A 268662-nucleotide genomic window follows, 5' to 3' on the forward strand; every position below is an offset into this window, starting at 1 on the left:
ATCATTTTTCCACTGTTGACCATGGTAATACACACTTTGCTCTTAGCAGTGTTCTCTATCCACCCCAGTAAAAGCAGGACTGGAGTCTGAGCCAAAAAGCAGCAAGTAAGAACAGGACAAATACCAGTTATTTCTCTGGTATGACCTGTGGAAATCTGCAGGCATGTTCGATTTTGGCCTTTTTGCCTCCTGAATTTGTTGTCTTCAGTGTATGGAAAAACACTGAAGCTTTTAGGAAGTCCGCTTTTCGTTGCATAATGAAGAAAGATTACTCATTAAAACAAAATAATTATTAGCTGTGCTTACTTTGGGCATGGTGCACTGGCCAACCTCCTGGGCTTATTTTATGCTAGGCACTGTAGGAACTTGTAGCAAGACTGCTCGCCCAAGGGAGCTTAACACACACATCCTGAAAAGTGGATGAACCAAGAGAGAGGAGCTGGATGGGCAGGAAAAGGAGGGCAGCAAATATAGCATGAGGCACACAATTCCTAGTCAGCCTTGTGACACAGCCTTTTACAATCTCAGTGGCCAAAGCCACATTGACCATTTACACTGACTCTTCCAGACTTTTACCATCATAGTTTTAGAATGATGTGTCATCCTGGCCTGAGTAAGGCACAAAGGTCCTTTGAAATCATTGCATTCACCACATTTGGTATGTGTGTCGAACAGGCAGGCACTTAGGCAATGCAGCATCCTGCCTTCTGAACATCAAGGAAAGGTCTTGGGGATTATTTAAGTGCTTTTTCTCTGTGCAGACGCCCGATAATATTACTTAACGTGGAGAAAAACCTCCTCTAACGCTAGGCCTATTGAGAAAGCCCCAAAATGTTCCAGGTGCTTTCAGGAGAAGACAGGCAGCCAGTGCAGAAATGGGTTTTTTGAGTGTGTACCCTAATGCACAATTACCTGCCAGAGGTACTTCTCCTGCACAGCCGTGCTCTCAGGTGAGAAGAGTTGCTGAGTGCCAAGTGAACATACTGAACCACTCCAATGCTGCACTGTTTATTCTCATTATATGGGCAGACCCTGCCACCACGCTGTTGTCCTTGGCCTTGCAGAGCTTCAGAGGAGGCTTTGCCTCATGTTCAGTGGCCAAGGCCACTATCCAGGGCCAAACTTACCCGGTTGTGGGCACTGTTTTCCACCCCAGGCTTGCTGTGTGACTACCAGCCAGTCACTCTGGTTTTCTGAGTCTCGTTCCCTCTTTGCTAAGATGGAGACAGCAGGATTTCTGCACCTCACAGTGGGAGCACCCTTTATCTCTCTGGGCACGTTCTCTTTGTCATCTTATAAATTCTGTCAGGACAAAACCTGGGGATTTTTATACATTTTTCTGCTCCGGTTGACTGGTTGACAGTGGCAGCAGATCCAGTCCTGCTGCTGGCCATCTGGCAGCCCTGGAGCTGCAGATGGCTCAACAGCAGCACCCACAGAGGCCCACAGCGTGCAGGTGGGGCAGGCGTCCTGCCTACACAGCGCACAGCTGATGAGTGCCAAGAGTACACTGCGTAAGACGCACGTTGTGGTACAAGTTTCTGAAATGCAGAAGCCCCACTGCAGGTGTGGATCAGTTTTTCCACGCTCTTGGGGACAACGTGGTTCCTGGGGGGACGTACCCTTTGACGGGCTGCTGCGGTTGCAGGGGGGTGTTGTGGCCTGTGGGCTGGTTCTGCTGCAAAGCCCATCCTCAACTGCCACCTGCTGAGCACTGAGGAAAAACGCAGCAGAAATTCCTGCCTGTGGTCAGGGCTTCCTCAGGCAGGGACAAAAAGCTGTCACTGGACACCAAAATTTAAGTCAGTAGACGGGGGGGGGAGATGCCAAACACAATGTCACTGGGTTTGTGAATGAAAATCAGCCCGCGGTTTCAGGTGCCCGGATAGGACCGGGGGTGCTGACTTTACAGCCGTGGCCTGAATTGCTGGTCTGGGGATGCAGCCAAGAACTCCACAGGGTGAGAAAAATACAATGTAGCAGCAGGTAACAGCTTATAGTAAACCTTCACATGAAGTCGTAGAAATGAAGTGCTAGTGTGTTGGCTAATTATAGAAAGAGGAGCTCATCAGGAGAATTTTGAAATCATAAAGATGCCACTGCAGCATCAGCTGCAGGAAAAAGTTCCTTTTTCTTCAACAAATCAAATACCTACGTGATATAAATCAAATTAAACTCAAGCACAGTGCACTGGTACCTTAGAAAGCTGGGTTTTGTTTGGCACCATGATGTTATGACAAACTTGTTGCTGATCCTCTTAGTCATGCTCTTTTCCAACTGACTGTTGTGCAGTTTGCAAAATACACCACAGATCCCCATACGTAAAATAAAGATAATACTTATCCACCTAGATCAAAACCTCGTCTAAGCAGGGTTATTTTGCTATGTATGTTTACAATGTCTAGTAAAATAGGATCTCATCATAATTTATGATGTCTGGAGGGTGTGAAGTGAAAGAAGACTGCTCTGACCGCATTTATGGGTACCAGGTATGTTTTATTTTTAAAACAGTGATGGAGAAACAAATAAGGAGAAAGGGGGGGAGGGGGAGGGACCAAACCAAAAGCAAAAACTGTGCTTGTATCTACATCTAACAAACCTCTAATGCCACCTGCTGAGGAAACACTGAAAATGAGAATGAAGTCTCCAGCAGGCCAGTAATTGCATTATTCTTGTTATTGATTTATTTTAAAATTTATTTTAAATAAAAATACTAAAAGGATTTTAAGAAACTTAGATGAGCAACTGTGAGTACAATAAACTGAGTGTATTTTTAAATGCTCAAATGATAGAAGTTTCTTTTCAACCCTACTCCAGACACTTAACTCCTTGTAATCAAGAAATGGTCCTGCTATTCAACTTCAGTTTTCTTTTTCTTCACTCCTAAATTAGCCAACCAAGAACTATCCTGAAATGTATTTGCATTTTAATGTGGGAAGGATAGCTTATTAGCAGCACTGTGACTCCTCAAGGACATCGCTTTAGCACTCAGCAATACAGAAAAAAAGCTGTTTCTTAATCAAACCCCATTATACAGAAAGAGCATACAACCCCAAATGCAGCACTGGCCCTTCATAATAGAAAATAGAAATAGAAAAACAGTGAGGCCTATTTTTGAATATCCTTAAAACGTTTTATGCCAGCATGAACTTGCTGATACCCAAACAGTTGTACTGCGGCACTAAAATCGAGGATCCAGGCCAATTACAATTTTTCCTGGCAGCATATTATAAAATTACTATGCAGTACTCAAAGGCATCTTCTTTGCTCATCATTCACTGGTGACGGAACTTAAGCTGCAGAGAAGGCTATTAAGTCAACCTAAAAACTGCCAAGTCCTGTAGAATGTTGGGAATGCAAATCCTGGCACAAAGGCTACTAGAAGCCAAAAGGGTCTTTTCTCTGCATTTTGCATATATCTATTCCATGCTGCTCACCCTGCAAATACGCACAAACTCTGCTGCTCTACAGAAAAGAGAAAAACAAATGGGAAGGGGTTTGAGTGGACAGAACTTCATTAAAGAGAGGGCACAGTATTCAAAATAAAACAAAAAGAAATTGTTACCTAGGTAGATTTATCTCAAAGTAAAATATCTCTAAGCTAGGGGCTTGTTTTCATTTTGGGATACAGCACAGAAATACAGTGTGAAACTATAATAATACAATATTAAGATGAACTTCTGGCTGCAGCAAGAGCAGTTTTTAAAACAGACATATAAGGTTTCACAAAGTAACAGGATAAAGATAATAAATATATCAAAGTAGTTTAGACATCAAGTTTTAGGTATTTTTTAAAATACTTTCAGATGAGAGGGATGGAAGCAAAAAAGTATTTTTACCCAGTTACATTTACTGAAAGAAAAATAAACAAGCTGTTTGTGTCATTTATGCATTTTCTTCCTGAAAGGAAAAAAGGACTTGGAACATTCAGGACCCTTCTCATTTAAATGTCTGAAACAAAACACAATGGAAGGCATCAACAGTTTGGAAAACAAAGGCTGTCAGTCCATCCACTGCAGACTTCCTGATAAATCCTAACCCCCGTGAGATTTAACAGGCCACATCAGTAACAGCAAGGACCACCCAACCAGTAGCACAAATGAAAATGGTTAAGCCTGACTTTATCAGACAGGCATGCCTACAACTCCTTAGTGCTCTGATGAAAACAGCACGGTAACTTTGAGAATACTTGTTGGCCTAATTCATTAAAAGAATAAACGAGAAGAATTCACTAATACTCACAAGAACCAATAAAATATATATTTTTTTTGATGTAATGATTTAACTTCCAGTTGGACCTTTCTGTGACACTGTGGTCACTAGCTTGGGAAAAGGGTCTTCCCACATCTGCCTGAATGAAGTACCACTGAGCAGACTCAGCAACAACACAAGGAAATAAAAATGTGCTCATCTGGTGCTCAACAGGCCGTATTTGGACTGGAAAGCAAGATAAGTTGCAATGTTTTCCACTTCTTTTTTCCATCTTCATTTCTGGGATGCTCATTGAGCAAATGCGGAAACTGAGCCATAAATATTCTAAGTGACAACCTACAATCATTGAGAAGTAAAAAAAAATAATTTCCTAGATCCTTGATCTAAAGGACCCCAGTCATATATACTCAGACGCATCTCTCTACCTTACTGGCCCTGCATTTTGTTGCATATCTGCAATATTGATGGTGTAGCAAAATAAACATTTCTAGGGCAAAATACAAAAAAAGAACCTTAAAAAAATGTGCATTAATACATTAAATAAAATGTATATTAAAATGCAGTTGAAGCTACATACATAGTTCTTTCTATGCTGCCTAGTAATATGTTATTTCCAAAATATAAAGAAGTTGGATTTTTCTCAGTGTGACAAAGCTGTTCTTGAATACAGTTGACAAAAAAATCAAGCGTTTAGAGCCAGTGATGAACGGACTGAACAGTCAATGGGAAGCTGCTGAAATGATGAGTAGTGTTTTGTTTTCCTTGAAACATTTGCCTCTTAAGTCAACTGCTCATCAACATTTATTTTGAAATTTGGAGAAAAGTATCTCAGATTTGGTATTTTAAACTTGCCTTATAAACCTTGATATCTATAGGTGACTAAGATGACTTTGAAGACTTTTTTTCCCCCAAAATTTTACTTTTTTTTTTTTTTTTTTTTTTTTACAAATTCACAAATTTGCCTAGTCTGTGTGATATGAATGGAAGTTTCTTTGGAGGAAAGACCATTTAAAACAAACACAGCACAAACACATTCTTGCAGCACAGAGCTGCCAAGAAGGTGGTACTAAATGTAAATACTTGGTATGCTCTTGCTACAAAAGCTGACTCTCTTCCATTACTTTTTATTGCATTCCTCTGCAAACTGCACCCCAAACTCTAGATACCACTGTGATTCTGAAAGATAGGGAAATGCAACTGACAAAATAGATGACGGAGATCAATTAGCTGAGTGAGGAGAAGTGGAAGGCAGAAATCACTTGCAGGTGATCTTATAGAAATCAGCATACAAATCTTACTTAACCTTGTGAAGTTCCACTGATGTAAATGGCAACATTTTCCTATGTTAAACTAGACCTTATGAGAAGTTATCACCTGATCTTTGGTTAAGTGTTGACTTAAGAAACATGGCTTGCACTCCTAAAGGACTGAAATTTCATGTATTAGCACCATCATTTAATTTCATACTTTTTAAAATGCATTTTTTTCTGGCATTTGAGGGCTGTTCAGCAAAAGGCTCTCATGCAAAATTGTTTTTAGTAGATGGAATAAAAGGTCAAAATATGCTATATGGAGCAGGCAACGTGATTCTCTGTGTCTAGGTCCCTTGCAACATAGGCAAAAAGTTGCAGTTTTTGCTTTAGACACAGCTGACATCATCTCTGCATTGTTATGTCTCTTGTATGTGCACAGCGTGATCTAGAAAGCGAGTTATAATGGAGACAATCCCACTGCAAGGCTGATAGTAAAAGCTGTGCACAAAAGAACAGTATACCGCTACATACAGCAGAGGTACATTGCATTTCGATTTGTTGTACCTCTCAACACGTTGAAATGATTTCCAGATGATGAGTTTTGTTAGTATAGAATGAAGGTAGGATTTTAAATTTTGTTTAAAGGCCTCAAGATAACCCATTTTAGAGCTGGAGTTGAAAAAAATTGCTACATATATGAACGTATGTGATCTGTGATGGTTCAGACTACTTCAGTTTAGCTCAAAGCCCTGTTACTGGTGTTGTCGAGTAACAGAAGCTTCAGAGGAAAAGACAAATAGAACTGGTTCAGGTTAGCTGGGGCACGGGAAGTTGTCCGTTGTCTGTATTTCAGGAAATATGAAAACCTTTAGCTGTTATCCCATTCAAACATCTCATCTCTTTGCATTAACTTAGTAGTCTAATGAAAGGTACTTACCTCCTGTATAAAACATTCAGATCACCTTCTAAGAACTCTTAACTTTGTGCTGAAGTTTTTCAAGCGCCTAAGAAAACGCCCTCATTTCTGAGGCTGTCACTGTCCAGCTTAATGCCTTACACACACAAAGCTTCCTCAACGAGAACAGAGATGCCCTGTGTGCCGCTGGGTGACACTTCAGACAGCTAGCTGGCACAGCCAAGTGGAGGCCATAGATGCCAAGTCCCCCTTTACTCAGTTTAACACGGTACCCTCACCTTTCCACCTTTCTCCATCTATCTCCACGGGTCCAGAAGATGGGCAATTTGTTCCATTACCCAGTGGAAAGCTACCAGGGGACAGCTTGCTTTTCTGCAGCCAAGAGAGCCCTGAAGCGAGCAACATCCCACTCTCCACTCTCCCAAGTCATACAAACGTGAGTGTAGCAATAGCTCAGATACGGCTTTGTGCACCCATGGGTCCTCTGAAACTGAAATGGGTCCTCTAGACTTGACGTCATCATAGAATCACAGAATGGTTTGGGTTGAAAGGGACCTTAAAGATAACCTAGTTCCAACCCCCCTGCCATGGGCAGGGACACCTCCCACTAGACCAGGTTGCTCAAAGCCCCATCCAGCCTGGCCTTGAACACCTCCAGGGACTGTATTGCTGTATTTACTGTATTTATTTATCTTACCTGCTTTGCAGTCTGTTCTTACGCTGCTGCAGCTGCCAGTGCCATGACATTGGGACACGTAGGCATACCTGAGCTGGCACTTAGCTTGCCAAGTCAGGTTCAACTAGCAATGAACTGCAGTTAGGAATTCCATACACACAGTCTGGCTGAGAAGCTTCATAAATAGATAATTATGTTTCAGCCTCTGTTTGAAATGATGGAAACTACACCCAGTCACCACATCTAAACATGAGGTCGCCAATTTTGAAGACTAATTCTGGGCTATTTAAAAAAAAAACAAGCAGAACTCATGCCCTTTATTGTAAACCCAGTCACAAACATAGTTATCCACAGTAATACAGAGCACTAAAAGAAATGTTTTGTAAACAAAATACTTTTATTAGACTAGTACATGGGTTATTTTAAATCAAGAATTAAAATACAGTTGGCATTAAACTATTGTTTCAGTTCATTTCACTAAAGTCAAAGTTACTGTAGATTAACCTTAGGAGGTAATATTTATCTGAAAATAAAATAGTTTTAAAAAATATAGATAGAATTTCTTTTTCCTCTTTTTATTTTGTGTGGTTTGGCAATATAAACTAGACGACCTAGCTAATAGAGCGTGACACTAAGCAAAACCAGAACTTAACTGGAACAGAATATCGACTGTTTTACTGATCTATTCCTGCTTCTGATGTGAAAGTTATCCCATCACTGCATTTATGTTTCCATTTCGTTAAATATAATTATTTTTTGTTAGGCTTTCTGTAAGAGCTCCATCCAAGAAAAACATCTTGAGTATTTAGATACTCCAGATACCTAATCCATCTTACTGGGTAACTGCTTCTAAGAAACAGAAGAAAATAAATAATAAATAGAGAAATCCCTTCTATTGTTTCTTCTTGATTCATAGAAGCATCATAACATTATAGCCCTATCTGGACACTGGCAGTCACATCCAGCCTGGTACAGAACTCAGCAGTGGAAAAAATATACTTGGGTGTGGCCTCTACAGACCACACTATCACCTGAGTGTTCAGTTACAGTGGTGTTTTATAGATTCATAGATTTAAGAAAACGACCGTCCACGTGCAAAACAAAGAGCAGTCTCTTCTAAAACAAGAGACCCTTTGTACAATAAGCAGGCTCAGCATCCCACTTCAGAATGATGCAGTAGCAAGAGAACATGAGCCCCAACTTATATTAAAAAAAGGTAACCTGGTGTGTATATATCCTTCAAGCCTACAGACAGAATTGTGAACAATCACTGTTTGTTTTAAATCTCAGCTGCATCAGAAACCTCATTCTGACTGAAGTTCTATTACCCTGATGTTGTGCAAACAGTGCAGAGTTGTATCGCAGCTCCTTTGGGATGCTGTTGTAAGCAAAGTTGTTGCTTTTGTATCAGACAGTATGGTTAAAACAGATCACTTCAAATACATTATCTTTTCAGGGATCCATCTAACCTTTTGGACACATTTCTGTTTTTACACAATATTCCTCATAGGCTCAATGATCTTTATTATTTTTCTCTCAGTCCTTGGTTATAAGGAATGTTATTCGCAACACTTTGCTCATCAGCAACCAGTGACGGTTTTCATACTCTTCCAAATGCAAAACAAAATCTTAAGTTAAGCCTCTTACTTCAGTAACAAAGGTGTGTCTCGACTCAGTCCCATTCGCTCATGTTACATGTGGTAACTTAGTATACCACTGTAATTGGATCATTTTTAGCATATGATTTCCTCAAAGGTACAGGTGGGGCCTCCCTCCGTGCTTTTCATTGATCCTGATGTCCCAAAGCTCTTGGCTAGATAACATGAAGAACCTGGGCTGCTTTAGCAGTTATAAGGGACAATTGGAAGGAAGGGGTTCAAATTGTAATGAATTTCCTTTTTTTTTCTCCTCAATGTAGAAGCAACATACTTTGATGCAACCTAAACTCTTCACAAAATAACTTAAGCCAGCTCCTCCTCTAAACTGAATCTGTAATCCTATGCAAGACTTAACCACATTAACTTAAATTCATGTCAAGTTAAACAAAGGAATCTTTTTTTTGTATATAGGATTCCTTCTACACACCCATGTCCTGGTAGGTTTCTATACTTTTTGCTGGTCTTTTATTGTTGCCCACGTGGCACACACTCCTCTGCCAGCACCTCAATATCCCTGTTCTCAAAAGATTTGTCATGTGATTGCTCAGATATGGTCATATATTCAACCAAAAGTATATATAGCAAGTAGGCTTTGGGAAACACAGGTTTTCCAGCAAGTGCTTACACTTCCATTTAGTATGTGGATACTTTCACATTATATAGTAAGAATATGAAGTATAGAAAAAAAAATTATTAAGATAATGATCTGGGAAAAAGAAATCTTAGTTTTTTAAGAGAGTCATCTTCTGCACGTAAGTGAAAACAGCACATACACTTTATAAAGTTGTACACAGTACTGTAATACATATGACATAATTTTCTAATTTCCTGGAAGAGTCATGAAAGCCATTTACAAACAACTAGCTCATATTTTCTCCAGAGTAAATCACATGAAGCACATGTAGAAACTGGAGTAAGGAGGGATTGTGTAGCAGTGCCACTAAAACAGTCAAAAAAGCACTGATCGTGCAGCTGAATCGGCATAGTCATACACCTGAGCAAGACCAAGAACAGATTCTCCAAAAAAGTCTGATCAAAATTCACTAATAAAATCAGACGGAACAATAAAATTAGCTTTTAAAGAGTCTGACAGTACAGTAAGAAGACCATTGAAAATAACCCTGTTTTATCAATTACATTCCAACAAAAATCATAATCTGAATTACAGGTATTCTGCATATCTGCATAAGCACCAAGATAATATAAAGTAAAAATTTATCCATCAAGTCCCTCTGATAAATGGTCCCCTACACAAATGCAAGTTTTTAATGTACATTTAAGTACTTTTGGCAAGAGGTACAGATTCCATGAAAGAAAAGTCACTGCAAAGTCTGCAAAAAATTCCAAAACTTGCAAACTTAGAAAAAGATCAAAGGTAGAGCATTTTCTAATGCTCTGATACATAATAAATTCTGGTTTTAGAAACAGCAAAATTCACTCCAGTTCCTGAGATAAACTGCAGATCAATTTTGAAGATTTACCAGATTGTACCACACTCTCTTTCTCAGCTTCTTTTACACACTGCAAACAAGGTTTGAACTGAAGCTTCTGCTAAACTTACAAGTCAGCAAAGCATGTGAAAGATCAAAACATTCAAATTGTCTTTTCTGCTATAAAAACAAGAGACTGGCAACTCAAGTCAGAGACAGATAGACTTTAGCCACAGTCTGTCAAAATAACTTCCAGACAGAGGCAGCTCTTTTAAATTTACTGCACTTGCATCTTTTAAATTAATCTAATTCTTTGTTTCTATGCTGTTTTCACTGACGACTCTGCTCTTACTCATCCATGTACTGTTTAAGACAGTGTACCATACAGGAGTTCAAAATCCTATGGTCAAATATTTTAAAAGCGCACGAGTCACCTAACAGCTCAGCACGTCTCTGATCGTATGCTGGAACCATCAGTGTGCTTCATTACTACTAGCCATGTGGTCAGTTCCTAAATTAGAATTAATTTTGTGCTCCATCTTCTGTAAAACCGCTGGAAGATCCAGAACAGAAGAAATGATATAATGAGGTACTGGGGAGGTATCTACTGGGGTAGTCATTGCTTTGTTTAACCAGACAGTTGCTTTCAAGCCAGCATTCAGGCCTCCTTGAATATCTGTATCTAGAGAGTCCCCAACCATAACACACTCCGCGGGCTGCACCCCCAGGAGATCGCAACAGTAATGGAATATGGATGGCGCCGGTTTCTCTTCCTTCTGCTCCCCTCCCACAACGATGGCATCGAAGTAGGGCTGGCAGGCGCAGGCCTCGATCTTCTCCCTCTGCGTCTGCTTGTCGCCGTTGGTGAGGAGGAGCAGGCGGAGGCCTTTCCGCAGCTCGGTGAGCATGCTCCGCGTGTCCTCGGCCAGGGTGAGGTTCTGGAGGCGGGTGGTTTTCCACAGGAAATAGCACTCGGCCGCCAGGTTTCGGTTGGCCTCCCCGCCGGTGGTCTCCTGGATGGCCTCCTCCCAGTGGGAGATCCGCAGGTCGGTGATGCACATCTTGGCGGGATCGTGACACTCCTTGAGAAGCTTGGCCTGGACCTTATCGCAAACGAGGCGGGCTTCCCCCTCGCTGTAGTAGTGCTTTGTCTGCAGGGCCTTTATCACCTGGGCAAACGGGCGACAGGCACCCCCCCGTCAGCGCCCGGGCAGCCCGGCGTCGCGCGCCCCCTTCTCTCCCTCCCTCCCTCCCAGCGCCGCATCCGTTAACGGCCGCCGAGGGGCCTCCGCCTCGCGTCTCCGTGCCGGGCAGGCGGCACCGCGGCGGGCGAGCCGGGAGGGCCCACGGCCGCAGCCCCCGTGTCGGAGGGCCGTGAGGGGGAGGGGGGACGGACACACACGCAAGGGCAGTACCTCCTCGATGGCGCGCCGCCCCGCCGCCGCCGTGTCGACCAACGTGTTGTCCAAGTCGAAAAACACCGCCTTGACGCCGTGCACCCCCATGGCACCGCCTCTCGCGAGAGCCGCCCCGCTCTAACGGCCGAGCCGCCGGGGCGGAGGGGAGCGCCCCGACCGCCGCCACAGCCGCCCGTCCCGGGGCACAGCGGGGCGGGGGCGGCCGGTCCCGCCCCTGCTCCGCCCCTTGCCGGCGCTGGGCGGGGCCTCGCCCGGCGGCGGGGCGCAGCGGCGCGCCCGTGAGGTAGCCGGCGGCGGCGACGGCGACGGCGACGGCCGTTTTGTTCCTCTGCTGTAAAACGCGCTGCCCGGTGCGGGCTGGGCTGCGGGCGGAGCCCCGCCGGGACAGGAGGGTGGAAATCACGCAGGGCCCTGGAGCGGGGCTGTGAGGACACCCCGCCCGGATCGCCGGGGGGTGTCGTGTCGTGTCGTGTCGTGTCGTGTCGTGTCGTGTCGTGTCGTGTCGTGTCGTGCAAGAAGGGCGGCGGGGGGAGCTCCCGTGCCCTGCCGCGATGCCCTGCGCGCCTCTTAGCTGCGCCGGCCGTGGGGCGGGATTGCTCTCGCTGTGCAGGAGCGCTTTCCGGGGGAGGTATCCGAGAGCCGGCGGCTGATTGGGGAAATACTTGTTGGAATGCCGCCAGGGGACAACTGCACCATGAAAGGGTTTTTCCGCTGCGGCGTTTCCACCCGGGAACGGCTGTGGGGCGGCCCCCGCGGCTTTCCCTCCGCCTGGGGCTCGCTGCCTTGCTGCTGTGGTGTCGGCGGCTGCCGGGGCTGGCGAAGCCTGTTGCCGCCCTTAGGAAACTTCCCGCGGGAAGTTCTCTTCGCGGTGTCGCTGCCTGGCGCCCAAAGGTGCCGAACCCCGTAGGTTTGTATTCCGGAGCCTTCCTTGAATAGGCGATGGTGAAAAAGGACCTGCACGGAGGAGGAGGACACACGCGCAAGAGATGCGGTTCAATTCGGCATGCAGGCGCAGCAGCGCCTTTCCCGGCTCCTGGAGCATGTCCTCCTGCAGTCACCTGGGGGCAAAGCAAGCCGCAATCCCACAGCACCGGGTTGATTTTTCATTACAAAGTCAAAGCCAGTGACTCCACTAGAAACACTTCAGTATATGGGGAACTGATATGATATTAGAATATTTGAAATTCCAAAGGTCAATATTTTCTAGAGCAAATGAATCAGAAAGGCGTTTGGATGAAGCAAAAAAAAAAAAGCATGATAGAACAAGTTTTACAGTTGTATGTACCAACTGTGGTTTCAGAATAGATAATTTTCCCCAGGGTGAATCATAGAATGGTTTGGGTTGGAAGGGACCTTAAAGATAACCTAGTTCCAACCCCCCTGCCGTGGGCAAGGACATCTCCCAGTAGACCAGGTTGCTCAAAGCCCTGTCCAGCCTGGCCTTGAACATTTCCAGGGATGGGGCATCTACTATCTCTCTGGGCAACGTTTTCCAGTGCCTCACCACCCTCATAGTGAATTTCTTCCTGATACCTAATCTAAATCTACCTTCTTCCAGTTTGAAGCCATTCCCCCTCATCCTATCACTACGTGCCCTTGTGAAATGTCTCTCTCCAGCTTTCCTGTAGGCCCTTTTTAGGTACTGGAAGGCCTCTAGAAGGTCTCCCCGGAGCCTTCTTTTCTCCAGGCTGAGCAACCCCAACTCTCCCAGCCTGTCCTCATAGGAGAGGTGCTCCAGCCCTCTGACTGTTATCGTGAAGTTTAACAGCAGGCTTGATTCAACAAGCAATATTGCTGTTGGTCTTTGACAACATGTTTCGATTAAACAAAGTATCCTTTTTTTTATCAACCAGCAAGCAAATCTTGTTGATTTCTGTTAATACTGCTAGTGTTGATTAGACAGTAATAATTAAACAATGTACACAAAGCTGGAGCAAACTTTGTATCTTACCAGAGAAACTGAAGTTCGCTCCAGGCCAGTTTCAGTTCTGAAAATTGCACCTTTGTTAGCAATCTCCTTGTCTGATAAAAGACGTTGGGTCACACATAAGGCCAAAAAAATCCTGCCAAAGAGCTTGGTGGTGAGGCCACATCTGGAGTACTGTGCCCAGTTCTGGGCTCCCCAGTTCAAGAAAGACACGGATCTGCTGAAGAAGGTCCAGCAAAGGGCTACAAAGATGATTAGGGGATTAGAACATCTCTCCTATGAGGAAAGGCTGAGGGACTTGGGTCTTTTTAGTCTAGAGAAAAGAAGATTGAGGAGGGATCTTATTAATGCTTTCAAATACTTAAAGGGAGGGTGTCAAGGGGATGGGAAGTCTTTTTTCAGTGGTGCCCAGTGATAAGACAAGAGGTAACGGGCACAAACTCGAACATAGGAAGTTACATCTTAACATGAGGAGGAACTTCTTTCCTTTGAGGGTGGCAGAGCACTGGCACAGGCTGCCCAGAGAGGTGGTGGAGTCTCCCACTCTGGAGACATTCAAAACCCACCTGGACGCCATCCTGTGCAACCTGCTGTAGGTGACCGTGCTCTGGCAGGGGGGTTGGACTAGATGATCTCCAGAGGTCCCTTCCAACCCTGACCATTCTGTGATTCTGTACGGCAAGCAAAACTACAGAAGGCTGGCATTTCAGGAGAGGGAGGGATTCTGAGAAGAAACAGACACGGGTAAGGAGTTTTAATAAAATTGCTCTAGTTGACTTGTAATAAAATGTGCTGCTTTGATTTGATAAAATGGAAAAAGTGTTGGGCATACAGATTTCACGTCCCTCTACTGAATTACTGTTTTTCCAGAGTTTACACAGAAGAGTGATTAAAAATAGCCGAATTTCTAGGATTCTCTCTGCTTAAGAAGATGGTGTCTATTTCAGACAGCCCTGTGTTCCAGTGGATCCTATGAAATGCATACCTTTCAGAAAAGGTATATTTACATAAAAGTAATCTTTGTGCTTTCTTTGATGGTTGGTCAAAGGGGCCATAAATGGAAAATAAACATTTTAGAAGATTTGGTAAGACATATATCTTTACTGGAAGCTTTCAGATACATAATTGAAGCAGTTAAACCATGGATTATAATTACATTTTAAACTTACTTTTATTATTTTAATTTTTCTCATCAGCTCGCTGTGCATGGAAAACCTGTGTTCACTTCAGAGTAGGGCTGCAATTGTAAAATGTGCTTTTGTGTATACTTGTAAAAGTTACTGCAGGGTTGGTTAACTTCAGCCAGCTATTTGCCATGCTGTATTTGTATGAACCCCAGGGTTAGCAAATAAGGCTACTCATCCCAGCTTTTTCTATCAGCATTTCAGCATGTGTGATCTGTGTGTCATCTTCTGCTTTCAGACATGCGCAGTACTTTCTCATTGTTCTTTCTGCAGGCTCTGTAGAGGCTAGAAATGCCTCGGAGAAACTCAGAACCAGGAAAAGGACAGTGATCAGAAACCTAACTAGGAGCCAAGTTGAAACATGAGGTGTATCGCACGTTCTAGAAGTGATAATGTAAGAATGCCATTTTGGTATCTTTAAATGAGGTCCATATATAGAGTTATGGAATTGTTCTAGGTGGATTTTAACAAGGCAGAATGTCATGAACATTTTCAAAGAAAACCTGTTTTATCCATACACATAACAATAATAATTTGTAAATTATGTGACTCATATCATGGTTTGTCCTTTTTTTCGACAAGATGGTGATAGTTAGAAGTTAGCATTTTGAACTCTCTGATGTTTTTCTTTGCATTTCCACTGGCAGCTGAATGGGTTCCTTTTTGGTTGTGTCAGTGCTATGGGAAGGTAGTTGTGCTTCCTGGGTGCTGGTGGGTGCCCAAGCCATTTCCTCATTCTGAGGATGAGACCTAAAGCTTACCGCTGTTTTCCTTCTCTCCTCTACAGCTTTCTGGCTTCCCCTGGAGAGAGATCTTGCAGGGAGTGGGTGTGGGAATCAAAGCAGAGTCCAATAGGTTATGTATCTGGGTGATCAGGAGTAGATATCGAGTGGACACAGTGGAACGTATCTGCTCCATACTTTAGATATTGCCTCTGGAAACTAATCATGGAGATCTCTTTTCTTTCCTGCTTTTATTGTCTTTCCTGCTTCCCCAGAATATATTATTAATTTGGTGGATGATTTTTTTTTCTTTATTCCAGTAAAAGGCTTACTATGAAGTGCCTTAATGTTCAGTGATACCCATAATGTATTTGAAGTTTAAAGAAGGGTTAAGCAATGAGAAAAGAGAAATTGCTCCTGTGTTGCAGAAAGTTATTTGTTGGCTGAGACCAAAATAGGACTGTGAGAAGTTTAAACAGATCTGAGCAGGCTGAATGGATTGACGAACGACATTCGGCTCTGATAAATGCAGACAATCCAGGCTGGAAGGAAAAACACTTAAGTTACACTGTTTTGTTTTTTTTTTTTTTTTCTTTTTAGCTTTTCTAAATTCAGTATGTGCACTTTGGCATGATCTGTAAAAAGTGGAAGACCACCTTTGTAAAATCAGCTCATGAATACAGGAGGAACATGATGAAACACGGCGTAAAAAAGTACGTTGAAGTTGGGCTTTTTTTGTAATTTACATTAGCGGTACAACTTCATTTGGAATGACTTGTGCTTACTGATCACCTCATTAAAGAATTCCCACAGATGCAGAATTGGAAGGGTAGAGAAGGTGTTTAAGGGCTGAGGAAAATCTTACAGAGAGAAACTGCAGTAAAATGGGATGCAATAAAACAATTCAATGCAATTAAACAATTCGATGCAATAAAATAATATCTAACCAAAAGGATAGCAACTGAGTTGAAAATTCAAAATGTATAAGAGGAAATACTTTTTGTTACATGCCCTAACTGTGGTTTGAAATTGATTTATTTGGGAAGCTGCTGAGGATGAGACCATTGCAGTAGGGCAGAAAAGTGGGATACTGATACAAACACCGAGAATATTTGGAGCTGTAGTTAACTGCCACACTTTGTAAGGGGTATGAGTGTTGACCGGCAAGTCAGAGAGGGAAAAGGGCTACTGAAAAAAAACATATTTGGATTTACTTGGGAAGAGCTGGGTGCATCGCCACTCTCGGCTGCCCATATAGATGAGCTATAGTATGCGGTTGCTATATCTGCCTTGTAGCATCCGTAACAGAAACAGCTAACAGCTAGAGCGGGGCAGCGCCGGTGGGGCAGTACTGCTACGGCGTGAAACGCCTGAGGCGCACCTGGCGTGCCCCGCAGCCCGCATCCCCCGTAAGCCAAGCGGCGTGGGGCACAGCTGAGCTGGCGGGGCCGGGACCACGCGTGGCGGGGCGGAGCGCAGCGCAGCGCAGTTCCCCGCAGCCTCGGAGCCGCAGCCGGGACTCGGCAGTGGCCGCCTCCCGCCGTACGCCATCCGGGGCTGCGGGGCCGCCTCCCGCCCTTTCGGTTTCGCTTCCAGCCGAGGCGGGGGGGGGGTGGCGGGAAACGAAACTGGGGCGGCGCCTGCCAGACGCTGGTCCCGCTCGCGACCCGCCGTGCGACGCCGCGCCGGCCGCCAGAGCTGCTGGGAGTCCCGGGGCGACTGCCGCCGCGCAGGTAACGGCGGGGAGGGCCGGGGATCCGTCCAGTGCCGCCGAGGCAGCCTGCCCGCACCCTGGCTCCAGCGGTGCTCGGCCTGCCGGAAGCCCACGTTCGTCTTCGGTTTGTGTCGCTGAGCCTAACAGTCATCGCGGTTCGAAACGATATGTTAAGATCCCTCTTGGTTCCCCTCTGAAGGAATCGATTCTAATTCTGCCTGGAGAAACGTTGCTCTTTTTTCTTTTTTCCTTTTCCTTTTTTTTTTTTTTTCCCACAGGATTAGGTGAATGATTCAGCCTTTTCCTGCCAAGAAATCTGCTAAGAAATCTTCTGTATTTACTAAATTCTCTGCTCTGCTTTCTAAATCTGCTATACCAAGCAATGAGTCAAAAACGGTTGAAGATTAACCACTTGAATTACAAATTAGAATTAGGTTTCTGTGAACTTTATGGTACCGGCACCAGTTTTCTATTTGGTATCACAGCAGTGGTCTGCCAGGATTAGAGGCTGTCTCTATACTGTGCCTGGAGGCACAGACATATCTTTGAATATTGCTTTGCAGAACCTTTTTGAGCGTGTGTCAAAATGGAACGTGAGTGTATGGAGAAGATCAACCATTACTGTCAAAAGAATAAACTTACACTGCATTATGCCGATGTCAGGATGACTGGCCCGTCTCATGATCCTGAGTAAGTTCACTATGCCTGTCAATATACATCAGAACTCTTCAAAATGTGATGAACGGACTGGGTAAAGCTTGCAGTCATAAAGTGTGTATGTGGCAGGAGAGCTTGTTGAAACCATAAACTGAGTGGCAAGTAGGTGGGGAGGATGTGATAGAGTTTGAGGAGAAAACCTACTTCAGAGTTCATGACACTTTTTTGGAAAGTAACAGCAATGAACATGTTACTGGTACCTATATTGTAAGTATGTTATGCATCTGGCATGAACTTTCTCAGGAGGTGAGGTGGGTTGCAGCAAGTATTTCCATTTATGATCTATGCTAACTTAAGTGCTTTGATTTTTATTTAGTCTTGCAAAGCGTGGAAATTATTTGTGATTTATGGTGTTGGTATCTAACTATAAAGGTTGGGTATATATTAATTGATTTGGTATCAACAGGTTTTATGTGTAGTTAATTTTTGAACATCTGTTAAAAGAGAAGGGTCTTTTGCTTAAGCTGTTTTGCTTTTACTTTTAAAGACAATTACAGGTGATGGAATATATTTTATTTTTCAACACAAATATGGTGTTTTCCTATTATTTTCCCATGCTGGAGACCACAGATACTGAAGTTTCCTTGTGTGATTTTTTTCTTTTAAGTTTTGTTAGTTTGCGTGAAGACAAGCCTTATGCTAATAATCAGTATGTTTGTTTTAAGCTACAGTCTTCCATGTTGCTCTCTGTGCTTACTTATTGTTAGGCCTGACCATAGTCCCAGAATAAATTAGTAAGTATTATCTGGGTCTCAAATGTTAACCAATTATCTTAAATTTTGCCCCGTGTGGCTCATGTAATTCAAAAAAGTAACCCTTATTGCAGTAACGGCAACAGCTGTGGTCACACACCTACGTTTTCAAGCTTCAAAAGTGATGGCATGGGATTAATAGAATTTACACAGATTTTAAATTTACTCATGTATCTTATTCATTGCACTTTTTCACGGAATCACAGAGTTTTCAGAGTTGGAAGGGACCTCTAGAGATCATCTAGTCCAACTCCCCTGCCAAAGCAGGATTGCCTAGAGCACATTACTCAGGACTGCATCCAGGCGGGTCTTGAAAATCTCCAGGGAAGGGGACTCCACAACCTCCCTGGGCAGCCTGTGCCAGTGCTCTGTCACCCTCACCGTAAAGAAGTTTTTCCTTGTGTTTGAATGGAACTTCCCATGTTCCAGCTTGTGCCCATTGCCCCTTGTCCTGTCACTGGGAACCACTGAAAAGAGCCTGGCTCCATCCTCCTTCAACCCACCCTCTAGATACTTATAAGAAATAATAAGGTCTCCCCTCAGCCTTCTCTTCTCCAGGCTAAAGAGTCCCAGCTCTCTCAGCCTTTCCTCATAAGGGAGATGCTCCAAGCCCTTAATCATCTTAGTTGCCCTTCGCTGGACTCGCTCCAGCAGTTCCCTGTCCCTCTTGAACTGGGGAGCCCCAAACTGGACACAGTATTCCAGTTGTGGCCTCACCAGTGCAGAGTAGAGGGGGAGAATGACCTCCCTCGACCTACTGGCCACACTCTTCCCTATGCAGCCCAGGATTCCATTGGCCTTTTTGGCAACAAGGACACATTGCTGGGCCATGGATAATTTACTGTCTACCACGACCCCCAGATCCTTCTCCTCCGAGCTACTTCCCAGCAGGTCTGCCCCTAACCTATACTGGTGCATTTTTCTGTGTGCTGCTGCATTCAGAAATATAATTCAGCCCATTCTCCTGTATCTGTAAGCAATGTGAGGTGTGACAATGGTATCTAGGAAAGTCCTGGATAACTGGGGCTGTTCCAAGCAGTACAATGTACCAGTACAGTGTCTGGCTACAGCAATGAGTGCTGTAAATCTCCTTTGGTGCCTTTTTGGTGCTCTTTCTCACTACTCTGCCTGCTAACAGGATGCATCAGCCACTGCTGATCCTGAGCTGGCTCCCTAATGTTTCTATGCTGTGTCCCATCTCATAAGTCCTCCTACAGTTGTCTGAGGTATGATGCAGAGACATCTCCTGTCATCTCCTCCCCTCCTGTCCTGATTTTAGTGCTATAGCTTCTTCCACTGCAATGTCAGGCCAGTCCTGCCTAAACCTGTCAAGTCTGGGCAGTGCTTATTAACTTGAGGTCCATGGTGGGTAAGTGTAACTGTACATTTGGGACCAACTCATGTAACATTCAGATAATCCTCAACTCAGATAATGAACTCATGGTTCATTAAGACTCAGACTGCAGTTTTCCTCAGGATGCTTAAATAAAATGGTGCATTTTGGATGCAGACCCATAGCTGAATGTGTGCAGTATTCAGCGCTTAGATACGGGTTGGGTAACAAAGCCTTTCCCAAAGAAAGATCTTTCTTTCATGCTTTTTTTGGTATGCTGTTACCTATGTGTAGAGTATGTGGCACACTGTGGTGTGCCTTGTCCTACTGTTTACCTCCTTAACATCTCTTGTTAAGCTTTGCTTGCACAATGACTGCAAGCACTGTTCTGCATCAGCATTGTTTTCCACCCAAATGTGTCATTAAAAGGAAGTGGAGACTGAAGTTGGAATACTGAAAAAAAGTGAATTCCTGAAGTCATTCTACTATTTGAGACAAATTGTCCCACAGAGAAACTCATGGTGTTATACCTAGACTGTTTCTTTGTGTAAATCTATCTTGTTGACTGGGAGCTTGTGTATCTATATGCTCTGCTGCAATCTGAAGTACAGATGTACCCTGAGGTTATAATAATGGTCACTTTAACTTGATGCAAGTCTGTGCTGCTGCCAAAAGCAGAAATCTAGTTGTTATTTTCTTCTCTGTTGCCTTTTGCAGAGGACCAGTCAGGTCCAGCTAAGAACTGATTTGGTTGAAAAGCAGTCATTCATTATTAGGTCACTGTGGTGGCTTGACCCCCAGCCAGCCACTCACTCACCCCAGTGAGACGGAGGAGAGAATCAAAAGGGTGAAAGGGAGAAAATCTTGTGGATGGAGATAAAGAAAGTGTAATAAGCAAAGCAAAGCTGTATGTGCAACCAAAGCAAAATAAGGAATTTGCTTGCTACTTCCTGTTGGCAGGCAGATGCTTACCCATTTCTACGAAAGCAGGGCTTCGTCATGTGTAACGGTTACTTGGGAAGACAAACATTATAACCCCAAGTGTGCCCTCTTCTTCCTTCTTCCCCCAACTTTTATTGCTGAATGCGATGCCATGTGGCATGGAATATCCTTCTGGCCAGCTGCCCTGGTTGTGTCCCTTCCCAACTTCTCACACACCCCAGCCTACTTGCTGGGGGGTCAGAGTGGGGAAAAAGAAGAAAAGGTTTTGACGCTGCACAAAGACTGCTTAGCAATAGGTAAAACATTGCTGTGTTATATTGTAGTCCCAAGTCCGCACCATACCAGCTACTGTGAAGAAAGTTGAGTCCATCCCAGCCAGACTCAGTACAGTCAGCCCTGAGCTGCATCAGCTCGCTGGTCTGACTCATAGAGTTGAGTATGGGAAGCAGTGTGGGCACAAGCTGTGCAGCGGAGGGGGAAGGGATCAGTGGTTGAGTGGGGATGAGCAGGACTACTTTTTTGTGTTTTTTTTTTTTATTTTTTTTTTTCGGCCTGCCTTTAAATTCATGTCTGATGAAGCACCAGACCTGTTTTTTTTTTGCACTTACTAAATAGCATATGTAGCAGTATATCAAAGATGAGTGTAACATCATGTCTGGATCTGTGAAATCAAAATTAGCTAATCTTTCCTCTCCATATAGTTTTGCAGTGCTGAGATGTGTCCTGATGTTAGGGCTTTACAACCTTGCCTGTAACAATGTTGACCTCACGCATTCTTTTGCTTTTAAAAATTTAAATAATACTGAATAAAGTTGAATCTGAAAAGGTTATTAAGTATATATGAGACAAAATGTAACAAAGTTTTAGAAAAGTTTCCTTCATTGCAGGTTCACAGTTGTGGTTAAAATAGGCGACGTAGAATATGGTACAGGCACTGGTAAAAATAAAAAGGAAGCAAAAGCAGCAGCAGCAAAGAAAACCTGGGAAATTATTAAGAACCCGGTGAGTAAACTGTAGGTTGTTGGGGTTTTTTTGCTAGTAAACATTGAAGATGACTCTTTAAAAGTAGTCAATAAAATATCATTGCTTTCTTTAATTTGGAAGAGTTTCTAAATATTTATTTAAGCTGTCTTTTCTCTGACTTATTTAGTACTTTTCTACTTTTTACCACTGAGCTATTTTCCTTATTGTTCTGCTACAAGGTTGGTGTGTAATATCGAGAGTGTTTCCTCCCCTGCTGTATTTGCCTTTGTTAGGCTGCCTTGGTATATCCAGAGTGGACAGTGTTCCTTTTTCATCTTGACAACTAGTAATTTGATGTCTTCAAAACAGTTGCAGGGCATTATTCAGTGTGACTGTTCCCACTCTGCTCATAAAATTGCTTACTTTCACTTGATCTGATTCACCTTTGTTTCCTTGTAATTATATTCTTTATGGTATAGCAGACTGTATACTCTTTTTCCCTCCTTGATTTAGTTTAGGTTTGAATTTTGCTCCTTTATTTTCTGCCACATGTTTTGTGATAGCCATTCTTTATTTTTCTTTTTGACTCTGAATACTTCTTAGCACCTTTTGGGTGAAACCTTTCCTTCCCTGTTTCCATATGCTTTTTACTGTGTCACCGTCATTACTTGAACACAATTGCTGGATGTTTGCTAATATATTATTAATGCTGCCTAATCACGAGAGAGCTGAAAAGTCCTGCTTCCCCCTCTTGTACCTGCACAGGAGCATTTGCAGCCCTTACTAACGGCAGCATCAGCAGCATCCCGCTGCCATCAGTTTTCTTGACTCTGGTCCAGCTGTGAGAAAATTCAGAAGGCGGCATTTGCTTTTTTATTTTATTTTTTTTTTTAATGAGACATTTCACAAGTCCCTCTCTGTTGTTTCTTAAAAGAGGTGGGAGGAGACATGGTGGTAGCTTCTTAAAGACATTGGTGCAATACTCAGAAAACTGGATTTACATTTCTTTTGAAATTCAAAATGTAAGAATACTGGGTTGGGATGGCTGCTCTTTGCCACAAGGGACTCCGCTAATGCAAACTTGGGATTTTTTAACAATATTTTGAAAAGTTGACAAACCTTGCAGCTATATTAGATCGTGTGCACTGTTTATTTTAATCTATTTATTAAGTTCAAGTTTTTAAGTTATCTATTTTGTTTGGTTTGTAGCCACAGAGTCCTTCAACTATGCAAACTGCTGAATTAATGACAACTCCAGTGACTTTATCATCTGTATCAGCCATTGACTATGTCAGCCAACTAAATATATATTCACAAAGGACGTCGCATAAAGTTGATTATCCTAACAGAAACTGTACTGGAGCTGCCCATGTTCCCATGTAAGATATGTTTTATCTTCATACTTGTTTTTAATACTTCTTCGTGTTTACTAACACTACCATTAGTTACCCTGAGTACTGTTAGATGAATCTTTAGAAATACAATAAAAGTTTGGAGGTAGTCTGGAGAGAATCCAGTGGAGCACCATTAAGGTGGTTAAGGGGTTGGAGGATACGGCGTAGGAGGAGAGGCTAAGAGGACTGAGTTTGTTTAGCCGGGAGAAGAGATGGCACGATGATAAAATGGTAGTCAGTGTTGACAAATTGTCAGTTATTTTGGTTGTAGTTCTGGCACCTTTGTAGACCACTTGGCACGTATTTTGGAGACCCCTAGGAACCAAGTGTCAAGGAAAGCCTGTTTGTATCCTCTTCTGTATGTATTGCAGTCAGTGAGTTGTAGAAATGCTCCAGTTAATGACAGCTGAGGGATGATAAAGAATATCTACATATTTTAACTCTCTTGACAAAATCTGCTGGAGAACTCCTCCTGCAAAATCAGCCACTTCAAAAACTAAACTGCAGCTAATTTGTGCTTGTGGGTGCATATGATATGATGCTTTGAGGAGTTCAACCTTAAAAAGTGCTAAATATTGACTCTCTGAAAATTGGTTATTTTGAAAGCATGTCAAATTAGTTATCTACCATTATTAATTAGATTAAATGTATATTGGAAATACTGTCCTGAAGATGTATATCTCATCTTTCCCTTCTATAATGTCAAATGACTGTAGTGTTTAAAAACATTAAATTAAGACTTGTCGTATGGGATCTAAGACTTTATTCACGGTTATATTTTACAGGTTTTCTTGTAGCTGTACAGTTAGTGGTGTTTTGTATGGAATTGGCACTGGAGCTTCTGCAGCTGCTGCAAAACAAGCTGCTGCAAAACAAGCATTTGAGAAGCTAAGTAATGAAGGTGCTCTAATGGTATGTGCTATATTTAGCCTTAAGACAGAAGTTTAATTCTTGTGTCTTTATGAACAGATTTCCTCATTGTACTTAAAAGCATATTCCATGGATTCCACTTAAGGGGGAAACAATCCATATTTTGGTGGGTTGATTAGCCTACAGGATTCTGATGGTAAAATTCATGCTGTGTTTCTATATTCAATTGCTGGATTAAAAAAAGCTCGTAGTTGATATATCTGTGCATTTCAGAATAAGGTCTGATACGTTGCCATTCAAGGATACACATATATTAAAAATTTCTGGATCCCGACTATTCTAATATACTGGTTGTCTCCTGTGTCAAGTGTTGTTGAGCTGACTGGCTATGAACATAAATCTTTTACTGCCTTCTGTTGGATCAGAAATCTCTTGTGAAATGTGAGAAAGGCAAAAGCAGGAGTGAGAATCAACAGGACTTGCTTTCTGTTGTGTTCCAAGGACAGGTCTAGTGAAGAAATCTCTAACACCATCCTCTGGAGAGCAGAGCTGTTGTCTTCGTGTTGGCGATCGTATTGCCATACGTGCAAAAAATTATAGGCATCATATGTAATTAATGGCCTATTATAGCTCTAGGATCCTTCCTTAATATTTTCCTGTGTTGCAAGCTCACGGGTCTTTGCATTTTCATCAAAGTCTGAAATTTACTACCTCAAGCAGAACCTCTGTAGCAATTATTCTAAATTTAGGGTGGGTTGTTTTGGTTTGGTTTTCTTTTTATTAATTCCCAGCAATGTCTGTGTAACAAATAAGATGTAACTAGCAAAAAGTGGTAAAGGCCCAGTACTCCTGAATTCCAAAAAAAGGGGGTTGGTTTGTTGGCTATCATTGAAACAAACCCTCAATTTTTTTTACTTTTTATTGGGTTATGGTCTGTAACAATTGTAGGTGTTGCTTTTAATGTTACATTTATGCTCTTATGACGTGGGGGGTTGGGGGTGGAAGGAGAAGAACCTCTACTAAGTATTTAGGATTAATTTTTTTAGTCGACCTCAATTTAGTAATCCAGGTTTTGCAGGGTATTCACACTGAAGTCACTGAATGTCTTTTTGTACAGACTCAGATTTCCAGTTCTGCTGATTGCATGTACCAAAGCTTACATGGATCTTGTTTTCCACACAGAACATTGCATATGAAATAAACAATGAAAACATTTGCTTTTAGTAACTGTTACTCTTATCCTGATTTTTAATACATCCCAGACTCTACTTCTGCAACTGTGTCTATATAGTCTCAGTAGGAGTGGGAAAATGCTCCCTGTGACAGGGCCCTGTGTTTCACTCCTCTGGGTGGAAGTTAGGCAGGTGCCTTTCTTCTGCAGGGCCTTGAATGTTCAGTGCAGTTAACAGCTTCCATTTGGGACCTTGTAGTCTTCCCTCCCCTCTCTGTGAATTGCATCTTTTTGCGCTAGATATTTTTTACATGATTTTGTTAACCATTCTTGGGTTTTGGTTTTTTTTTTTTGTTTTCAGATGGAAAGTGAAAAATCTAACAGCAATTCTACATTTAGCGAACGTAGTAATTCCTCTCAAGTGCCAACTCAGTCTGACTCGCAGTAAGTTGGGTTCACTGATAGTAAAGACATTGGGTTCACTCAGTGTAATTCAATTTTGGTACTTTCCTGTGCTCCACATCCTGCTTTCTTCTCTGTTTTTTTTTTTTTTTTTTTTTTTTCTCCTTTTTAATTCTCCATAATCTTTATTTCCACTGAAGGGAAAACTTGCCTAGTGAAAGCAAATGAACACGCATAAAGTTTCATTTGTGATTTGGGAACCCTTGGTCAAGCCGTTTGTGCCCAGCAGTTAAAAGAAGTGGTAGTGGCACTACAGTCAAATTATGTTCTTTGTGTGATTGTAAAGCAAGCTGATACGTACAATGCTAGAAGTAGCTGCACTGCCTTGAAATAAACATCTGTATTTAATCTATTTAATTGAAGGATACAATAGAATATATATCATATAGATATATAGATATCATGATATCATATCATAGAAATAAAGGAGTATATTAAAAAATGTTACTGTTTTAATAGCTTTCCAGCAGAAAGGTTTGTAGTTTATATCAGTCATGATTGTTAATGCTTTTTCGGGTTTTGCTTTTAAAAACTGTGTATTTTTTATGCTGCTTTTTTTCTTGGGGCTGTCATTTTATTTGTGATTGAGTTACATTCACCTAAAACTAGTCTATTATTTTTCAGTAACAGCAGTATTTGCTTTGAAGACTCAGCTCCAAAGTTGGTAGAAAAAATGAAAGACATGACAGTATGTGAAAAACTTTCACCTTCTCAGGTATAGTATGAAAATGGTCTTCCTTGTAATTACATTTTAGACCCTGAATAGAGCAAGCTTCTTGACAGAGTGTAGCATCAGTTTGTTCCTGTATCCGCTAATCACTAGAAAACACGTGCATTTTTCCTAAGAATATTTAGTACTTACTGTTAACCGTTGGTCATTTACTTCTGTACTGTGGACCCAATTTATATACTGTGGACCAAATGGACAGTACTCCCAAGAAAGGGGATGAATCAAAGCTCAAATTTTTCTGTGGGAAGGATGACGACGTCATAAGTAGCATATGTGAAAAATTTTAAGCTTCATTCTTATTACATTGTTTATATAAGGTATGAACACATTTATAGACAATTACTAGATACATTCACAGACACATTTTAAACTAAGTATAGTGAAAATGTTCAGGATATCTCAGTTATGTTTTTTCTCTTTTTCATATAGAGACATGCAGAAAGTTCTGCCCTGAAACCCAAAAGGTATGTGTTAATCTCTAGGTTGCTCTCTCCCATAAACTATATTACAAACCACTTGAGTGTTTCTGCATCTAGCAAAGAAATGCCACTATCGGGAGGTACATTTCTCTTGTTGCATATTAGAAAAACAGCTCATAAGTTTTGCTTTTGTCCTTATTAAAGAAAATTGGCAGCGAATTTTGATAATGCAAGAAACAAGGAAGATGAAAAAAATATGTCAGATTCAGATGAAAGTATGGCAGATTTGGACACAAATACCAGTGAGGAGAATGAAAGTCCATACACTGTGAATAAAAGGTAAGAAGGTTTTGGTTTTTTAATAAGATCTACATGGCAAGTGCAGTATGTAGTGTTCTCTTGTTTGTTTATTTATAATAGAATGTGGGAAAATACTGTTGTAAAAATAACTTTCAAAGAAAATTGGAATTTAAGTTTTTTTTTTTTGCTGGACATTTCAAATATAGTATAGCAACAGCCATGCAATGGTATTTAATACTTACAACCGAAAGTCATTTGTGTGAAGATGTAATTACCCTATGTACTTTCAGGGGTCAGTTTCCGTTGTTTTTTTAATCTTCAAGACTATGATTTAGACCTGTGTAGGTGTTGAGTGATCCATGTATAATGATATTTCAGCAGATGTATTAGATCTGTCAGGATCATTTTTATATCTTGTAAATTTAATGTTAAGTATACTTGTTATGTGTTGTCTTTTTTTTTTTAAGATTTCTTGAGAGTTTTAAAAATATAGAGCCTATTGGTGAAGGTGGTTATGGGAATGTTTTCAAAGCAACAGCAACAGTTGATGAGAGAACCTATGCAGTCAAACGAGTTCGTTTCACGAAGTACGTACCGTATATTTACTTCTGTATTTTATTTTAGAACAAACTTAATCAAGATTTTAGTGCTTTGTTTTGTCTCTTTAATAATCCTAGGAGCATTTAAGCAATTTGCATTATTAACTGTCCGTTCTTTCTGGTAAACTCTTTATTTCTAAGTGAAGCTGCATATGGCATGCAACTGTTAATTTCTCCATGGACTGGAATAATTTCAGATGCAGCCATAAAAAAGTAGATTTGTTAAGTTCTACTTTCTCTGAACACACTAGTGCTCTGCTTATTAATATTGCAAAATGTGTTTGAAGAAAACTTGCGGATTAATAGAACATTGAAAGCAGCACTGTTAATTTTGGCCGGTTACATGGAAAATTTACATATCAGCAATGCTTAATGACTGTAATTAGGGAAAACAGAAAAATGAAAGTCATACATTTGATGTTTTGTAATTGGAAAATGCTTTATATATCACACATCATTCTCACACTGTGTTATTTGTCCCTTATAAATCTCAACAGAGAATGATGATCTTAATTATTTTTTTAAAATAATTTTCTGTAACTAGTACCTAGAGGAGTATTTTATCAGCAGCTGAAAATCTTGAGTTTCTCTTAGGTAATCTATTTGAAAAGTTTCAAGTTGTTGGAGATACTTGTCCCTGGTATTATGTAACTGCCCTTCAAATTCTTATGTTCTTCACAAATATATGTTATTTTCCTTTATATTGCAATCCTGAGAATTATACTAAAAACATTCTACTGATTCTTCAAATAAAGACTGCTGGTCTACTGATGGGTTTGAACTACTTCACTAGGTAATGTTACAACAACAAGTGCAGGCCACATTTAATAAAAGTTCTTCCTGAGTATTCGCACTGAATTCTGTATATGTAAACAAATTTCACCAAGGTGAGAAAAAAACATGGGTGTTTGCTACATTGTGTTTGGATACCTAATGTAATTATGCATTGCAACTATCTGCTTTTTTCAGCTTTTTTTGAGTGAGGCTTTCATTTCTAATATGGTTAAAACATTTTTGCACTTTGAATAACTGAGTAGATGAAAGAAAAATCACAATTTATAACTACAATTTTGAACTTGTATGAAGAAGAATATTATGTTCTTTTTCTAAATTAATGTAAAACTGTCTGTATACTGCTAATTGATATCATGTCTTTTATTTAACTTAGTATTAAATTTTTATAGGGAGATGCCATTTATTTTTGTTTTGTTTTGCTTTGTTTTTTTTTCCCCTTCAAATAGGAATGTAAAGCGTGAAGTAAAAGAACTTGCAAGACTTGAACACGAAAACATAGTGCGGTATTCTTGTAGCTGGACAGGGTATGACCATGTAACTGATCCATTCTCAAGGTAACTACAAGATAGTAGTTTGCACTCACAAACTTGTTTGCTGTAGTGAATTTTGTGTTGTAAAAAGAAAGGCTGATGATTGGTTATAAATCATTACACAAATATAAATACATACACATACTTACATACTTACCATTAGGAAAAAAGGCGCAGTACTTTTCAACAGCAGGTCGTATATAATTAAGTATATTTATATCTTCTTTTCCTTGATTAATAAGATACATTATGTAATTTTATCTTTGTCCTCTTTCTTAATATACAGAACTTGCTGAATCTATAGAGGAGTGTAAAAATGCAGAACTCAAAATTTGGGGCTAGAATTAGCAAGAGAAACTAAAAAATTGTCTGGCAGTTGGCTGCCAAATTCCTGATCAGAAGTTTCTTTTTTTTAATAAGTAGCTCTCATAGATTTAATTCTTTCTCTAAGTTAGCATTTTAACCTTGGTGCCTGAAACAGTTTTTGTTGTTGAGATCAGAAATACAAAATGAAATGCTCTTTCATTTAGAGGTACTCATTCAACTCTAAGAGTTCTGGCAAGACAGTGGTGAGAGTTTTACTCTTAAGTTAGGTTATTAATTTTTCAAAGCTTCTGTGGTAAGCTTTTTTCACTAGCTGTAAATTCATACCCTTCAGATAAGTTGCCACACTTACCTAGAGTCATAAAATATTAATGGATTCAAAATTATGGTTGGCATGATATCTGTTCAGTGTGCTCAGTAAATAAGGAATAAAATGGGAGAAAAAAAGTCTTGTGTCAAAATCCAAGCATTAATATGTTGGAGTCTCAATATCACTTATGCATTTACTATTGAAGAGTTGTTGGGTAAAAGACAGAAAAAAAGTCCTCAAAGCTGAGGTCCCAGCTTGGGATTCCACTTAATGCCCTGACCTCAAGACTACAGAGATTAATGAGCCACTTAATGCTTGTTTTTTCAGTGCCTCAGGTGGCTTTATTTCAGGGCACTCAGATCACACAGTGCAAGGAGGAAAAAGTGGTGCCTCTTCCTCTTCATGTTGTCCTTCCCCTCACCATCTCCAGCCTCAGCCTATCCCATGGGCTGGTGGTGACAGACCTCTTCGTCAGATGGGTGAATATATTTCATCTAGATTTCCAGATCTCAGAACTGAGTAAACTCTAAATCACAGACTAATGCCAAAGATGGTCACTGCACCAGAGGTTGAAAGAATGGGATCATTCTGGGTAGGTGAGGAAGGCTAATGCTGTGTTTGCTGAGCAGAATACAGAGTACTTCCCAGGGACTTGCAGCAGTTTCTAGAGGGCAAGATGGGAGCCAAGAAAAGTGCTATTTCTTCCTGTATAGGCCATGTCTAGACGTGAGGGGAGCAGAATTTGGACACTCAGAAAACTTTCAATGTGAACAAGGAAGCAAGCAAAACATTGGGAATATTCCAGGTGTATGTAGCAACTGAGCAGGGATTCCTTGGTTTGCAGTTCTGTTTATTTATATCTAGCACAAATTGGTCTAGGATCTTTTTGAAAATCAAGAGACTTGCAGACTTTGTTTTGGGGAAGTCCAAAAATAATGATAATAAACAAAAAGGTTTTTTAAAGAAGAGGAACCTAGGAATCATTGATGGCTTGGGAGGAATTGTATCTTGCCAATTTCAATATGGTATATAATTTTCTTTTGCAGGCAGAAATCAGAAAAAAAATTTCCCTGTCTTTTCATCCAAATGGAATTATGTGAACAAGGGCCATTGGATAACTGGATTGAAAAGAATAGACGAGACCCAAAGTATCACAAGATGGCACAAGAAAAATTTTTACAAATACTGAAAGGAGTGAAATATATTCATTCTGAAAGGTTAATTCATCGAGACCTCAAGGTAAGTAGGATAGGTAATTAAAAAAAATTAGATAAAAATAGTACGTACTGGAATTTCATAAAATGTTACATTGTTCTAGTCTTTGCTTAGTCTATTATGTACCCTTGTAGTGTGCCTCTTCTAATACTGCTAGTGATTCATTTTTTTTCACCAACTGCCTGGACTTCATCCTAAAATCAGAAGATAAACTGGAGCATCTCAGAATGTGCAGTAGTTCAAAAAATCAGTAGTCGTCAATTAATAGACATTTTCAGTGTATTACGTGTTATTGGGTCACAAGACTGCCTATTGGAAAAATAAATACTAACTTTACTTGATAAAATAATTAAAAGAAAGAAAGTGAAAGGTTGAGTCTAGGAAGTTTGCTCTTGCAATATTGTAAAGGGATAGTTTATTTATCCTAATACATACTGTGTTTGATAACAACATACTCTAATTGCTCTTGTATCACGGATGCATACAAATATTTGAATGCTACTTTTTTGGATAAAATTTCAGTCTCTACAAGTGCACAATCATAAAAAGATTTTATTTCGATACAAAGATTATAAAGGACAAAGTTGCAAGCCTTCAGGGCTTCATATGCCAGCTATAATGTTGCTTACAGAGTTTTAACCACTTGCTTTGTGAGAAAGTCATTGGTGTGGTGGTGTTCCTAAAAACAGTTGTAGTGGGTCCCATTAAATGTTGATGTAGGATGCCCTTCTCCTCATATAGTGGCTAATTCCAAACAGCTTGAGTATTAGAGGTGAGAGATGATACAGTGATGCTGTCCTTGATGCATATTCTGTGGAGGCCCCATCCCTGAAGGTGTTCAAGGCCAGGCTGGATGGGGCTTTGAGCAACCTGGTCTAGCGGAAGGTGTCTCTGCCCAGGGCAGGGGATTTGGGTTGGAACCAGATGATCTTTAAGGTCCCTTCCAACTCTAACTATTCTATGATATTCCCTTCCTCTCAAGACCTCCAGTAATCTGAAGTTTATGGACTTCTTGAGCCAAAGATTGAAATACTTTGCAGTTTCTATTCATAGTGTAGTTCCAGATCATGTTCACTGCCCACTCGTAGAATCTTGTCTTATGGACAGATACGCTACGATACTGGAACGAACCACAAATATACACTCATTATTTTCCCTAGATGCCTGGGAAAAAGAGGCCTAATAAGCGTCTTCTCTCCTCACCCGTTAATTCTTAGCTCTTCACACTCTATGGGCTTTGTATTTTCTTGCTCTTTCAGTCCTACTTTATTTTCATCTCTCAGCTCAATCTCCTACTATTCCCTATTCCTGTGAATCTGTTGCCCCAGTCCCTTATCCATGGCATCTGGTTGTAACCTGCTTCCAAGTCCTATTGCTAACTTGCCTGTCTGCATTTGAATTTAGGAACTTTTCTCCCCACTTCGATCTGCTGTCAGCTTAGATGCTTGGCCATCTGAGATCTCCATGTCCCAGAATGAAAGCTTCAGGATAGGTTCAAGCTGAGATTAATCCCATTTGTGCCTGGCATGAACGGAGTCTTCAAATAGTGTAGCCAGGTATAGGTACTGTATTAAGTGTGTGGACATGGACAAACTTGAACTGAAGAACTGCATTGGGATGCCTGTAGTAAGGCCTAACTCTGCAATTGACTTAGCACAGATAATCCTGCTGTGCGCAGGAGAAACTATGATTTCAGTGGCATTCCACGTGAGCCGAAATGCTTTGCCCAAGTGTATCAAATCCCAGGGCTAGGACTGAATACTAAAAAGCACTTCTGGATAGGAAATGTTATGTGCACAATGTATTTGAAGAGCACTAAAGCATGATACAGTTATGACTGAGCTGGTGGGAAAAAAAAAGTTGCAGTTACTGTGGCATGTACTACTTTAAATTTAGTTTGTGTTTATAAAAATTAATTGAACTTTTTTCTGCTTCCCACCCCATCAGTCTCTTAATGCTAATTTCTGTGAACAATTACCAGATTTTATGGGGGGCACCTCTGTGGCTGATTATGCTTGACAATAAACCTTGGTCATATGGTGATTTTTTTTTTTTTTCATATATAGCCTCAGAACATATTCATATCACATGAAGATAAAATAAAAATAGGTGACTTTGGTCTTGTGACTTCTGCAGAATATGGGACTCTGACTAGGAACAGAGGAACAGAATCATATATGGCACCAGAACAGGTAATTATCCTGCTATATTAGTGTCTCTGCAACTAGATTTGCATTATAAACTCAGCATTGGATGTTCTCAATCCTCATCTCAGAACTAAACCAAGTTGCCTAAAGTTCTCTGGTATGACTCTATACAAGGATAAATGTGTTCTGGAGAAAGCTGTCTGCAAGTGTGGCAATTTTATTTCACTGTGCTAACCTACAGGGTCTGACACTGCGTGCTGCAAGGAATGCTCTTGCAAAACCAGGCTGCCAGCCATGTATTTCAGTTTGAATTTAGGACCTCTGTTAACTGTGGCATTGGAGTCCTTCTATTTCTTTCATTATTTGTGACAGAGAAATATTGGCATGCCTTATCTGTATAGGTCTGTAGAAGTCTTGATTTCAGTCTGTTTAATGTGACGTAATAGTTGCTGTTTAACAGGTCTGTAGCAGAAAGGGTTAACGGCTAACAATAAGATCGAGTAGGGACAGTCCTGTAGCCTTGGGGTGGAAATTTCTACTGACTTAAAATTTTGTTTTAAGGAGTGCTGTCCACTTGGATTTGACGTCTACATTGTTCTTGTTCTAATCTTTGTAGGTCGGGGACAGATATGGAGAGGAAGTAGATATTTATGCACTGGGATTAATCTGGTTTGAAATTCTTTCAGCAGCCAGTCGTCATGAGAAAAGCAAGGTATGTAATCTTTAAATTAAAAAAAAAAAAAAAGACTCAGTTATTGTTTTGCCTTGCTGCTGGTACTGCAAGCTAGAAGTAATGAAGTAATCTGTATAGCTAGAGAACTGTCTCTATTTGCATCTTCCCCTTCATTCTTTTCTTTAAGCCCCATAAGTCCTCACACCTCAGTTGAAATGTAATAACAGAAGTAAAAAAAACATTACTGGTTTTATTTCACTTATGTCCTACTGACACACACATTAAAGCCGAGCATGCTAAAGAATAATGTCTAGCAAAAAAGATTTAAAGTTTCCGATAGATCTTTTTGTTTGATCTGAATATTTGAAGGGAATATGTTTCTAATTTTATAAAATAAAAATTATGAATGGGAGAGTTTTGTCTCCGCCATGCTCTTGTCTTCACTGCACAGCAGAACAAGAACAAAGTTTCTATAAAGCCCAAACACTTGCAGTTTTCCAAAATGAAAACAAATGTGATTTGGAATAGGTAGCTTTAATTGAAAAAGATCTTACTTCAAAAAGAAAACCAGTGTTACTTAAGCTTTTTTTGAAAAGGTGTCTTTTGTTTTTTCTTGGTACTTTGAATATTCTTACTGTAACAGCTCATATGCTCAAACCTGTGTATTTGTAGGACAGCGATGCAGCTGCTGAGTATCTTGTCTAAAATAATTTCAAGATATATGTACATGGTTGGACCCAGAAGCTCTTGAACACTGTTAGCTTGGTCCTTTTGCCAGTATGAAAAAACCATACCAATGTGTCTTTTCCACTTGCAAGTTCTTGTAGTATTTTCTGAGACATCTAGTTCCTGCTCACAGCTGACTGTGCAAGCGTGTCCACAGTCCCACAGTGTTTACAGTGAAAAGGGCAAGACCGATTTTTTAGTCTGGTTTCCTTAAAGCATAAAAATCTTGTGTCTGTAGGTACGTGGGGAATCGGGTGAGTGGAAAGTCCTAGGATGGTCTTCAGCTGCTCCATCAGCTTAAAAAATAATTCTGCTTAATGGAGCATGATATATCACCTCTATATGTTTGTTGCTTTGAACTCCATGTAGTGTTTTCTGCTGTGACATAGAAATAAGCGTGTGGTACTGAACAAGGTAAAAGAGAGAAAGTACACCTGCTTGGCTTGCAAATAATAACATCTAAAGTAGGAAATTTAGTCACACATCATTGTAGAGTGTGAAGCTTTTAAGCTTAAAAAGGGACAACAGTTAATGAAAAAAACATAAAACCAAAACAAAGTACAACTAAATGGAAAAAACTTTCAAACTGTTTACAGTTACTTTATTTTTGAAGCCTCATCTTTTTTGTGGGTTTGTATTTTCCTAATTACTTCAGTAAATTATATCAGTCATAAAATGAGATGCAAAATATAATCAATGAAAACATACTGAAAATGTTCACTTTTATGAATTTCAGGTATGGAATGATATTAGAGAAGGTAAACTTCCAAAGAGCTTCACCAAGCGATTTCCAACAGAGGTACGGAATTTTAATACATTATTTCAGTTAGTTTATTTACTCATAAAAAATAATTTATTGACATTTTATTTCTTTTTGCAGGCAACTATAATCAAAAAGATGCTTTCAAGAGATGCTTCAGGAAGATACTCTGCATCTGAAATACTTGAGTTTTGTAAGTCTGTTGATAAAGACAACTCATTTAAAACTCATACACAGTAAATGCCCCTTTAAAAGGCTTTCAGACTGTGTTTAAATCCAGAGTCTAATGTCTGTTGAAACTGATAAAAGAATCATAAATGTCAGAAGCAACAAGATGACTTAGGATACGTCTCCTCCTTGGTGTTTCGCCTTCCTGCCATTGAAGAGCTCATCAGCCAAGAGAGTCACATCCACCATTCACGCCCATCAGCTGCAGACTAGGACAGCGTACTTCTGCAAGCAATCACTTGTGATTTTTACCTGGAAATACAGGTTGTGGATAAGCTGAACTGTATTGTACAATAAGTACAGGAACCTAGTCCTTGTCTCCTGGAAGACTAAGTAGATGTGGTGCTAACTGGCCTGTGGCAAATCCCTGTATACATGCTCTTAACATGCGCTGCATCCGTTATCAGTTGAGGTTATCTATTGCTTTCCATGGAAGAAGTGCAGTCTTGTGGTATGTGACTCAAACCTTTCTGACTTGTTCAGTGATGTTTTTAATAATTACTGTAATGCTCCCATTAATACCAAGACTAATTTTCGTAGAAAAGATACTAGGAATAGGTGTCGGTTATTCTTCACTGAATTTCCATTCTTTAAGGTGTACTTTAAGGTGTCTCTACATACCTGTTGAACACTTAGCACCATCAGTGCTCTAAAATTTAAAAATACATACTTTTTAAAGAAAGCTCTTTGAGAATTTAAATGTTAAGCATTCAGCTTCTCAGAAATCTAGTTTAGATTTGCTCTAAACTTTTTGAAAACCTTAGGTTTTGATTTTTTTTTTCCTGAAAGGAACACTTAAGGTGCTCTTAATATAGGAAAACTCTCCAGTTTCCTTGGTATTAATAATTTTAAATCCTGTGCTGAGAGAGCACCTTAAAAAGTCTCTCCCATACTGCTAGGTTTTAATCCCTTATTGTAATACTGAGGCATACAACAAGTGTACTGAATACCTCTGATGGCCTTACTGTCAGCCCCCAAAAAAGTAACAGCAATTTGCCTGTGACTCTTTAGTTATATACTTCAAAGAGTTCAGACTTGCCTGGATTGGAGCAATTGTGTGTGTGGTGGTAGGGAGCAGGGAGAAAAGACAGGCACATTAGTCCTTCATATGCTTGTCTTTGAGCTGTATCCTGTCAAACTCTTCATTGCCATGGAGCCCACATACATCCATAAAGGCAAATGAACAGATTTCTGAGCAGAAAAATAGCTACTATGTGTAGTAAAGTACTGTATGCTTTTTCTGAAATGCTAAATGGGTTAAAAGTGGGTGCTTGGTTAAAAGGAATAATATAAATGAATGCACAGTAATTTTTATATTCTTACGGAAATTATTGCTGATCTGCTGCAAGTACTCGTTGCTAAATAAGCATCTGATTTTACATCCTTTTGTAAAGCCTGAAGTTGTTTGTTTTTTTTTTCCTCCTTATCATGAATCACAAATACATAGAGCATTTCACTATTCTGGGATAATTATTATTTCTTTGCAGTGGTCGAGATCTGAGAGAAATGATACCCTGACACAAAATACCACTAGTTCCACTTCCTCTTCCCTTTCACACACAAATCTAATCCTATTACATGAAAATTGTTATGTGACAAACTTTGACTGAATATCCTTTACAGTTCTTGGACAAAGCACCCAGATTACCATTACCTTCTTACTGTTAGGTAATATTGAACTTGTTCCAGTAGTTTTTGATACTTTTTTTTCCATAGTATTTGTATACTTCAGCAGTACCTTTCTATTAGTGACTGTTTACAGTAGCAACTGCTGTTCCTTAAAAATAAAAGGTCTATTAAAATGTATTTTTTTATATTTAAAAAACCAAACAACCCAACAACATGACCTGACGCTATTTGATTATGCAAAATATGCACCTTTACATACAACAGAATATTGGTTCCAATAACATCACTATAATGTTTCACAAGCTTTTTTTTTTCCCCACCAGGTCTAAGGTAATAATAATTAAAAAAAAGTCTGATGTTCAGTCATGTCTGTAAAGATGAAAAAAACCTGTTTAACACATTATATAACAGAGTAACTAGCCAATATTTATTCCCTTACTCAAACTTGAATTTTATTATCAGCTGATATTTTTCAGTTGGACAGGGCATAACCAAAGACTGTGGAAGGCTTAACCTGCTTCTCAATTATGGTACTTTGATTATAAATACAAAGTTTAAATTCCTATTAAATTGTGCATCAAGCAGAAAATCCACACGATGCTTCAGAAATGTGAGTTTAACCTGTCAACATAACTATTATTCTGCATACATTGGTGTGAATTTCTTCAGTATGGCACAGCTCTGAACCGTCTAAAAAATATTATGAACTAGACATACTTATCTAGGATTCCTTCCTTTAGAAAGGCCTTAGTCATGATCTGCAGCACTGTTTCCAGGGCAGTTTGAAGATAAATCTTCAGAGTCTACAGGATAAGCAGAGAAAAAGTGAGTAATTCCAGCTCAGAGGAGGGAAAAAAAAAGTAGCTAGAATTATTTGAAGAATCCAGGTAGAGCAGATTAACAGAATTCAAGAAGGTTTGCAAGTTATTCCAAACTTTGTTTTAAAATACTGAACACAAATTCTAGCCTCTTTGGTGCAGTGAAACTGATAGTGTTCTGTTTCAGAAACACCTGCAAGCTTTTGCAGCTTTTTATGGTACTAGGTTTAAGGTCTGAATTTTGTTTTCTCAAAACAAAATTAATATGAATACCAATTCAAATAAATGCCAGTACGGTTGGAGTTTTTGTGTGTGTGTGCACATATCAACACCTAAAAATAGGCTTATAATCAAAACGTTCAAAGTTTTGTGCAAAAACCAGCAGCCTAGAGGGAAAATTTGCTATGTAAGTTTAAAAGAATGCAGTAAGAGAAACATAAAGGATATATTGTACTATTTGAGTCTAACTGCATAAGCAAAGTAAAACATTTACAAGTAGTATACTCTCACCTCCATAAGTTGTTCCACACCAAATGCAATAGAAGTGTTCTTCTCTCAAATAGGCAGTCAACATGTGTAGCTTTTCCGAGACCTAGAGATATTTACAGGTATGCAATGATCTGGAGTTCATATAACATCGAACAGTTTGAGCTACTAACTTTGCTAAAATAGATTGTTTAACCTTTTGCTATGGAAAAGCTACACAATACTCAGTAAGGCATGAAGTTTCCCAAATTTGTAGTAGATGGCACAGGAATTCATGGTCTCTGGAAACATAATAATGGCTGTTGTTTGCTCATCCTTCTTTCCAGCTAAGAAACCTGCACCGAGAGCTATAAATATTACCTAGCTACCTTATTTCAAGTGTATGATATTTTTGGTGGAATTTTTCCACACCTAATCTCTGCAAATCAAACACATAAGGCTAACAACAGCTGTATAATCTAGTTTGTAAAAAGTGTGGCTTTCCAGTGTCCATCTTGAGCTAGTCTGTGAAGCATTTTCAGAAATGACTTAGTGATTCTAATATTCAGCCTAAGACATGAGATAAGGCATCCAAAATTAAAACTCAAAAGCAAGTAACTTTGATTAACTATGTGATCTTGCATATCTTGGCTAAGACAAATAAATGTTTAGAATTTAATTTCTATGCTACTTTTTCCAAAGATCAGCTTCAAAATAGAGGAGCAATAAATCAGTGGTTTAATGTTCTGTATTTTATCATATAACTGCTATAAAAAAAAAAAATCATTGCTCTATGATTGCAAAGAGGCCATTCACTACAGCTTGAAAAATGACATGTATACATACAACTTTTATACATGTATGTACACATACTTTTTAAAAGGAATATTAAATTTAAATCTGAATCAAGCCATTAATTTAGTTGCAGAACTTACACTTAAGTTGGAGCTTGTTGTGCATTCATCTTCCTTGTCTTCCTCATCCTTTTTGTCATCCTCCTCAGGTTCTAGCCAATACCAAGTCTCCTTGGGAACATCAATATCCTTAAATAATGAAGGATTTAATTGAAAATTAGCTGCCTTTGTAGGTTTTCTTGGAGGATGCTGGGTAAAACCAATTTCTAATAGATGACATGTTAGGTTTTAAAACTTTCCTGTAGAGTATAACAGAGAATTCCTAAAGCTGTAGTGGGAAACTAAGTACAGTGGTCCATAAGAAGGATTTTTCACTTTTTTAAAAAAAAAAAAACAAAAACCAAAACAGGCAAATGCATGCTAACATTAAGTTCTATTCCATTTATGTTCAGTATGCGTAAGCCTACACAGCAACATAATCACAAACCAAGGCTGTGAACAGGTACCGTTTCTTATCAGCTGGAGATATGCTTCCCCAAGTTATTTCATCGAGAGATCACACAGTGCTTCCTAATCCACCTCAGGTAAAGCTAAAGGAAGAAGAAACAGCAAAGACGAACTAAGCTAATTCACCTGACTTCATTTGAAGCAGCCCAAGGAGTATCGGACAATCTCAGCACAACTGGGGCAGTATTAACCTCGAACAGGTTAATAGAGAAAAGAAAATACTTCAAGTTTTCAAGTAGCAAAAATTTATAGCAGTTCACTGCTATTACCCATGTTATTCTTTGCAGATGCAAGGTATGTTGTTTCGGGTTTGTTTTTTGTTCAAATGCTTCTTTGGTGAATCTGCTGATTCCCTCAATGACGATCCCCATCCTTGGAGATACTCAAGAGCTGTCTGGACATGGTCCTGGACAACCTGCTTTAGGCAACCCTGCTTGAGCTGGAGGGTTGGACAAGATGACCTCCAGAGTACCTTCCAACATCAACCATTTTTTGATGATGTTGCTCCCTCACTTGAGGCAAACAGCACTGTCATTTAGGACAGCCTGACATTGGCTACTGAAAGATATGCAAACAGCTCAAAAGTAACCACAAGAATGCAGGAGCAAAACCAGGTGAGCTCTGATGAAGCAAATTAAGAAGGGTCACATAAGTTCCCAGGAGGTTGATGTACACCTTCAAATATCTTAATGGTGCAAATGTATACTTTGAAATATTTTAAGAGGACTGAAGTGTTGCCAAACATCAAGACTTCAGGCTAGTTATCTCACAATTTTAGAGAACTTCCAGGAATTGAATCACTACTTTGTTTGTGGCACGTATCTCTAACCTATAAGACTTCCTTCCAACCCCCAAAAACATAGGTCTCACTTTTTGCATATCTAATTGCTGGCAGGCCCTCTGGCTTTTTCGGAGGTCCCCTTCCATCTTACGTTCTTCTTGTTTGTTTTTGAATCTTATTCTGTTAAGAAAAAGTATAGCTAAAATAAGCAGGTAGACAAAACACTGAGATGCATTATAGTCAATAGCTTTTCTAAAATAAAAAAATCTAAGATTCTAGCCTTACTAATTCTCCCACATCAGGACAATGCTGAAGTTAAAAAGTCCTTCTGACATTGTTTCTGTGGGACCACACACGTACTTCTTGGCAGTTATACCTTCAAGACAGTGCTTTTTTAATCACACTATACTAAACACTGTTTTTTCATCAGGCTTTCATAAGACATGAAAAAAGTGGTTCACTACACATCTGCAAAATATACAGTCTTCCCTAGGCTTTCCTTCTCCACAAATAGCAAGCAAATCAGGAGAAAATAAAAACAATACCTAAACCTAAACAAATGTTCTCTGATTTTTAAAACCATTGTAGCAACACTGCTCATGATTATCTGTGGATTTTATATTAAAAAAGATTATATGGTTCTCCAATTTAAAAAGTTACAAATGACTGGATGAAAGTTAGCATGCGTATTTTTTGCATTACAAACATTTACAAAAATGACGCAGCACACACTTTTAGCCTTACAGTGTTCATCTGCTTTTGCTTTAGAACTGAGAAACAATTACTCTATTTCAATTCTTACCTCTCATTCAAAACATTCAAAAATAGTAACACGTTAAAAGAATAACCAAACTTAAAGCATAAAAAAAAAAATAATTGTTTAGACATTGCTTGGAATATCTGTTACATCATTTTACCTGAACTGATCTGCAGCTTGTTCATTTGCTTGTTTTTTCATATGGAGTTTTTGTCTATAGTTTTCCAGTTTTTCTTCAGCTTTTCGCTTTTTTAATTCCTCGTGACCAAGCCCACTTCTGCCTACATAAGTTCAAAAGATGAATGTAAGCAGTTGAGAAGCTCTGATACCCAACTAAGACATTAGGAAGTATCACAAACCTGTTTTTATGTTCAAAGGAATAGGTTCAACGATGCCTTCTCCTGTAAGGGAAAAAATAGGCAAATTTAAGAAATCGGGTCTTTCTCAAACTATGATTTGTGCAGTATTTTCAAGTAGGCAAGCTGCTTTTGCCATTAAATACGTACATTTTCTTGTGACTTTGTTGCCTGGAAGTTGAAAAATCCCCAATCAATGTATGTTTAGTGCATTACAAATGACCCAGCTGAACTGGACCTCACTCTTTTTTGGCTTGTCTGCTGGATTACTATATAAACCTTTTTCAGGACGCTATCAAACTGAAAGAAAATGGTGTTGACTTGACAGGTATAACAAATCTGTGATGAAGCTTTGTTACAGCTTTCTGTACTATTTTTCATCCTAGAATTTCACAACTTGACAAAGATTAAGAATAAAAAGAATCTGTCTGGGCCAGTTAATTTGCCAATTGTCTGCTAGAGACACGTGGAACTGGCACAGCAGTTATTGATGCTTTGTTTTACTGATTTTACTTCATCTACTAAGGCTTCATAAAGGTATGCCAATGTACACTATTTCTTCTTCAGAATCCAACTATAAATTCAAAATGAGGGGTTGATTTTTTTGGAACACTATTAGCTTTGCAAGACTATCAAAACTTCCTTAATACAATTCTTGTAGACATGCAAATACGTAACCGCGTTTACTGAGCAGCAGTACCACTGCTTAACTCACATCTCTTGATAGTCTGTACCACTTTTATTTCAGCTTTTAGTAATTTGCTCTCATCTTTTCTTCTGCCACTACACATTCACAGTTCAGTAACACCAGGGCTCTCAGAGACGCATCTATTGACCCTGTCTACAAATGAAGTAGCACCTACACCCTGTAAAATATAAAGGTACACCTGTATATAGGCACACATTTCCAAATAGCGACAAGCTTACCGCTTTTGCCAAGGGCCTGGCCGCTTTTGTAGCCCATCTTCTGGAGCAAAGCAAAACCTTTGTTCTCATTGCCCAACGCACTTTTCAATACCAAGTCACGTCTCTCTTTTTCTTCTTCTTTTATACTCTTCTGTCTGTTCTTCTCATTGGCTTCTTTTTGTTTTTCTTCTTTCTGAATAGCTTCCTTCATCCGCCTCACCATGGGCAAACCTGGCCTTACATCCTGTCTAAGAGTTAATAATTCCAGCAAACATCAGCACTTTTTTTTTTTTTTTATTTACATGCTTACAATCACTTAGGAGGGGAAAAAAAGAGCCACCTACTTACTTAACAAATAAATCGGACATGTAGTCTTCCTCTTCATCTTCCTCCATGTTTAGCACGCATGCCCCGTTCCGACCCCCTCCTACGAACACTGTCAATCTGCTTTACCACGCATTTTATTTCTCCGCGGGTTACCTAAAATGCAGAACCCGCAACATAAACTTGCCGCTCGGGTCGGCCGCGCTCGGCAGCCGCCGGGAAGCTGAAGGGGTACGGCGCTACCGGACGAAAACACGCCAACCCGGGGGACACCGGGCCGCCGCCCCCTCTCTCCCCCGGGGCACCCGCGCCAGGCTTCACGCCCACCGCGCGTTTTTCGGGGCTCCGCTACCGCCGGCCGCCACGCCTCTCATCCCCTGGACGCCTTCGCCCGCTGCCAAGGCGCCCACAAAGCCGCGGGAGAGCGGAGCGAACCCGCGTACTCACCCACCTCCGCTCGCCCGGCCCGGCCCAGCCCGGCGCCTGCGCGCGTCCCCCCGCCCGCCGGCGCCTGCGCGCCTCCCGCTTCCTGCTGCGCGGTCGCCGGTGCCTCCGCGCTGCTGGGGTCTGTGGGGGCCGGCGCCGGGCACGGGCCAAGGGACGGCGAGAGCTGGAGCAGCCAAGCCCACCGGTAACGGCCTCGGGGCGCGGCGGCTGAGGGGGCGCGTGCGGCGGACCGTCCGTTACCCCCCCCTCCCCCTCCCCTCCGGGGACCGTGGCCGCGCTGTCGCGCCTCGCGCAGCCCGGAGCTGGCAGGACACGGCCGCCGCACGGTAGGAGCGTCAGGCGCGCGCCGTGGCCGTTAACGGGGGCGGGCGGGCGGGCGGTGTCGGCTCGGCCCGGTCCGGCCCGGCCGCGGGGGAAGGGGGGGGCGGGGGTGGGGGAAAGCTGTGGTGGAGCGGGCCGGTGGGTCTGCGCTTCCCTTCCGCGGCTCGGCTCGGCGCTGCTGCCTGCCGCCGCCGGCTGCCCCGAGAGGAGAGGCGGCGGCTGGTGTCTACGCGGGTGAGTGGGGTTGGTGGTGGGGTGTGTGTGGGAGGCAGCGCGCTTCTGGCTGTGTTTTTGGCATTCTCCCTTTCCTGAGGAATGGGTGTCTAGCGAGAGCTGTGCTGCGGTCTTGAGGCGTTACTTCTTGAGGAGGGGGCCTTTGAACCAGGCAAGGGGCACTGGGAGAGGTGCTGCAGCTTATTAAGGTAACCGATGTAGGTAGAAGGACTCAGGCAACAAAAGCCTTCTCACCTGTCGGGAGGGTGCCACTTCCCCTAAACTTGCCTGTTTTTCAGCTTTCTCCACTGAAGTGCATGCGTGATGGAGATCTGAATAGTGGATTTATGCTACAGAAAAATAGCTGGAGAATAGAAAGGAACTCTAGTATGTCTGAACGGTTTATAATCTCTGTAATGCTTCGGTGTAACTTACTGGATCCCCTTTGCCTTTGATAGGCATTTGCTCTGCATCATGTGGGAGATAACAGTGTATTTATTGCTTGTAACTTGCACAGTAAGACCCAGCCCTCGCCAGAATCAGTAGGTAGGCGTTTTTTGCTGAATTTTGGAGCAAAATTTTGGCCAATGTGGGTGAGCTTTGGTTGCCTACCTGCATAACTGTATATTAGACTCTGGGTCTTCAGTTAGTTGAATATCTGTGTAATTGTTCTTGTATCCAGTCCTTTGTGTTTTAGTGGCACAGCTGAATGTATGTGCAGATTTGGTAGCTCAGAGCTTGTGTTTCCTAAATTTAGATGAAGAGGTAAAGGAGTGTGTGGAAGGCGTATAAGGGGTTCACAGCTCTAAAGGTTAGGGGAAAACTAAAACCTTTATCTGGAGAGGAACAGGAGTAATGAGCTGTGCTGCTATATGGTACTCCTGTGCTGTGCAGGTGTGATGAGCAGTGTAGATATCTGGGATGATATCCAAAGAATCATAGCGCCGTCATTCATTGCATTTCTCTCTGCTCTCTTGTAAAAAGGTGTTTTGAGGGAATGAGTCTGTGCCATATTGATAGGCAATACCTCCTTTCTTTATAACTTAAAAAAAAAAAAGGCCAGAAGATGTCTTTGAAGGTGTCAGGGAGAGCTGTATGTGCTTCCATATGTGGCTCCTCCATGTTTGCTGATCTGTCGCTGGAGGTGTATGCAGTGAAAAAGACTATTAATTCAAATAACAAGAACAGGGAACAAACTAAGCATTACAGACACTGTGATGCTTTAGTTTCATCAGCACCAAATCATTAAGGTAAATTTAGAACCATGCTACCAACTATAGTTGTAATATTAATATGCCACCCTTTACTACTGTGTAATCTGGGGACTGTTTAAAAAAAATTAAAATTATTTAATTTAAATCACTTCATTTGACATAAAGAATGTGTTGGGTTTGACCATGAATGAGGAAACAGCTTGGAGCACTTGAGAGCACAAGTGGAACAGTACAGCTGTTGACAGATATGTCTTGCATAATACTCCTTAGCTGCTTTGCTTTTTCTGGTTTGCCCGAGATCCTAGGTTCAGCATCACTGCATTCAGGTTTTGGGGTTGTCTTTCTTTTTTTTTTTTTTCTCTTCTTTTTGCTGAAGATGGTTGACTTTATTTTGTGATTTTTAGATAAGTTTTGGGTTTTTTCTAGCTGTTCTGCATTAAAAAGCTATACTTTGTTTAAATGTGGTTTGCTAAGGTTAAGTTGTCTGCAGAGTGTTTGCTTACAATGATAAGTGTGCTTTCGGTAGTGCTTTGCTGCTACCCCCATTCACTGTTTAAGCGGGATCTCGGGTGTTTGATCTGTAGTATTTTGGCTGTTGGGGACACTTGCAGTCATTTGGCTGCTGCTTGTATTCCAGTCTGTCACACATAAGGCTTGCGGGGTTTCAGAGGGCTTAGAGCAAGGCTAGTGGGATCTGGGAAGTCTTAGGTCAGTGATGCCAAATGCTGTCACTGTTCCTTCTTCTGTCAAATTTGTGATGGATGGAAAATCCTACTTGTGGCAGGCACATTTCCTTCTCACCTTTTCTCTTGAAGATGTTGAGAAGGTGGCCAGGTTCGTGGCCAGGTTCATGCCCAGGCTTCGGGACTGTGGTCCAGAGTCTTGATTAGGGGCAATACTTATGCTATTTTATGTAAGAGGAGATGACTCTTTTATCTCTTTTATGTGGTTTTCTTTTTTTCTTTAAATGGGGATGTCACTATATTTTTCTTAGCTAAGAGTTGAGCACCTATGGGCAACTTCAGGGTGCTTTTTTACAATTAACAACTTTGTTCCCTGAAACACCAATGGATGTACTCGGTTGTAAATATGCGCGTAGTTTTTATGTGAGACTGCTTAGCTAAGACAAGTCTAGGCAGGCTGGAGCAATGATACTGTAATTTATAGATTTCATCGTCATATTTTAATTTGATTTTCAAAGCTTTGTACTGTTGTACTATATTTTATACTAACATTTTTATTTTTATTTTAGAGTTGCTACATAAATTTACGATAAAACTGGAATTTAAGCAGTTATGGAGCTGGCTCATAGTTTGTTACTGAACGAGGAAGCATTAGCTCAAATCACAGAAGCAAAGAGACCAGTCTTTATCTTTGAGTGGTTACGATTTCTGGATAAAGTGCTGGTAGCTGCTAACAAGGTAATTTAATGTTGTTTTCCCCTTCTTTCTAAAACATTTGTATTAATTTCATGCTAGAGAAAGTTGACAGGTAATGGCCAGGCAATAACTGTATGATTTCAGATTCAGCCTGCAGAGCCTCTCTATTAGTTTGTAGCTTTTAAGTGTTTAATTGTAGGCAGTCAGTATGACTCTGTTATATAACACGTAGCTTGGTTTGAGTTCTTCACTGTTGTAAGTATTTGGAAGGCAAAACCTTCCCTCACAGAGTAGGGATTCTTGATGTTAAAGAGGATTAAAAGATGTTCTAGGCAGGTATTGCTGTAATTTTAGTAAGTATTTTTAAAAAGTAAAAATTAAATAGGGTAACAGCTAATTCCAAGCATTTGATCTCTCTCTCTGCTGTTGAATGTACCTCAAATCTCTGTGAGACAAGCGATTTGCTGAATTACATACAATTGGGAGTGGTATGAGATTTAATTCAATCTCTTGTTGGTTTTTCTGAGTGTTGGAGGCAAGACACAGGATTAAGTTACTTTTTCTTTTTTATTAATATTTGGTCCATTAACAGACAGATGTCAAGGAAAAGCAGAAGAAACTTGTAGAACAGCTAACAGGACTCATCAGCAGTTCCCCTGGGCCACCTACGCGAAAACTACTAGCAAAAAATCTTGCTGCTCTCTACAGCATTGGAGACACATTTACTGTTTTTCAGACGCTTGACAAGTGTAATGACATCATCAAGAGCAAAGATGATACTGCAGCCTACCTGCCCACGAAACTGTATGTTTAATATTATTAGGGGAAGGGGAATAATTTTTAAGTGAAGAATCTGCCTGGATGTGTGCACGTTATGTTTACTTGCATTTTGCATGTTTAGCTGAAGTTTACACATACTTGATATATTCATTAATGACCTGGATGAGGGGACAGAGTGTATCCTCAGCAAGTTTGCTGATGATACCAAACTGGGTGAGGTGGCTGACACCTCAGAGGGCTGTGCTGCCATCCAGCGTGACCTGGACAGGCTGGAGAGCTGGGCAGAGAAGAATCTAATGAGGTTCAACAAAAGCAAGTGCAAGGTCCTGTACCTGGGGAGGAAGAATGCTAGGCACCAGTATAGGTTAGGGGCGGACCTGCTGGGAAGTAGCTCGGAGGAGAAGGATCTGGGGGTCGTGGTAGACAGTAAATTATCCATGGCCCAGCAATGTGCCCTTGTCGCCAAAAAGGCCAATGGAATCCTGGGCTGCATAGGGAAGAGTGTGGCCAGTAGGTCGAGGGAGGTCATTCTCCCCCTCTACTCTGCACTGGTGAGGCCACAACTGGAATACTGTGTCCAGTTTGGGGCTCCCCAGTTCAAGAGGGACAGGGAACTGCTGGAGCGAGTCCAGTGAAGGGCAACTAAGATGATTAAGGGATTGGAGCATCTCCCTTATGAGGAAAGGCTGAGAGAGCTGGGACTCTTTAGCCTGGGAAGAGAAGGCTGAGGGGAGACCTTATTATGGCGTACAAGTATCTAAAGGGTGGGTTGAAGGAGGATGGAGCCAGGCTCTTTTCATTGGTTCCAAGTGACAGGACAAGGGGTAATGGGCACAAGTTAGAACACAGGAAGTTCCGTTCAAATACACGGAAACAGTTCTTTACAGTGAAGGTGACAGAGCACTGGCACAGGCTGCCCAGGGAGGTTGTGGAGTCCCCTTCTCTGGAGATTTTCAAGACCCGCCTGGATGCAGTCCTGCGTAGTGTGCTCTAGGCAATCCTGCTTTAGCAGGGGAGTTGGACTAGATGATCTCTAGAGGTCCCTTCCAACTCTGAAAATTCTGTGATTCTGTGATATATAGCAGAGAAAAGAACAGGATTGAGATTGTGGAGGGCAGGACTCAAAGGTGACACATACATTGCTATTGGAAAGTGACGTGCTTTCCTCTAGGCAAGGGGGTATCTTATGTTTCTTCACAAGCTTATGTCATGGAGAGGATAACAGTTGATGAAGTAATGCAATGAAGAAATTCCACTGGTGGGATTGCTGATTGGGCTCAGGTACCCCATTTAAGATGGGACCTGCAGATTGTCAAACGAGAGCATTATGTATGCCAAGAGAATTTTAACCAAATGCTCAAGTTTTGTTTTGTTTTTGGTTTTTTTTTTTTTCATTCAAAACATGCCTGTTTATATTCCCCTACTGTAGATACACTGCACAAGTTTCTCAGAGTCTGTACACTTGGATGTGTGTGTGCATTATGTGTGGTACAGTTTGTCTTTATGTATGGAAGCAGTCTTGCTGGTAGGAATTTGGTTAATGCCACAAATAGCATCTACTGAAACTGTTTTTAGCACGTTTCTAAACATGCTGCTTCATCTGTTCACAGTGTCTAGTGAACTCCAATTTGTGTTGTCCTTCAGACATTATCATGACAGTAGTATTTAACAATAAAATCCGGAATAGTCACCATTTGGACAGAAACTGCCCTCCTTTTATTTGAAGCTGTTGCAGCTCTGTGAGGGGCTTGTATAAGTGGGGAGGGTTTAGTACTATATAACATGCTCTGAAACTTAGGCTACCAACTCAAGTGGTAGTCCCCAAAGTTTTTTACTCTATGATTACAAACTTCAGTTTTTGATGTTTGTGTAGAAGAATTGTGTAGGAGACATGCCCTTTAAGGAGTTGACTGTAATGAGTTTGTAACAAATAGCTTTGCTAAAAAGTCATTTACACAAGAGTTTCAGGTTTAAAAAAGAGCCTTTCATCACAAAGTTCCTTTGTGATGAAAAAGTGCATGTTTTCAGAAGCTGCTTCTGTGACTGTCCTGGAGTAATTTGTGTATATAACTGCAGTACGGTGTTAAAATATTCCTACTGTCTAATGGCAGGGCACGAAAAACGTGTATATAACTGTTTATGGATCTAGTGATTTTTACAGTGCCTATAAATTTTCTTGTGTTCTGCAATAATTTATGCGTTTTAAGTTCTTAGGCTTAAAAAAACCCCATCATTCAGTATCTACAAAAATGTGTCAGGATATATTAAAAAGTAGAGGTTATCTTGCAGGTGTTTGGAAAAGAGGCAGTTTATTGAAACACAGAACCCTAATCTTGCTGAAATTTGAGAATATACTTGTCTTCTCCAGAATTTTTCACTATGTATGTAGATCCTGTAATATTATCCTTTCAAATACATTTATGTTTTAGAAGCTAATAACTTTTCTGTTATTTCTTTTGTAAATTAAAAAATTATTTAAATGCACAGTGTTAATCAGCCAGTATAACTAATGGATAATAAATAGATTTTTATTCATCAACGATGATTAAAACATGTGTTTCTATTTAATTATTTGTCTTCATTTAGATCATACTGAAAAGGATACACTGATTAATGTCTTTTTTTATAGGGCTGCTGTGGCATGTGTTGGAGCATTTTATGAAAAAATGGGCAGAATGCTGGGTAGTTCTTTTCCAGAAACAGTGAATAATCTTTTAAAGTCTCTAAAAAGTGCAGAGGTAAGTTTCGGATTATTTTATATGTATGGTCTTGATGCCATTTAAACTGAAACCTGCTTCCTCCAAAGGTATTTGCCAAAATGCCTGGATTCTTTGCCTTCTACCTAGAAAACTGCAAATCACTTACATAGTATCAAGTTAAACGTGCATGTATTTTTCCTGCAGAGCGTTTAGAGTTTTGTCATATGAATATTATAGTAGTTCCTTCATAGTGGCATCAATAATTAAAATTGCAAAATGGTTGTATGTACCATTTCTAACTACTGTTTTAGGATTTCTGCTCATGTACCCTTAATAAACGTTCAGTTGTTTAAAAATGAATAATACTACTTAAGTTTTGCAACAAAGATGCTGCTGTGCGTGTGAGCAGGATACGTTGTACCCTGAAAAGCGAGAACGTGTCATAATATTGAGAGAATGAGTCCAAGGCAGTCAGTGGGTCTGATTTGATGCAAATAGCTCTGTTGGGTTGTTTTTTTTGTTTTGTTTTGCGTTTTCTTGTGTTTTCTGTTTGTGGTTTTGTGTGGGGGTGGGTTTTGTTTGCTTGTTTTATTTTTAAAAATCTCTGAGAAGTTGGAAGGAGTACTGATTGTGTGGATCTTGTCCTGGCAGCAATTTTCTTTGGCTGTGTCATTGTACCTGCGTGGTTATTTTTGTTTGTTTGTTTGTTTGTTTTTTAATTTTTTTTTGTGCCCTCCAACTGTAAGTGCCTGCCTGTGTGCAGGGTTAGTAGGAAGCTGTTGGGCTTCCTGTTCTCTTATATCGACTATTTTTTCTTTTTTCCCAATGCTGCAGCAAATAATGGTGGGGCAGGACAGAAGCATCTTGTCCAGGGCCAATTTATTGGATTGCCCTGGCTCATCTTAGTTTATGTGACAACTGAGGCCGTTTTAATAAAGCTGTGCAAAGTACTTATTGCTATCTAAAACCAGTTAGGTATCAGTTGTACATGACTTCAGTGAACTATATGATCAATATCTCCAAAAATATTCCTTCACAGAACCATATATACATAATATATATACACATATACATGATATAAATAAATACAGAATTATGCACCTGGTTCTTGGTAGAAGTACTATGTCCATGTTTTGCATAAATGTGTTTTTTTTTGTGTGTGTGTGTGTGCAGTCTCAGGGCCGCAGTGAAATTCTGATGAGTTTACAGAAAGTCCTAAATGGACTTGGAGGAGCAGCAGCTTCTTGTCATCGTGATATTTATAAGAATGCCCGTTCTCTGTTGACAGACAGATCTATGGCTGTACGATGCGCAGTGGCTAAGGTGGGTGTGTTTCTCAGCAGTCCTAAAAATTCTTGTGCTGTGAGTGCAGCAACAACCTGCGGTTGAACTGTGACCTGCTGTTTATGATAGGAAATTTGGTAATTGCTTGGGCACGGTAAGTCCGTACTAGTTTACACTGAAGACTCAGACATTGGACTTACTTCATGTAAACAGAGGTACTGTAATACTGTTTTCCCCACTTTGTAAACAAATATGAGGTAGACTATATTGCTGTGAGCTGCAGTGGGAGAGATTTTTGGTAACGTTGTTCTTTTGTTGTGCTTTCCTCTTTTTATTTATGTATTAACCTATTCCATGAGTCTGTTTACTCAGCTAAGTTATTGGGTAAATGGGAGAGTGTGTGTGTGGGGAAATTAACTCTTAAAATATTCATATTAAAATATTTGCTGAATAAACCTGACAATTACACTGATACTTAGATAAAAGATAAGAATGGTCTCCATTGGTGCTCAGCAAGTCTTTTTTTCCTACAGTGTCTGCTGGAATTACAGAATGAAGCGGTGTTCATGTGGACAGCTGAACTAGAGAATGTTGCAACGCTGTGCTTTAAAGCTCTGGAAAACTCAAACTATGGTGTGCGAGTTGCAGTGTCAAAGCTTTTGGGGACAGTCATGGCTACAGCACTTATACCAAAACAAGCAACAGGTACAAGTACTTCTGGGTTCCATTTCTAAGTGGACAACCTACCCCTTCAGTACCGTATCACATGACAGTGTTGCATGATACATAGTTGTTCCGGTAATGGCAGGTTGTAGGTGGAGTGTTTGGTTTTATAAACTCTAAGCTAAAACGAGAAAAGAGTGCAGAGTTCCCGTTGTAGTCATACAAAGAAAGAGTGAGCAACTATCGAAATCACCTGGGAAAAGTAACTTATTTTTTAAGTATGAAAACTAACTGGTATCTGAAATGTTGGCTAGATTTATGTTTGCAAGACAGTTTTGAATTGATAAGTCTGGTTTCAAGATTATTGCTTGTATTGGTTGGAACTTTGGGATTAAATGATTATTTCTCTTTTTGCAAAAGTGATGCGACAGAATGTGAAGAAAGCCACACTGGAGGAGGTCTTGGAGCTCATGGCCACAGGATTTTTGCGAGGAGGATCTGGTTTCCTAAAGAGTGGTGGAGAGATGTTAAAAGTAGGAGGATCTGTCAATAGGGAAGTGAGAGTTGGTGTTACTCAGGTTTGTCATAAGATGTAATATTTTTTTACTTTTTTTATAGTGTAATGTTTATACATAGCTAACCCTTTTAGTAGGAAAAATACAGGCTTCTGTTCTTTATTTCTTTATAAATTAACTTACAAGTCTAGTTTGACTCACTTGTTCTGTGAGATGTACATGCGGTGTCATTTACCTAAGCTACTTTCTTTTATTTTTGATGTGCAGTAACAATAGATTAAAATATGTGCCAAGAAGATCTTATTTGATCAGTGGGATTAACTTGCAAAAATATTTGAAATCTTAGTATCTTTAAAACTTCAGCTCCATATTTAAATTTGATTTCTTTGTAGAGAGGACACACTGTTGTCCTTTTGTGTGTGCTTGCTCTTTTTTCACCTGCTGGGTAAAGTTTGCAGCCCTGATTTGTTAAACTACTTTTCTTCTTTCCATATGAATGTCTTGAGTAGGTGAAATCTGCTGAATGTGAAAGCTCCAATTGTCTGATAGAGAAAGGTGGCAGCAGCATCTCTTCAAATTCAGTCATTCTTACTCTGACATATATTTTGATATACTGCAGTAACTTGCCAGAATCTAGGGTTTTTTTTTTTTTTGATCATTGGGAGTTTTGTGAAACCCTTTTATTTTTCTCAGCTTTTTCAAGTGAACTTGGCGAAAATGCCCGGTCTTAATTGTGAATTAGAATATATTTGTGCTCTGGTGTTATTGACATTATGTTCTTAAAAATTTTTGGAGACACACATTTAGAGCAATGGACTGTTTTTTCTTGCTGTCATCCAAAGAGTATTTTGTGCTTCCCAGTATATGTAGCAGTATAGGAGCTACTCTTGGCACTGGGAACAGCTTCAACGATAAAGGCCTGGGTAATGGATAGATGCATCCTTCTTAGCCTCATTAGGGTTGCTTATTACTAACTGATATTGCTACTGTACTGCATTATGCATGCGTATAACTGTAGTCTTTCGTCCTCAGTGACTGAATATAGTCTCTTTCCTGTTTTAATTGGATCTGTATGTAACTTCTGAATTTGCAGGCCTATGTTGTCTTTGTTACAACATTAGGAGGTCAGTGGTTGGAGCGCAACTTTGCTACGTTTTTGTCGCATGTACTTGATCTGGTCTCCCATCCTCGTGCAACTCAGACCCACGTGGAGGCAGTTTACTCTCGAAGATGCGTGTCCTTTATCCTGAGAGCAACTGTGGGCAGCTTACTCGGGGAGAAAGCACAGATTGCAGCTGCCAAAGATATATGTCAAGCCATTGGTAAACAAATGAAGGCAGTGGGTGAGAACCATTTTTCTGTATTTGAGACCAGTTGAAAGTTACTGTCATTATACTGGGTCAGCAGTCTTTCAGCTTGCTTCTACTGTGAGGAGTAATTTTGTTACGGTAAAAGATTATTCAGCTGCTTTCTGTTTGAAATATGATATCCAAAATGTAAGTCCTACTTGGAAAGTGATTGTGTAAAATTGGCTTCTTATCCCGTGATGGCTTTTGACATTGCATTTGTTTAGTGTGGAGTGGGGGTAAAATGTGTGCATTTGCAATCTATCTTGGGATAGGTTTTCTTGACAGTCGTGCAGAATTCTTTACTACCAGTGTTGAAGATCCTGTAGGTCAGGATTCTTGTAGATCCTTGTGTATCCCCTAGTAATATCCGTACTGATACCCAGTTGGATTTTACAGGGGACAAATAAAGATGTAATCCGAAGGCTGGAGTTAGAGAACATAAACGTGGCCCCTTTGCAGAATATGTTATCACTAAGAGGACTGACAAAACTGTGTTGACATTTGTTTCTTATGAAATGAGTTAATTGGAGCTGGAGATTGAGAAAGTAAACTGGAATTGCATAACAATGCATTTACCAAACATCTGTTTCTTCTCCTTTTCTGCTGCCATCTAATTTGAGTTTAAAGTAATGTTTAACATATGGAAATGGAATTGATTTTGAAACTCTTGCAGGTTTTTCTCATAACTATTTTTTGATAGGGTAGGTATGGGATCTTAAAGCGGTTCTGATTACAATAAGTATTACTTCCAGGAAAATAAGTCTATTGGAAATGCAACTGCTGAGATGAAATAGTTACAAAAATTCCTCCTCCTGCCACCTTGTCAGGGTTGCAGGAAATTCTGTTATGTATTTGGATGATTGGTAGAACCATTTCATTTTTTTGAGCCTTTCTGATGAATCTGATGATAAATTGGAAGGATTTTTAATTGGTAATGATTGTTTCCCTTCATATAAGGGGGGTGCCTTTCTAAATTTGTGCTGTAGTAGACTTAGAAGCGTTAAGCTGATACTAAAGTCCCTTTTATTTCAAGTGACAGTTGTTGCTTCTGGGATATTGTGCAGGAGAAAGAACCTACAGTGGGATCTAGGAACTTAATTGGATAACTTAAGATGATTAGAGGTTGTGATTAATTATTTACTAAAAGTCTGGGGCTTTTTTGTTTTATTCCATATATATGCATGCAAATTTGTATGCCAAATGTATATATGTCAAGTTTATATTTTTAGTTACTGTGTATAGATGCAATACACACATACTGTATATGTGTATACTTGTGTTTTGCTGTGTTATACTGTTAATCCTACCTCTTAGTGCACTGCCATCCATAGTAACTGCTGGGCATCTATTTTTCATGGTCTTTGGGTGATTGTGTTTGGCCAATAGCTGTAAAACTATTTCTCTTCAGTGTGTTTGGTTTGCGAGTTCACACTATGACCAAACTTGTGGTTTTGTTTTAATATAGGGTTGATGTCAAAACTAAACTGTCCTTTTCTATCCTGTATACGTTCAGGTGTGATTCAAATGGTAGTTAAGCAAGATGCTTTTGTTTTCTTTTCTGCAGAAGCAGTAGTGAATGATGCTAACAGCGAAAATAAATCGGGAGCTGCTGATGTAGCTGCAAGCCAGCATGTAATGGTGTGTGCCCTCCAGGAACTGGGTAGTCTGGTTCAGAGTCTGAATGCCACTGCATCTCCTCTTATTCAAGAACCCTCTATTGGTATGCAAATACATTTAAATAGATTAAATGAGACATTTGAGCAATAAATATGAAATATCATGAAATCTAGTTAAATAATAAGTTAATGTGTAAGAAATAAATTGATGAAACTAGCATTCCCTGTAGTACTCCACGTAGCTACGTTTGTCCAGCTCATTGTGTTTAGTGCCCTAATTTTAATTCAAGTTTGACAAAGTATTAAGCAACTATTTTGATCAAAGTCTGGCTGAAGCTGTATTTTAGGGTGAGTTAAGTTGTAAAGTTGTGATTTTTAGCATTGATTTATTTCTGATAATGGTTTTATAGGAAATGCATTGTTTTGCTATATAAAGTCTGAAATATTTGCTCCTGGAAAGCTGGATTGCCTTCAGATATCAAATTTCTGTGGGGAGGTTAAAAGTATTTTGTCGAGATGAAGCTGTGGATAGTCCTATTTTAAAAAGCTCGTTATTTGACTTATTGTAGTGTTGCAGTTTTTTCAGTTTGTGGATGCCTATGTTTTTTTCCAGTGGAAGTGCAAGCGCCTTTATATGTTTCATTATGTAGATTGTTGTCTTGATGCATATGACATTCTTCTCATACTGATTTTTCTGCAACTATGGGGTGTGGAAGGTTGTGCTCATATTTATTCCTTCTGGTTGCTGTGCCCCATAAGAACAGAGGGCACTGTATCTCAGTGTTCTTCTGCTATGAAGTAAGCAGGCAGAAATTGTTCACTAGCTACAGAGCAAGCAAGCGATAAGGCTTGTGGGCTTTGAAGTAGGAGTTTTCAAAGTTAGAGATCTGGATGAAGGCAGGCATTGGTGTAGAGACAGATTGGACTGAAGAGCTCACAGAAAGCAAGATTAGCTAGGCGTGGAGGTTTGGAAAGTGTGGAAGGATCGTAATGGTGCAGGGGAGACAGCATTGTGTCAAAAGCAGAGTACAGCTGTCAGTAACATATATAGCAAGTGCTAGTCTACAATGTGAAGCAAAACCAAAGATCAGTCCTACTGCTGCTCTGTTATTGGCAATCTGTGTAAAAGATGGGCAGATTGTAGGAATCATCTTGTCCAGTGCCTGTTCCCTCATATAGGGTTACTGCCTCATCTTAGTTGTTCAAGTAGTAGAAGTCGGTGCTGTGGCTCTGGCAGCTCCAGCTTTGCTCGTAAAACCTGATGTGGAGCAGTATAATGCTAATTACACTTCTGTCTTTCCTTAAAGAAAAAGGCAAAGTCATAAAATTTAAGTACTTTAATTGTGACTTTCTTAACTTTCATGTTCCCTTTCTAGAACTGACTCAGTTTACTTGTCTACATATATTAAAAAGCACATTGTAACTTTAAGGCCGTAAACTCTCTTTTCTGTAGGTCTGTTGGAGACAGTAACTTCAGTTCTTCTTCATCCCAGCATGGCTGCTCGACTTGCTGCCGCATGGTGCTTGCGGTGTGTAGCTGTGGCATTGCCTTTTCAGTTGACTCCATTTTTAGATAGATGTGCAGAAAGACTCAACAATCTGAAGACCTCCCCTGAAGCTGTTAGTGGCTACAGTTTTGCAATGGCTGCTTTGTTAGGTGGTGTGCATCAGTGTCCCTTAGGTATTCCTCATGCCAAAGGAAAGGTGAGATAATGAGGGTTTCATCTGTGGGTGTATTAACAGATACGTTTTTGTTTAGAAGTAATAGCTTTGCAAAATGTATGACATGGTAATAGGTTAAAGCATTACTGAAACAGAACTTGTGCCTAGCAAGAGAGCAATGGCCAGAGAGTGTGCTTATAGTATTTCAGTTGCAAAATTTACCAGCTTTTTCACCCTCTCTCTTTCAAATTTACATTCTTGTTTGGCATATTAATGAGTAGTTGCTGAAGAGAATATTACTGTCTGTATTGTCATACGCATAACACTAATCTGCATTAAATGTAATCTGCTTTCATTCTTTATAGAAGGTCAATTTAAATTATTTGAGAACGTCTTTATATAGGGTGGATGTGTAGCAGTAGCTTGCAGTGGCTTAATTTATATTTTTAAAATGCTTTTTTTTTTTTTTTTATTGGTGCAGATGGTGGTCAGTATTGCTGAGGATCTGTTACGAACTGCTGCACAAAACAGCAGACTCTCCTTGCAGCGAACTCAAGCTGGATGGCTTTTACTTGGAGCACTTATGACTTTAGGTTTGTAAAAACAGTTGTTTTTTGTTTTATTTTAATGCCTGTCCCACACTTCTGATTATCCGGTGTGGCAAATGGTCTCTACATATAAGCAGTCCAGTATCTAGCACAAGAGTATTTATACCAAGGGAAACAAAGTGTTAGTGCATTTATTTCAGCAGTGTTGTTTATGCTGGGGAGAAGGGAAATATTAGTGTATATGTAAACTGAAAGACAGTAGAAGGTGTCATACCTAAAAGAAAATTCTGCTCTGTTTTTAGAAACCCAGCCTTTTCTATGAAAAGGGTAAAATTGCCCTTAGTCTTCCTTCCTTAATACTGTGGTGTAGAAGAAATGGACTGTAAATAAAATGTAATCAGCATTCCAACAAGTTGCATGTGTGCCTCTGGATCTGTAGCAGTACTGATTAGAAATGTTATAAAAGCCAGCCTCATGTTCATATCTGCCATCACAAAAATATCAGAAGCTGTATTTTGAGAGTTTATAAGTATACTCTTGAATTTTGCAGCAATAGTGTGTTTTTTTTTCTGATGCATTCTGCAGTATTTTGATCTCTCAGCAAATACCATTTTATGTTTCGTCTTGCTTCTCCAAATTGTCCCTTGTTTTTTTCCCAGCTTATTGTCATGGTTTTCTAACAGTGTAACACTATTTTGGTTGTCCTTCTCCAGTGTATTTTTAATGCGCTTGCACTGGATCTTCTGGAACTTTTTCAGAACTTGTCTTTAAACTTGGCCGTTAAACTAGTTAGATAATTGGTAACTGAGTAGTAAACTACTAATTCTATGAACAAGTTAGGGTAGGCTGAAGAGCTTGTCTTCAAAATTGTAATACAAAAATAAATTAGAAGTCAGGCTACAGAGATAGTAAGAAGACAGTTGGCAGCGGTTTACATATGGTGTGACAACGTACAGAATTGCCTATTTACTGTTTTTAGTACTGATACCAACAGACAGACTTATCTATAGTATTTATTTGCAACACTTTCTACTTAGAAATGAGAAGGAATTTCCTTTGGTTTTTCTTGTTCAAGTAGGGAGAAAACGAAGAGAAGTGAAGTAAGACAAAAATAGCTTAAACAGCAAAAGCCTTCATGGCAGATTGTTCACGATTAAATGCAAGTTTTTATTATACTGTCACTTTTTTTTTTTTTTTTTTTTTGTGTGTGTAGGTCCTTCTGTTGTTCGGTATCATTTGCCTAAAATGTTGCTGCTATGGCGAAATGTATTTCCACGTTCTCTGAAGGAGTTGGAAGCAGAGAAAGCGAGAGGAGATTCTTTTACCTGGCAAGTAACGCTGGAAGGCCGTGCTGGAGCTCTGTGCGGTAAGAATTTCAAACGTTGAGATTACAAGTGTGCAGTAAACCAAAATGTGATCCCAAGTATTATAGGGAGAACTCTTGTAACTTCACTGCTTTCCTTGATGAAAATCTGGCACATCATGTTAATTTCCAGTGTGACCTGGTTTTGGATATAGTTTTATGAACATGTCACACAGTCTTTGATTAAACATTTTCAGTTGCTGCTTTTTGATGTTCTCTTAGGATCTGTATCTTGCTTATGCTTTATATTTGTTTGTCTCAGTAAATTTTAATTTAAACTATTTTGTTATTAGCTATGAGAAGTTTTGTTGCTCACTGTCCTGAGCTCCTTACAGAGGATGTGATCAGGAAATTGATGACACCAATAGAATGTGCCATGACAATGATGTCGCAGTAAGTAGGCAGCTTTTGCTCTTTATTCACTTTTGTCTTTTCCTGGACCTGAAACAGTAGAACTAATTTGTTTTAATTCATATTCTGACCTAGTACTGCGCTGTCACTGCTTGTCCACGTTGAAAAAAACTTTTATCAGCATTGTGTTTATGGTCATTAGCTTCGTAAAAGTATATTATTGCATGGCCTGTGCTGAAGGGCCTACCATGGTAGCTTGTGTTAACTGTCATTTAGATTTCCAGTTCAGTGAGTTTTTGAGTTTGTGGTTTGCTTATCCTTGGGCAAGTGAGAAAACTAAGATATTGGTATACTGTATGTTAATCAATAAACTCTTCTCCTATGAAATGTACTAATGAAAAGACTTCAAATGTTTTACAGAATAAAAGAAAAAACACAGTTTTGGGTTGGGTTTTGTGGTTTGGTGTTGTGTAGTCTGTGTCTGTTCCATTCTCCCCATCCCCTGATTAAAGATAGGCGTTTATTCTAAGGAGGTACATGTCTCCAATTTACAGCAGTGTGTGTTTTTGAAAAAACAAAGTTTGCTCAGTACAATTACCTGTGAAAATGCATTGAAAATTTGAGTAATGCTGCTCAGAGTAGTTCTCTGAACACGTGTCTTCTTGTCTTGGCTAGAGACATGTCTTGAAAAGAAATCTGAAAATACTGCAATATTTCTGTCTGCCTCTTTCTCTTTTGTTTCTATAGCATTCCATCAGTAATTAAAGCCCATGGAGCTCATCTCAAAGCTAGTGCAGCTATGGTCCGTTTAAGACTTTATGATATATTGGCTTTACTACCTCCAAAGACATATGAAGGTACATGAATTTTTAAACAATTTTTATTAAAGTAAAAATTCTACTTACTCCTTTTGATGTATTTTTGGTGCTTGCCTTTGAAGCAGATAGGAGATTCAAAATAGAAAACTGGGAATCTCCAAGAATCTTGTACTATATTCCTCATCTTCTGTATGTCGTCTTGACAGTATAATTACAGACTACAATATTGCAAAATACTAGAGCAACACTTACAGTATAAAAGTTAGTCCTGTTTATAGGATTGAGATGTATAGAGATCATGTTCTGAAATCCAATTTAGGTGTTTTATGTCATTGTTATGTAAAAGATAGAGAACATAATTTCGTAGTGTACTCACAGGGTAGATGTGAGAATCAAGATTTAGTTTGTGTTTCTAGTGGTGGTGTCTTTTTTAACCTCATTTGATCTATTAGACAGATTTATGCTATTATTAAATTGCCAAGCACTGTCACATGATCTGACAGATTTTTTTTTTATGTGTGTTTGTTTATTTTCTGTTAAATCATTAAACTTGCATGATCACGTGAATGAGCAAATTTTTGCAAAATCTGCATTGTCATCCTGGAAGAGATGGCCTGACCTGTTGTTTAGAACCTTGATTTGGGGATTAGGAGCCTGGGTTTCTGTTTGAAGCCTTGCTCTCAGCTCCAATCTTGTCAGGTTTAGTTTTCTGTCTGTTTGCTGCCTGTAAAATCGAGGTAATGGTACATGCTTTGATTTGTAACGTCTGAGCTCTAGCTGAAATGTTTCACATAAGAAGCAGCAATGATTCTTTTTAATGTCCATCCTTTTAGGATCATTTAATGCACTGCTTCGAGAGTTGGTAGCAGAATTTACTTTGACAGACAACTCTGCTAATACAACCACATCACTCCTAAGGTCTCTTTGTCATTATGATGATAGTGTTCTTCTTGGCTCTTGGCTGCAGGAAACGGATCATAAGTCAATTGAAGACCAGGTAATAAAAAAACAGAAGAACAATGAATTATCTGCACTATCTGTCTGTGTGATGTGTGTGTGTGGGGGGGAAACCTTCCAAAACTGAAACTTCACACCTTGTTTTTAGTCTTAATTCAGAGGTCTGTAGGTGTAAGTTCTTCCATCTACAGTGTACTGTTTTGGTTAAAAACTGCCTACAGCTGAGACAGGAGTAGTGTTATGCAATTTATATGATTGTGGTTAGTGAACTGACCTAATTTCTTTAAAACAAAACACTCTCACCCCCCTCAGTCTACCTAGTCTAGCAGTTTTCATATATGTTTTTAAGCCAGGAGAAATGTAAGTTCCTCTTAACATGTTTTATAATGAAACTGCAGTCAAAATACCAGTATTGCAAATAGTGTTATAGCCAAACAAGATTTAGCTGTGTTTATAGGTGTAGTATATAATCTTATATTTCATTTGGAAGTGTTGACATAATTTTGTTGGTATATGCTGCACTTCTAAAAAAAAACGTGAGTCTTTGAAACACAGGAATTAAAAATTTAAAAAAAGGAAGCAAGTATTGCTATGGCGGTCTCTTAATAAAATTTTTCAGATCAACCGGTAATGTTGATCTGGTTATCATTTTTCGTATGGTCCTTGGAGAAGAAATGTAGCATAGGGAATAAATTGTTAATGTTAAATAGTTTAGGAATCTATGTGGTAATAATCACTTTCTTGCTTTCCTAATTTGTGATGACTAGGAAGGGGCTGGCCTCTTCTTTTCAAGCCTTTTACCCTCATATAGTTCTGGATTTAATGGCATGGAGAAAAATTGCTTGTCCATCTGGGTATACCCACCAACCTGTCTCTGTCTTCATAATTCTGCTGTGATTTTTGATTTCTCAGTGGACTGTATTCCCTAGACAAGTAACTGTTCTGAGGATTTGTTGAACTGTGCCATCATAAACTTTGCAACTCAGCTTCTCAGAAATTTTGTGGGGTAAGAAGGGGGGAACTGAAAATACCTCTTTTGCCACAGTGTATCTAATAACGGCAAGATTTCTCAGAAGGCAGCTGTCTTGAGCAGATCCAAAAGCCAAGACTGATACTAAGTGTGAGGAACCAAGGGGAAGTTGTTACCAAGAAAAGGTCAGCATGTCAAAGTGAAAAAAGGGTTTAATAAAATTCCCTTGTTTTTTGTGGTGGACATACTAGACTTCCAGTGTGGTCTTCAGTCCACAGAGCTTTCTGAGATGCTCCTCCTCCCTGACACCCCCCCCGCCCCCCCTTTTAAAAACAAAACAAAACAAAAACAAACAAACAAACAAAAAACCCCAAAACAAAAACACACAACAAAAAAACAACCAAACCTCTAACCTGTAAAACAGTGTCATTGTTGGTAACTGAAGCCCTGTATTGCATCACAGGATTCTCTTGTGCTTGGTCATATTTTATTTTTTTAGTGATATGGACAACTAAACAAATGTTTGCTCTGTTTCTGACCTTTTAAGAAGAATACAGAGCTACCAGATTCTAATTTTGTTTCATGATTAAATAATTAATAAGGTATGAAAATAAGTTTTTCTTAAGAGGAAATAAATGACTCTAATTGTTTTCCCTGAAAGAATGATGGTTAGGAAGTATTTTGATGATTTTGATGATTTGATGATTGGGTTATGATAGGATTGTTAATAATTTTAGTACTGTTTCTAAATCTTTCTGTGTAGAGGGACTCATTACAGCCAAAACTGATCATTTAATATACTGTATTGTAACTCAATGCTCAAACAGAGAGTGAATGAATAAACTTTCTTTTGAAATGTCACTTTATAGTCAATGATTCAGAAGCTAGTATTAGTACCAGAATTAATCTGCTTTTCTCTAATTTCCATCTCTTACTACCAGGACTGATAGTTTGTGCATTTATCCAGCTGTTAACTGCTTTGACCCTCCAGGATTTAGCTGGCTCTGTAAATGCTAGTGTGTACATGCAGGTGGACACTGCAGTTGCAGTCAGGTGTTTGTAAGCTACTGCATAATTGTTTTGGTTATCTCTAGTCCTAAATTTGATGTGCAAAGGTATATTCAGAGGTATTCATATTATGTGGCATTTTGCAGCTTCAGCCAAACAGTGCGTCTGGAAGTGGTGCTTTGGAACATGATCCATCTTCTATTTATTTGCGCATCCCTGCTGGTGAAGCTGTACCCGGTCCCCTTCCTTTAGGAGTATCTGTCATCGATGCATCTGTGGCTCTCTTTGGTGTGGTTTTTCCTCATGTCTCTTACAAACATAGGTCAGTTTACACCAGTGTTCGTTTTCAGAATCTAATGCTGTGTTCTCTGGATAACACTATGATTCTTTTTTTTTTTTTTCTTGAAATAAGAATCTACTTTGATATCAACTGTCTTTAAATTTTGAATTCAGCACTTGGTATTCATTGTGTCTCAGGATTCCAGAATACATCTGGTCAGTTTAGAAATAGGGTGATTTCCTCAGTTTTATCAGTTTTGAAAATTAGAGTTCAAAGGTGGAGTCTGGATTGTTATTTCCTCTTACTGCATTTAACAGTAGTAATATCTCTGCAACCAAAATTTCCTGCAAAAATATCCACTGTGATTAACTTCAAATCAGCCTTGAAAACATAACAGTGGCATCCATTGAATTTCATTTGGCTTCCATGAGTAAGATCATTTGATTTATACTCAGCAAATGACTTTATGCATGATGAAAAACAGGGAATGGAATTCAGCTTATTTTCCTTTGTGTTCCACATTACCTTTGCAGAGTTATGAGTTGTCAGGACTACTTTTGTCATTCAGTTTAGCTAATTTGTCACTGAGCAGGGAGTGAAAGCAGCTCTAAGATGCATTTTAAAGTAAAATTATACTTCAGTGCAATTCTGATGGGAACTTTTTTCCTAGCAGTCAGTCTCATTTTGCCGTATAAGTGCAGACAAAAGACTTGAGCCAGCTTGCAGTACTATATCTGTTGTTAGCTATGGAAAGATTTGGCTAGGAAACTCCCTAGTAGTTCAGAATGCATATTATTCATTTTACTCCTGTTCTTTATATCTTCTAGGAAGTACTCCTCCTTCCAGTAACACTTTCTGTCATGATTAAATGGGGGGAAAAATGGAGATTAAATGAGGAAAACAATAGGAACAATAACAGGAATATGGAGGGTAACACTATTTTGAATGGTAGTGGAGAAGCAGCATTTTTCCGCTCTTATCCTCATAGCTTTCTAGTTATACAGCCAAATGTATCTGAAGACTCGCTTCCTCTTGGTGGTGTTTTCTTCAAAAGGAATAGTAAAAAACTGTGGATGAGCTAAAAGAACCAGAAGAGTGACCTTCAGAGTAACTCTAACCTTTCTAGCTAAATTGAATACCTTCTGTAGCCCCTGAATCATAAATTCAGTTATTGAACTTAAAAGGCCTTTTTGTTCTGTGCATTTTTTTACCAGCTGTGTTTTACTTTGTATTTTGAAAGAATATCACTTAAATGATGTTCTTTCCTTTGTTTTAGACTACAGATGTTGGATCACTTTGCTGAATGTGTCAAGCAGGCTAAAGGTGTTCGGCAGCAAGCTGTGCAGCTTAATATCTTTACTGCTGTTCTTAGTGCCTTGAAGGTAAAACTTGTAAACTTGAAATGGATGCCGAAGTTCAGCAGTTTGATTTATCAATTTGTATTTGATAGAAAAGGCTGCTAGAACAACATTACTAAAGTTACCACTTAAACATTCAAAAGTTTGAAAATACCAAAATTTAATTTTTTTCTGATACTAGCGTGAGCTCTTGTTTGCATGCATCAGTACAGAGAATAGATGACGGTCATGTAGTCAGCATTCTGTAGTATATTCAGACTTATCTTTTTTTTCTGCTTTCAATCCCGTAATTTTATTTAAGTACTTTGTCATATATACTCAAAAAGCCCCTCATGTCAGAGTATTGTGTGGATAAGGCTCATGGAAATTAAAACAAAAATGGATTAGGGTTTCCACTTTGGATATCTTAATTTTTTTCTTCTTAAGACTCCCTACTATTGCATAGAATTCTAGATGCTTACGTCTAGTCCCACTGGCTTCAGTTACAGCTCTGTGTTCTCTATCTACACTTGGAAATCCAACCTCTTCCTATCAAGTCAGGAAGCTAGACAGCAAGTCACAAATAATATTCCTGAGAAATACTTGGTTCCAGTGACTTGCATTGCCTCAAGGCTTTGTGGAACAGTGTCTTAGACTGTAGGATTTTCTTTCTACTAGTCAAATTTCTTAAGTCGGCAGGTCGTCTTGTATGTGAAGTTAGATTTTAGAGCTTCTCTTTTTTTTCTGGAGTATTTGTGTAAAGCTAGCTCAGATTCAGTAGCACTAGGTTGTGTGTAGCACTGTAGTACATTTGATAAGAGAATGGTGCAACAGGTCTTTCTATATGTGAAATAGGCAGTGTTGGCAAACATAAGACTGAGTATATTGTTGATTTTGAGTTTTAAATGTTTTAGGATAAATGACCACAAATTTAAACAAAAGTAAAAGTGCATAATTTTTAATTGAAGATCTCAAACATAGTAAAATTGCTCATATATCTTCCCTTTCTCCCCTGATTTGGAATGCTTTTTCATATTTTTTTCATCTAGGGTTTAGCTGAGAATAAAAGCACGTTAGGACCAGAAGAAGTCCGCAAATCTGCTCTGACGCTGGTAATGGGCGCCCTTGATAATCCTAACCCTATTTTGAGATGCGCAGCAGGCGAAGCTCTTGGCAGAATGGCTCAAGTGGTTGGAGAAGCCTCTTTCATTGCTAGAATGGCTCAATACAGTTTTGATAAGTAAGTTGGTTTGGATTCAGAAAAGGAAATAAAAATATAATTTAATGTAGTTTGGAAGATTCCTCTATTAACTACCATATTGATTTTTTTTTTTTTCTTTATACTTGATTGCTATGATTACGTAGATCTAACTGTCAGTCTTCTCTTTTTGATTTATTTCATGTGATTCTTCCAGGAATAAAAGCCAAGTTGCTAAACTACTTGGCATGTGAAATGATACCAATGAATAGTTTTTGATGAGTTACTTAAGGTGACTAAACTGCTTCAGATGGATAAATGTAGCTTACACCAAGTATGTATGTAATAAGAATTGTACGATAGTGCCTCTGGTTCATCAAAACATCCTCTTTACATATTGATTCAACTTATCTACTGGCCCATGGGGGGGGGAAATCTTTCTTCGTTCTAATTAGGACAACCTTCTTTTCTTTCTCTTCCCCACCTCCAAAGAGGTTTTAATTAAAAAGTTATATATGTGATGTGCATTCAGAAGCAGAAGTATTGTGGAAAATACTCAACAAGTCACTGCTTCATAAAACTAGGTCATTCAGAATGCTATTCATTCTCTTTCAGTTTCATTAATAAAATATTTTTTTTTTTTAAAAAGCTTCATTTGAACAGTCATAGAACTCAGCTGTAGAAGAAAACAGCTGCATTAAAATGTCATTCAGTTGACTTTGCAGTGGAAGACATAGCTGTGGATTTCTTTGTAATTTCTCAATGTGTTGTAATTTTTCCATTCTTGATTCCTTTTCACTGCAGTAGTCCAGCAATGGCTTTTCTGATTATTAAATTAGTCTGCTGTGAAACAGCAGACTGCTGTTAGTCTGCTGTGTTTACCAAAACACTAAGTGCTTTTCCTATATTCTTTCACTTCCAAAACTCTTCTTCATCTAAAATGTCAAGTTCCGACCAGGAAGAAAAAAAAATAACTATTAAAATATTTTTTTTTCACTTGCCTTATATGTAATCCAGTTTAATAGCAATATAGATTTTTGCTTTTGTTGTTAAGGCTTCTCAAGATCTTGTAAGCTAGCCTGCAAAATTCTGTTAGTTGTTTGCACTTTTATGGTACTTGAAGGGTTACAAACTTAGTGAATTACATGACTTCCTTTTATTTAAACATTGATAGGTTAAAATCTGCTCGAGATGTTGTATCGAGAACAGGCCATTCTTTGGCTCTGGGCTGTCTCCATCGGTATGTTGGTGGAATAGGTTCTGGACAGCATCTGAAAACTAGCGTCAGTATTCTCTTGGCTTTGGCACAAGACGGAACCTCTCCTGAAGTCCAGGTAAAAAACCATAATCACCACAAAACTACTTTATAATGTTCAGGATTAAAATTAAACATTAAATTACCTGTTCAGATGTTCTTCAATAGAGATTGTCACATGTAAGCTAAATCATGTGGATGTAGCATGTGCCAGGGAGCATGAAGAAAGTGGAACTTTCCTTGTAAACTTTCACAGTACAGAATCCCAAATGTGTGCTGCAATTAAAATGTAACCTTACTGTTAGTTAGGGAGGCAGTTGCAAGTGGTCATGTTGATTCAGACTGACAAGCTTCTGCTTGTCAGCTAAGACAGAGTAGTTCACTGCGGACTTATTCCTAACTGACTGTAATTGTAAAGCAAAATGTGTTAGTTGTACCTTAGCTGTCTAGACTAAATTTTTTAATAACTGGCTAATGGTTAACATGTGATCAGTACTGGAGTCTCAGGTGATGAGCGGTAGTTTTCTTTGCCAAGTAATTTATGTATATGTGATATTGTGAACACAGTACGGCAGTACATCATCTTTGGGCAGATATATTATGACAACAAAAATCTGTTGCTCGCTAAACAGCAGTTAGCGGACAGAAGGTGAACTAGTAGGAGCCAAGTCCAAGACAAGGCAAAGGGGAGGGGTGTCTCTCCTCTATAGACTGTAGATGTGTGGAGTCTCACAAGACAACTTGACTGCTAAGAGTTGCTAATGGAGTAAAAAGAGGACTAAACATGCTGCTGAAAGAGCAATGCCTTTGGAGTTGCTGAATATGTGTAAACACTGCACAGTTGAGAAAGTTTCCTAAGTGGAAAATACTTGAAAATTGGGAGAATATGCTATATTTACTCCCCCAGGAGAAATTTGAGGGGTCAGTGTTTTGGTCTGTCTTTGCTCTCCCTTAAGCATGTTTGTGACTGCTGCTCTAAAAAGAAGAGAGGGCTAGATGGACCAGTACATCTGCGTTTACATTAAGGAGTTGAATATTAAAGTGAAAAGTGCTGATTGTTTTTTTTTTTTTTTTTCTGCCAGCAATGACACCTATCAAAACACTAGAATAAAAGAATTACTTCAGAAGGGGGAAGAGAAAAACCAAAACCCCAACCTTTTTTGAGTAAAAGCAAGTGTCTTGTCTGTAATTATTGTCCTATGAGGACAGGCTGAGAGAGTTGGGGTTGTTCAGCCTGGAGAAGAGAAGGCTCTGGGGAGACCTTGTAGCAGCCTTCCAGTATTTAAAGGGGGTCTACAGGAAAGATGGGGAGGGACTTTTTACAAGGGCATGTAGTGATAGGACGAGGGGTAATGGTTTTAAACTGGAAAAGGGTAGATTTAGATTAGACATCAGGAAGAAAGTCTTTACTCTGAGGGTGGTGAGGAACTGGAACAGGTTGCCCAGTGAAGCTGTGGATGCCCCATCCCTGGAGGTGTTCAAGACCAGGCTTGATGGGGCTTTGAGCAGCCTGGTCTAGTGGGAGGTGTCCCTGCCTATGGCAGGGGGATTGGAACTAGATGATCTTTCAGGTGCATGTGAATCTTTCAACTTGTCATGAAAACCAGTTTCTACTGGAATTTCAAAGGCACTCCCCACTAAGGAATTTGTCAACTGTCAGATCAGTCAACTGTCAGTTCAGACTCTACATCCAGTTTTACAGTGGAATATTTCTATTTCTCCCATATTAAGAGTCACTCTTCTTTTTTCCTTTTTTTTTTTTTTAAAGTGGGTGTGTTTTTTGTGTTTGTATTTTTTCTTCCTCAAAGTGCTTAACCATTTTTTTTTTTTCAAATTCTTTGTCATCTTCATCTCCATTATCCCTAAAACTGCTGATAGTCAAAGAGTATGCTAGAGAGATTTAAATTCCCAGGTGATTGCTCAAGATTCTTTGGAACACTTCTGGAGTCAAAGTAGTTAAGTAGACAGGTTTAAGCAAGGACATACAGGGCTTGGCTCAGTCTGCATACAAAATTGTTTAAATTTCCAAAATGTATTACTGAAAAATATTCCTCTGTTTTTTTTGATAGACCTGGTCTCTCCATTCACTCGCCTTGATAGTAGATTCTAGTGGACCGATGTACCGTGGATATGTGGAGCCAACGCTTTCTCTAGTTCTTACTCTGCTCTTAACTGTTCCACCATCACATACGGAAGTACATCAATGCTTAGGCCGATGTCTTGGAGCTATAATAACCACTGTTGGGCCTGAGCTGCAAGGTTAGTGGGAATTTGAAAAGAGAACAAAAAACCTAGCTTGTATAAAGATAATGTATTGCGATCTGAATAGGAAGAAAATAAATTTTTGTTTGTTGCAGTTGCAGGCGGGGGGGGGGTGTTGATAAATTCAGTTCAATCGTGTGAGCAACCTCACTTCTGATCCTACTTATTACTGCTTGGGGCTTTTTTGACTGAAGTTTGGGATTTATATAGAGAACTTGCAGTGGTGTATGGTGTTCTGGCTAATGGCAAATTTGCATGGTAGGTAAAAGCTGAAAAACACCCTTGCTGAATATTTTGTCATGTATATTTTTGTGTGTAGGTGGGGCAAGAGGCAAGATTTTTCCTCTGCTTTTTGAAAACATACTGGTTTTATTTTTAACTGATGGCAAGAGCTTAAGTTTGTCATCATTGATAATGTTGTGAACTACAACTCATTTCCACTTGTTCTTGATATTCTTAGATCACAATACCTTACTGTAAAGAATAAGATCTTGTCATGCCAAATGCTGTATCTGAAATTCTGTGTCTCGGATGGCAAACCCAGGGATTTGTAAATTTGTCTAACTGGGATTTTTAGGAATATTTATAGGATGGTCTTTGATGCAGTACCAGAGAGCCAGACACTAGTGAAATTTTGACTCTAAATAATTGGACTTAAATTTCTAGTTAGGAAAAATTTCTAGATGGTTTAAACTTGTGTATTTGCTTGCTGTGTGTTAACCTTTTGGAGTGTCATTAATTTGTTAAATAAACAACAACTTATATAGAATATCTTCTGCAGGTTCCATTTTTCTGTAATTCAAGATTATTTTTTTTATAAACCTGATGTAGTTAATTCCTAAAATACAGAGTGGGATTATTTTTCAAATTGAATACTGTTCTTTTGAATGCTTGTCCTGTTAGAGCAGTGCAGCTCATCTAATGGAGCTAACTAAAATCACCTGCCTATGTGTATGCTAGCTTAAGTGCTATCTGATATTTTAGGAAATGGTTCAGTGCATTGAATGTTGCCTATATGTATAAAATGAAAGAGACTTTCAAAATTAAAATTCAGATAATTTTACTGGTTTTGTGTCCTGGGAAGATATTCTCAAAATATTTCTGACTGAAGGTCATTGGTCCAAAATTTCATTTCGACAAGACATTGTTTAACTGAGCTAAAAAAAAGATATATTAACAGACTCTGTAGTGTTTCTTTGAAGCTGCGTAGATACTAATTTATGGTAGGAATTCATAAAGTTGCATGTTAATCTGAACTTCGAAGCATAAAAAATATTTTAAGCCTACAATTGTCATACAAAAATTGTATGCTGTGTTAAGGATATCATATTACATCATTAGGTAACGGAGCTACAATTTCAACCATCCGTTCTTCCTGTTTGGTGGGATGTGCAATCACACAAGACCATTCAGACTCGCTTGTTCAGGCAGCTGCCATATCCTGCCTTCAGCAGCTTCATATGTTTGCACCACGGCATGTCAACCTGTCCAGTTTGGTTCCCAGTCTTTGTGTGAGTACAAAATGCATCCCTTTTGTTCCTCAAAGTTTTATGCATATGCTTAGCAGAGGACAGGAGAAGCACTTAGCAAGATGTCAAGGATGCCCGTATGTAATAAGCAAGTTATGTTTGCAAAAATGTTGGAGTACAGTAAAATGATGTCTGTCCCCAACCCGTTTTAGATCATTTCAGAATGCTGCCCAAATTGGAGTCATACGGTCCGATTCTCTTTCACCCTAGTTAGTATAAAGTAGCAAGCATTTATATATAATATGGCTGAGTAAAAAGATGCTGAAACACTCCATTTCCTCCAATGGCTTGCATGCACAGAGGGGAGTGAGTGAGTTGGGGAAAGGTAGGAGATTTTGGATTTATTTTACCACTGTCAGCATAGTAGATGCTGACATTCAAATTCTTGTGCTGCTGCTGTTAGCGTTGCTTTCTCTGTCCATTAGTGTTCTGTCAGCAAGTCCTGGCTTAAGCCTGGAAGTGAGGCAGAGGCTGGAACCCAAGGCATACCAAATACAACTATAAGAGGAAGGGTGTTGTGTGGGGGTGTGCATTTTGGTGTGGGGCTTTTTTTTATTATTATTACTGTTCTTAAATTTATTTTTTAGAGGGTTCAGTAGCCTAGTACTGAGAAATTTGAAAAGCTTCTCCCTAACGCCTGTTGGATGTTTTGTGGGGTTATTTGTGTCGTTCTTTGTGGATATGGTGGTTCTGTGTTACCTGAAGGAGCGTGATCCTACTTATGTCAACATTGGACCTTTTTCTTAGTCTGCTATCTAGACTTCCCGTAGGGCATCCTCTCATTATCACATGCTTCCCTGGCCCTCCACCTGCACTGCGCCTTGCTTTCCTGCCCTCCCCTGACTTTGGAGCACTCCTGGGAGTGCATTGTGTTCCCAGAATCTGTCACTTGTCTTTTCACAAAATTTTGCATGAAGAGGGTGCAACGTACCCAAAAGTAGGTAGGTCCTTTTCTATGAATACTGTGAACAACATGACAAATAATCCCTATAGCCATTTACTCTGTAAGTACCAGTGGGTAACATTACAGACAATGAAGTTCATACAGCAATGACTAGTGTTGTTTTGAAAACTTTTCCCAAGGTTTTCTGCTGTCTCTTTCCTGTTTCTTTATGGTCCTCTACTAAACAAAAGCTATTTTCCTTCTCTTGCTCATATTCCTTATTTCCAAGTCATACTTAGTTTGGTAAGTTTTCCTGTGAATGGTCTCGTGCATTTCTTTATACTGCAAATACATAGATACATAGGCAAGGTCTGCCTTACCTGCCCCATTAGCAAAACTGTTCATTGCTTTCTAACTCACTTTTGAATGGAAGTAATGCCAGATATCAAAATCAAACCACATGGTTCCACAATCTAGTTTCATTTGTTCTTCCTGCATTGGTTTCTTAACCACTAGTTGTTTGTTCTGTAACTTAAACTGGGCAATACTCTTTCCATTAATTTAATCCCCTAAATGTTCTGTGTTTTAGTTCCATTAAAACAACTTCAGTGTGATGTTTAGAGGTTCTTTAAAGTCTGCTTGTTTCTTCAGGACTAAAATGTTGTATATTCATATGTGGAATAAAGATCTACTGTTAAAATGCTTTATAAACTATACAACCCTTTCATTTAGGAAAGCAATTTCCATCCACATAATAACCTAATACAGAGAAAGCCAATGTGTGTTTGCTTTATTAAAAACAAATTCCCCAGGGTAAATAAAGAATCAGAGTTTCTTAAAGAGCTCTCTTCATCTCTTCCACTGTGGAAAAACATACAGTTCTCTGTGTAGCTACTTCCTCTGAGGAAAATAGGGAGCATGCACAATTCTTCTATAAGAAAAATATTTGCTTGTACTTGAGGTGGTTCAAAAGGAATTAGAAGCCAGTGTTGGTTAGCCAAGAAATCCAAAATTTTCTTATTGAGAGGCACTTATTAAAACTTAGGCTATAACTTCTGGTACAAGTTTGAAATAAAAGTTTTTATGATAGCTGTGGTGCACCTGATGATGCCTTTTTGTTTAAAAGAATGTGATTTACAGCTATAGCAGGAAGGTGAGGTTGAGTAGTACTGAAGAGTGTAACAGACTGGAAAGTATAATTAGTTTAAATCACACTGGCGCAGTAATTCCAGTATTTAAGCTCTTATCTCTTTAACCAGATAACAGCTGTCAGCTCTGTATACATCAGCTTTATTTTCATATTTGTACATTACAAAAGAATGCTTACTTCTGAACTTTCAAAGTCTTGTAAAGAGCTTGGTACACAGCGGCTCACACATGGGCATATAATTGAAAAGTAGAATGCTGTTAGTCTTTAGCAGCACTGAATTATTGATATGGGGGTGCAGCAGTTCACTCACCTGTAATGGTTCTGATTTTTAGGTTCATTTGTGCAGCTCCCACTTGCTGCTTCGCCGGGCTGCAGTTGCATGTTTACGACAGCTTGCTCAGAGGGAAGCAGCAGAAGTATGTGAATATGCCATGAGCTTAGCAAAAAATGCTGGAGACAAAGAAAACAGTGGCATCAGTAAGTATTTCTTGCATGAGGCCTTTTTGTAACAGTTGAGTGCGTGTGTGTGTGTGGTTTGACTTCTGAGAAGGGAGAAAAAGAACCACCCCAACAATACCCCCGCAACAGCAGAACAGAAAACGGAACCCGTCCCTTCCAGCTCAAATAACTTCTGGCCACACTCCTGCTTATCCCTTGAATTACGCTTGTAATTTAACTTTTTGTAAAGTTCAGACTTTAATTTCTTTGTCCCATTAAGACTAGCAATCAAATAGGGAATGCAGTGCATACACAGTGGAAATAGTTTACAGTTTTTCTGGTATTTTAGGTCTTGCTCTTTTGAAAATTGACTTAATTATATGCTGCTTGATAGAGATATCTGGTTGTGTTACATTCTGTTATCAGCATGTCTGCAAAGCCCGTGGACTTTGCTGGCAGCTTCAATTCTTATAATCTTATTTTGAAAACAGGAGGCTCAACAGTGTTGATCAGCATAATCTTCATACAAACATAGAATCATGAGCTTACTCATATTAAATTACACCAGTTGAGTCTGTCTCTGGAAAGAGTCTTTAGAGTCCAATACTATTAGGGATTTTTACAAATTCATGGAGTATGTACCTTGAAGAGAGACAGATATTTTTTTTTTTTAAGTAATACTAGGAGGTGTTATTTGCCTTGCAGGAAATAAATTAAATGAATTGCTATATTAAAATCTTTCTTGTGTTAATTCAGAAGAAATGCAGTAACATCTTGGTGTGTCGTTGCCTGAACTATACACACACAAATACACAATGTCCAATTCTAGTCTGTTATTCCAAATTTTAAAACCAAGTTACTGACTTCAGGAAAGATTTCTCATTATCATTTTGCAGATATGAATCCTTTTGCACCAGGAGCTGGTTCTCGGCGAGATGCTCATTCCCGACATCAGGGGGTTAATATAACAGAGACAGGCCTCGAAGGTGTCCTTTTTGGAATGCTGGATCGGGAGACTGATCGGAAGTTGTGCTCAGATATCCATGATACTCTAGGACATATGCTTTCATCACTGGCTGTAGAAAACCTTTCTCACTGGCTAATGCTTTGTAAGGATGTCCTTGCAGCTTCCAGTGGTAAGTGTTCTATAGTGTTCACGTAAATGACAGTATGTCCTTAATAGTAGCATCTTCTGGCAATATTTGTTTGGAGCTTGTCTTTTGTCCTAGTTAAGATGTAGCTTATATTGTATATAGAACTTTCATTATAGTGCATTAAAACATGCTTAGGAAAAAGAAATCGTCAATGTTATGTTAAGTTTTAAAATACTGCTTTTAAGATTAAAAAGTTAGCTGCCTTAAAGTAGGATTTCCAGTGGAGAAGCAGTGTGATTATTACTCTGACATTTCAGTATCTACGTGAAAGCAGACATACTCTTTTTAGCCTTTATACATCAGGACCATACAGAAGGAAGAGTGCTGTACACACTCTGAGCTTTCTTTTATGAGGTTTTGCGAGTTACTGATGTGATGATGGGTTACCATGGTGATGAAACTTTTGCTGCTTGTTCAGCTTTGCAGGCTTGTTTGCAAAGATCTTGTCCTCTGAGACCTTATTTCTGTTTTTCAGCTTGTAGGATGGTTGTGACGCAGATTCTGCTCATTTCCCTTGCATTTATTCTTGTTTATTGCCATACTGTGAGTTCATCCTGAAGCTCTTTCTAAATGTTGCCAGCTTTACGTTTACTGATGAGTAATGCTACCTTTGATTTCTTTATGCAACATAGCTACCGTATATCTGCCCAGTGAGAAAGACCTCGTTTCCTGAGTTTGAAGCTGGCACGTCCTCTTCTTATTTTATGTGGGATGGGTTTTAAAGTTTTTAACATGGTTGTCCAGTCCCTTATTTATTTATTAGTAGGTGAAATAATCTCTGAGAGAACCATGTTTAAATAATTTTTTCTCAGCTGTACTTTAAGCCAGCAACTTCATTTTTAACTCCTTTGATCCAACTAACTAGAATATGAACAAAATCTGCTTTGCTTTTTAAGCAGAGATTTACAGATCGGCCACATAAGGTCCTGGATGCCTTCTCAAAACACTCTTCTTGTGAATGGGCTTCATCCATGTTTGATTTGCCATAGTCTCTTTCTCTCTTTATTGAGTGTTGGCTCTTCAGCTGCTTAAAATTGAACTTTCTAAGAAGCAAGCTTTAGTTGGGGCTGGGTTACCCTTGCAATAATTTCTTCTTGTTCTCCTCTAATTATTGCCAGAACAATTTTTTGTCAGTATCGTGGCATTTTGCTATTTTAGACCTTGCCATTGAGATTTTATGTTCTCATTTCTGAATAGCAGAAGTGTGTATGCATGTTGGGCGAGTTGTTTTTTGTCCCTGTTTGGAGTAGTTGTTTTTTTTTTTTTTTAATGTCATCCCCAAAGTATTTTTATTTTCTGAAATGAAATCTCACAGCACGCTTAAACAGGGCACACACTTGGAGAAAATAATTTTTTTAATGTTAAGCACGTTTGTGGGTGCCATAAACTACCTACTTGGCTGCATAGCTGTTCCATGGCGTGGACGTTGTAGTTTTGTTTCAGTTTAACATTCACTCTAGCTTTTACTTGAAACAGGAGCTGAGTAGTTCAAAAACAAACTGATTCTTTGACTCTGAGCCTGGTAATCTCCTTACCCTATTAATTGGCAATTTAATAGGTTAATTTTCAAAGGTGAGAAGTTTAGATAGGGGATTCAGCTATAGTTGGTATCTGTAGAGAATTAATTAATTTATTTAATATCATTTAAGCCAAATAAAGGGTACTATAGCCCAGATTAGAAGTGAGAAACATTTCTTCTACTGATATTCGCATCCCTTCCTGTATTTTTCAAATGTTGTAGTTTCAACAGGAGAATTAGTCTGTTTTGAATCTGAGTGTTAAGCAAAGTCTTGAATATGTCCTTAGCTGTCTTCTGTGGATCGTAACAATGGGATTCTGTTGTAGACATGAGCACTGCTGCTCCCTTGGGAGGAGGGAAGGATGAGGAATCAGAGAAGAAGGATGAGATGGACGACGACACAATGTTTACCACCTTGGGTGAAGAGGATAAATCCAAGCCTTCCGTAGCACCTCGCTGGGCAACTCGTGTGTTTGCAGCAGACTGTCTGTGCCGAGTTATCATGCTGTGTGAGAATGCGAACAAGGCACACTTTGATCTGGCGCTGGCTCGTTCAGCCAGACTTAAAAACCCAAAAAGTAATTACAGAATATGCATGTTTTGGTTTGGTTTTAGGTTTTTTAAATTTTTGACACCTCTTTGCAGCCTAAGAGTACACAACCTAGAAAAAAATATAAGCAGTTATCCTTTCATTCAAATGGTTAAAAGCAAAGGAAATGGACAGCAATAAGACTGTAGTTGTATAACCATTGTAGTTATTGTACCATGAACACAAAGAATGATGTTTGTTGGAGAACATAAATTCTGACAGACTGATCTGCTTGGAAAAAAAACCCAACCCTTAGACTTGCAAACCTTTTCTCCAGTCTGAAATAAAAGCAGTAAACTTTTAGCTAAGGGTGAGCTGGGAACAGTTTGTCTGAGTTAAACATAATGACAGCGATGACTTAGACTTCAGAGATTACTTTAACACCTCCAGACCAAAGGGGTGCTAGGCAAGAAAAAAGAAAGAAGCCTGGGTAATTATTGCTGTGGCATTGATTGCAGAGCGAGGTACGTGGGAGGGAGTTATAATAAGACATGGACCCAGCTGCTTTAGAAAGTTCATTCTTTTGATATCCATGGGAGTGATGAATATTAATTTTAAACCTCATGTTTTCAGGATACTTTTATGAGGTACAGCATAAAAATAGAGAGGTCAGAGATGACATAGTTGTTTTGTGAAGAAATATTTTTCTAACAGGTAGTGGGAGGTTTCTGTCCTTGAGTTGCTCATGTGTATTGATTCTGGTGCATAGTGATTGCTTTCACCTATGTAGCACTCGTGAGGATTTTGTGTATGTAGAACGTATCGTGAGCATTCTAGAATGCAGGGGATTAATAGATTTTAGTGTCTATGTTGTTGAAGGTGTCCGTTATGACACAAAGATTGATCAAGTCTTTGCTTGTGTTGCTTTGCAGTCTGATTTCAGCACTGTGCATTGGTTTTGTGAGAATCTTGTTTCTGATTGGAGTTGAGGCTGAGGTCACTGAAGATGTAGAGGGAAGAGTTTTGGGAAAGTTTATTTGGTGATGGCATTGTATTATAGACAAAACAACAAAATAACTGCCGCTTATAGGATCCTGCAGAGGATTGCAGATTATAATCCTGAGAATTCAGATCTCTGAATTTATTTAAATGAACTTGATGTGTTTGGTATCATTGTAAAAAGACAAACTCGGGAAAACTTCTACCTCCCCAACTTCATCTTCCAAAATATTTAAATTTTACTGATGTCTGTGATGGTCTGAAAAAGTAAGTGCAGACTTTACCACTTAGTAATTTTTAAGTGATTTCCAGTCTTTTTTTACTGACATGCCTCTGAAAAGTGTCAGCTACAAAATAAACTGGTTTTTTACCTTGAGACTTGAAATTATGTAGAGCTATCATAATTTGTGGCTTTTGTTATTCACCCTGGATATTATGTTTTTAAATATTTTATTTTCATATTAGTTGTACAACATCTGGTAATTTCAAATTGAGAGTAAGGAAAGAAAATTAGTATATAGAGAAGAATAATCCTTGCAGAAATGTTACATATTGTTCTTTTCTGCATATGCCTGCTGCTTACTTACAGCCTTGCATGTAGCTTTTGGGAGCAGAACTAGAGGCATACTCAGGTTTTAGATGTTTGGGTGTTGATGAGGTTTTCCTTTATCAGCAGGGGTCACTATAAGCATAGGACTCGAACAGGAATTGCCTTGAAGATTTTCTGTAGGTTTTGGAGGGCTCACTAAAACTAGTTTTACTAATTGTTCTAATCTCTTCTAAGTTTAATTTTGTTTCAAATTTGTGCTTAATTTTTAAGGTTGTCTTAGCAATAAAAGTCCTTGCGTCACTTTAAAGGGGAAAAAAAGAAAGAAAAATAGGTTACATTCTTTCCTGCCTTCTTCCATACCCTGAATGTGTACCTTTGAAAAAGAATAGGTAAAATATGTATGTGTCAATGAGGAGAATGTTATGAATATCTGTCATGTTAGCTATCTTTTAAGTTACTAAATAGTTCTTTCCTTTTTGTTCGAAGATGACTTCTTAGTACTGCATCTCTCTGACCTTATTCGAATGGCATTCATGGCTGCAACAGATCACAGCAATCAATTACGAATGGCGGGTCTTCAAGCCCTTGAAGACATTATCAAGAAATTTGCATCAGTTCCTGAGCCAGAGTTTCCAGGCCATGTGATACTGGAGCAGTATCAGGCTAATGTGAGACATCTTTTATAAGTTCAGGAAATTGTATAATTACGCCAATATGCCAGTTCTAGCATTGAGAACATTTTGTAACTTCAGAAGACCTGTGAAGACATTTTTGTATGTGAAAATGTACTGAAGAGACTTTTATTTACCTCTTCAAAATTTAGTAATTTAGTAGCTGACGAAAGTAAAAATTCAGTAGCTATTGATTCTTGAAAGCCAAATATTACAAGTTACATTTAATTTTTGGCAAGAGTGACATTTTATATGTAGAATTAGGAATTGAAAAATAATGCTGATTCAGTTCCAGATTTAATCTAATAAATATTTTCTTGGGAATTAATGACTATATTTCTGTTTAAATGAAAACTACAAAAGTAAAGGAATGGGAGGTGGGCAGTTGAAGATTTATTTTGGGGTAGTATTGCTTTATTTTGTTGCATAGCTTAACTGTTTCACCTCTTTTGTCTTCACTGTGTCTTCAAGATTTTTGCAAATACTTTTTTAAAGGCAAGCTTTCATCCTTTACACTTCCTTCCTTTGTCTTCTTCCTCCCATAGTGCTGACTTGGTTCCTTATTCTTTTCAGAAAGATGCTACCTTTATAACAACTGCCTGAAAGGCTTTTTTTGTCAGTATTTGGGAATACTTTGGGAACTTGATGCAAATCCAACCATAAACACTTGATTTCACATTGTTATTCCTTTAGACATCAAAAAGTTAATGGCTTCTTGAGCCTTAGCATAAATTCCCCCTGTAATACTTTCATGATTAAAAAGATACTCATTAAAAGAAGAAAGCTAATACTGCATATTTGACAAGTAGTTGAAGCTTAGAAAGGCAATGGGCAGGCAGGAAAAAACTGATTTAGGACTTTGTTGTTGTTTAAGGAATACTATTGCAAATGTCTGCTAGACAGGAAGAACAAGTTTGGAATGTAACTATAATGCCAAAATTGGCAATCTTTTCTTGCTTGTTTTGTGTATGTGCTTGAGCCTTAAACAAGGTGAGATGAAGAATGTTGTGTCACTATTATTTTTTTTTTATTTTATTTTTATTTTTCTTCCTGTCAACAGGTTGGAGCTGCTCTGAGACCAGCTTTTTCCCAAGATACACCATCTGATATAACAGCAAAGGCCTGCCAGGTACAGAGAAAAATGTTCAGATAGTATAAGCCAAACCGATTTTCCTTCTCTTTGGAAGAAGGATGCAGAAGAGAAGTAGTAGAAGTAGTAGCATCTTTTGAATCTTCTAGTAATATATTTTGTTCCTCAGAAGTGCAGGAGATCTTGTAGGGAGCTACATCAGAAAATATTTAGTCTTTCTGAGACTAATTAAGTCTCATGTCAATTCTGCATTTGTTGCTAAAAGAAAAAAAAAAAAAAAAGAAAAAATAACCTTGCTTAATGAGAGCAATAGCAGTGTATTTATTGACATGCCTTTCAGTCTAATCAAATATTCGTGTTACTGATAATTTACCTTTAAACACTAAACTTCTATTCAGATTAATACTGTTTTAGATTTTAGAAAATATGAGCATTCTCATTACAGTCATAGTAACAACCTCTCAGTGAAAACTCAGTGAAAGTTGTTGTTTGTTTTTTTTTTTAGTGTGTGTGTGTTTTCATGTGTGATCTACTACTGTAGTTTAAATCAGCTATCAGCAACGTAGCTGTGGTAGTATCTGGTATGTGGCTTACAGAGCTAAATTACTACTGTACTTTAAAGCAACAGTTTAATTAGCTATGGAAACATCAACTTTAATATGATAACTTTGTGTATGTGAGTTTTGTTTAGTAGATCTTGTTCCAGCAGGACCGTGATTTTGTGGTGGTGTTTTATGCTCTTAATTTCCAGCAAAATTTTAAGGATAGATCACGTACGGCATAATTTGGTATTTATACATAGGAAAGAATATTGTGCTCACCTTACAGAAAATGTCTGTGCATTTAAAGCTAGATGAAGAGGCAGTTTGTGTGAAAACATGTAACTTTCATTGTCAAAACCTTCCCTAGTAAACCAATTTCAAAGCGGATGTGTGCACTTACAGGATCAAATGGTTGGAGATTAGGCTTGGATATTTAAATCTCTACAAGTTACATGGACAGAGATGAGCTGCACTGAGTTTGATGTTGTTATAGTTTTATGGCATTACTGAAACAGTTGTTGCCTTGCCCAACAGCAGGAATGAAACTCGACTTAGTCCTACTGTGAAAGAATTATGGGTTTGCGACAGATTTTCAGCAGCCTTGTCCTGTGCACCTTTGGGACACCATTTTTGTTTACTTTGCTTTAAATGTGTCCATCGTTCCAGATCATGAGAGGCCCTTCCCCAAAGACTTTCATCAAACTGGTTCTCTGAAAGCAAAATAAATAAATTGGAGATAGGACAAAAATGCCATGAAAAAAGCGTTTGTAAAACCTGAACTGCTTGAGTTCTGTGGTTTTTTTTTTTTGCTTCTATTCCTCATCCTTGTAGAATCACCACCAGAATCCAAGCAGCTCATCTGAAAGAATTTGTCCCTTTTTGTAGAAAGCAGGTGCACAAAAATTCTTTGGTTGCCTGCATTGTATCTGGGCGTGAATGCGTTTCAGAGGATTAATGCCAATGTATAGCATTAGACAGGAGCAGCTGATCTATATGATGTTTGAATTTTAAGTACACGTGCAGGTCCATTTAATTCAAAAGAAGAGAAAAATGGGGAGACACCCAACTGTCTGTGCACCATGTTTGGCGTTGGTTGTTCTAGAATGTGGTACTGTTGGTTCCTGATCAGAGCTCAGTTGTTTAAAGATTTTTATCTCACTCATTTCTAGGTGGTTTTTTGGTGTTAATGACCTTGAAAGCTTCTCATTAGTATGGAGCCTTAATGTATAATTCGAGAGGGGTGGGATTTTAAGGATATACTTTTATTGATTGCTGTCCACTATATTCTTCACGGTGAATGCAATGACCTTTTACTTGAATGATTTCAGTAGACACTTGAGACAGAATAAAAAAAGTATTACCTATTTATGGAGGATTAAAAAACTATTTTAAGTATTTTCCATGCATCTATTAAGTTCCATTGTAATATGTGTTGCAAATATAGCTTTTGTAACCACTCACCTAAGCATTTCTGTTATCATGTCTGGGGAGGAAAAAGGAAAACTTCGGGTTTTTTGATATTAAGCAGGAAGAGAGTTGCTAAGTCTTTTGTGGTGGTTGTTTTGGTTTTTGTTTTCTTAAAGATTTTTTTCTTCATTGATAAGGTTGCTGGGTATTTTTGCTAGCTTAAAATTATTCTAAACTTTGTTGTTTAGGTATGTAGCGCTTGGATAGGAAGTGGGGTTGTAAGTGACCTGAATGATCTCCGTCGAGTTCACAACCTTCTTGTCTCTTCCCTGGATAAAGTGCAAGCGGGAAAGGGATCTTCTAGCCAGCTTTACCGAGAGAGTGCAACTACTATGGAAAAACTTGCCGTTCTGAAAGCATGGGCTGAGGTAAACATTGACCATTAAATCTTTAAAGTTTGAAAAGATTTTGCAGTGTAATAGCAGCCTCACACCTTACTGGTTGTTCTGTGAGCCTGGCACATGCCCTCCTCCTTACCTATTGCAGTTCCACTCCTGGGATGTTTTCATCTCTTTATCTTTCTCTGTTCCTTTTTCTGCCATTCTGTCAATCCTTACTTGCAGTGATGCTTGATTGTTCTTCGTTTTACTGCACTTTTCTGTATTAAAGTATACACTCATACTCTATCAAATTTTGATTTCCCTCCCATGTTATTGCTCTTAAACTTAAAAAAAAAAAGAAAAACCAACAAAATAAATTAACAAAACCCCACCAATGTTAAAATATCACGGAATCGCGGAATCTTCAGAATTGGAAGGGACCTCTAGAGATCATCTAGTCCAACTCCCCTGCTAAAGCACGATTGCCTAGAGCACATTACTCAGGACTGCATCCAGGCGGGTCTTGAAAATCTCCAGAGGAGAGGACTCCACAACCTCCCTGGGCAGCCTGTGCCAGTGCTCTGTCACCTTCACTGTAAAGAAGTTTTTCCATGTATTTGAATGGAACTTCCTGTGTTCTAACTTGTGCCCATTGCCCCTCGTCCTGTCACTGGGAACCATTGAAAAGAGCCTGGCTCCATCCTCCTTCAACCCACCCTTTAGATACTTGTACGCCATAATAAGGTCTCCCCTCAGCCTTCTCTTCTCCAGGCTAAAGAGTCCCAGCTCTCTCAGCCTTCCCTCATAAGGGAGATGCTCCAATCCCTTAATCATCCTAGTTGCTCTTCGCTGGACTCGCTCCAGCAGTTCCCTGTCCCTCTTGAACTGGGGAGCCCCAAACTGGACACAGTATTCCAGTTGTGGCCTCACCAGTGCAGAGTAGAGGGGGAGAATGACCTCCCTTGACCTACTGGCCACACTCTTCCCTATGCAGCCCAGGATTCCATTGGCCTTTTTGGCAACAAGGGCACATTGCTGGGCCATGGATAATTTACTGTCTACCACGACCCCCAGATCCTTCTCCTCAGAGCTACATATGTTCTAGTAAAATATACATACAAATATGTTCTAATAAAATATTGCAGTTAATTAACTTGGAGTTTGTCATAGAATCATAGAATTGTTCAGGCTGGAAAAGACCTTTAAGATCATTGAGTCAAATTATTAACTTAGCACTGCCAAGTCCGCCACAAAACCATGTCACTAAGCACCACATCTACATGTCTTTTAAATACCTCCAGGGGTTATGACTCAACCACTTCCCTGGGCAGCCTGTTCCAATGCTTGACAACCCTTTCAGTGAAGAAACTTTTCCTAATATCCAACCTAAACCTCCCCTGGTGCAACTTGAGGCCATTTTGTCTTGTCCTATCACCTGTTACTTGGGAGAAGAGACCAACACCCACCTTGCTACAGCCTCCTTTCAGGTAGTTGAAGAGAGCAAGAAGCTCTCCCCTCAGCCTTCTTTTCTCCAGGCTAAATGCCCCCGGTTCTGTCAGCGACTCCTCATAAGACTTGTGCTCTAGACCCCTCACCAGCTTCCTTGCTCTTCTTTGGACTCGCTCCAACACCTCAATGTCTTGTATTGAGGGGTCCAAAACTGAACACAGTATTCAAGCTGTGGCCTCACCAGTGCTGAGTACAGGAGGGCAATCACTTTCCTAGTCCTGCTGGCCACACTATTTCTAATACAAGCCAGGATGCTATTGGTCTTCTTGGCCACGTGGGCACACTGCCAGTTCATATTCAGCCAGCTGTCAACCAACACCCCCAGGTCCTTTTCCGCTGGGCAGCTTTCCAGCCACCCTTCCCCAAGCCTGTAGCGCTGCATGGGGTTGTTGTGACCCAGGTGCAGGATCTGACACTTGGCCTCGTTGAACTTCATACCATTGGCCTCAGCCCATCAATCCAGCCTGTCCAGATCTCTCTGTAGAACCTTCTTACCCTCAAGCAGTTCAACACACCTGCCCAACTTTGTGTCATCTGCAGACTTCCTGAGGGTGAACTCGATCCCCTTGTCATTGATATAATATTAAACAGAACAGGCCCCAGTACTGAGCCCTGGGAACACCACTTGTGACTGGCTGCCAACTGGATTTAACTTCATTCACCACCACTCTTTGGGCCTGGCCATCCAGCCATTTTTTTACCCAGCGAAGAGTGTGCTCATCCAAGCCATGAACAGCCAGTTTCTCCAGGAGTATGCTGTAGGAAATGGTGTCAAAGGCTTTACTGAAATCTAGGTAGACAATGTCCACAGCCTTTCCTTCATCCACTAAGCGGGTCACCTTGTCATAGAAGGAGATCAGGTTAGTCAAGCAGGATCTGCCTTTCACGAACCCATGCTGACTGGGCCTGATCGCCTGGTTGTCCTCTGTGTGCCACATGATGGCACTGAGGACGATCTGTTCCATAACCTTCTCCGGCACCAAGGTCAGACTGACAGGCCTGTAATTCCTCGGGTCCTCCTTCTGGCTGTTCTTGTAGATCGGTGTCACATTTGCTAACTTCCAGTCAACTCAGACTCCCCAGTTAGCCAGGACTCCTGATAAATGATGGAAAGTGTCTTGGTGAGCACTTCTGCCAGCTCCCTCAGTACCCTTGGCTGGATGCTGTCCAGCCCCATAGACTTGTGTGTGTCTAAGCGGTGTAGCAGGTTGCTAACCATTTCCCTTTGGATTATGGGAGCTTCATTCTGCTCCCCGTCTTCTAGCTCAAGGGGCTGGGTACTCCTGGAACAACTGGTCTTACTGTTAAAGTCTGAGGCAAAGGCGGCATTAAGTACCTCAGCCTTTTTCTCATCCTTTTCCTCATCCTTTGTCACTGTGTTTCCCCCCGCATCCCATAGAAGATGAACATTCTCCTTAGTCCTCCTTTTATTGCTAATGTATTTATAGAAACATTTTTTTATTTTTTGGCGAAGTGTTCATAATAAATTACAGGCTTAACGTAGATATTTTTGGGGAATGGCTGGAATACCAGAAATCTTCAACTATTTACAAAGAACAGAGTTAGCACTACTTACATTACCTTGCTTCCTGAAATGTTACGTGCATGCTATAGAGCTTTACATATAATTACTATAATTCCACAAATGGTATTTTGGTTTCTTTTAGTGTAGTATTTAAGATTTTGGGTTTTTTCATTAAAATTTCTTGGAAGTTACTCTTGAAATTACAAAGAAAAGTATTAAAGTTTCAGCTGTGTAACATTAATCATCCCATACTGTAATTTTCAGCTTTGATATGGTGCATCTATTGTGTGAAGACACTTATTTCTATTCTTTTCTAAAAATGCTTATTTTTACTGTATTTTTTCTGATATTTCTGCTTCATCTAATTTTCTGAAAATCCTTTTATCCTCTCAAAGCATCTATCAAAGACAAACATGTAAACGTTCATGTATTCATGTAACACATTTAAATCCATTTGCATATCTTTGCGGTACCTAATCTGCTCCCGGAAAGTGACAATTACTCTAATTTATCTAGTAGCTCTTAATGTAGGTCAACAAAATCTTTGCAATAAGGATGTATTGATTTAATACAATCGGTTACTTAAATCAATATATCTGTGCAGAGCAGTAGTAATTAACACTTTTTTAGGAAAAAAACATATAGCCAGATTGTTTTAGGAAAGTGGCATTTATGCCCCTAAGTGTTACATTCTGGTAAAGAGAAAAGAAAAAATATTTAAATGAAATTTAATTGTATTGCAAATCTCTCTTTCCCAGTAATTTTCCAGTAAATCATCTGTGTATGGAATCTGTTACTTTCACATGGGAAAGGCTGCTGGTTTTTTTTTTTTTTTTTTTTTTTGTAGGATCTCACGGCATGTACTTTCATATCTGTTTTACTTCTAGGTATACGTTGTTGCCATGAAAATTAAGAAAGAAGCAGAGACCAAACCGAAGCATGTTTTAAAGAGCACAGAGGAGGATGAGGATGATTTTGGTGCTGTAGATGAGTTGCCACCAGATAGTTTGATAACGCTTGTACAACCTGAGCTGCCTGCACTTAGCCGTCTCTGGTTAGCTGCACTGAAAGATTATGCTCTTTTAACTTTACCAGCTGAATTTGCTACCCAGCTTCCACCAGATGGTAAGCACTGGAATTTCTTTTTGTGGTGTTGTGAAAAACAGAAAGAAACCCTTAGCTGAGACTTTAAATTATTCTATAAATTAGTTGGCAGGCGTGTGTTTTATGCAAGTGATAAATTTCTGCCTATGTGTAATAGGAATGTATGTTTGAAGTTTGAGTGTGCTTTTTTCCTTCAACCTGAAATGAAGATATTATTCATCTGAATCACAGAGATCATTAAAATCATGTCTCTAGAATTAAGAATACCTCTACACCTCTAATACTTTGCTATCACATGCAAAAAGGTGTTGACTATAAGAAAAACATAGCCCTTGAGATTAGAGCGGGTATTGTCTTATAATATTTTACTGAATTACAAATGAGTGTTCTATATGAAAAATGCTGCGAGACCCGCTGACTTTGCCCGCCTTGGTTGCTCTCTGCTTACTGTTCTGTTGTGGCCACTGCACTTTGTACTAATGTTGCTCGTTCACAAGGAGAATTGGGATGCACTGTCACTAGCAAGGATTACATCTGAATACGTACATGATCAAATACACCCAGAGTAAATAATAAATTTAGAGTACTATGTGCTTTTTGTCTATTATTTGCAGAGAATTTCAGAATTTACCTTTGCCTTGCTAATTTAACAGGGGGAGCGTTTTACACTCCAGAAACAATTGATACAGCTAGACTGCATTACCGAAACTCCTGGGCTCCCATACTACATGCAGTGGCGCTTTGGCTAAACAGTACAGGATTTAATGCTTCAGAGTCAACAGAAGAGACTGCTTCAGCAATGCCCAATTCACAGAAATGTGCTACATCCATTATGCTAAACCAGACACCTGGAACGCCACCTACCACTAAATCTTTGCCGGAGATAAATAAAGATCGAATGCATTTAATTTTGGGTAAGAGTTACAAGTTTGGAGTTCAGTATGAATGCATTATGGTATGAAATGGTATGGGAATAAGATAAGATACTTTGCTTGAAATCTGGGAAGTTTAAATAGATCAAATATCTGGATACTTCAAAATATCTGTCTCCTCTCCGTATCTCTCTGCCCCCTGTGTTCTTTATAGCTTTGAGAGAATATTTGTTGGTGTGATTATTGTGATTTTTATGGACAAGTTGTATCTCTAGTTTATTCATGTAATTGAATCAAATGAGTAGGAACTGTTATATGCTGCAGTATAATTCAGATGATACAAAATATTATGCTTCAAAGACAAAAGCTGTAAGGTTATTAAAATACACACCCTCATAAAACAACAGTTCAGTAGAGACTGATATTTGAGAAGTAACATGGAGTACCTTTTGCATCAGTTTTTCATCTGTGAGTAGCAATCACCGTTTCCCTTTGTTGTTTTCTAACAGCTTTAAGAGGTGGATGCGATCACTTATTCTGAGGAATGCCAGCAGTTTGCTGAGATATACAGCTATTTAAAACCAGAATTAAGTGCCATATGTATAATATGAATATTGCATAATTTTTGAGGCTTAATTTTCATCTCTGTTATTTTTACATTTAAAAGACTTCAATAAAATAAAACTTAATTTACAATTGAAGGATTCAGAAGTCTGACGTACAGATCTTTAGAACGAAGTGTGGATTTCTGTTAAGTGATATAAGTTGCTTGCTGATACCATTTATTATTTTTCCTGCCAAATTTGGCAGAAAAGAAAGCAAATACAATTCTGCTATTTCTAATACATAAACTCTCTTTTTCCTTTAGAGGAGGAAGAGTTGAGAAAACATCTATCTTTCTGAAGTTGTTAAGAACCTGCGATGCTAATAAAGAAATTTAAAAAAGAAAACTTGATTTTGTGATTAATGTGAACATTCTTTTTAACTATTGCTTTTTTCAGGTGTTAGTATACAGTTTCTGTGTTCCCCACGACCTGAAGAGCCCGTTGAGCATGTTACATCTTGTTTACAAGCACTTCATACTTTATTGGATTCCCCTTGTGCCAGGATCCATATTGCAGAGGATCAGGTACTGTATGAGCATGTTGTAACAATCAGCTTTTTCTAGGTCTTGGTCTTTCATCTGTGATGATTACAAAAACTGTAATTATTTTTGCATGAGAAAAGTAGTTGCTCATCATAAGCAAGTGACACAACAATTAGGAATTGTTAAGTCCTAATTAATTTTTTTAATACGTATTTTGTTTTACTGTAGCTCCTTGGTGTTGAACTCTTGAGTGTACTTCACCGACTCCTCCTGACCTGGGATCCTCCTTCAGTCCAGCTACTGGTTACAGGAGTTGTCCAGCAGATAGTAAGAGCAGCTCAAGATTATTTGCAGGAAAAAAGGAATACCCTAAGTAAGATTTTGAAAACACGGCTTGCTTTGCAGAGTAAATAAGCAACAGGTTTTCATATTGGGAAAGGATCTCAAATATGGTTACACTGAGGAGGAAAATGCTGTGTATTCCACAGATACTCCTGATGTATTCATAACCTCACCTGCTAATTTCTTAATTCTTGTAAGATGTAGTTTTTGTTCCTCTGATAATTCTAGCAGTTATTCCTTTCATGTCTGGTTTTCGTTTATTTTTCTTGGGTATGAGTGATGAAAATTATAGCCAACACACCACTTAAGGTCTTACTAATACCTTGCTTAGTTTCATTAATGTTTCTCTATTGACTGCCCCCTAGCACTTGATTTACCTCTTTTCTGAACTTTAATCATTCAGCCCCCAATGTAGGGTCTTGTGGTGCATCCCTGGCACAACTGGCATTCGTGAGGTGAATGAGCTGCTAGTGGAACCAGTGTGACAAGTTGCCTGCCTAGGAGATCTTGCCAGGAAGTGGGAGCAGACTTGCATCTGGGTTCTTACTTCACTGACATTCAGGGTGTGTCAGCAACCAGGAGCTCTGGGAACAGGGTGTGCAAAGAGGAGCGAGGCAGTTGCGATGGAAAGGCGTGCTCATGCAGCCCAGAAGTGCTGCTCAAGACTGTACAAGACTGCTAGAGTCAGCGTAATGATGGCAGTGACATACAGCAAGATACAGTCTGCTGACTGAGGAGCAATCACCTCTGGCACATCACAGGTCTAATGACCTGGCTTGACATTCAGATGGAAGTCCTGATATGACTGTTCTCCAGCTGCTTATCTGTGCATTCAGGGCTGGAGGTGACATTGGTCTCACCTGAGAGATGTGAATGAAATGCCTGTGAAGGTGAGCAGATTCTGTAATGTCAGGAAGGGCAAATGGGAGAGTGACATGTTTGTCACACAGGTCCAGCCCAAGCCCCATGTGTCGCAGAAGGAGGGACAGCCATAGGCTATGCTGGAATATGGCCCTGGAGGATGGGACTCCCATCCTCCCATCCAGGTGGAGGCTGCAAGGTTGTGACTTCCAGCAACAAAAGGCTTTATCTCCAGATATCTCGTTGGAGACACTATAGGGATCTGGCAAGAGAAGAGGAACAAGTTGTCAGGGTAGGTATCTGGGCCAACCGTCCCTCTTTGACAGCTCATAACTGATACCACTAAGAGGAAGTGAAGGGTCATACCAGTCAGGAACTCTCTGCTTGTTTGCCACAGACTGCTGAATCAAGAAGAGAAGGTGAATGAAGCCATATTAAACCAACTGGAAGAGGCCTTCTAATTGCAAGCTATGGGAGCCTCATGAGAGATTTTTATTATCCAGGTGTGCTGGAAGGACAGCACTGCAGGATGCAGTGAAATCTGAAGCTTTCAGAAGTGTATGAAACACATTTTTTTTCAGTATGGATGCTGGACAGTCCAAATGAGGGAGGTGCTCAGTGGATCTGCTACTCACTAATACAGAAGAATTGGTTGTGAAGGTTGATGGTAGCTGTGGCTGTAGCAGCCATGAGGTAGTGGAGTTCATGATCCTGAGGGAAATGATGAAAGCAAGCAGCTGAACAAAAGCTTTGGGCTGACTTAGCAGACTTGGGCTTGTGCATGGAGTTTGCAGATGAGGTCTTGCGGGAAGCTTCCCAGAATCATAGAATGGTTAGGTTGGAAAGGACCTTGAAGATCATCGAGTCCCAACCCCCCTGCCATAGGCAGGGACACCTCTCACTAGACCAGGTTGCTCAAGCCCTCGTCCAGCCTGGCCTTGAACACCTCCAGGGATGGGGCCTCAACAACCTCTCTGGGCAACCTGTTCCAGTGTCTTACCACCCTCAAAGTGAAAAATTTCTTCCTAATGTTTAATCTGAACCTGCCCTCTTCCAGTTTAAAGCCATTCCCCCTTGTCCTATCACTACATGCCCTTGTAAAAAGTCCTTCCCCAGCTCTCCTGTAGGCCCCCTTTAGGTACTGGAAGGCCACAATAAGATCTGTCCAGAGCCTTCTCTTCTCCAGGCTGAACAGCCCCAACTCTTTCAGCCTCTCTTCATAGGAGAGGTGCTCCAGCCCTCAGATCATCCTCGTGGCTCTCCTCTGAACACGCTCCAGCAGGTCCATGTCCTTCTTATGTTGGAGACTCCAGAGCTGGATGCAGTACTCCAGGTGGGGTCTCACAAGAGTGGTGCAGAGGGGCAGAATCACCTCCTTTGACCTGCTGGCCACACTTCTTTTGATGCAGCCCAGGATATGGTTGGCCTTCTGGGCTGCGATCGCACATTGCTGGCTCGTGTTGAGCTTCTCATCAATCAGCACCCCCAGGTCCTTCTCCTCAGGGCTGCTGTCCAGCCATTCCCCACCGAGCCTGTATTTGTGCTTGGGATTGCCCTGTTCCAGATGTGCCAATGCACTTGGCCTTGTTGAACTGCATGAGGATGGCTTGGGCCCACCTCTCCAGTCTGTTCAGGTCCCTCTGGATGGCATCCCTCCCCTCCAGCGTGTCTACTTTACTAAACAGCTTGGTGTCATTGGCAAACTTGTTGAGAGTGCACTCGACCCCACTGTCCATGTCGCCAAGAAAGATGTTGAACAATACAGGCCCCAGTACCGACCCCCGAGAAACACCACTCATCACTGGTCTCCACTTGGACATCGAGCCATTGACCGCAACTCTTTGAGTGCGACCGTCCAGCCAGTTCTTTATCCCCTGAGCGGTCCATTTGTTGAATCCATATTTCTTCAATTTAGAGACCACGATATTGTGTGAGACAGTGTCAAATGCTTTGCAGAAGTCCAGGTAGATGACATCAGTTGATCTTCCCTTGTCCACTGCCACTGTAACCCCTTTGTAGAAGGCCACCAAATTTGTCAGGGATGACTTGCCCTTGGTGAAGCCATGCTGGCTGTCACCAATGACCTCCTTGTTTGAAAGAGATGGTTCATCTTTGGTGACAAAAAATAGCTTATCCAAAAGTGCGGGATGCTAAACAGGTATGGCAGGAGGCTGACTTGGCTGAACAGGAACTTCTGACTGAGCTCAAATGTGACAAGGAAGTGTATGGATAGTGGAAGTGGAGCCGAACTATTCAGGAAGACCACTGAAGATGTCTGCTCAGGTATGGAGGGGTGGAATTAGGAAAGCCATGATTTGGCTGGAGCCGAGACTGGTGGTGAATGTTAAGTGTGACAAGAAGGTCTTTTATAGGTATGTTGGCAGCAAAAAGACCAAGGAAATTTAGACCTACTGCTGAATGGATTGGGTGATCTAACGACAAAACACATTGGGGGAAAACATGAGGCATTATTATCTTCTTTGCGTAGTCTTCCTGTGTCTGTCTAGTGAACAAGTTTAGGGGAGAGAATTGCTATCTACTGTACATGAGCATCAGGTTGGGACCGCTTAGGCAAAAGCTGGACATACCCTGGGACCAGGTGGGATGCATCTGAGGGAGCTGGCTGATGATATGCTAAGGCTGCTGCAGTTATCTTTGAAAAGCTGTGGAGCTCAAAAGTGTGATACCAAATTGTGCACCTGCTGCCTCTCAGGAGAATCTTGAGTTGCAGGACTGAGAACCTGCTGAAGTTCAGCAAAGGCAAATGCAAAATCCTGCATTTGGGATGGAATAACCGTGGGCATTGGTATAGGCTGGGGAGCTGACAGATTGGATGGCAGATTTGCCGAATAACGAGTTGAATGTGAATCTTTGGTGTGCCTATGCAATGCCGAAGATTCTGTTACTGGGCTGCATTAGAAAAGCATGATGTGTACATTGAGGGATATGATTTTCTTTTCAACTCAAGCTTGTGATGATGCTTCTGGAGCAGTGTCTAGTTTTCTTTGCCCTTCCCCCTCATCTTGAATAAGAGAGATGTTGAGAAACTGAAGGAAGTCCAGCGGAGGTCCATTAAGCTGCTTAGAGAGATGAATTATGTGACATATGAGGAGAGGCTGAGAGCTGAACTTGTTTAGTCTGCAGAAGAGAGGGTTAATATGGGATAGAATAGCAATCCCCCTTCTTAAAGAGGATTTAAAGAGAAGACCAATCCAGACTTTTCTGAAAGGCACATGGTGGAAGGACAAGAGGCAATGGACACAAGTTGCAGCAACAGAAATCCAGATGGGATACAAGGAAAAAATTTGTCACCATGGGAGTGGTAAAGCAGTAGAACAGGTGCCCAGGGATGTTGTGGCACCTCCGTGCTTGGAGATATTCAAAACTGGACCAGCTCTGAGCAACCTGCTCTAGCTTTCAAGTTGTCCTTGTTTTGAACAGAAGATTGGACTTGGATGATTTATGGAGGTCCCTTTCAACTTAAATTTTTCTGAGATTCTCTGATGAGTTGACATACCTAAATCCAGTTCCTCTACTTTGCCTAAAATTAATCCTTTCTTCTTTTATCCCTACTTCTTGTGGTATATTTCAGCTTCTGATGTTTTGCTTAGGCTTTTCATCAGGATACTTTGTTACTTTGTTTCTACTTTGTGTAAGAATATCCTTGATAAGGATATTGGCATCAGTCCAAAAGCTACTTTTTGAGGTATTTTTAGTAACCTCTTCCTTTTAACAGAGCATGTCCCTGTTCAATCATCCCTCTACCATTTCTTTAAAAGTCTTGCATTGGATGTACTGTTTCTATCTTTGCCAGGTAAATTAGTTTCCAAGTTCCAACCTGGCAAATAGTTCATTGATACCTTGTTAGGTTAGGTGTGCCATGTTTTTTCTTATACCTGAAAGAAGTAAAACAAAATCCAAAGAATATTCTCCTACTAAGGAAAAGTACAATCTTAGTCTGGCACAATATACTGTTGAGAAAAAAAAAAAAAAAAAAGACCTGTTAGCTTTTACCCATTTGCACATAGGAACAGAGAGACAATTTTGCTGGAACTTGAGGAACCAGCATAGCTAAAAATGCAAGCTCTGTTCTTCATATGAATTAATCTAATTGTTTACTGTAGGCCCAGTAAGTTGTATTTTTCAAATCAGTGAATGTGATAACACTAGCAATCATTTAAATTCATAGGAGCTCCATAGGGGTAGTTCAGGCCAGCTTTCACTTACTGAATCTCTGTTGCTTTTTAATGGGAGAAGGAAGGACTGCAGCTGGCCAAGCTGCCATTCAAAAGAGAGACTTTTTGAACTGAATGCACTGAAATCATGAACTCAGACATAGAATCCTACAGTGCTTTTCTGTTCTCTGTATTTCATAGTCAATTTAGGCTGAAAAAAAGATTTTGTCAGGGTGGAACATTTAATTAATAGCCATTAAATTAAAAAAAAATGTTGGGCCTATGTATTTGGCAGTCATTGCTCTTAATTTTACAATTAGTTTTAAAAGAAGCAAAATAATTCCTGCATTTTTATTTTGTGTAAGTATTACTACTTTTTTTCTAGTTCTGGATGGATTTTTAAGTATTGTTGCAATCACAATACTTCTAAAGCATTTTAAACCCCTTTAAGTCATTCTAACTAAACCATTTAATTTGACATGAGCCATGTTTGTCATATCTTACTGTGAAGCAACTTTTTCCTCTTGATTTTTAACTTTTTTCTAAAGAGTGTTTCATGTTGTATATGGTATGGAATCCTTCTTAACTGTCTCCTCAGACATTTCTTTCCTTTTTTCAGATGAAGATGATATGGCGGAAAAAGAAAATCCTCTTGCTTTAGGAGAGGGAGGTGCAAGTGGTGGTCTTGTGCCTGGAAAATCTCTAGTCTTTGCAGCCATGGAATTGCTCATGTTTATCCTAGTACGGCACATGCCCCATCTGAGCTCAAAAATGTCAGATTCTCCAAGTCACATTGCTGCCAAATCCCACCTCTCTGAGGAAAGTGCTCGTCTTGTGGCTGCAACTGTTACTATACTGTCTGACCTGCCTTCTCTGTGTTCTCCGGCAGGTAAAGTATTGTAACAAAATATATGTAAGCGGTTACTGTAGGGGAAGCATCGTGAGCATATGATGTTAAAAGAAGATAAAATATATTTTCATGGCATACTTAAAGGGTTGTCTATTGAAAATTATGATTAGGTTCTAAAATAAATTAAGAATTCGGGCTTTTCCAGTGAGAAACATGAGGAAAATTATTTGATTTTAGGTTTGCATGTGTGCTGTAAGTTTGCTGGGGAAATGAGCTCTATATCCTATGATTTTACTGTTGGGTTTTTTTTCCCTTCCTTTTTTTCATGATTTTGAAAGCTTTTGGACAGTTTTAATCATATTGTAAGAGAACATAAACATCTCGGAGATAATTAAATTCCTGAGAAGTTCATCAAAAGTAGCAGCTGAATGAAAAGAGAATCCTACTGAGGAAAAACCAGCACAGTTCAGCTGTGATACACTTGGTTTTGCAGCTTTTGGCTGTCAGTCATCCCAAATGTGACTCTAAACTAAATGGAGCTTTCTTCTGCCCTGGGAGACTGTCACAAGGATATGTGTAAACTAGGGTAATTGCACTGAGTGGAGTTCATAGGTAAAGGACACAATTGCATGGGAAGCTGTGCTCTTTGAGTCTTGCTTTTCAGAGAACAAATTGCTTAAGAGTTGTCTCGCGGATCTCTGTGAAGTTTCACGCACTGTAGACAAGACATTTAGAGGTTGGTCTCTTGATGAGATGCATTATAAATACCATATTTAGACAAAGTCATGCTCAGAACACAACGTGGGCTGTCTTCAAACGGACAATTTGTGTCCTATAATTCTTTAAAACATAGTAGATTCAGAGATGATCTGGAGTCCTGTGCAGTTTTTATTTGATTCCTGGTTCTTTTTCCTTCTTTTTCCTTTTTTTTTTTTTTTGGGGTGGGGTGGGGTGGGGTGGGGAGTTGGGGGGGTGGGCAGAAAGAGTAATGGTACTACTTCTGTGTTGACTGGACTGAAGGCATGACTCCCAGCATTTGACAAGTGGCCAGTGAAAGTAGCTCAGAAACTGTTGTTAGTCTACAGAGACTGCTGGAGTTGTTTAGTTGTTTTTTTTTTTTCCCTCATACAGAATATGTAGCCAGCTGATAGCTGTAGGGAGGGGGGATAGTACATGCACAAACATTTGTGTTAATTGAGCCTTTGGATGTAAGGAAAACTGTAAACAAAGAGAATTCATCACTTTATGTGATTGAGTAGGTTTTTTGTATTTCTTCCTCTTTCTTTAAAACATGACCGTCTTGCAGTCTCCACTGGACAAGATCCTGGGCAATCTGATCTAGAGGAACTGCTGCTTTGAAAAAAGGAGGTTGGACTAGATGACCTCCAGTAGTCCCTTCTAGTTGTTAATTATTTTTAGTGTATTTATCCTCACAGCATTCCCAGAAGTAGGAAAATGGTGGGATTTGTGTTTCCACAGATGTGGGAACAAGAGGAATAGAAAAGATATGGAAAGAGACCTGACTGCCTGAAGTGAGCTGTAGATTGATATGACATGCCTAAACCCAGCTGTACCCTTCTTTAAGTCCTACAGGAACTTAAAGTCTACATGTGTTATTGAAACTCCTTCTAATAAAGTTCCCATGTGTCTAAAGTCAGATTATGTTACTTGACCAATATTTCCTGAGTATGCCTAACTTGCATCTGCAGAATTGGCTGCACAAAACATACAGATAGGTGTTGATTTCTTCTGAAAGGCAGTGCAGTAGGAGGAGGGTCATTTTGTCTCCTTTGTAGAGTAGCCTGATGGCTAGTTTGCCCAGGATGTGAGGCACCCAGATAACTGCCTTACTTTGCTTCTGGGGCTTGTACCACACACCAGTTTACTTGGAAAGTGCCATAACTTGGTTTGGATACTTGTCCAGACCTCCTCTTCTTGTTGTTTATTTTATAGGACCCTAGTGATATGCGGATCCTGTTTTAAGATATTTAACAGTCTGGATGTGTTCAATATGATACATACCATGTATCACGTGCCATGTAGGTCAAAACTTTAATAGCTGAATCATCATTCCTGAATTGACAGCAGCATTTTAAGTGCTGGTTTGTATGACTTGTGTTATGATACACTTCAGTGGTACCAATGAATGAATTTGGTGATAAAATATCAAACAGCACATATCAGTTGTTATCTGAATTGCAGTTTATCTTGGTGTTTCCTTTGTCTCCTAGCCATATATATCTATATTGGGAAAGCTGAAGAGGTTATCTACCACACTTGTTGGAATTAACTTCAGAAATTCTATTTTGTCCTTTTTTTTTTTTTTTAATAGGATGTATGACAGTCTTGCCCACTATCCTATTTCTGATTACAAGAGTATTGAAAGAAACAGCAGTAAAATCAGCAGATAATCAGGTCCCACCTCCAGTCAGTGCAGCCCTTCAAGGGATAAAAACTATTGTTACTCTTCCAACAGTCAAGACTGATGAAACTCAAAAACAGTGGACAGGTCTTATCCGCAGCACTCTGGCATCTATCTTGGAATACTCTCAACCTGGTAAGTTGTTTCCCAGTACAGGAGAGTTAAAATTAGAGAACTGGGGTTTGCTGTAATTAAAAGGCAAGTATTGTATCTACCTATAATTTAATAGGCTTCATGTCTGAGGGTTGGGGATTAAAAATGGTGATGAATTGCTTGTAAAATTGAAATGGGAGAAAGATCTGAGCGCACAGAGCGTAACTAATCAGAGTTACTTAATAGGTTGTGTTGAAGACAAGAACAGCATGGACTTTAAGAAAATACAATTACATCTCAGGAGTTCCCATTCCAGATTTGTCCTTGTTGGTCTGTTTTCTTTGACAATATTGATCATAACCTCCTGTTAGAAGTTTTGCCTTTTGCAACTCCTCTTGCAGCACCCCCTCTCTCAGATCCTTTCCATAGAGTATTTTTCTGTACTAGTTCAGGCTTTCCTCTTCCATTTTGAATCACATTATGTTGTGACTATTTCAGGCTTTAGATTTTCCTGACCTTGCCAGTATTCGTTGTTTCAGCTAGTGACTTGTTTCTGGAACTTGGAAATTTACCTTCTGATATTGTTCGGTCTTTCTGACATCTGCTGAATGTCTTGCAAGTAAAAATCCAAAGGAGTTCCAAGCTGAATTCATTTCACTTCCTGGACCATGCCTCAATTTTTGTGACTACTGACAACTTTAGATGTGTTAGCAAGGCCTGAGCAAACTTATCATTTCCACCCCTCCTTTCCTCTTTCCACAGAATACCTGCTAGCTTAAAGGAAAGGAGACTTTAGTTGACAAAACAGTGTTGTTAGAGGAACTGATCTCTTTACTGAAACTGGAATTGTTCAGTACTGTACATGGATTTGACACCTTGAATTAAACCTCAAGAGAGATGACAATCAGCGTATCTTTTAAGTGTTTGCTGACACAATTCAAATATTCACTCTAACAGTCACTGTTATTAAGATGGAGTGTGAAGACAGCAAGGGTGGCAAGGTTCATACTGAAGTAGGATATTCACAGTACTGTTACAAGCTTTCAGTAGTGAGAAGAAATCCTACCTCTGCCACCAAAATCTGTTACCCACCAGCAGGATGTCTACTGTGTCTCTTTAGAAAATTGCAGACTACATCTCTTGGTTCACATTTGTACTTTGCCTTGCCCTTCAAAAAGCAAAAAAAAAAAAGATGTCCAGTCTCAGCTGTGAAGTTAGCAAAAGAGAGACACAAAGATTTTTCATTTGCATAATGGTAGTTCAGCCAAAAAACATCCTATTACATTCCCAAGGAGCCATTTATAGAGACTGAAGAGAGGCTTGAATAGAGTCACTCATGTGAGAGATAGGGACTCATGTGAGAGATAGGGAGTGAGTAGGTAGTTGCAAACGATTCTGAAAATGTTTGAAGGGGAAGGATCAGTAGGTTTGTGTTAAACAAGTCAAACTTTTAATTTGAGTTGGCACATCAGCTCTTGTCTTCCAGCCTTTTGTTACTGTAGAGATTTCTCAGTCCCTCTTTCCAGAAACATTACTGGCTTTAGGCTTTTTTGCAGACTTCAGAAATCTTTCTCAGTTCCTTGCAGGAGCGTATGTTTTCCTTTTCCTTTCCAATCTTTTGTGGAGTGGGACACATCTCACACATAAGAATCTAAGTGTACTACGTACAATTTCAAATACTAATTCATAATTCATACTCATAATTCAATAAAATTTAAACAAATATATTTAAAAAACAATAAAACGTATTTTTCAGTTAAAAAACTTGGAGTAGTTTTTTGAAGTGAGGTTTCATATCATGTCAGCTAGTCACTCAACTGGCTTAGCCATCTGTAAAGGGCAGTCTTGCTGATTTTCTTTCTGCTGACTATATATCTGCTGTTGCCTTGTGCCTCTCAAGGGACAGCAGAACCAATCTGGCTGACAAAACCAGCAGAACAGTACTTTATACGTATATATTATCATAATTATATATGAATATATTTTTTTCCTATTGATGTAAATTCATGAATGAGATTTGTGAAGACAGAGCTTGTGCAAGGAAAAAAAGATGCCAATGGCAAATATAGATTATTTGAAAAGCAGGAAAGTTTAAGTAGGACTGTTCTTTTTGGTGTCAGGTAGCTATTAGATCAGCTAGTCTGTTACGTGAAACCTCATGTTAAGTAAAAGTTGTTTCCAAGCTGGATATCAGTCTCTTACTCTGCCGTATCAGCTGAAGAGATTTAAAAAAAAAAAAAAAAAAAAAAGTGAAGTATATTTTAGTGGGGAAAAGATCTAAAACCAATCTGGTTTTCCTCTCTTGTTTGCAGATTGAAAACAAAAAATATGACTTGGTCAGAGAAAGTGTGGGTGATGTTTTTTCCTTGATATTTAAGTTTCAGAAAGTTTGACTTACTTTATTAAAGCAACTATTAGAATAGCATTGCTCAGCTTTTTGTCAGTTGCAGTCAATAATGATAAAGGGATTCTGTAATAAGTAAATGTGTATTTGTATACAGTTGCAAATAATTTCAAGCACGTTTATTTCCTCTTTGTGGGTTTATCTGTGTTCACTGGCATTTACTAAACAAATTGTAAACCCTTTTTGGAATAAGCTAACAGCATGTTTGGTTTTGTTTTTCAGAAGCCTCTAAGCCTATTCTTGATGAAGTAAGCATACTTACAGCTATTGCTCTCTTCCTTTGGTCAGCAAGCACCGAAATAATCGGAGTCCAGTCTTTACAAAATGGATGTATGAACAGATTTAAAAATGCATTAAATTCCTGTGATCCTTGGGTAAGATCATGTTATAGGCATGTGAATAATATATAGCTGAGAAAAAAAAATTGTCATGTATTTACCATATTTCCTGAATGCTTTGTAATGCCTTTATTTCAGAGACAGATACTGCTTGTCAAAATAACTAGAATTCTCAGTAGTGCATTTAGAAACTCTTTAGTGAGTAAAACAACCCAAACTAAGGGCTTCTAGATAATGTTTGTTCATGGCCTTGTGCCAGGTTCTTGACTTGCAGCTTTTTAAAAGGAAAAAAAAAGTCTTTGGTATGTGAAACTTTAGCAAATGAAAACGTTAGTTACCAGAGAGTGGTGACATTTCTACATTAATACTGACTTTTTTTAATACAAAATAAACCACTTTTTCTGTAGATAAAATTACAGCCCGCGTTTCTGATTCATTTTATATTTGCTTGTGCAAAACCTGTGCTTATTTTATGTGTTCAAACAAAACTCAGTTTGAGTACAAAAATGTAATTTTGTGATCACCATCAGAACATCTACAGATAGTAAGTTATCTGTCTCCTGATTTCACTTCTGCTCTTTGGTTTGTCTTTATGAATTAGCTTCTAAATTATTTTCTCACTAAAGAGGGAAACTAAAAAGTTGTGGACTGACTTTGTTCAAGCGGGCTAATGTGCTGTATAGTTAAGCTTAACTGTTCCCGCCATGAATACATCAGTATGAGTGGGTATACAAATCTGCAGGTGGGAGATAAAGTGAAAGATCTATAGTGTTTCCACAAGTGAGCGCTGCAGAGGTTCTGAGAAGAAAAACATGCAAAAAATGCTGATGTGTTTAGGGTCACAGTGAGGCATTTAAAATCCTGTTTAGACTGATAATTGTTCTCTACAGCAGGGCTGGCGTTTTCCAGCATGGACATAAAATTCAGTTGGTTCTGAAGCCTGACTTGGGGTGGAAAGCTACTTAAAATTCTAGTGTATGAATGGAAATGTTAGTTGTATTAAGCAGAAACTTTTATGTCATACTCTGGCTCAGCTCTGTATAAACACATGAACAGAGAGAGAAGTACATCTTTGCCCACCACCCTACTGGAAAGCTGTCAGTGAGCTAGAACTGCCCACTATTTTTGTAATTCACAGAGAATGCTTTGATAGCAGCCAGATTGTGTCCACGCTTCTTGCTGATGTGCAGAACATATACCCTGTAATGCTTGTGTGTTCATTCTAGTTTTTTGAATGTAAAACATTCGTTGTGTAACTAGAGAGCTGTTTGTAATAAAAGCATTATACTGATTGTACTAAAAGCATTGAACAGATTTTGGAAAAAACTCTTCTAAAGAAATACCGCTGCCTCATAAGAAATACAGGAGTATTTTTGAAACTATTACGACCTGCAAAAGTCTGAAAGGTTAGATATCATGTATAGTAATAATCAGAAGGCTGGGGAGCTCAATTTCATTTTGCCCCAACAAGTGAACTTAGTTGAGAGACCCTTGTCTCAATGCTAATGGGTAAATTTTGCAGGACAGTGTGCCTTACACGCTTTGAAGAAGCCCTGATTTTACCTCACAGGAGCTTTTGTAGACTTCTGTAAATGCAGAATAGTCAAAAGATTTATATTATGTAGATGGAATAAAAGAAGCTTGGATGAAATTCTGCTGTCAAATGCAGTTGTAAAATGCTTATTTGAATTATGCATGCATGTAAGAAAAGAGACTTTCACACCTTATTTCAAAGGCTAATAATCTTAACAACTAATAAGGAGTAAAGTTTAAGGAATGTAGACAGAGGAAGGGAATTATTTGGAGTGGTACAGAGGGACAGAGGAATAATTTATTGAAACAGGTCAAAAATGGTGCTGAGTAGGGCATTAGGATAAAATGTTCTTCTGGGAAGCTCTGTTAGAAAGCATAGAAATGGTATTAGAAACAGTGTTATTACTTCAGGCCTTAAAAGTTAATTTGTATAGAAAACTTGCAGCTGTATGCTAGTGAATTAACAGTGACCTAAGCTGCATAACTTGTATTTTTCTACTATTAGTTTTCATTAGCTATCATTTTTATTCAATATTTTTATTTATACATCTGTTTCAGGTCATCCCCAGATCTCCTCACAGATCATTGTGTTCAATAATAGCTCCTCTAGAATGTTTCTGTTCAGCGTGTGCTCAATAACTCATCCTGTTTGGACTTGAGTGCAGTTTGAAAGCATGTGCAATGTTTTATTCTCATATTTGTTGTGGGGCTTTAACTTTTTAAAAGTTCTGAGTTATTTGTGTGGGATTTTGGAGGAAGATTTTTCTGTACACCCAAATAAAATGCTTTCATAAGTTCATCTAAACAAGACCATCAGTGAGTCATTTTCCCAAACGCTGACTTTAATAATCCCTGCTTTCCAGAAAAAAGAGTGAGAGGGGGGAAAAAAAAATACAAGGAAGACAAGGAAAGGGTTCTGTGATCCAGCTCACTATATAGCTACACATATATATTCCTATGCTACTACCAGCACAAGATGGAGAATGAGAAGGAAGGACAGGCCTGCCACTTTTGGCTATGGCCTTGGCTCATGTTAGATCAAAGTGATCTTGTTGCTCTATCTGAGTCATTTTTATGGGTTGTTTTACTCTTCTGAGATTGGAATAGCATTTCATGATTTTGCAGATACATTTACTGTTAGTGCTGGTAGTTCTGAGACTTAAAGATGTAGTTCTCTGTGGACCTCTGACTGAATTGTGACACTAGCTATTCCATTATTTTATCCAAGTTCATATTGTTACTACTGCTTAGTACCTGCATGTTCTTTCTAACTGGCCTTCCTTTTATTGAAAACCGGGCCAATATTATTTTAGCAGATGTGCTGTGTTGCTGCTTTCCTCTTATTCATTATGTTTCCTTCCCCTTTAGTCGTCTTTTGGTTGGTTGGTTGGTTGGTATCACATGTATCTCACATACATAGATAACTGAGTTTATTAGAATTCCCTGCGTTAACAAATAACTTTCAGGATAATCAATTTATTTATCTTGATTTGATTAGGTTCAAGCCAAGTGTTACCAGCTTCTGCTTTCTGTGTTCCAACACACCAATCGTGCCCTCTCAACTCCATACATTCATTCATTGGCCCCTATCATGGTTGAGAAGTTGAAAGCTGTGGAAAGAAGCCGCCCAAACAACAACCTGGAGCTGTTAGCAGTACAGGAAGGAATTAAAGTCCTTGAAACATTGGTTGCCCTTGGTGAGGAGCAGAATAGTAAGTATTTAGTTTTTCTAGAGAAATGTGTAACGCTTAAAGAGAATATTGAGCGTTAGAAATCTTGCAGTTAGGAACTTGATGGCATAGTCACAAATAGACCACCTCTGTGCAACATGCTTTTGTAATTCCAGTACTAGAACTTTTGTCCACATGGACTCGGATAGCACATACGGTATTGAGATGCTGTAGCCTTTGCATTTCTGGTGACTGCAGAAAAAAAATGCTAAACATGATCTGCAGTAGTGAGTGTTGTGTTCTTCTGTTTGGAAATGAGTAGTTCACACTGTTTAAACTTACTTTTTTTGCCATTGTTAACTTTTATCTGTTTTAGCAGACTCATCACTTTTATCTGGTTGCTTTTACCAGCTCAACAAAGCTTATCTAAAAAGCCCAAGAAATTGAATTGTACTGGTCAGAATATCTTGATTGTAGATGGAGCCTCCTGTTTGCTTCAGTAGATAGAATACAGTATTTATAGTTAAAGTTCAATTATTCGCTAACTGAAACAATGTGTTTTCTAAAGATTTGCTCTGCAGACAATTGGCTTTACATGCTGATAAAGTTCCTTGTAAAAATATTACTGTTGGTTTTGTGTGGTGTCCCCCCTGCCCCCCACTCCCTGTTGGTATTGCTCTTCATTGATGATAAAACACTGAATGTATGTTTTCTTGAGCCCCGTTCTGCTTCTGGCACAGTTATTTCGAACGTTTAAAGTGAGAGAGTAACTGAAGCGAATGAGGAAACAAAACATCTGATTTTTGCTGGCTGGAGACAGTCACCACGAGTATGAATTTAGTCAAAACCTTTTGGGGAAAATCGTTAATACTCTGATAACCTACTAAATTTTAGATAAATGAGTTACCATTAATGTTTAAGTGCTTTGAGCTTAAAATTTACAATTAACGTTACACATTTCAAAGGCATACTTGTATCCTTGCTAGATACAAAAACTAGCCGTATTGCTTAAGTTCAGCTTCTTTTTCTGTTCTATAGATAAACCCTTTTGATCCCTGTGCCATTTTGGGCTGTGGCCCCATTAGGTTGTGATAGCCCAAGTATAGCTGCAGTGCTAGTTTTTGGATTGGCATCTTCCAGGATGGAGCAATAATATAACAGATAACTGTCCCTGTGTTTTTCATGAACGCTTGCACACTAATAGCAGTTCTGTTGTGCTCACTGGGGAGGCTGATATTCAGATTCAATTGAGTAATGTTTCTGTCTGCCTGAAAAGTGTTTTGAAATCTTTAGTATGATAGGCACTCTGCATCTTATGATCTCTTATCAATGATCTGCAGTCAGATGTTGCAAAGGTATCTTTAAAGAAGTGTCAGGAACAAAATGACTGTGATGAACAATAATAGAAGTCTGAAACACAGTCCTTGTAAGAAAGGTTTGAGTGACCAAAGGACAGGAAACAATCTACATGTTAGTTGGTTTTTATTTGATCTTTTGTTAATTACAATGTTTATTGCCAATTCTGAAAACAAAATTACCCTTATCAGTCTAGTAACTGATAAAATTTATTTTTCTTTTGTTTTCTTCTCTAATACGGTTATTACATTTTCCTTTTTCTTTTACTTTTAGGAGTCCAGTTGCTTGCCCTTCTGGTTCCCACTCTGATCTCCTATTTACTGAATGAAAATGCCTTTGCTTCTGCATGTGCAGCATCTAAGGATCTTCACGAATTTGCACTTCAGAATCTAATGCACATTGGTCCACTTTACCCGCATGCTTTTAAGACAGTAATGGGAGCTGCACCTGAATTAAAAACACGTCTGGAAACTGCAGTCCGAGCAAGTCAGGCCAGCAAAGCAAAAGCAGCTGCTAGGCAACCACCACCCACAGTACATTCCACCCCAACAATTAAACTGAAAACTAGCTTTTTTTGAATTACTTTTATTATTTTTGGACCATTAAGTAGTCAGAAGCATTACATTATCCCTGATGTGTTACTGCATATATGTCTGTAATTTTGTGTAATTTGTATGTGAAAGGCTGTCTAATAGAGCTTTGTGTAATTACTTGAAATCCATGCATTACAAGGGAAGTGGTGTTACTTGTATTTGTATAGATTTTTAGGAAATCAAATGTGATCATATTTATAAATTTGTGTTATAAATTATCCACAAAAAAAAAAAATCTCTATCTGACTAAATAGTTTTATTTATTTTTAAAAGCTACCCCAAACCTTTGAGTGGTTTTTGAAATCTGGTGATTGTTACCCTACAATCTGCAAACACACTGACACAGTGCGGATGGAGGGAAGAGGGGAAACTGTTATGCAGTACTTACCATGTACCATGGGGAATTTCAAGTGTAGAAATATGCACTTTTTTTCTTTTAAAAACAAAGTAGGGAAGGGGATTGTCAGACCTTGTAGATTATTTCAGCTTGCATGAAAAAAACAACAAAGAATTGAAAATTTTCAGTCCTTCTCTAGGTGAACGATCAAGCATGCTGTCTTAATGAGTTGTTCTTATTTATGTGGTGTATATTTCTTTCAGATCCGTTTCCATGCTTGAAAATTAATAAAGAATGCAAAGAATCAAACCCCCTATCTCTTCTAAGATAAATTTTAAAGAATGCATTGGAAATTGAGTTTATAAAGAGAACTGCCTGCTGTCTGCGTTTCTGTAGGTGTAGATTTTGGCCCCTGTAAGGTGCTGTGTATTAGCAGTCTTCCTATTCTACCAGACACTGGTTGAACGTGATGATTCAGTGCTCTGCTCTTTGTCCAAATTCCTAGGTATTTAACCTTTCTGCAAGAGGTCTCATTGGATATATCTTATCTGTAGTCCTTGATAAAGTTTGCAGAGCCAAATTACTAGAGTGCTTTGCGCCTGTACTGACTAAGGGAGCAGAACACAAGCGAGAGCCAGGCTCCTCCAGTTTTTCCTTCCCCTACCAGGCTTTTCTTTTTTGAAAAGCACGTGGCTCCCCTCACACCCGAGTGAGTCTGATCTGCAGATTTCAGAGCTCAGAGCCCAAGTGCTGTGCAAGCCTTACAGCGCAGAGCCAGTGACTCCCATTGTCTGTCTGCTGCCAGACCTCGCCCTTCCTATTGGCAGAAGTGCAGAACCATGTATTTTCTTGTGTATGCAAGACTGACTGACGTGAATTTTTTGACACTGCTGTTGAATTTATGGGCTTCTATAGGGATCTTTCTATATATTTTGCTTTGTAGAGAGAAGCACGTAACTAGAAGCCTCGGCTAGGCCTCTTGAGTTTAATCTCTGATGTTTTTCTGGATACTCTGTAAAAACTGCACATTTCAGAAGCTTCTACTTCAACCGAAATATAACAAAGGGATACTAAATAGAACAGAATGTGATTAATAGTTGGTTGAAATATTTGTAGATCACTATTTTTGCATAGTCACTTGCCTAGTCTCTCTTCCTGTAAGACCTTATATAACCCTTTGAGTACCTATGCAAAACAGAGGGCAAGGCAATGCTCTTTTACCCTATTGTATTTGGTGCATGCAAAATATTTAACGTAAAATCAGAAAAGCTTTTATTTCACGGTGAATATTTTAGTACTAAAGTGAGGACTCAATAAGTGGTGCATACTCTAATCTTTCAAATGTTTCTTTTCATAAAGATGTTAATTTCCAAGTCTTGTTCCATTGTCCTATGGGAGTAAAGATTCATGCAGAAGTAAAAACAATATGCCGTACGTGAGGAAGAAAGTAATTTCACTACTTTTTTTCATCTTTGCATGTGTAGTGGGAATTGAATTGATTAAAATATATCATTTTCTAATAAGCGTTTCCAGCATTACAAGGCTATTTTGCTGAGAAGTTCTGAACCTGTTTAACATTTGATAGAAAGTACTAAGGAAACTTTTCCCTCCCCCCAGGTAGTCTAGTAATTAATGACTTTGATGTTTGTTGGAAACTTTTTGTCTATAATTGGGTTTTATTTACCTTAATTTTTATCTCAGCACTTTTATGTTTTGGTTAGACTTGAGTTTACAAGATGATTGAAAGCCCAGAAAAGGGGGGGGGGGGGGGAGGAGAAGTGTAGTAATCAAGCATAACCAAGAAGTCTGTAGAAAAACAGAAAAAAGTTAGTGGAAGCGAGAAGTAGGTAGATATAGAGGGACAGAGCAGGGACAGTTTTTTCTTTGTATACTGTGTGACTGTATACGACATGATCAACTTTCATTTGTGTACATCCTTCCCCCGTTTCTAGTCCTCATTTGCTCCTTTGCTTGCTCCTGATACTAAAGGTATAACCATGTGGTTTTACATAATATTTTGGCATCAAATTTCATTTGATTAAAAAAACCCAAAATAACTTGACATGCCTGTAGTGCTTATTGGTTTTTGTCTCCCTCCTTTTCATCTTTGTCGATAGCCTTTTTTATGTGCTTTTTCATGAAGCTTGTTTGCTCAGTTTCCCCTTCACGTCTTTCCTCTCTCTCTCTGCCATTTCCTTCATGGGTGAGCCTTGTTCTTCTACTCTGGTTCCCCGCTGAGGTCCCCCAGAGCGCACTCGCTCTTCTGCGCTTTCTCTCCTGTTCCCCTCTGCTCTGCCGTGTTCTCTTACAGGATTTCCCAGTTGTCTTTCCCTCTTGAAGAGCAGTCATCCACCAGCCACGGCTCTGACCTCCGAGGCCAGTGTTACGAAGTGGGCGAGGGCACTTTTGGAGGGGAAAACAGGAAAGGCTGTGGGGGTGAGCAGCGGGGTGCACCTGGCGCATGGGGAGGGGGGCTCCCTGGCAACCCCAACCTTGGTGGCCATGTGCCATCTTTCATGCATAGCTAGCACTTAGCCCTGCTGTAAGGCCTGTTGGTAGCCGTGTGTCTGTCTGCCTGCAGCATGCTGCTGGTGTCGGTGTGCTGGTAGGATGGAAAGCCTGCCGAGCTGCCTGTGCCCCTGGGAGAGGTGGGGGAGAGCCCTGCTGCTTGTGCCCTCAGCCTGGGGCTCTGCTGACAGCCTCGAAGTGTATTGTTTTCCCAGACAGCACGGTAATTCCTGAAAAACGTTCTCTTGATGTCCTGCTCAGCATTTCTAAAGACTTTTAAAAACCTCCCCCCCCCCCCCCCCCCCCCCAGCCCTGGGATGGATTTTATAATATTCCGCGCTTTGACACTGAGTGCCGAAGGAGCCGGGGGTGGAAGGGTAGAGCTTGACCCAAGTTTATGGAACTGCTGGGAGACACCTGCCCGTTTTGTGCGCCCGGAGTGGGCCGCCAGTGCACCGGAGCCTTTTAGATGCTGCGCTGAGGTGCAGTTAATCCTACAGTTAATCTGTGCTGCCGCTCCGCGCTGCCCTGCCGCGGCTTGCCGGTCTCTGCCCCGGGATGGCACGTCACGGGGATGAGGCTCGCTCGCTGTGGCGTCGTTCCTCGAAGTACGGGGCAGCGCGGAGGAGAAAAAGGCGACTGGGGGGAACCGTTCCCGCCTCTCCCCGCCGCCCAGCGGTGGAACTACATTTCCCAGAATGCCTCGGGAGGCGCCGGGGCGAATCGCTCTCTGGACTTGTCCCCCCCGGGCCGCCGTAGCAGCCGGCGGGGGCGGCTGTCAGGCGGTGACGGCGGGCGGGACGCGCCCAGGTTGTTGCTGCTGCCGGGACACGGCTGGGTGCGGGCGGCGGCTGGCGGCGGCGGCGGCGGGAGCGCTGCAGACCCGGCCCGGCCATGGACGAGCAAGCGGGGCCCGGCGTTTTCTTCAGCAACAACAACAATAATAACGCCCTGCTTCTGCCACCGCCGGCGGGCGGGCCGGGGCTGGAGCCGGGCGAGGCGGCGGCAGCAGCGGCCGCCGCAGCGGCAGCAGGAGGAGGAGGAGGTGGCGGCGGCGGGGGGGTCTCAGCCTCCGGAGCCGCCGCGCCGTTGTCGGCGTCCCGGGCTCAGTACAGCGTGCCGGGCATCCTGCATTTCCTGCAGCACGAGTGGGGCCGCTTCGAGGCGGAGCGCGCCGAGTGGGAGGCGGAGCGGGCGGAGTTGCAGGTAACACCCGCGACCTCCTTCTTCCCCCCCCCCCCCCCCCCCCCCCCCCCCGCCATCACTGCTCGGGCGGCCGCTCCCCTCCGGCTGCGCAGGGCCGGGGTTCCCCGGCCCTGCGCAGCCGGAGGGGAGCGGCCGCCCTAACCGCTGCCCCCGGCTTCCCTCTTGTCCCTTTCCCCGTGAGGGAGCGGCCGTCCGGCTCCGCCGCGGGCCACTTCCCTCCCCCCTCAGAGAGCGGCCGCCCCCCGCCGCCGCCCGGCGGAGGGGCGTGACATGGCGGCCGGCCCTGAGGGGAGCGGCCCCGGCCCGCCCGCGCGCCGGTCTCGCCGCCTCTCCGGAGAGTTTTCCGGGTGCCCTCTCCATGGCCGGCTGCCGAAACTTGTCACCAGTTTCATACGGCACTGTTTAAAAACTGCCCCGCCGCTTCTGCCGCTGCCCCTCCGCGGCCGGCGGCTCCCCCCCCCCCGGCCCTGGCCCGCAGCCCCTCTGTGCCCTCGGCCCCCCTCGGCCAGGCCCGTGGGACCGGCTGCGGGTCCTTTGGCGTTCCGGGGGACGCGTTAAGTAGTGTTTTCGGTTGGAAAGCGGTGGGGTTGGTACGCTTATTAATGCCTTAAAGGACTGATAGCGATCTTGTGGTTGAAGGAACTTGTGAGCTGCTGGCCCGGAGCCAGCGCCGTCAGATACTTCAGCGATGGGGACGTTACACCAACTCTAATAACGGTCGATAATGCCGCCTTCGTGGTTGTTCCTCTTTGGCTTTGTTCACAAGAAAATCTCTGTTGTAAACCTTAGCGCTGTCCACGTTACCAGCAGCGCACCGTTTGGTTCTCAGCTGCCCATGTTTGAGATTGAAAAGTGTCTACTCGGGTTCCTTTTTAGGTCTCCTTTCTTTGTCTTTTGCTTCCTGTCCATCCCTTTTCTTTCTGTGTCTTTCCTTGAAAGTACTGTCTTTGTCAAGAGAGTCTTGAGCCTCTTTAGAAACGCGAACCACTTCTCTGTTTTTGGTTTAGTGTTTGTTTTTTTGTTTTTTTGTTTTTTTTTTAATTAGTGGGGAAGTCATCTTTTTAATTGTGCTTTCTATGATAACATTAAACAATAGCTCGGAGAAGAGTACCAGATGTGACATACTTTGCTGAGGATTCCCTTGTAGGAATTTAAAGAAAGTGGTCATGAGGGCAGAAGAGTAATTTTTATTTTAACTTCAATGATTCAATGAAAAATTCATTAGTAACTGAATCATGTTTCTATTCACTGTATCCAGTAAATACTATGTAGAAAGTAACTAGCTTAGCTACATATAAGAAGAACGTCATGTGAAGAACATCACATGTCACACATCCAGTGGAGTCTTATAAATATCTTGGCATTTTTTCGTAGCTGATAATAGATCTCAAAGATTGCTTTGGAGAAAAAAAAAATCTGTTTTACAGGACCTAAGAAATTCTGCCAATGCATTAATAGTAATAACACTTTGCACTTTTATAGTGACCTTCAACAGAGGCTAGTATGTCATTCCTCCTCCCCCTGGTATCCCTCAAAAGTGTGGTAAGCGTTATGGATGAGAGAGGAGGAAAGGAGTAGAGTATTTAAAGTATTTGCCGAAGTCATGCATTATTAGTGGCAGAACTGGGAATATAACCCGATTAGAAGTTGTTTGCTTGAATGCCTTTGGCTCTTGCCAAAACATCTCAATAAAGTTATAATTAGCTGCGATTGGCATTGCCATGAGCTGTAACAGCATTTATCTGCTGCGGAGTCATGTTCAGAAAGGTGCAAAATTCTTGGCTGTCTCTATAAGCATCAGGCGTTACTTCTGCTGTGACCATTTGCAGTTGAATATTCTTTGATCCGTGAGAGGTCTGTGTTAGGGGTTCAGCAGCTGCAGGATGGCTTTTAGAAATTGTACATGTACAGCTGAAGAATGAGCTGTGTTAATTAAAAACCGGTTCTGTTCTTCTGAAGCCTTTTGCTGGCCTATATATTTGGAAGTGTTTAACAGAGTGGTGGAAATTTGAGGTAGGGCAGTTTGTCTCTCTCTCAATAAAGATGCGGGGCTCCTGATTGTACTTTACTAGTCTTCCATTCAATGCAAATTTAAATGTTAGATTACCCCCTGTCTTGGGAGGCTGTGTGGCAGAGAACCTGTTTTGTGTTGTCACCTTAGTATCCCATACATTTTATCTGCAATTCACCTTGTTATGTAGCATAGACTACTTTTATCTCCAGTTTCTTACCTGCCATGATATTTAAATGCTTCAGATACTTTATGCCCAGTGTTACTGTGCTTGGCTTCTGCTCTGTAGTTGTTGGCTAGTTAAGCTGTACTCTCTGGAAAACACCTTGTAAGTCAGTCCCACTGTGAGCCCCTCTGGGCTTCCTTTTATTTTCTATTTTCTTTTCTTTGTAATTAATTGTGTGGAGCTAAATGTGATATTCAGGTAGAATACCTTTCTGTTGCGTTATGCAATGCTTGTTTGGGTGACACCCCCCCACCCCCTTTCCTGGAGTTTATAACATATATGAGTTGGCAGGCCCGGGTAGCTTACTCTCTATTCTTAGTTACTGGTCTAGTACTGCCTTTCCGAGGTTTCTCTTCCTATCAAGTGCCTTGATTTTGCTTTCCCTGGCAAATATCCATGTTTACTCTGATTTTCTAATTATTTTTCTTGAAATTTTCAAATTATTGTTGCCTCTATTATATAATCTTCCTCATTCAGGGCAAAAGAGGATATAAATGTTTAGATCTATGCAAGTATCATTAATAAGCTGTGTGGTTTAAATCAGAATGAAAACAGATTCATACAGGATTCCCCTAGATGCTTATCTGCTAATTATATATTTCACTTTTAATGCTTGCTTTCTGTTTACAGTACTTTGACATCTGCAGATTGAAGGATTATCCTAAGAATAAACTTTCATGATGCCCTGTGAAGCAATTCACAAGAATAAATACTAACGTTATTAATCCTCATTTTAGTCTTCACAAACTGTTTTAGAGCATTATCTTTTATTTTTCTGTCTCTTCAGAAGTGAGTGATTCTCCTTTTCTTCCGTTCTTCTAGCAGCTGCTTGGGAGAGTTGGCGAGAAAGGGTTTCCTGTTCTGCAGAAGTTTTAAACTCCTTTTTTGTTGTTGTTTTTTTTCATTCTGCATTTTTCTGGACTGTGTTTCCAGGGCATTTCAGAGTTGTCATTATGTATTGGACAAACCCATCCCAAAATAGCTGAGAGTTTGATCAAATGCGGGACACTGAAATTCCTGTCTTTGCTTGAGGCAAGCAGGGTTTGAAATGCCTTCCCTATTGGTGTCTTGCTTTAACCGTACGTCTTCTGGCTGGTCGGGGGTGATTTTGTTGTGGATGTTATTTCCCTTTTAATTAGCCATCTGCCACCCCTGGGGGAGAGCGATGGGGACTCTGCCCCGGTGGCTGGGACCCCTGCGGAGCTGAGTGCTGCCGATGCCGGTCCTTGTCCCAGCAAGCAACAAAGCTGTTGAGCTCTGCTTCTTCTGGGCTGGATGTACTTGGAAGGGGGTGTGTGTGTGTGTGGCTTTTGTTTTGACTAGAAATTTTGTCTCGGCAAGCAATGCATATGTTGCTGTGGAAAGTTTTGCTTCTGACAAACATTTTTCTGGCAAAAATGCTGATTTGCAGACTTTGGCATTTCTCCGCATTTCACAAATGTTCTAAATTGCAACAAACTGCTATGCTGTATGTAACTGTGTGTATAGACACCCTGTGTCCTCCTGCTAAGGAATTTTCTAGCTCTTGTCCCCTTCACTATTAAAGTATTTGTTTCTTCTAACTGATAACTGTTTCTTTGGAGTAGTAGACTGCTTTGGGCTAGTGGGACCTGATAAGGTTACGTTAAAATTATTTTTCCTAGGTAGGTAAACTTTACTTTGAAAAGGTTTGCAAGGAAATTATGGAGAATGAGTGGGTGCAATGTGTTTGTCTTTCCACAACTTTGTTAAAAATGTTCCTTGTAAGACAGTGCCAAAAGAAAACCAAAAACACCATAATAATAAGGAAAGAGTTAATGAAATGACATAAAATGTGGTTAAATGATAGCGAACAACTGTAATAGAAGGAATGTGATGGAAATAATAGATAAGCACTTGAGGTTGGTTATAGAAGTCTGATTTAGTGATGTTAGCTGCCCGGGGGGGTCACGGATGGTGATCTTCCCCCTTGCTGCTGCTTTTCTGAGGCAAGAGGCAGGCGGTGAAACCAGACGCGCTTCGTGGTAAGATTGTGCCCTTGGAGATAGACAAGTTAAAGTAATGAGGAGAAGGGGCAAATCAAACAGATGGCTGTGGCTATTTATAGTGTGGTTTAGGACATTGGTTACTTGAATCAGAAATAGTTGATATTTACAGTTTGTTGGCTTTTAGATAACGGTCCTCTTATTGGATTAAGTTTCTGGTTAAAAATCATTCTGCTAACTGGATAATCTGAAAATACTTTTCAGAGAAAAAGTAATGAGCAGTGTGTTGATGAAATCAGTTATTCAGTTAATGGAAAACTCCTAAGGATTTGGTCTGACCAATAAAGTAGAAAATAAAGTACAGTTTGAAGAAGTTTTGTATGAGATTTTCAAATATGGTGATGTGGGTCAAATCTCTGAGATTCTCTGTGAAAGATGAATTGGCAGAAGTGCTGTAAAAGTCTTTGATAAAATATTTTTTCTCATAAGACAGATATTACAAAGAAAACAGTGATTGATATTAAATTCCTCTCCACCCCACAAGGACAATATTTTCAACTTTATTGTTTCAAATATGTCAGATAAATCAAGAGAAAGGCGGAAGAAAATAAGGCATGGTCACAATACTGAGGCGTGTTTAGTTGGGAAAGATGGGTCTCGATGACTACCAGATAGATAGGCTTTCTTTTGCTAAGTTTTTTTAGCAAACTTTCTAGTTGCCAAATTCATGCGAAGCAAAGAAGAGAAGCTTCTGTACTCTTCTTTCCTGTTTGCTTATATGCATGATTGCCAGCTAATCCCTATATACTCATTGATAAACTGTCATGGCTTGTTCTATTTAAGCTGGGAGGACTAGTGGGAGTAAATGTTCAGTGACAAAAGAGCTGCATTACAGAAACGTGTAGCTTTTGTAGAGAAGCAGAATGTAAATACAAACTGATGAGACTGGTTCTTTGCAGGTCTGTACCTGGTTTTTCTAGTCTGTTGATTTTTTTTTTTTTTTAATTGCATAAATGATCTGAGCATTTCCCAGCATCAGATTTTCCCATTCTTCTCAAATCTGTTAAAACTGTAATTTAGTCTAAGTGTAATGAAAATGTGTTTCTTAAATGGCCCTAGCTCTTTTACAATGGCCGTAACTCTTTTACGAAAGTGCTGCTGTACATATTGACGTGGTGTGAACAGAGAGAGAGTTTTGCAATGTTACATCTCCAAGTGGTCTTTAAAGCTTACAAACACTTTTCACAGAAAGTTGCACTTAAAAAAAGTAGAGGATTGTCATGATTTGCTATAGAATTGTTGAATCCACCAAAAATGAGGTAAGCTGTTACATTCTAGGTGTAAAACTTTGGTTTTCGATGTCAGGTTAGCATATAGTGAAGCATCCTATGAGTCTTTACTAGTGCATGTTTATAATTTAAATCGGTTTCTCTATGTTCCTGCTCAGATTTTTCTATCGAAGGTCTTGGCTCGGGTCAGTTTTATTGCATTAGGGGTAAGTAACTTTGTGCTATTTGAACAAGAAGTTGCAAATATAACTCAGCCTTTATGGACATTTCAGTAGACACTGAAACTTTACTTACTAATTCTAGAACAGGCTATGTAAAATTCCCCAAGGAAGATCACATGCATCTCAAGAGGCTTTTGGTTCATCTTAATTTAATGCTAAAAGATGTAAGGCTCTACAAATGCCAAGCCTCACCTAAAATTGATATCCGTACACAGTTCTCTGAGAAAATAGGTATTGGTCAGCAACCTACTCACATATTTGGCTTCACAAGGCTGACAGGCTTTGTCAAGTCCTCCTGTCTAAGTTCCTTACCCAAAAAGTGGCAAGAACTGACTCAGACATATATGAAGGATTGTTATGTTTTGTTTTTAAGTGCTGAGAAACATTTAGATACTTGAAACAGCTCTTCTGAATCTTTTCAAAGTACCCAGGATCCAAGCTTTGCAGACAATACGCAAGAAATACAAATACTCTGAAATGTGAAAACAAAGGCTCTGTTTATCAGTGACCTGTTCTGTATGGGCCTGTAGATGGATTCATCTAGAAGATGTTCTTTTCCTATTTGGAAAGTTTGCTATATGCTAACTAATATTGAATATTTTGAAAATAACCCAGTGACAAAGAAGTTTAATTAAAGATTGCAGCGTGGAAAGACTGCATTTTTTTCTCCTCTTAGCCAGGAATATGTTTCCCTTTAGGGCAGTCACATAGGGCAGGATTACAAAAGCATTGGAACAAAAATGGCATGCACACTATTCATATCCAAGCTCGTAAACAGGAGGTGAGAGCAAAATCAGTTATTTTTGTATGTGTTTCAGTGGATGCTGCAGTCGGTCAGGGTGGCGGTGCACGCTGGAGTACGAGGAGTAGCTGTTCCTGGCTGAAGCAGCGAGAAACAGGAGAGTGCTGATGGCCTTTGCAAATGCTCATGTGGTCAAGTCCAGTTCACTCCTCTTTTTGTTACCCAAGCCAAATGTACAAATCTCCTCCAGATTTGTTCTCCCTTGCCTTGCTGTACCCCAAGTGATTCATTCAGCCTGCGCACTTCCATTGTCTGGGTTTAAATGTGGGCCCTGAGTCTATTTATCAGTCCTGGTGCTGACTGCTGTTGCTGCATTTCTGCCTTTCTCCTACAGCAAGTGCAAATGCTCAAATAGAATTCCTTCCAATTTGGACTGCAGCTCATACTATGCAGTTATTTTGTGACTTGTCATTGCAGTGTTGCCTATAGAATTGCATCACGTTTAAAACTTGCTCTCTTTATGTCCTTACATCAGTCTACGTGGAGCATGCTCCTGGCACCAAAAGGATAAAAAAAAAGTTAATGCTCACCACTTAAGTAAGTGTACTATACAAATGACTGGAGGATTACAGAAGATTTTTACTTATGAAGAAAGATTAAATAAGCTGAATATATATTGCTTGGCTAACTCAGCAAGTATTTTGATGTTTGCAGTTGTCACAACAGTGAATGGCAGCACTGAGGAGTGGATAAAAGAAAGACTGGCTGTCTGAACAGAGATCTGCCTAGTAAAACACTTCAAACTGCAGAAAGAAAAGTCTTCCTGTTGGTTGAGATGCTTAAATTAGTAATCAGGGTATTGCCAGGAATAAATTACTAAATCATTTTTGGTTCTGGATGATCTATTACGAGTTTTGAATTCACTGATAAGAAATTACTTTTCAAACAGTCTTTTCAAAGAGGTGAAGAATGGATGTGAATGGCTTCTTCAACCATCTTGTTTTACCATAAGCTAAATCTTTGATCTCTTTTGGATGGTTTAATTTTTTCAGGGCTTAGCTCTGATGCCAGTTTTAGGACATCTCTGACAAGTCCAGCAAAAATAATTTGCCAGTGGCAAATTGTGTTGTGTGTTAGTGCCATGGGGCGCTATCGTCCAGTGAGAGCGTGCAGGTGATAAATGGGGCGAAGCGCTTCTGTGCGGGGCGAAGCGAAATACTCCTCAGGGACCTGCAACTCATTTCAGCCTGTGGCCCCACTTCAGTTTTGTGGTGTTGTAGATGGCTACAGGTGCTTACAAAAGCTTCCTAGCCGCTCTTTGCACCGAGTGCTAGTGGGGGTGTGTTGCAATGTGAAGTGTGATGCCTGAAAAATTGTTTGCCGTTTGTACTATACCACTGATATGTCCCTCCCCGCCTCCCCTGTACCTGTTTTTTATCTCTTCTGCTCTCGCCCCTCCCCCGCCCCCCCCTTCCCCCTGCCTCGGGCATACCTACACGTATTTACAAAGATACTTAAATATGTAGCCTGTCAGTGAGCCAACTGTAATCTAAAACACTGAGCACCCCAACAGCCTGCAGAATCCTTCTGGCAGATCTCGGCGGACTGGTTAGAACGACTGTTTGAGGCCGATTCATCTGTATATGTTTTTAGTTATTTTAGCAGCTACCTATTTTTTGCAATTTGCAGTTTTTTTGCAAATCTTGCAGTTTTTCCCCTCACTTGTTCTCTTCCTCTCAACCTGTGAAGACCTTGCTCTTGAATTATGGAAGCAGTATATACAGAGTTTCGTTTCTTAGTAGCTCTTACTTTGTCAAATGATGCCTATTGAATTTCAAGTGCCCGTAAATTTGAAGTGAAGTTTACTTTAAAATAGTAAGATAAATATTTTAAAGAAAAGAACGGAAAGGCTTTTTATAGTTCTTGAGTCTTAAGAATTAAAAAAAAAAAATCACATTTTAACTTGAAATAGCTGTAAAATTCAGGAACTGATAGAAGTTGATACTAAACACACATCATTTGTTTAGCGGCCATAATATTGTTTCTTTTCAAACATTTTCTGTTAAAGGTAAATATTTTATTCATCTCTTGCTTTTCTGTAATGTCAATGTATCAGCCTAAAAAGGTCTGCAGGTATATACTTTTTAACGTCCTTGTCGTTGTGGTTGCCGATTCCAGGAAATGTAAATTTCGGTTTACTTTTTAAAACACTGGTAAAATCCAGATTTATTAAGATGCAATGTAATGATTCCATTATATTGTTATGGCTGCTAAGCCTGTATTAGGAAGTCAACAACATTTAAAAAAAATGTTGTTTCTAACCCAGTGTTACCTAAAACATTGCCTCACCCTTTTGTCTACTTCACAGTAATGTGACCTTAGAGTCTTTTGGGGAATTTCTTAAAACAACAATATTGTTGCACATGAGATATTTATTTTTTTTTAACTTAAGAATGAATGTTGTTTTTAAAATCTCTCGGTAAAGAAATGGGATAGTTAAGATCGGTGCTTTTAATCTAGACTGGATGCACATGAAGCTCCTAAGTTTTGTTGCAGTTGGTAATACTAAAAACCTCAATGAGATAAAGTGAAAAAAAAAAATAAACCAAACACAACCGGACTGTGCAATTGTAGCTGAAATAACTGTTCCAGGCATCTTTCTTCCCAATATTCTCTGGTTTAGTTTGTTTTTTTTTTGTTTTTTTTTGTTTTTTTTTTTCCTCCTGACTCGCTTGATTTTAACAGTTGAGCTGTAATACAGTAACTTGTAGCACTTTGCCTGGAATAAGCTTGAGGCGGACGCTTCCTTAATTCCTCTCTGCGGAGCTGCCGGGGCCGGGCGCTTTATGGAGACGATGCGCCCCACCCATGAGGCAAGGAACAGTACGAATTTTTGCGTGATCCCTGTAGGCGTTTTAGAGGTTTGTGGTGACTAGCTTACAACTGGATGCATTTTAACCTTATTAGCTAGAAGGTCATTTGTCGCAGAACCTGTTTGTTGGGCATATTTGTGAATTCTTGAAATTTTTTGGCAAACCTTCCCAGAAGTGGCCAAAGCACAAGCCTTAGAGCAGTGTTGCAGATCGTTCAAAGCAGAAGCGATCCTCCTTTGGTATCCTGCTCCCTGAGGCTTCAGGTTTGACTTGCGCTGAGGCTGCAACTGTGGGAAACGGCCTGTGCAGTCTCAACCTATTGATAATATTCTGTCATTTATAGCCAAATTATAAGAAAACTAGTTGTGCGGTTCAGTTATACTTTTCATCATGTTTCAAGCCAGACCTCTTGCACAGGTATTGACTAAATACTTTAATCGGAAATGGTGATTCTAACGTTATCACTTGTTCTAGAGACTGAGAAAATAGTGCTAGATGTCATCATTTGTCATTTTGGATATTTCAACTCAGAGTATACGTTTATTCAATTTTCATTTATACTACAAATTTTTTCATTTGCGGTATGAACATTTAGGTTCCTTGGCATATTTTCCATTAATTGCCAAACATTATAAAGAATGAAATCTGCTTATGGCATACGGACTGTTACCGTATTATTGTTACTATAAAATTTTAGTTATCATTTCAATGCTATCCTTATGTGCATTACAAATAAACCTGAATATTATCATTGAGAATTTCTTAAATAAAATTTGAGCTTACACATACAACTGACATTTTGTTGTCCACTGAGGCTGACTTAATTGTAATTATCCAGTACTTACATAAATGAGGGATAAGGGTTGCTAACATCCTGTGGGAAAGAGGGGGAATGTTCTCCTTACTTTTTGTGTACTATGAAAATGACCAAATGTAAGCACTCCCATTTTCAGAGCCAGAATTTCTTAAAAGTAATGAGTATTGGACATAAGGATGCCACTCAAAAGAAAAGCATGAACAAACTAGGCTAGAAGCTGCGCAGCCTCCAGAGAGAGAGTAAAATTATTCTGAAGCCCTCTGGTGCACTTGTCTGTTTCTTGATTTGCCAATAAAACTACTGATCTCTAAAGTATGTATAGTAACCTTGAAAGATTCTGGCAATAAGCTCGCGTAGGGCTGGAGAGACGGCTTTTGGGCCATGAATTCTGCATACTTTTTCAGTAATAAACACAAGGATTTCTTGGAAGTCTAGGAAAAAGAAAAGTTAGAAGGCATCAGTAAGAGCATTGGCATGCCACTGACAATAAAAGATGTCCAAAGAATCGATTAATATTTCTTCCAGTGCTCTTTCTTCCTGTGCAATATGTGTGTATAATACATACAGTCTGCCAGTGGCCCCGAAGAGGTACAGCACAATCCTTTTCCTTCATGTGGAATCGTAAGGCATAGATGCTTCAGCTCCAGAGGCAGAGTTAGGAACATTTACATTATTTTACGTGCCTGAGAATCTTCTGGTAACAGTTTCGAATTTTGCTTCTCAAATGGTTAGTCAGACGAGTCACAGAGCCAGGCCTGCCCTGTATCGGAAGCGTGGCTCTGCTCATTTTCGTGGTGTCGTATGATATTTCTTAATCAAATCCATTTAAGTCTCTTTTTCTTACAAAAGTAAGCTGTCAGAACTACTGAGAAGTTGCATTATTTTTCTTTGTTTCGGCTGCTACCAGTGGAAGATGCCTTTAACCTCCGTTGTTAGCATGGTAATGCTGTTTCGACCCCTGTAGTAGAGCAGTGCGTGAGCCAGGCTGTTACTGGCTGTCCTTTGCCCACCTGCTGGGTAAAAACGCTTCATTCCAGCCCGTTTGGTTAGTACGTTCTCAGCTAGAAATTGCTTGCAGGCAACAGGTCACATCATAGATCACTTCAGCTTGTGTCCTGATGGCATTGTATGACCTGTTTCATTCCAGCTAAACGCATATTTACATTATGTACTACTATTTTTAATAGTATGCTTTGATGTTCTCTCACTTTTTGGCTCGAAGAGCACTTGTTTATTTCTGCTGGCCCTGTTTGGAGGCAGGGAGAGAGAAATCACTGTCACGGTACACTCACATATGCATTATCATCTGTGTGTCTGTACAGTTACTGCAAACTAAATTGTATGTGCTTGAGGTGTTCCTCTCCTTACTGAGAAAGACGGTGACCTTGTTGAGTTGACATGCTTCTTGCACAGTTACATTCTTCAGGTTAGGAAACGCTGACTCCAAAGCCAGCGTTTCTTTCTTCTGTGCCTTTCCCTAAACCTGAGCAAAAAATGAACATCAGAATTCAACTGCAGTTTTTTGCTCATCCCAGTTTGAGTGAGGAGAAGCTTGATGCCAGAGTGACAGAGGCCTTTCTTTTGATGCAGCTGAGGGGTTTTTGGCAGTCAGATGCATTTCTTCAGTTCAAGGTGAAGACCAACTGGAGAGCAGCCAGTATTTTCCACTCATCATAAACTGGCTGCTCTAGTTGGTGACTGGTGGTTAAGGATTCTTCAGGTGTCTGTCAAGCTGTTTACTGGCTGTACTTGAGCAATGAAATTATGTCAGCTGGTGTCATGTTTTAGAGCAGCTTCTGTAGCTCACCACCAGCAAATGGCCTTTTGGAGTAAGATTCATCTTGCCTGATCTCCAAACTTCAACTGAGTTTCTTGCGTGCATTTCCTTTATAGTTGGTGGCAAGAAAATGGCATTTACATGCACTGTTTTTCTCACCTTGGGATAAAAATCTGAAGTCAGATAAGTTATTCTTTGGAGTTTCTGTCTCCCTGAACTAAAATATCTGGGGACTGCTTGCAAGGTTGTGGCAGGTGAGGAGAGAATACTCTTCGTTTCTTACAAGCTTCCCCCAGAGATTGGTACAGATTGCAGTACCTACAGAAAGCACTGCTTATAGAACTGCAATGGGCCTTTATATAAATGAAGGGCTTACTGGTCTTCATGTTTAATAGCTGATGGTCTAGATTCTGTCTGTGCTTCTCAGGAGACAGATGAGAGACTTGGAGACTTAGCTGCAAAGGTGGCAGAAAGCTCCTGATTCTGAAAATGGCAAGCAGTTTGCAATGCAGGTGAGGCCGAGGCGTGAAGTGGTGACTGCCCGTAGGTGTTTTTGTCTAAAAGTGTACTCATGAATTGAGAGAGCACAAGAACCTGCCTCTTATAAAGAACTTGATTTGAGGATGAGGTACAAAAGCAGGTAATTTTGCCTTTATGATTGGGAATTAATATCTTGTATATGTCATCATTTTCTATTTAAAGAAGATTTTTCACAGGCAACTAAATACTTATTATTTTCTGGAAGTCAATAAAGGTTAGGTATCTGTTTTCCACTTAAATTTTATTTACTTCTATACCATTTCTCTTCTCGTCTCTCTCACCAAAGTAACTTTCCCTGTTTTCCATTTTTTCTCTCTCTTAATTACAGTATTTCTGGAGAGCTTTCTTTAACCTAATTTAGTAAGTATTATAATTAACACTTGGCACTGTGTTACAAACAGGGTTTTATTTTTCTTTTAGCCGAACGTGCTGTACTTTAGTTCTTTGACTAGTATCGTGTATCTAACGGGTATCTATAGAAGAGTACACTAATTATATACTACTTCAGTTAGTGAGCACAAGTACTTTATCATCTTCTCCTGCCTATTGTTTGTAAATGCTTTTATCTGCTGAAGGCTTTTTGTATGCTTATTTTATCTATTCCTTAGCCTTTATTGAATGTTTAGCCAAGAGAGGAAATAAACCTTGTCAAACAAACTAAAATTGCTGTATTTCTTATCTTTTTTTTTATTTTTTGGGTTCTGTAATGAGCATGCAGTTTAGAAGGCTTATCTAGGCAGTGTTTTGTCTAAGCATTTAATGTTTATGAAACACAGTGAGCCAATTTGTTTTGAACTGTACAAATCAATTTTAAAATAACTTGGGGGAGACACACACAGTTAAGAGCTATGCTGAATGGTTTTGAGGAAGCAGATTCTAAATTGAACACTTCCTTTTGCAGGCCCAGATTGCCTTTCTTCAAGGTGAAAGGAAAGGACAAGAAAATCTGAAGAAGGATCTAGTGCGAAGAATCAAAATGCTGGAATATGCGCTTAAACAGGAAAGGTATGCTGCAGCACATAATGAAGAAATTCTGAAGACAGATACTTTATTTTGCCTTTGTATTTGACAAAAGCAAGAAATATTTATTCTGTATATAGTCCGTTCTCAAATTGACAAATATACTAAATAAACCTAGTAGTCTAAATGTCAACATTGTGGTCAAAACAATAGCTAAGCAAAAATGTGCAAATAAGCCCATGGTTGATCAATGATTAATACTTTTTCCTTGGTAAATTCCACCTAACTCTATAGATTATACCCCAGAATTACAGTGTATTCTCTTTTTGTTCACAGTACTAGCTTTGCTTAATAATCTCTGACAAGTAACGTCTTGAATAACTGTATTGTAGTAACTTGCTTTTAATGTTTCTAAATTTTTAGTTTTTCAGTATTGTAGACTCTTCAGGAATATCTTCTGGAGGCTAATTGTGTGAGGAGTGAAAAAAATGTTTGTATTTACCAGTCAATCAGATGTCTGTTTCTTTGTTCACAGGGATTTCAGACGAAGTTCCCAGTCTACTTTACCATTTTATTCTTTCCTGTTGTTCTAATCTTTGAGGCAAACAAATTGTTGTTTATTTTATCATGTTTCCAGAAGTCTTTCTGTTCAACTGACTGATTTATGCCAAGTTTAATTTTTTTTTTTAGTAGTAAAGTGTCTTTTAAAATTCTTGACCTTGACTATATTTATTGTACCAGTACAAAGCAATCATCGCTTACATGCCATTTTCCTATCAGATAATTTCTACTTCTTTGTAATAAAACGTTAATGCAATAAACCTCTTTTCAATAAGTTTATATTAGTAGAAATAAGATTAGAAATACACAGATATGCAAAGGAGGAATAGGATATTGCTGCTACATAATTTAAAAAGGACACTAATAGTTGTGCCTCACTGTACTGCTTTTAGACTTGCTCATTTTAGATGGGCTGCTTTCGCACACGAGATATGCCTTACACCATCCAGTTTGGCTCTTTCCAGTAGCAACCAATTCACCTGCTAGCATGGAGCTGCAGCCAGTTTCCCTGGCCAGCAGTAGCCTCAGGGCTCCAGCTCCTTTTGGGGACTTCTCAGAGGAATGCTTAAAGTAGATACCCTTTTTGCACAGGCTTGTTATGGCACTGATCTTCTATCAAATAGAACAGAAAAATATCAAATGTATGCGTAATGGAGATTACAGTTTATAGCTGTGGAAAGGCTTACATTTGAGGCACGATTATAAAGATTAGAGTCAATTTAAAAGAAGACAGAGGCAATGGAGTACATTTTTGTACAGCTAAAGATATGCTTTAGGGTATATAAATTCAGTGAGATTTCTTGTATTTCAAAACTGAGGGAGCTATTCGTTATTACTTAGGGATATCTCTAATACTTCATAACCAAGATAAGTTATCACTTTATCTAAAATTATCAGACGATGTAAATACATTCTTGTGTGCTGTCAGAAAAGCTTTGTAAGATTAAAAAAAAAATCAAAAAATCAGACTTCCATATGGATAGTGGAAATTCCCTCCAGTTGCATTCTGTAAAATCCACCTAAATTAAGATGTTTAAATCCTAATGGAGCAGTCATTGTCAGACTTAGGGAAGAAAAACACACGATGGTTTCTGGTTTCTTATTAGCAGTTTTTACATAGGTATCTGTTATCTTTTCTTGTATTTTTGTCTGCAATGTATGGAATTGGCCTCAGTTACTCAGGTCAGTAGGCTACAGTCAGCTGATTCGATCCAGTTTGACAGTTTCAGTATGGGCGTGCAATGGTTTTTAAAGTAAATGTGATGCTTGTGAATGGTGTGTGCTGGAGCCAGCTATTTCTAAGTTTGTGGTTTCAAACAGCAGCACTATTTGCCAGTTTCTGAAGAAACAGTCTTGTGCTTCTGCTGGAAATGTCTCCCAGCAAGTGTTCTTGCTTGGTGCTTAAAAGAATGGCAGCATACTGAGCTTGGAAGTACTGCTCTCTTTCCCAGCATTTTCCTAAATCAGACGTCAGCCAGGTCAGGCAGTAGCCATTTGGGATGCTGGCTTTTTCCACTGGGATCTCAGAGCTGGAAAATGAGATCCTACAAGGTAGGAGGAAAACATTTCTGATCAGGTTAGGGGAAGGTTGGTGCGGGTGGGAGGAGACAGGGAGGCGCTCCTGTGTACCTGCATTTCTGCCTCGGCCTTGCAGTGTATCAAATCTTTCTTGGCTAGATGAAATAAGTTGTGAGTAACAGAACAGAATACGAAATTGTGGCCCGGAGCAGCCTGTGTTTGCAATGCTCTCAGGAAATCATGAGCAAGAAATGAGTGACATTGGTTTTCTCAGATACATGCTTTTATGTGTTCAGCGTTTCTTTTATTAACCAAACGTTTTCAAAGTTTACTATAAATAAACAGCTCTGGAAGCATTGTCGTTGTTCTCTATTTCATGGCACTTCTGTAATTTTATAGTGGGTAATATAGAAAATGAATCTTACTTGGGGATTGTCATGTTTTTCTGACAAATTTAGTTTAATGTTCCGTCTTTGTATTAGTAATTGTAAGATTACCTTTTTTTGCGTGTCTAGGAAGCCCAGTTATTCTGCTGAAGAGCCTTAGTACGCTTAATAGCAAAGAGCTTAGAAGGAGTTAGTTAATAGTTAAGCACTATCATTCGTTCAACAGCAGTTTTGATGTAGTTTTGCCAACATCCAGTAGATTGCAGTGTGAGGCTGTTCACAGTTGAGGGTTACTTTTTGTTACTTTATCAATAATTGCTCCATCACCAGTAAATTGCATTGTTTCCTCTGGATTTTCGGGAGCTAGCTGAAATGTAGTACTGTTTCTCTCAAGTACAAGTCGTATTTCATCTAGTCTAGCTCATTTCCTGTCTTAACATATTTTGACCAAAGAAGTGGACTCCTGAGCCATGTCTCTAGAAACATTTGATTTAATTTTATGTTGTTTTCGGCACTGGTGTGTCTGATCAGCATAAGGCTGGCGCCTTCTTCTCTGGGTAGAATATCTTGCCGTGCTGTTCCTGGCAGTCATTCTTGTTTATGTCTCTTGGTTTGGCCGCGGCTCCCAGATCTTCTACGGATGTTTTGGCAGGCTCCTTCAGCACAGCTGGATCAGATGCTTCAGGTCTGGCGACAGATATTTCCAAGAAATAGTGGCCTTTTTTGATCGGGATCAAACTTGTTTCTGTGTGAAGTATTCAGACAAGTTTCACTGCCCTCAGTCTTAGGAAATTTAGAAGGATGAAAGCTTTTAGCATTTTCCGAAGCAATTCTGGAAGTGTTTGTGGCAGCCACACTGAATGTCTCCAAGCACTGTTTGCAGAGAAGACACGTAGTTTGAAGAAAATGCCGCTAATCAAAAAAGGAGAGTTGTGTAATGAAGTGCAAAAGCCAGAGCAGTGGTAATATTCATACTTCTCTGAGTAAGGGCATCTACCCGGTAACATAGTTTCACAGCCCCAAAATAGCTTTCTTCCAAACAATTTGAAGGCTAGTTTTCAGATGGAAAATACCTTCTATAAAGTTGTATCCTTCAGCTAGTTATTTTCAAGTCATTTTTCAGTCTCTGACTACTGTTAATAATTCAGATGTAATTTCCGGAAATTGAAGGTAAATCATCCAAGTTGAACAAATTTCAGATAATAAAGGCTTATCTCTATGATTTGTTTCCCTCCTCCTTCCCCTGCCCCAAAACCACTGTCCTTGTTTTTGAACAGATGATACAAAGTTTGGAGAAATTTGATTTTTCTTTATACTTTTTTATATACAGAAAAGAGCAAATGTATTTTTTGATAAGAGTATCTCACTGCTGTGATGTGTGAACTCAAGTTCAATGTGAACTGCAGAGAGCCAGTTTAAAGCTATTAATAAGTAGACTATGTCATTTCTGAAAAAGCGGAGAAATTAAGCATGACAGGTGGGCAAGAGATAGTCTGTTATTGTAGAAGATTAAATATAAACATGCTGAGGGAATAAGCTATAGTCAGAACTTGTATAGAAAAGAATTTAAGTTTCTTTGGTGAGAAGTTTCATAGCCTTTGATTGCAATACATGTAACTGAATGGCCAAGACTCCCTTGTAGTCTTGGAGTCTGAATTCTTGTGTTCAGCCCTTTCCTTAGTGTGCTTTAGAAAGAAGAAGATCTTGTCTTTCATACCTGTCACATTTTCAACTGTAGCCTAAGAAAGTTTCTAATAATAAATCTCATACTTGCTGCCTGAAGGAGTATAGAAAATATTTCCTTGCTGGACTGTTAGCTGTCTAAACTGAATTTTTTTTTTTTATATTCCTCTGAACTTTAGAAGCCGACCATAGCTGAAGCGGAGTTCACTGGGTCAAGTAATCTGACGGAGTATTCATGTTTGTGTCACATCTAACTGGTGTCTTGCTCAGATACCCGAACCTATACTAATAGCTTCTAATTAATTCAGATTTGAGCTTGGCATTGGGTTTTTTGTCATTTTGTGCAGGCGAAGGTCTATGGCTTTTTGGTTTTAACTTTCCTAGGAATATTAAAAATGAGGATTGCTTTTTGGGATTATCAGATCTTCAATTGCCTGTCTTCATTAGGACATGATTCTTCTGCTGTGTCTGTATTTATACTGGTCTCTGCCTGTGATATACAAAGTTAAATCTTCTGAAAGATGAAGTCTTAATCCGTCTTGGCCTTAAAGTAAATTGAAGGGCCAGTGGTGTACAAGACCATGTAATCTAGATTATCCTCTTGAAGTAAATAAGAAAAACAAAGGCTTTAAAAACTCTTGCATTATGCAGAGGAACCAGTTAAAAAAACCTGCTACTAACAGTTTAGAATGTACATAGAATGAATAATCTCACTTTGCTGAACTGATTTTACAATGCCTCTAATGAGGGGGGGAACTTCAATAAAAAGAATAATATTACTGTTGATTTAAGAGGGAAAGAAATTTAAAGACATTTAAAAAATGAGGATACACAGATATAACAGACTGGAATAGATATACTGAGAAGTTTAAAAAAATGCAGGCTGAATTTTTGAAAAATGGATTTTGGAGCATGGGTGAGAGATCTGAGGAATAGCAAAGGTATACGGAATCATCCTTTCAATTAACCTAGCAAACATTTTACTTTGGTTCTCAGGGTGAAAATTGTTAACAAAACTTTGATAAGAAAATTAGTGAATGCATAAAGGATAATGGAACTTCATATAAGATCCATGAACTAAAAGCAAATGTCTCATGCCACAAAACTAAGTGCTCTGTGAAATTATTTGCAGGAATTGAGTAGACCATAGTATAGGTCACTAATCCAGATTAAAGTGAATTATGAATATTTGCTCACTTTTGATGAGTCAAATCGAAATGGATTAAACATTAGGGTCACTTGAATTGCTGACTGCCTAAAAACTTGAAGTTTTTGACAAAGTGCAGTGTTTAAAATTGATGAGGTAGGTTAGTGATGGAGTAGAGGATTTCTTAGTTCTTGATTAGTCTTTACTTTTTATTAATGGTGGTAGGGGCAAAAGTATACATAGCATCGGTATTTAACAATAATGAAATGCAATTGTTTTACCAGGGTAACATCTCTCAGCCGGTGAGGTGTAGGAAATAGATAGTTGGAAAAAGAAAGATAAATATTTTGATTGAGAATTCAGCTTTAATTTTTTTCTATTCTTGGTTATTTTTTTCTGTACTGACCAAAATGTTTATCCTTCGCTTATTGCTGTTAATACATTTCAAGTGCATCCTTTCTCCTTTCCTTGCTGGTTGCTGCTCAGCTTAGAGCTCTAGCTCTTGAGGAAGAAGTGAGTTCCTTTATCTCTCTTTGTTGCTACGCCTAAGAGGCATTTCTTCACCCTGCACTTACCCTTCTCATCCAGAATTAAATGTTTATTATAATTAAAATACAGCTGGATTAGTAGAAAACTAGTAGTGGTGATACTGAAGCTTAAGAGCTTCCAAGCATCGCTTCCCTCAGCACCATTTTGTTAGAAGTAATGAGTTTTCTTGATGAAATAGGAAAAGGCAAAAGAAAAGAGTAACGCAATGAAAATGTCTGAGAAGCAATCAAGAGGTGCAGGTAACTTGAAAACATTATCTACAGTCGTTCTTGATACAGTCATTTGAGCTTAGTGAGACTTGCCTCATGCAATGATGAAGTGTCACACAATTTTTTTAAAAACAAATTTTAAGCGGAAGAGTTCCCTTGTGAGTAATGGAGCTAATGAGGCCCATTTTCTTGTTGGTCTATGTGAGGTGTGGTTTTTGTTTGGTGTTTTTTTTTTTTTTTTTTTTTGTCTTTTGTAGGCTGTATCTTGCTGCCTGCACCTTGCTCTGCATACTTGCATTGAAGTTCCGTGTGTGTGAGATAGTTGGTTGTCCCACTACTGCCAGGCTGCATGCCCAGCATTGCCTGAATTCTTCCCTGACTTTTTTTCAGGGTAGGAACTAGTATGAGTGCCACTTTTCTACCCAGTTATGGATGTCTGCAAAGCTTTATATGGAATCAGGTTTTTTTTGAGTTGTCTAAATTTTCATGTGATAGTGAAAGACTCTCTTTGCCTCAGTTTCACTGTTACTGCGCTACCAGTGAATCTTTAAAAACTTTCATGTGCATTTGTAATGCTGTAAGACTGTGGCATTATTTTGTGTGTTTAAAAGTCTTCTAGACACTGACTCTGGGATGAAGCTTTTCAAATTAAAAGGCATTTCCCTTTTTCTTCTAGCTACTCTTATTGTCATCATATAGCGTGCTTTGTGGACAGGCCTTCTGTAGGCTAATAGTTTTGGAAGAGAAATCTCTGTTTTTGAACTTGGTCAAGTGGCAGATCTAAAAGCTTTAAAAGGAACTCATGTAGATGGGCTGCTGTCAGTGCTAATTTCATTTAGAATACTTCTAACCACAGGCCTGCTGCTGTTGGAAAGCACAGCGTTTCAAAGAATAAAACTACGGTTTGCTTAATTGAGGTGACAATATGAAATGTAGAGTAGATGGCACTGAACTGACATAGATAGTAAAAATGTTTCATAGTGATGGCTTAAAAAAAAAAGGAGGGGTGCTGGAGAGGGAAGCACAGGGAAGGAAATTTTTAGTAGGAAGAACATTTTGTAAAATCTGCAGTATGCTAATCTCTGTGTTTCATCAGTATTCACTTTGCAATTACATGTCAAGCTTGGGAAAAATAATTAAGCAGAATTACATATCTGAAGTCCTGCTGAAATTATTTGTTTTGTTCCTAGCCTAGAAGAAAGGAGTGTTTTTTCAAGTGAAGACAGGTGGTGTTTATGTGTTTAGAGATACCCTTTAAATGTGCTAATAGTATCTTTTTTTTTTTTTCAGGGCTAAATATCACAAATTAAAATATGGCACAGAATTGAATCAGGGAGATATGAAGCCACCGAACTATGATTCTGGTAAGAATTTAATAAGAATGAGTTCATTACTGGCATAAAAGCTTAACTGTGGTTTGTGCAAATGTTAACATGATAGTGTTGATAAAGTAAGCCACTTAATGAAAGCAATGGGAATAAAGATAATTAATAAAGACTATTTTACTCTCGTAAAATTAAAAATATATGCTAATGCTCTGAAAGAGTCTATTAATAAATAAAATGAGTTTAGATTTAACAAAAACCTAAACCAACAAGCTGCTCCTGGAGAGAATTATTTTTTCTTTCTCAGTAATTTGTATGGATGTTTTGGGACAGGGAGATACTAGATTTATAGCTATGGAATCCTTTTCTCTTTGAATAATTCTTCTGAATAAAAAGTTAATGGCAAAAGGCATGAAATGTGTAGTACATAATTTTTGTTCAATTACCTCACTGGTATTCCAGAAGAAAAAGAATGAAAGTGCATATTAGACATAAGTGAGAGTTTGAGAATGGGGCATTTGTTTATGAAGTTCCAATGATCATTGGAAATGACTACAACTAACTTCAGTGCTATGCTGTGAGAGGACAGTTTTTCACCTTGGTCTCTGGAAAGCTGATTTGTTTTTCTAGGCGTTGCATCTTCTACTTCACTCAAATAGTTTTAAGCACTGAGCTTGAGGAATTAAGAATTTAAATTACTTCCTTTCATCCCCCTCTATATCCCCCTATCCTTTCCTCAGGGGGGAAAAAAAGGGGGGGGGGGGTACGGAGATCTAGTTATAGGTCAAGCCCTTGAAAGGAGAAGAAATTGGTGATGATCTTTGTATCTCAGTCCCCTGACACTCCTACTATAGCAATGCAACTAGAACCACCTGTACATAAAGGAAGAATATCAAAAGTCTGCAGACCTCAGCTCTGTCACTTGGTTTGTGGAAGGAATGGTCTGGTTTACTGTCATGGTTAATTCTTGTCTCACTGGATTCAGAAAGTCATTAAAAAGCCCCAACCAAACAAAAAATCCAACCCCACACCAACTGATGAAACTTCACACCAGGCTTTTCTTGTCCAAGTTATAATGAATTTTTGAGAAACTTTATTTCACATTATTATCAAGATTATTTCCTTAACTGAAGAAATAGTTTAATTTGGTATGACTAAGGGGAAGACCCCAATCTGCATCTCAAACTTTCGTCCTGATCATACTAAGATCCTAGATGTCTTCGTTTTTTGTGATTTCTCAGGATGCAGCTATATAGCATGTTGCTCCAGTTTCCAGCAGAGGAATATAGTGCAAGGCCTGGCTTGCCCAGCAGAGCTGTAGCCAGTGCATTGCTTCTGCAAAGTGAACATTAGTGGAATTACCTTTGTTAAAATTCCATTATTCTGATTTATCCCATTGCATTCTATATATGTAGCCGTCAGAAATGTACACTTTGTTCTATATCAAATCTGGATGGATGAAAGATACAGACATAAAATATAAAATCTGTTAGCACGCTCCTTTGGCGTTGTCTTTGACAGATACTTACTTGTAGGTCTGTATCTTTCCTCACTCACCACACCTGGCCCCTTTTTCCTGCCCAGTCACAAAAAAATGTGGAAGTGTTTCTAGTAGTTCTTCCAAATGGGTCCTTCTTGTTTGTTTTCTTTGAGATCTCTTGGGGAGTCAGTAATACAATTCAGAAGAAAGAGCTCAATCTCCTGATAAAGGGATACTTTATTTTTTTTTTTTTACTGCTTGTGATATCTTCTGCTATTATTTGTTCATGATGCAAGTCCCTTCATTCTCATCTGTAAATGACTGTTACTGCTAGCAGTTATCAGTTTTGAGGAGACTAAGCAAAAGAGAAAAATTGCCTGGAGATATACTTAATAGTGCCTTAGGAATGAAGGGGTTTTGCCATCAAAAGGAATTTTCAGGCAGATTTCTCAGTCGTTTTAATTCTTACAGACTGAGCTTTGGTAGTTGTGCATTGGGTCCAGCTGTTTTCAGTTGTTGTTAGAAGATCGTTGTGCAATTGATTATTTCCTACGGTTGCTGTTAAGTGAATTTGTGAATTTGAGATGGAGAAAGTTCATATGGCTCTCCTTGCCTGTGAATTCTGATTAGTCTTTGATAGCTTCTTTGGGTGGGTGGTGGGGTTTTTGTGTGTGGTGTTAATCCAGTTGTTTAGAGGTAAATTACTTCCTGGTAAGGACAATAGCTTTCCCACATCGCATATAAAGTTACTCATAAGATTATAGCACAGGTTTTTCTGGTTCTTAATTTTTGTTTACACAGGAAGATTGCTCATGCTTGTTCGTGTTTGGACCACAAGGGTTTCAACTTTTGTAGACTTTCATAGATATTAAACCAAGTTCTTTTTATCTTGTGAAGCCTATGCTTATGTATCTCCTAGAGGAGGGGAAAAAAACCCCACCACCGTGTAGTATGAAGCTATATATATGGAATAAATGTGTAGCTGTTGGTTGCCAGCATTCAGATAGGTTACTTACCAGAAGAGACACATAATTTTTTGTGGATTTTCCTGCAGTAGTACTGTTTAGATGCAAATTTATGGTTGTGGAAAATGTGGTGAAAATTTGTCAACAGCTGTCAGGTTAAACAATAAACAAACAACCCCTGCTGTATTTTTTTTTTTTTTTGCCTTCCACAAAACTAGTACAAATAAAACTAATACAAGTAAAACTAATACAAAATGAATTTAAAGTTGACGTCAGTAGGTCTGTTGGTTATATTAAGGAAATTGGTTGGACACTGAGTTGTAAATAGATATCATGCTGCAGTTGCATTTGACATTGTTAGCAGTTAAAGACGTTTGTATCCAAACTTAAATTATAAGTAGCAATTATATTGGAAGGTTAATGCAAAAATGGAACTCCAGATTGTCTATGTTGTTATGTTCCCTTAAAGAAAAAGGAGTAAGATGGGGCTTTTGGATGTGAGACAGAAGAGAAGGCACTGATGACTAGTGGAACTTGCTCTCATACAGTAGGATGTACCTGACAGTCTTTATATGTACGTAGTACTACAGTTATGTCCTATGTGCATTTTTTCCCTCTTGATTGATTATTAGCACTTTGAATCTTTTATTTTGTTATTAAACCATTCCTAATCATTTTAAGACAAAGAAAAAAAAAAGTTTGTAATTAAATAATCTTTTCCAGATGAAGGGAATGAGACAGAGATTCAGCCGCAACAGAACAGTCAGCTAATATGGAAACAAGGACGACAGCTGCTAAGACAGTAAGTGTTGAAAAAATGACTCGAATAACAAATGCAAGGGAAAGAATCTGGTACTGAAACTTGATGGTGGTGGTATCTCATTTTTTTCTGTTAGGTTTTCTTTCAAGAAAAGTTAGGATGTGTGATGAAGTTCATTCAGCTTCTGCCCTACTTTTCCTAGGTTTTTGAAAAAAAAATAATATTTTAGAACTTCAGATGAGAAGCCTTGTCACATCACAAACACTGAATCTCCTTTGCTTTTCTTTCACTGAATGTAATAAAACAATCTGCTTGGGAAAACAGTGGGTCATAACACTTTGCAATTGTTTTTTCAATTAAAAAACAACACACACAAGTAATTCAGTTAAGAGCTACGTAAAATAAAAATAACTGGTGTTGGGGAAGGGTAGCTTTTATTTTGGCCTGCTTGAGGTGCAGAAAAGACTCATATCCAGAATGTTAGACTAGAAGTTTTCTAATTCTCAGTTTGTCTCAATGAAACAAATGTCTGTTAATCTAAGTTAGATTTTGACTTGTGGTCATAATGAGTTAATTAATTTCCAAAACATTTGGTCACATTTTTGTGTGTTTTTTTTTGCCTTGGTTACAATCCTTGGTTTAATTTGAAGAGGTCTCTTAAAGACCTCTTATCAGAGTGTCTCTGTCTGTTTTTTTTCATGCATTTGCCTTCTCTCCTGTACTGATAATTAAATTCTAAGGTCTTCTAATCAGTTAGCAAAACTACTGCTTTCTGAATTTATTTTATTTTTTTTGTGTGTGTGTTACAGAGGATTAAATGAGAGGGAAGGGAGATGGTTAGGACAGTCTGGAGCTTTTATTAAAGGGCCTGTGTCCAAGGAATTACACAAAAGTTAAATTTGTCTGTTGTATGGCTTATACATGCTTTTCTTTTGCAAGAGCTCAAATCTTTGCATGTGTGTTGAATAAATGTAAATAAAGTGGTCTTGACTTGGGTCAGTGATTTTGAAGACAATTCATTCCTTCTCAGTGCAATTCATAAATAAGTGACACAGTGCTGAATACAGAGTGCATATTACTGATGGGCTCTGTTCTGTGTAGGTGATTTGTTTGATTTTTATATAGCCAATGATCAGTATTTCTCTCTTAATGTGGTTATGTGGAGGATATTGTTAAATAATTGGAGAAGAATGTTCTTGCAGGAGAAGTGCATGTCCTTGATTTGTAACAGCTGTTCTTGTAAAATAGCATTTCCCATCTTTAGAGTACTCTAGAATATTGATCATTTAATCAGTCCAGTGCTCCTCAGAAGACAGTGCTATTAACTCCATATTCTAGAGGAAAGGACAGAGACCAATCTTTACTTTTTTTTTTTTTTTTAAATCATTATTTCCCCCCTTCTCCCCCAAAGGCGATATGGCATATTGAAGAAAGAGCCAACTTTAGACCTTGAGGTTTTCACACAAGCTAGTCCAGGATTCTTGCTGCCTAGCCTTTATATGCCAGACAAAGATTTTATCAAACCTAGTGTGTTACAAATAACTCTTACTAGTAGCTACAGAACTTGGTTTTATGCCCTCAGTTTTCTAGGCGACTAATAATGCTTACATAAGGAACATACCTGCTACTTCTTGTAAGGCTTCATGTGCAGTTTCCATGTGTTGAATAATAAAATGGCCATGGTGTACATGCAACTGTAGTGATTTTTTTATAAGCCAGTTGTAAATGTTTTAATTGAAAGTGCTTTTCCATCCATTTTAGTAAATGAATGAATAACGTATTGTATAACCTCTGGCTGCTAGGCTCTTTGATTTTTTTTTTTTTTTCCTTTTTTTTTTTTTTTCCCCCCTCAGTGACTGTAGAGGCTGGTACTGCAAGAGGCGATCCCTCTGCAGCTGGTACAGGATGATTTATAAGCGTGTTTCACTAGCGTAGTACCATACTTTGCTAAGCTAAGGGGTTGAAAATGAGTTTAGGGAGAAGTTTTCATATACTGTTTTGAATAAGTGAGATGTGCATGGAAGATTAGCATGAGTTCTGTTCCTACAGGTATCTACAAGAAGTGGGCTATACTGACACGATATTGGATGTGAAGTCAAAACGCGTACGAGCTTTATTGGGCCTCTCAAGTGATGCTTCAGAGAAGGACAACAGAAATCAAGAGCCAATGGTAAATGGCACAGAGGGTCAGATTAAAGAAAACGCGATGATTGGGTAAGCATCAGTATAAAAATGTTATCTTTCTGAATAAACGCACTTAATGGTGTAGAACAAATTTTTGTTTACTGAGAATATTAGGATTTTTTTCCCTAGTTGGAGATTAGAGCAATTCTAACTAATTTTATTACAGTAAGCAATAAGTATGGAAATAACTCTTAAGATTCACAGCTTAAAAGCACCATTCGTTTTTTTCACTTGGCAGCACAAAGATAAGATTGTTAAGTGGTTAGAGGTCAGCGTTGTTTCAAGTTAATGGTTTATTTGTATTGCTGGAAACTTTATCGATTACAGGCTTTGCTCTTCTGGTCTATGCTGACTATGACATGACAATCTATATGAGATACAGGATTTTTTTGACAGGATCTGAAAAACAAAGTCACTTGTTACATTCTGATTCCTGTAAGTTTTTGATTTTCCACTAATAGATATACATATGTAAATGTGACTGAGATGTAATGTCTTTCAATATTTCTAATACTATGAAAAGTCAGTCAAGGACAGTAAAAGCTTGTTGTGCTTACTTTTGCTTTTAAGTAATGTTGAAAACGTAAGAGGCTTTTTTCCATTTTGTCCTCTTTTCCATGCAGAGTTTAAAAAAAAAAAAAGTTCAGTCTGAAACTTAACTGTAGGGCCTTCAGGAAAAAAATCTGTTTGTTCTTGTTTAAAATATTGTAGTTGCAAAACTTGAAAAATAATGAAAACGAAGCAGAATTTTTTTGCCTGAGCAATACACAAGGTAGCTGTTCCCAGTAGTTTGTGCTGCATTGGTGATCACAACTTTTCTCAGTCTCTCTCTTTTTTCCTTTTCTATACTGATGTGGCAAAATTCAAACAAAATTCAAAGCTCCTCCCCCCCCCCCCCCCCCCCCCCCCCCCCCCAAGGTCTCATACTGTTATATGACACGTTCTGTCTTCTAAAAAGTATTTGTAAAATTTGATTGTGCCCAGCAGATAGCTGCAACAACTTCAGGCCAACAAGTTATGTAAGGGCAGAAGTTCATTGTTATGTAATTAAATTTAATGCTGTGAGGTGGAAAATTTGAGTGTATGAGAAAACCCACAAGCTACTAAAATATATTGTGCTGCTACGTAGTTGACAAGCTGTGCCATTTATGTACAGCAGCTTTGTTTTTGAAGAACAAGGAATGCTTGATAGATTACAATAACAATTTTAGTTTGATTTCTGGTGAAGGGAGTCACTTCTCAGGGAAAGTGGGTAAATAAAGCTTCTCTTCTTACACTTTAAAATTTATTTAAATGTGTTTACTTCAGTTTTGAAAGATGAACATGTTTATAAGGTAGTTATTTGATGATTAAATGGTTGGACGGTGGTTTTGATATAGCGGTTTTGGGTACATTTGCATTTCTTTCCTATCTGCTTGCCTTCTGGGTAGATCTGTTACTAGGTTTAACTCTTTGTCATCTACCCTATAGCTGAGGATATTCATGGATGGAGAAAAATAAGTTCCCTTCCATCTGCAAGCTGGTCAGCTGCAAGGCTGGTCAGGCTGCAGGCTTTGAGAAGCTGTTGTCATCTAACTTGTGATGCATAAGGTGGCAGACTGTACTAGAAAGCTTAGGGGAGCAGTTTGATACGTGATGTGTGAGAGGTGACTTGCAGGGTTTGGCAGTGGAAGAATTTTCCAGGTATCTTCTTCAACATAGTCACTTCATGGGTGATTTTTGAGTTTGTGGATGTCAGCTGAGATCTCCCTCCCCGAGAGGAGAAAGTTGGGATTTTACTAAAATTACTCGGTCAGTCTGAGTGCAGGACTAGCTTTCAGTGCTGTGATTCTTCTGGGTGTTTCAAGTTCGCTTTTAGACCATCTCTTTCAATTTTCCATGCAGGAGGCATTCTGTGGCTTTCTTCCTGGCAGAGACTGCCTGTTATTTAACAGCTATTTCATCTTGTGCTACTAGATACTGTAAGATATTACACTTTGCTGTTTCTGTGGCATGTGGCACCATTCACCTCCTCCCAACTGCATCATCGCTTGCCTCTGAGATTTCAAAGTGCAGCTTTATGGCAGATGGGAAAATCAGAAATGAGATGAGCTGTTGTTCTTGATTAGCTCGTACTTACCCGTTCGTGCCTCAGCTATTGTCAGCATTGTATGTATAGAACAGCTTCTTTTTGAAGACTATTAGTATTGAATGGGTGACTAAGATTTAAGGCATGTGGATGTTGCTCCTGATCCCAATTCGAATTCTTGTCGAGTGTTTGAAAACTTAATTCAATGCTTTTCTATCTGGTTGGCAGAACTGGGAAAAATCTAGGTGGCTCAGATGGCTTAATTCCGTCTCACAGTTGAGGTAGGGGCGCTTTCTGAAGCAACCTCACCAGTGCTAGCCTGCTTACCAGGAGGCTAAAAGAGATTGGCAGTTCTTTTAGCAGCCTCTTGTTATTCCTAGCGTGCATGTAAAGTGAGAAGAGAACTGGGGCCACAGCAAGCTTGCACGGCTGGCAGGAGCGCCATGAACAAGGGCCTGCAGTTTGGGAGTAGTAGAGGAGGAAAGTTACGGTGAGAGACTGGAAGAACAAGAAAGCAACCAAAACCTTGGTGCAATCCCAAGAAGATTAAGTGTGTGTTTGCCAGGACCACCAGACGTTGGGACAGTTGCAAACTAAAATGTGGATGAAGACGCTCTCTGGCTGTACGGATACAGTGGAACTCTTTGTAGGAGAAGGCTTTGCTGTCACCACAGAAGTCTGTGTACTGCTCAAGCCAATGCAGTTTGGCAAATTTTGTGGTTCCAAAAATTTAATGAATGTTGATGTCATATCTGCTAGCAAGTCTGAGGCTAGTGGTCAACTTGAAGACATTTTAGTTACATTTGAAGAGCAGAACGCTGGACAAAATGTAATGGATAGAAATTAATCTAGTCTAACAAGGAATATCTCTGTTAAAATGAGAAAACGCAGCTAATGGAACATTTGATTTGTTCGACCTTGGAAGAACTGCATAATGTTGTGCATCCAGCAGAGACTACGGATTTTAAGTCTGATTTTTAGAAAAATTTTACCTGGAGGAAGAATGTGAGAAGCAGAGCACGGGGACTGAAGAAAGAGAAAGCTTTTGGATGTGAAACAATGAAGCCAAATCAATAGGAATTTGGAAAGAATGTGGGTGAATGTGATGGAGATAATGTGCAATAGAGGGGAAAATGACACAGTGAAAAACAAGAAAAATGGATACCATGATGCATTTCAGGAACAGGAAAATGGAAGACACATTAGCTTTAAATTTCCTCAAAGATTTCTCCATATAGCAATGTAAATTGAAGAAAGAACAGATTGGCTAAACTGCCTTCTGTACAGCTGAACACTCGTGTGATAAAACCCAAGGAAAGTAAAAGATGTTATTTGATGCTTTTATACTGCCATATGGTTACCTCTTTGGGAGGAGAGAGGGTGTAATGGAAATGGGAAAAAAACTTTGTTCATGCTTTGACTGTTGTGTGTTTTTTGGTAATCAACCAATGATTTCTCAGTGAAATGAAAGCGGTGGATAACAAAACAAATTGGTCCTGAGAGAAATTCCAATAAAAGAATGGAAGAGCTGATGTACTTCTCGGCACAGTCCTCTTTTAGCATGGTTTTTCTGTAAGACCATTAATCTGTGTATAGTGACTGTTGCTGCTACTCAGCCTCCTTCAGCAATACCTCTGATCTACCCTGACTGTACTTCTGACAACAGCAGACACCCACACTTGTCTTTTTTTGTTTGGTTTGGTTTTATTTTGGTTGTTTTTTTGGGGGGGGTTGGGTGCTTGTGGGGTTTTGTGGGTTGTTTTTTTTTTTTTTGGAAATGCCTTTGATTGTTTTAAGGGTAAGCCCTGGCATTTTTCTCTGACCTCAGAGATGTGTGAAGTTTATACTTCGTGGAAGGTAGGGAGGATATTCCTCCTCTGCTCAACTCACTCCATCTTTTGCAAATTTTAACAAGTTGTTTGTTGTACCAGAACTTGTCAGTTACACCAGTTGTACCTACTTCAGCAGTCAGGGTTCGGACACTCAGTGCTGTGATATGGACAGTAAGTCAAGCCTTTTTATGGGAAAGGCCAGTGAGAATGTTTGGGGTGATTATTGTGAAATTGATGCTGTATACTTTGATATGTAGAAATCTACAGTAGTTACTGTAGTGCAAATACTTAAGACAATAATATTTATTTGCAGCAGACAATATGTAACTTGAATTCTGCTAGGCTTCACTTAATTTAGAAAATTGTTAGCTTGTTCCTCATACCCTTAATTTTTTATATTTTAAAGGGTTGCAGTTACATCAGAGAACTCCACCCATCTCTTTGTTTTTTTCTTCTTTTGGTACAGTGACGAACAAACTACTGTTGTCTTAAAGTCTTTTAAAGCCAAAATAGTTTCTTGTCTTACTATTGGGTGAATTAGCTTCAGTCTTTAAGTATTACTAGTTGCTACTTCTGTGGCCAAACTTGTATTCTTACATTGCCTATTTATTTGCTAATGTACAGATCCTCTCGAAAACTTTAGCACTCAAGACATCATGTGGATTTTGAATGTACACTGGAAGATTTTGATTCCATAAATGAAATGTTAATATGATACCCTGAGATAGATATAGACCTGTTTCCACTTTTTTCATGGAATTTAAAAGAGAATCTGTTTTCAGTTTCTTCAGATCAGCTCACTTGCATTACAAAAGATAAGTACCACTTGGCATGACTGGACTCAAAACCAGATACTAAAATAATAACTTTATAATAATGGTTGAAATTCTTAACACCTGCAGTGAGAGGAATGGGTGCTTTCCCCCAACAAACTGAAACAGAAATGAAAGCTGTCTGCAAACATAACTTGTAGCCTTGAAAACATGAGAGTATTTAAGTATCTTCGGTTCACTTATTACCTCTTTTTTTAATAGCTTTATCTTATTGATTGAAACATAAACAGTCAAATTAGTTTACCATCTTGAAAGTGTGTATTTGACTACCGTTTGATATGAGTGGAAGCAAATATAATAAAGGAATAGAACTGGAAAGGAACGAGGTTGTACCAAGCATATGTATGTCCACATATATATGGATGTGTGTATACATAAAAACAATGTAGATAAATTATCTGAGTTCTTGTTAAGGTTTTGATCATTAGAACTATATTTAAGTAGAAACTTTATAAATAAAAATGATCCTGAATGATATATCAGTCTCTCTCTGAAACTGATCTACTGCCTTTTTTTTTCTATTGAACTGCATATGGCTTCCACTGCCTATACTTTACATGAGCAAAAAGGCATCAAACCTCAACACTCGAGAGCAAATCCAAAGATTTTTCGAAGATTAAAATTAAACATTTTGAAGACCTTATCTTTCTGATGTACAACAAATCATTCCAACTGACACTTGAGCAAATGAATGTCTTTCTATACCAGAAAGCCTTGAATAACTCTTCTGCATCTCTAAATCCTATTAACACTGATCCATGTAATGAAACTGCTGCATACTGGCTGATGAATGTTGTGTGTTGACTCGCTTATAAAATGGTTAATTTGGGAAAATATCTCTGAATTTAACAACCTGAGGTAACATCTGCCATGAAAAAGGTTTCTAAAATAGTATACGAGATTAAAATATTGAATTACCAAAAGAAAAAAACAAAACAAAACAAAACAAACAAAACAAAACCACCCAAATCTATTTGCCGTATTCCCTGTACTGGTGCTTTCTTCACCTTTTTCCCCTGTTTGTTCCTGACTCCATCTTGCAGTGACCTAACAGGCAGTTCAGAGATACCTGATTTAGGCCAGACCTGGAAATGTTTAACAGATGCATTGGAGGAGAAAAAAGATAGGTAAATTGGGGTTTTATGTGAAGAAAGTAGTACCAATGGACCACTGTCTTCATTTCATTGGCACAGATCTATGGTTTAAGGGTTTGAGGGATGCTTGTTGGAAATGTCACATGAGATTCATGGTATAGAAGGAATGGGGTGAGGTAGAGAAGTTGTGCAGTGGGGATGAGAGAGAAGCCGACAGAGGGGAGATGAATGGAGAAATAACTTAGAAAAGTTGTTTTGGTTCTTCTAACATTGAATTTATTTTTTATTTTTATTCTTTAAAAAGCTTGTTTATTTGACCTATTACACATATCTGACTAGATTTGGCAAGAGAAGTGGCCTTTCCTTTTTGTATGGCATTCCTTCATGATTCCAATTTACATCCAAACCATTTTGTAAGTGTTGCTTCCCAGTTGTAGTATGTGTTGCACTGGTTCTTACATTGCGTGGTGTGAATTCATAAGAGGTTTCAAAGAGGTTGTGACAGATTGTCTAGCCTGCCCTGTGTTCCTTGTGTGTAAATTTTGATGATTGTAAGTGTTCCATAGTTTTTTAAATTTAGTTTGCTATTTTCTATGCTGCATTATGATTGATTTTGCACAGGATTGAAGATTTAACAAACTGTTCTTAAAGACAGCCCTCATAAAAAAGAATACATTTGAATTTGCATGCATTTATTTATTGTGTCCAGTTTGAAAGAACTCAACTAGCCAGATTGAAAAGACTATGTTAAAATATGAAATAACTAAATTCTATGGGGAATTAATAAAACTTTATGACCTTGCAGTAGCACGTTTTGATAGGAGGAGAAAACTTAGCTAACGAAAATGGCTCAAGAAAGAGGATGCTAGAATAGCTCCTCGAACACTGGGTCACAACAGGCTTTTTCTTGTACAGGCTTCCAGAAACATTTCTCAGCCTAAGCTGAACTTGCGTTTATTTAACTTCACTGTGCTATTTTTTCCTGCTTCTGAATTTGTCAATAAAATCTGATTTTATTTAAGATAACTTGTGTATGTCTTGGATAAAACAAACAAACAACTCTACTTTTTCCTTTGGGGGAGTGAGTAAGACTGAGACAATTAATAATGGCCTTGTGGTTGGGTAGTTCATGGGAGAAGTTTATGAGAGTCTCCCTGGATGTGACCACAGACTCCCAAGAGTTATTATCAACAAAGGAGAAGGTAATGATAGAAATATTGAATGTGTTGGTTACAAAGAAAATACATGTCTGTTTATGTGGCTTTAGTCTAAGTTAAACTTGACTTTGCAATATGAAATGTTCTAGGTCATGTTGGGAGCAGGAAATGTATCATCAATGTGCTGTTTTAGTTTCCACATAACAACTTCACCTTTCCTATAGATTATGGTTTCTACTTTTCACTCAGTAAGAAACAGGATTTATGTTAAGGTCCTGAATATTAAATGTTGAGAGCCAATTGAACACTATCCATTTTGTAAAGCTGCTAATATTTCGATGTCAAGGGCCAACTGGATTTTTACACAAAATACTTATCTTGAGCAACGTGACTGTCAGGCAGAAAATGAAGAGTTGGCTGTATGGCCTGCTGGGGCCCAGCGAGAGCCATGCTTGCTTTAAATATTACATGTGGAATATCCACAAATCATATTTCTTAGATTTCATGGCAAGAGTTTATTATTATTTTTAGTTTTAGTTTTAAAGGGGCACAGGGATTAAGACAAATCTGAATAATAGAACTGCCTGTAAAATACAAGTCAGGATGAGATTTTCAGGGCAGTCCCAGCCGCAGAAAATTCAGGCAACTTCTCCTGAGTAGAAAAATATTCATGTGATTTCAGGTTTATGTTGCTTTAAGGGAGGTAAGTATTTCAGATAGCAGCCCATTTGTAACAAGAATTCTGTATTTTAAATAGGAAAAAGTGCCTTATCTTTGGGGATCAGAAATTCCCTGTGTCAAGAGTAATATTCACGAAATCTGCATGCTGCTCATCTCTTAGTAGAAAGATGGAAACCCCAGCAGCATTAGCATAGCTATACTTTCTGGCACTACTTATTGTACTTGTTATGCTTGTGACAAGCAGTTAGTCCTGTGGTACTTAATCATGTGCAGACATGAGTAGCAGGTAGTCTCTCTGCCCCAAAGACTTTCCTGTCTAATTGGATAAGGCTACTGGAGAGGAGGATGTAATGCAGAGTTAACAGTATTTGATAGAAAATGTTATATCGGTTCAATTTTTTTTTTTTTTTTAAGGTTTAGTTAGGAAGTGGTAAGTCAACTGGGATGAAACCCTCAAGGAAAGAAGGCAAGGTTAGGTGCTGGGGAGAAAACCACACAAGGGTGCTGTTGCAGAGTATGATTAAGGAAGGAGCAGTGGGAAAGAGATTCAGAACCAGCTGAGGAGCACATTGTTGAGGAAGTCCTGCCAAAATCTTGTTGCTCTATGCTCTCTGCTTTGGCAGCTTCTGTAGCTGCTCCTGCTGCCTGGTGTTTCTGGCTTGTTCTTCTCCAGCAGTTTTTATTTAAACAGTATGGCTGATGAAGAAGGAAAAAGCATCACCTAAGTTCTTGCACTTTGAAAATTACATTCTCCCTTACATATGTTTTGATCCAGGACAGTCAAGTAAAGAGGAATGGTCCTTTTGGAGACCTTTTCATTTTTTTTCTCCTCTCCCCTTATTTGCAACAGGTCCTGAACCTTGCCATAGCCTTACCCCACTGACGCCTGTAATACTACAGTTCATGCATCACCTTTGGGTCTCCATTCTATTGCTTTCATCCATTATTTTCTTTTTAAGTATTCTAGACTACAAAAGCCCTGGAAATGTTGAGTTATGTTTCTTTTTCTGAAATGGAATTTAAAGTAATTTATTATACTACCCCATCTCTGAATATATTTTTCCCGCTTCTGCATTTTTATGTTGCTTTGTGAATGACCGCATAAGAGAAACAAACTAAACAGATGGAAAATGATGAGACAAACAAGCTTCAAATTGCCATCAAAGTACATAACATAAATTAGCTAAGGCTAGATGTTTTCTTAAGTATATTTTACAGTATTCCTAAGTGTTCATGCTGACAGTAATATCCAAAAAACATTATGTGCTGCTAAAGGATGAAAAATAGCTACATTATTGTGTTCCTTTTGATTTGACTGCTGAAGTGTATTGGGGTACAGTATATCAAATCAATCTGTCTGTCAGCTTGAAGTTTCTTTTCCCTGTAGAACTTTTAAATAGTTTAAAGATTCTGTCACTTCTGTTTTTCTTTTTTGGTTCTTATGAATTCTTTCTTGGAAGTTGTGCCTTAGCGCGAGTAATCTTCTGTGATACTATGCTGACTTTGTACATTTTTGTACTGTGCAAGAGTTTTGAAATACATGATAAACTACTGTGCTTTCCAGTGCATGATGTGACTTTTACCCACCTGTGTAAATAGAGCTATACGATTACATATATATCCTGCCCACTAAAATATGTAATAATTAATATGATAATTGAATTCAGAGCAGTTACTTAAAGATACAACCTTCTCTTTCGGTTGTCACTTTGAACTTCAGTGTGAGAGAGCCTGATTTAAGATCAAATAAGTACAGAACTGAATCGAGGTATGAATTACTACAAAAACTTGTACCTGTAGAAGAATACCTGTCTCTTAAAAACAAGTTCTGTTGATTAAAACTTTATATTCTATGTTTGGTATTAGTTCAGACATTGTTATTCACTGTAGCATGTCTGATAGTTGCTAATATAGATCATCAGCCATGATGTTTTTACATGGCAGATTTTTACATGGCAAATTACAGAGGAAAAAACAGAAAGACAATTGTGTCGTATGATTTAGTACACTAAAAGTTGACCAGGACACAGAAAATTTGCTGAAAATCAGGAAGCTCGTCAAATGAAGCACATTATGTCTTATCAAGATCTGTGTGTTGGAAACAGCAAAATAACAGTGCTGTAGGGTTTCTGTGAAAATGTACGTTATTACTACAGATTCATGAGGTAGTATAGTCTGCCAAAGTAGTGATTACCTTAAGGAAAAAGAAAAAAATTTCAGAGTGCTTTCAGGTTTGTCATAGAAACAAGAGGGTCAAAATACCGCAGGAAGCAAGGCAAATTGGAAGCATGTTTGAGATTGTTTTTAACTAAGGTAAAATATGGGAAAGTGGAAGGAATATTCTCAGTAAAAATAGTGGCCATGAAAACATACTGTATATCATGGTATTGTATGCTGCTGTGTATGTAGACAGGCTGAGAAGGTTGGGGTTGTTCAGCCTGGAGAAGAGAAGACTCCAGGGAGACCTTATTGCAGCCTTTTAGTGTCTGGAGGGGGCCTACAAGAAAGTTGGAGAGGGACTTTTTACAAGGGCATGTGGTGATAGGACGAAGGGTAATGGCTTCAAACTGAAAGAGGGTAGATTTAGATTGGAAGAACTTTTTCACTGTGAGGGTGGTGAGGCACTGGAACAGGTTGCCCAGTGAAGTTGCTGAGGCCCCATCCCTGGAAGTGTTCAAGGCCAGGCTGGATGGGGCTTTGAGCCACCTGGTCTAGTGGGAGGTGTCCCTGCCCATGGCAGGGGGGTTGGAACTAGATGATCTTTAAGGTCCCTTCCAACCTAAACCATTCTATGATTCTATGTATTTCTAATGGCAAATGAAATCTTTATTGGTATTTTGGGCTGTAAAGATGAATAAATGAAAAAAAGGTGGAGTAGCAACTTGTCTTAATGAGATGCAGACATATTGGGGCTATGAAGAAGCCACTCCTGCTAATTGTTGTCATATAAGCATAGATCTGCTTGAGCAGAGACTGCATAAAGAAGTAAGTGTGCTGCTTATCAAGCCTTATATCACATCACAGCTTTTGCCCTTGGATGTTTCCTGTAATAAACCTTTGAAAAGTGTTATGAAGAAACACCGGAATAAGTGGGTGATGGATGGATAATCAGGTGTTTACACTGCAGGGAGTTTAGAAAGCCTTACTAAATAGGCTTGTCAGTTGATTGAACCTTTTAAGAAGGGTCATGGCAGAAGCAAAATTTAGCATTAGCAAGGCACTTGCTGGTAGTAAAGGTGACTGTACAAGACAATTTAGAGCTACAATTCTGAAAAGAGAGAGAGACTTCTTTGGTTTCAGTGGTTGTGAAAATCAAGATGACGTGCATTTAGTGATGAACTATGAAAAACAGACTACTGATTAAAGGTAAGAAAACAATAAAGCTTGTCTTTACTGCTGTAAAGTCACATAAAGTATGTACAAGGTTTTACTGGAAGTAATCATTGCAATTCAAGCAGAATAATTTTTGTTTCACCACTTTATCTTTGAGGGATTGATAGAGAAGTGCGTCTTCTGCATGGAAAACATGGTACCTGTTGTTAATTTTAGGATTTCTTTAATTGTACTTTCATCAGAGTTTTAATAATGGTTACAGTCCTGCTTCTTGGATTCTTCCTCTTCAGCTGTTATTACGACAACCCTTATGCTTCCTGTTCTGAGGCACTGCCGGAATTTGTGCCAGTGCAGTTGTAATTTTACCCAATCTTCATCCATTTCCTTATTTGTTTAATGTTAACATCTACGTGAATGTCATTTAGTCATCAATGATATTTTCCCATTATATTGTTTTATAGTGGCAAATTTACCATGTCTTAAAAGTTAATGAATGATAGATCTAAAGTTTGATGTTTCCCAGCAAGGTGTGGAACAGCAGCAGAGTTTTCCTGTACCCTGATATACATGTGGGAGGCAAATTTAGTAGCTGTAACTCATGTCCTTGTTGCTGAGCCTTTCCATGATGGTATTATCAGTATAGATGTTGCTTTTGGGCACATATCAGATGAACGTTGCTTTAAAATGCTTTTCAAATAAAAAATTGAAGTGCCTGGCCTGGTAATTGCAGCTGGATGAAGAAGAATTGTTGGTTCTAATAAGATAGTTTATGGATAACGTTTAGGTTTTAATCCACAAATATTTTTACCTGTTATAGTCCATTTATACCTGTAGGCTTATTTTAGTCTCGTGTTGTTGGCCATCCTAAAACAAAACAGACTGGTAATTGTAAAAGTGACTTTGTTATGGTTTCTTTTGACTCATGATGGTGGTTGTTGTTGTTGTTTAGGAAACCTGAATTGACTGACTCTGCCTCTCTGCTAGAGACCTTCAAGTTTCTTGAAAATGCAGCTGCAGACTTCAGTGATGAAGAAGATGAAGAAGATATTGAAGGAAGAGAGAAAACAATCATTGATACCGCAACAGTGAGTGGAAAAAATAATTGAAAAAGTTACGAAGAACAGAAAAAGTGAGATTAATGAGATGCCTATATGCAAAGTATACGACTATGTATGTACACGTGCAAATCATTAGTGCATCTTTATGATGGTCTGTCCAAGCATGTGTGCATAAGAGGAATTATCTATGCATTTCTGAGTTTGTGCATTTAAGTTAAGCTTTGCCATCATTATTGCTTTAATGTTTGAAGTGGCAGATTAAAATTTTTTGAATTCTTGCTACTATTCCATACTGCCTAGTGTATTTTATATATATTGGATACAGTTTTTAAGGTAGCAGATGCCCTTTTTTTACAATTTTTAGCTTAGTTTGAAGGTTTTGTTTCTAATGTTGCATGTCAAAAATGCGTTGTTCTTGAATATTTATATAAACCTATTGATATTTAAAATGACTTGCAGGAATTTATACTTGTAGGGTACAGAACTGAAATACCACATTTCTCTTCAAGTAGCTTGTGGAAGGAAGAAAAAGTATAACTGGAAAAACTCTAACGTGGTTAATAAACTTTTTTGTTTGTTCAGTTAAATGCCTGAAACTCCCTCATGATCTATACTTTGATATGTGATTTGGTCATATGATTGCATAAAATAGATACGTAAAATCAGTATTCAATTTTACCCTCTTCTTTTCAAAATTGATATTTATTCAGTGAGTTGTGTTTCCTAACAATTGAAGCAGATAAGAGTGTTATGATGGATGTGATTGTTTCTGTGATCAGTTTTAAGAATGAACACTTGAAAACCCATTTAAAGAGTTTTTAAAGAAAGAGGATCTTTATTAACTTGTTCCTGTCATCCATGGGCTGTGAACTAATGTCTGAGATTCTTCTGTAAAATCATCTGTAATACAGTATGTTCAGTAAGCCTGCCAAAGGAATGAAGCTTGAAGTTTAGAATTGTTTCAGGTTTTGAAATTAGTTCGTGGTATTTAGAGGAAACAGTGATTCATCCTCATGAACTATGGGATGTTGGCCTATGTATTGAAGTCTTTTCAGACTGACTCTTAGCAAGGTTCCAAGTAAAAATATTGCATTGAATGTAACTTTTCTGTAGAAGTAAAATTTATGCTACAAATTTCATGTAACATGGCATCAGCTCGCCTATTACTCAAATAACTGTAAAGCATCTAGTACGTTTTGATTGGTGAGGGTAAAGTAAAATTACTGCAGAAAGCATACAATGAGGTCCTTCATTAAAGCATGTATTTTTTCTTTTACCAAAATTTGGTAATTTTTCTTAATGAAATTTGCTTTTGAATTTGAAAGGGAAACATAGTTTAAAATGGCAGTACTGTGTTTAAGTAATAGTAATATCTGAGGAATTATTCAGGGTGGAATGATTTTTGCCAAATCTAAGTAAATTAGTTCTTGTCAGTTGTTCGTATGGTTTTTTTTCTAGACTTGTCTTTTGATCCACACGTAGAGTGATTTCAGAGGTGAGAATTGAAAAGGCTATTTTCAGAGAAGCAGAGTGAGTTTGGTTTTCCTGAAGTCCTTTCTACAGCATTCTGGGGTTTTTTGTTTGTGGGTTTTGTGTACTTGTTTGTTTTTTTTTTTTTTTAATCTGTATTAAGAGAAAGTTTGTACCTTTTCTGGTATTAAAAAAAAATTAGTAGTTGTCTAGAACAGTGTAGATTCATTATCAAGTGATTGATCATTGGTGGACACAGGAAGAAAGATCTAAAGACAGATTTCATTTTGACTTAGAAATTTGCTTATTCCAAATTTGCTTATTAATGTATATTTTTATGCTTCCTCTGGAACTTCCTGTTAGGATTTTGCATAGAAGACAAGACAGTACTGCTCGGTATGAAGATGTGCGTGTAACTTAATTCAGCTTTTTTTCTCTCCTTCCTGACCTTTCAGATTGTAAGGAAAAGAGTGCTATCTGACAGCAGTGAAGACAGAGATACAGAAGAAGCTTTGAAAGAGTTTGACTTTTTGGTTACCTCAGATGAAGGTGATGGGGAATCGAGAAGTTCTGGAGATGGAACAGATTGGGGTAAGGAAATGTAGAATATACCAGGAGAAAAAACATTGCGCTAAGAATATATTGTGATTGATTGATTGAGATCTCTGTCACGATCACTGCACCTTTTCATAATTCCTGCAGTAAATAATTGGCAGACTGAGGTCCTCTTGACATAATATTCTAATTTTTCTGTATACTGCTTTAATGTAAGGATTCTTCAAGGTTTATGCTTCTGGTTGGTGTCTTTTTTCCTTTTCTTTAATAAGAAGGCAGATAGAATTTAAATTTTGTGAGTGGAATTTCAACATGTTTTTCCAGTAACCCATGCTAATGAAGGGCTCTGATAAAGCTGTATTTTACCATTGTGAACATGAAAGTTAATTAGTCATCTTTGCTTTGTCCCACTTTGATACAGAGAGTAATGTGAGTCATAAAGACTGAATTAGCTGTTCTCTTGTTGTGTGTTAGCAATTTGGGCAATATGAACTATTCAGTTGCTCAAATTTTCTTTTATAATTTATGAGAAGAATATATCTGTAAGCCCCACAGTCATAGAGCAACATTTCACAACCTGTTCTCTGTCCTTTGAGGTTCATGTTCTGCAACACAGAATGCCAGCATCTACTTTACCTTGACATAATTATTCCACATAAACCCACTGCATAGGGAAGGGAAGAAGGAAGAGAACTGGTTAAATATCTTGATGGGGAGTTGTTTCCTTCTTAAGCTGCTCTGGAAAGTCTTAGACATAAGTAGACACAGAGGGAGCTATGGAAGATGAATGGGAAATAATTGAGCATTATAATGGAACTGACACCTTGACAGACCAATTAAGCCATGGTAGCTGAGGCTCTCACATGAGGTAACCACTCTGAGGTGCTGTATTTCACTGAAGCCATGTCCAGCTCATGGCTGGACTCCAAACTATTGTTCAGTGTGGTGTAGCCTCTCTGCTTAAGAGGGTGCATCTCAATATTGTTAAATACAGCAGTCAGTATTATGTTTACCAAACAAATGTTACTCTTTTTTATGAAAATATTTTTATTAGGTTGTTCTGATGCTTCTCTTTAATATTAAAAAATTTTGCCCATTTGTGCTTGATAAGTGTAGCTATTGCTTGTGTCACCAAAACGTTAGTGTACCAACAGGAGCTTTTTTGTTCTCAAATTCACACTTCTGGTTTATTTTTACTTTCATTGATGACAGCTGAGTACAAATGAGCAAAAGTCTAACGTGAAAAAGAAATTGTCGTGGAAAGTAGTAGTTCCATTTTCTAGAAATATTAAGGGTTTTTTTGAGTTGTAGATGTTTGTGTTTTTCAATTACTTGTTTCACAACCTGTGTCTTTTATGGTAAATGTATGTAAGAATAAGCTTCTTCAAGGAACTGCCATTATGAATCACTTATGTTAGTTTAATGTAAGTGAAACTGTTAAATGTAGCGTAGAGGAGTGATCCAGTGTGGTGAGGTTTGAGGCAAACAGGGGAAGGCCTTGCTTTGTTTTGGACCCCAAGCATTACTGATCAGTTACAGTAATCTATTGAAGCCGTTTGGCTTGAAAGCTCCTTAGAAGTGTTCAAGTAATTTTTAAACTATAAAGCACTTGCTCAGTAGTAGTTCAGGATCCACTTCTGAAGTTGGAACAGAACCTGTGGGACATGCAGGAAGCATCCTGGGGCAGTCTGTAGAAAATTAATGTATTAAGTATTTTCCTGGCAACAATACATTCTAATATAAATCCATCTAAACTTTTTGATGGAGGAGGGCAAAAAATCTTGTCTAGCCGGGGAGGAAAAGCATGATTAAAACTTATAGCCTGGTCCCAGAAAGAGTATGTACTTGTTTCTCTCAAGCATGATTTTCTCATACCTTTTTTGAGTTCTTTATGCAATTTTTGATCATTTGTGGTACTTAATTGGACATATGTATTAAGAGGAGATGACATAGCCCACAGACGATCTTTTTTTAGAGTCTCTCTTCAGCTTATTTATACCTCTCTATTTTCATAGCTGCTGCAAAAAGACTAATGCCTCAAGACTTAGGGTCTTTAATTAATCTGTCACTCATGAGATAGGACTGTGACTGGAGGGTTCAAAGGAAATCATCTAGTCCTACCTCCTGCTCAGGTCCATTTGCAGCACGTTATGCTGGCCTTCTTCCTGTCAAGTTATGAATATCTTCCAAGAAAGGAGTTCCCATTAACTCTCAGGAGCAGTATTCTGGTATTTGAACGTCCTCATGATAAGAAGTATTTTGTCCTTCTGTGGTGCAAGTCTGAGCAGAGTCTGTCTTTGTCTTCTCTCCTCCTGCCCATTAGGTAGTTGTAGGCAGCACTTAGATGCCTCTTTTGCCATTGCTGAACACACACAGTACTCTCAGCCCTTCCTTGTAGCTCATCTGCACCAGCTGCCTTAACCATCTGAGTGGCTCCGCTGGACTACATCAAGTACTTTGCGTTATAGTTGCATGGTTTTCCAGTATAAGAAATATTATACTGGATGCAGTACTCAAGGTGTGGTCTCACAAGTGCCAAACAGAAGGGAATAATCACTTCCCTCACCCTACTGGCTACGTTCTGATTCATACAGCCCAGGATAAAGTTGATAGCGTTTGCTGCAAGAGTATGCTGCTGACTCCTGTTTGGTTTGATGTTGATGGAGGATCATAGTTAATTTCTAACAAGTCAGTCCCCATAATAACCCATGTCTTGTTTTGTATCTTCTGGCCAATCGTAGTGACACCTCCAGATTGTGATTGATAGTGTTGTGCGTCCTCTACAGACATTTAATACCCTTTTTGCGTATTAGTCTAAGGATAAGTTTATTATTGTTCGTATTTTAAAAGGTCTAGAATAGTTTATTGATGTACAAAGCAAACTTGGTCTGAAAGGAATTAATATTTAAATAATAAGGTTGAGATTTTAATAAGGAAAACAAAGCAAAAAGGTAACGCAATTCAAAAAATTTTGTAGCTGTAATGGTCATGTAAATAAATATATGAAGAAAAGCTGTAATACCTTCTGCCTCTCGCAAACTATTTTTCTAAGCTGCCTCAGTGCAGTCTTTCCATATATGGAAAAAATTACTTGGAGATTTGAACTCACGTACCACGTTTTGTTCAAAAACTCCAAATACGTACTGGTGGAAGAATAATTCTTCTCTGTATCATGTCACAGGGGAGGCAATTTGAGAGAGATGTTTTAGGAAAAAAAAAAGGAGGGGGGGGGGATTTTTTTTTTCATTAGGCATGTTACAATGTTTTGTGTATTTTTTCAAAGACTAATAACTCAGGCCTTCCACTTCTTGTGAAATTTCATGACCTTAGTGCTTTATTCAATTAGATTTTATTCAAACGTTGGTGACCTGTATACTATGTTCCAAAATGATTTAAATGTTCTGCTGCTTTGTGTAAATAACAACATAACACAAAGACAATGAAATGAGAATTTGAAAATGCAGTGACGCAACATCTTAGTTGTGAAGTTATGTTGACCAGTAACATAGCTGCTGTTTCTAGATATAATCATTCTTTCCATAGAGGAAACAAAAAGCTGAAAAATATGTCCTGATTTATTATAAAGTAAACATTGCTTACATTTATGAACAGCTATGTGCTTGGTTATAGAAATTAGGCATGTGAAATTTCATGTCAATTTTCTGTTAAGACAATTCTGAGCAAATAGAGGTGGAATGTGAGTAGCAGTTTTACAGCTTTCACAGGCTTGGTGCTATTTCTGTCTGTTCAAAATAAAAGACAAATGCCATTGACAGCAGCTGTTACCTCCTTCAGTAGAGATCACTTGGTGACATTATTGAAAAAGGATGTTTCATTTGTTTCACTTTGTTTAGAAAAGGAAGACCAGTGTCTCATGCCTGAAGCTTGGAATGTCGACCAGGGAGTAATAACCAAACTCAAGGAACAATACAAAAAGGAGCGCAAGGGGAAAAAGGGGGTGAAGAGTAAGTGGAAAACATTGCACCTTAAAATCATAAATCCCACATCTTTCACACCCTTAATTCTATCTCTCTCTCAATGTTTTCCTAAAATTACTTACTCTTTTACTTTGCTGCTCCTGACTGCTTTCCTGTTCACCAGTTCTCAGGGGTTGAAATTAATGAGTCAATCAAGTTACCTGATAAGTAGTTGGATTAGATATCACTTCTTCCAATCAGGTGTTGGATTAATTAAAAATTCTTGCTTTGAGCATGGATTATACTTTTGTTATTCAGAAACTTAAATTGTAAAAGGCATTGGTTTAATAGTTCACACTTTAATACAGAAGACTTCAGAACCCTTTCTTAGCCGGAAACATGCCAGTTTCACAGGAAGAGTTAAAGTCTGGTATGTAAACTAAAAAAACCCACAAAACTACATAACAGAAACTGTCTTGAGTATCCTATTAGATGACAGAGGGAGAAAACAGGTTAATTTCTACCCCTGTTTATACTTAACATTCACAACATGAAAGTCATGCTGTCATCATAATTTGTTATGCAGGGCTCGAAATAGGAAGCAACTCTGACTATCAGTTTATTTGTAAACCACAGGATTTATTTATTGACTTTCAAACCTGTGGGACTAGCCTTTAAAAATGTTGGGTATTTTTATCCAAACAAAAAACTGTGATCAGTATCTGAAATACAGTTTCTAGCCCTGTATTATATTTTTGTTGCATTTCTTGAAATACAGATCTGTTTTGTAGAAATCAATGTTTTTTATTAAGTAAACCTTAAAACTTTTTGAACTCAGATGAAGTGTTTAAAATGAAACACTGTATTCACAGCTATTTTTCAAACATCTAGCCATATTAAGAATTCATGTGTGAACGATGTAAATTAGTAGTATTGCATGTAGCCCAGTAAGAAATTTGAGGATGTTTCTCCCTTTGTGGGAAGATGCTTATGAATACCAAGGAAATTCTCACTTCCAAAGAGATATGCATAAGAACGGAAAAGGTGTCACATCCTCACATCATTGAGGCTGACCTGTTTTCTTATTTTTTGTATTGATACTAAATGTGATAAGCTGCTGCTCAGCAGTTGGTTATGTTGCTGAAACGATGCTATCAAACGCACAAACTAAAATGCCTTTTTTTCTTTTTTATTAAAAAAAGTAAATCATTACCATACTTAAATTTCTCAAGTGATCTTTGGAATCATTTAAGTTACTGGAAATTAATTGGAAGTCTGACAGGAAGCTGAGCCGGCCAACTGAAGTGTTCATGTTGCACAACATTGATTCTAAATTTCTTTATAGTTAAGATAGAGAGGGCATACCAATATTCAACTTAAGTGAAATTGAGTTTTGTAACTTGTCTGTTATTTTAAAAATACACAGACGTGCTACGTAGTTCAGGCTAAGTAGTTGTAGGGTTAATTTAGCTGAAATTTAATCAAACTGTTGAAATTATATTCTTGAACAGCTGTTGAGTGCTTTTGATTTTTGATAATAAAACATAATATTTAATTATTAATGTAGACATAGATATTATTGGGACCTTTTATACATTTATGAGAAAAATTCCTGATGTAAGGCAGCACTTGGAGTTCCAGTGCTCCTTCATGAATGTAACTACTGCTCAGTACATTTGCAGTACCTTCTAGAGTGATTTGATTGGTTTGATCTTGGGAGACCAAAAGTTTTACTGCAGTACAGAAATTAAGCATCTTTCCATGGACAAACCGTCACTGGAACGGCATCAGTGCAGACAAATCGGGAAGAAACACAGCCTGTTTTCAGCTATTTATGATATTGCAGGTAGTGAAGAAGAATGTGAGGAAGGAAGTGCAGGGCAAAAAGAAGGGACTAAATATCTTGACATTAAATTGTACAAAGTTTGTTTCTATGACTTTAATCTCATCATAAATGGTGTTTAGGCACTGAACTGCTACTAAGTAAAATATTGTTTTTATAAATCAGATATTATAGTAAAACAATCTTGCAAAATCCTACTTACTGTTTTCCCGAATCAGGTAATATGGTTGTGACAGACAAGCTAAATACAATTTAGTTTATTATCTGTCATTATAGGGTGGACAAAGTAGAGTTTGCAGCTGCATTAGTAAACTGACGATTTTGCAAGGCTGTAGTAAACACTTCTGTGAAGTAATAAGAGAATAGAATCATAGAATGGTTTTATGAGAGAATACATATATTAGAGTACACTTTTGTGTTAAAGCTGCTTAAAAATAGCTGTATTATTTACTGGTCTAGGAAAAAACCATAATGGACTATGGGTAAGACATTTTCCCATTCTTAATTAAACTTACAACAGGAAAAACTACCGAAGATATGTTTCAGCCTCAATCCTATATAAAACAGTCAAAACAGGGATGTGGGAAAATGATGGAGCAAAGCACAGGTAAGTGTCAAGAAGGGCATGGGTCTTCACCACATGTAGCTTCAGGAAGTAGGCCAGTGAATCCAGTTGCATTTATATTTTAATATAAGTATAACTTTTTGGATTATGTAGTTCACGATACTACACTACTGCACAAATAAATTTAAAATAATCATGTTGTCATAAGAATATGCTGCACAAAGTACCTGACGCACAAATTTTAAAATGTCAGCTATTGTTTTGGAAAAGTAAATATTCTAATAATCTGTGTGACTCAGTTGGAGGCATTCTTCAGCATCCCATGCAAGTAGCAGTATGAGTTGATAAATGTGGGGTAAAATGAGTGTTCACAATTCTCAGTTGCTTCTATCACTTTCTTTTCAAGAAATTCATTTCATGCTGGCTGATTAGTTACCGCTGAAAATAGGTGCTCATTAGTTTATCTGTGGTAATGTTATAATGCAGGGTAGGATCCATTGTTGCATGTGCTGCTGTAGCATAGCTGTTATAATTAGTGCCATCATGAGCGATGCATATAAACCATTTAATGTTTTGGTTTTTTTTTTCTGGTTAGGGCCCAACAGATCAAAGCTGCAAGATATGCTTGCAAACCTGAGAGATGTTGATGATCTCCCTTCATTACAGCCGTCTGTTGCACCTTCTTCTAGGCCCAGTAGCTCAAGGCTCATTGAACACGAAATAAACAGGACAGATGAAGGTAAGTATTAAAAATGTGCATCCACTTTTGTAAAGGGTGGATGTTTATAGTTACTTCTGCTTAAAGATTATTCTCCGAGACTTTCCAAGCACTTTAGAAATACTGATTCATCATTACGAGTTCTATCTAAGTACAATAAATGGCATTCCTCCCCTCTGGTCACTGGTAGTAAGGTCAAAGACACCTACTGAGGTAAAGTAGGTGGCTGAGTACCTTTCAACATGATGGAAAAAACTTATTTGCCACTGGTTGGCTTTGCAATATGAGGATCTTAAGTCACTTGCTTCTGTTTGTGCTCTAGTCTGGCAGTGAAGTGTGGAACATGAACTCTCAAAGACTTCAGAGCATCTGTTTTTCTCCCCATGAACATAATTTTAACTGTATGTGTGTATATATATACACAAACACATATACACACACAGAGATATGTATGTGTTCTTTTTTAAAGTGAAAAGGTAGAGGCTCTGCAGGTAAACACAGGAGGCTAGGCATAGCTTTTAAATGCACGTGGTGATTGTGTAGTGAATCATACGGAACAACTTACAGCTTGCCAGTGTGTTAATTTCCATAATGTGTTCCAAAAATTAAAAAAAAACTCGTAGCAGCTAGTCCAAGTATGGAAAGCCACACACCTTTGCAATAAGGCATGTGGTTACCATCATTAATATTATCTCTGAAAGTTGCTAAATCATGTATTTGATTCAACATTTGAATTGCTGCAATATGCAGCATAATAAAATAAATATATAAGCCTATATTAATTCGTAAGACATCATGTCGTGTGCTCTTTATTTAAATGGTAAATGTGTCTTTGGAAAAATGAGCAAAACACAGGTCTCACTTTGCAGTTTTTCAGTGAGTGTGAAAAAGTAGGTTGGCCAAGTTATAATTAAGATGCATAAAAAGCCCCAGCATGTGGCATAGTTACCAAAGATCTCGGTAGTTCTATTTCCTACATACTCGGTGATTTTCTTTATGAAAGAAGGGGGTAACTTAGCAACATGTTGAGAAGTGGAAGAATTTTTTGTTGAACGTTTCCTTTCCAACCTTTCTCACATGTACTGACAGCCATATTAGCAGATTTCTATTTTCATGTCCTTTCAAGAATGTGTTTTTTAATTCAGACTCAGACTCGGATGGACTCTCACAAAACCAGAAAAGGACAGCTGATTGTTATCAGTCTGAGTTCAGTATTATAAACTAATAGCTGTGTAGTTATTTCTTTGTAAATCTGAGACTCATTGATATTTTTGGCTTACAATTTTTTTATTTTAGTAACTTTTCAAATTTGTCCTGTATGTATTGGGTGTTGAGTGGAGTATTACAGTTCAAAAGAGAGACAAAGAGAATGATAGTTCAGACTTCAGGGTGAAGAAGGTAAGAGAAGTTTGTGATTAAAAGGTAATAACTAAGAGGCCTAGTCAAACGGCAGAGCTTGAAGGGCTTGTATTGGATTGCAAGAAGTCGTAGAAAGCAAATAGGACACTCTAGAGGAAAGACTATAAAAAGATTATCTTACTTTATGCTGGGTGGACTGGAGGGGAATTGAATAGCCTCTGAACCTGATGCCTTCAGAAGAGGGGGAAGCAGCCTGAACAGGCAGGCTATTCATTGTAAACCGTAGTTTGCTTGATTTTAACTTAGTGTTGGTACTGTTAAACTAAATAAGACACTGAGAATGAGATGGTGTTTCCTTTTCTCTCTCCCTGGTAGCAACAGTATTTGCCAGGGCTTGTATTTACCATGGAGCTAAAAGGGAAAAAAATTGTAATCTACTGAAAAACCCTTGTAATTTGAGACAAAAGGTGTATAAAATTGAGTGAAGTCTCTTGTGTCCAGAAGATAACACATTTTCATCTATTCAGTCTCCCTTTTGTGAGGTATAGACTTGGAGAGCTATTGTACAGGGAAGTTGGTAAAGGCACAGCTTCTTTCAAGTCGTACAAATTGATGCAGAGCCTTATGTGATGTAGCTGTGTGAACTGTATTCCTCTTAGCCTTTGATCTTCCCATTTCTAGTGAATCTGCCTATGGATTTGTGTATACGTTACAGTGACTGGAGCTCCTATAGAAGCTATAGCAGCTGTAAACTAGTAAGTTTGGATGCTGCTAGTAAAAACCTGAAATTCAGTGCTGACTCGCCTGTTCGGAAGTTAAACTGATTTTACAAGTAGTGATGAATTCTCAGCTTCCAGTTGTATTGCTAGACTGGAGTGCGTGTAGACAGCTTGATTGCAGATGTGCTTTTGGATGTGTGTGGATACAGTGTTAGGAAGGAATAGTCCAGCTGCTCCTACCAGCTATTCTTGTCTACATTTTTGCTACTTCTCCAGAGCCTATTTGCATATCTTATGGCGGAGTTGAGGAAGAGCCTGAGTTTTTCTGTGTTACTTTTGCATTATATGTGGGTGAATGGTAGTGTGCTCTTCCTGTCCGTGGCTCCTTGAACTTATTGAGTCATTCACACCTCAAGTGTAAGTAATATGTTCAGAGTATGCTGTTTATTTGTAAGTGCAGTGATTATCTTTAGAATGGCTATTTTTTGTGCAACCTTTTATGTCTTTTGTCTGCAGCTACTTGAGAGATGTTTAGTATTATGTAAGTGGAAAATATACTTTTATTAATCAATGTTGTATGAAGCCATGTTTCAAGATTTCTTTTTGTTTTGTTTTCTTGCAGTGGAAGCTTTAACATTCCCTCCTTCTTCAGGGAAGTCTTTTATTATGGGAACAGATGAAGCCCTTGAAAATGAGCTGGGTCTTGGAGAACTGGCAGGCCTTACAGTAGCCAATGAGGCAGATTCACTGACTTATGATGTAAGTATTTATTAATGGTAGCTCAGGGTCCTACTGTTTGCTCGCTGAAGGCAGATGCAAGTTACGTGTGCGTAGACACAGCAGAAAACATTTTCCTGTTTAAAATTATGCTGCCAGAGGATGTCACAAATTTTTACCTGACAGATTGGTTCTCCCCATACACAGCAGCCTCCAAGCTCTCTGCAAGCCCCTCTCCTTCTCTAATTTGCCTGCCATGTCCTTCACATAATTGAAAGTTGAAAGTAAATGTAATAAGTGATAGTGATACAGCTGGATACGTGTAACTCTAGTGATGCTGAGCAAAATTGGGAATAGCATGGCCAGCAGATTGAGGGAAGTTAATGTCCCTTTACCATGAGGCTGGTGAGGCCATACCTGTATGCAGGTTTGGGCCCCTCCACTTCAAGAGGGTTGTGGAGAAGCTGGAGAGTGTCCAGTAGCATGTGACTGACGAGGAGATGTTGAGGGAACTAGTCTTGTTCGGTTGTTAGGATGGTAAGGGGTGCTTGAATAGCAGCCTACAGGTATTGGAAGGATGCTTGCAAGGATGACAGAGCCAAGCTTCTCCATAGTGCCAGGTGCTAAAACAAGAGGAAACGGTAGCAAGTTATGGCTTGGGAGGTTCAAGTTGGATATTAGGGGAAGAAGCGTTACATAGGAGGTGGTACTGAAGCAAGTTACCCAGAGAAACTGTGGAATCCGTGTCCTGGGAAATGTTCAAGACTTGACTGGAGTGAGCTGTGGCGTGCTTTACCTGGTGTGGGAAGTAGTCTCATTTCAAATGGGGAGCTGGACCAGAGACTTTTTAGGAGGCGCTTGTGGCCAGTACTTCTGTGGCTCTGTGTCTACCCTATGGCTTCTTTTTCCTTCGCTTTTGATGAAAAATCTTAAAATTGTTTCTTTGTAGTCATACACAATTTTTTGTCTGTATTTCTGATTTCTTGAAAAAAGATACTTCAGATACTACTTTAATCATCTGCTCCTTTGTGATCTGTCAACTTGAGATTAATCTTGCTGTTGCATTGTCCAGCTCTGCCAAGGTTGAGGGATTTCAGAGATTATTTTTTAGTATCGCGTGCTGGGGAGGAATCATACCCTTCAGTAAATCTGACACTTTAATAATCACCATTTGGGATTTTGCTATCACAAATCAAATCTGAGACTTCAGAAATAACCTGTAAGTCCTTCTTTGAAGTTCTGCCCTTGTATGTGCCTGTAAAGCAGTAAGTTATGTAGTTAATAGAAGTTTACACGTGTTTTGGGAGTGACACTGTAGAGATGTGCTCTACTACTGTAACAAATTTCTGAGCATGTGATATGTTGTGAATCATCAAGATTGCAATGATATAGAACATCTCTGCTAAAATTCAGTATTTTAGCATTATCTCCTACTTTGGGCTCAGCTTTTATTTTTTTTTGCTGATCTTCCCTAACTTTGTCTACAGAAAAGAGTAAGATGGTGTACAAATTTAATTTCTTTTACAGTTACACCTAAAACTTTGATGCTGAATTTTTAAATTCAGAGGACATGACAAACCTAAACCATCTGTGCAAGAGCGTAACGCTTTCACTGCTTGACTTCGTTGTTCCAAATGGCCTTATAAACTATAGTGTTTGTCCATGTCTCCATATCCTGAACAGCTTTCATTTATAGAATCTAGCATTTCTTTATCTACCCTATCATTTTCTGCATGGTTGAGGATATTAACGTCTGTTTGCTCACCTATTAAATGCCTTTATGAAGTCCTGTGATCAGGAATTCATAGTCATGCTTACCTCACCTCTTATCTTTTCTAGTGCTGACAATTTTAAAAAAAAAATATTGTTTACAAGGCTCTTTGCTCTTGTCACCATGCTCTTTATTGAAGCAAAATGAAAGGCTAGTTTTTCCATTTCAAACTTCACTGGAAGTTTAACTTACAACGAATATAATCTGTTTTTATTTTGGACTACTTCATACCCTCTTCCAGCTGCCAAATGTCAATCAGGTAGTGTTAGTGGAAACTTAGTATGTTGTTTTTTAAGTGTCAATTTTGAATCATATGGAGAATGAAGTTGAAAAATTTCATGTGAATTAGTCATTATGATTATTTGCTTTCAAGAGTTGCAGACACTTTCCTGTTTTCAGTCCCTTGCTTCCCACTGACACTTTTGCTGGATTCTTTTCTTCTAAAACATGGCAGTATTAGCCTACCTCATTTCATGGTTTAATAAAATTTTCCTTTTGTGGGTAAGTTTTTAGAATATCTAACAAGATGAAATTTCCCAGGTTGCTAGCCAATACTCTCTTAAGTTTATCTTTTCTTTTTGCTTCTTTTACACATTGTTGTTTTAACAAATGTTCACTTTTGGTTGGTTCTGTTTTTCTCCCCCAATCTGGGTACATTAAGAAGCTTCATAACATTATAACAAACTGACTACTGTATCTGAACTACAAAATCATAAAACTTAATATCGTGTGTGTGCTTGGAGGTTTTGGACTTTGCAGTAGGCTCTTGCTTGATTTTCTGCAACTTTGAACAAGAGAAGTTTCCATAATCCTACTTGCATGTCATTGCTGTTTCTGGAGTTTTCAAGTTGTCTGTACAGACACAGATATTACTATTACTGGCAAATCCAGATCGGGTCCTATTTTTGGGGTTGAACGTCTTTCCCTACCCCCCCAAAACTGCTTTTCAAGTCTCAGATTACCTTACTGTTGTATTTTAGTGGGGAGAGAGAAAATGAGGCTGGTTGCTGTGTTAGTAACCCAGCCTCTCGCAGCTTGTGAGAGATTGGTGGGTGAGGAGGAGTGATGGTGGTACAGCCAGGCAGGCGGTGCATCAGGGCTAAGGTTCTGTTTCTACCTCTGGCACTGGTCTGCTCTCTGGGACTGCCCTCTAGCTACTTCCCAATTTATAAGCTAATCGTAGAATCATAGAATACCAGGTTGGAAGGGACTTCAGGGATCATTTGATCCAACCTTTCTTGGCAAAAGCACAGTCTAGACAAGATGGCCCAACACCCTGCCTAGTTGAATCTTTAAAGTGTCCAATGTTGGGGAATCTACCACTGCCCTGGGGAGATTATTCCAATGGCTGATAGTTCTCATTGTGAAAAATTTTCCTCTTGTGTCCAGTCAGAAGGTCCCCAGGAGTAACTTGTACCCATTACCCCTTTTCTTTTCCATGTGACTCCTTGTAAAAAGGGAATATTTATCTTCTTTGTAGCCATACTTTAAATACTGGAACATGGTGATAAGGTGTCTCCTAAGCCTTCTTTTCTCAAGGCTGAGCAGACCCAATTCTCTCAGCCTTTCCTCATATGGCAGGCTTCCCAGTCCTTTGATCATCTTGGTGGCCCTCCTCTGGACCCTCTCTGGCCTGTCCACATCTCTTTTGCATAGTGGGGAGCAAAACTGAGCACAGTATTCCAGGTATGGCCTGACAGGTGCTGAGTCGAGTGCGATAATGACTTCTTTGTATCTGTTGGTGATGCCCTTGTTGATGCAACTCAGCATCCTGTTGGCTTGCTTTGCTGCAGTGTGCTCACTGTTCACTCATATTGATCTTATTGTCCACTAGGACCCTTGGGTCCCTTTCCATAGAGCTGCTCCCCAGCTAGGTAGATCCCAGTCTGTGCAGCACACCTGGATTATGTTTTCCCAGGTGCAAGGCCTTACATTTGTGCTTGTTGAACTTCATAAGGTTCTTATTAGCCCACTCTTCCAGCCTATCCAGGTCTTCCTGCAGGGTGGCTCTCCCTTCCAAAGTGTCTACTCCCCCACTCAGTTTGGTATCATTGGCAAACTTTGTCAGGGTACACTTGATCCCATCATCCAGATCACTTATGAAGATATTAAGTAGCGTTGGGCCCACTATCGATCCCTGGGAAACCTCACTTGTAACAGGTTGCCAGGTTGAAAAGGAGCTATTTACCACTACCCTCTGGGTGCCGTCTGTTAGCCAGTTCCCCACCTACTGTACAGATCATTTGCCTAATCACCTTGGAACTCCTTTGGAAGGACATCTTTCAATGAATAAGCTAATGGAGAATGGGTCACAATAACCCCATGCAATGCTTCAGGCTTGGGGAAGGGTGGCTGGAAAGCTGCCCAGCGGAAAAGGACCTGGGGGTGTTGGTTGACAGCTGGCTGAATATGAACTGGCAGTGTGCCCAGGTGGCCAAGAAGACCAATAGCATCTGGCTTGTATTAGAAATAGTGTGGCCAGCAGGACTAGGGAAGTGATTGTCCCCCTGTACTTGGCACTGGTGAGGCCACAGCTTGAATACTGTGCTCAGTTTTGGACCCCTCACTACAAGAAAGACATTGAGGTGCTGGAGCTCATCCAGAGAAGGGCATCAAAGCTGGTGAGGGGTCTAGAGCACAAGTCTTATGAGGAGCCACTGAGGGAACCGGGGGCATTTAGCCTGGAGAAAAGAAGGCTGAGGGAAGACCTCCTTGCTCTCTCCAGCTACCTGAAAGGGGGTTGTAGCAAGGGTGTTGGTCTCTTCTCCCAAGTAGCAAGCCATAGGACAAGACGAAACGGCCTCAAGTTGCGCCAGGGGAGGTTTAGAATGGATATTAAGAAAAAAATTTCTTCACTGAAAGGGTTGTCAAGCATTGGAACAGGCTGCCCAGGGAAGTGGTTGAGTCACCATCCCTGGAGGTATTTAAAAGACGTGTAGATGTGGCGCTTAGGGACATGGTTTAGTGGTGGACTTGGCAGTGCTAGGTTAATGGGTGGACTTGATCTTAAAGGTGTTTTTCAACCTAAATGATTCTATGAGAATATTATCCTCCCAGAACTGGCGTGCACTGTTAGGCCATCTGAGGTGTCTGTGTGGCTTTTGCAGATGTGACACAGAGCCTGTGCTTCTGATATGGCAGCTGGAGGGCAGGCAGGGTTCTCTCTGTCACCTAATCAGCATTAGATGCCTGTGTTGAGGCAACGAAATTTCTCTTTAGATATCTGTGAATACTCTGTATGTCTTGTACCCTTTTTGCTGAGACTTTCTTGGCCAATCCCCAGAAAATCTGCCAGAGCTGCTAACTGCAGTCCTGCCCTGTCCTTGCACCAGCTCCAGTGTTTGTCTGTTCTCTCATTGAGCCAACTCAGCTCAGTAAACTGGCAAAGAAACTGAGCTGTCTCTGAACAGACAGTACATGATTACTAAGAAATATGATGAGGCTAAACCTGCTGTTTGTTACAACGCATCATTTAAAATCTATAGAATCACTTAATTGAAGGATATTTTTATTACTAAATCCAGAAGTAATAAAACTTAAGAAAAAGCATGTTTGTTCTTAAATCTTCCTTCCCTTCGCCCATTCCAGAATAAAATGTAGATTCTTGAAGTGGCTCCAAACAGTTCTCTCTTCTTTGCAGTTAATGAGACCAAATTATTTGTGATTATCTGTAGCTTTCAACATAATGAAATCATCAATATTTGAGTTACGATTGTTTGTTTTCCTCATTTTCCATAACCATCACCAGCAGTGGTTATGGGAAGGTAAATTTAACTGGCAGTGTTGACTGACAGAGCGATAAAGGTCTGTTCAGCATTTTACATCGTTTGTTCAGAGGAGCAATGTTGAATTTTTTTAAGGGCTTTCTTTTTGGATCTGCTGAAAATGCATTTATTGCCAAATAATTGTGTCTGTATATACAATAGTTTATTGCTTGCCATTTGTGTTCTTAGTGTATAGCCAAGTCCTTTATGCCTTTTTTGTTTTTTTCCTGGCAAGCTTTACTTGTCTTGCATTATTATAGAGCTTATGTTGCCTTAGGTGAGTAAGTTAGATTGTGTTCCTTTCTGTGCTGCCAGACACTTCTCTGTTTCTTTTATATCTTTACTTCAGGGATGCCATGTCACTGGTACTTCAGATAATCAGATTACAGCTTGGTTGAGTCAGGCACAGTGTTAATGAATGAGCCAATAGGTATAGATCAACTTCCAAATACCAAAGGAAATACCAAATACCAGAGTTCACAACAGTATCAGACAGAAAGGTACTTTTCAGGTGTTACATGGCGTAACTTAACAGATGTGGAGTATTTCAGATTTGCACAGAATGTATTACTATGGATGCAACATTACTTGTTGCCTTGGTGGAATACATCTACCTTTGTTCTCTCTTGTTTTGAATTGTCTGATCAGTGTTAAATGGACTGTTGCTCAAGAGCAGGTTGTTATGAAAGGTAGGTGAGGTAATTTGACATCTTCTGAAAATGCCAAACTAAATTTCTGATTTCTTCCTTTCCTTGTGCCTTCCAGATTAATTACAAGTTTGGCATTTTTTTTTTTTATTAGATAGCAAACAATAAGGATGCATTGAGAAAGACTTGGAACCCCAAATTCACATTAAGAAGTCACTTTGATGGAATAAGAGGTCTTGCTTTTCATCCAGTTGAACCAGTCTTAATAACAGCTTCAGAGGACCATACATTAAAAATGTGGAATTTACAAAAAACAGCCCCAGCAAAAAAGTAAGATTTTTTTTTTTTGCTTTGTTTCAGAAAACATTTTTCATTTGTGAAGGAAAAAAAAATTGTAAAGGCCACTTCACTGGATGGCCCTTGCAGTTAATGGAAATTGTTCCTTGAATTTAAGAGCAGAAAACCAAGGTCTTAGAGAAGGATGGAGACTTTTAAAAAGTGCCGGAAGAAATCCATCCACGTTCGTGAATGTGTTTTGTTTGTGAAAATGAAAACCATTGACTTTTTTATATTTTCCTTGTAGATGATATAGTTAATTAATTTACTAGTTAAACTGTTTGGATGTGGCCCGTTAGTGTGCTTCCATGTGTATATAAATGTATAGAAATGCATTTATATATGTGCATATATATGTATACGCATATATGCATATACATGTGTATAGCTTTAAAATTTGACAGAGATGTTACTAAGTTCCTTTGTACATTATCTCATGTGTGTTGCTGGGGATTGGCAGAAATGAGAGCAAATTCTTAGCAGGGCTAATATAGCAGGGGAGTACATCATACCTTTTAGGAGGTCTGGGCAAAGCATGTGGTCTTCCTGCAGTCTGTAACCAGCACCTGATTGGTAAAGTCCAGAGCAGCAGTTTAAGTGGTTTGTAACTGTCCTGCAGCATTGGTATAAAAACAAGGTGTCATAAGTTCCTTTCCTCTGGCGGGGATTGGGAACGCTCAGTGATATATTCCATGTGATACTGATGGCCCTCGACGGCTTCCCCACCATTGGTGTACCTACCTACTGGTTTGATTGGTGTGTGAGGGTTTGTGGACTCTCTACCTTGAAGGTCTTTGTACAAAAAAACAAAGCCAAGCCAACCAAACAAATCTTATTGTATTTTGAAAAACTGCAAAGAATTCCTAGATGTATGAAAATTGGTGTTGGGAGAAGAAGTTGTAGGAGAAACACTTCAAAAGATGTAGTGGTGATTTTAAGAATTTAGCAATTCAGGCACACTTTTGTAAAGCAGTGTGTGAAATCATATACTTATTAACATTTTTTTGTACTTCATTTAGGAGTGCTTCTCTTGATGTAGAGCCAATATATACCTTCAGAGCACATAAGTGAGTATATCCTGAGAAACATTGTCATGTTTTGAGAAATATATGATTATAAGAAGACACAGAATTTTTTTAAAAAAGTAATTTCCACTTTGTCAACCAGTGATTTCATGTGATGCATTTAGTTTCCATGTTATTTAAAATATCTGCATATATTCCTCTCCTTTCTGCATAATTATTTCTGTCTGGAGCTAGGTACACCGCAGTTTTAAAAATAAAAATCTGCAAATTATACCGTTCAAATTTTATTAGGTGTTCTGTTCATCATTGCAGCTTTTGCCTTTTTGTCAGGTGTGTGCATCTGTAGAATGAAGCTGTTTGCAGTGAATTAAAATCTACTGAATCGGTTTCATGAAAGAGCCTTAGGCCTTTAAAAAAGGAAAAAAACCTGTTTATGCAAAATAACAGAGGCTATAGTTTAAACACATGAAACTTTTCATATTTCATGTGCATAATGATTAAATTGTCCTGATTGTAGTTACATTACCAAATATTGTGGAGGTTTTTTTGTGGGAAGTGTTGTAGCCTGTGATCTGACTATGCAGAATTTTTCTTGCAGTCTGTGTAGCAAGCGAGTTGTATCTAACAGGGAAATTTGCAGATTCCATTGACATTGATTTTCACATAATGGCAATGTTTCTGGGGGGCGATTTTTCCAGTGGACCAGTGCTCTGCGTGGTGATGAGCAGTAACGGTGAACAGTGTTACAGTGGGGGAACGGATGGCCTCATCCATGGCTGGAATACAACCAACCCGAACATCGACCCCTATGACTCTTATGGTACGTTGCTGTCACACATAAAAGTGAAATGACACATTTAGTGACATTAACGTTATGTGGCTAAAATAGTATAATTTGTAGCTAATGCTTCTTTTGAAAATTTAAAAGAGAAAATTGAATATTGAATTCAATTACTTTAAGTACATTTTTGTTTTAATACTGATGCTGCTTGAGAAGTTAAAATTTGTCATTTTTTTAAAAAAGGCCTTGATCTCGTCACAATTTTGAGAAACAGCTAGGTTGAAAAAGTACAGGATTAAACCTGATACTTGGCAGGTACAGCAAATGTGTATTTTAATGTTCTGTTCTTCGACAAGTTGAGAGAAAATGAGGTTGTATAGTCTGAGACCAAAGCTGTTAACTTTGTCTGCAAACAGCTAAAAAGGCCCAGTTCTGTAAGATTTACCAGATGTGAATGGATGTCAGCCTTGTGTCTGTGTTGTTTTAAAATATTTTTCGCTTCTCGTAGCTTCAGATGCAGTTGGCCTCAAAGCCGGCCTTTGAATAAAGGGACCGATGTGCCGATAATTAATGGTTGTTTGAGAGTGAATTTTAATATTAAAGTGTGTTTTGCTAACTTTGATACAGTATCAAACAATGCTTCTGCTGAAGCATTGTTTTGTTCCGTTAGTTGTAAACTGGATAACTGAATGCCATGTATGCTGATGAAATTCAAGTGTCTTCATACAAGAATAACTGAGACTTCTATATCATGGAGTTTCAGAGTTGGAAGCGGCCTCTAGAGATCATCTAGTCCAACTCCCCTGCTAAAGCAGGATTGCCTACAGCACATTACTCAGGACTGCGATGTGACCTGATTAGTCTTGGTTTTTTTCTTTTTATGCACTAGCTTCTTAAGGTTGGTCCATAAACAGAGACCAAGATACAACTATTGCCTTAATTCAAATTTTGTTTTGAAATATTGTTTATTGTATTTTGTTCACAGATCCTTCTGTTTTAAGAGGTGCTTTTGTAGGCCACACAGATGCAGTGTGGGGTCTGGTTTACAGTGGAGCACACCAGCGTTTGCTGTCCTGTTCAGCAGACGGTACTATACGTCTATGGAAAGCTACAGAAATTGCTCCAGCTCTCAATATATTTAATGATAATCAAGGTACAGAAGATTTCCCTACCTTAAAGTTGATGAGCGTCACTGTTCAGACTGCCATAGTTTTGGCTACCGAATAGGAATCTTTCTTGTTTGTTTTGCTGGATTTTATATCTTTATGAATGTTTTTGGGAAGAGTAAATTTTGGGTCCCTTCTTTTCCTTTCACACCAGCTGAATAGATACCTACGTGCAGGGGGACAGTCAGGTACGTTTAAAAGCTGACTGCTGCAGATGATCTGCTGATGAAACCATGGAGTATAATGTATCAACTCCATAGTTCAGATTCAAACTGAGGGTTTTTTTAAGGCCCTTACTTTTGGTTTGTCCAGAATAAAAAGCCCTTTCTTCCCCCAACAGAGGTTTGGAGTAGCCTGTGTTTCATCTCAGGCCAGTGTCATTGTACCTTCCATATTCTTTAAGCCTCTAACACAGAGATTCCGGCTGAATTTCTGAGTTTGCACATAACTAAATATCAATAACCTACCCATCCTAAACACTGCTAGTTGAAAAAATGTACTCCTTTGGATTTAGTTACTGAAATGTCATGCACGAATCAAAATCCTACTGTTTAGAGCCTAATTTCTTGAAGTTGCTGTCTGAAGTTGCTCTAGGATGAGCCTATTAACATTGTTAAACTGTGTTAGAGCTGATGGTCCTAAACGCAACCCAAGAACTGAGACAGTTCCTTGGCTCTTCAGAACAACTTGGAGGCAATCTTCGGCATAGCTGTACAGACTTAAAAAATTATGGTGTAAAGCTGGTCAGATCTGCCATTACTTGTTAGTTAAAATAGACTGAGCAAACTAGAAATGTTTCATGTATTTTAGTTCTTGCAGAAGTATATTTCCAAAGGTCTGCAGGGTTCTGTGAAAAACATAACAGGTTTGCTGCCAGCTTGCCTACCTTTCTACTTTAAAAAATTCCTGGGAGTGTTTTTTTGGTTGGGTTTTTTGGAGGTTTTGTTTTGTTTTTAATTATTAAATTAAAGGGGAAGGGGGAGTAGTCTTGCCTTACAGATCTAATCTTTGGGTTTTTTGTATTCCAAACCGGAATGAAATCCGGTTGTCAAGTTCAAAGATCCTCCTTTGAAACTGAGTTTTCCAATGGCTTATTCAGAACCTTGAACAAACTCTCTAAAATATCTAGAAGTCATCATTTAAGTCCTTTAGATTAACCCTTGTAGGCTTACCAGGATGCTGCAGATAAGCAGGCATGTCCATGGTAGAAAAGGTCACTTCAGAAACAGTACATATTTTCTTCTCTCACCAATCCTTTTTGGCTTTTTTGGAGTACCTGTAGTTAAGTACTGCCATTCCTGAGCAACATTCCTGAGGTGGTGTGTCCAAGAAAGACATTTCCCTCATGAATCTTAGGTTTAGAGAGAGGTGATGATATTCCTGCGGTCAGTGTTGTTTTTTCACATAGGAGGTGGTGAACGGGACATTCGAGGAGAAAAATTCTACAGGATATTTCCTATACCTAAGCTCTGCTGATTTGGCCTTCTGTCCTGTAGTGTTCAATAGCTACACTGTGAGGAGATCAGATGTATACCATAATAGGCAGGATGGACAAAGCTTTGTAATAGGAGTTTGTAATGTATTTATGTAACTTTCCATGCTGACAGCATCAGCATATAAAATTTGCACATGGAAAGTGTTGGGGTTTTTATAAATTCTGAATTTACCCAGATTAATTATAACATTATTCGTCTGTCATGTAAATGGTTTTACCCCTTCAGTTTTGTGTCCTTTTACTTGATGCAATGGAAGTTTGTTTGAGAATTGCTCTTACAGTTATAGGAAGGAAAAGGGGGGCAAGGAGTTCTTACCTTCTTAATTTCAAAGTAGGTTTCTGTCCAGCCATGGTTGCAGATACATCATCTTAGTAAAGAATGTTGTTGATAAGCATATCAGAAAAATGGGATTAAAATAGTGATCACACAGGGCAATCTAGGTTGGCCTGATGTAGATTTTAAAATGTAACATCTTTCATAATTGTGGCCCTTTTGATATTAAAGTGCTTCCTGTTTGGAGTTTTTGGTTGTATTTTGGTTTTCTTTACACCAACTAAATCTTCTGAAAACGTTCTCTACATTGCTTTCTAGAAATGGGAATCCCTTCATCAGTAGATCTTGTGAGCAGTGATCCGAGCCTCATGGTAGCATCATTTAACAGTGGACACACTAGCATTTTCAACATGGAGACAAGGCAACGAATTCTTACCCTGGAGTCCAGTGTGGATAATAGTATGTATCAAAAATAAAGCCCAAACAAACAAAAATGCTTGTTTAAGATTGATACTGTTGATAGTCTTTTAGGCAGTGTCATGATAGATTATAGCATGAATTATGTTACAAGCTGTGTTTTGAGATGTAGCAGTAAATTATTACTACTACAGCAGACCTCGTGGCTATTTCAGTAGCAGAAGAGCGCACGTACTTCCTAAATCAGATAGAAGAAACAAGCCTACACTATCTGGATTACTCTTCAAGGAACAGTAGCACAAGGAAAAGCACACATTTCTTTAATACCGCCCAGTGATCTTTGCAATTTCAAGATTTCCATTCTTTCTTCAGTCTAAAATTGCAAGACAGAGGTAATATCAGGAAAATCTAAAGTTGAATTTATTAAAAATTTGGGATTTTTTTTTTTATTTTTCCTCAGAGGTACCCTTTTTCTAAGTTTCACGTACACTCTTGGCTCATTTGCAGTTGAGCTTTAGTTGAAGTTTTCACTGTAGGAAAAAAGCTAAGCTCCAGTGGAAGAGTATTCAGAAGGTCCCATATAATGCCATGGATCATGGTAGTGGCTAATATCAGAGGTTTTGGAGGAAACTGTAAGGAGCCTGCTATCAGTAAATTGTTTTGCCCTGACATTAGGGAAGAGACCAGAATGAGGTTTCATATTCAGGCCAAAATGGTAAACTGATAACAATATAAACATTCAGTCTTTTTTTAATTTTTTTTTTCTCCTAAATGTTTTATGTCACTGAATTTAATTATATTTTTTAAAACAAGACAAGCAAGCCAAGAAGAAGGGCTTACTCCCTTTTAAAGAGTTAAATTACTCTGTCGTTTCATAAGAGGAAATGGAAAGTGCAATCTCCCTTCATATTATTCCTCACTGTGCAGGTTTTCTTTTTTTTTTTTTTTTAACCCACATGTTTGGATTGTTTTTTCAGACAGGAACAAAATCAGTTATCTCTATTCAGTGGAAATTACCTTTCTCTTTTTTTTTGTCTTTCCCTTCTATTTTTTTCACCACCTCCTCCTTACTGTAATTCAGTAATATTCCTTTAAGAAAATGAGACTGCGGTATGGCAACCAGTAGTCCCTGTTTAGTATGTCTAGTTATATAACAGTACTGTAAAGCTTACACATATTTAAAAAAACCCTAGAAATTATTTCTACAAGAACTAGGCAAGAGGAAAAGGAGTCACCTGAAATGCCCTACCCACCACCACTTAGGGACTTTGCTCTTCAGTACAAGCCTCACTCTGCTTGGCATTTTAAACCTGTGAGGATAGCTGGCTGGGATGCAGTCTCATGTGCTTATAGTAATTTTAGGGGAGTTTATTAATATGAACGTGGGTGTTTTTTTCTCAGTTCACACTTTCATGATTTTTACATGTCCTGTGGATGCTGACATTACTTGAAGGTTCAGATTTTTCTAGAAGGATGTAAATTGAAGTTTTTACCACTTTAGTAGCAGATGATGCTATAGTAGTATTCCATTCTGTTTATTTTAGTAAGAATTTTGATTAGATGATGTTAGCGTTCTTTGGCAGCAGTTAACTAAATACAGTCAACTCACACATGAAAGAAGATAACTTTATTTTGGTGTTCTGTGGAGTAGCTATTTGTGTTTTGTTGTAGTCTATAACTCTTAAGACCACTCTTGCACTAGTCTGTGCATCACAGCAATGCCTAGATTTCTAATCACAAAAACTCCCATACAGTTTGTGTGTGTGTGTGTAACATATACGATATTTCAAGATTCTTGAAGGCTAAGAAAATGGCTCTCCGCTGAATAGTTTAACATTGTTTTCTTTAATAAGAATTTTAATCCATATATGTAAAATAATAGTAGGTGGGTTTTGCTCTGTGAGGGTGAGGGCATGGGATCTTGTTTGTTTGGAAACATGCTGCCTGCAGTGTTAATTTTCCTGTACTGCCTGTATGTTATGAAGAAAGTTTGGCTTGATGAGAGGAGGGATGTGGAGGTGGGAAAGTGCAAAAAAGGTATTTTAACTCAGTTTTTGGCTTCACATTCTTGCCTGATACGCCCAGCTAAAACTGTGCCCAAAAGTTGGACCTTATTTGTTTGTATTTGCACTCATACTATGGTTTATGTATGCCTCTGTGTGTGTGTGTGTAATTTGGAAAGTATTTTAGAGTAAACCACCTTACACAAGGTGCTAGCTGAGTTTCCATTATATGAAGATGAGGTTTGTTTTGCAAATAAGGTTGATCACATATTTATTTCTTAGTAGCAGTCTTTCAAAGAACTTAGTGACTTACATGTATTGATATGTGTTTTTTCTTAGCAGTCAGTTCCTCCTGTCAGATAAACAGGGTCATCAGCCATCCGACTCTTCCAATTAGTATCACTGCTCATGAAGACAGACACATCAAATTCTATGACAACAATACAGGTATGCATCTTTTTAGCAGGTCCTAGTCATAGTGGTTGTACAACATAAAACATAAGCAGAATGTCATTATGATTAATATTATTCACATAAAGGCTGAGGGGTGTCAAGAACTGGATATCCTCTGAAATGGAAATCTCTCGTCACCAGCAGAGCCCAAAGATTGCCAGGCCACTTAAAACTTTATTGACACGGTGATAAGGAACTTGCATCGTTCTCTGTCCATTCCTTTAAGATGCCTTATGTATGGGGTTATCAATATCTAATGTAAAAGGAAGCTTTTTCAAAATCTTTATGTGCTTATGTTCATGTTTCTTCTGTTGTGTTGTCTGTGTTGTTTTGATCTGAGGGCAGAAAGCTCTGGCCCTCCTTTAGTGGTTCCAAGACCTCTGCCTAATGGCTGGGAGGTAGAAGTTCCCTTGTAGGCATCATTCTCAATTTGATCCACTGTATTTCTCCAAATCTCTCATTTCTGCAAGAGCTGGACAGCTTATAATACTTTTTCTAATTTGTAGTGAGTCACACTGAGATGTGTAATTATAAATCTCTTAAGTTTTACAGGACTTTTCGATAGAAATGGTAGTATTAGTCTGGTATACTGACTGTGAATCTTGATAATCTTCAGACTGTTACTTCTCTGCTTCCAGGTCACACTGTCTTAAAAGTTAAATTGAGATATTTCAATATTCTTGTTAATTTTAAGTTTGCTGCTCCCCAGATGTATGTTAAATAAGAGGTGAAAGGACCCAATGGAAGCTGAAGAAAAAGCTGAAAATAGCTGACTTGTTTGATTATGTAGTTCTGTAACAAATAGTAGAGGAAACTGCAGCTCATTTTTTTTATTATTATTATCTTCTGCAGCCAAAAAAAACACATTTGACCCATGACTTCTTATTTTCAACATGAAGTCATTACTGTAATTTTAATAAGCTGTAATAGAACATTAATTCTCTCTGAGTTGACTAAAATTATCCTATATTCTCATGTAGTTTATATTCATTGGTTATTAGTATATTCAGTCCCTGTCCTCATTCCCAGTAAAGATCTCACTGCTGAACTCACTTAATTCACTTAAAGGGCAGATATTTAAAATACACAGTGATTGCAGCTTCGTGGTGGTTTTGCAGACATAAACCAAAGGTCTAACGAAGTTGGTGATATTGATACTGTGGCTCTCCTGAGATTGTAGACATTAAAAGAATGACTTCTTGCGTAATTTTAATGATTCAATCATGGGACAAGTTCTTGTATTTATAATATGAGCTGTGGTAGGGTTTAAGCAGTGAATACAGATAACAAAGTGAATTGCAGAAAATAACCTAAGTAAATCTTTTCTTTCAAAGGAAAACTGATCCACTCCATGGTAGCTCACTTAGATGCAGTTACAAGTTTAGCTGTTGATCCTAATGGATTGTATTTGATGTCTGGCAGTAAGTACATTCAGACTTCATTTTCTTTTTCTCATAATGGTGGCAAACATGAGAATTATAAAGAAAACTGTTTCCCCTTTCTTTAGGTCATGACTGTTCGATTCGCTTGTGGAATCTTGAAAGCAAGACGTGTATCCAAGAATTTACTGCCCATCGCAAAAAATTTGATGAGTCCATTCATGATGTGGCATTCCACCCTTCCAAATGTTATATCGCCAGTGCAGGAGCAGATGCCCTGGCTAAAGTGTTTGTATGACAGAGTGCTTCCCTTTCAACTCTAGCTTTGTATGTATTTAACCAGCTGCACAAAAGAGAAGAGGAGGGTGTGAGTCTTCTTATTCTGCCCTGTAATTCAGAGAATGTTTGTAAGTGTTTAGTTCTGCAGGGTGCTGTTTTCTATATTGATGTTTGTTCTGGTTTCTGTGAGCTCAGCTGGTGCTGAGAGCTTGGAAACTCTCAGTTTCAAATAGTTAAAAAAAAAAAACCAAACAAAAAACAACAACAACAAAAAAAAAACAAACAACAGAAGAAATGCATTTATTTCAGAGGGTGTGAATTTTCGTCCAGGCAGGCCTTGGGTGAAACTAGGTCTATGTATTCTGTATTAATAAAATGGAGTACTGGAAAGAAGGGGTCTATTGCATCAGGGAGTAGGAAAAGAGGGAAACTTCCTAGGATGCTTCTCATTGAGGAATCTTACTTAAATCACCTGGAAGAAGTGTCAGTTCACATGCTCATTGCTGTGTCATGTGGAGGGCACTTTGGCATCCCTTTGTTACTAATAAAGTAGATCTTGTTCGGAGAGCAGTAGCGAATAGTTAGTATCAGCCACCTGGCTGCTAGCCTAAGATAAATGCAATTAAAGGAAAACAAATTACTAACAGAAATTTAAAAGCAGTAAAGTTTTTGTTACATCTTCTGTGTTATACAGTAAATATTTAGTTTGCAAAAAAATTTATATAATTTTTTAAAGACTGTATTAGCGTGTGGCTAGAAGCAGAGCCTTTAGTCTAGTCCCATTTAACAACAGACTGAAGCAGTCTGTATATACTGTAGTAGCAGATTTAACTTATTCAGATTTATAATGCTGTTTATTCTTGGAGATCTGGCACAAGAAATTATCACAAAGCTTTCCAAAGAACCTGTCCTGCAATTTAACTATGAAACATTCATCTCCACTTTCTGTTCCTGCTAAAAAGGGTATCATTCTGGGCATTAAGGGTAACAGTGAAATACTTCTTTTGAAGATTAAACCTATACCTGATGCTTTGTACGAGTCCTACTAGTGCAATAGGTGGGAACTATACAAAGTTACATCAATTTGAGAGATTCTGCGACTTCTAGAGGTATTTCCCAGCTTCATGATTTGTGGAACTTTTTAACCTGTCTGCTTCACTGGACGTATTGTGCCATTGGTTAGGTTACCCGGAGAATGAGTACTTCTTGTGATTAATTACTCAACAGATGTGCTTTGTTTATGTATTCAGAGCTTCTCTGTTGATTTGAATGACAAATGACTTTTAATCCGATCTTTTAGTCTTCATATCCCTTCTTAAAGGAAAGTGAGTGGATTCTTTTCTATTATGTGTCATCATCAGAGGTATTACTGCTTGTAAGCCTGAAGTTGGTGTTTCTCTCTAATGGGAACGGAAGGCAGAATTTCTGCTGGAGATGATTTCTGGTGCTGATGTGAGTAGGAAAGAACCCAATGCAACTCTTCCACTTACCAGCCTGAGGTTAAGACTGGAAACTGATAAATGAATCTTTACCTTTAAACTGACACTTTTTAAAAAGGAATCATTGAAAGGTATCAACATAGGATTTGACTGTGTTGTTTTTAGAGTGGCATTTGGGGATTGGACCACATTTGAAGCTGATCTCAGAGTTTAAATCAACTATATTGTTTAGAATAAAAGGTGGACCTGTGCTGTTTGAGCCTGTGAGACATTGTATTTACTGCTAAAATATCCTGGAATACCTTTTATTGCTCAGAATATTCAGATATGTCACTTCATGATATTGATATGCAATATATTTCCATAGATAAGATTAGAACTTTTACCATGAAACAGATGACTACAATAGTAATTCAGATTATTTAGTTTTTATAAAGTGTTTGGTTATGATGGAAAGGGGGAAACTTGGCTGCAAAACTGAGCATTCAACTTTGTGAGAGTTCTGTGTATTTGACTCGTATTCTTTCAGTGTCATTATTTTATTTCTTTTTGAAGAGGAAATTACAAAGATTTATTTGAAAAATTCTAAAAGTTATGTATATTATATATGTGTGTATATATTGTAAACATGTATTAAATGTGTCTAGTAAGGGAAGACTCCATGGGTGCATTTTAATGTTTTAGTATTAAGAGTTCTCTTGAGTTTGTGTATACAAAGGATAACGGTGTGAGTATGAAATGAATGTTGTGCTTTTGCTTACACAATACAATACGTAGTTACAGTTGTCTAAATTGCTGTACATAAAACTAATAGGCCGGCATGCTTGGTTTTAAAGACTGTCATTCTGATTACAATTGGAATGTAAGAAGTGGCTGTTCAAATGTGAATTGAAAGATGCTTCCTTCTCACTGTTGAGATCTTGCTCAAACTGAAAAGTGATTTTTTTAAAAGCTGGCAATAGCTAGAGGATGAGGTGCCTTTAAAAAACAAAACAAAACAAATGTAGCCTTACAAAGAGGTTGTGAAGTATATATATATTTTTGTGCTGGTCTTCATAATAGATGTCAATGTCTTTTTACTGTACTTGCTCACGTACTTGTAGGACTGCAGGGTATTGTGCATGAGCCTGTCAGGTCTTCTGAACATCATCATAGGAGTTAGGGATGAAAAAATTATTTAGGTTATCTAGTCCATCTGCTTGCTAAAGCAGGGTTGTAGACTTGTGCATTTTAGTATTGTCTTGGCCAGTGAGATTTTATATGTTCTAAACAATTAGGATTCCATTTGAAGATTAGTTCAATGATTACATCTCACTGACAGGAGGATTAACATGATGTTTAGTAGTTCCTTTTTGTGACTTCATGCCAGTATTCCAAGCCATGTTTTGTGCCATTTTAAATATTCCTTATTGTCTTTGTAATTTGGACCCTGCATGCATGCACTGGTTCTAGCTGTATATTTCCATTTCTTTCCACTTTTCTTCAAGCTATTTCTTAGTCTGCTCTTTTGACCCAACTTTTTCTTGTTTTCAGCTTTTTAGCTCGGTTCTCCATATCTTGGTGCCCACAACACCATTCCACATGCATGATTTGTTGGACTTAGTCTGAAGGTCATCAGTTAAGCGTAGTTCTTGTTTGTTTCTTTCTTTCCTCTGTAATGTGATGCTTTTGTGTAGGAAGACCAAACTTTTGGTCTTCTGGCTGGTGTCTTACAAACCCAAATTGTGTTTCTTCATTCCTGACAACTGTTTTAAATAACTCTAAGCATTGTTGCTTCTCAGGTTTCTTCTTCACATTATGTTGTTATGATTCTTTTGTAGCTAGATACTTAATTCCTGTTTTATGATTATCCTGGGTTTCGTAAGCTTTGGACTTCTGATCTCTGAGGGCACTAAATTATTTTTATTTTTTCCCTTTTATGTGCAGTTCTTCCTGGTTCATTGTAATTGGTAACTTTCATGAATGTGATACATAAATTTATTGAAGGGGTAAACAAAACTGGACCTAAGGCTTATTCTTGCAAAAAATAATTTTTGTGCATCATCAGTATATGGCATTTTACCATTACTGTTTTTCCCATATATCATATACATGGTACATTTTTTAATGGTTAATTCATGCATTTTTTTGTGTATGTTAGCCAGTGCTACTGATTTTGGTTTTACTAACTAATTTTATGGGAGAATTTTCAGTCCTTCAGTGCGTTGAAAATTGGTCCGCTAGGTTTAAATACTCTCATTTTTATTTGTAATTTACTTCACTGTGCTGTTTGCTTTCAGTTACCAAAATGCTTGCACAAAAAGATTTGGAGTAGCCTGAAAGTACCTCTAGATATAATTATATTGTGGAAAACATTGTCTTCACTCTTAGAAAATCCTAGTGTCTGCGTTTATTTTTGTGCCTCAAAGAGAAAACTTTTGACATACCACGTAAAATATTTTATTCTAGGAAATTCACACGATGAATATTTTTGGAGCTCATTCATCTTTATTTTGATAAAATATGTTCTTTAGCAAGCAGCCTGTAGAACTATATGCCATGTACTGTAGGTTATTTTTTAGGCTTTATGTTTTCAAATATTATCACGTTAAAGCAGTCCCATACGTAATGTGTTTGAGTAAGTGTGTGATGTTCACCAGACAGCTTTGTGATTAGGTCATACAACACCATTTTGCAGTTGTGAATTTAAAGTAACCAGAAACTTGTCCTTTTGAATAAAAGTGTAAGAGAAAAAGGACCTGTTTGGTCACAAATGCGTCCCCTTTCCCCACCTCCTTCCTCACATTTTACCAATGTAGTTTTGGGAGGCAGCAATTTCCATAAACTGATGTGTCATTTGAGCAGTGTTTGACTGGCAGAAGTGTTAGTCCATCCCAAAGGAAAAAAAAACATCAAAAAGTGGGCATGACCATCAGATAAGCAAGTTTGGGTTGGTTTGTTTTTATTTTTAATGCCTTTCAAGATGTGTATTTGGAAGCGTTTGCAGGCTGTGGTTTGGCAGTGTCTTTGCAGACCGTCCTAGGGAGCCTACTTGCTACCTGTGTTAAATATCTAGTAAACCTAGTAAAACCTAGTAATGTGGGTTGAGTTGAGGAAGAAAATGCAGCCATTGTGGTTGTCCCTGTGCCTGTACAAGAGACTACAGCAGTGTTCTCATTGGAGTCCTCTTTGCTGAAGCATCAGGTTTGCAATCTAACACAAGTAGTTTCTGCAACGTGGGAGTATCTGCTGATGAGATTATTTGTGTTTTTACTTTGAAGGTCTGTAGGCAGCGGTCATTTGGATTGTGTGCTGAACAGTGGGGGAAGCAGGGAGACCGTTTGCTGAACTCTGTAGGGGATAGATAGTAGGTCAAACGGCCAGAACTGATGTGCCCTCCATGTGACTGGTGTCTTTGCGGGAGAATTCAGCTGGGAAGAATTGCAGAGTTTGGCCCAATGGTATTGCAAAGGAAAACATTAAAAGGTTAGATTAACAAGTCTAGTGAGGCTTTCCAAGAGCGATTCTTAAGATTTATTAATTTGTCCATTGGTTGCCGGTTGTATGAAGGATAAAATCTAGTAAATATCCACATTCCAAATGATGCACTCTTGTGTCAGAGTAAAAGGTGGAGATGATTGTTCAAATTTCAAAATGATGTCACTTTAGACAAGGAGATGGCAAGAGATTTGTAATAGTTTATTACTTAAATTCTAAGAGCAGAACTTACTCTTCTGCTAATGTAGTCTTCATGTCAGGGACCCAGGCATGCAAAGATAAATTCCTTAGACACTGTAGTGGGACTACTCTTTTGCTTCTGGATAAACATTTATTTAAAAACAAAATTGCAGGACTAAGACATCTAATGATATCTGTTAGTATTGAATCAAAGCCACAAAATTTGGGAAGCAGAGTAGAATTTTAGGCTTGTTCCTCATTTTCTTGTCTTTTTTTTTTTTTTTACTTAAGTCATTATCTACATATTTAATATCTATTATATACAATGTCTTCTGTATGGTTCACTTCACATCAAATAACCCATTCTGTAGAAAGTACTCCTTCAGTACTTTCTCATACTAACGATATGTGAATGGGACCGGTGGTTCCAGGTAATTTGTGACTCACTTAGCATGTATATCTTTCAGTTTTCTAGTGAGTGAGCTGATAAGATTCATGGCAATAATTGTGAAAACATGCTGCTGCTTATAATACAGCATTCAAAAACATTCTGAAATTTGTGGCTGTTCAGTGGTAATTGTTTTGGACTACACTGTTAAGAATGAAGAAATCGGAATACGATAGTAAACCACTTAACATGTGGTAAATTGGTTTGTGTAAGATGTTGCAATGTTTGATATGGTAATTTGAGTTTTCTTGGGCATTTGCTGGTGGTGAGCATCCTAGGGGTGCTCAACATAGCCATCAGGATTGAGTGACAGAGAGGATGCAAAGATTTCCTTGAAAAAACTACTGAAATGTTTCAGGAAGCTGCCTTTTTCCGTAAGAACATGAAGGCATGGAGAATATTTTTTTCTAATATTTAGTTGAAGATGGTTACAATCGGTGAACAGTCTTGACTCTTTCATCATCAGTGTCTTTAAGCTGAGACACGAACACCGTTACTGAAATGAATGGCCCGTAAACTGCTAACCAAAACCTCTGCAATATTTCTGCCGAGCAGCAGAGAAACTGATGAAAACCACAGTGTTAAGCCATCCAGTTATACTGGGGTTGTTTTACAAGAAATAACCTGTATTGTCAAAGATAGTATTACATACAACAGAGGAAAGGAACAAACACCTGTGCAGTGGGGGATGACGACTAGGATGACCTTTATGTAAATAGTCCTTGCTCAGGCAAGTGCTTGTGTTCAGCTGGTGGGACTAATTGCAGGAGGGAGGATGGTGGGAAATAAGACCTTTAAAATGATGTCTCTGCCTGTGCTAATGAACATACCTGTTGTGCAGGTTATTTATCCTTTTGATTTCTGTCCCACTTAAATCCTCCTTCAGGCTATATTTTTATGAGAATCTTAACATCTCATCTGCAGTGGAGTCTTATTGTAAGGTTAATTCCATAAAGGACTATTGATTTTCTCTTAGAGTGTTTTTTGAAGGGTGGTGGGGTTTCAGTTTCAGCCTCACCCTTCCCCCCCCCGCCCCCCCCCCAAAAAAAAAAGCCGTTCTGTACCTCCTTATTCCCAGTGCATTTAATTCTACTGAGTTATTTCTTACCCCACCTGCAGACTTAATTTCACTGCTCTGTAGTCTGTTATGAAAACTTAGTGCTGTGTCATTTAAGAGTTTTTGAGAATCCAAATTCCACTACAGAAGGTGTAAATCCAGTTGAATAGTACAATTTGCAATTTGTGGGTCTCAACTGGTTCATTGTCAGGAGAGATTTGTCACTGGATACCGAAATCCAAACTATGGCTGAGCTAAAAAGGCGTTTAATAATAATATATACTTTTTAGCCCAACTTTCTTCTGGATCAAGTCTGGATTGTGGTATTGTGTGTTAAACTAGTTTTGTCCTGCTCATGCTGCCAAGCCACCCTGTGTACCTGGGAGATTGCACCCATGTTTAAACCATGCCTGCACGTGTGGGTTTAAGCTGCTCAAAGCCTTGTGTTGACACAGTCCTCAGGCCCGGTCTACTTGCATTCCCTCAGTTTGAATTGCAGGCTCCCAAAATTACTTCCTTGCTATGTCAAGAAACTCTTGGTCCTCACACCAGAGTATTAGATGGGGATGTTGAGAAAAGATTTATGCGGCTGGATTTGTACTATTCTGAAAGGGAAGGGATAACTTGTTGCCAAGCCAAATGTTTTCATTATTTTTGGATTACTTACTAAAAGCAGCCAAAAAACATTGTATAAGGGATAAACGATGGACTTCAAGCTAATATTTTTCCATTAAAAATTTATTTTTTTATTCTTCCTGTCATCAAGATATAGTGCTTTTTGAATGTAGCTTGTTTTCAGATGTACGGCTCCTAAAATTGTTTCCTCACAGTCAGACATTTACAAACACACATAGATTTTGACAACTATCTCATGTGTTAGCACTTTTTCTGGAAATGCAAACTGAGCATGTTAGCTAATAATTTCTTGTACCTTTATAGCCCAAGCAGACTGAAAAGCGGTCTTGTGCTATGTTTTCCTTGAATCGTGCATCTGAAAAAACTTGTAGAAAAAAAATCTGTGATGAGAAGACTATTGTTGCTGTAAGATTTTCTGTTGACATTTGTCAGCATATCAACTACCTGCGTTGTATTTCATACAAATATCTTCAATTGGTTTCTTCTTTTAAAAGAAACTGTCAGGTTAAAAAAGACAAATTTCTTTGCCTTATGGACCGTAATTTGGATTTTTTGTTGTTGCGTATATTAATATAGGGGTTTTTTTCCCTCTCTACAAGAATAAGTATTGAACTTAGAGTTACCTGACAGTTCTCTTTTGGAGAAGATACCACAGGTGATAACCACTTAAATGTTAGTATTAGTTGCTCCTCTTCTGTTTTGGGTCACTTCCATGACAGATAGTTGATACACAAAGGCTACTGTGACTGATATATAAACAGCTAAAGGAAATGAAGACTCCCCTTCAGAATTATGCTGAGGTTATGATTTTGCACGCCAGTTTTGAATGACTACTTTGAAACAATGCTGGGCTTCAAGTGTCTTGCAAAGTGGTGGCTCCAAATGAGAAATACCTACTTGTTGAGTTAATAGTCTGCTTGTCAGTTTGTGTATGGCTCAGTACAAGGCTTTGTCACAATTCCAGTACCACCAAATGACCTTGTTTAAATGCTACTGTCGTACAAAAGTGAATGTTAATTTAAGTGAGAAGTTCTGTTTCCTAGCTTGTGAAGGAAATAGTTTTCTTGGGAGTAAGGATCCATAAATTTCTTCTATTTCATGATTTCAGAAAGGGTTCTTAATCGTGGGACATGGGAAAAATGAGAAAGTGAATCATTCTCCAAAGATTTGATAAGCATTTATTATAAAAAGTATAAATTTTTGCTTTAAACGAAAATGCTTCTTCAACCATGTAGTATTAAACTTCTTACTAAAATTCAATATTTTAAAATCCTGGATAAAGATCTAAAATGGCAAAGACAAAATTCAGTGGGAGATTATTTTGAAATACGCTAGTATATTTTTGAGCTTCTCTGTTGCAGCCCTGAATTTTCTCTTTTTCACTACAATTCATATTTTGTGAAACTTCTTGGGTAGGTTATATTTAAAGCTACCTTCATTTGCCTGAATAAGCCAAGTAAATATTTTTTCATGAATATTATATAGATCTGCTTATGTTAGTGTGCCATTCGAAACGAGACCACATTGAGGTAACCATGCAGGTATTTGTATTGGTATGACAGTAGTGAAGTGGGGTAGCTCTATACTGTACCCGCATTCTGTGCTGAGCAAAATCACATGGACTTCCAGAAATAAGCAATGGTTTTTAAGAGCAGCTTTATTTAATGTTACAGCAGCAAGTGTCATTTGTATCATATAATTATGTAAATTGGGTGCTAATAAATACTATTTTTCAACATTTTGTATTGTGTTCTTAATTCTGCCGTTTATCACAAGAGGTGTGGTCTCGGAGTGTGTAGGGGGAAGTGCACTCAGAGCAGGACATATGTTTGGAGGGGCATGAGGTAACTTCATGTGAACTTCCTTTTGAACTGAGCATCATGTTACCAGTCACAGTAGTGTCCCAGATTTTCTGTTCTGCATGTGTCTTGGTTTTGTACCGCTCTGCCATCTTGGCATTGTTGGCACCCCACATCTTTCTGCGCACTAAGGCACCGGGTCCCCAGTACCTTCATGGGGTGAAATGCAGAGCGTGTACAGTGCCATCATGCAGGAGCTGGTCTGTCAGTGGTGCATTGATCGCAGCAAGAAACGGTGCGCTTCCTGGGGAGAACGTTCATTTAACAGAAAAATAAGCGGATGGTTCTGCCCTCGGGGAGAGGATGAGGGAGAGCAAACCACACATCACAGATGGTAGTCGTGTTGCTACGGGAAGATGCTCAGAACGGCACTGTTGAGGGGGCGGTATGGGAACCTACACAGAACTGAGCAGAACAACTTGTTAGTGAGTCCATCCTGTTTCTTCTAAGCTTGTAGGTGGGTTAAGCAAAGTTCTCGTCTCCTGTCCATGGTAGGTGAAATAACCCTTCTACTTGAGTCCTACTCATCTTCCCTCCTCACAGGAAAGGAGGAGTTGCTTTATGAAATGACAATACCGTTGGAGGATTCACCCCAGTGTTCTGCCTCCAGAGAGGGTCAGAAGAAGATTCCTGAGGTAGGGAGAAAGAAGATTTCACAAACAACGTAGGAGTGACCCTCCCACGTGGGAGGCCTTCCTTAATATCCTTATGGGTTTGCCTATGAAGAAGACATGTCCCCATAATGATTTGGGTGTGAGAAAAGCGAGCATATTCTCTTCGGCCATATGGTGAAACTTTTTAACCACCACTTCTCTTTGTGCTTAAAAAGAAATCATTTCTATAAGTGAGTGTTGGAGTTCTTGAACTGCATTATTAGAGTTTTTATTAGAAATCAGAGAAAGGGTTAAACGGGCGTTAAGAAAAATAACACTTGGGTCTTTCCATTCAGTACGATTGACAGCTGATTGTGAATGATGTAGCTGATGCAGTGCAAAAACCTGTGATACCCCCCAGTTTAGTTTTTAACAAGGGGGAAAAAAAAAAAAAAAGACTGCTTTGAGGAGTTTGAGGCACTCGGCTATATAGATGTACATTTGCAATTGTTTCAATATGTAGATTATTTAGGAAAGGCAGGTTGCCTGGTACTGTCTAAGACTTCTCAAACTGAGATGGGAGTGGAAAAGAAAAGGCATCAAGTTGTTTCCATAAAGTTGCTGATGGGCAGAGAAAAATAACTAGAAGAATGATGGAGAGAGAGTGACTTTGTTCAACCATGAAGTAATTTAAGGTACCCACAGAAGACTGACTTAGTGGTTAGTGTCTAGGGTAATATTTCTGATATTTACTGCTTGCTTTGACTTGCCAAGTGGATAACACGGATAATTTTCTGTGGAGTTTACAGGTAGGGTGTTAAGTCCACTAAGGATGTTTCGATTGGGTTGGTCCTGTCTGGATGCTTAACCCCAGAGCTTTTCCTGGTTACTGGAATGGTTCCCCTTGTGTGCTGGAGAGCCATGGGGGGAGGAACGTGAGGAGGAGGGGGAAGCTCATCTGCCCCACCTGTCAGAAAAGCAAAATTCAGCAGCTGCCATGGAGAAACCCTCCTCTTGCTGAATCAGCAAAGTGGCAGCAGCTGAGGAGCAGGAGGGCGCACACAGCAGATAATGCCTTCTGTGCAGGGTGGCATAGTGACAGCAGGGGTGCCGAGTGTCCCACCTCTGGACCAGCAAGGCAAGATGCTGCTGGGAAACAGGGTTTTGAGTTACCTCTCTCTGAAGAGATGGTTGAACTTTGAATTGAACTTGGGTGTTCACCCAGAATGTGAGTAGCAAGCACTGTGGAGCTAGAGGCAAGAGGAGCTGTTGAGCTCCCCCAAGGCTTCCAGAGCGTGGGTGTCAGTATTTATTTCCAGGTGAGTGTTCTCCAGTGTGATTGCTGAGCAGTGATAAGCCACCAGCCCAACTCCTGAGTGCAAAGATACTTATTTTCTTGGGAGAGGGTGACCAGACAACTCTGTTTGGGCTGTGTGTCTAGTGACTAGTTCAGACAGTTGTTTTTTTTCAAGCCCTAGCTGCCTTGCCTGCATCCCTTTGGTGCCTTTCTCTTTGGATGCCTTAGCCAGATGTTGCGTTCGACCACACTGGTTAGGTGTCTGAAAGTCAGTGGCCCAGCATCAAACATCTGGACATCTAGACCCTCTTTTGATTCAGCCCTGCATCTAGAAAACGTGTAGAGCCTGTGTTAATTTTTTTCAGCTTCCAAAAGAAATGTGGTTCTAAATAAGATGTGATCTTGCAGACTTGGGAAAGTACATATGATTTTGATGCCTTTCAGCTGTCAGACTCTGCTGCAGTGATGGATTCCTCTGATAGTAATTTGGTGGTCCTTCCTTCGCTAGCTCGCTCCTAGGCTTTTTTCAGCTGAGCATGTAAAAGAAGGGCATTGAAACACCTGGGGCCTTACCAACCTTGCTTGGTCTTCCATAATTCAGTAAGAAACTCAGCTGCATTTCAGAAACTAAAATGGCATGGACCTTATTTGGTGTTTATTTTTAACCTCATACAAGACGACACGTACTGCATATGCCTTTGGGACAGTTTTATTGCAAAAGATATAGCAACTTGTATTGATAAGCTCAAAATAGCTTGTATATGTTACAGGAGTTCTGCTGCTTTCTTCAAACAAATAGACCCCCTCGAACATTTATGAAGATTTATACGTAAGTTAACTTGTTTTTTAATAAAATGGTATTTATAGACTTTAGTAGATGGCAAGTATTTTGGTTACTATGAAACGTAAAGGTTAAGAGGAGTGTGTTCCTTGCTGATCCACTCGCTTTTGTTAATGGAAGGGTGTATTCTTACAAGTCTTGAGGCTTACGCTTAAGTTTACAGTGCTTATGAATAGGACATCTAAGTTTAAATGAGAGCCAGATTAAACATTAAATGACTTTCACACTTTGAGATCCAACAGTGTCAAGGTCATCCCGAGACGATAATAAAAATGCACATTGGCAACCGAGCGCCATATTTGTATAAACTTAAAAGAAGCCATTTAAACAGCAGCAAACCCTGAAGTGCCCTTTATAAATGCTTGACACAGAAGACAGCTGTGCAACTGCCCTGTGAAAGGGCATTTGAAAACTCGCTGTCGGTGCTTGAAGCTCAAGCTTTCGGAAGAAGTTAAAACACATATCCTAAAGAACGCGTGTGGCTCTAACTGTTCCTAATGTCTCGGCCGTCTGTGCTGTGCTTTCGGCAGAGCACGAGCGAAACATTGGGGAGTCCCCACAGAGTACCAGTCTTCTGTGCTGCAGGAGTATGGCCAGTATGGGAAACAGTATGCGGTGCTAAGCTGTTGCATTAAAAATTAAACCACAATATTTAGAGTAGCTAAAAGTTAAGACTTAGGCCTTTTTTCTCAGCTAGCCCCAAATTAAGCCCCAAGCAAACAGGTTTTCAGACAACAAATCTGGTGTCTGAACTGAAGTCCCCAGTAAATCCAGTTTATGCGTTTGAGTTTTGTCCAGCCTGTGTTATATCCCTTGTTGCCAGAGAAGGATGCTTTCAGCATACGGGGAGTGAGGGAGGCGTGTCAGGAGATGAGGGGTGTCAGGGGTTGCTCTGCTTCTCCCTAATTCTCTGTCCTCAATCTTTGCTTTCTTCAAGCTAAGAGGCTACAGCTGTGGGAGTGCAGCAGCACAGACAGTGTTTAAAAGTCTGCATGCAAATTTATTTTATGTCTTTGTTTTGCTTTTTTGGAAGCTGGCAGTGCCCTGCATCTTCTGCCTGGGTAGCATTATTGTATTGATGATGTTGGTTAAAGCTTGAACGGAATGTTTCTTCTAAGAGGAAGATCTGAACCTTCCCTGTGTAAAACCATGGTTTCACCCAGGATTGGTTTTGATATCCCTTTGAGAGGATCCCAGCCTGGCTTATGTCACCACACCAGGGACATCACGCAGAACCTGCCATTCTCGTTGGTTTGCATTATGCTTACTTAGTTGGTAATTTTTGAGCTACTTCAGTTATATTTCCAAACATAACAATTTAAAAGATTGTGCTACTTTTGTTGACAGAAAGGTCTCCCTTATGGCAATTTACTTCTATTAACACTTTGATGTGAATAATAAACATCCTGGGTGATGGTTATTAAAACTATAAATGCGATTAAAAGCCTGGTTTGCGAGTAAGATGTGAAATTTTGAGTTTTAATTTCTTCCCTTTTCCTGTTAGTTCCACAAGCCTGACGTGGTGTGGCTTTGATTGCCATAAGGTGCATGAACACGTATGTTTTTATTGGCTCTGAAACTCCTGAAACTTCGATAACTGCCTAATGAACACGTTTTCTTAAATTATACAGGATGGAAACATAACCAGCAGCTGCTGCTTTCTAATTAAAGGGCAATTCTTTTGGCCCTCTTAATGTGCCACTCCTCCCCTACAGACTAGTGATATGGCTAGTTCTTCACTTAAGAAAAAAAATGTGTTTTGAATAATCCAGGGCTGTAGTTGGTTCATTTTGAAATAAAGTCATAAAACAGAAGTCAATCCCAAATTTGGGAGAGGGTGTCTAAATGCTTGAAATGCTGCTTTTCCCAGTGTATAATACAAACCTTCAGATAATTACGTCTTAAATCATGTTAATGGCCCTTGACTAGCTCTCCTCACACTAGAGACTGCTGTAAGCTGTTCTGAGCGGTGGGTCTCAAATGCTTTTCTGATTGTGAGCAACTTAAACTCACAATTTTTCTCCAAGAGTCTCCTCTGTCCTGGCAGCTCTTTTGCCATCCTACAGGCCTTGAGCTGCACAAGAGCAGAGCAAGGGACCTAAGGGGAAAAGACACTTCTCGAAATCAGATATTAATGCAGTGCTGTCAGAGACTAGATTCCAGTTCCTGCGTGTTGGCTGCTTTGTGGTTTTGGGGCTTTACTGGGGTTGAAACACTGTTGTAGGGTCCCACATCTTGACTCTTTCCTCTCACTTGCTTTCCAGTCTCTGGGTTTGGATAAATGTCGATGCTTGAGTTTATGCTAGCTGAAGCTTAACTTGCTGGCAAGACGGCTGTATGCAGAGAGCGCCTGCTTTTAAGAAGGTACTCAGATTTGAGTTGTGTCCCCCTCGTCCTCCTCCCCCCCCCCCCCCCCCCCCCAAAAAGTGTCTGATATTTCAGCCCTGACCTGGGTGCTGACTGGTGAGCAGTGCCACACGGAGGTGCTTCTGCCACAGCAGCTGAGCAGCGTGGCTGCCCCCTGAAGGGACCTGGCCACTTCAGGAAGCAGGTGGTACATTTGAAGGAGCTTGTGTGTGCCCAAAGGTGGGAATCGGACAAGCCGGGGCTCTACACTGGAAGCAGCTTTTCAAAAGGCTCCAGTTATTTCCTCCATGTTTACTGCCTCTTATGCTATCCATCCAAATCAGAGTTTATGAAGGCTGCAAGGAAAAAAAAAAATAAATCAACAGTCTACACACAGCATTATCATGCATAGGGACAGAGCTGCAATCAACCTTGCTGACTGGAAAGTGCCAGAGAAAAACACCTCCAGTATTTCCTGAACTGAGAGCTGGCATTACTCCTGTGGCACGTGGCGTGCCTTCAGCGTGGCGCCCGAGGGTCCCGCCTCGCTCGAGTCCATCAGTTCCGTGGCTGGGAATTAAATTCTGTGCAAATGTTTTGGATGAGCTGATTAACAAAGCGGTAGAGGTTGTCAAATTCGTCCACGAAGAAGGAATGCTCCTTATCGGGGTCCGTTGCAATGGCTTCCAGTTCATCTTGGGCTGCCCAAGCAACTCCGACGGAGTAAGCTATAACTCCTGGAAAGAAACACAGAGTTTAGAATAAGCATAATAGTTGCCATTGCATTAAGTCTGATTTAAAACAAATACTGCAAACATAGTTGCCAGGCCACAAAAATGTGGGCAGCGAGTTGCAGTGCGCTCTCTCTGTAAAAACAATGGTATTTTCAAATTGGAGGAAAGGCCTACTTTGTGCTTTGGAAGTACCATTTGCCAACACCAAAAAGGTTTAAACAATAGTAAAGCTTCTGCTCTGGGTCTGAACAACAGGCTTCTGAACAACAGCTGCTTCTTCCAATGTAAATGCCTTACAGTTGTGTTGGAAGATGTATGATGATCCTAATTGGACAGCCAAAGGAGGCTTCATGTGTTACCAAGACAGTAGAAATCCCCTGAGATCTCCTAGACATAGCTGCATTTTGCTAGATTTATGTGACTTTTTTTTTTTTTTCCCCCTTTCCCCAGAGTTCCTTGTTCAGGTATCAGAGAGATGCTCATCTTGTTAGAGCTCCATGGGACCCCAGGGGGAGGTGCTACTCTTCCTTCATAAAGTTTCATTCAGTGCCTTGAAATCGTAGCAAACTGCATTTCTCTGAGCTGGATAAATGCTGAGGTGTTTAGGGGGAGCGGGTAGCGACAGAAGAACTTACCGTTTCGATGGGCTGCCATGGCCGGCACTCTGACATCGTCGTAAGACCTGCCGTCTGTAATGAGAATCATGATCTTTCTTTTGTTTGGTTTGGATTTGCTGAACAGCTGCTCTGAGGCGTAGCTGATGGCTGCTCCCGTGCTGGTCCCACCACTCCAGTAACTGATCCTTTTAATAGCACTCAGCACGTCCTGCTTCGTGCTGTACTTGTCAAAGCTGAACTCGAGCCTTTGCTCATAGGTGTACTGAACAGCGCCAATGCGCGTGTCGGTGTCCGAAATCTCAAACTCCTTGCTGATGTTGGCTACAAACTGGAGGACCGTGCGGAAGTTGCTGGTGCCGACGCTGCTGGAGCCGTCGATTACGAACCCGATGTCAGCTGAATTGAGGCACGTCTTGCTGCAAACCAGCCGATCGGTGTCGCAGACCCGCTTCACCAAGGGCTGGACCACCTTGTGGAGGCTGAACCAGCTGGGCACGTTGATGGAGTAGAAACCGTTTGTCCTGCACACGGCCTGCAAGGCAACACAAGGACGAATGCCATGGGAATTCAGTCTGCCTGTTTCAGTTAGGGAATGTAGCTAAGTTGTAAATATAGGCTCCTGGAAAGAGCAATGCTGGAGTCTGAAGCAGCCTCTCCTCCAGTCACCATCTGCTTCCCTGGGAAATGATGTCAACGTAACATCACGGATACTTGTGTAACGAGACAGTTTTTCCTGCCTTTTTTAAAAAGCTGTGGGATGGAGCTGATATTATAGTAGTGAAAGAAATGTAATAAGCAAGTTTGCCACCTGTCAGGCTTTTTCAGATGAGTTATATTGTTCACAGAAAAAGCATCCAAATCACAGAGCTGCTGTTAGCGTGGCTCCAGTGGGCATTACAGGAACCTGTGTGTTTGCCAGGTGGCAACTTCAGCTCCCTGCGTTCAGGGCAAAAAGGAAAGTTTTGCCTGTTGACAAACCCTACTACCTTGAATTGAAACCTGGGGGGATTGATGTTGGGCAATCTTTAGCTCATACCCTTCTAAGCAGAAAAAAAAAAAAAAAAAAAACAACAAACAGGCAATTTTGATGAAAATGCAAAAAGCCTGTAAAGATTCCCTGTTGTGCTGGCTCAGCCAAATACTAAAAAACCAAACCAAGCCAAACCATTGATTTTTATTACTGAATACTTGTAGGGAGCAGATCTACGGGAGGCTTCTATAGGGAAGTGGGAGTCAGGTGAGTGTGGGTCAGAAGTAGGGGTGGCACAGAAGAGGGAGTGGGAGAAGTCAAGCATGTGGGGAGGAGTGGTGAGGACAGGCTGGATCAAATTGTTCTTTGCTTTAGCACCTTTTAAATACTAATGCCTCAGATCTCTGGGTAAGAATATTTTGTTAAGTCAGACTTTATCCATAAACTTTGTGTGTGTGTGTGTGTCTGAGTGTTTTAGAAGACCAAGGCACTCTTTTCTTGGTGCCTGGTCTTGACTTGCATAAAGCCTGACATCTCCAAGGGAGTTACAGTTCCCACCAGTCGGGGCTGCTTCTCACTGTGTCCTGCTCTCTTTTGCTCTTACTGTCTTGCTGCTATTTTAGTGTTACGCTGCAGCAGTATCAAGTCACCGTTCCCTCTTTACCTTCCTATTCTGAGCCCACTCTACTCCTGCTTCTGCCGTGTCCCTGGCAGGTTTGCAGAGACTCACTGTAGCTTTGCCCTTTTAAAAACATTAAATGCAAATGAGACTACGATCCAATTAAACGCTGACCGGAGACAGTGCAGCTCTCTGGAGCAGCTCTGAAACTCGTGGGAGATTGTTTCATGGCAGAGCAAGACGGCTCAGATGGGAATCTGTTTTCTGAAAATACCAGATAACTCAACCCTGCTTCCTGAGCCCAGCCTGGTCTGGCACTTGGTAGATACCTCCTGCCGTAACTGGGTGCCAGCTTGCCCTGAAGCACTGCTGAGCTACCGTTAGTGCCAAATACAAACTGTTCAAGGCTTGTGTTCTCTTTTTTTGCTGCCCGTGGCAGGGATTTACTCTCTTTTCCAAGAGCTACCGTGAAGTCCATAGCAGCAGAAACAAATAACGGAAAAATAACCCTCATCAGATCAACAGTGGAAACAAAATCTTTGAGTTATCCAGTACAGCTGAACAACTGGGATGTGCCTGTGTTGGGAGTGTCCCAACATTTGCACGTATGGGACCTGTTTGTAAATGCAGGACTGACATTAGGTTGACAGGGCTCCTCAGCCTTTGCCGGGCGGGAGGTGCACAGCGGGAGGCTCGTGGAAAGCTCAGGCTGCCATTGTGCTTTGTCACACCACTGGATATTTGGAAAACCTCTTGTCTGAGTACGACTGCAGGTTTGTCCCAATGTTTAGTCAGTAAAAAGCCATTTGCTCCATGGTGCACCTCAAACCAGAACTTTACTGACTTCATCCCCTTTCTTACTTCAGCATTGCTGCCCGGGGCTTGGTACAGGAGACCTCAAGACAGTATAAGCAAGACAGGTAATAACCAAGTGGTAAGAAGGAAAGGGAAATGCCCTGAACAAAACAGTTCGGAAGATGTAGTCAGAGCCAGGGTCCTGGTCGGAGCCCAGCCCATTAAGTACCTTGTCCACAAAGTTTGGTTCGATAACATTCTGCTTCTCACTTTCAGCAGCTGCTTCAATAGTGACAAAGAAAATGTTGATCCCTGATTCTCTGGCCAGCCTGGAGGCCTCCTCCACTCGGTCAGTCGGCCACCCGTCCACCATCACTACAACCACATTGGGTGCTCCACCTCGGTTTCCGTTAACATCCAAAAAGAAGTTTTTGTTAACAAATGAAAGTGCCTTCCCTGGAATAAAAGAGGAGATGAGGATGAGTTACAGGTCTGGAAGCACTCTGCCTGATAATATCTCACAAAATGGTAGGCAGAGGGCTGGTTCAAGTGTTGGAGCCCTGCTGAGAGCTGGGGAAAACAGTTTCTGTGGCTGTGCGAGCAGATGGGGAGGTCACTGCTGTCGGTGTCAGTGCCTCCTGAGCACTCCTAAGCTGAATTCCATCTGCCCCATCCCTGTGCCCCAGAGGGGCTGGGTGTGATATGCTGGGTTAGCAAAGACCTGCCCACATCGGTGGGACCTGCCCATGAAGATAAAGGTAAATCCTGTCCACTTGCAACGGACTCGCAGCACCCTGGACCAACGCACGCAAGTCACAGTGGGAATGGTACCCCCGTGCCAGCCCTGCCCTGGTGCTGAGCACAGTTTGGTCACAGCCTCCGGACCCGGTGAGGAGGTGTGGGCTCGCTACAGACCAGGCTCTGGAGCCCTCCCTGAGCAGAGGATGTGCAAGCAGCCCCATCACCTACCGACATTGGAAAGTCCACCTTTCTGTGAGATTTTCTCAATGGCGTTTCTTAGGTCCTTGGAGTTGGTGTAAGTTTTTAAATTAAATTCTGTGGAAGGGTCATCGCTAAAAGAAGAAATGAGAGCATTTGTCAGTTTTTTTTTTTTGCTTCACAGGCAACAATTCAAAAGCTGTAGGACCCGTCAGTGCTACCCGGTTCCTGAGTGCAAGCTGGAGTGAGACCTTCAGCACGCATCAGCTGCAGAGCTACAGCTGCCAAAGCGTGCAGTCGTGCCCTGTGGCAATGGGAGTAGCTGCATGAGAAGCTCTTACCCATACTGAACGATGCCCATCAGAGGACCAGCACTGCCAATGCCAAGGGCTTGAGCCACATTACCGAGGAACTGCTTCTGAAGCTGAAAGCGCCGTTTACCAATGCTCCAGCTCCCATCCATCAAGAAGGACAAATCAACCTTGCAATCTGAGGAGAGACACAGAAACACAGGAAATACTTTTGGTCCTTTCTGATAGCTATACTTCTTCTGAGGAGCGATGGCCTAAAAAGTCTGCATGCAGTGACTTGTCCGGCTGCGCAAGCTCTACCAAAAAGCCTTTGACACAGACACGTCACGGCTGGGGCTCAAGTCTGTCCTGCTCATTGATGAACATGGTCCTTTGCATGATTTTCTCCCATAAAACATCCAAGCCTGGCTGGGTGACAAAAGGGCAAAAAGCTGTCCCCAGGGGTCAGTCTGGGAGCACCGCGTTTGGGAGTTAGGGAGGAGAGGTCAGCCGCACAGGAGCAAGCTGGCTCATGGCCTGTGTCCTCAGAGCTACGGCTTGGGCTCGGCCTGCGTTATTCACAGCCCAGAGGTGGTGAGAGTTTGTAAAGCCAGACGTGACTGCTGGATTTTGCGGTCCGGCCACCTGCAGAGCACAGGTTGCAGGAATTTCCTTGGTTATGCTTTTGCAGGTTTAATTGGTGTAACGGATGCAACAGGAACAGTTCTTCACATACTGCGTTAATGCTGCTCAGAAGGGAGGGAAGAGCCACTCAGTTGCCTGAATGTGTGATGCCCGGGATGCGCATCGGGGCAAAGGACATCACAGGGTCTCTTCAAGGAGCTTCTGACAGCAGTCCTGGGGATGCGGCACTTCTGAATGAGAATCATTCGGCAGCTTCATCCTGGGCTGGAGCTAACATCGGGGATGATGATTTCGTTTGCTGCACTCAGACTAAGCGAGGGCTCTTTTTGTGTGTGGCTGCAGGCTTGTACCTGTGTGTGGAGCAGCAGCAGCGTGCTGTTCTGTGTTGCATCTCTGGGCTGAAAGCAGTATTCTAGAAAAGCTACGCCAGCACCCAAACAAACCCTTCTCTCTAATTACGTAGATGAACCTGGTCTTTGTGCTGTTGCGAATTCTGTCTTCATCACTGCCAGCCTGCTTTTATGTCTCTGCAAGTTAGTGGTAAACATGTCATCAGCTGGACTGCGACCAGGAGCGGGATCAAAAATTTGGCTTAACTAGAGCGCTAATTAACATTTTCCCCCATCCAGCGTCTGGGTCATCCCCATCTCTTGATTTCCCTCCGATGATGCCTCCTACCAATCAGACTGTCCAAAATAGTGTGTTTTAATCATTAGGTAGCCCGAAGGCTACAAAGCACCGATTGTTCTTACTGGCTTATGCAACTGCCTCCCATCTCATTACCTTCAATTTTTTCTGCCATAGCTGTCTGTTTTTCTAGTTGTAATAATGCTGAATTATAGAAGCGTGACTGAGAACCGTGTTCGTTCACAGCATATCATGAGGCAAGGCCGGGAACCCACAACAAATAATACCTCAATTAACGGCCAAGTTTCCCTGAATTCCTTGTCCTTCAAAGGGAGCTACACCATGAGGTCTATATGTGGAAAGTGGGGAATTTGTTAACCAGCACGGTCTGGGCATGCGAAGATTTACATACACTTATATACAGACTTAATTTCTGGGGAGGATTCAGACAGCAGGAGTATTTTGGTGCTGGGATATTAGTGGGACTCTGCAAGAGCACAGGCTAAAGGTGCCCTGGAGGGAGCTGAGCGCTTTCTGATTTGCGGGGAGGCAAGATCTGAATTATAGCTTTTGTGGTCCTAGAGGTATGAGAGGGATGAGGGTTTTGATTCTGGCATGCTTTATCTCAGTTCATCTGCTGGAAACAGCTGCGCTTGCCTGCGTCTCTGCTACACTGAGCTCCGCTTTCCCGCAATGAGATTGGGTCTGTAGCACAGACCCGTTCCCTTTTCTTCTTCTTTCCCCTACTTCTGTGTCGGTTTTAGGTATATTTGACATCTTAGATAGGGAAAAAGATACGCTTAAGTATTAGGAGGAGCGCCTGTGAATATACAGACATTTGGTTCAGTAAAGTAAGGAGTCCTTGAAATGGCAGTTCTGCAAGAGACGGTGTTCAGCTGCTGGAGGATTGGCAACAGAGGACCCAAGTATCGGTGGGAGGGCTAAGCCCCTTCTCCAGGGTGGCTTCCCATGAGCAGGCGGCAGAAGACCCCATCTCTCCACTCCGAGCTTGCTTTTTCTTTCTCCTTCTACTCTGGGCCCCATCTAAAGATGAGTTAATGGACAAATCTGCCTCTAATGCTGTAGAAGATTTCCTTTTCAGAGCAGGGACCCTACATCTCCATACCCGGACTTGAGGTATCCTCGATGCTCCCTCTGCATCCCCTCTCTCCTCGCTGCAGCAGGCACCGGGCGTCTTTCTCAGGTGGTTTCCCTCCCTCCCACCCACGGCTGCGGGAAGGGTGCCCACGCTCAGCATAGCCACGGGAGCCTGCTCTGGTCAGCAGAGCTCACTCATCTAACCCTGGCCGCAACACACTGGCGTGCTGTCCTCTGCCATCGACGCCCCGGAGCGAAGCTCTGCCCCCCAGGAATGTAGAGCTGAATACTGCCTGGGAAGAGGCAGTGGTGAGCAGCCACCACCTCCCTGCCCAGGTAAGCTAAATCTCGGCTGTTATTTCTTTCCCTGTAGAAGCAAAAACCAACTACATGTATGAGAGGGGTCGGCAAAGAGTGCTTGTTGTTTCTCTGTAAAGGAAAAATGCGTTCCTTGAGTTTCTTAGGCTTTCTCCAAAACTTACCTTTTGCTATTTAATTTGAACGCATTCTAGCAATGTGTAATTAATTAAATGGTATCACTTAATTATGAAATTAATTTTGATGTACATACTTGGATTCCCTTGGGAGATGGACTCCAGCGGCTTTGGATTCAGTTCTTCCTTTGAACTGAAGCCTGGAGAGAGGAAGGAAAGGCTCAGTCAGTGTGTGCTTGGTGGCTGCCCTTGCTCTGGAAGGCAATGAGGTGGCTGCAGAGTCCCCCCTGGCCTGAGGATTGACGTGGGAGGGAAACGAGGCTGGGGAGCACGTCCTTGGAGCTTACCTTTTTCCACCTAGATTGCCTCCAGGATTAAACGAGTGGAGGCATTTCTAGAAGTGCCACCAAAATCTCTCCAAGCACCAACTTTGGTTCCCCTTTGCAAGTCAGTCCCCTCCCTGCCAGGGCTTGAGAGCAGTGCGCATAAGTAGAGGGTTCCTCAGGTGCAGAGACTGATGACCATGGTGTGGGCTGGTGGCCTCCCAGCACTTTGTCCCTGAGAGAACTGGCACTGCCACCCCGCTGGCTTGTTGTGCTTCACCCGTGCTTTACAATGAGCTGTGCAATGTCCGAAGCAGACAAGCGACAGATTTAGCCCATTGCTTTTCTGCCTGGAGACGAAGGCACGGGCAGCGGCTCACCCCACCGCGTTACAGCTGGGGAAGCAATGCAAGCCACAGCTCCTCAGGTGCTCCTGGAGGCCTGGGTTATTTTGGAAGCACAAAAGAAATAGGGTAAATGGTGGCAGAGAGCTGCAGTCAAGTCACGGGTAACAGTCTCATGGGTTACTAGTGGATTTTAGCTAAGGCCCCAGCTGAGATATTTGGATGGTAGCAGCCTTGGGAACATGAGTTTATGTCCTTGTGAGATGCACTGACTGACAGGGCATCATTAGGCTGGTGTCAGAAGGTTTGAAAATGCAAAACTTCACTCATGACTTGAACGTCTGGTGAGAGTCTCCTACAGCATAGCATCTCCCTCCTGAGCAAGGGCAAAGAGTTGTTTCTTTCCACTACAACACGACAAGATTAAGGGGATTTAGCTGGGATAATCCTCAAAAGAGACAGCAATGATCAGACAAGCCCCTAACTGAATGCTCACCAAGGAAGCAGTTTGTCAAAACAACAGCAGAATGGCTTAATATTTTTGTAAACTGCGCATTCATTTTTATAAAAAAAAAAAAAAAAAAAAAAAAAAGGAGGAGGAAGACTTCCTTAAATCTTCATCACCAAATAAGTTGAGAAAAGACTACAAACTTCAGAGAGACAGTAAAAATGTAGCTTTAGAAAGCATGAGCTTAATATAGAAAAAAGATGAGAAATTACTAGGTGCCACGGAGTTTGTCTCTCCACAGCAGCCAGCCACGAGCAAGCCAAGCACGGGAGCATCAGTGTATGTAAAGAGAGCAGGCGGCAAAGGGACATCAGTGAAGGTCACCACTTAAATATGACGGGAGGTGTAACAGCTCTGAGCTCATGCACCGCCTAAGCTGGTTGCTAAAGATATTAATGACCAAGCCATAATAATGCAGAAAACAGCCAAGAAAACGTGGGGGGAAATACCGGCTCCAGCTCCCTCCATCACCACTCATTTCCATTCCAGTTACATCTAATGATCCACCCCTCAAAAGGGGCAAATACAACTACTTTGAGTCCTTCCACCCATGTGCTGAAAGCTGTGCATAGTTTTGGGTCAGGGACAAAGTTTGTATTAAGTCTGAGTATGCAGTGCTTAATGTAAAGCTGACCTGATGCCCTGCTGGGGAGGCCACAGCACACGCTGCAGCATCCCCATGGGACAGAAAGGTCGCTTTGGCCTCTTGTTTGGTCTCAGCTGCCGGTGAAGAAAGTTTCTACTGCAGGGACTAAACAGACCTGTGCGATTTTCTCCGCTTTGCGCACCCCCAGGCATCTGCTGTTGCCTGTTGCTAGAGACGGGCCACTAACCTAGCTGGAGCACTGGGCTTGGCCTTGTACAGGAGCCCAGCCGGTTGCGTATGAATGAAATAGGTAAAGGGCACAAAGATTAGCCCTGCTTTGTTTACGGCAAGAGCTACTGATTTCTTTGTGTGTTTTGTTTGAGAATTTCCCTCGTTATGACCAGCTGGATTAGAACAGCCCCAGGGATGGTGTCGCTTTTTGTCACGGCACCCACGGTGCCCAGCGGTGCCTGCAGCCCCTGTGCACAGCATCCCTGTGCTCCTACCCAAGCTTTGGAGCAGATACCTTCTGGACAGGGCACACGGGCTCTCCACCCATCCCGACACTGGCTCTAGTGTCAGACATGCCTCACCCCCACTGTTAGAGCCGGTCTTCTCTTGCCAGAGCAGGCTGGCCTCATGCGAAGGTGGGCTGGCAAGCCAGGCTCCAGCTGGCTCTGTCGCTCCTGGCTGGATGTTGTCCAGCACGTTGCTGGCTTGTGCCTCTTGTCCTTCCCCTCCTCTGCACACTTGGGATGAGGTCCCAGGAAAGGAGCAGGGGAGAGGGCTCCTGGTGGTGAGCGCTTGCCCACAGGAGGCCCATAGGGATGGCGGAATAGCAGCATGGTGGTGCTGGGGCAGCACACCCTGAGGCTGGGCACTGGCTCCCAGCTGAGGAAAAGTGATGTTTTTGGAACAGGAGTGATGCAAAACAGCTCTATCCAGTGACATCTGCTGCAGAAAACATTTCTGACCTGTCCCAGGCCTGAAAGTCTTGCTGCCAGAGACCAAATCTGCCTTTGGCCTGGGAAGGGCACAAGGCAAATCTTGTGGAGATGCAGCTGCTGGTCCCGAGGGACAAACACTCTGCCATGTGCGGCACTGCGGGGCGCGGGTGACTGAAGAGCATTTTAACTGAAAACAATTGACGGGAGCAAACCCACCAGCTGCAGGCATGGAGAGGCAGGAGCGTGACCTGAGGAGGCACCACTGGCATGAGGTGCAAGCAGCAGCTGGCGGTGCAGGGAGAGGAAACAGGGTTAGAGGTGGAGAGCGAATTTTGGGCTTAGGCTGGTGTGTGTCTGTGGCTACTCCTTGGATAAATGCCAAGGAGGGCAGTTCGGCAGCCAGGCAAAGTAAAATGACAGAACAGGAGCTGCAGGAGAACATTTTGAAGGAAGTGGCCATGGGGCCAAGTGTTTCTTGCAGGCTGGGGCTGGGCTCTGCACTCATGTCTAGTGCCCCTGCTGCTCCTCCAGCAGCCACGGCCTCCCAAACCTCGGAGAGGAAATGCTTGCCAGTATGATTGGGCAACGTCCCCTCTCTGCCCTTGCTTTGCCTGTGTAGGTAAATGTGTGTAAATGCCTGCAGGCACAGTCCTGTGGACACTTTCAGGTGGTGCAAACCAGCCCCACTGCCCAAAGGCAGAGTCCTCCTTTCACCAGGTATCCTCCCGCCTGCTCCTGCCCCGCCACCAGCCCCTGTGCCTGCCTGGGGTCGGTGGGACGCGAGGAGAAGGGGGACATAGCGGAGTTAAACTGGGAAGAAAGAGAAAGGTTAATGATGGGCTGGATCAGCTCCCTGACAAAGCTCACCCTCTGGCCATGCAGGTGCCTGGGCAGAGGGTGGCTGGGAGGCAAGACAGTTCGTTTTGCTGGCAGCACTGGCTTATGGTGGGTTTATCTGATGCAGGAGTTATGGGTGACATGAGAGAGAGAGAGAGAGATAAAGGAAGCAATGACTTGGACCCGTACATAGTCTCTCTTTGTGAGCCGTACGGATGAGAATGATTGTGGTTTTTTCTTTACATCCTGAAATAGTCGGCAGCTTGCCCTCCTGACTGCGTATGTTCCAGTACAGGCTTTAATTACATGGGCACATAACAGTTCCTCAGTAATAGACCAAAGCCGTGCTTCATCCTGCAGCCTGCACACCGCATACCTCACATGTGCCAGCTTGGTAACCCATATGTGCAGTTCTCCCCGCTTGCCTTATTTGCAGAACAGAAAGTAGGTGGATTTAACACTGTAGTGAAATCAGATATTAACGTGTGCCATCCATTTTAACAACTAAATTGTATAGGGAAGCTAATTCATAGTTATCTGCCTCATGCATTTATCTGCATCCAGTACAATCTGTATCCCTTACCCAGGCATACCTCTGACATTAGCTTTGTCGGTACGGAAAACCCGAGTGTAGGCGATGCAGCACTCTTCATTTTTATTTGCCAGTGCAATTACAAGTTCTTGAAGGTTGTGGGTCAGCTGGCTGATTTGTGCTTAGTGTAACAATAAGGTCACCCACCAAATAATCTTCCCCAACTAGTTGGGGAGGTGGTCAGTCTCTATGGGCCTCCCTGTACTGCCCGTCCAATTTAATGTTCTTATTGCCATGGGAATTTCAACTTGCTGCATGGGCAGTCTACTCCATGCTAATTAAAGTTCCCTTCGCTGATTGTCACAGCTGTCCATGCTGATTAAACTTCCCATTCATTTAAGTAAGACAGCAGTGACTACATCCACGCCAGAAACCATTCCTTTGAAGTGACAATCTGAATTCATCAGACGTTATCACACTAGTCTACGCAGGCACTTCAGTTGCTGAGAAACTATTATTACAACATCCCTTCCCCCATGCCCAACCTCTCATTGCATTTAATGCAATCTGTCATTTTCTGCCTCAAAATACCCCTCTGCACCCCTGGCCCTAGCGTGTAGCTTTTTCTAAAGAAGCACACTGATGGCTTAAGCTACAGAGGATAGAAACACTTCTTTTTCTGGCTCAGACTGCTGCTGCTGGAGAAGGGAGATCTGTTCGTGTTTGGGACGATGCAAATTTTGACTCAACAGCCACCGTTGCTGACATTGGACTTGCAAGCTAATGCATATGGACTATACTGCTTGTCACAGCCAGTGCAAGGATTAGTCATGCCTCAGCTTTGAAGTAAGCAGATTGTTCAAGGGAATGGTCTTTACAAGGGCCACCAGCACGGCCCTCTCCAGCAGCAAAACTGGTGATGGAAAAGACAGCTTATGAGGGGCTGGACCATCCAATATAAGAGAAAGAGTACCCTGCCATGAATTGGCCTGTAGTTTGTGTAGTCTGCTTTAAATGTTCCTGATGAAAGGCATCCCTTAAATGTTGAACACATAGAACGTGCAGTTGGTAACTGCTCCTGAATAAGGGTTGCACAAGTCTTGGTTGTCTTGCTACTTGAGGCTGCTACAAATGTAGGATTTTTTTTCCCTCACCAGTAATTACAAAAATGTTGTCATCTCCATATTGTCAATTTTTAAGGCTAAAATATCACAAAATTTCAATGATGCTCATTATTCTTTATGCGCAGCTTAAACTCTCCTTTTCTTATCTGAATGTCTTTCCTAAGTACTTTGACATCAGAATAATCTGTCATCTTCTTCACTGATTGCAGCTCTAGACTGTTATCCCAACCGTGTCATGCCCAAAATACCTTCTTATTTACAAAAGGATTTCAGTAGCCAGAACCCCTTTCCTGTAGTGTAGCTGCCAACTCTTTCCAGAGCTCATCTGTAATGTTCCTGCTTTAGGCAGGAACTCGAGACTGTTGCAAGCACAGAATAGTTTCAACTATTAAGATGTAAAGAACATACTTCATTTATCATTTTAAATATTGTAATTACTCCTTAAAATGAGATTGTTATCAGCAGTGTCATGGGCCTGATGAATAGATTTAGCTTTTTCCCACGTGTGATGGAAACCCAGTATTCCCAGACCAGTTACTAGATGCTTTAGATATTTACCTGTGTCAAAAATGCCCAATCCAGGTTTCCACAAGTCTGTTTCCATTGCTTTCACACATGAAAGAGAAGAAAAATTATTACTGAAAATAATGGAAGTACTAGAGATTACAAACTTCTGACTCAATTTAGAAAAGTCAATTGATACAGTGAATTATCATTAACCACTAGGAGCTAGGGAAATCGGTAAACCTGGAGACCTTTATGCACACATTTCAAGCCATATCTATGAGTTATCACTGCCTCCAGAGCACTACTCTTTTTTTAAAAATTATTTTAAATACATCTCTAGATTGGTTTTGGTCTTGTTGCTCTAAATTGCATTGATACTGAGGCAAGTATACTGACTTCAGTATAGTTTTTCTTGGCTTAGGTTGTTTTCCACTGAAAATCTATGAGTAGCTCTCATCTACAGATTTCTCTATCCCCTCAGCCCATCCAAACACAAAGAAGTTGTCTAAATTTTGCTTGCAGCCTATCAGGCATGGAAAACTTCATCAGAATTGCTGCTTTCATAAATAAACCCCAAAGTGTTTGTGTTTGGAGCCTGCTGAAGAGCTTTCCCCAAAAGCAGTGTTTTGCTCTGGGTTACAGCCAGATGAAAGCCCTTGCAGCTGACTAGGACAGGAACAGTACCAAGGAGCACTGGTGAGATCCTTCACCCCCCACAGTCCCTCTCCAGGTTTGTTCAGAGTGGTTTGCAAAGAAATGTATCTCAGGCCCATTGAATCCATGCTGCCTCCCGTGTCTGAGTTTCCCTGCTCAGACTGGCAGCTGGTGTGCTCTTGACTAGAGCCAGGGGGTGAACCACAATGTAGGTTTGGAAAAAGTCATGGGATTACCAGTGTCCTCCAGCCCAGTGAGAGCACTGACCTTGTCCTTAGGTTGTCATCCCAGTGAGGAGCTATCAGCTTCTCTTTGGGAGGGAAACTTGCTGCTTGAGACAGATGGCTGAATAAGATGTGTGGTCTCCCTTACGCTAGGAGGAACTGTGTCATGTTGCATTGCTAAGGTGATTTTTCCAGACCACCTTCCCTCTTTATGCTGAGGACTGCTTAGACACCCTGTGAAGCATCTAAAAACTAAGGAAAGTGAAGGGCTGAGAAGTCAGTCATGATACACATAGAGTTTTGCTGTGATTTTGCTTAGGAGGAGAAGCAGGGTGAAGGAAGGGCAGGCCTGGGAGGAGGAATATTCCTAGTTTATTGTCCACCTGGGCAGGGTTGTTTGCCAGAATTTTGTACGTGCCTCAGCAGAGTCATAAGGAAACAGTAGCAACTGGAGCTAGGGCTGCTGGTTGCGGAGCAGGAGGACCCTATCCATAGAGAAGAGCTGGCTCTCGTTTGTTATCAGAGCAGCCAACGTGTCTTCTGAATGCTGTCACTAAGAAGAACAACAGATTTCAGTGAAAGCAGCTTGTGAATAGATAATCTCAACAGGTGTGCTTCACCCTCCCAGGGTGGAGGAGCACCCAGTGACTGCAAAAAGAAAAGAATCACATGAAGCTACTTTTCATCCTGATTAGTTGAAAAAAACCAGCCAAAGGGCAAATCATGAAGACGACCCTGCACTTCCTGAGTCTTCTGTACAAATATGCTGCAGTGGAAAACGTGCTTAAAGTGGTAGGAACTGCATGGCGTGTGGAACCAGCCAAGGCGCTGTGCAGAGATATGCCTATTTTTCTATTCTTCATAAGCAGGGACATAAGCTGAAAGATGCAGAGCAATGGAATGTGCCTGTCCCATGTATCACAGATTTGCTTCTGCTGCCAGCTAATTGCCAGGGACTATCCTCAGAACACAGGCTCCTCTAACCTCTCTGACTCTGTAAGCTCAAAAAAGACAGGCAGATGTTTTTCAGAAAGACAGACAGATGCTGCAAAAGGAAAAGACTGTTTTTTGCCACTAGGAGCAATGCTGAAGTTTTTCTAGATTCACTCTTCTCAAGAACTACTTCAACTCCAATTACTGCAGGTGCTTTAACCTGTCCCAATCCCCATGGGTGAGAGCTGTCTATTGCTTCTTCAAGCAGTCTTCTTGTCACTCACACCCTTTCAAAACTTTACGTGGTGAGAAAGCCCCTGGTTTTCCTTCTTAATGCCAAGGATTTTAGGTAGCTGGCTGCAAATACGGAGAATATCCAGCTTTCTGAGTGACCAGTAAATCCAGGCAAAAGCTCTGTTTCTTGCATGTAGTCCTAGACACATAACAAAGCAAGCTGTCAATGAAATGCATATCTGAAAGGGAAATTATTATTCTTATAAGTATCTAGGTTGGGTTTTTTTCCCCCCACTTGATGATGCCCATAAAAATGAAGGGTTGATTTTCAAAATACTCCAAGACTGGTCTTTAAATAAAAAAAAAGAGATGACTCCACCACCACAACTCTTCAGTATAATCGTCTTGAAAAAAGATTGTGAGCTAAGTGATTACGGGCTTTCGAGAGAGTTGATGGGCATTGTCAAGAGCTTAGAAGAGTTGGGACCTACTGAAGAATGTGCTACAAGAAACTGCACAGGCAACTGATGCTGTGGGTGTTTCCCCAGCACACCCTGTTGCTAACCTGAGCCGATGAGAGGAAGTTCTTCGACAGCCTGGCAAAACCCGCAGAACTGATCGCTGTTGTTTGCAGAACAGCGTCTGCATGCTTGGTAGGATCAAGAAAAACAAGTCTCCTTTCCAAGAAGGCAAGGAGTTGTTCAGAGTTTCCCTTTGATCGTTAGAAAAATTGGCTGCTTGGAAGCAACACATCTGAGCTGCCAAAACCTGGGCTGAAAAAAAGATCAGGGCTCATTGGGAATATTTCAAGTATGTGTTTGTGGGTTTTTCCCTTCTTGTTCTGTGACGGAGAAAACAGAATCATTCGTGATGGAAAATTTGTGCTTTGTAATCGCCTTCAGGGAGACCTTAAGGTGCCTTAAGCAATTAGGTGAGGTCAAACTCTGATGTTGATTTAAGATTCAAGCACTGTGTTCCCCTGCTTCTCTGGCAAAGATTCAGCTAGCCAGCACTTCCTTTGGTCCAGGTGCTAGGGCTCTTCCCATTGCCGCCCTGCCAGGAAGGCAGGTCTGTCACCACAGGCTATCCCTGCCCTATATGTGGTCAGTTAATTAGTGTGTTTGCCATGACTGGCACGTTTACAGGCAACATATTTGCTCTGCTGTTCTACACAGGTCAATATTGCCCCTCTACTTCCCCTCTGCATTTTGACATGGGCAAGGGGCGTTGAGGGAGCACAAAACCCATGAGATCAGAAAAAAAAAGAAATGGCTGGGACATCAGTATGGCCAAGAAGATATGAGAAGGACAAACACGGATGGAAACCAGAGGGAAGTGGAGACTGCAACAAGGAGGAGAGGTATATAAGTGAGGGAACAGAGTGAATCTTAGGAGGAGGAAGAGTGTATCCATTTTAAATATGCTGCAACTAGGTCATCTATGAGTTGTCATTTAATGGGGTGATTGCTGGGGAAAATTTCTTGGCTGGTATTATCCAGAAAGTCCTACTGCATAATAACATCCTTTAACCTCAACATCAATGACCGCTTTGCTCGCTCCTGTTGCAATACTCCTCCTGTGCTTCCCAGCTCTCTCCAAAGCCCTCAGGGCCCCAGGGGCACCCTCAGGCTCTGCAGCCTCTCCCTCCCCAGGGGCTTCAGCTGCCTGTGCTTGAGGTCAGCTCCACCACAGCACAGCTCTGTTGCCCTGGCCCAGGCTTGGGTGCGAGGGCGGTGTGTGAGAAAGGGCTGTGGGAAGCATCCCTGGGGGCCTCCACCCGCACTGCTCGGGGATGGCATGGAAGCACATACCCTTCCCTTTGCTCCTGGCATCTGTGCCTAGTCCTGTACCTTGCGATCCCAATCCTGACCTTGCCTTGCTGGTCTGGTGTCCTGCCTCAGTTGGTCAGACCTGCCTTATCGCTGGGGCTGTTGGCTGACCCTGTGTACCACCACTGGACCTGCTCTGCTCTTCTTGTTGGATCTCTGTGGGTCTGCGGCTCTTGTTGGTGAGGTACAGCCCTGCCTACCTTGCTGCCACCCTGGCTCCCATCCCTCACCCAGCTCTGGCTGCTCCTGGACAAAATTTGCTGTCCTGTCAAAGGAGAGTTAGTGTTTATATGTGGATTGGGGGCTCTGGAGCCCTGGGAAGTTGTCGGTGGCCTTGCAGAATGGCCGCTGAAGGGGCTGCTTGCTGGTGAAGGACGGTGAATTGCACAGCCCAGGAGGAAGGAAAGTACAGGTGATGTTTCTACTCTCAGTATTAAAGGCAACCTCTATGGTCACAATCAGCCTGGAGGCTCCTGGGAACAAGAGGAACAGAAGATTTAGCTCGATAGCAGATCTGATAGGCTGCACAGAGCAGGTTTTTGTGTCTCATTTTGATTAACAAATAAGGAAAATCACAAACACTGTGGTTGATGTTGATTCCCACGGCCTGAAACAACAGCTCGCCAGTGACTGAGCTGTCCTTTGCCTTTCGCATTCAGGAAGCTGCTAGTTGGCATTCAGCGCATGAGGCTTGCACTAGTCCTCCGCCAGGGCACACAAAAACGATTTCCAGTACTGCTTGAGGGCTAATTTTGGGTTGCTAAAACTATGAAAGAGCAGAAAATCTGCTGCTAGCAATCTTGCTCACCCAGGTGGGCTGGAGAGCTGGCAGCCCTCTGGAAGGCAGCAACAGGCTCTTGGCGCTGAATACCTGCGTGATCCGACAAAGAGGAGAGAGGTTAGATGCCAGCAGGTGAGGAGAGAGAAGCACGATCACAGGGGATGCGATGGCCCCAAACTCTCTTTCTGCACATGTTTTCAAAACAAATGGAAAAGGAAGATGGAAAAGGAAGATGGAAACTATGGATTTTAAAAAAAAAAATTTAAAAGCTGAAAGAGGTTGGCAAAAGCAGAATAGTTTAAATGTCGGTAAGGTGCTGCACAGTGCAGCTATTCACTGGTGCACTGGAACAGCTGGTAGTGGGTCCTGAGATGCTGGTCATGCTCATGGCCTGGAAACTGAAAACACGTGTCTCCTCTCAGGTCACATCCTCATCCCCCAAACTTACCCAGACACAAAGTTCCCCTCTTGTTTTGCAACAGTAAATGTTATAAAAGGCCTTTATAAATGGTTTTAGAATACTATTTTGAGGACAAGTCTAAGTTTAATTATTCCTGTTTCATTTTTTTCTTAAAAGTTACACTATTGTCACGCAATAACCAGTGTGATGCCTGCTCTCACTGCATCCAGCTACGAACGTGGTTAGGAGTGAAAAATAGTGCATTACTGCATGGCTCAGTAGATGTGAGTGGTGAAACTAGCTACAGGTAGGAATTAGAGAAGGGATTGTAATGCCTTTACCTGTATTGGGTCGTAAAAGATTCCTTTTACTTGCAGATGTGGAAGACCCCCTGAATGCTTTGAAAATATTATATTGATTAGTACGTGGAAAAGTCCCAACCCCAAGGTTTTCTAGTATTCTAGCATTACAAATCTACTATTATTAATTTAAGACATACCTGTATTCTGTCCTCTTCCTTGTGCAGCCTGAACCTGTCCTAAGTAGACATCAGAAGGGAAAAGCATGATTTACACTGTTTGGTTCAGAACTGGCTTTTTCACTGAGTCTTGTTTTATAGCTATCAGAGTTAATGGTTCGTATATAGATACTTTTCATTAATATACTTTCTCAGAGGTTAACTATATATTTTGAGCCCACTTAAAAAACGATTGCCTTGCTCTGTCTGTCATATAGATTAGCCTAGTTAACATTCCCTTCCACTATGAGTATTACTTACACAGCTTGCTGGTCTGCGTTTAAAAGGTTTGTAGTTACTGCTGTGATTTGCCTTCCCTTATAACTTTCCTTCTCTCACTCACGCTGGTTATCTTTATTTTTTTCTATTTCAGTACCATCCAATTGTGCTGGTTGCGTGAGGAAGGTAAAAAAAAAGCCCCAAATGCAAAACAACCCTCCAGACCAGATACTACTCTTTCTGCAGAGAGTGAGTGCATACAAGGAAGCAGGCAGACTGTAAATAATGAGACAATGCAAAAATAATGTGGGAGAATTCATGTCTCTGAAATGTCTTCACTGCCGTCTACACAAAAGGCTTTTTTTAAGGTGATTGGGTTATTAAATTCCCATTGTTGAACAATACTAAAGGCTCAAAGCATTTGCAGATGAAAACACGTCTTTAATCATGCCTCACATTTCATTAATTATTTTTAAGAAGCTTGTTAACAACGTTATCCTTTAACAAGCCTTTATTCATTAGTTTTCCCAGAAAGATTAATTCCAAAGCCTGGTGAAATCAGTGGGAATGTTCTAGCTGACTCCTGTGAACACTGGACAGGGGCCCGTGAGATTTTTTTATCAATAAGATATCAGAAATGAGACCATTTTGAATGGTTGTCTCCGAAAACAGGAATTGCTGCTCCCTGGGAACTCGATATTGCAAAATTAGGCGACAGCAAATAGCTTGTGTTTGACCCAAACTCGAACCTTCACGGGCCACTGGAAGCCCTTTGATGGGATTTCTAGGAGCTGTTCTGAGAGGCCTTGTAAACTCTGGATGCCAAAGAGATCCTGTTTAAGGAAATAACAGGCTCATCTGCCAAAGCTGGCAAGGCTTTTAAACTCTGTAAGCTTTTAGCTCTGGCTCCAGATGGACCACAGCTAGCCCAGGCTGAGTTTTCAGGCTGTGGTGGGGAAAGTAGTGTTGTATGGGGTTGTGCAGGGCACGCTTTCCACGTGGGAGACTGGTATGTGCCAAAGAGGTGGAAGAAAATTAACTCTGAGCCTGAGAGCTCGCCTTGTTTCGGGTTTGCCATAACTGGGCCCAAATGTGTATATAACTCCCTTTACGAGGTCAGTAGAAACAGAGTACAAGAGGGTAAGAGAGAGCTTAGCTCAGTATCAGAAGTATTTTATGCCACTTTTAAAATTAATTAACCCTACCCTCCACACCTATGTTAGCAATGTAGATTTCTCTCTATGCTCCTCTTGGCTGTGCTGGGCCTTGGGGCTGTTCCCTCTTGCTGTACCTCCCAAAGGCATGTTACCACCATCCCTGCAGTAAGCTGGTTTCTGCCATGCCTTCGCTGGCTGGGGCAAACATGGTGGTGGTAGAGGCTGAAAGGGTGGAATTGCTCTTCCATGGTCTGTAAGGCTCGTTCTTCCTTCAACTCTGAGATGCCAGTGAGCCTGCAGCGTGTGAATGCGTGTTCATTAAAGCAGAGCTCTGTGCAGGCTGGAGGCTGAGGCAGGACTAGGAGATGGCTGTAACTGGGAATGGACAGTCACCAGGTGAATCCCAAGAACCGGGTCAGAAATGAAAGCAGTGGAGTAGAGAAAGCTTGGTTGGGAGTAAGTCCTGTAGTGAGCAGGGAGGCATGGAGGCAGTAAAGGATGGCAACAGCAGAGAGAGATGCAATTTGGAGTGGACCTTGCAAAATGATAGGAACTGATTTAATAAGGCAAGTGGCTACTCTGTGCACAAAACATGCCTGGCCTTCTGCAACTTGGTCGGCACCTTTGATGGGCTAAGTAGTCAGAGTTAACTTGGGGGGAAAGGCAGCATCCAAAAATAAATGCCAGCTGGTCTCCCTAGTGCCAGGATGGAGCCCTTTACCCAGTGCTTCCTGAGGGTGTGAAACCTGGTGGCCTAGAGGAGAAGAGCTTTCAATGCTTTCTCTAGCACTTGTACTACTGTTGTCTCCCTAGACATTTTTTTTTTCTTTTTTCTTTTTACTACTATAGTAAGTGACAGCTGGGGATGAAAGCCTACAATATACAGTGGTAGGCGGCGCTCAGCTTAGAGTGCCTGTTTGAAAAGACTTGCAACCATTGCCCCGAGCTGGGCACAGACTGCAGGGTAGCGCCTTGCCTGAGGATGCCCAGGCACTCACTGCCTGGTGCTTGGTTGCCAGCTCAGTGCGTCAGTGTGGCACTGAGGATGGTGACATGGTTTATGATTGCAGTGTTCACAGAAGCACTGGATTTATTCCCAACCCTCGTCTAGGGTCCAAGCAACTGTGCAGGAAAGGATTGCTTGAAGAGCTGGGATGGGAGAGGGCAAGTGAGTTTGTTGCCCTTGGGAGTGTGCTTGGTTGACTGCTGCTGGAAAGAGGCAGAAACCGTCGTTGTACCAGAGTGTGGCTGAACTTAATGTTGTGCCCAGAGCAGGAGAGAGTTTGCATCCACTTTCGAAGCCCGCTGCCATTGCTACTTCCCTCTCGGGATTGTCCTTTACTGCACACTGCACTGGTGAAGTGCTGCACTTGCTAGTAGGGCAGATAGGAATAAGCTGTCAAATGTCATCGTAGTCGCATCAGTGGTTTTTTCCTTTAGCAGTTTGGCCACATCAAATCTTTAAAGCAGGGGTCCTGCGATGGAACAGTGCCTCAGATATTTTCCTGTTTCTGTATGTTTGCCAAACAGATGATAAAGGGGAAAGAACAGCAAGAGCTAGGAAAGAGGAGTTTTGCCCCTGCTCTAATGCTCTAATCTGCAAGTCCTGCTTTTCATTTGCCTCTGTGAACTTTTGCCAGTACCAGTGGCTGCAAATGGAAACACCAGAGCTAACAGGAGCCACAGCCGTGCTCATTCTGACTGTGCTCTATTTCAAGGTTATTTACTTTTCAGGCGTCTTTTGCAGGCAAACTACCCATGCCCTGCGAGAGGTAGCTCTGTGAGTCCCTGTGAGCCAAGACAGACAGAAGCATATTTGATTCTGTCCGGTCAAGCCAAACTCTGGTTAAGGCCAACAGCCTCATCAGAAACTCTGGCCTGAATAACAGGCATGAGTCCTAAAGGCTCCTCAGACAGAGAAAACTGATAAACTGCTTTGTGTATGGTCATCATTAGGAAGAAGTTTTTCACTTTGAGGGTGGTGAGGCACTGGAACAGGTTGCCCAGAGAAGGTTGTTGAGGCCCCAACCCTGGAGGTGTTCAAGGCCAGGCTGGATGTGGCCTTGGGCAACCTGGTCTAGTGGGGGGTGTCCCTGCCTATGGCAGGGGGGTTGGAACTCGATGATCTTCAAGGTCCTTTGCAACCTAAACCATTCTATGATTCTATGATCACTTCAAAATTGTATTTGTACTTTCTGTAGGTGTTTTTAGCCCATTCTTCTCTTTAGGAATCAAGAAGAGATCAGGATAATTCAGGAAGCCAGGTACCCAGTACAGACATGCTGGACACGGTCCTAGAAACGAAGTCTGAGAAATCAGAAGTAGGTCTTCATCATTACTCCCGCTCAAAATAACCTGTCCCTAAGTCTAGTCATTTTAATCTTCTGGGAGTTAATTTATGTTTAGAATTTCAGTAAAGAAAATTGTGAAGCAATGTGGATCCAGTGTAACTGGGCTTGCTAGAGAGGCGCCTGGGCATAGTAGCTCAGCAACTGTGGGGCCGAGTGCTAGTACTTTTGAGAATCAGAAGGCCCACCACTCCTCAAGGGCAAAAACTACACACTCATTGGCTTTTCTGAAATGCCTGTACACCAACGTGTGTAGCATGGGGAATAAACAGGAGGAGTTAGAGATCTGTGTGAGGTCACAGGACCATGATCTCATTGCAATTACTGAGACGTGGTGGGATGGCTCGCATGACTGGAACACTGTCATGGAGGGCTATGTTCTCTTTAGGAAAGATAGGCTGGCGAGGCGAGGCGGTGGAGTTGCTCTTTATGTGAGAGAGCAACTGGAATGTATTGAGCTCTCCCTGGGAGCAGATGAAGAGCAAGTTGAGAGCTTGTGGGTAAGGATCAAGGGGCAGAATAATATGAGAGACACTGTTGTGGGTGTCTATTACAGGCCACCTGATCAGGATGGGGTAGTTGATGAGGCCTTCTACAGACAGGTGAAAATCGCCTCACAATCACAGGCCTTGATTCTCATGGGGGACTTCAACTACCCTGATATCTGCAGGGAAGGCCACACAGCTGGGCATGTACAGTCCAGGAGGTTCCTCCAGTGCATTGATGACAACTTTTTGACTCAGGTGGTGGAGGAGCCTACAAGGAAAGGTGCTCTACTGGACCTGGTACTGACAAACAAAGAGGGACTGGTGGAGGATGTAAAGGTTGGGGGCAGACTGGGCTGCAGCGATCAGGAGAAGACAGAATTCAGGATTAAGTGTAGTATAGACAAAATGACAAGTAGAGTTGAAACTTTAAACTTCAGGAGGGCTAACTTTGATCGTTTCAAGGAGTTGCTTGGAGAAATCCCATGGGAGAGGGCTCTAGAGGGTAAGGGGGCTCAAGAGAGCTGGCTGCTATTTAAGCGTCACTTCCTCCAAGCTCAGGATCAGTGCATCCCAAAGAGAAAGAAATCAGGCAAGGGAAGAAGGAGACCTGCATGGCTGAGCAGGGACCTTCTGAAAAAGCTCAGGTGGAAGAAGGGAGTTTACAATAGGTGGAAGAAGGGGCTGACTGCTTGGGAGGAATAAAAGAATGCTGTCAGGGTATGCAGGGAGGAAACAAGGAAAGCCAAGGCAGCCTTGGAATTGAACCTGGCGAGGGATGTCAAGGCCAACAGGAAGGGTTTCTTTAAGTATATAGGAGACAAAAGGAAAACTAGGGAAAATGTGGGCCCGCTGTTGAATGACACAGGTGCCGTGGTGACAGATGATGCAGAGAAGGTGGAGTTGCTAAATGCATTCTTCACTTCTGTCTTCACTGTTCGGGCCAGTCCTCAGGAAACCCAGACTTTGCAGGTAACAGAGAAAGTCTGGAGGGAGCAAGACTTTCCTTTGGTTGACGAGGAGCAAGTTAGAGATCAGTTAGATAAACAGGATATCCACAAAACCATGGGGCCTGATGGGATGCACCCTCGAGTGCTGAGGGAGCTGGGGGAAGTCATTGCTGGGCCGCTCTCCATCATCTTTGAAAGGTCCTGGAGGACAGGTGAGGTGCCTGAGGACTGGAGGATAGCTAATGTCACTCCAGTCTTCAAAAAGGGCAAGAAGGATGACCCGGGAAACTACAGGCCGGTCAGCCTCACCTCCATCCCTGGAAAGATGATGGAACAGCTTGTGCTGGGTATCATCTCAAAGCACCTGGATGAAAAGAAGGTTATCAGAAGTAGTCAACATGGATTCACTAAGGGGAAGTCATGTCTGACTAATCTGATAGCATTCTATGTTGAAGTGAGTAGATGGGTGGATGAGGGGAGGGCAGTGGATGTTGTCTACCTTGACTTTGGCAAGGCTTTCGACACTGTCTCCCACATCATCCCCACATGCAAGCTTAGGAAGTGTGGGCTAGATGAATGGACAGTGGGGTGGATTGAGAACTGGCTGACAGAGCTCAGAGGGTTGTGGTTAGTGGTGCAGAGTCTAGTTGGAGGTCAGTAACAAGTGGTGTCCCTCAAGGGTCAGTACTGGGTCCAGTCCTGTTCAATATATTCATCGATGATCTGGATGAAGGGATAGAGTGTACCATCAGCAAGTTTGCTGATGACACGAAACTGGGAGGAGTGGCTGACATGCCAGAAGGCTGTGCTGCTTTACAGCGTGACCTGGACAGGCTGGAGAGTTGGGCAGAGAGGAACCTAATGAAATTCAACAAGGGTAAATGTAGGGTACTGCATCTGGGGAGGAATAACCCCACGCATCAGTACAGGTTGGGGGCTGACCAACTGGAGAGCAGCTCTGTGGAAAGGGACCTGGGAGTCCTGGTGGACAACAGGATGACCCTGAGCCAGCAATGTGCCCTGGCGGCCAAGAGGGCCAATGGCATCCTGGGGTGCATCAAGAAGAGTGTGGCCAGCAGGTCGAGGGAGGTCATCCTCCCCCTCTACTCTGCCCTGGTGAGGCCGCATCTGGAGTATTGAGTCCAGTTCTGGGCTCCCCAGTTCAAGAAAGACACGGATCTGCTGGAGAGGGTCCAGCAAAGGGCTACGAAGATGATTAGGGGATTAGAACATCTTTCATATGAGGAAAGGCTGAGGAACTTGGGTCTCTTTAGTCTAGAGAAAAGAAGACTGAGGGGGGATCTTATTAATGCTTTCAAATACTTAAAGGGAGGGTGCCAGAGGGATGGGAAGTCTTTTTTCAGTGGTGCCCATTGATAGGACGAGGGGTAATAGGCACAAGCTTGAACATAGGAAGTTCCATCTTAACATGAGGAGGAACTTCTTCACTTTGAGGGTAGTGGAGCACTGGAACAGGCTGCCCAGAGAGGTTGTGGAGTCTCCCACTCTGGAGACATTCAAAACCTGCCTGGACGCTGCCCTGTGCAACCTGTTGTAGGTGACCCTGCTCTGGCAGGGGGGTTGGACTAGATGATCTCCAGAGGTCCCTTCCAACCCTGACCATTCTGTGATTCTGTGACCATTGAAAGACTTGAAAAAGTGAGTGTTTTTTTTTTTTTTTTTTTTCCCATTTTTTGACTAAAGGTTTGGTCTTATTAAAGACAAATACAACCTTCCCACTGATTTCAGTGTTGCCAGAACTTTACCTTCAACGGGCATCTCTCACTGACTGGGGAACCTCAAACAGGGTTTCCTAATTGCGGTTAAAAACAATAATGGCCTCTTCTGTGCTCAGACAGGAATAGGAAATTGAGAGGACAGCAAGAAGCAGGACTAAGTTTACAGGCACATTAGGTACTGAATGATATAGATTCCCACTGAATTTAAACCACTTCAAATTGTGTTGGTACTTCTGTAAATCCTGCCATACACATACCTGCACATTTGATTTAGTAAGACTAACCTCTCCAGCCCCTGCCCTTATTCTGGGCTCACAGCTAAATTTGACTTAATGATGCTTTCCCTCAAGACCTGAATTACCCAAAAGATGCCTGCCCTGCCATGTGCTTGGCTCTGAATTACTCAGCAGCAGGGATTGCTGCAGTTATATGTGTGAGAGCAAAGCTGAGCTCAAGGCACTGAGAAATAGCGACAGAGCATAAAATCTAATGATGGCCCAGCTCCCTTTTCACTCAAAAGCAATCATATCCCCATGCTCAGAAACTTGCAAACCGTTGAAAATACTCTCCTTTACTTGACCGCGCCGCTGAGCAATTACACATTGTATGGGAAAACGCCTCTAAATGCTTGAATTGCAGGCTGTCGGTTGGAATGGGAGCTGGCTTCTGGATTGAGATGCAGAGCTCTGAGCAGCCACTGCTCTGCTGTCAATAACACGAGTGGCACGCCAGGAATAACATCACATTTACGCCAGGCTCAGAACCACAGCCTGAGGTTTTCGAAAGAGCATTGGTTTAACATAAGTTCGTGTTTCAGAGCTCTCAGCCCCAAGTTTAGATGGCTATGCAGCCCTCTGCATCGTGTATCTTACAACTAAATCAAGTCTCCCTTTGAGAGAGTAACGCAGAACGAAGCAGGAGGAGAATATAATTCAAACAACACAAGCTTCGTGTCAAGCTTGGTGAAACCCAGCATTTGTCAAGGCTGAAATGCGCAGATATTCACTTAGAAAGGCTTCCCCAGAGCTGTGGGTGATCAGCATCTTTGACATTCAGGCCAAGCGTCTGTTTTTCAGTTTAAATCCAGACTTGGATTCAGTCGTTGAGTTTGCTGAGGCTTGAAAGGTTATTGAATCATTGCTGCCTTAAAATACACTGTACTGCATGCCTTGTGGCATACTTCTTCACCATACTTACTTGATGCTGCAGCTACCACAGATGCGTATGCTGGGTGGACGCTGGTAGAACCTAAAACCACGAGATTTTAATTTTCAGCTATTCAACCAAATAACCCAATGTTAATGAATAAGAATAAATGGAGAAGGAAAGATTAAGGAAAACCAGGTGTGCAAAAATTATGAGAATTCCCTTACAGTGTTTCCTCTTTAAAATCCACAAGCTGTTACAAAAACTATATTGCAACTTTCATTTATTGAAAGTTGTCACAAAATTAATCCTAAGGTGAGTTTTGACTTACTTGTTGAACTCTCAGTCCAGACACGTGAATCAAAGAACTATTTGTTGACCCCTATACTTGAAAATCATGACAACATTTGGGAATGGAGAGCTTACTCCCACATGAATCAGTTTATATGCTAGTTTATTACATGTAAAGCCATAAATTTACTGCAGATGAGCTCTCATCTCAGAGAATCTACACACGATTGTGTTTATGTGAGGCACGCTAATTTTGCACGTATCTCAAAGACACAACTCTAACTCCAGCCCGTCTGCTGGAATTAATTTTTTTGTCCACTCCTAGTATTTCTACATTGAATTACTGAATTCACAATCCACTAAATCATGGTATATTCAGCTGCGTGCCTTGTTCCTTAAGTTTTAGGAAAGCTGTAGGTCTGGAGGAAAGCAATTAAAACATCCATGCTACTGACCTATATCTCTGACCCTATGCAGTCCAGGTCGAGTCTTGGCTGCAGCTGCAACTGTTGTGGTTCTGGTTGTTGCAGGTGTTGTGGTTAGCTTTGGCGTGGTGGTGGAAGGATCCGTTGTGGTGGTCGTTGGTGTTGGGGTTGTGGTGGCCATTTCTGTAGCTGGTGTTGGCACTGGGGATGTCTGATACTCTCTGCGGACTGCGTCCCCTGTAGGAACATGGACACGACCACTGCAGCTGGATGTGTGACACGACCACTGCAGCTGGATATGTGACACAGATGGAAGCATCATTAATAGTGCTCACTGTTTAAGGTGATCCAGACACTGATGTTCTCCTCAGGATGTCTACAAGCATCCTCATCTGTGGAGCCATCAGTGCCTTCGTTGCTGTGTGGATGTGTAGTGCATATGCCTGTGTGACACTGTATCACTCTGCTCTCCAGAGGGTGCGGACAACAGCCTGTTGTAGCCTTAGTGTTTTCCCGGTACTTTCTCTGCTTTGACCAGGAGCATCTATCAACCTGACAGATGTCTCAGACCTATTAAATTGTTCAACCAGCCAGTTGCAGTTTCCACTTTGCCATCATCTTTTCTCAGTGTAATTAAGCAGTTAGAAAGACCATGCAGATAGAAATCAAGTGACATCTGGAAATCAAAGATGGCCATTCTGAGTCACAAACCAGAGTAAAATATGTGTTGCCCACCACAACACTGAAATTCTTTTGGCAGAAGGGCAACTTTCAGGTAACGGTGTTCCGGGGAGTGGGTCAGAGCCAGAGCAGGGAGGGTTAGGACTTCGGCTGAGGGGAGCCAGGGAGAGCATCACTGACTTATCTAACTTTGACTCATCTCACAGTCGCTACTACTTTTAAAATGCATCATCTGTTGTGAGAACAGTGACAATGCTAGTTGCAAAATTGGCATCCTAAATATCCTTATACGAAATTGTTAACGTGCTTACAGCTCTTTCAAGTCATCGTCTTGAAAAAGAGCCTTCACCCTTATCTTCTCCATCTACAAAATCTGCCCTAAGATATATTCCATGTTCATCTCAGCCTTGCTCCTCTCCTCCCTGCCCGTAGCCTTGGGGATGGCCTGACATGCTGTCTACACTGAAAGGGAATAGTGTGCAGCCTATTCATTGCTGCACAGCACAAGCTTGTATTTTATTGCTGGATGTTCTCCTTTTGGAAAGCATCGTCATGAAACTGTCTGGTGGATTAATTACCACCTAACGCTAGCCAGTGAAAAACTCAGATCTCAGACAGTTTTAATGGGATAATGCTGAAAGAGAGCTCAGAAGAAAAACAAAACAACTCAGCTGAAAAAATCAGTATGAATGGCTCTCTTTGGGCTAAACGGTGCCGTGCTCCACGTTGCTGCGCTAAAAGAAAGAAGGCAGAGGGCACAGTGAGTTTTCCCCTGTGATCTGGTGCTGCTGGAGTGGGGGAGCAGGCCCATCAGCCAGATTTACACCCCAGGCTGCAAGAAGCAAGAGAGCTGGAAACAACAGTATTAGCAGAAAACCCAAGGAAGCAGCATAGTAAGAGCAGAGGAAAGATGTTGCCTTGGTGCATGTTGGCTGGGTTTCTGGTGGCGCCTTTGACCCAAGAGGAGAGCTCTTGAGGGCTAGCTGTTCCCACTGCTCCTGCAGGCAGGGTGCCCAGCTCCCTCACAGTATCTTCAAAGGGTTTGCAGGGCACATGCCCTGCGTAGGAAATTGCCGAGCGCTGTAACGCAGGCTTTTGAAGCGCATGGCACCTGAACTCACCCAAAGCGCAGGCGGAAATTAAACTGAGAGGTTGCCCTCTCTTCTCTGAATTGGCACACGCCCTTCAAGCACCATCACAGGCACTCATGTAAGGGGGTTGGTTTGGTGGGAAAGAGGCTGTAGATAGGAGGCTGGATGGGGGGTGAGGCTGTGTGTTACCAATGTGCTTCCTGTAAGCATCTGCAGGCAGTTTAGACTGGGAGGGGTACAGTAAAAGAGCACCAAGATCCCCAACCCATACCTTGTTCTGATGCTTTTTCCAATGCGTTAGCAGTATCTGCGCTCTTCGCAGCTTTTAGGTCTTGCTCTGGCTTTTTAGGCTCTGAAGCAAAATTAAGCATGTTAGGAAATACAGCTCTGGAAGAAAAAAATGTTAAGCCTCCTATTTAGAGATTATCAGTCCCCAAAGGCAGGCATCCCGTCACCTGGCATTAGGTAGGTCAGTCAGTCCAGTCAGAGCTTTCTCACCAGGCGAGAAAAAGTGATGGCTGGGTGCCTCTAGAAAGTAGTCACCTCGTATTTTTGGTGCCAAATTTAGGCATTTTTACTGCCCAAAAGCTGCTGCCAATGTCAATAGAATTTCTGAAGTGAGCAATAAATTTGGGGTTTTACCACTAATAAACCAATACTTATAAGATTAATGCCTCATGTTGTTGATTTTTCCTCGGAGTAGCAGCGTGTCCTGAGAATCGGGGTCATGGTGTGTGTAGGGTGTTTGGGGAATACCCGCTAACATGCAGTATTTCAGTCACTAATTCATGTTCAGGTGTAGTTCTTTCTTGCCTGACATTGTCAGATCATCACAGGGCCAAATCCTGAATGCCATGGACTGGTTTCGAAGGAAAAGGGAGATTTTTCTGGTCCTGTTTTTTCTTCTAAGACCCGAAGTCATCAAAGTACTTGGAGCATTTATTACAGTTCATTTACTGCTACCCTGCAAAAAAATCTGCCTCTCCTTTTATGTCTGATTGAGTACTAGAGGATTTTGATCTTCCGTATTTTTCTCTTCTCTAGCTATTTTGGCAGCATTGACCTGTTTGAGAAATCACTTCAGGATTAATGGTTTCCTAAAAATGTGTATTATTTTTTAAAACAACAGCTTTTGATTGTTTTTAACCAGCTGTGAATAGTTACAATTTTGGGAAGGTTTTTCTTGCTGCGCCCAGCATTTAGGCAGCACTGTAACCACCAGCAGCATTTGAAGAAATGTCAGGCACTATGAATCTGGTGTCCCTGGGATGAGGACCAGAATTGCATCTCTGACAGCTCATCAGGTGTGAAGCAGGATTTTTCACTAATCTGGCAGCAAGTGACTGTAATCCTCAAAGAAATGCCTTTGCCTCCTACAGATAATGTGTTTAAGTATCCAAGCGTGCAATGTGGTCTCTATAATTTAAATCAGCTTTTTTAAAATTAAGGAATAAGTAGGGAGTCCTCTATCACAAGATGGCTCCAGCACCATCTTAGAGAGACTTTTATCTGAAGAACAAGCCGTTTCTAGCAGAGTACAGCTGAGTACTGGACTGAGGTGACAGGGCTAAGGAGGGCTGACGGGGCCAAGCGGGGCTCGTGGAAGAAGGATTGTGATCATCAGATCTCTTTGCTACCTGCGGGACAGGACTGGGCAAAGCAAGGCAGTAGCATCCTCCAGCACTGAGTTTGATGTAACAGTTATTATTTGCTCCTTTGATCATCCTGGGTTTTCTCTGCGCGCATGCACAGTCTTTGTTGCTATGATTCTAACGCTTTCATTCACACTGTTTGATTCAAGAACAAAGTGAAGGAAACCTCTTGTGTCTTTGGTTTGCTGCAGGAACAGTCTCCTGGTAGTCTGTGTTTCTGCGATGTGACTTGATGCTCCCCATGCCTGTACTGATTCTCATGTGATGTGGGTTTTAGCACTGGTGGAAGAAATTGTTGTTTGCAGCCTGCTGAGCTCTACCCTGGCTGTGATTGTCCCTGGTCTGGTGTCAGATGTTTGGGCTGATGAATAACGAGATGTGGTATTAGCGATTGTTTCCTAGAAAAAGCCAAAATTTCTGAGGTACTGCCTCCCTTCTAGCAGTGCATATTTGGGTGAGTAATTTCTGTGTACCTGGTCAAGACACATATACAAATCTCTACCTGTTTGATTGTAAATGCAAAGGTATTGCAAACTAAAGGCATGGCTTTGAGTGATGCATATTCCATCTGAACAGCTACAGGGTTCAGATGAAAATGTGCCTGTGTGCAAGTGAAAGCCTAAAGATGAGGAAAGAGCTCTGTACTTTGCTTCCACGGACCAAATAATAATGGGCAGGAGAAAAGCAGGACTCCACATAACCTCCATGTGGCTTTGGGCGGATGAACCCACTGACAGGCATTTGAGGTCGTGGAGAAGATACAGCACATTTTGTTATACCACAGCTCACAGAGGATAAGCTTTGGAAGGCTCAGGCTCAGCAAACAGCCAAAAAAAGCCGTGTTAGGGAAGTGTGTACTAGTATGAGACGTTCATTTTGTTTTCATTCACACCCCCAAGGAAGAGTCTGAACATTACACAGTTGTTACAGGAGGCACAAACAATTGTCATTTTAAGCGATGGAGGCACTTCACGTACACTTGAATATCGGCTACCACCTGGTCTAAGACTTGATCAAAGACCCCTGACAAGAACTGAATTATTTAAAATTAGTTGAGTCTTGCACAGTAGAATGCTGACTAAAATGGTTATGCAAAGTAGTTCTTTATCATATCATCCTTAGCTAAAGCTGCAGCGCATTGCCATCTGTGTCATTAGTATTATATTATTATTATTATACTCTCAACGCTGAATATCCCAAAAGATAACATGGATAGCATCAGGAGAAAGTCAACATGTAAAACCTCAAACGCTTTCATATAATCAGTACGACATCATACTCACTAACAGATCTAAAGCGAGGGGGAAACTACTTGAGAACAGAAGTCTGTGAAACATGGTATGACCAAAAAATAGAAATCGTCTGGGATAATTTCCATATGCTTAACATAAAAAAAAGTCATGAGAGATTTGGATGAGATACTAAGAGAGGCATTAACTTTTGACTGAATAATTATATCCTTGTATTACACATCTGAGAAGCTGAAACAGATAGTTGTGAATGGATGTAAGGGAAAGTCAATCATAATTACTTGCCTGATTTAACAGCTGTGCTTTTTGAAGAAGAATATTCAAGAGTTGACGGATATGTCACACCTTTTCTTGGCTTGCCCTCTACAAAAAAATCATTGGACAGCATCACAAAATATTCTAAATTTTCTAGCAACCAAACACCCATCTAACAAATGTGGTCAGACTCAGGCCCTGCTTCTTTACTGCCCAACTACTTTTCTTGAAGATTTCTTTCATCTGATGGCAGAATCTCAAAACCATGCCACTAAAAATACCAATGCCTAAATCCACCATAAAAAAGTAGAAACCATGAAAGACAGTCCTGGGAAGGATTTGAAGAGGTCAGTTAGTCCATTCCTTTGCTCTCAAATGGTGTTAGGCGGAAGGGGACCATTTCTGAAGGACATCTGTATAACCTGTACTTAAACCCACGGCCACCCTAGGCAGCCTTTTCTGCCTGACTATGCAGTTGAATTAGAAAGCACATTTGATGTGGGATTCATTTTGTCACGCACATGGCATTCTTCTCTGACCTCACTTTTGCAACATGCCATTTCTGGCAACAGTCTTTTGCAGTAATAACAGTGAAGGAAGGCTGTGCTTGTGTGTGGGAACATATAGTACCTATATTTAGATCTAAAATGAGGGTCCTGTCTTAAAACAATGAGGTACATTTCCCAGTTAAGCTTTAAACCACAAATCTTTTTAGTGCCGCACCAGATGCCATCTGTATTGGTACATGCGACCATGCAACTCCATCTCTTGGGGTAGTTTTGGTATTTCCAAGGCATGTCTATATCACTGAAAGAAAAGTGTTGCGGAGAAGCCCAGTGTAGGGAAGACTTCTCTGGCCTCTAGGAGCTGGAAGCAACTTATCTGTACCAGCTTAGATATGGTGGATGTAGGACTTCTAGACCCGCCAGTGACTCTCCCTACAAGATGTTTTGCTATGTCATGTGTCTGGACCACCTCAGGTGAGACCTACCTGCACCTTCTGCAAAACCTGAATCGTGATGGTGATGCTAGGTTTGCTTTCTTTTATTCCCTTGGTGAATTCTTTTAGAAGTTATATATGGCACTGTGAGCATGTCAGTTGTCATCCCGGGTGATTAATCCGGAGACCAACAGCACCAAACAGAATTAGCTGCTACAGACTGAGCCATGCCTGCGAACTGGGGACTATTTTGCCTGTGGTTGAACACAAAGAAGGGTATATGCCTGGGAACTGGTCCTCTATGTGCATGGGTGGCCATGGAGCTGGAGAGGCATTGTCCTTTGTCCCTTTTCATGTCTCTAGCTCCTCTCCAAAATTTCAGATGTCATTAAAAAAATCCTCGATGAAGAAGTTAGTTTGAGTTACTAATGAGGCAATGATATAAGGAGCTATTCCATTTCTCATTTACAGTGGTATAAACTGTAGAGCAGCTCCACTGAAGCCAACAGAGATCTGCCAAAGACTGGAGCTGGCAAGTTAGCATGCAAGGACAAGCTGGAAAGAGCTTCCTCCTTGCCCATGGGTCTCTCACAGAAGCTGGCCTAAGCGAAGGGCAGCAGGTCTTCACTTCTACTTCTCTCCAAGCTAAAACCAGGTTCAGGAGCCAAGCAGGACTAGGGAGCTCTTCTGCCAATTTGGTAGAAAGATGGAAAAGTTATAGGATTGCAGATGATTTCTAAATGCATTTCTTTATCCCCAGGAGAGGCAAAGTTGTCAGGTATGAGTGGCTGGTACATGGATGCAGCAATAGCGTAATCATCTGATCTTAGCTTAGAATCTTTCTGTGCTAATATGATTTTTAATGCAAACCTGAAGTCCACTGCTGTGCAACTAAACTAACCAGTGTGGGGAGGCTGGCTGCTCCCAGACTCTGGGATTTTTGGTCAACAGCAACTTGCATCCCATAAGTGATGAAGAGGTAGCTCTGAGGCCTGACCTGAATGTGGCCCTGCTCTCTGGAGCAGTGGTAATATGTCTTTTCCACTGCCTGGAAGAAGTTGCATCTGGGTCGGAGTTTGCTTAACATTCTTAAAAATGGTTTTACATATGGGCTGAAAACCTCAACTTCTGGCCGTTGAAGTACGAGCTATGGGGTGGTGGCTGCTCACCCTCTCACGCTTATTTGGGACTAGCAAACCCAGAGGTTTCGGACTCTATTTTCTTAACCCGCTAGCTGTGAAACTCCCACTAAATTGAATGGAGTCATTCAACTGAGTGCCGAGGCATTTCAGTGCTTGAAAGTGAATACCAGTGCATTTGCATACCTCCTGGTGTGCTGGCTGCTTCAATCCCAGAGGACAGACCTCATCCCCCTCGGCCCTTAAATCACACCACTTCATTGCCTGGATCCCCCCGAGGATTCCTCTTCTCTGCTCTTTTGTGTGGCTGCTCATTCACAATTTAAACATCACAAACGCTTGGTGACAATATCCTAACTGGGAATAAACTGTTGGCACCTTTCCAGGGTACAGTATCGCATGCGGGTCTGGTCTGCTGAGAGGGAATTTAGCTGGAGAATAAGGGACTCAGTCCAAATTCTGAAGCTGTCCTGAAATTAATGCCTTAGGTGACTTTGTAGTTTTATTGGAGAATGCTCTATGCAGCTCTGTCTTTTTATGACTCATAACTATTAAAAAAAACCGCAACGCATCTCTTTTTGAGAATGAGATCTGTCTGCATTCAGCCTCAGGCTGCTGAGATAAGTAGCACAGCTTTTCTGGGGTTTTAGTCTTCTGAATTTCTCTTTAAAATTCTAAAATTTCCACATTTTCAGTAGGTATAGTGAGTTTTCTTCCTAATTATATATGAAATAAGATATGATGCATCTTATATGATACATTATGTTAGATTTATGCTTGAGCTAGCTTATGAAATAAGTAGTTTCACTGATATCAGTGACAGCACTCAGGATGCGTAAAATTAAGTGCATGAGGGACAAATCTCATTATGCCTACACATGCCTGGAGTTCTCATCATCTCCTCTTACACGTGCTTGTAACTTTCTCTTGTATCTTCTTTTATAGTGTCTCATTAATTAAGAATAAAGATTTGCTACCATAAATCAAAAAATCCTACAGTTTTATGGGATAACAACTGAGCAGCTGCTGAGGTAAAAAAGAAATCTTATTTCCCATTTATGTACCAGAATTACAATGTGTTGTTTGTTGGGGAAAACCCAGCAACAAGTACAAGTAGCAATTCAGCTTTTCCAGGAAATTCCTACTCATCCAAAATAAATCCTTCTCATAATGTGGTGTACCCATGGCAGAATGCTGTAAAAAGTGCATCCAAATATATTAATGCAAACTCCAGATGACAGTTCATTTTGGTCAGTTTCTGAGACCTCCTTTGCTGTCCACAAAATTTCACATGAAAAGAACATTTCATTAATTTTAGTGGCTGTTCAGTTGCTCGAGCTGTAGAATTTTCCAGGAATGATGTAGTTAACTAACATCAATTGGTTTTACCTATCCTAAATCTTCAGAAGTGTGGACCAGCAAAAACTGACCCACTGTATGGATGCAGCAAGAAGTTAGATTTAGAAATTGTACATAAAGCAATGTAAATTAGACCCTCCTTTCACATGGGTAGAATGAGTGCAAGCAGGTTTAATACAATCTGAAGCTTGTGTAAAGGGGATCTAATTTACAAAAAAAAAAATAATCTGTAAAATCAATTTTGTCGGCGAATGCAAGTGAGCTGCTCTGTGTACTATGGGGGGAAAAAAGAATGAGCATGAAATTAAGATGGATCTCCCTGCACTGAGGAGATATCAAAACTGGCTAACAGAGGTGGGGAGAATTCATAACATGCTTGGGACGCACCAACAGAATTGCCTAATTTAGGGTTTGCATAAGTACAGTATGGTTATATGTGGCTTGGGATGGGTTGACAGAAGTGAGAAGATGCTTCAGGAGACACAAATCCAAGTGCAGGCCAAGGATGCCTTAAATGGCCGAAGGGCCCTGTAGTTCCCTTAGCAGCACCACTTACCAGGGTGAAGAGCAAGTGCAATAGGAAGACCTACACGTCAGTACCCGGGCCCGGGTTTTACGCTTCAATAGCAGGAATTAAGGTGCCCTCAGAGTCAACCCAGACCGCCTGTCACCTCCCGCAGTGGGCTCAGACCCACGCTGGGCTGAATGAAGGACACCGCTGGTGGGCTGTATGTCTCTTTGCGAGCTATATAGGAGGAAGCCCAGAATACAAACCACCTCAAGTGCATTATTCACGCTAAAGCTGGGTGGGGTGAGCCTCCAGTAACCAAACAGGTCTTTAAAATGAGAAGGCTGCTTCCCCCTCTGCCCATTGCTGCCCGGCTGGTCGGGCAGTGGGGAGCAGCTGGGGAGGGCAGGTGGCTCTGGCGCTCCGCCATGGTACCTGACACGAGGAAGGACTCCCTCCAGCGCGGCAGTGACAAGGACCGGACCCCATTGGAGAAGCTCCCGCGGTAACCTGAGTGGCCTGCGACTTTCTGGACGAGGATCTTTCCACCTGCGTTGTCGATTATACCACTGCAAGGGGAAAACATGGTGTCTGAAGGCAGAAATTCCTCCCGAAAACTTAGAAACTGTTCAACTATGCGAGAGGTATGAAGCATTCGCTTTTACCTTGAAACCAGGGGCTGTAGCGGAGCTGTGACGCTACTACTAAGTCTGCTGATAAGAAATATTTGTGCTTCTTCCACACAGAGAAGAGCGGTTTGTTACAAAGTGCTGTCGGGATCTGTTTGCTCTTCCCACTGATCTGCTGGTCCTGTGTTTAAGGTTGACCTAGTTGCACACAAGAACAAGCCTCTGCCTTCGTTAAAATTCCTGCAAGCTTGATTGAACGACTGAAGATACAGGGAGAGGTACTCAGAGGAGTTTTTGAGCCAACCATGTGACAGAAATACAAATTTGAGGCAAACCTCCCACTCGCTTGACTTTTTCTTTTGTAAAAAAAATTAATGTTTCCTTTGAGTTCCAGTATGTGTTATCTGCAAAAAACTAAGCCTGGTTCTGACCTCAGCCTGGAGTAAACGGGACAGGCTATTGCTGGAAGCTGTAGAAAACCTGGCAGGCTCCGTGTGCGGGGCGCGTTAAATGGTGTTTGACATATGGCGTAACACATATCTCAAACACAAACAGAAAACCTTCAGTGTATGCAACCTGCTGTGGCATCATTAGGAAAGCAGGCAAACGAGGAAGCGACTGCGACTCCAGAAGGGTGGCAGGACTGGCAATAATGACACTGTGCGGGAAAACAAGTAATGGGCAGCAACCAAGGGTGAGGAATACGTTAGAGCTGTAGCTTTTTCTGATGATTGCAAGAAGCTGCTGGTAAAATAACCGTAAGGAAAGGAAATTCACCGTCTGAGGAAATGCAACGTATAAGCTAACAAAGCCAAACCCTGCTGGCAAAGGAGGAAAACTGAACCCCCCACTGTAACAACGCAAGCAGCCGGCATCGGGGAAAACTGCGGTCGCTATCAGTACTTCGTAACTTCCCTTTGGGACAAGCTCTGCACGCAGGGACAACTTCCATTGTGCACTGGTATTTGAAGGAAGAATTTGTCGTTTGGAAGCCAGTCAGTCCCCTGGCAGCCAGCTCCCCAGCGAGGGGCTGAGCAGACCGAGCTGCAGCCAGGAGGTGGCAGCCCCTGTGCACACAGGCAGGTCAGCCGCTGCGCTGCGCAGGACAGGGGTAGGGTGCACAGTCCCCAAATCCTTAACTACTCAACTTTACTCAAGGTCCCGGCTATTGCACTGAACTGGAAGCGCCGCAATAGCTCGCGTAACTCAGAATGAAGTCATCAATCAAACTTTGTAAGTTCTTACTGCGTTTCCAGCTGGATGCACCCCGCCTTTGCATCCTGCCTACAGTTACGGTGTGTTTTGGCTGTGGAGTTGTCCTCCGTTAAAATTTTATGCGCATTTTTGCATGGCTAATAAAACTCAGCAAAATCTGTGCTATAAAATTTGTAGTATACATTTCCTTGTCCAGAGTCCTTTTCTGTGACAGGAAAGCACATTAATCAGCCTTTGATGTCAAGGACAGTTAAATTCAAATCTGGAGAACAAAAACCAGTCCCAGAAGTATGAGACTTACATGTATTCATCGCTGGTGAGTTGCCTATTTTTTTCTGAAGCTTTATTAGTAGCAGCAGCAGCTCCAACCCTATCTTCCACTCGAATAATAATAGTACAATAGTAATTTGCTATGCATGAATGAGAGATCTGCAAATCTCAAGACACTTCTCCTAAAGTTGAGAAACGTTTTCAAACATGACTGATTTCAATAGGAATACAGGATTGACAGCACTTTGTGAGATTGGATCCATAGCATCACACACAGTCTTTTTCACAGGTGTTCTATTAGAACAGCAGCCTGCAACCAAATCTACAAGGCAGTGGGAACTTTAAAGGGTCTGAAAAGCTGAGAGCTCCCTACAGTGAAATGACGGTTTTGTCTGCGTGCCTTGCTCATGTAAGCACACTCACCTGTGAATCGCAGCATTGCACACACTGGAAAAGGATGCATAGATGTCTGTGCCATAAACACGGTATTTCACATCTTGACATCCAGGGGGGCATTTTGCAATGAATTCTGGATTGATTATCTTCCCCGCCTTGACATCGCAATCGATCTGGGGTACATCTGTGAGTGCAAAATCTTGGTAAAGTCAGATTGAATGTTTTCATAGCTGAGTGATCTTGTCATGAAACAACGAGTAACTGAGTGACAGGGATGCCCTCCTCTTATGCCTTCCTATCAATGGTTTTGGGATATAAGACATGTCTATGTGTTCTGCATCTACAATATAACACATAATAACCCCTATACTGAGGGATGTGGCTGTAACGAAGGATGGATTAAAGAAGCCTGAGGGTATTTCTGACCTTCAGTCTTTGCTTCTGTGAAGGAAATATCCATTATGACACTTTGCTGGCGAGAGAAAGAAATGTAGTCACCCCGGCTGTGGTTAACATGTGGGAAGGAGGGGGTAGACGAAGAGGGGGCTGTGAGTCAGGACGGGGAAGGACTGTGCAGACACGAGGCAGGATGCTTCCCGAACCTCCCGCTGTGCTCATGTAGCTCCGTGCCATCTATAACGCCAGGCTGCAGCCACAGCCCATTATCTTGTCCTTAATTTTTAAAACTATTTGCTGGGCAGATTTTCCTTTGAACAAGGGGTTTAAATGTGAGTGGACAACCTCACAGCAGGCTTGTTTGTCAACTAATGAGCAAAATGATCTGTGGACAGAAATGCTTTTATAGCAGTGTAGCTGAAAGTTACATATCCTAGTGCATAGGACACGCACCGCTTGTCTCACGCTAATCAGCTACATATGCTTTGTGTTACAGAAGGCCCATATCACATATTTATGTCTCTCTCTCTGTGAAAACCTTAGTGCTTGCTTAGATCCCTGTATGGTACCAAATGACCTATGAAGACACATTTTAGTAGCAAAGCACAGTTTTCCCTTTACACGTGTTCAGTAGCACACACTTTACTTAGTGATTTGATTTCAATAAAAGAATCTGTTAGTTAACGTATGCTCCCATTGACTCTGCAGACAATTTTGAAGAGTTACCAGAATATATTTGCACTTTTTTTATTCATCAGCTATGCCTGCTGTAAAGCAGCCAAGAATACTACTGGGACCACTTACAGAGCTTAGCTTTTTTCATCTTCTTTGTGGCTTCCTTAGCTGCATATGCACATATAAGAAACGCACCTACAACAAAGAAAAGATAATATCAGGAAAAAGGGGGACTATTAACATCAGTCACCACAAGTTCCTGTGCACGAGATTTCTCAAATTTGAATCAACAGGTTGAAAAAATGAAACGGGAATATTCTCAGCCACAGCTAGGTTTCTACATGTTGGTTAACTTCACAGTCAAGATGGCATCTACTCTGGGGAAGTTTTTTGCAGGGGTTTGAAGATCAATTCAGCTCATACTTTTATCTGTGGAACTCACTATCAAAATATGCCATTGAGTTCACGCGGTCCAGAAAACCATGAAAGGCCCCAGTACTTCCATGCGCAGTGGAAACTCTTTGTAATTGGTGTGATAGAGATGTCAGTGAAACAACATGCAATGTGCATAAAGCAACTGGGAAGTTAGGGGGAGAAAGATCCTTCCTAATAGCCCTGCAGGGAGGTTATCCTGTAATCGTGCGTTGTGGTGGTAGCGGGTACGGAATCGTGGGCAGCATTATGGACCGTAGGAGGCTCTAGTGTGGCATGTCCCAGTATCCTGTCCCAGCAAGGGCACCGATTTTCTTGCCTAAGTAGAATTACAATTTGAAAAATGTAATAGTAAGAGACATACACTGTTCTATTAAAAGATACACCACAATATATGCATGTAGCTTACCTTGTTAGGTTTACTTGCTAAGTTCTCTGTTCTTATTTATAAGCACTATATTATGGGTAATTAATAACTTAATTACGAATGTCCTGACTTTCCTATTCGCCTTTCTCTTCTCGGAGCTTTCAGAGGGAATCGAAACTCTCTGTGATGTGTTGGCTGATCCTCTCATCATTTGCTAAGTTTATCTTACTAGAATATGCAACAGCAGTCTTATCTCTTTCTTTTATGCTCTTCTCCCCCTAGACTGGTTGCAGAGTTTGCAGACTTAATCATTCCTAGAAATTGCTTAAAAGAAAAATAAGTCTCATAGTGTCTGAAGTGACAGTGTATAGATGCAGTATTGGGGCCTGTTGTCACTGGTACAGTTTTGTAACCAAGGCAAAACTGTAGTTAGAAAAAAAAAGGAGCAAACCAGTGGAAAATAAAATGCGAAGTCCCAACTATGTGCAATGTCAGGGCATAATTTAATGTGGAGAAAGTAATTCGGTTGCTTAGTAAAGCTGGCATAACTACAGAGGTGGCTATGAATTTGAACTAAGAATGGCTATCCTGCCAGACTTGAGGATCCCAGCTAGAGGGAATATTGCCTGGGAATATCCCAATTAAAGTCATACAGCACTGTTAGGGTATGCGGTGGCTGGATATCCACCAAAGGGAGAGATCTGAGTAAAGCACACTAAGAAATCACGCTTGATCAACCACAGTGTTCATATAAGATGAATTGCAGATTCTGGATTCTCTGCATGTTCACAAAAATCAAGATCCTGTCTTGCTGCCAGGGGAAAGAAAATAAGACACATTTACAGCCTTTTTCCTTTGGCACCTTCTTGTTCATGGAAAGAGCAAGAACTCAGAGAAAAATTGGGAAGGGATGTTCGCATGTGAGAAACAGCTGATTTTTCTTTGGTGACAATCTTTACATTACAGACATTTTTCAGGCCCAGTTGTGCCATCTGATATGCACTGCGTGCAGATGGGCATATACTTAGGGATCTCTGCTAGTAATTAATATTGTTTCTATGCCAAAGTCAAGAAGTTTGAGTAGTCCGTTTCTGAAAAGCTGTGCCAAAGCTTGCTCCACCTGCCATTGAGAGCTTCATCAGCCATGGAGTCCGAAGGGAAGAAAAGAAGCCAGCAGCCACTGGCTTCTGGAGAGTACAAAGCAGGTCAGGAGAGTACCAACCCATAAACTACTAATTGCAGCACATCAAGTGTACTTACCAAAGAAGGTTGCAATGACTGTGGCCTTCATGGTGAGTAAAGCAAAATCCGGATGTGTCACTAAGGAGCACTGAAAAGGAAAAGAAGAGTACATCAGGCTGCATTTGTAGGCATCACAGATGACGGTGGAGGAAGAGGGACTGTGCACCCTTCTTCAACCTTTCACAGTCCTCACATGCTGCATTCTCTTCTCATGCTTTGTAGAGCAGCTAATGTCCCCAAAGGAGATGGTGTTTGGGCTACAGCACTCCCATGGACTAATTTTTTACTTCTGTCCAAAATTTGCCTTTTGCTGCACGAAAACAAAATTTCATTCCACATACTTATTTCTGAAGCCAGTGCAGGAGAGGGCATGATGGGTACAGACATGCTCTGACAGCTATTCAAGTTCATTCACTACTCATCTAAGACATAATCATAATGCACATCAAACTGTAGCGTGTAGTCTCATAAAGGTACAGGGAATATAAGTCTGTTCACTCCTGAAGGACGTTGTGCAAAGGGTCTTGCAATCGTGCCGTCATTTGTAAACCAAATTACTGGTTTCTTTCCTTTTCAGAGGACATGTGTGTATGTATGTGTGTATGCGTGTGTGAGCACCTGAGATTAAGAGGACTCTGTCAGAACATCTGGACCTTTTTTTCTGGGTCTGTGTATGTGGTTCCTGACCCCTGCCAGCCCTGAAGCTCTTGGCCAAGCTACGAGAACACAAACTTATCAGAGATAATCCCTCTCAGCTCCTCCTGAGCATCACCTCCCATGCTGCTTTTGCAGTTATTCGGTGATTGTTCAGGGAATCCTGGGTTGGGTGCTCATAAGTAATCTCGGTCACTAAAATACTACAAGATGCTTGACAAATACCAGAGTAAAAAGTCAGAGAGGGAGAAAATATTTGCGTGTTTTACAGGAAAAACTCGAGGATCAAAATAAACTTGGTCTTCAAAGAAACTGACTATATGCTTACAAATGGAAAGATTTGTACCAAAAATAAAAATTAGCTTGCTATCAAGGAAGAAAATACATGGAGTGTTAAAAGCAAGATACCCACCTCCTGGAAAAATGGCAGTGGTAGATTTCACATAGCAATTCATGTACTTAGAACCAGGGCACTGGCTGCCACAGAAATAAATTTAGGCTGACAAGGCAGATACAGGAGAGAGAGAGAAAACATGCAATCTGTCTTCATATACAAAGTTTCCACATTTTTTATTTTAATTTCTCTTCTTTTTCAAGCAAGTCACATGCTGCTGGAGTAAGGCTAACTGAAGTGGTACGCTAGACTAAACTCAGTTCAGCCAGTTTTAGGCCTCTATAATTTATAACCCTTTTTACATGGACCATCTGCACCTCTGATTTTTGCTTCTGTGCTAGTCAGAGAACTTCAAGTGCCAGGACATACTAACAGTATCGCTTCCTAATAGTACTATGTCTTTCCTTAATGATCTCCCTAACACAGTCCTCCTGCTAGGCTGCTAAAGCTGAAAGCAGACGAGGTTGCTCAGAAGACACTGAACTGAATCCTGAGGGTGTGGAAAGTGGCTCAACGTGGTGACTGTATCTTTCTGCAGCGGACAGTGCAGTTGGGATGATCCCAGACTGTACAAGCCATAGCAGCGACAGCAGTTATGTGGTAATATTCTGCTGTCACTGTTAGTTTCCACCAAAAAAACCTGCCCATCTCCTGGAAGAAAAACCCATTTTAAGCATTTACTGCAGTATATTTCCACTGTGAAGCTGCTAAAGGAAACAGTAACATGCTGTAGAAGAGAGTTTGGGGGAATGTAGCTCAGATGCTTTTCTCTTCACTTCTATGTCTCAAGCCATCACCATGTCAGAAGTATCAAAAAATTGCCCCCCCCCCCCCCCCCCCCCCCCGGCAATAAGTTCTCACTTCAGGGCAATCCCAGAAAAAGAAGAGGCAGAATAAGAGTTGCAAGTAATTTGCAGAACCCCCATGCACCATTATAGGCTGTAACGGGCACTGACTTTGGCTTTGTAAAAGGCATTTTAAAATGAGCATTCCCAAAATCTGCAGCAAAAAAATTCAGCAGTAGCATCTTTATCTAAAGTCAAAGAGAGCTGTGAGAATTTGTCCTGACGGTATTTGGCTCCGTGCTGAGGTATTTTCATCTCCAGTTTAATGAGAGTAGAAAAAGTCCGAGATGGTAAAGGATCCGTGTAAAGCTAGCTCCATGGGTGGGCTGCTGTGTGCTTTGTGGAGAGAGTCCAATGCGTCTTAACTTTTCCTGTCTCACAAAACATATAACCACCTGTACCACCAGTGCTGGGCAAGACTTCTCCTTGCTTTCTGAAGGCCCTACTGTCCCCCAAGCCCTGCTGTCCCCAAGCCAAGGCCAGTGACCGCAGAAGCCATCCCAGTCCTCTTGAGTGGTGCTACCCCGGGCTTGGCTGCAACTGCAATCTCCACCTAGTCTGCTGATGGTATTACTTTTCAAGGCAACAGAAAGTGGTTTTTTGTTTTTGTTTTTGGTTTTGTTTTTTTCCTAAAACATTGTGAATTTCCTGCAGAAAAAGGCCAAGCAGTTCATATGTAAAGCCTGTCAGGGGCAAATGAGTTCAGCAGACCCCTTAGCCTGCAATAACAAATATTTTATCAATAAGAGAGTTAACAGAAGCTTTTAGACAAGGCTGGTAGATTTACCTAACAGATTTGTTGCCATAGCTACGCACAAAAGCATCTTATTGTGGACTCTGTACTTTTGCTGGTGCAGTTTATGCTAGTATCCTGATGGAAATAAATTATAGTATTAAAGAAACTTATTTTTGCCACTATATTAGTTTCTACATTAGGCACTGGCAGGCCAGGAAAAATGCAGAGACATCCTGTGACACAGCTCTAGTGGCAACACTCTCAAGGGGGGTCCTGGCCTTCAGACCTTGGGCTGTCACATGGGGGAAAGCACAGGAGGATTTACATTACTGACCATTAAGTGTCAGGCTTAGAGGCTCCAAGCTTTCTGTTGTGGGAAGCCTGTGTGCATTCATTGTATTTGGGGCCCAGGGAGTCACCTGATTTAAGCCGAATGAGATCTCCCATCCTATGCGCTAGCATGGCATCTGCTGCTTCAAACTGGTAAAGGGAGCAACAGCCTGGAATAAAGAGTGAGGTTTTTTTGTTTCTCTGGGAAGGAGAGGGAAAGCAGGGCTCCAATCCATGCATACAACACACTTTTTAGTCCGTGTAGATTGACTGGGAGGTTTGGGGATGTTTTATCTGTAGATCAACTAGTGGGAGGTGTCCCCGCCTGTGGCAGAGGGGTTGGAACTCGATGATCTTCAAGGTCCTTTGCAACCTAAACCATTCTATGATTCTATGATCAAGAATGATACTTTGCTGTTAAACACAAAGCTATTGTTCTTTTGTTCCTTTACCAAATGAATAGATCCCATTAAAACAAACCCAAACATTTCAACTTTGGATTAGCCTGGAGTATGAGCTTTGCTGAGATTTCTTCTTATCAGATCTCCATTAATGCAGTATTTGCAGTTCCAGTCAGTACTGGTAACTAGTGACCACTCAGTATAAGTCTTATAAACTGTATGCTGGCCCTTTGTTTATCAGAGTACATTTTCTCATCTGTATCATTCAGACTGCCATAACAGAAGCTACCCTTACGCCAGGAAAGCAGTTAAGTATATGCATTATATTAACATGTGCTTAAATCCCAGCTGAGTCAAGTACAAATGCAGTAAGAAGCACCTCCTTCAGTGTTCCCCAGTGCAGATCCTATTTTACCTTTTAAAATCAAATTTCTATTTGAAATAATGTTGATTACTTTTTCCCTACCACAAATACTTGAAAAGGCTTGAATGTTAGGGCAGAGACAGAGTTAGCAAACTATTCTTTCTGCATGTAAAGTAAGATTTTTATACAGACCTTTTATTAGCATCTTGACTTTTATAAAGATCTGAGAGAACTGCTACATGCTACAAACAAACAGATGGTTTTAATCCATATAAATTGTCACTGTGTGGAAAACTATAACATTTTCTGATGGAAGTGTAGGTTTTAAGTCCTTGATTTTTGGTGTCAGGCACTGCTGTCCATTCCACGTGCGAACCGAAATTCTTTGCTGGTGCCACGTGCTTTGTCTCTGCAGGAGTAAGCAGTTTATTTCCCGTAATCTCCTGGGCTGCAGAAATTAATTTGTGTACTCTCTTTGTGCCACAATAGTGTGTGTTATTGTTCCCTTTCTCAAGGGGTTGTAATATCGCAGCAGCACTGGCATCATAAAAAAACAGAAGTGGACTTTGTTTGAAAGCTATCTGAGCAAGTAGCATGGTGTTGACAACATGATCTCTAAGCACCGTGGGTTGAATTAAATATGTGCCCTTTATGGGAAAATCAAGTGGGCTTGGTGTAGGTGTGAGTAAACTGGTTTGGATAAACAAGAGCTGATCGTCATCTTCTAGAATAAGACATTTTAGATTTCTTTTGTGTCTTTTTAAACAATTATTTAACCCTTTCTTTGTTTCATGCTCATACTCTGTCCCCATGGCACTGTACCTTGCTCAGCAGTACAACAGCTGTTAATTTTGGTGCACACCAGGTAATACGGCTAACATTTGTCACACCCGATTTATTTTCACCCCTTTCTTGTCAGAGGGAAGGAATGATGTACCCTCAGCGCACTGTGTTGCTCTGAAAGTCTGTACATGAAAAAAAATATCCAAGTGGCTTTTTTTTTTAAAAAGGCAGGTAATGAGTTCCGCCGAGCCAGAAATCTATATAACTATATTTCATTTCAGAGTCTTACGATTGCTCTGTAGGTATCCCAGGCCAAGTCACAAAAGGTAAGATCCAAGGTGCTATTTTGCAAGGGTGAGCTTGTTTGCATGGGACGCTGGACTTTTTCAGTTGTCTGAAATACAATATATGCATCCAGGAATTAAAAAGTATCACAGACATCAACAACTTCTGCTGTAAAAAAAGTGAGTGAGTGCTCCCCTATTTTCTTTTGTATATGTAGGAAATTGCAAGGAGCTTGCTATAATTGAAGAAAGAGAAAGCTACTATCTCTACCAGCACCATCTGCAAATATAGGACATGATATGCTTTATCATATCAAAGAGAAGAAATTAATTGCCCACGCTGTTTGTGGGAAGTGTCAACAATAAGCTTAAGGTTTCCTGTACCCTGTGCATGCTTCAGCCTTCTTTGACTTTCAGAGGAGCCTCTGTTGTGGTTGCAAACCCCAAATCTTGGCCAGACAGCTGGAAGCAGGTGGAACTAGGACTGAGAACCCAAAAATTCTTCCTGGAGGCGGTGCTGAGCTGCAGAGCACCATACTGCGCTCTGCTTTATTACCCAGCGCCTCCGAAAGAGCTGACAAGGTAACTCAGGCTTTTATGGCTGCAGGTCTTTCCCTTGTGGTGGAGGAGTCGTAAGAAGTATCGGACGTCCCACATTATGCAATTGTGTGTTTAATAAAATGAACAACCACACCACTGCTAAATGAGCTGCTGAGCCTGGGGACAGCTTGTGCTTTTGCCTTAAAGAGTCTTTGCATTAACATACACAGCTAGCATTGGGATTACAGTCAGGGCTATTCATTTTTAATAACTTCCGTTACCACCCAAGCAGTAGCTGCAGACTGTCTGCCAGTTGCTTTCTGTGGCCACACCAATCCCCCATCTGGTCAGCGGTGGTCCTTCACCCCCGTGGCAGTGACCCCTTCAGCAGCCAGGGGGTGACTGCTGCAGTTTTCCTTGCCTCTTAGGCCTTTTGCTTCAGAGATGGGTGATGAGGGCTTGGACACTGCTCCCTTTCTTGAACATGTGCTGGTTTACAGCACACTGTTCTACAGAGGTAGCTGTCGGCCCTGTTTCTCAGAGTTCAGCTGACTCGCTGGTGTCTGCGTGTGGTGACGACCGGCAGGCTGGGCTGTTCAGCAGACTGGGTGGTCTATGAGCTGCCTGAAATGGGTGCAGGCCTATCGCCCCAAACAAACACAACATGAAAAGTTTCCCCGTGTAGCCTGAAGGACCCTGTGTATCCCTGCCCAGCAGCGTTAGCTCAGAGGTGGTCAGAGATTATAGCCGCTGCTTGGAGAAGTCCCAGGAGTTCAAAATTACCCTGGAGAGAGCAGAGACCTCACCTCTTGCAGGCCCTCTACAAAGTGATTGAAGAGATTTTTTTACTGTGAAGGTGGTGAGACACTGCAACTGGTTGCCCAGGGAAGTTGTGGATGCCCCATCCCTGGAGGTGTTCAAGGCCAGGCTGGATGGGGCTTTGAGCAACCTGGTCTGGTGGGAGGTGTCCCTGCCCATGGCAGGGGCGTTGGAACTAGATGATCTCTAAAGTCCCTTCCAACCCAAACCATTCTATGATTCTATGATTTTTGAGAACGAGAGTGCAGAGGATGCCTGGGCACGTTCTCCCCTCTGTACTGAAACTCGACCACTGTGCGTCTGGGATCCTAAGGAGCTGTGGAGATGCCCACAGAGCCTTGCTGCATCCCTGTGGTTTGGACATTCAAATGGGGAAGAGGACTTAGGGTCCTAGGACCTTCCCTCTCCCTGGGCTCACTCTCCTTTTTATGCGGTAGTGAGCTGCTGCAAAATGCATGTTCCTTCCAGGAGCAAAGGCAGGGACTCTGGCCCTGCTCTGCTCCCAGGCAAGCAGCAAGTCAGGCCCCTTCTCACTTGTTTTCTTTCTGACTCCACATTTGGCATTCCTGGTTGCACAGAGGTCCTCCTTCCCCATGGAGAATGGTGGGTATCACAATCATCTGTGCCCTGGAGTCTGATGATGGGGGACCTCTTTGGTGATGAAGAAACATGGGTTCAAACTCTCTGAGGCCATGGACAGCCCTGATACAGTTATCCCTGATCAATGGTTCTCATTACTTGCTTCTTATTACAAAAGCTTTGATTATTGTGGCTGCCACACCATGTTTTAAATGGTGCCTGCTCTGCTCCATGGAGTCCCTGACTCGGAAGAGGGCTAGGGGGACTACTGGTAGCCAGTACCTCTTGTGGGGTACCTGTCAAGTCACTTTCAAGCTGTTGAAGTGAAGTACGGGTGGATTCAGAGGTCTAAATTCTACTTAAGTTGCATTTTGCACACAGGAGTCCTTTTTTTCAGGGCTGCTTTAAGAAACATTTATCTGCAGATTTGCAAGAAGAATTTAGTCCAAAATAGCTCTGTTCAGGTAGGTATAATGAAGAGATGCTATACCCAGCAATTTAGAGCCAAATAAAAACACCCGAGCAGCCCTGCACTACTCATTTTGTGTTCGCGCAATGCCCTGAAATTAAACCAGTATAAGGTTGAAGTAGGACTGACGAACGATTTCTCTACTTTCCACAGAGCTCTTTCAGAAGGTAATAACTACAGTGTGATTTAACTTGCCAGACCTTTCTCAGAACCTAAATAAAACTGCAACGATTATACTTTTTCATCTGTCTCAGCAAGATAACCATCAATTATGCTGGTCTGACCTGCCCCTTCCAGCAAAGGAAGAGATACATTTAGAATATGTCACCCACTCACAGAGAAAATATAATGTGGAATATCCAGATGACGATTTCTATGAGGGTCATTACACTGTACTTTCCTGGTTTCTGTTAGCATATTATGCACTTTTTTTTTTTTTTTTTTTTGACGTGCAGCTTTTATGGCTCATTGGGAATGGCTCTTAGCTCAAACCTGTGAATCCCTGTCCAGACAACTCCCTCCCTCCATCCTCCTCTCCACCATGCTCTTGTCTGCTCATGTACCTGCCCGCTCACTCCCAGGCTCCAGCCCATGCTCTCTCTGCGCGCTGGAGCGTCCTCACTGTTGCAGAGAACTGCTTTCCCTTTTCTAATTTAACTACTTCTGCTTAGCATCTGTCAGACCCCTGTCAGGTACCATCAATCCCTGGCGCTGCCATTTCCCCAAGAAACTGAGGGCGAAGGGAGGTACCCGCAATTCAGCAGTGCCCGAGGGCTGTGCTAGCTTTGTGGCATGAGATTCGTGGCCACATTTCTTTCACTTTTTAGAAAATGCACCATCTTCTATTTCCAACAAATGGTTTTAACAAGTCAAAGTGACTTTTTGAAGTGCAATATGTGGTTTCTCAGGTTGGCTGCACAATGAAAAGAGTGCTGACTAACCATGCTATTGTACTGCCTGCAAACGAAGAATTATTGTAGTGTGTTAGAATTCCCCCGGAGGCACATATTTGGTCTAAAAGTGAAGAATTTGTGTTAAAGGCACTGAAGAAACTGCACATCACCCTGGGGATGGTTTTTGGAATTTCTGTAGCATGTTCAAACAAAACGTGACACCTTTTTTTTTTGGTCGAAACTTAGAAGCAGAAATATAGAGAAATTTTAGGATGTTTACGCTCGGCTTAGTAAAGCTACACGTATCCTTTTACTACAAAAGTGAGTTGTCTGTCCAGGTCAAAAGCAAAACTGATCCTTAAGCATCCTAGTAAATTTATACAACATTTCACAGAAAAGCTTTATAAATTCAGTACCTCCTGCAGTCAGTATCACTACTGATGCCTCATGCCAAAGCCACGGACTGTTTGGATAAGGATTCAGAAAATATACGTAATTTCAAAAAAAAATCTCAAACTACCCTGGCATGTGACACTGGTTTGATATAAGGCAGTAAGTGGTGAAATTGATCGATGCCTAGTAATGACAACTTGATCAAGGAAGCATCTTAGACAAAATGTCTTCAGCAAATCAGGAAGCACGGGGGAAGCTGTAGAAAGCATTTTGAAAAGCTAAACTGAAATCTGCTTCTGTGGTGGAAACCAGTGAAACAAAGTGAAGAAAGTAGTTTCAATTTTGCATTATAGTTCTCTGTAAAAATGATAGTCTCGTGCTCCTTGCAGAGCTTAACATTTTCCCCTTATATATTTTGTACTTTTCAAAAAAATATTATTTCTTCCTGACTAACTGTATTGTTCCTGCTTGGGAACTTTTCCCTCCAGCTCTGTCAGATATCTCTGATACCTTTAGTTTAGAAAAGACCAACCTGTGCTACAAAGGAGGTTGCTACAAAAGGCAAATCAGAAAACAAACCCCAAACACCTTACAGCTTTCAGTCATCTTCTAGTGCTGCATTGCTGGGATCTCCAAATCCTTTGCCTCCTTGCAGGGCCAGCTGCCAAGGGGCAGGATGCCTGACCCCACAACCTGGGACATTGTGCGTGGCCACCCTACCCCATGCCCTGCAGGTGGAACTCAGGCTCGCCCCTTCCTTAAGCATGGGATACAGTGTTGCCACCTGGATGCTCAGAGGATATGCATGAGCTGTTGTGGTAGCCGGGTGAAAAAGGCATGTCTGGATCTCCTACTGGAGGTGGCATTCGTGTCCTGCTGGTCTGAGCCATGAGGGGCTTCTAAGGCCACTCACTACATCCGTGCTTTCTCATACTCCTCACAGAGAACATCAAAGGCTAGTCTAGCCTAGTCTTTAGGCAGAGTCTACCAATACTTCTGTGGATAAAGCTGAATGCTTCTCTGCTGTTGTCTCCTGAGAGATCTTTGGATTTGGAAGCCTGTCCTGTCTTCTCCTCCTGGGTCGGAGGTGAGTCCTGCTCCTCAGGGTCTCATGGTGAAAGGCTGCAATGAGGATGGAGCCTTACGCCTTGTTACTGTGGCAGGCTGACCTCCTCAGCCTGTGGTCATTGCTGCTTTGGCTTTGCTACAGGCTGTTTCAGTTGTATCGCTCCCACCTGGTGCTGGTCTGCAGCCCATCTGTAACCCAACAGGCACATTCAAGCTGAGGTTTCTCACCAGACGTGGCTGTTGTGTGTGCTGTTTGAAAACTGTCGACCTGCTAATACCGTTTCCATCTTTTAATGACCACAGAAGACATCTCAGGACTCTGTGCTGCTTTTGGGATGAAAGTGAGTTATGGGTTTGTACGGGTGCCAGCATTATAAATGAGGCTATTAGGGGTAGTGCTGGGTTTCTGAAGACGTGCTGTTGGTGGAGGAGCTGGTGAGACCTGACATAGTGTGGGCCAAGCTGTGCATCTTTATGGCATATGTGTTGGCGGCCCTTGGCAACTGGCAGGAATGGGCTCTCAAGCATATGGATCATGCAGACAACATGACGGATGGCTATGCTTCCAAAACTACATCCCTCGATATCTGAATGCCCTAGAGGGGATTTGAAGAGCTAGAAAACATGGTGGCAGAGAAAGTGGCCTCCAGAACCCGGTCCTGAATACTGTGAGAGCGGAGGTGCAGCCAGAAATTGTTGAGAAATGTGTCTCTGGACCAGGCTGACACTGGTTTACTAATTTTGCATATTAGAAGCTTTTAAAACCTGCTGGTTTGGCATAGGCATGAATCACAGGATTCTGAGAGCCCAAGATCAAAAAGGAAAACTGTGCTTATCACATGGACTGAGAGCAGGAACTTGTTATTTATGGTCTTTTGTTTTTAAAACAAAACTAAGCCTGCAGACCTCAAGATTGCACAATCCACTTCCATGCTCAGGAAGTTTGTTCTGAACTTCGGCTTTAGGACATTACCATATGAGCTTCTACTTCAAATCTGGTAGATCTGAGTGCTGCGGATTCATCACCAAGGTGAGCAGGAGGGGCTCCCATCACCCTCAGCTGGCTGGCAGCTGTGAAAATAGTCCCCGGAGTCACGGAGTCGTTCCCCTTTCGTAACTCTGACTCACTGGAGGTGACCAGGGCCAGGATACACAGCGCTGCTGCCAGCTTTCCTCTATGTCTCACCCTTGTTCTGCGGACTCAAGGGTAAACTACGTATTTGGGAAAAATAAAAAGAACGGAGCCTTCTGATTCCCTAAAAGAACCTGGCAGGGAGATCGAGAGGCACAGAAGCGGCAGCATCCCAACTTCGATGTAAACAACTGATTTTGGAGAGGTAAAAATTTCCACAGTTTTATGTATAAGCCTGGAGGTGCTGGAAATCCCCAATTCATCCTGGTGGGGACATTAAAGGACTGCATGAAGCTACACAAAATCATTCAGAATTTTCCCAGAAATTTTGGCACATGTGAAACTGACACTTGGCAATTACGCACTTTTTCTCATATGAAACCAGCTGCCAGCTGAGAGGCTGTTGGCTGCTGTGTTGTGTGTTGTTACATTTACAAAGCTATTTTATAAGGTGACAGGCTGAAAAACAGTTTGCAAATACAAACTGATCTTGAAAGTATTTTTTATATCTGTGTCTATGGGATGTCCTGTAGAATGAGACATATTGAGGATAACTGACACAGATCGTTTTCTAAATGTGCCACTGACCTCTTAATGCACTCTGAAGCTCTGCAGATAAAGCAAAGGTAGGATGTACTTAATGAGTGTTAGAAAGCCAGTTCAGTCGTGACAGTAAGACTTGAAAGGTTAAGAACTGCTTAAACCTAGATGGTTAGAATGAAGCACCGGTGGTTATAAATACTCTTCTGAATGCAAATGTGTTTCCCATTTTGGATATGAACTATAGATGTGGGTGCTCTGCTTTAAAAGGGAAAGCAAAAGCTGCAGATTGTACTTTTCTTTTTTAATTAAAATATATTTTCATGAGAAATATTGCTGGTTCCAAGTCATTGGGAAATTTTCTTTCTGATCTATGCTTTCTGTTTTTTTGTTTTTTTTTTTTTTTTCCAGGGCTCATTTGCTCATTAGCCCGAATAGGAAAGGCAGCCCAAGGCGACCCAGCCACATCCTGCTGCAGAGGAGAGCAGAGATGCCAGCTCAGAGAAGATGGCAAGAGAAGTGAGGAAGAGCCAGCTGCAAAAAGTGAGAGTGAGCTCTGCTCCTCTGCTGGCAGGACACCGCCAGAGGATGTGGGAACAGCCCTCGGACACCACTAAAGGTACAGCTGCCCCAGCACAGAGTTTGGTGCAAGATGTTTGCAGAACCCAGAGCAAACACTTGGGTAGCTAACCCATGATAGCCATCCTGTCACTTCTGATCACTTTTGATACCTCCCAGTGTTTGCAAGGGTCGGATATATCCGCACAGACTGCAATCTCAGCTGGCCAGCATAGCTCCCCCACAGATGCCTTAGGAGCCTACACGATTTCAGTAGATCCCCAACTTGTCTGTGGGCAACAGCGCTGGAAGAAAAGCTCATCAGTAACACATGCTCCTGTTTTATCTGCAGCAAGTCCCTTCACATCCCACTTTTTGCGGCAGCTTGCTTTCCGCAGGGCATTATCAGGAGTCAGTAAAAGGCGGTCTTACTGCTCCCCTCCGTCGTGCTCGCAGCAGTGCCTGCAGCCCCTTCAGGTCCAGGGCTAAAAGAGTTCACAAGGGCCACGCAGGCTGTTGCGAGCCAGACAGTCGGAGTTTAATTTACTAACAGAGGTGCAATCTCAAATGCCTACAGATTTCCTGGGCATTTCTGCGCGCCTCTCCGAGCCTCTTCTGTGGCCGGGGGAGGCTGCGCTGCTGGCGCAGCAGCATTCACCCAAGTTTTCCAAGGGCGAAATGTGCAGCAAATAGAGGAACGGGATGCAAAAGAATGGCAGCTGCTCCAGAGCTGTTAGAGAGGCTCTTTTACAGGCGAACGAACCGTCAACTTGTAGTAAGACATTGTTTTCTAAACATAGCATAAAAACTGTTATCTTGCCTGGCTAGTCATTAGAAGAGAGATAATTATAGTCTCTGTGTGACAGCCGGGCCCAGAACAGGGGCCGCATTGTCCCAGGTCCCAGCTGAGCTCCAGCACAGGCACCCCAGGCCAGCGCTGGGACAAGGGGACGCCTTGTGCCCCGGGAAGTTCAAAAGAGAAATTGAAGGGTTCCAAGGAGGTGTTAAGCACCTATCTCTGACTCTGGCCTTAAAAACTGCTCCACAGGAGAAAGGTGAGGAGGGCAGACCTGTGACTGCTCTAGCTGCATTCTCCCTGGCTTTATGTACAACATGGCTATTATTTTTCTCTCCTAAAAATACCCAAACAACCCAAAACTTTTGTTTTGCATGTATTCCTGTTTCTGTTTTCCAACACAGACCAACAAGGCCTGTATGATGGATGGGGCTGTCAGAAGGAAGGACGTATTAGCCGTTCAGTGTCCAGTTCCTGAGGTCTAACCTCAGCTGACACTGCAGCACGCTGGAGGAGTCCTGGTGGACTCAGAGCTTCAGGGGGCCAGAACATCCCCCAGGGCTCTCAGGAAATCCTGGACTATTGCTTTTCACCACCCATCCAGAAAATAGGGTGCCTTCCCACCCCACTGCAGTGGGCCAAGACGCACCTCAGTGCTCCAGCGCCTGCCCATTCCAGTCCCTCTGTACGGGGAGTTCATGTCTATGAGTGCCACCGCATTTTTTTCCTATATGTTTAGCCTCAAGGCACTGGAGGAAGAATACAGACACAGCTGGAGATAGTAAACCGAGCTATCACTTTTATTGCTTATTTCAGCCAGGTGCCCTAAATGACTTACCAATCATAATTTAGGAGACTTTTGGTAAAACAAACACTTGAAGATGCATGTCCTGAACCTTGGGTTAGCATGTTAAGTTGCAGGGCAGTATTTTCTTTCTAGAGCTTTATTTGTGGCTCAGGGGTGAAAAGGAAAAAGTTAAAAATTCTCCAGGCAGACCAGGTACAATCAACTCTTTGATGTCAGTGATATGTAAACTTCAGGTTTATTTTTAGCAATGTTTTCTAAAAAGCAATGGCCAGAAATAATAAATAATTCTGTTGTTTCACATGAAGTAATTATCCTGTTTTCCCAACTTCTGTGTTCACATCGTGTCTCAGGCAGTTCCCTTTTAGAAATATTCCAATTAACCAAGCTTGACAAAAAGAAGTGTAAAAATTTCTTACTACTTCTCTGAAAGTAAGGAGCTGGCTGAAGGGGGGGAACGCCTTTGTTAATGCCTCCAATAAAGGAAAGACTTTGGTAGGATCTCATTCTTATTAGACACCAGAGAATCTACATGGGGTAGCTTTCTTACATCTCAAGTGTGAGGAAACCTGGTTTAGCTAGTAAAACTGCTTGGTTGCACCAGCCAGTGGTAGGTAAGTCACATGTAAGAATAATACCAGGGAAAGAAATGTCTTACATAAAGCAGTGAGCAAGTTAAGAACATAACATTCCTACCATAGGTGGAAACACAAAGCAATGTTCAATTATATTGGCAGGACAGTAAAAGTTTCTTTTTAAAAAAAACACATTTCTTATGTCTTGAATAAAAGAAAGACCAGAAATCTCTTCTGTCGTCCCAACGAAAACAACCCCAGCAACTTGACTGATTAGATAAAATATGCAAGCAAAGTAAGTCTGTTTAAAATAAGATACTAATTTAATATTCCAAACGTAATGTGTGTGTGTAATGCAATTATTTTTGCTTGAAGTCTCTTTGCATCTCTGAAAGAGGCCAGTCTTACAGCCATCACTGTCATTCAAGTGATGAACTGAATGAAGTCTGAAGAATATGGTACTACAGATATAGAAAAACATAGATACTCTTTGAGCATAGTCAGATGCGAGGTGTTTTTAACTTCAGGATGTATAATACAAGCTATAAATATATATGACTGCATTGCTGTTCTCAGTCAAATATATGTTAAAAGCTATCTAAACTACTTTTTCTCTGTGCGTGCTTGCTTGTTTTTGGTGTTTTGTTTAAATTTTGGAGAGGTTAGAGAAAAAGAAGCGTGCTCCAAGGAGGATCTGCCCCGGTAAGCTGTAATTCCTTTTTTTTTTTTTTTTTACTCTGGATGTGGCGTAGTTCCCATAAACTCTAGGAACAAAATATTAACTAGGGTTGAAAGTTTGCTTGGGGCTTTTGGTTCATGTTTGTACTAGTCTGAGAGAAACCACATTTTGAAGAGATTTATCAAGACTCTAATCTCTCTGCAGAGAGCTGAAAGGCTGTGGCAGGCTTGACAATGCTATTCATTTTTGGAGCCTCACCAGCAAAACAAGCACTCAGCACAAAAGGATATATAGCATCTAGGCTACTGTACTGTTCATACAGCTGTATCTTTCCATCTAGCAAAGGAGTTCACACCATAGAAATACACTGGAATAATACCCTTTTCCATTCTGTATCTTGGAGATTAGTGTTCCCCGGTGTCAGGTAGTGCTAATTAATGATATGACACACACCTTCCTATTGATCAAAGAGACAAAGAAAAAGTCTTGAAAACAAAACCATTTTAAACCTAGGGAACAGGTTGCATTACCTATTACACACTATTTGAACAGGAGGCATATATATGTCTGTTGGTGTGTGACTAATATACACCACTCTTTATCAAATAGTTAAGCCCTTGCTGTTCAGGCAGTGAGTATATGTGTCCACTTTAATAGTAGGGGTTTAATGCTTTTATAGACACTTAATGAAGTATATATACTTTAAAGTACAGTTTCATTCTACATCTATGTCTTCATCTTCTTAGGTCTTTGATCCTCTATGCACACAGCTGGAATGCTAAACAAAAAATTACGTCCCTACAGTTTCTTAGCAGTGAAAATATTTAACTATTATCAACAGGCAAAAAAGCAGCTCCCCCTCTCCCCCATAAATAAATATAGCAGAGAAATGACATCAGAATTACCTTGCTTGAGGTGTGCAACTTTTTATTCCTTTCCTCCACACAGTATGAAAGTGCTATTTTTTCCAAGCTTTTCTGTACCCCAAACTCCAGCCAACATTATTCTACAGAATGAGAGGCAGGCAGCGGAGGGAGGCCTGGACACCTTTTCTCTTTCAGAGAGGAGCTAATCAAACATTCCCATCAAGCTCCCAGCTCTGTGAAAGGCACGTTGCTCTCCCTCCCTCCCTCCCTCCCTCCCTCCCTCCCTCCCTCCCTCTGCTCCTCTCTCCCTCTCTGTCTCTCCCTCCCTCTGTCTCTCCCTCTCCCTCCCGCACACACAGCCGTACAGAGCTCCTTACATTGATTTAGCAGCCGAATTAGGCGGTCCTATTTTAAATATATGTTCCCTCCCACATATTTTTGGTAGGGATTTCTATGCTCCTTTTGCACTAGCCTGTCAGATTTGTCAAGTTTCTCTCTTTTTGGGAAGCGAAGCTTTACTCAACTGATGTTTTGGCTGATTTTTTTTTCAGTCTCCCTGTGCAGTTCAGCATTATAGTAAAAGGACTACAACCAGTAGCTGTGAGTAAACTGCACAGCTCTAAAGATTATAGATACCAGATTAGTTAGGTGCAAGTCGGATTTAAAGATGAAAAATAGCTTTTGAAGGGACAGGCTGTGATGCCTTTACTCATATGAACAGCTTTGTATTCCCTCAACAGCCCTGAAGTGGGAGGATTAGTGACAGAGCAAGTCCGTCAGTCTGGGCAGAGAGGTACAAGTATGACATGCAGGTTCACGCGGACTTTTTTCTGAGGAAGCTGGGTGTGGGAATTCAATAAAATGGCCTCAGAGACTTCTAAACTGGCACGCATTAAGAGTGACCTGGACAAATGAGATATACACAAAATGACTAACTTTTTAAAGTATATGAAAACAGATCTAAAATTTTTGGGTTACTTTAAAAAGAATTTTTTTTTGAGACAATCAAGACACAGCATTTACAAGATTATCATGGAAAGGACTGGCATCTTATTCCAGGATGCTGGAATGCAAACTATAATCTGCAATTCCACCTAGGTATTCAGAAGTGTATAGATAACATGTGAGCAAACATAAACTGTTTTATCTAAGATCATTATTGGTGAAAAAAAATCTGGTATAAATATAGGAGATATTGAGTTCAAAAGACACATTGGAAAGACATATGGTTCCTGGCTACTTCTGATATAACAATCCCATAAATGTGGTTGGTTTAAGGGAGACTTATTACTTGGGTTTCAGTGAAAGGGATGACCTGTTATTTGTGAATCTCTACTCCAGTACTTATGGAAACGGTGTAACAGCTCAGGATATCAATAAACAGTATAATACCAAAAGTTTATCAAGCAGTCCCAAACTATATTACTAAGATATAATGATCCATAATTCACTTCGTTCTTTTAATACAGAAGTTCAGGCTTGCCATGGTAATCCCGTGTGAGGCAGAAAATGCAGTGGAGTGGCAGAAAGCCTCTCCAGACAGCAAATATGTTTGCAGATCTACCTAGAAGATCTACTAACACCTCCCTTCGCCCCGCAAAGTCTTATTAATTCAAGTTAACACTTTCAGAATATCATCACCCTTTTCATAAGGCTTTGTGAGGTTTATTTATTCAGATGATCATGGGCAAAAAGACTGAGGCCTTAGGGCTGGAAGTTTAGAGATACACAGGTGCTAGGGACAAACATTAAAATATCGGGGGTTTGCAGCTACGTGTCATTTCCCAGTGCTAGTGGAAGGCTGAAATCCCCACAACTATTCCTTACCTGCAGATGCCGATAGAAAGACTTTAAAATTTTTGGCCGCAGACCTTCACTGGTATTTAGCCACTTATTTTCCACTCAAGTAGATTATTTTCAGAAATCCACGGGCATCTAGGTACATGTTGATTTGCCTGTATGGCTTTAAAGTCTCGGGTCAGTGGGTTATCAAAGAAGCCTCTTGATCTCAAACCAGTGCAAGGGAGAGTACTGAAGAGCGAGCTTCTGGCAAACCGAGGCATGGTCAGACGACAAAGGTTCGGGCTGTGCCCACAGAACACATGGCAGGACTGTACAGAAATAGCTGGACTAGTGCTGAGTGGTGGCGCTGAGATGTCAAAAGCAGTGGAGAGTCGGGATAACTGGCACAGGCAAAAAGTCCTCCTAAGGTTCAGCTCATTGAGGGGTGTAGCCATAGACATGCTGGACATGGTCGGCAAGGTGTCAAAGCAACAACGACAACGCCTACAGCGAGGTCACACTTCATCGTTGCTGCTGCAGGGTGGTAGTTTTACAAGAGGAACAGCTGATAGATCCATTTCTCATTTTCCATGGACAGATTATCTAATTTGTGGGGAAATTGTATCATCAAGGGCAAAGAGCCAACTTGGACCTGGCAGGACTTAGCTCAAATGCAGTGGTGTGTGAACGCAGCTCTGTTGCTTCCAGAAACCCAGCAGCGGTGCAGCCCCGTCCACGCTGCACCCACCTGAGCTCTCCCAGCCCGGCCAGCTCGGTTCAGGGCTCGGGGTCAAGGGTGCTGCCAGTGGGCTGGCACATTTCTGCATGGCTGCCTGTGAGCTAACCCAGCATCCCGGAAATGAGCATCCCGGGAACTGCGGAGCAGAAACACTGAGTGGGCAGAAAAAGAAAAACTATCTAGGTTTGTCATTATCCAGGGTATTCAGCCTCTCATTACCATGTGTAATGGAGAGCTGAAGAGTATCAAAACAAAACACTGAGGAGGACGGTGGCTGTCTCTTTTTACCACAACGTTTCCGAGTGTCGTGGCCCGTGTTCTTTCCTGACAGAAGGACTTTCCAGCCACCCAAGAGCTAGCAATGCACTGTGCGGGAGCAAGAGGCGAACCGTGTTGTGTGGCTCCACTTCGGTGCTGGGATTTGCCACAGGGAAAGATGTGTTCACAAAAGAGCTGACCGTGCAGTCAGGAAGCCGCTAGTTTGAAGACGGCAGGTATTGAACATGATTGTCGAGGGGATGGACAAATGCTCCGTATCTGTATGTGTTCATGTCTCCCACCATTGCTTCTAGTCAGAAGTCTCTGTTTGAGTTTTCTGTTCATGGCGGTAGTTTTTAAGTTTTACTATACTGTATTTTAATTTGCTTGTTAGTAGAAGCAGGATTTAGCAGGAGCCATTGAAAATATTATTAAATGTATGAATGCACACTTAGAGTAGGTGACAAATTTAAAGGGGCAGAGCCTTTACTCCTGCATGACATAGATATGCGCATATATACACATGCACACCTACTAAGTAAGGCTGATGCATATTACAGCCTCACTCCACCACAGCAGCAGCAGCTCAGTAACTCTCTTTAGTAAAATATTTTACTAAAACCGCTGCTCTATTCATTTCCCAGTGGGTAGCATGGACATGCGGAGTGGCTTTGTTTCCACTGTAATATGAAGCCTGAAAGCAAAGGAACGCCGACCTCTAACCTGTCCCCTGGAAGTCTTAATGAAGCAGCTAACGAACAAGACCAGCGACTCGAAATACTGTGGTTTCAAAGAGAGTTAGAGCAGGTTCTTCATTTTTGAGGAAAATGTAGTGACTGCATTGAATTGTGATCTACTCAGAGATTATCTACGTTCTCAAAGATAAAACAGCAGAAAGAGAGAGAGACGATAAGATGTGTGTAAGCAATGTCAGCGCGGACAGAGGAGACAATCTGGCCAAGACTCAGTAAGGAGGTTTGATGTTTTCAGACAGAGTTAACAGCAGACCTGGAAGACCAGACACTTGCTGATAGACCTTAGCGCCAGACCTAAATAAATCTTCATTTTGAAATCATCATCTGTCATGCAGAATTTTCAAGGTACACAGTTTTTGTTTAAAAAAGCATTGCTTTGGGTAAAGGCCACATCATTGGGTAACAGCTGAAAATCTGACTTCACTGAAGGGAAGCTCACTGCAGTTAACCTAATCCTCATTACAAATCTGACTTCAACATCTTTTAAGAAAGCTTTTGTTTATGATATAACTAGTGGGCTTACATGTTTCAGCCAACATAAAAATGTAAGATCCCTCATGTTTCCCTCCCTCTGTGTGCAGTGATGCACAGGGAAATGAAATAGCGGAAACTTCACCTATTTGGAAATGGCAAATAAATTCACATCTGCTGGGGGTAGCCTCTGAGCTGAGGGCAGGTAACGATGTGACTGTATACAACTGTCAGGGCACCGTCAGAGGGCAGGTGTAGTTTTGCACTCAGGTCTCCAAATTCAGTCCAAGTTGGCTACTGACTTGGCCCATAATCTTTTGATCGTAGCTGGCCTTTCTGTAGTGATTTACATGAACAGGTCAAATTTTTGTAGAAAGAGGAAGAGAGAAAGGTTTTACCACGTAGTAGGGTCACATAGTTAAGTCAACGTCTAAGTGAGAGCAGAGGATGGTGTCTTCAAAGGCCATAAATTGCTTCCAAGAGGTCTGTGAAAGGTGATGACGGGTATACACATCCTGTGGAGCCGGTATGTGCTGCAGCACAATGCATTGTGCTTGTCTCCCCAACACTCAGGAGGGACTCCTGGCTCCACCAGTGTTGGCATAGGCAAAGAAAATCGTCTTCACCTATGTTATGGAACAAGACATGCCTGCAAAATTTTTGGAGAAACCTGAACTTTGGCTGGGAAATTTTTAGGGGGAAAGCACAGAGTATCCCGCTCACTGGGTCTTTGTCCCACTTGTGGGCCCCAAGGTGCATGCTGCTCTTCTGGCCTGGGGCTGCGTGCCACGCTTTTAAAACTTTGAGATCATTTGCTCTCGAGGTTACGAGTAGGAAATGTGTAAGGAATCAGTGATCCAGGGCTGAGCTAACTGGCCTGTGATTGTTACACAGAAACGGTTGAAACTATCTTCTCAGCTGACCACTGCAGGCTTAGTAAGCCAGTACTATCAAGTCCTGACTCTGCATGTAAAAACAGAAAACACAGACAAAATAAATGATTTCTGCAAGATCACGCGTAGCTATGTCACATCTAATCCCATCCAAGTGCTTAAACAGAAAGGAACAAGTTTTCTGCTCCCAAACGATTACCCTCAAGCCTTTTCCACCAACTACCACAGGAATCAGAGAAGAATCTTCTCCAAGTTATAACACCCCAAGGTGTCACACACAGCTTGGCAGTGCTGGCTCTGTTCAAAGACGGTGAGGTTGCACACATTAGTGTTAACTCCTAACAAGAGGCGGTGGAGTTCAGATTCTGCAGTTTTTCTACATTTCTCAAACTCTGTGAAATAAAACATTAGCTTACGCATTATTACGCTTAAGGTAATCTGTGCTTGAAAACCATTTATACATGAAGTAAAAAAGGGCATGGGGAGAACACAGTAGAAAGTTAAAAGTATAATTGGGATGGCAAGGCAACTAGGGGGTTAACATTGTTTGGCTTTAGCTGCTTAAAGCACTTACATCTAAATTGACCTCAGGTAAATAAAATAACCAATGTCCTGGAAAGCTTATATAAAATACACTGATGTGTTTGTCTTGTGTTTGAGAAAGGTATGGAGGCTGAATTATGTATGCTGTAGCCGTTGCCAGCATCAGAAACTTCTTTAAATAATTAGAGCAATTGGGTAGCCAGGCATCTGTTTTTTCTTTTTATGAATGAGGAGACCTCATGGGCCAAATGAATGCATAATGTTGGCATGCTTGGCTTAAATGGATGGATACCAAACTTACACTGTGTAAATTTGACCCGCCGGGCGTTTCTCAGCGAAGATGGCGATGGCCGTGTTTCCTGAGACTATAGAGAAGCTGGGGTCTGTCAGTAAGCCCTAAGTCCCAGGTTCATTTGTGCACCCCACAGGGAAGGGACGGGCAAAAGGTGACAAAATCGGCCTTTTCAGGTTTGCCAGGAGGCAACGTTCAAGCAAGAGCTGCTAAGCCCCTTGCCCTGCATCTCCTGCAGTGTACGGTGTGGGAATGGGGTCTGCCTGGGAGCCCGCCGTCCCAACCGGGCAGGCTCAAAAAATGAGGGTTTGTAGTGGGAAATGGGAAAGGGACCCTTTTCTGTGACTGATATGTGAAGAGCTTGAGACTTTCCAATTGAACAGTGACTGCTTTAACTGTCGTGGATTTGAATTTTTTTTTTTTAAGTTCTGGGCAGTCACTTTTGAAAACTTTTGACCTCATCTGCCTCTACAATAATTAACAGACATAAAGCAAAGGGAACTCAGGCTTGGAAAGAGAATCCAGTAAGACATTTGAGCAAACTCAGAACTTAGTACTATCTGTAAAGAAAGTTTGTATACTCTGAGACCAATTTAATATGTAGTGCATTAGCTGTGGACATGCAGACAATACTAGTTGGGACCAACAAGTCACCTGGGTTTGCTTATAGATCTAGGGCTGTAGCAGAAAGAAGCAATGCTCAGATATTGCTTTCCTTTAATTATTTCAAGATATATCTCTGTAGGAAAAAAGAAAATGGAGGATACACTTGCACTTGAAATAAAACAGGGAGCTATCATGGATGTCAAGAAATCTTCATTATTTTTGCCTTGCAGTTGAATCTATCCGTACCTCCAATGCCCCATATTCCCAATGCCAGATTTAGAGCCGAGGCTGCCCCAAATGTTGTGTTGAAACATATATAAAGTGAATAGTAAATGCCAGGACTAGAACAGCTGCCATCACTTTTGGGATCAGGTGGCTGCTCGGGAGGAGTTTGCCCTGATTGTGGCCACAGGCCTTTGGATCTGAAGGGGTGTAACCAGCTTTAAAAGCTGTGATGTTAGGGAGGTGGACTGCGATGTTGGTATCTCAGAAGCCTGCTGTCAGAAACCAAGCAACCGCCACAACGGAAATCCATTTTTTGGCAGAACTTGCAGTTATTGCAAACAAAAATGTATGGTGACTGAACAGAACTGGGTCTGTAGGAAGTGCAGCATATGGATTTTGTTCATCTCGAATCCAGTGTAGGTGGGGATTGAGTCTTCCCAGGGTAAGTGGGATATATTTCATTGCTCTACTACCTCATATAAAACCTGATTCATCAGCATAAAGCTCCTTATATGAGGAGTAAAGTCATCTGTTTAGGAGAGTGCTCTTTGTTAATCAAAAGTTTCAGCAGTGCTGGGTTCAGTGCCGAAATTTGCAGACGAGGACCGCAACTCTCAGAAAACACAAATGGCTTTTTCAGCGCGCTTTCCCTATCTGCGCACCGCCAGTGCGAGCCATGCGCTATCACTGCCGCTGTTAATTCAGCTTGCCAAGAATACCGGGTCTCACTCTGGATCCCAGTGCCCCTTCCCTTGGCAGTAAAGCTCAACTATTCACTGCAAATCAGGCCTGGAAAATATAAACCCAGTAACAGTCTTCTGTCTGTTCTTCCTGACTATTTTCCTGATGTGTTTTCTGTTTACGCTCTGTAGGGCATCAGGTGTCAGAGCAAGTAGGTGATGCCAGTAAAAGCCACTTCACAGTAGAGAACTCGTGGCTGCTTCCCAGCAACTGAATGCGTCCCCTCTGTGGTGCCCTTATCCTTGTCTTCTCCAACTTGAGCTCTCGGCACTGAGGACTGTTCAAAATTCAGGTTTTTTCTGGAGGCAACATGCAGAAATCAGAGTGCTGCTCTGGCAAGCAGAAGTGTCCAAACATGCAGCGCGGCCAGAACTGCCAGTGTGTTTAATGGGTGGATTAATGTATTTTCTTTACTGGTATGTATCTTTCAAAACAGGTATTTGCCAGAGTTCATGAAAAGCCCCTCTGCACGCACCCCTGTGCACAGGCTCACCGTCTAAGGGCTTACATCGTGCTCTCTCCCAGTCGAGGGGCGGTGGCTTGGCCCCCCTTGAGGGTTTCCTTGCCCACTGTTCTTGTAGAGACCCATTTGCCTCCAGGGAGGCAACATTTCCAGGAGGGATCCAGCTGGTGGAAGGAAGGATGGGGTTGCATGCCCATGTGCCTGTGTAGGAATGTGGGATGTCAGCATGGGGTGGGAATACACAGGGTCCCCCCCAACTCCTGTGAGGTGCTGCACCCATATAAAACTCTCTTTGCGTGGATCCAGGTGCTGGCCACACGTTCCCTGGAGGACGGTACATGTTGTGGAGACAGACCATCCCGTGTTTCAGTGAGGTTGAACTTAGTTGGGAAGGAAAGGAGAGAGATTGTGGGGTCCTGGTGCTGGGGGCTGGCAGAATGGGGGAAGGCAATGGGGGAAGGCAATGGGGGAAGGCAATGGGGAAATGGGAGGGGAAAATCCAGGTCCTGCTGGAGGCATGGGGCAGAGGGAAGGTGCTGAGGGTGTAGAGCCCTGTGATGTGGCTACAGGGAAGGTGTAGAGTGATGCAAGTGCCCCCCCAGGCATGCAGACCCCAGCAGACTGGCAGAAACACGAACATTTGCTATTTTCCCCATCTCTGCCCCATCCCTCTGCTCCTCTCACTTCCAGCGCGATGGGAGAGATGGCATTTCTGGTGTTCCTTTAACTGCTCTCCACCAAGGTGTTCATTGCCCTGTGAAGGTACTGAAGCTCCAGAGTAATATCAGTCTCTAAAACATATTCAAAAAATTACTCTGCTGTGTGTGAACCAGCCCAACATTGGAAACGCTGCTGTCTGCCCAGGGTGGCCGAGCCAGCAGCAGCTCTGCTGCTCTGGGGGGGCTGCGTGAGGCAGGGCTGCAAGCAGGCAACTCCCACCCCTTCATCCTGCTCAGGATATTTGTGACTAAGCTTTTGTTGTAATAAGTGTGCAAACGGGTCAGGGTTGGGGAGTGCAGGCTGTGAAGAACTGCTGTGACCCTTTTTGCTACCCATTTCTATCATTTGATCCAAGCATCGGCTTGTTTGGGGCATTTCCAGCCATACAGAGCAATGACGTGTGCTCCAAGTGACAAAAAATGTAGACTCATAGAATCATAGAACTGTCTAGGTTGGAAGGGACCTTTAAGATCATCAAGTCCAACCATCAACCTAATACTGCCAAGACCACCACTAAACCATGTCCCTAAGCACCACGTCTACCCGTCTTTTAAATACCTCCGGGGATGGTGACTCCGCCACTTCCCTGAGCAGCCTGCTTCAATACTTAACAACCCTTTCTGCGAAGAACTTTCCTAAGGGAGAAAATTGGAAGGCCCAAAGCCCAACCAGAACTTAACCTGGCTACTGCTGTTAGGGACAACAAAAAAAGTTTCTATAAATACATTAACAATAAAAGGAGGACTAAGGGTAATCTCTGTCCTGTAGCAGACGAGGGCAGAAACATGGTGACAAAGGATGAGGAAAAGGCTGAGGTACTTAATGCCTTCTTTGCCTCAGTCTTTACCAGTAAGACCAGTCATTCCCTGAGTACCCAGACCCCTGAGCTAGTAGACAGGGGCGGGGAGCAGAATGAAGCCCCCATAATCCAAGGGGAAATGGTGAGTGACCTGGTACACCACTTAGCCACACACAAGTCTATGGGGCCAGATGGGAGCCACCCGAGGGTACTGCGGGAGCTGGCGGAAGTGCTCGCCAAACCACGTTCCATCATTCATCCGTAGTCCTGGCTAACTGGGGACGTAAAATCTCTGCAGTGGAGTAGCCTGTATCTATACTTTTTGTAAGCCAGTAATTTCTCACAATTCATTTCCACTTAAAAAAGCAGAAAACAGACAGTATGCATAAACATCACTCCATGCTCTAGCAATTCAATTAACTATAAACTCAGTAATGTAGAAATAGAATAGCAAAGGAGAGACATCTTTCTTCTATGATGTCTTTAAGGGCCACAGAAAGAGCCAATGCAATTTGAAATCCTACTCTGAAATCAAGCCTTGAGAAGAAAAGCTGTTCTTTCATTACATTTAAAAAAAAAAAAAAAGAACTCTTCAAATCTTATTATAAAAATAAAACTTTCTGAATAAGCTCTATTCTCTGTTCCTTGCCTCCAGTGCCACAACCATATATTACAAGGTGAGCTCTGCATTTTGATCCCCAAATTAAGTAAATTACTTCTAATAAATTGCTTAGCCACAAGCACAGTTAAGCTGGAAATACCATTTGCATTCTTGTAATTGCCAGCATTAAATCTCCGTAAGAATAGTAAGAGGAAAGCCTCTACATTTTATGCTTGCTAACTCCTCAGAGTCTTTTATACTATGGAAAATACTGTAAATGCTTTCAAGCTACTTTAATAATTGAATTTTTCCACCTTAGGTTCTCCAAGCTCTTTTCAAAGAAGCACAAACAATGAAAGAAAGTGAAAAATAGTTTTGGGAGAGAGAGAATTAAATTACATGCATGTTCTTATAAAGAATCAGAAAAAAAAAAAAAAAAAAAGGGGCGAGCAGCTTTACAGAAAGCAAGCTGAGAAGCACAGTCCTTACAGAACCGAGTTTGAACAGGTGCTTGGGTTACTGAAGACAGAGAGAAGGACACGTATCTGTGGAAAGACCAGGAGCCTGTCTCCCAGGCCCGGCTCCCCAGAAGGCATCCAAGAGGTCATTATTCCCCACAGCTGTGTGCTGCCGTCTCCAGCTGCCGGTTACCAGCCCACATCTGGCCTGGCCAGCCCTCCCCTTCCCCAGCCTGAGCAAAGGAAGCTGCTGTAGGAGAGCCCTGTCCTCTAACCTGCCTTGCTTCCGTTGGATTGGTGGGGAGCTCTTCTGCAAGTAGCTCGCTAAGTACCTTCAAAAACCAGTGGCTTCTGTCAGCAGAGGTAGGGATGTCTGAAGCCCTTGCCTTTTGTTAATCCAGCAATGAAAAAAAGATGTCGCGGATGGGTTCTGGGTTTCACAGCCCTGCGGGGGATGCCCACGGTCCTCACAGCTCCCAGAGATGTCCAGGGCTCAGCAGATGTGTGCTGCAAAGCTGCGTGGGCTGGGGAAGGAGTTGCTCAGGACTGAGCAAAATGGAAATGTTTCCTGCTGCTGCACCCACAGCCCTGCAACACTGCCCCGTGTGCTGAGGTCAGTGCTCGGGCTTTGGTTTGCAAAAGCCTAATGGTTTCTGTTGCACCCCAGTAGGAGGTTGGGAGTCCCAGGGAGGCCAGGGAATGACTAAGGTCAGAGGAAGGCTAAGCATCTGTTGTACTAGTTTTGGTGAGTTACAGCTACAGCCATACCTTGGTGTGTCCGGATCCTGGTTCAGTTTCTGCATCTCCACCGAGAGCTCACTGAGGCAGAGCAGCCCGAAGCCGCTTTAAACTCTCCATGGTGAGTTTATCTTCGGCTATTCAATGCTGGTGGTGGTTTCTGTGAATCCCTTACCATAAAGTGAAAGACATTTATGGTCAGTGAGAAATGCGTCTGGCACGCTGTGCTTGTGTTACGTACTTGCAGGGAGCGCAGAGGAGACGATCCTGATTCACGCCAGTGTAAGAGAAGGAGGTGTCGGGCCTGCAGAGCCACGTCAAATGATGCGTTCCCCTCCTGAGTGAGCTAATAAAGTATGGAACCAAGCTGTGTCAGCTGCAAAGTTAAATATTGCACACCAGCCTGTGTTACAGCTCACTGGTTGCTTTGGCTGTTTGCTGCGGGGTGGTGGAGTGGCGGAGCTGCTGCTGACAGCCCGAACGAGCTGTAAATAGAGGCTGGTGAGGCCCTCCGTGCATCGCACAGTGCTTCTGCGTTCAGACCCCGTTGTGTTTGCTGAGCTCCCCTCTCATTGCGTCCTCCTTATAGGCTTTCTGTCAAGACCTCTTTGCCATGGACGGGGATAGATATATATATATATATACTCTTCATTAATACTTAAAGGAGCTAAAATGCCCGACGGGATGCCAGTAGAACCTCACTTTGCCTCCTTTGTTGCATTGCATGGGAAAGCCTGTCAGGAAGCCTGCAGGTGCTAACTATAATTGTTACCACCCAGCTAAGCAGACAGTGATTTGGGGAAAAAAATACATTTTAAAGCTTGCGCTGCTCTAAAGTGAATTTCTTTGGTCTTCACAAAATCAAGGCTTTACAGCCTTCTTTTCTTTCAATAAGTGAACACCTTTCATCATCTAGTAAAAAGTCAGTTTTTAAGAATGAGTAAAAATATTGAAACAAGTACTGATTTGCAAGTAATAAATTGGGCTAATTTGTGGTAATTGCTTTCAGTCTGTTGTTCTGTCTTTTTTCTATTTACATGCAGAGGGTGGGGAAGGAATTGCTGTTACTGTGAGGGTGGCAGTTTGCCGAACAGCTCTGCCTAGTTTTGGTAAGGTTTAAGTAAATTCCCTGTTTAGTTTGTTTCACATTTCCGAGGCTGGGCTTCCTGAAGGTCACAGAGTCAGGAGCATAAAATCAGGCTGATGCCCGCTAAGACATCCAAGAAATGAAAGGCAACAGATAAATGGACTTCAAAAGAAAGCTGAGTACGGCCCTCTGCACACCAGCGTTTTCCATCATCACGTCTGCTCCTCTACAAGAGCTGCGCATGCACACGATGACATGCAAACAGGCAGTGTTCAGAAAATGGGTGAGCAAGAACTTAGCAGCGCTGTAGGAAACTGTGCCAGTGCAAGCAAATCTCCATGGAGTCAGTTGCTATGAAAAAGATGATTCCTAGGAACTTGATGAAAGTGTTTGGGCTGGTATTTCAGAAGAGATTTGCAACATCATCACTTCTGCCATCAACTATTGTATAGAATGGAAATCAACAGGTTGGACCAAGAGGTTGGACCGCTCGGACCCTCTGATGCCCTCTGTTTCTCTTTCCCTCATCGTTGTGGGGAGAAAATGTAGGGAAGGTGCAGGTGTGAACCTGGCTGTTTGGGTCTGGCAGGAACAAATGTAGCTGTTGCGGAAGGCCTTGGGTTTTCCTCAGTGCCTCAGCAGCCGATCCTACAGATCTCTTTACGTCTCGAAACTGCCGTGGCCGTAAACACCAAAGTTGAGCCATTACTCAAGGCTGGAGGGATTTTGCCCTGGATTTTCAAGGGATAATGTTTGTGATGACCCTTTCTGAAGGAGAGCGTCAATGCTGGGGTTTGTTGCAGTCACGCGGCTTCTTAATCACAAGGTTTTACATAGCGAGGGTCAGGACTGGAGCAGTGGTACAAGGAATTTGAGCCAAAGCTCTGAATTTTCATCACTCCAGGCGGGTAGAAGAGTTGTCTCTCTCTCTAGATGATATTTAGGGATTTCTGCAGCTGAATGCCATTATCAACGACATTTCAAATGAATAGCCCTACACATATATTCCACGGCTGCAATGTGAATAATTGTGAACGCTCCTCAATCTTCCTCTTCCCACTCCCCTCTCCCGCCTCAGCCTAAGCACAAACATTCATTTCAGGGCTAAAGATATACTCTTAAATCACTTCTGACATTTCTTTGTCGTTGCCTAACGAAGGCTGGGTTGATGGGCTAGAGGGAAGTTTTATATAAGCCCTTGCTGAGATGTTGTCGTAGGATCGGAAGTGGGCAGCAGTTGCAAATGTTAGCGTTTGTCTCTGGAGTTTGTTTAACTGCAAGCCTGAATGTCTGCGTGGCGTACGGGGCTTTGTCCTCCCCACCTTGGTTTTCTGAGTCCCAGTGAAATGTCACAGTCCTGAGGACTGCGGGGTTCAAAGAGCAGCCACGCTGCTGCCCCCGCCGAGCTGACAAGGGGCCTCTGTGCGCCCTTGTTTGGAGGGAGATATCCCACTAGGGACGTGCCGGCTGTTCCTCCTGGCTTTCCCAACCCTTTCCAAACACTTTTACACTCTGCTTCTTTCATTAATTGGATTATTTGTTGTTGAGCAAGTCAAATCGACCCACGCCTGGTTAACAAAGCCTGAAATAATTGTGACTAGGTCAAAGCAGCGCTGAAGGGGGGGACCAGCCACACAGAGCAGGTTAGTTTCCCGGCCCCGATGAGCGTGCTTAATCCTTGCTGGGTTTATCCAGGTGTCAAGGAAAGGCTTGAATGGGAGCCAGAGGCTGGGAGCATGCCCCCTCTCCGCCCGATGGTCTCGTCTTTTGTCCTCTGGTTGTAACCTGGGCTAATACAGGGATTTACAGACCAACGGGGATGAGCTGGTTTTCTTGTGGGGAGTCTGGAAAAGCTTGCTTTGCTGTGTTGGCCTTTTCCTAAGGAATGAAAATGGTCGGTTCAAAATGGGGGCTTCCTATGGTCAGCTGTAGGTTAGGATGTCAGTGCACTTCTGCTCTTTGAAGATTAGGTGGGTCAGTGAAATGTTGTAAATCCATGACACCAAGAGATGAGGTAAACCTGCTGTAGTAATTAATCAGAGAAAATAATTTCAATGCTGTTAATGACTGTGACTGCTCAGACCACATGTAGCTTTTACTTTGCTTACTTTGCAAGATCCCATATTAAAATATAAGATAAACCTGACTTTTTCATGGCCGAAATGCTTTGGGTGCATTCTGCTGTTCAGAAGGCAATCAGATTCTTCAGGATTAGAGGCAGCTGAGGCATGTCATCTTCATTAAAAACCTTTGGGATCTACAGCTGAGAGACCATATGTTGAGCATCCCTAGACCTGACTGTGCCCACTGAACTTGTACAATTCCAGATTTTGCAGATGGAGGCATTAGGGAAAGGTCTTGAGGGTATTGAGCAGATTCACTCTGTGGGTCTTATTTGGAGAATTTAATTTTATGAGGCCAGAAGTATCATCCCAGGCATAGATTGTTAACACTGCTACCTTCATTTCTGTTGCATGTGGTTGTAAAGGGGGAATGCCCCCAAATTCATGGTGTCTTTGCAGGACGACTTCTGGGAGATTACTCTCAGTAGTGTTTTCCTGATGCATATGCTAGGCCTATTCTTTGCTGCTAGTGTGGTAAATGCTTAAAGGGCTCTTTATGGGCAGAACAGGTAAGAGCTAACATTGTGGGAACTCCCCACGTTCCACTATTCCATAGTGATGCTCCATGTTCATAATATGTTGGATGAAGAAAATCAGGTGGGGAAAATTGTGCCTGCTTCACAGTAAGAATTCTTATTAGAAAGTGTTTTGGTGTTGTATTCACCCCCGCTAACTTTCTGGTTGTTGGCTGTGCTTTTCCTTATCTGTTGCCAAAGCGCCTACTAACAGTGCATAATGGGTATAATATGGGATGTGGCAATAAAACAAGCTGCAAACATGAAGCCCGGAACGTGGGATTTCTGTTAGAGTGGAAATGTGAAACTGGGAGGCCGTTTCTTCTCAGGGACGCAGCAAGTCAACAGAGATCTAAGTGGGCACCAGAAACCATTACACAGAGCCAATGAGTGGGGCATAAGAAAACAGGAGGTCTACACTAACTTGAAGAAGACTCAAGTCTGCTAAATACTGCTGCAGCCCAAAGTTGATAGAGCCTTGTTCTTCTCGGTTGTGTGTTGTGATGTCAAGGTTTTCAGCTCCTTTATCTGCAGGCACACCTGACTAGTTATCCTAGTGCTAGCCTGGTCTGTCCTTACAGCCCTTATGAGAGTCACCTTTCCCCACAATTTCAGAGCCCATACGCTCCACCTCTTGTAAAACCTCAGACTTCTTTCAGAAGCTGAAATGTTTAAGACCTTCTTGTGAGTTTATCCAAGGCCTAGAAGTGACATTTGTTTCCCAAAGAAAAGACAGCCAGTTCAAGCGGTACTGTAGCTCACCAAACAGGTAGCAGCTCCCCAGACATGGGTCTAACCTGCACTCCCAGTCTGCCAACCCATGAAAGCAATTTGCAGGGCAAATATACTGTGCAACACCTCTGGTCCTTGCAGAGGTTTGTATGCCTCAGTTGGATTGTGTCATCCCAGGAAAAAGTGAAATATGAGATAAGCGTACCAATTTTACTGTCCTGTAGCCCATTGTCTTTGTCCTTTTGTATGTTGCATGGCTGATCCAAGTCGTCTTCGACTTGCAAAAAGGTGTTCTTGTGCTTTGATAGTCAGGCAGTGATCAGTGACTTTCATGATACTTTACCTTCCCTCCTTTAGATTCCCTGTCCGTGCCGTCACATTAAGGTATATTATCTCTCTTTCCAAGAATGTGTATTTTCAAGAATGTATAGCATCTTTCAAAGACTAAGGTGTATCAGCTTTCCAAAAGTGAATGTTTTCTCTTGCCGTGACTCTAAGGCTAGGGAATGGTCTGGTAATAGCTCCCCTGAACTGTGGGGAGATATGGGTCTCATCTCTGGAGCTAGTACTTTGACTCTCAAATTCTTGAACCGGTCATTTGCCTGGGTTGATTTTTTTCTTATAGGACACATGACAATGCCGCTGTACTTGACTGCCTTTCAGCAAAGGAAGCTGAGGACCGGATTGTCAGGTAACACGGTATCAGTCAAGGATGAGCTAAATCCCATTTTCCGTTCCCTTTAAATCCACATATAGGCTACATGTAATCCTAGGGATCGGCTAGCTTGTTCTCAGGGAAGTTAGTTTTGTTCATTTCATACCGCAGTTTACCAGTGGTGAGAAGCATACCCTGAGTTCAACTAAGTTTCTTCCACTTCTCTGTATGAACATTATACGACATGAATTTTATCTTTGCCGCATGGTAAGGCTTTGCCAGGTCACGTCACCAAGACATGCTCACGCTCTCATTTGGGCTGCCAGACATTATTCTCGACTTCATTCTTCCTTTTGCAAATATTGCGGCAGATACCACACACATAAGCACCTCCTGCTTGGGCAGCTTGCCCTGACCTTGTGCGGGACCTGCCTGATGTGCCTCCAGCCACACGCGCGCCCTCCAGGACCATCTCAGCTTTGCTCAAGCGGTGGTTCTTTCCAGCAGCCGGGCAGGCTGGCGTACGGTGTCAAAGGCTACTGGAGGCTGTCAAATACCAGTGAGGGAGGGCATTTATTGCAGTGGTTTCTGTAAGCTGTTCCACTCCCGTTTTACTAGGTTACGTCCTTTTACGTAATTAAATGTTGTGTGTTTGTTATCCCTGAAGGGCTTTTGTCTCATTCAATGAGCATAAAAGAGGATGATTATTGGCACAGACAACTGGTAGACAGTTCTTTTTTATTTTGATCATTCAGTGTGGCCCTGATTTTTGTATTAGCAATGGGATTAATACTTTCCATTTAGTAATTTTCTTCTTGTTCTGTGTTCTTATTGTATTACCGCTTTGACATCCCTTGAATCTTAAATTTATTCTTGTGTTTCTCCTGCACATCCTTGCTTCCCTTTTATGATGAGTTATTGTTCCATAGACAGATTACCAAAAAAAAAAAAAAGAGTCAAAACCTTCAGAAATATGTATTAAATACATATTTGTGTACTCAAAGCTGTAGATAAAACCATAGGCCCAGATGACAGGCTCCTGTTCCCTCCTGCAGTCAATGCAATTCACTTAGCCGCCTCTTTTAATCTGATTGTGGGTATATGAAGTTTTATGAGTTTTCCAGACAAGAAGCTTCTTGCAAGATCTGTCTATTTGTGTATCCAGTAGTACCTTCACCCTGTTGTTCTGGAGAAGGTCCCGTTTTCAGCTTTTTAGCCTGCTTTGTCTGGAATCACCTAATTGCCATCTCCCAGAAAGCAAGAATACATGTGGACCATGAGGACCTTGAAGGTATTTTTTTTTTCCCTAGTTGCATAGTATTGTAGCTTTCCATATTCCTAGATCATCAACCCAGGACGGGACTGGGGGCTAGCTATCGTGGAGTCTTTGCTGCAGACAGGAATTAGGCACTTCAGACTACATACTAGACATAGGCCCATTTGACCCTGCAGGCACCTCCATTTTGGTCTTTTCCCGAAGTGCTTTGCATTTGTTGATGTACTGAGAAGGCTCAGACCCCAAGCCTTTAGCAGGCTGAGAGGTAGGCAGAGGGACACACACAGCATTGCAGGAGAACCTGGTTAGCCAGGCTGGCTTGTCTCCAGGATAGTTGAAAATGCAGATGTGGTAGTATTACCCACCTTTCTTTTATTATTGCCCGGGGATGAGAGCGTTCCCCAGGGCAGCAGGGGAGCAACGTTCTTATCCAGCCCTACCCTGGGGAAGGGATTTTTGTCTTCACCTCTCTCTCTCCTGAGGAAAGCGCCAAACCATAGGCCATGCTTGGGTGGGCGCACTCCCTGTCTCTCTTTCCTTGTCAGTCTGTGCAGCAAAGAATGAAGGATTTATAGGGGCGGAGAGAGCGCGCAAGGGGGTGCAAGCCTGAGTAGTTCACACTGTGATAAAGTCACTGTCTTAAGGAGGGTGGAGGGGGATTTCCTGTTTTCTGGTCTCTGCTACAAGAAATATTTTTACATGACTCATTAGGTAAAAAAGCATAATAGCACTGAGAACAGGGACTGGACTGCAGTATGCTATCCCACTCACACTCAAGTTACTGTTAGAAGTGTCAAAGCTATTAAGAAATGTTGCTATGTATTTCAATGCGCTGACACCCTACAGGATTTTCAGCTTGGCAAAAATGCCAGCAGGGGAAACGTGGGCCCCAAAGGTTTTCTTGGCATAAATAAACAAATGATAACTATAACCTTTTCTTTCCCCCAAAACAGAAGAGGCTATTTTTAAATATGGGAATTGAACAGAAGTAGTCCTGGGTTAACTTGAGCGCTTGAACTGTGTAGCCCAAGTGAGAGGGTTGTGTCAGTGACAGGGATGTTGGTAATCCACCTGCAAGGCTAAGTCGTACATGTGAATATTAATAACTGCACTCCATGATTAATAACTGCAGTGATTATAGTATAATACTGATATGTTGATAATTATGAATAATACTGATAAGAAGAAATAATCAAGTAAAAGCTGATGAGATTTTTGATAAACATGTAAACACATGAATTGTGTAACCATTAAGAACTCAGCTGCTGAGTGTACTAATCAATAGCTAATCAAAACAGGTGGGAAATGTTTGGAAATGAATACGTAGAGTAGCTAACGGCATATTTTAAAGGATGGCTTAAGGGCTTCAGGCTTTTTGCAGAGTGACTTTACTATGCTGATGCATGTCATTTTTGCAGCAGTGCTTTAATGATGTCAACAGGTTTGTGAGCACAGAAACGGATAATGAGCAGCTAGCAAGGTTTTTATGGCTGGGTTTCTTGCATCTAGGGTAAAAGAGCGCTAACCTCTGTCTCAGATCCTGCTGGAACAAGACAGCAAATGCTGAGAGCATCCTTTGGAAACGGTAGGATTGCTTGGCCTACTGCCTTCTGCCAGATGATGCTACTTTAGTGTGCCATACATGAAACCAACCCCAACAATTACAAAATCTCACAGTACTATCCAGGGCTGAGCAAGAGAGACAGAAGGAGCCTACATGCCACAATTGCTATGCCAAAATGATGAAGATCTGAATATTGTTCTCCTACCTTGTGACAAGACACCATTTGGATACTAGCAATAGTTATGAGATCTTATTTGTGCAGGCTGGCACTAATCCATTCAATACAAAACACATTGAAAAAGGCCCCTGGTGATAGAGGTAGTGGAAAAACCAGATCTTACTAGCAAGCCCACGCTACCTGCCTGCTGTCTGTCTTCACACAAGGTGGAGTGGCAGCACTAGGATGGGACATCCTCTCTTGTGACGATATGACATCTGGCCCTGCCTTCGGCACACCCATCAGTTTTTTGCATTAGAAAAAAGTAAAAATACAGTGTTTCTGAAGAGAAAGCATTGTGAGCAGGTAGTTCTTTGCTTCGTCAAAGTCAGTGGGACCTCCCTTGTAAGACTGTCTCAGACGGAGAGCGTTCAAAGCTGCAGTTTCCCAGGAAAGCATCTTTGTCACCAGAATACCAGTCAGGACAAGTCTTCTGAGATCTCTGCTCCTAAAACTTACCTACTATAAAAGAAAATCCAAAGTTGCGGGGAGCAGCAAGGTTGTGGGGAGCAGCAAGGTTATGGGAAGGAGTAATTTGACTCCAGGACTCTCAGTCCTGTTTGCACTGTACTTCATTCTTGGTGAGTAAAAAGCGTAAAACTCCATCATCCCCCTTCAGCATATCTATACCGTGTCTATCCTTGCTGACTGTCTCAAGCCCCCGAGCTCTTTGCTCCTTTCTGACCAGCAGCGTGGGCTCAGCAGAAGGAGGAGCCCATCCGTGGAGGCAGCAGCAGGGGCCAGCCTTGTCCCTGCACCTATGGGACCAGAGACAAGGGGAGGAAACGCAGGACACAGGCAAAGTGTTTTACAAATCAATTTCTGTTGATTCGCACGCTTGAAATGCTGAAGCGCATTCCTTTACCTGCACTTGAGCAGTAACAGATTCTGGAGCTTTTTTCTGCCTTCAGCCCCTTGCTGGTGTCTTGGGTACAGCTGCACGGCACTGGTGCTTTAGGGCTGGAAACTTTTAACCTGAGTAACTTCAGTGACAAATGTGCTCCTGCTGTTACTGGAGCTGGAGCACAGGTTGGTGCCTGCGAAGGCATCCATCCTCTTTTCCCCTGTGTAACTTGCAAAACCAGATATTCTGCTCTACAGAGATGCAGTCCCATGGTCTTACCGTATGTCCACAAAGGACTGCAGCTGTAGGCCTTGCAGGAGGGAGATCTGCCACAGTCCAGTCAAGGCTTTTTCTATGTTGGCTCTTTCCAGTTGTCTTTCAGCAAGTATGCATCCTCTGGCTTCTGGCCCCTTGCTCCCCTGCTTGTCTTGTTCTCCCCCTCTTATATATTTCCTCTGCTCCTATTCTGGTTCATTTTTACCACTCCCTCCTCTTCCCCCAGTCCAACCTCACTGTGCATGCTCAATGGCGTATAAACCAGTAGAGATTTCAGCTGGAGTTTGGGTGCACTCTTGCAAATGGCCTTGTTGCTCCGGCTTCCCCCCTTGCCCTTTTCACATCTTTCTATGTCACAGTCTGAATCTTTCAGATCAACAGCGTTGCTACAATGCAGCAGGGCAAGAATTTTCCCTAGTTGTCCGTAAATTAGCAGAAATACAGATGAAAAGCTCAGCTGGTGCCTGTGGCCATGGAGGCTCTACAGGCAGGTTTCTGGCACACCCGCAGTTGCAGGTACTTCTGAGAACCGCATCCGACGGGGACGCACTGCACTCCTCTTTCCGTGGAGGAAAACCCAAGCACTCTCAGCAGCGAGAAGGCTCAGCCCAGCAGGGTTACCGAGGTGGATTTTGTGCTACACCTAGGAGCTTTCAAAACTGCGCGTTAGCTTTGGCTAGCCCAGCCCGGCCGCAGCCAGCTGTGACAGGAGTTTGCCCTAAATGATTTCATCTATTCCTGCAGCTATATGGCGTGCGCTTTTATCTGGAAGCAAACTGTTCGCTTACTCGTTTTTAATTATTTATGGTAATGAAATAGCGCCCATATCTCAACATTTTCCACAAAAATGAATGCTCTTGTAGTTCACATCTGTGGCCATGAAAGAAAACACAGTTCCCCACTGTAGCTTATAATGTTTATTTGTTTTTAACTTCAAAACACAGGTGATTTTCTCAAAACAAATAGAGTAATGGGGGAAATGAAGGCAGGCTCTCTTTGTAACTTTCCCAAGAAACACATCTGGAAAAGCATACTTTTGCAAAACAACTACATTTTAGCACACCCAGACAGTGAAATTCCAAAAAGTCATAAATAGCAGTGAGGTTAACAACCAATGTTGCAGGAGGTTAACAACCAATGTTGCAGGGTTTTTTTCTTCTTTCCCTCTCTCCTTGTTTAACTTGCAAACGACACTAAATGAACCCACAATTTCCATGGCTAATACAGAGACGTGTACAGAACTTTCCCAGTATGCCATTAATTTCCAAGACGGGGAATTATGAAGATATACCTCCTCACTTTGAATCTGTAAAATCAACTTGGTGGAATACCTGGATATTATAACAGCTGATAGCCTTGCTACTGATTTAAGCCTACATCTTAGCCATTTAAATCACTACCCTTAATTGCTACTTAGTTACATTTATCTA

The 268662-nt window shown here is 41.0% G+C and overlaps 6 protein-coding genes across 7 annotated transcripts; 3 read left to right on the forward strand and 3 right to left on the reverse strand.

Annotated features, from left to right (window-relative positions):
* Nucleotides 1-10618: 10618 nt before the first annotated feature.
* On the reverse strand, nucleotides 10619-11650 carry NANP (N-acetylneuraminic acid phosphatase; the record flags this gene model as incomplete). The annotated part of the gene is made up of 2 exons (XM_082481057.1): nucleotides 10619-11314; nucleotides 11561-11650. The coding sequence occupies 2 exons, from the start codon at nucleotides 11648-11650 to the stop codon at nucleotides 10619-10621; spliced, it is 786 nt and encodes a 261-aa protein (XP_082337183.1).
* Nucleotides 11651-17696: 6046 nt separating this feature from the next.
* Nucleotides 17697-35483, forward strand: EIF2AK2 (eukaryotic translation initiation factor 2 alpha kinase 2; the record flags this gene model as incomplete). Its single annotated transcript, XM_082480699.1, has 13 exons — nucleotides 17697-17800; nucleotides 21742-21856; nucleotides 23027-23196; nucleotides 23997-24123; nucleotides 25614-25696; nucleotides 27068-27202; nucleotides 27631-27750; nucleotides 29004-29111; nucleotides 30768-30960; nucleotides 33003-33128; nucleotides 33700-33795; nucleotides 35219-35281; nucleotides 35363-35483. 13 exons carry the CDS (start codon nucleotides 17697-17699, stop codon nucleotides 35480-35482), a joined length of 1560 nt encoding a protein of 519 aa, XP_082336825.1. The 3' UTR covers nucleotide 35483.
* A 99-nt stretch (nucleotides 35484-35582) lies between these two features.
* Nucleotides 35583-43424, reverse strand: GPATCH11 (G-patch domain containing 11). 2 transcript variants are annotated; one of them, XM_082480519.1, is made up of 10 exons: nucleotides 43315-43424; nucleotides 42892-43023; nucleotides 42565-42791; nucleotides 41641-41682; nucleotides 41442-41562; nucleotides 40614-40704; nucleotides 39318-39425; nucleotides 38428-38509; nucleotides 37817-37902; nucleotides 35583-35722 (listed from the first exon to the last, which is right to left on the reverse strand). In XM_082480519.1, the coding sequence occupies exons 2-9, from the start codon at nucleotides 42936-42938 to the stop codon at nucleotides 37847-37849; spliced, it is 774 nt and encodes a 257-aa protein (XP_082336645.1). In that variant the 5' UTR covers nucleotides 42939-43023; nucleotides 43315-43424; the 3' UTR covers nucleotides 35583-35722; nucleotides 37817-37846. The 2 variants fall into 2 exon arrangements, with proteins under 2 accessions (XP_082336645.1, XP_082336646.1); XM_082480520.1 differs by having other exon boundaries at nucleotides 43319-43359.
* Nucleotides 43425-46357: 2933 nt separating this feature from the next.
* HEATR5B (HEAT repeat containing 5B) lies at nucleotides 46358-105532 on the forward strand (the record flags this gene model as incomplete). Its single annotated transcript, XM_082480171.1, has 35 exons — nucleotides 46358-46483; nucleotides 47034-47245; nucleotides 49851-49959; nucleotides 51094-51243; nucleotides 51738-51909; nucleotides 52288-52445; nucleotides 53476-53725; nucleotides 55296-55451; nucleotides 56801-57051; nucleotides 57491-57602; nucleotides 58771-58923; nucleotides 59214-59313; nucleotides 60019-60128; nucleotides 60923-61086; nucleotides 63171-63346; nucleotides 64581-64686; nucleotides 65691-65881; nucleotides 67014-67173; nucleotides 69164-69353; nucleotides 70698-70867; nucleotides 73251-73395; nucleotides 74253-74492; nucleotides 76356-76607; nucleotides 78594-78775; nucleotides 79839-79907; nucleotides 82066-82245; nucleotides 86119-86356; nucleotides 86989-87249; nucleotides 88209-88336; nucleotides 88523-88667; nucleotides 94292-94561; nucleotides 96855-97079; nucleotides 99664-99815; nucleotides 102811-103024; nucleotides 104612-105532. The coding sequence occupies 35 exons, from the start codon at nucleotides 46358-46360 to the stop codon at nucleotides 104914-104916; spliced, it is 6222 nt and encodes a 2073-aa protein (XP_082336297.1). The 3' UTR covers nucleotides 104917-105532.
* Nucleotides 105533-108670: 3138 nt separating this feature from the next.
* On the forward strand, nucleotides 108671-177354 carry STRN (striatin; the record flags this gene model as incomplete). Its single annotated transcript, XM_082480205.1, has 18 exons — nucleotides 108671-108982; nucleotides 122344-122447; nucleotides 129746-129819; nucleotides 132949-133027; nucleotides 135035-135199; nucleotides 147117-147252; nucleotides 149151-149286; nucleotides 153105-153215; nucleotides 156171-156314; nucleotides 158994-159130; nucleotides 165425-165600; nucleotides 166626-166673; nucleotides 167330-167451; nucleotides 168398-168565; nucleotides 170666-170806; nucleotides 173107-173214; nucleotides 174555-174641; nucleotides 174728-177354. 18 exons carry the CDS (start codon nucleotides 108671-108673, stop codon nucleotides 174895-174897), a joined length of 2418 nt encoding a protein of 805 aa, XP_082336331.1. The 3' UTR covers nucleotides 174898-177354.
* A 12200-nt stretch (nucleotides 177355-189554) lies between these two features.
* On the reverse strand, nucleotides 189555-231405 carry VIT (vitrin; the record flags this gene model as incomplete). Its single annotated transcript, XM_082481915.1, has 18 exons — nucleotides 189555-189788; nucleotides 190421-190934; nucleotides 193016-193242; nucleotides 193756-193859; nucleotides 194067-194214; nucleotides 196957-197019; nucleotides 202579-202626; nucleotides 207210-207272; nucleotides 207924-207980; nucleotides 208082-208120; nucleotides 216195-216245; nucleotides 216890-217096; nucleotides 218903-218983; nucleotides 221819-221896; nucleotides 226170-226303; nucleotides 228272-228428; nucleotides 229445-229510; nucleotides 231375-231405. The coding sequence occupies 18 exons, from the start codon at nucleotides 231403-231405 to the stop codon at nucleotides 189610-189612; spliced, it is 2247 nt and encodes a 748-aa protein (XP_082338041.1). The 3' UTR covers nucleotides 189555-189609.
* Nucleotides 231406-268662: the final 37257 nt, after the last annotated feature.

The sequence above is a fragment of the Vanellus vanellus genome (genome assembly GCF_965231255.1).
Source record: "Vanellus vanellus genome assembly, chromosome: 3".
Taxonomy (NCBI): domain Eukaryota; kingdom Metazoa; phylum Chordata; class Aves; order Charadriiformes; family Charadriidae; genus Vanellus; species Vanellus vanellus.

Excerpts from the sequence above, each read along its gene's own strand:
- GPATCH11 (XM_082480519.1), bottom strand. The coding sequence starts at position 42,938 with ATGGAGGAAGATGAAGAGGAAGACTACATGTCCGATTTATTTGTTAA. Across the intron at positions 41,683-42,564 it reads CCAGGCCCTTGGCAAAAGCG|GAGAAGGCATCGTTGAACCT; the intron begins GTAAGCTTGTCG and ends TTTCCCTTACAG. Across the intron at positions 40,705-41,441 it reads CAAGCTGCAGATCAGTTCAG|AATAAGATTCAAAAACAAAC; the intron begins GTAAAATGATGT and ends TTTTCTTAACAG.